Source organism: Ornithorhynchus anatinus, chromosome 3 (genome assembly GCF_004115215.2).
Source record: "Ornithorhynchus anatinus isolate Pmale09 chromosome 3, mOrnAna1.pri.v4, whole genome shotgun sequence".
Classification (NCBI taxonomy): domain Eukaryota; kingdom Metazoa; phylum Chordata; class Mammalia; order Monotremata; family Ornithorhynchidae; genus Ornithorhynchus; species Ornithorhynchus anatinus.
This window is the reverse complement of record NC_041730.1, coordinates 128989731-129278088: the sequence shown is the minus strand read 5'-3', so window position 1 is coordinate 129278088 and position 288358 is coordinate 128989731. Positions and strand designations below refer to the sequence as shown.

Sequence of the window (288358 nt, the reverse complement as noted above, 5' to 3'; positions counted from 1 at the left end):
GATAGTAAGCACTTTATGAACACCAACAACAACAAAAAGACTGGTAGGTTCATTCAATTCATTCAATAGTATTTATTGAGCACTTACTAGGTGCAGAGCACTGTGCTAAGTGCTTGGAATGTACAAATCGGCAACAGATAGAGACAGTCCCTGCCCTTTGACGGGCTTACAGTCTAATCGGGGGAGACAGGCAGACAAGAACAATGGCAGGTAAGTTGTCTGGTAAATGCAGGCCCCCTCTGACTCTTTTTTTTTTTTGAGAAATATTTTTTATCTTAGAACATTCAGACCTATTTCAGATATGAAATAGGTAAATAGACAGAACAACTGTAAGCCCGTTAAAGGGCAGGGACTGTCTCTATCTCTTACCAATCTGTTACCGATTTGTACATTCCAAGCGCTTAGTACAGTGCTCTGCACATAGTAAGCACTTAAATACCATTGAATGAACAAGAGAGCACTGTCCTCTGTACTCAAAGATGGCACTGATGGTTAAATTCAAGTATATTCCAACCTCTGCATCCCAGTCTTCTGTCACAACTACCAGCCTGGCTGCATGATGATGACGTTGGTATTTGTTAAGCGCTTACTAGGTGCCGAGCACTGTTCTAAGCGCTGGGGGAGATACAGGGTCATCAGGTTGTCCCGCGTGAGGGTCACACACTTTTAATCCCCATTTTACAGATGAGGGAACTGAGGCCCAGAGAAGTGAAGTGACTTGCCCACAGTCACACAGCTGACAAGTGCCAGAGCCGGGAGTCGAACTCATGACCTGTGACTCCGAAGCCCAGGCGCTTTCCACTGAGCCATGCTGCATAGAATGAATTACCCATATTAGAACCACTTGTCTTATTCTATTGAGTCACCTCCAATCCATAATGACTCCGTGGACCCAGCTGTCTCAGAACGCCCCACCTCCATCTGCAATCATTCTGGGAGTGGATCCATAAAGCTTTCTTGGTAAAAATACAGAAATGGTTTACCATCACCACCTTCCACACAGTAAATCTGAGTCTCCGCCTCAACTGTCTCCCATGCCACTGCTGCCTAGCACGGGTGAGCTTTGCCTCGTAAGAGATTGCCTTCCACTCGCTAACCACTGCCCAAGCTAGGACTGGAATGGATATACCTCTGCTTGACTGTCCCTCCCATAGTCGAGACTGATAGAATACTAGAAACTCTTCAGGTGCGTCCCCGAGAGGAGACTAGGACCGCGACGTATCGGTATTTCTCCCTGGTAATGAGGATGGAATCGGAGATGACACTGCTAATTTTGGCCAAGCAGTCTATGGCGTCTTAATAAATGAGGTTGAATTGTCATTTTAGACCTGAACTCTTACAAAACTTACTACGGTCTAACAAGTCATTGGTAACCACTGAACCTTTGAATGCAAATGTCCATTTTTGATCCCAATCAATATGGAGGCATTCATTCCTTCATGTTTATTGAGTGCTTACTGTGTGCAAAGTGTGCAAAGTACAATTCAGCAATAAAAAGAGGCAATCCCTGTCCACAACGGGCTCACAGTCTAGAAGTGGGGAGACAGACATCGAAACAAGTAAACGGGCATGAATAGCAGTTCCCTTCTGGAGCAAGCCATAAGGGGGAATAGCAGACTGCAGAAAAGGGGGATGTTTTGAGGGGCCAGGCAACCAGTAATCTTATCTCAGAGTGTATCCCATACAACTCTGACTCCTACATATCCCAGTGACTGTAATAACTGTGGTATTTATAAATGCTTACTGTATGCCTAGCACCATAATAAGTGCTGGGGAAGGTAAGAAATAATCTGATCGGACACAGTCTCTGTCCCACTTGGTACTCTTAGTCTAAGTGGGAGGGCCAAAGGCATTTAGTCTCCATTTTAAAGAGGAGGAAGTTGAGGCAAAGACAAGTTAATTGACTTGCCCAAGGTCATACGGCAAGCAAGTGGTAGAGCCAGAATCAGAATCCAGGTGTCTTGGCTCCCGTGCCTGTGCTTTCCCACCAGGCAGCAAAGCTTGATTACAAACTCTCAGGATTTTCCTCCCACCTCCAACTCCAGTGTTCTCCAAAACACAATTCAGTTTCCCTGGGGACTCCTATCAGGACTATTTCTACTTGACTTATCTCTAAATTTTAAGCCCTTATTTATAAACATTTAGCAGATAAGGAGGGTAACCTGTCGAAATCTATCCCTCTAGCTTTCTAGGTGAGCTTCGGATTTGTCAGCACAGAAGAGCATCCGTGTCACAGGCACAATCTCACAGGACAAAAATAGTGACTTTTAGGACCTGAATGTTTATCTGTGTAAGTATTGACAGGAACCGCCATGGCACAGCCCTCTTGGAAAATGTTTAAACATGTTCCTGCCTGAGGGAATATTTTCTCCACCAGGGGTTTTGTCTACTGCCTTCCCTCAACCCTAGATGACCTCTACTCTCTGAGGGATTCAAACTGGAGGGAGAGAGTAGGGAGGGGAGGAGGGGGAAATCACTGTTGGCACAAGCTGCTTTTAGATTTCAAGTTAATTCTTGGGAATTTTCCCCACTGAACTGTCACCTCCCTGGGGAAATTCCCTGAGAATCAACTTATCAACTTGAGGATAAACAAAACAGAGCAACCCAGAAAGACATGTTTCCCCTCTGCCCTCCTTGGGGTTTGCAACTGCTTGAGGGAGGATGAGTGGAAGGCTGTGGTCTCTGAGAGAGGATCGGACACTCTCCTTTGTTTTGTCCACCTACCCTCTCCCTGAGACCCGGCTGTTGGTGGAAGGAGCTCAGAGGGAGGATGAGGATAACATTATTTATTTATTTATGTTTAATCTGTTCCATCACTAGGACAATTTCAACACCTTGCTCAGGGTTCACCGTTACATTGGATGGACACCAAACCCTCCTGGTGTCCATTATCTATTTATAGAGGAGTCCCTTTGGTACTATTTAGGGACAAGGCTGTCAGAGTTGTAAATCTTCAGAGATGTGATTATCCAGGATCGTTTTTAGGAATTTGAATTTCCAGTGCTCCCCTACTTATTAGTCCGGGTTCCATTCCTGACGCTCAGGAGAGCATTACTGTTAATAATAGTAATAATGGTAATAATAATCATAATAGTATTTGTTAAGCGTTTAGTGTGTGCCAAGTATTGGGATAAATACCATCAGATCAGGCATAGTTTTGCTGACCCACATCAGTCTCACAGTCTGAGGGAGAAGAATAACAGGTATTTTATCCGCATTTTACGGATGAGGAAACGGGCGCAGGGGCGTGATTGAGGCAAGGCGATACCAAATTCAGATGATGGAGCCAGGACTAGAAGCCCAGGTCAATCGATTAATCCACCAGTTGTATTTATTGAGCGCTTACGGTATGCAGCTCAGTGTACTAAGTGCATGGGAAAGTACACCATAACAGCTGTGCTCCCTGCACATTACGAGTCTACAGTGTACAGATCCCAGAACTCCCGCTCCTGAGGTCTTTTCAGTAAGCTATGCTGCATCTCAACTCGGGGGGAAGCAGCATGGCTTAATGGAAAGAGCACAGGCTTGAGAGTCAGAGGACAAGGGTTTTAATAATAATAATGATAATAATGTTGGTATTTGTTAAGCGCTGACTATGTGCAGAGCACTGTTCTAAGCGCTGGGGTAAACACGGGGGAATCAGGTTGTCCCACGTGGGGCTCGCAGTCTTAATCCCCATTTTACAGATGAGGGAATTGAGGCACAGAGAAGTTAAGTGACTTGCCCACAGTCACACAGCTGACAAGTGGCAGAGCTGGGATTTGAACTCATGAGCCCTGACTCCAAACCCCGTGCTCTTTCCACTGCGCCACGCTGCTTCTCTAATCCCGGCTCCGCCACTTGTCTGCCATGTGACCTTGGGCAAGCCACTTAACTTAGAGAAGCACTTAGAGAAGCAGCGTGGCTCAGTGGAAAGAGCATGGGGTTTGGAGTCAGTGGTTAAATGGTCTATCAAACACCCCATTGAGATTAGGAACAGGTACCAGTTTGGAAGAGCTTTCTCTTTGAGTGATGGAGCTCAGATCCTCTCCTAGAGAGCAAAAACCTCATTCTTGTCTCCCTCAAGCACTGATCCGAGGAATGTCTTCCACTCATGAAGCAGTGTGACTCGGAGGAAAGAGCACAGACCTGGAAGTCAGAGGACCGGTGTTCTAATCCCGGCTCTGAGACTTACCTGCTGCGTGACCTTGGGCAAGTCACTTCTCTTCTCTGTGTCTCAGTTCTCTCACCTGCAAAATGATGTCTCTCCCCACTCCAGTCCATACTTCACCCAGTTTCCCAGATCATCTTTCTACTTTTCAAGAAACTCCAGTGGCCCTCCATCCATCTCCGCAGCAAACAAAAATTCCTCACCATTGGCTTTGAAACACTCAATCACCCTGCCCACTCCTTCCTGCCCTCACTACTCACCTTTTACAACCCAGCCTACACACTTTGCTCCTCTGGTGCTAACCTTCTCGCTGTACCTTGAACTCGCCTATCTTGCCACCGACTCCTCACCCACATTCCTCCCCTGGCCTGGATTAGGAGGACCACCCTCCTCAAATCTGACAGACAATTAGTTTTTCTGCCTTTAGAGCTTTACTGAGAGTCACATCTCCTCCAAGACGCCTTCCCTGACTAAGCCCTCTTTTCCTTTTCTCCCACTCCCTTCTGCATCGCCCTGACTTGCTCCCTATATGCACTCCCCACTCCCAGCCCCACAGCACTTATGTATATATCTATAATTCATTTATTTATTTAATGTCTGTCTCCCCCTCTAGAATTTAAGCTCGTTGAGGGCAGGGAATGTGTTTGTTTATTGCTATATTATACCCGCCCAAGTGCTTAGTACAGTAGTCTCCACACAGTAAGCACTCAATAAATACAATTGAATGAATGAATGAAAATGAGAATTCAATACCTGTTCTCCATTCTACTTCGGTTGTGAGCCGCACGTGGGACCTGATTATCCTGTACCTACCCCAGGGCTTAGTTTAGTGCTTGGTACATAATAGAGCTTAAGGAATACCACAGCTAATATTATTATTACTCTGGCAGCCAAGTCTTCTCCTCTGGGGCTGAAAAGCATTATCAGGCTGTTTGTTCCAAATGCTCCCTGTAGCCCAAATACTGGAGTGGAAAATGTGCAGAATTTAACCCTATTTAACCCTATTGTCACAGGGATTCTCCAAGCATTTCTTCATCAAGGAAAATAAGGTATTAATAATGATATTTGGGGTGTTAGTTAAATGGTTAGTATGTGCTAAGAACAGTGCAAAATGTGGGGCAGATATAAGACAATCAGATCTGACACCATTCCTGATCCCCACAGGGCTCGGATGTTTGATATGGACCAAAGGGTATCTGGTACCACATAGGATGAAGCAGTAGTAACTTAAATTGGACAGAAACTTGTCTTTGAAACAGACATCAGAATGGACCAAATATGTCAGGGGAGTATTGTGAGCTTTGGAAACATCCTATTTCATAATTGTATTTGCCTTTAGCCTTCCAGCTGTTGGCAGGCATAAGAGATAGCTCTTTGAGTCTGTGGTCTTACCCTAGACTGTGAGCTTCATATGTGATGAGATTTGGGTCAAACTTGATAATCTTGTATCGTCCCCATCACATAGTACAGTGCTTGGCAATTAATCAAGGGTATTTTTACGAGCACTGTCCGTGTGCAGAGCACTGTGCGAAGCACTGGGGAGAGTATAATAGAATAGATTTGGTGAGGACCATTGTCTACCATCTCTATTGCATTATACTCTTCCAGCAGTCTGTACAGTGTGGTTGGCACAGTAGATACTCTATAAATACCACTGATCGACTGATGAAAAAACACGGTTGCTGTCCTCAGTGAACTTACAATTTAGTTGCGTAGAGGGATTTTTAAATAAATTACAGAGGGGAGAAGGTCAGAGTGTAAGGATATGGACATAAAGTCTGAGGGGCTGGGATAGGGTGAGTCTCCAAATGTTTTAGGAATTCAGACCCAAGTGGAGAAGCTGTGTGGTCTAATGGATAGAGCACAGACCTGGTAGTCAGAAGGACCTGGGTTCTAATGCTGGCTCTATTAGTCTGCTCTGTGACTTTGGGCAAGTCACTTCACTACTCTGTGCCTCAGTTACCTCATCTGCAAAATGGGGATTAAGATTGTCCTCCCTCCATGTCCTATGTGGAACAAGGGCTGTGTCCAACTTGTCTTGCTTGTAATAATAATAATAAGAATAATGATGGCATTTGTTGAGCACTTACCATGTGCAAAGCACTGTTCTAGGCACTGGGGAGGATACAAGGTAATCAAGTTGTCCTGCGTGGGGCTCATAGTCTTAATCCCCATTTTACAGATGGGGTAACTGAGGCACAGAGAAGTTAAGTGACTTGCCCGAAGTCACGCAGTTGACAAGTGGCTGAGCTGGGATGTACCCCATCACTTAATACTTACTCCTAGTAAGTGTTTAACAGTTATTAAAAACAAGTGCAGAGGAGACACAGAAGGGGAAGTTAGGGAAATGGGTGTGATAGGAAAGGCCTCTTAGAGGAAGTATGATTTAAATAAGGCTTTGAAGATGGGGAGAGTGGTGTTCTGTCAGATAAGAAAGCAGGGGATGTTTCCAGGCGAGGGAGATATTCTGATCAAGGGGCGGTGGATGAAACAGACAAGATTCTGAAACAGTGAGCAGGTTGGGTTGTATAAGATCAGGGAGGTAAGGTAAAAAGAGGAGAGCTGATTGAGTGCCTTAAAGATAATGGTAAGGAGTTTCTGTTTGATGCAGAAATGGCTGGGCAACCATTGGAGGTTTTTGAGGAGTGGGGATTCGTGGACTGGATAATTTTTCAACTGATCCTGAGAAAGACTGATTCCTGGACACTGTCTGTCCTGAGACACCCCCACTGTAGCCCCAGTCCCATTTCTCATAAGAGTTGCTTGGAATAAAACCCTCAATGATAGAGGAGAAAAGAGGGAGTGATTCTGCCTTCATTTCTCCACCCTCCAAAATGCAAACACGTATCCAGAGAGCCTCACATATTAATCAAGAAGACATGTTTTCACGCAGAGTCAAGTGGAGCAAAAGGAGATAACTGAATCCTCAGCCTGGTGTGACTGCCACTATGTCACCATGGCTGCCATTACTGTCTGCCACAGTTGGCTACGCAGATATCAGATCCTCCAGGATCTTCTCTTGGAATTTCTGGAAGCCAGTGGTGGCAGAGATGGCCAGGGTGGTGGACGTGGACTATAGTTTTACCGGTCCTATCACCGCTCTCACCACATCAAAAGCATTTGTTTCAGTAAGTGTGAGACCATATGCAAATCTGAGTGGCTGTGTTTGTTTCCTGCCTATTTCCTGACTCTTCTTCTTTTTCTGCTGCTGCAGCCTGGTGTTACTCGCTGCCATTTCCTTTAACATCAGCTTCTTTATTTTTCTCACACCCCAAAATGAGAGTCTTCCTGTCAGCAAAATGCAATTAGCTCTTTGTGAACTCTCTCCCCCTTCATAACTGGTAGATGACCACTTTCCTCATCTTCAAAGCTCTACTGAAATCACATCTACTCCAGGGAGGCTTCCCTGACTATCTTCTCATCTCCTGATCCTATTTATCCATCTTATTGCATTACCTATTCCCATGAATCTGGTCCCTCAAGGCCTCTGACCCACACCCAAAGGATTTGTTTATTCATTCAATTGTATTTATTGACTGCTTACTGTGTGCAGAGTATTGTACTAAGGGTTTGGGATTTATTTACATGGCCTTATACTCAATCAATTAATCAGCGGCATTTACTGAGCTCCTACAATTCATTCAGTAGTATTTATTGAGCACTTACTATGTGCAGAGCACTGTACTAAGCGCTTGGAATATACAATTCGGTAACAAATAGAGACAATTTCTGCTCATGTGCAGAGCACTCTACCAAGTGCTTCGGCGAATACAATACAGCAGAATTAGCAGATAGGTTCCCTGCCCGTAATGAGTTTACAATCTAGAATGATGAGTTTACAGTCTATTCCTGTCTTCCCCACTAGACTGTAAGCTCTTTGAAGGCAAGGATCATGTCTACTTTATCTTATACTCCCAAGAGCTTAGTGCAGTACTCTGCATACAGTAAGAGCTTAGTAAAATATCACTAATTGATTGATCGGTTGTTCATTCGGCTGGCTGAAGAGAAGGCTTGGGATGAAATAGAAAAAACCTGGAATATCCACTCTACCCTTCACCCAAGGGGGCATTTTCTTATACTTTTCTGGTCCTGAAGGAGAGAACTGAACTCATAAAAGCAAAGTTTGCCTTATGGAAAGAATCTTATACTAAATTTCCTCATTAAGACTAATGACATTCCTGTGTGGAAGCAATTAATAGAATTTCTCATTGACTAATAGTGAAAATGACCTACCAAGGAGATAAGTCATTACTAAAGACAAGTAATTTAAAGGTTCATACCTTCAGGTGACTGAAAATTGAGATTTAAGCCAACATCACATTGAGTAGGCACAGAAACATGTATTTGCTTCCAGCTTCTGAACAGCAAACTGGGAATTTCCTTGTTTCTGACAGCTGCCTCTCAGGTAAGCCATGTCTTTCTTTTTTTTTAATTTACTTATATTTGCCTGTTCTGTGACCTTGGGCACGTCAGCTTCTCTCATGCTCAGTTTCTTCTTCTGTTAATTGGGAATTGCCTATTTGTTTTCCCTCCCTCTCAACTCATAATCATCTTGATTATCTTGTGTCTTTTCCCAGTGCTTAGCATAGTGTTTGGCACATAGTACCGCTACCGAAGCAGCGTGGCTCAGTGGAAAGAGCCTGGGCTTTGGAGTCGGAGGTCATGGGTTCGACTCCCGGCTCTGCCACTTGTCAGCTGTGTGACTGTGGGCAAGTCACTTAATTTCTCTGTGACTCAGTTACCTCATCTGTAAAATGGAGATTAACTGTGAGCCGTGGGACAACCTGATTACCCTGTATCTACCCCAGCACTTAGAACAGTGGTCTGCACATAGTAAGTGCTTAACAAATATCAATATTATTATTATTATATCCCAACTGCGTTACTGCATCAGTATCCTTTCTGATCTCCCCAACTCCTGTCTCTCCCCACTTCACTCTGTACTTCACTCTGTTGCCCGGATTATCTTTCTACAGAAGCGCTCCAGGCATGTCACCCCCCTCCTCAAAAATCTCCAGTGGTTGCCTCTGAATCTTTGCAGGAAGCAAAAAATCCTCACTCTTGACTTCAAAGCTCTCCATCACTTTGCCCCCTCCTGCTTCACCTCTCTTCTCTCCTTCTACAGCCCAGCCCGCATATTCTGCTCCTGTGGTGCTGTTAGTCTTCTCACTGGGCTTCGTTCTCGCCTAGCCCACCATCCAACACTGGCCCACATCCTACCTCTAACCTGCAATGCCCTCCCTCCTCACATCTGCCAAACTAGCTCTCTTCCCCCCTTCAAAGCCTTACTGAGAGCTCACCTCCTCCAGGAGGCCTTCCCAGAGTGAGCCCCCCTTTTTCTCTGCTCCTCCTCCCCTCTCCATCGCCCCTTCTCCCTCCCTTTGCTCTACCCCACTCCCCACCCCACAGCACTTATGTATATTTGTACGTATTTATTATATTTATTTTATTAACGATGTGCATATATATAAAATTCTATTTATCTATTTTGATAGTATTGATGCCTGTCTACTTGCTTTGTTTTGTTGTCTGTCTCCCCATTCTAGACTGTGAGTCTGTTGTTGGGTAGGGATTGTCTCTATCTGTTGCCAAATTGTACTTTCCAAGTGCTTAGTAGAGTGCCCTGCACACAGTAAGCACTCAATAAATAGGATTGATTGAATAAATGATGAATGAATGCTTAATATATGCCACAATTATCATTATTATTAATGCCACTCAGTCTCTCCCTGACCTACCTAACTCTTGTTCCCACAATTTGTCCCACTTGCTAAGACCTGTGTTAAGTCACTGTCCTATGTGGGGCTCATAATCTGAGATATCTTGACCCCGTTTTATAGATGACATTGAGGCACAGAGTTAAAGTGATTTGCCCAAAGTCCCAGGGAAGGCCACTTGCAGAGCTGGGATTAGAATTTACATCTCCAGACTGCCATGCTCTTTCCACTAGACTGCACTGCCTCTTTTTAAATAGCATGGCCTAGTGACAAGAGCAAGGGCTTGGGAGTCAGCGATCCTGTGTTCTAATCTGGATCTGCCAATTGTCTGCTGTTTGACTTTAGGCAAGTCACTTAACTTCTCTGTGCCTCAGTGGCCTCATCTGTAAAATGGAGATTGAGACTGTGAGCCCTATGTGGGACATGGACTTTGTCCAACCTGACTGATTGTATCTACCCCAGAACTTAGAACAGTGCTTGGTACACAGTAAGTGCTTAACAAATGCCATTATCATCATCATTATTATTAATAATAAAAATGTCATCCAAATCTTGTCAATTTTTCCTCTATAGCATCTCTCTGGTCTGCTCCATCCTTTAACTAAAGCGTCTACCAACCTGACCCTGTCTCTGATCCTATGATGATTAGGCTACTGCATCAGCTTCCTCACTGGCCATTCTGCCTCTGACCTCTCCCCACTTCAGTCCATCCTTCACGTTCCTGCACAAATCATCTCCTTACAGTACTGCCAGGCACAACTCTCTCCACTCCCCGAAAACTCCAGCGGTTATCTATCTTTCTCCAGCTTTTCCGATCTTATTCTCTCTCTAACCCGCTCTGGCCCACCTCAGCTTCAAACTGTATCTCACTCTTGATGCTTACCACCCTAGACCCCCTAGCTCATGGAGTTACCCCAACTTGGAAGTCCCTTCTTCCATGATTTTCCAACTCTCCTCATCTTTAAAGCCCTTGAAAAATCCCACCCATTCCATGAAGCCTTCCCTGATTAATTCAGTGACAAACCCCATGCTTTGCACCTTTATAGTGAGACTGTAAGCCCCTTTTAGAGACAGGGACTATGTCCCAACTGACTTTGTTGCATCTACCCCAGAGATTAGTTCAGTGCATGGCAAGTAGCCGCTTCAAAGCCTTATTGAAGGCACATCTCCTCCAAGGGGCCTTCCCAGACTAAGCCTCACTTTTCCTCATCTCCCACTCCCTTCTGCAACACCCTGACTTGCTCTCTTTGTTCTTCCCCCATCCAGCCCTACAGCACTTAGGTGACACATCTTTATTTTTTTTTATTTGCATTGATTCTGTCTCCCCACTCTGTAGAGTGTAAGCTCACTGTGGAGGGGGAATGTCACTGTTTATCGTTGTACTTTCCCAAGTGCTTAGCAGAGTGTTCTGCACACAGTAAATGCTCAATAAATACGACTGAATGAACTGAATGAATGAGTAAATGAATGCTAAAACATACCATTATTATTAGTAGTATTCTTTAATTTTTTCCACGGCCCTCATATGTCACAGGTGTATTTTTTAATACATCATTTATATATTTATCTGACCATTCAGTTACTTTATCAGCTGCCTTATCCTGATACTGTATTTTTTTAATACATTATTTATATATTTATCTGACCATTCAGTTACTCTATCAGCTGCCTTATCGTGATACTTCTGTCTCAGATCGGCCGTAGGAACTTAGAAAAGACGACTTCATTTGAGGATTTTCCAGTCCTTTGTCTGGCTCCCTGCCGGCTCCCATTTTGGGGAGACTCAAAGCTGATCCCTGAGTCAGGGTCAGGACAGCTATGGGAGAGCACCAGTTAACCCAGCTGGTAGCACTATCTTCCAGCTAGATAGACTCTTGAACCAATCACAAGACTCTCATGAGTACAATAAATTCATCCATGCTATTTATTGAGTGCTTACTCTGTACAGTGTACTATCCTAGAGGGGCAGCATGGCGTAGTGGATAGAGCACAGGCCTGGGAGTCAGAAGGTCGAGGGCTAATCCCGGCTCTGCCACTTGTCAGCTGTGTGGCCTCAGGTAAGCCACTTCACTTCTCTGGGCCTCAGTTAACTCATCTGTAAAATGGGGATGAAGACTGTGAGCCCTTCGTGGGACAGGGACTGTGTTGTCCAACCCAATTTGCTTATAGCCACCCCAGCGCTTAGTACAGTGCCTGGCACATAGTAAGAACTTAATAAATACCATAATAATAATGATAATAATATTAAGCATTTGAGAGAGAACAATTTAATAGAGTTGTTAGATGTGATCCCTGAGTAGTAGCCTGACCTAGTGGAAAGACTGTAGGCCTGGGAGTCAGAAGACCTGGTATCCAACCCTGGCTTTGCCACTTTGTTATTATTATTATTAATCATATTTATTGAGGACTTACTGTGTGCAAAGCACTGGACTAAGCACTTAGAGTACATTATAACTTGCTGCTTGTGAGACCTTGGGCAAATCACTTAAATTATTTTGGCCTCAGTTACCTCATTGGTAAAATGGGGATCCAATACCTGTTCTCCTTTTCCTCTTAGATGTGAGTTCCATGTGGGACAAGGACTGTATCTGATCTGATTAACTTGTATTTACCCCAGAGCTAAGAACAGACCTTGATGCTTTGTAAATGCTTAAAAAAACATACTATTTATATTATTAATAATAATAATGTTGGTATTTGTTAAGCACTTACTATGTACCAAGCACTGTTCTAAACGCTGGGGTAGATATAGGTTGTCCCACATAGGGCTCATAGTCTTCATTCCCCATTTTACAGATGAGGTAACTGAGGCACAGAGTAGTTAAGTGACTTGTCCAAGGTCACACAGCTGACAATCGATGGCGCTGGGATTAGAGTCCATGACCTCTGACTCCCAAGCCCGTGCTCTTTCCACTAAGCCACGCTGCTTATTACTACTACTAAAAAAAGAGCTGACAATCTACAAACCACAAAGTATATGTCTGTTGAAGTTGAAACCTACAATTTATAGCCAATCTAGAACAGTGATGATCAAAATTACTCTTTGAATTGGTTAAAAATGTTTAGGCTTGGGTTGTCTTTTGAATTTGAGCTTTGCTTTGTGCAGATCCTGTTGGTTAATTTCTATCAAGACCACAAAACCAAAAGAGGAAGGAAAAATAATGTGGAATCAACTGTGGCTGGGAAAGGTATTTACTTAATTAAAGCATTTCCTCCGTGAGTCTTTTGGTTGGGAAAAAGGAAGTGTGTTAAATAAATGCTTTTCTTTAGAGGAGAGGAGCAGGTTCACACTTTGACTATAGGTTGATGGTACTGCTAATAGGCAGGATCCATCACAGTTTTTTAGGCTCTTTTATTACTAGTAGTAGTAGAATGATATTTTTTAAACTTTTACTGCACATCAAGTACTGTTCTTAGCTTTGGGGTAAATACAAGTTAATTAGATCAGATGCGATCCCAGTCCCACATGGGGCTCACATCTAAGAGGAGAGGAGAAAAGGCATTGAATGCCCATTTTACAGATGATGCAACTGAAGCACAAATAATGTAAGTGATTTGCCCAAGGACACACAGCAGCAAGTTATATTGTACTCTCCCAAGTGCTTAATACAGTGCTTTGCACACAGTAAAGAGAGCAGAGAGTTGGCAGTTGCAGAAGGAGCCTGATAAACAGCAAAAGAGGTGCATCTGAAAATTCTCAAACATTTCCAATTTATTTCCAAACATCCAATGCATAGTAAACCCACTTTCTGCCTGCCGTGGATGCCACAGGAATCTTTTGCTAAGCAAAATGACCCTGAATTACTTTAGGGAGGCGAGCCGGTATTGAATCCCTTTTTTACAGATGAGGAAAATGAGGTCCAAAGAAGTAAAATAACTCGGCCAAAGTCAACCAGAGGACAAGTAGTGAATTGAGGATTAGAACTCACGTCTTCTGACTCCCAATCTTCAGCTCTTTTCATTAAGTCATGTTGCATACTCTATATGGAGTCCTTCTAAAGAGCAGCAGCATGGTCTAGTAATAATAATAATAATGATATGTATGGTATTTGTTAAGTGCTTATTATGTGCCAAGCACTGTTCTAAGCGCTGAGGTAGAAACAGGGTAATCAGGTTGTCCCACATGGGGCTCAGACTTGTAGTCCCCATTTTACAGATGAGATAACTGAGGCTCAAAGAAGTGAAGTGACTTGCTTAAGCTCACACAGCAGCTGAGTAACGGAGGTGAGATTAGAACCCACAACCTCCGACTCTCAAGCCCTTGCTCTTGCCACTAAGCCGGGACCTGGGAATCAGAAGGACCTGGGTTCTAATCCCAGCCCTGCCCCTTGACTACTCTCTGATCTCAGGCAGATCATTTAACTTCTCTGTGCCGGAGCTACCTCATCTGTAAAATGAGGATTAAGACTGTGAATCTCATGTAGGACAGGGACTGTGTCCAACCTGATCAGCTTGTATCTACCCCAGCGCTTAGAATAGTGCCCAGCACATAGTAAGCACTCAGTGCATATTGTTAAAAAATGTCACTATGATTTGCAATGTTTTCAGTTTGGAAGGAAGAGCTGCCTGAATCAATATGGCCAACTCCTCCCTGACCAGCAGTGTATGCATTCAACAATCTGTCTGAAGGTTACATAAGGAGTGTAACCAAGGCTGATTGATTCAGTTAGGAGTGGATGCACATCTGCAGTATAAACAATACTAATAATAACAATAATTGTGGTATTTGTTAAGTGCTTATTATGTGCCAGGTACTTTACCAAGTGCAGGGATAGATACAAGCTTATCAGGTTAGGACACAGTATCTGCCCCACATGGGGCTCACAGACTCATTCCCTATTTTACAGATGAAGTAACTGAGGCACAGAGAAGTGAAGTGAAGCCCAAGGTCATACATCAGACAGGTGGGAGAGCAGAGATTAGAACCCATGACCTTCTGACTCCCAACTCTCCCCTACCTGACTCCTCACTGGACATTTACAACAAGGAGAAAGTAATTTATGGGGCAGAATCATTCCCCTTGCCATGCTAGGGAAACTTCACTTCTCTCTTCTTCCTGAACTACTGACCTTCAAAGTACCACCCAAGATTTCTTGGATACAACCCTAACCAGGTCTAACCTGGGTTGATGGGAGCAGTAGTCAAGAGCTTAGTATAGTGCTCTGCACAGAGTCAGCACTTAATAAATACAATTGAATGAATGAATTCATAGTATTTATTAACCACTTCGTACAGAGCACTGTACTAACCACTGGAAAAGAGTAGACAAATGGGAATTATTCATTCATTCAATTGCATTTATTAAGCGCTGACTCTGTGCAGAGCACTGTACTGAGTGCTTGGGTCAGCACAATATAGCAATGAACAGACACAATCCCCACACATAATGAGCTTACAGTCTAGAAAGGGAGACAGAAAATTAAAATAAATTTGAAAAAATATGGAAAACTTCATGAGTTTTAGACATGGACCTTATCCCTTGAGGGGCTCATAATCAAGGAGAACATTCCTTTCACTCTCCATGGTGAAGAATCACCCGGGACCATAAGTATCTCTTTGCAATGTTTCCCTGATTTTCTCAATCAGTCATTCAATCCAACAATCACACTTATTGAGTGTTTACTGTGTTCAGAGCCCTGTACTAAAAACACTTGGAAATGTACTCTCTATGACTGATTGATAGATTGAATAGAATAGATTGGTAGACCTGGTCCTTGCCCACAAGTTACTTAGAGTCTTCTTGTAGACTTCCTTTCTAGTTCTAGGTTAGGTCTTGGATCTTCTTAGATCCAAGACTGAAGAGGCAAGATAACCTTTTCAAGCTGGCAGGTGAATCTAGCCTTGGGTTCTAAGTAAAAAAAAAAAGTCAGTAATGGAATGGTGTTTCTTCACTGAAATAGCCTTTTCAATGTGCCACGTGGAAGATCTCTGGGAAAAGTCCTAAGTAATTGTGTTTTGGAAAATTACATGAATATGGAAATTTCAAGGAGCAAAGGAGTGCAATCCTTGCAGGTTCGTTAGCTTCAAGCTGTTGGTCTGAAGTTTCAATGGCCCATTCGTTCCCTTTCAACCCTGTCTCATGTCTGGACTGTCTCATGTTTTGGGTTTTTTGTTTGTTTTTATTGATTATTGAAGGGGGGCAGGGATGGGTGCATGCGTGTTCATCCCATTGGATTGTATCCCTTTTTTCCAGCAAACCTTTGCACAGAGGTTAAGTTTACAAGAAGGAAGTATTTTCTCCCCGTTCCCAGAGGATGGGAACAGTAGCACTTTAGCTCGCCTCTAATTACAGCCACCATGACAGTTCATATGTTGTAGCAATAAAAGTAACCATAAACCTTACATAATCATTAAAGTTAAGCAAACAACCCCTCACTGTATCATAATGTACAGGTAGCTGCTAATAAACCAGAAACAGCATTGGGGCATTCAAGGAACATCTTTCCTTTCTCCACAGTTTCTTAAACAACTTCAGAGACATATTTTTATTAAGTATATGCAAGGCAGATGATCTTAAACCTCAAGAAGAGTGTGCATAATAATTGTGTGCTCTTCTAATGCTCTCTGAAGACCTATTCAGAGTCCATTCTGAAAGACAATAATATATCAAGAAGTTCTGTAAACTTCCTTCTAATGAACACATGCCAATTTGAGACCAAGAATTTCAGCCTCTAAGGACGAAATAACCACTGTTCTTAGTCTCTGGGTGTTTTGCTACTTTATTTCAGAGTGATTCAAAATCTAATTAAATTTCTAAACTCTAATGAAATTACAGAAGAAAAATCATTTAGGATTATATTATATACAATTACTCACAGCTGAAAATTACAGTTACCTTCTTTCACCAGGATGGGGTCTCTTGAGAAATCCTAGTTATTTATCCAACGTATAAATCTGACACTATTCCCACTATTTACAGGTCGGAGGTAAGAACCGAATTAATTAAACATATATATCCTGCACAGCACCTCCATGGCGGGAGGTTGATAAGAGAAACCTTGTTTGACGGAGCTCCTGTTTCCAAGAATGGGCAAGGAGGAGATGAGTCGAGAAAACGGCGTGTTTGCATTTCCGCAGCTGGCTGTTCTTTTCAATCAGAGTTTGTTAGGGTCGAGGACCATCACGATGTGGACTGAAATTCTGCAGTGTGCTGCATGAGGCAGACTGTGGGAAGGCCAGAGGCAAGAATTAAAGTAAGTTGGATCTTCCTTCATCTAATGGTTGTATCATAGGTCTCATCCCTTTGATCAGGCATTTTAATGAATCCGTGGTATTTATTGAATGCTTACTATGAGCAGAGTAACTGCGCTAAGCTCTTGGGAAAGTACAGTAGTATAGAGTTGGCTGACATGTCGCCTGTCTTCAAGGAGCTCACAGTCTAGAAGGGGAGACAGACATTAAAATAAATTTTAAAATTACAACTATTTACCAGATTTAACACCATGGCCTAGTAGAAGAGCACAGGCCTGGGATGCAGATGACTTAAATGTTTGAATTGAGGAAGAGAGAGAGAACTATGGACTGAATTAGGGAGAGGCAGGAGGCAGGGAGGTCAGCAAGGAGGCAGATGCAGCAGTCCAGGCAGGATAGGATAATCAATCAATCACATTTATTTAGTACTTACTGGGTGCAGATTCCTGAACTAAGTGTGTGGGATATTACAGTAAAACAAATTAATGGACCCAGTCCCTGCCCACAATGATAAATGCTTGGATTAGCGTGTTAGCAGTTTGGATGGAGAGGAAAGGGAGGATTTAAGCAAAGTTGTGAATGTTGAACCATTTGGTGACTTTAAATATGTGGGTTAAATGAGAGATGAGTCGAGGTTAATGGAAATGTGAGACGGAGTATGGTGGTGCTGTCTATAGTGATGGGAAAGTCGTAGGAAGGGCAGGATTTGTGTGGGAAGATGGGTTCTGTTTTGGATAAGTTTAGTTTGAGGTGACAGCGGGACATGCAAGTAGAGGTGTCCTGAAGACCGGAGGAAATATGAGACTCCAGAGAAGGAGAAACATTAGGGCTGGAGAGATAGATTTGGGAATTATCTCCAGAGAGATGGTGGTAGAAGTCATGGGAGCAAATAAATTCTCCAAGGGAGTGGGTCTAGATGGAGAATAGAAGGGGACCCCAAACTGAGCCTTAAGGGACCCCACAGTTATTAGCTGGGAGGCAGAGGAGGAGCCTTCAAAAGATATTTAGAATGAGTAGCCAGAGTGATAGAAGGAGACCCAGGAGAGGATAGTGTCAGTGAAGCCAAGGTTGGATAATGTTTCCAGGAGAAGGGAGGGCCCTATAATCAGATCAGACACAGTCTCCATTCCACATGGGGCTCATTCTAATAGAGAGGAAGAACAGGAATTTTATCCTCAATTTAGAGATGAGGGAAATGAGGCACAAAGTAAGTACCTTGTCCAAGACCACAACACTGGCTTTCCTGGGAACATTATCTTAACTTGGCTTCACCAACACTGTCCTCTCCTGATTCTCCTCTAATCTTTCCAGCTGCTCCTTTTCAGTCTCATTCTCTGGTTTCTCCTCTACCTCCAACCCTCTAACTTTGGGAGTCCCTCGAGGCTCAGTTTTGGGTCTGCTTCCAGTCTCCATCTACATCCATACCCTTGGAGAACTCATTTACTTCACAGCTTCGACTACCATCTCTACTTGGACGATTCCCAAATCTAACACTTCAGCCCTGACCTCTCTCCTCTAGACAGCTCTACTTGGATGTTCCTCTGACTCCTCAAATTTAAAATGTCTAAAAGAGAACTCCTTATCTTCCCACCCAAACCCCATCTTCTCTCTATAGACCACACCAGAATCCTCCCTGTCTCACAAGTCCATAAGCTTGACATTTTTCTTGACTCATCTCTCTCTCTCAACCCACATGTCCAATCTGCCACAAAAATCTCTTGGCTCTATTTTCACATAATTTCTAGAATCCACCCTTTTCTCTCCATCCCAGTTGCTACCACTGATCCAAACACATCATATCCCACCTTGACTACTGCATCAACCTCACTGACTTGCCTCATGACTCTTCTCTCACAAGTTCATATTTCACTCTACTGTACTATGTACTCTACTTACTGACTGGATCTTTTTTTTCTGAAAAAACATTCAGTCCCTATTTCCCCATTCCTCGAAAACCTCCAATTGTTGCTCATCCCCCCTCCCCATCATACAGAAACACCTTACCATTGGCTTTAAGGCATTTAATCATCTCTCAGTCAATGAATCGATAGTATTTATTGAATGTTTACTGTGCTCAGGGTACTGTACTAAACTCTGGGGACATTATAATACAATATAGATGGTAGACATGATTCCTCCTCACAAAGAGCTTAGAGTTTACAGGGGGAGACAGACAGTTAAAAAAAAAGATTACAGATATCGTGTTGATCTCTTACTACTACCCAACCCACACACTCCATTCTGCAGTCTGGCTCAGTGGATAGAGAATGGGCCTGAAAGTCAGAAGGTCACAGATTCTAATCCTGCCACTGCCACTTGTCTGCTATGTGATCTGGGGCGAGGCACTTCACTTCTCTGTGCCTCAGTACCCTCATCTATAAAATGGGGATTAAGACTGTGAGCCCCATGTGGGATAGGGACTGTGTCCAACACGATTATATTGTACTTATCCCAGAATTTAGAACAGTGCCTGGCACATAGTAAGCACTTGACAAATACCACAATTATTGCTATAATTTGTCTCCCGTGTTCTTAGTTCAGTGTTCTGCACACAGTAAGTGCTCATCTTTAACTCGAGACTTCCCTCCTGGAGCCATGAGGAGTTTGGAAGTCACTCTCTAGTCATGACACATTGCATCTCTCATTGTTTTATAGTTGCTCTTGTTTTCTTAATTTTGCTTTGCATTTAATAATAGTGTTTATTAAGCATGGCGTTTAGTACTTGGATGAGACCAAGATAATAATAATTATGGTATTTGTTAAGCACTGATTACGTGCCAGGCATTGTACCAAGCGTTGGGGTGGATACTAGCTAATCAAGTCGGACACCGTCCCTGACCTACGAGGTGCTCACAGTCTCAATACCCATTTTTAGACTGTGAACCTGTTTTTAGGCCGGGATTGTTTATACCTGTTGCCGAATTGTACATTCCAGGCACTTAGAACAGTACTCTGCACATAGTAAGCGTTCAATGAATACAATTGAATGAATGAATGGTACTTGCTAAGCTCTTACTATGTGTCAAGCACTGCTCTAAGCAATGCGATAGAAACAAATTAACCAGGTTGGACACAGTCCCTGTCCCATATTTGTCTCATACTCTTAATCCCCATTTTTTTTTTTTTACAGATGAGGTAACTGGCATGAACACGTTCAGTTACTTACCCAAGGTCAAACAGTGCTTAGTCCAGTGCTTTGCACTCAGTAAACACTCAATAGATACGACTGAAACAACAACAGACAAATGGTTGATCTGGGATTAGAACCCATGACCTTCTGACTCCCAGGCCCATGCTCTATCCACTACTACTGATGTGTATATATATATATATATATATATATATATATATATATATATATATATATCTATAATTCTATTTCTCTCCACTGATGCTATTGATGCCTGTTTACTTGTTTTGATGCCTGTTTCCATCCTTCTAGACTGTGAAACTGTGGTGGGCAGGGATTGCCTCTCTCTCTTGCTGAATTGTACTTTCTAAATACTTGGTACACTACTCTGCACACAGTAAGCGCTCAATAAATACGATCCAGTGAATGAATACAGCATGTCGCTTCTCTAATTAAGGTCCAGATATGTTAATTAACTTACCCAAGGTCACACAACAGGCCAGTAGCAGAACTCCTGACTTCCAGGGCCCAACTCTTTCCCCCGACATTGTCCTTTCTGCAATCCTCACCCTTCCCTCCTCTCTCTCTTATTCTTAGATTGGGAGCCCCTGGGGGCTAGGCACTGGGCTTGAATTAATCTTCCTCTACCTTTCCCTGTTGCTGAGCACGTTGTTTAGGTCACAGTAGGTGTTGAAGAGAAACTATTCAACGGCTTGACAGAGCTGAGTCTGGATGTTGTAAGGACTCAATTTGAAACCCGAATCCCCGGACACCATCTCCAATTCCCAGGAGCTGTCTGTGAGTTTCCTTCCCTTTAGAATCTGCTCCTCCCTATTTTAAACCACTTTGGACAGGGTCTCCTTAGCTATCTGTAGCTGACTAGAGGCTTGTGGTGGTGGATTTAGCTCAGCTGTTCGCTCCTAAATCATCTTAACACACATCCAGCTGCTTACTCCCCATATACCTCTTAAAAAAAAGAGGGTTAAAGTTAGTTTTGGTGGCTTAATTAGCTTATAAATTAATGGGTTTAACAATGGAATGTCCAGTTATGTTTTAATGACCCACATAGATATATCCTCTTTTGGTGACCTGACCATATTTGGGAAAATTTAGTAATGCAATACTGTCACTAACTTGGATCAAAGCCTTAGGAGGATCTATGTATTTATGAGCATAGACCCTCCTAAGGGTTTGATCCAAGTTAATGACAATATTGCATTACTAAATTTTCCCAAATATGGTTAGGTCACCAAAAGAGGATAAATTATAATAGAATATATATTATATTATAACAGAATATATTATATAATAGAATAGAATAATAATAATAATGTTGGTATTTGTTAAGCGCTATGTGCAGAGCACTGTTCTAAGCACTGGGTAGATACAGAGTAATCAGGTTGTCCCACGTGAGGCTCACAGTCTTAATCCCCATTTTACAGATGAGGGAACTGAGGCACAGAGAAGTGAAGTGACTTGCCCACAGTCACACAGCTGACAAGTGGTGGAACTGGGATTTGAACCCATGACCTCTAACTCCAAAGCCTATGCTCTTTCCACTGAGCCACGCTGCTTCTATGTATTTATTAAGCACTTACTATGTACTAGGCACCGTTTTAAGCACTGAGGTGAATACCAAGAAGCAGCATGGCTCATTGGAAAGAGTCCGGGCTTGGGAGTCAGAGCTCATGGGTTCGAATTCCAGCTCCGCCACTTGTCAGCTGTGTGACTGTGGGCAAGTCACTTAACTTCTCTGTGCCTCAGTTCCCTCATCTGTAAAATGGGGATTACCTGTGAGTCTCACGTGGGACAACCTGATTACCCTGTATCTACCCCAGCGCTTAGAACAGTGCTCTGCACATAGTAAGCGCTTAGCAAATACCAACATTATTATGACAAGCAAATTGGGTGGTACAATGTCACTTATCCCATGTGGGGCTCACAGTCTCAATCCCCATTTTAATGATAATAATGGTATTTATTAAGTGCTTACTTTGTGCTAGGCACTGTTCTAAGAACTGGGGTAAATACAAGCAAATCGGGTTGGACACAGTCCCTGTTCCACGTGGGGCTCACAGTCTCAATCCCCATTTTCAGATGGGTTAACTGAGTCAAAGAAAAGTGAAGTGACTTGCCCAGGTTCAGTCAGCAGACAAGTAGCAGAGCCGGGATTAGCACCATGACCTCTGACTCCCAGGCCCGGTCTCTATCCGCTACGCCATGCTGCTTCTTACATATGTATGTGTATATACATGTATCCACAACTATCATTTATGTATGTACAAAATTGTATTTAAACAATTAAACGATGTAAATGCATACACACAGAGTCATCAGAGAAACAGCATGGCGTAATAGAGAAGCAGCATGGAGTAGTGGATAGAGCATGGCCTGGGAGCCAGAAGGCAGTGTGGCTTAGTGAGAAGCAGCCTGGTTTAATGGAAAGAGCATGGGCTTGGGAGTCAGAGGTTGTGGGTTCTAATCCTGACTGCCACCTGTCAGCTCTGTGACTTTGGGCAAGTCACTTCACTTTTCTGTGCATCAGTTACCTCATCTGTAAAATGGTATTAAGACTGTCAGCCCCGTGTGGGACAACCTAATTACAAAAGAATCTAACCCAGTGCTTAGAACAGTGCTTGGACCATAGTAAGCGCTTAACACATACCATCGTCATTATTATTATCTTCATGGGTTCTAATTCTAGCTCTGCCACTTGTCTGCTGTGTGACCTTGGGCATGTCATTTCACTTCTCTAGGTCGTAGTTACCTCATCTGTAAAATTGGGATTAAGACTGTGAGCTCCACATGGGACAACCTGATTACCCTGTATCTACCCCTGCCCTGCACACAGTAAGCGCTTAACAAATTCCAACATTATTATTATCTGTAAAATGAGGATTGAGCCTGTGAGCCCCATGTGGGACAGGGACTCTGTCCAATCCGATTTGCTTGTATTCCCCCCCCAGCATTTAGTACAGTGTCTTGCACATAGTAAGTACTTAACGAATACCTAAATTATTGTTAATAATAATAGTAATAATGATATTCGTTAAGCACTTACTATGTGCCAAGAACTATTATAAACACTGGGGTAGATACAAGGTAATCAGGTTATCCCCCATGGGGCCCACAATCTTAATCTCCATTTTACAGATGAGGTAATTTAGGCACCGAGAAGTGACGTGACTTGCCCAAAGTCACACAGCTCATAAGTGGCAGAGCTGGGATTAGAACCCATGACCTCTGACTCCCAGTCCTGGGCTCTTTCCACTAAGACACGCTGCTTCTCTATTGTTATTACCAAAGTCATCTTGCCCAGTCAACTGATCTTCCTCTACCTGCTCCTCCTGAGATTAGGGAGCAGTGATCCTCCACATGGAGAAGAAAATTTTTTTGCCTAAAATAAATCAAATAATGGAGGGTGGGGTGGAGGGGCGAAGTGGGGTCTGGACAGGAGAGGGAAGAGAAAGGCAAGTCAAAAGATATGGGAAAGGGGTAAGCAACGAGATAGATGAGATCAGGGAGCAGTGAGCAAGCTGACACAGGAGGAATGAAGTGTGCAGGCTGGGTTGGGGTAAGAGATCAGTGAGGTAAGGTAGGTGGGAGAGAACTGATTGCGTGCTTTAAAGCCCAATGGGAAGGAGTACATTGTACATTCCAAGTGCTTAGTAAAGTGCTCTGCACATAGTAAGCGCTCAATAAATATGACTGAATGAATGAATGAATGGAGTTTTGTTTTGGGTTTATTTTTTATGCCAAGACCAACCACTGGAAGTTCTTGAGTGAGGAGAACATTATCTCTCCTCCTCCTCAGGCAGCCAAAGGAAGTATGGACTGGAGTGAGGAGAGACAGAAAGCCGGAAGGTCCACGAGGGGACTGATGCTGTAGTCAATGTGGAATAAGATATAAGTGCTGGGAGCTTACAAATCCAGGAGAAAAGACAGACACTAACATAAATTCCAGGCTGGCTGTACCACAGTCTCATCTTGCCTGATCCCTATTTTCTATTGATGTTGTCCTCAGAGCCTGCTACCCTCTGTCCTTCACATTTTCAAATAATAATTATGGTAATTAACATGCCCCTACTGTATGTCAAGAACTTAGTACAATGCTCAGAACAGTGCCTGACACACTGTAAGGGCTTAGCAAATACCTCTTTTTTAAAAAAAAAAAAAAAGTACTGTTTTGAGTGCTGGCCCACCTCCACCTGAACCCTCTGGGCAGTGGAGTGAACTATGGACTGGAGTGGGGGAGATGCAGGAGGTTGGGAGGTCAGAAAGGAGGCTGTTGCAGTAATCTATGTGGGAGAGGATGCGGTATTGTAGTAACGTGGTAGCAATTTGGATGGAGAGGAAAGGGTGGATTTTAGCAATGTTGCCTATCCCATGTCCACATCCTGCCTCTGGACTGGAACACTCTCCCTCCACAAATCTGACAATTATTCTCCTCTGCCTCAAAAGTTTTATGGAAGGCACATTTCATCCAAGAGGCCTTCCCTAAACTCCCCCTTTCCTCTTCTCCCACTCCCTTCTGGTTCCCCCAACTTAATAATTGTAATAATAAAGTTGGTATTTAAGTGCTTACTATGTGCAGAGCACTGTTCTAAGCGCTGGAGTAGATACAGGGTAATCAGGTTGTCCCACGTGAGGCTCACAGTCTTAATCCCCATTTTACAGATGAGGTAACTGAGGCACAGAGAAGTTAAGTGATTAGCCCACAGTCAAACAGTTGACAGGTGGCTTTGTTCTTCCCTCCCACCCAGCTCCACAGCACTTATGTACGTATCTGTAATTTTTTTTATGTTAATGTCTGTCTCCCTGCTTCTAGACTGTGAGCTCATTGTGGGCAGGGAATGTGTCTGTTGTTGTACCATACTTTGCCAAGTGCTTAGTACAGTGCTCTGCACATGGTAAGTTCTCAATAAATAAAACTGAATAAGAAATGAATCACATAAGCAAGGGACCAGAAGTGGGAGAGACAAAAATTAAAGAGAATGCAGTGTTGCTTAATGGATAGAACATAGGCCTGGTGGTCAGAAGGACTTGGGTTCTAATCCTGACTCCACCACTTGTCTGCTGTGTGGCCTTGAGCAAGTCACTTGATTTCTCTGTGCTTTAATTTCCTCATCTGTAAAATGGGGGTTAAGACCGTAAACACCATGTGGGACATGAACCATTCTGACCTGATTAGCTTGTATATGCTGTACCTTGTAATAAAGGGCCTGGCATGTTGTAAGTACTTATCAGATAGTATAATAATTCAAATTTTTTTTAAAGAAGAGTAAAAAGGTTAATTTGGTTGCAGGTGCACTCAATCAGTGGTGTTTATGGAGTACTGTGTTCAGAACACTGTAGAAAACACTTGGGAGTGTACAATTTGATAGAATTGGTAGATACTTGCCCTGTCCACTCTCTGGAAATTGTCTGTGAATAGGACAGATAAATAATGAGAGAACGAATAGAGAATCTTGAAGTCAAAGGTCAGGAATTTTTGCCGGATGCAGAAGGAAATAATTGGCCATCTGAAGTATTTGAGGAGGAGAAAAATGAGAGCAAAATGAGGCAAGTTTCCACTCATCATTATTTTGTTAGAATAAACACAAACAGCAGAATGAAGCTACAGAATCATTCCGAGTTAGAAGGGATCAGTCATTTTACTTTGAATATGATCTGTTTTTATGCAAGATGAGATATCGACATACAGTTACAGAGAAAAAATAACCATTTGGAGAAAGCATGGGAAATGAAAAGAATCATCTATGACCAACTCCTTCCCAGAAGTCTTCCTGTCACGTCCTAGTGGAAAGACCTCCCCCCCCCCCCGGGGAATCAGAGGACCTGGGTTCTAATCCCAACTCTGCCACTTGTCTGCTATGTGACCTTGGGCAAATCACTTTGCTTCACTGTGCCTCAGTTGCCTCATCTGTGAAATGGGAATTAAGTATCCAGTCTCCCTCCTACTTAGCCTGGGAATCCTATGTGGGACAGGAATTGTGTGTGATCTGATTAACTTGTATCTACCCTAATGTTTAGAACAGTGCTTGATGTATTGAAAGGACTTAAGCACTATAATGATAATGTTCTTGACACACAGTAAGTGCCTAATACAATAATAATAATGATGATGATGATAATAATACAGTAGAATTAGAAAGCAGTTTACAGTCTACGAGGAGGTTGATATATTCACCTTTCTCATTCCCTGCATGGTATCCTTCATCAGCATGTGTATCTATATGTGTAAATTTATTTCAACATCAATTATTTATTCTGACTATTCTGTTTGTAAATAGTTTTAGGTCTGCCTCCCTTATGGAAAGGGATCAAACCTTCTAATCCTAATGTATCATGTGCTTTGGTGGCAAGTTCATGCCAAGCCCATTACATTGGTCCTACCAGTTGGAGCTAAATACCATGACAACTCTTATCCTTGTGATTTGAGGCTGATCCAGGGGCTAGTGCCTGGGGGAGAGTGTTTTTGGGAAAGTTGTATGTATGTGAAGTGAGTAGGCGTGTGAGGTAAAGTCTGCATATGGTTGCCATATCTGTGTGTTAATGGAGGGTGTCTGTGGGGAGAGGTTTATAGATGTAAGGAAGAAGTGTACAGAGGCAGGTCTGGGTATGTGAGGGTTTTGAGGGCTGATTCATTCATTCATTCGTTCAATTGTACTTATTAAGCTCTTACTGTGTGCAGAGCACTGTACTAATCGCTTGGGAAACTACAATAGACAGTTCAGTGAAATTCCCTGCCCACAGCGATTTCATAGTCTAGAGGGGGGCAGACAGACAAGAATACAAATGAATAATAATAATGGTATTTGTTAAGCGCTTACTAGGTGCCAAACACTGTTCTAAGTGCTGGTGGAAAGACAAGGTCATCAGGTTGTCCCACGTGGGGCTCACGGTCTTAATTCCCATTTTACAGCTGAGGTAACCGAGGCCCAGATAAGTTAAGTGACTTGCCCAAAGTCACACAGCAGACAAGTGGAGGAGCAGAGATTAAAATCCACGACCTCTGACTCCCAAGCCAGTGCTCTTTCCACTAAGCCCCTTTCCACTAAGCCACTCTGTAAAATTACAAATATAAAATTAAGTGTTGTGGGGCTGGGATGGGGGCCAGAGGATGGCAGCGAGAGCATCTATGTGGGAGAAAGATATTTGTGCAGGGGGCATGTGGTTGAGGCTGCTGGGGAGAAGGCATAGGGGAGTGGGTGTGTGTGAGTGTATGTGAGTAGGAAGAGGGGGATGTTTGGGGGGAGTGTTTCCCATTGTCCTGTGGAAGTTTCTTTCTGTGGCCCTCTCATGAAAATAGCTCACAGAAAATACTGATTATGGAATCTACCATCTATGAGAAGCAGCGTGATGTAGTGGTGGGTAAAGCCCAGGCCTAGGAATCAGAAGGTAAGGGGTTCTAATCCCAGCTCTGCTGCTTTTTTGCTGTGTGACCTTGGGGAATTCACTTCTCTTCTCTGTGCCGCAGTCTGTAAAATGGGGATTGAGACTGTGAGCCCCACGCAGTAGAAGGACTGTGTCCAACTGGATTTGCTTGTATCTACCCCAGCACTTAGTACAGTGCCTTGTACATGGTAAGCACTTAACAAATGCCATTATTATTATTATTCCCCACTGCAAACATGAAGCAGCCTGGTTCGCATTTCATTATTACTAATAATTGTGGTATTTTTTACACTCCTACTATGGGTCAAGCACTGTACTTAGCACTGGGGTATAAACAAGACAATCAGGACAGACAAGGTCCCTCTTCCACCCAGGGCAAAGAATACATATAGAAGGGGAAAAAATATCTAGGCTGTCAGCTCGTTATCGGCAGGAAAAGTGTCTGCTAATTATGTCGTGTTGGACTTTCCCAAGTGCTTAGTACAATGTTTTGCACATAGTAAGTGCTCAATAAATACCTTCAATGGATTGAATAAACGGGAATTTAATCCTCATTCATTCATTCACTCAATTGTACTTATTGAGCCCTTACTGTGTACAGAGAACTGTACTAAGCGCTTGCAAAAGGACAATTCAGCAGTAAAGAGAGACACTGGATTCACAGTCTAGAATGGGGTAGACAGACATCAAAACAAGTAAACAAGCATCAGTAACATCAATATAAATAGATTTATAGATATGTATACACATCTAAACAAGTAAACAGGCATTAATATAAATAAATAGAATTATAACTATGTACATATGCACACAAGTGCTGTGGGGCCGGGAAGGGGGGTAGAGCAAAGAGAGAAAGTCGGGGCGATGTGGAGGGAGGGGGAGCTGAGGAAAAGGGGGTCTTAGTCTATTTGACAGATGAGGAAACTGAGGCCCAGATAAACTAAGTGACGACTAAAGTCACAGAGCAGGCCACTAGTGGATCCTGGATTAGAACTCAGGTCCTCTGACTCCCAGGCCTGTGCTTTTTCCACTAGGTCTTGCTGCTTCTCTAGTAGTAGCAGTATTTAGAAGCGTAAAATAGAATTGTAGGAGAGACCAACCAATATCGAGAGATGTCTTTTCCCGTGGGCTTTTCTATGGAATCATGAAAACTCTATTTTAAAATAATAAACAAAAACAAAGCAGGAAGTTTATTACTGGGCCCAGCTTTGGCATTATGCTAAGGTCACTTTGGCTATTAGTCGTTTCAGTACGGGAAAAACTCTTTAGTTGTACTTCACAGTGTGCTGCACTCCTTCCCACCTACTTGCCTGTTGCACTCTGGGCTCTGACAGTCATGAGGCTCATCCATCCTTCTCAGCAGTGACACTAGAGGAAAGAGTGTGGACCTGGGAGCCAGAGGACCTGGGTTCTATTTCTGACTCCACCACTTTCCTGCTGTGTGAGGATGAGCAAGTCACTTGACTTCTCTATTCCTCAGTTACTTCATCTGTAAAATTGGGGAAATATGGGTTCTCCCTTCTACTTAGACTGTGAGTCCCATGTGGGAGAGGGAATGTAATTCACAATGTATACTTATCCAACATTTTATATGGTGCTCTCCCAAGCGCTTAGTACAGAGCCCAGTAACTATTAAGGATTGATTACCTTGTAGGGGTTGGCACATAGTAATTACTTTATAAATACCACAGTTATTATTTTCGACAAGAGACTCCATCAACACCATGGTCATTTTTATTTTCAACATTTCTGTCATAGCCTTGGTTAAGAGCAAACTATAATTAAACATATCCTTATGCTTCACTGCTTTCTCTATATATTGTAATGTCTCTCTACCTCATTAGACTGTAAGATCTCTGAGGGAAGGGATTGTCTCCCACCTCTATTTTACTGTGTTGTTTTTTTTTTTTTTTAAATGACATTTGTTAAGTGTTTACTGTGTGCCGGGCACTGCTCTAAGCACTGGGGTAGATTCAAGGTCATTCATTCAGTAGTATTTATTAAGTGCTTACTTTGTGCAGAGCACTGTACTAAGCACTTGGAAATTAAAATTCAACAACAAATAGATGCAATCCCTGCCCAACAATGGGCTCACAGTCTAGAAGGGGGGTGACAGACTTCAAAACAAGTAAACAGACATTTATAGCATCAATATAAATAGAATTGTAGATATATACACATCATTAATGAAATAAAATTATAAATATGCACATATATACACAGGTGCTTTGGGGAGGGGAGGGGAGTAGAGCAGGAGGAGTGATTCAGGCCAATGGTGAGGGGTGGAGGAGCAGAGGAGAAGGGGTGCTTAGTCTGGGAAGGCCTATCATGTTGGACACAGTCCCTGTCCCACCGGGGACTCACAGTCTTAATCCCCATTTTAGAGATGAAGTAAATGAGATACAGAGTAGTTAAGAGACTTGCCCAAGGACAGTCAGTCATTCATATTCATTGAGTACTTACTGGGTGAAGAGTACTGCACAAAGGACTTGGGAGAGTACAGTATAGCCATATAACAGGCACATTCCCTGCCCACGGTGAGTTTACCATTTAGTTGGGAGACACATTAATAAAAATAGATAAAATTACAGATATGAACGCAAGTGCTGTGGGGCTGGGAGTGGGGATGAATAATGGGAGCAGGTCAGGGTAATACAGAAAGGAGTGGGAGAAGAGGAGAAGAGGGCTTAGTCAGGGAAGGACTCTTGGAGGCGATGGGTCTTCAGTAAGGCTTTGAAGGGGCGGGGGGAGACTAATTGTCAGATATGTAGAGGGAGGGTATTCCAGGTCAGTGGCAGGACGTGGGTGAGAGGTCACCGGTGAGATAGATAAGAGTGAGATACAGTGAGAAGATTAGCACTGGAGGAGTAAAGTGTTTGGGCTGGATTGTAGTATGAGAGTAGTGAGGTAGGAGGGGGTAAGGTGATTGACTGCTTTAAAGTCGATGGTAAGATGTTTCTGTTTGATCCAGAGGTGGATGGACAACCACTGGAGGTACTTGAGGAGTGGGAGAACATGTCCTGAATGTTTTTGTAGAAAAATGATCCTGGTAGCAAAGTGAAGTATGGACTGGTGTGGGTAGAGACAGGAGGTCGAGAGGTCAGCAAGGAGGCTGATAGTAACCAAGGCCGGATAGGATAAGTGACTGGATTAATGTGATAGCAGTTTGGATTCAGAGGAAAGGGTGGGTTTTAGTGATGCTGTGAAGGTTCCTCCAATCTGGCTTCTGTCCCCTCCACTCCACCGAAACTGCCCTCTCAAAGGTCACCCGTGACCTCCTTTTTGCCAAATCCGATGGCTCCTACTCTTTCCTAATCCTCCTCGACCTCTCAGCTGCCTTTGACACTGTCGACCATCCCCTTCTCCTCAACACCTTATCTCACCTTGGCTTCGCAGACTCCATCCTCTCCTGGTTGTCCTCATCTCTCTGGCCAGTCATTCTCGGTCTCTTTCACTGGCTCCTCCTCCCCCTCCCATCCCCTAACTGTAGGGGTTCCTCAAGGGTCAGTTCTTGGCCCTCTTCTGTTCTCCATCGACACTCCCTTGGTGAACTCATTTGCTCCCACGGCTTCAACTATCATCTCTACGCAAATGACACCCAAATCTACATCTCTTCCCCTGTTCTCTCCCCCTCCCTCCAGCCTCATATCTCCTCCTGACTCCAGGACATCTCCACCTGGATGTCTGCCCACCACCTAAAACTCAACATGTCCAAGACTGAGCTCCTTATCTTCCCTCCCAAATCCTGTCCTCTCCCTGACTTCCCTGTCACTGTGGACGTCACTACCATCCTTCGTCTCTCAGGCCCACAACCTTGGTGTCGTCCTTGACTCAGCTCTCTCATTCACCCCACACATCCAATCCGTCACCAACACCTGCCGGTCTCACCTTCACAATATCGCCAAGATCTGCTCTTTCCTCTCGATTCAAACTGCTGTCCTGCTGGTACAAACTCTCATAATATCCCGACTGATTATTGTTCATTCATTCATTCAATAGTATTTATTGAGCGCTTACTATGTGCAGAGCACTGTACTAAGCACTTGGAATGTACAGTTTGGTAGCCTCCTCTCTGGTCTCCCAACCTCCTGTCTCTCCCCACTCTATTCTTCATTCCGTTGCCCGGATTATCTTCCTATAGAAATGCTCTGGGGATGTCACTCCCCTCCTTAAAAACCTCCAGTGGTTGCCTATCAATCTTTGCATGAAACAAAAACTCCTCCCTCTTGGCTTCAAAGCTCTCCATCTCCTTGCCCCCCTCCTACCTCACCTTCCTTCTCTCTTTCTGCTGCCCCCCTCGTACACTCCGCTCCTCTGCTGCTCACCTCCTTATGGTCTCCCGTTCTCGCCTGTCCTGCCGTCGACCCCTGATCCACATCCTACCACTGACCTGGAATGCCCTCCCTCCTCACATCTGCCAAACTAACTCTCTTCCCCTCTTCAAAGCCCTACTGAGAGCTCACCTTCTCCAGGAGGCCTTCCCAGACTGGGCCCCCACTTTCCCTCTGCCCTCTCTCCCCTCCACCTTCTGCTCTTCCCCGTCCCCTCCTTTCAGCACCGTGCTCATTTGTACATATTATTTATTAGCCTATTTATTTTGTTAATGATGTGCATATCTCCTTGATTCTATTTATCTTGATGATGCTGCCTTGTTTTTGTTTTGTTCTGTTTTGCTTTGCAGTCTGTCTCCCCCAGTTAGACTCTGAGCCTGTTATTGAGAAGGGATTGTCTCTCTCTGTTGCCAAATTGTACATTCCAAGCACTTAGTACAGTGCTCTGCACATAGTAAGTGCTCAATAAATATGAATGAATGAATGAATGAATGAATGAATGAAAGGTTGAACTAACTGGATTTAGTAGTCCAGTAAGCTTGAGCCAACAGGATCTAATGATGGATTGAATGTGTGGGTTGAATGAGCGAAATGAGTCAAGGATAATGTCGAGGTTATGGGCTTGTGAGACAGGAGGATGGTGGTGTCAGCAACAGGGATGGGAAAGTCAGGGGAAGGACAGAGTTTGGATGGGAAGATGAGGAGACCTAATTTAGGCATGTTAAATTGGAGGTGATCGTGGGACATCCAAGTAGAGATATCTTGAAAACAGGAGGAAATGCGAGTCTGCAGGCAAAAAGAGAAATCAGGTCTGGAAGATGTAGACTTGGGTTTCATCTGCATAGAGGTGGTAGATGAAGCCATGAGTGGAGCAAGGGAGTTCTCCAAGAGAATGGGTGTAGACTGTAATCCAGAACTGAACCTTGAGGGACTCCCACAGTTAGGGGGTGGGAAGCAGAGGAATAACCCACAAAAGAGACTGAGAATGGGAAACAGTGGCATGAGCAAGGGCTTGGGAGTCAGAGGATGTGGGTTCTAATCCCAGATCTTCCACTTGTCCGGTGTGTGACCTTGGGCAGGTTGTTTCACTTTTCTGGGCCTCAGATTACCTTGTATCTACCCCAGTTCTTAGAATAGTGCTTGGCACACAGTAAGCACTTCCAAATACAATAATAATAACGAGCAGCCAGAGAGATAGCAGGAGAACCAGAAGAGAATGGTGTCAGTGAAACCAAGTTTAGATAATGTTTCCAGGAGAAGAGGGTGGTCCACAGTGTCCAAGGCAGCTGAGAGTCCGAGGAGGAAATGGCAGAGTGGGATTAGAACCCAGGTCCTTCTGGGTCCCATATTGTATCCACTAAGCCACACTGCTTCCCAAGCACTTAACACAGTGCTCTGCACAGAAAAGTACTTAAAAAAAAAAATCACTGATCCATTGACTACTAGATCTTCAGAGCACTTTCATTTTCCTTTCTACACTTCGAATTAAGTCTATTGGGCAGGCGCGGTCATTGTTTGATCAACTGATTGTTTATTCCCATTTTACAGTCAGAGGCATTCAGAGCTGTCACGTGAGATGCTCAAGGTCAAAGCGACATACAGTAACAGCACTGGGAATGATCAACAAGTCTTTATCACTCAGGCTGGTGTTTTATCTGTCCACAGCAAGCTTTCAAGTCATTTTTTTAAAAAAAGCCAGCTGATAAACCAAGATTCCCAGAAAACATAACCGTGGTATGTTGTTTATAATCCATCCCTCGGAGAGGCTATAAACATCGAATCTCCAATTTAAAAATAACAGGGCACTAAGCAACTTTCAGGATGTGGTGGGGCTTCCTCCCTGTCACAGGGGGTGACTTAACTTTTGTCCTTCTCTCATTGCCGGAGGACGATATTAGTGCGGAGGTAAATCAGTCTGTGTGTGGAATGCACCACCGTCTTGATGGCAAGGATGAGCTTGCTTCCTGAGAGCCTAAGGACTTTCTTCTTATTCCTAAGTAAGTAGTACCGGCATCGTTCTATTTCTCTGTGGAATTAAGCTCTTAAAAACCCAGAATGCTTCTAACTGTAGTTATTTTGATCATGCTGGGTCTCTTTCATTTCCCCATGCTTTCTCAAAATGGTTCTCATTGTTCCTCTATAACTGAGCGTCGGTATCTCATTTTGCATGAAAACAGATGATTTTCAAAACGAAATGACTGATCCATTTACAAATCAGAGGGGCTCTGTAGTGTATTTCTGCTACCTGCCTTTTTTCTAACAATATAACAGAGAGTGAAATCTTCCCTTGTTGTGCATTAAGTTTAAGAAGCAATTGCTAAATTATGAGTTATTTTAGAAGCACACAACCTTAACTTTATGATAGGAACCCCATTCCTCTCACCCTCTTTCTGTATCAACTGATTCACTTGGGTCTGCACCCCAAAAGCAGTTTGATATTCACCCATATTCACCCTCTCCCCCACCCCAACATTTAGGTGCATACCCTTATACCCTGCCATTTTCCTTAGCTGTAATTGATTTTAAGGTCTGTCCGCCCTTCTCGGCTGCCAACTTCTTCTGGGCAGGGATTGAGTCTACCAACTCTTTTGTATTTACTTTCTCAAGTACAATACTTGGAGTATTGTAGAGCACAAAGTACTGTGCTTTGCACAATGTAAACACTCAATAAATACCACTCACTGACCGAATGATAAGGTTCTGTACTGTTGTGTTATTTTAACCACAATGACCCTAAGTTGCTATTTCACAAATCAGTGAAAATTGGCTCCCTAGAGTGTAAATACATGTGGAGACATACTGACTCCTCATAATTAAAATAAGGCATGTTTGCTTTACTTCTTAGAGCCAACAATATGCTCTCAGATTCATTTCCTCTTCTTTCCCTAGACGGTAGGCAAATTATGCATTCGAATAAATCACCATTGTCTCCAAAACATAACGTTTGGATTTATTAAGTATCCTCATGCACGTAACAGAGCAGGGCACTGCAAAACACAAGTGTGGCAACACTGTATCTGTGTCTTAGTGGGAGAGAAACACAAGCAGCGTGGCTCAGTGGAAAGAGCCTGGGCTTGGGAGTAAGAGCTCATGGGTTCGAATTCCAGCTCTGCCACTTGTCAGCAGTGTGACTGTGGGTAAGTCACTTCACTTCTCTGTGCCTCAGTTACCTCATCTGTAAAATGGGGATTAACTCTGAGCCTCACATGGGACAACCTGATTACCCTGTATCTACCCCAGTGCTTAGAACAGTGCTCTGTATATAGTAAGCATTTAACAAATACCAACATTATTAATAATAATCATAAATAATAATCATAAGTTATTAAGCACTTATTATTTGCTAAGTCCCATACTAAGTCTGGAGTAGATATCTGACAGAGAGTTCAGACAAGGTCCCTGTCTCACACAGGGATCACAGTGTAAACTGGCCCAGGGAGAGAAGAAGGTATGAACTGGGATATAGGAGACAGAGACAGAGACAGGTAGTAATACTAATATTAATGGTGGTATTTGTTAAGCACTTACTATGTGCAAAGCACTGTTCTGAGCGCTGGGGGGGATGCAAGGTAATCAGGTTGTCCCACATGGGGCTCACAGTTTTAATCCCCATTTTACAGATGAGGTAACTGAGATCCAAGGAAGTTAAGTGACTTGCCCAAAATCACACAGCTGGCAAGTGGCGGAGCCAAGATTAGAACCCATGACCTCTGACTCCCAAACCTGCCCTCTTTCCACTGAGCCACGCTGCTTCTCTGGAAGTAATGAGTAGAGTAGTAGTAATAATAACTGTGGTATTTATAATCATTATCAATAATGATGATGATGATGATAGTATTTATTAAGCACTCACTATGAGTCAGCACTGTTCTAAGTGCTGGAGTAGATGCAAGGTAATCAAGTCAGACGTAGTCGCTGTCCCACACAGGGCTCACAGTCTTAATCCCCACTTTACAGATGAAGAAGCTGAGGCACGGAAAAGTGAAGCTACTTGCCCAAAGTCACACAGCAAACAAGTGGCAGAGCCAGGATTAGAAGCCAGATCCTCTGATTCCCAGGCCCATGCTCTTTCCCATAGGTCATGCTGCTTGGTGGCTTAAGCATTTACTATGTGCTAAGCACTCTACTAAACTCTGGGGTAAAGTCAAGATAGTCAGGACCCACATGGGGTTCACATTCTAAGTAAGGAGAAGAGGTGTTGACTCCCAATTTTGCAAATGAGGGAGTTAAGGCACAGAGAAGTTAAATGACTTGCCCAAGGTCACTCAGCAGGTACTTGGAGATCTGGGATTAGAACCAGATCCTCTGACTCCCAGGCCTGGGCTCCTTCCACTAGGCTATCCTGCTTCCCAATAATAGAAAACTGTGAGCCCGTCACTGGGCAGGGATCGTCTCTATCTGCTGCCGAATTGTACAATCCAAGCGCTTAGTACAGTGCTCTGCACATAGTAAGCACTCAATAAATACTATTGAATGAATGAATGAAAAAGCAGCAACAGTAGAAGTTATACAATTATTCATTGAGTGCCTGCTTATTGCACTATACTAAGAACCTGGGAAGAAAAAACAAAGAAATATCACATTGCTACCCATAAGTAGCTTTCACACTAACTTGCGAGACAGACGTGAACATGTTTATAAATAAAGTGGCCATGATTCGTAACTGAATGAACATGAATGTACAAATCTTGAGGATGGTCATGAATTCTCAACCTTTTAAGAGTTTCTGGGTGGAAGGAAAAAGAAAAAAAAAGGCTTCGGTCACATATTTCTAAACAGGCCTAGTCAAATCTATCTCTAGTTACCCAGGGATTTAAGGTAGGTATTTTTGCCTTATTATGATATTGGTTGGGGGGGAGCTTGGTCAGTGTCTCTCCATATATTTCTATTCTAGAGAGCTAGTTTGACTGATGTGTAAATTAACACCTTGTGATTAACCTGGCTAATCCATTTTCCAGATGAGGAAACAGGCACAGAGAGAGTCAGTGCTTTGCCCAAGGCCACACAACAGGCAAAGGGTGGAGAACGGGAATAGAATCCGAAAGGTTGGCCATCTGGAGTTCTCAAAAATCAAGAGGGAGATCTAGAAAGGCCCAAAGCCCCTATCTGTTGCCCTCAACCTGAAAGGGATATGGGCTGTGGGCTTGTGTGCTTGTTTTTCTCCTTAGTGGTTTGTGAGATTTCCTGATTGACATTCAATTCTGTTCTCTGTGTTGTTTGGCCTCACCTCACTGTCAACCTGCCTGAATTCCGAGCCCTATCCCACGGTCGACAGGGTAGTGGCGGGGTGCTGCTGTGGGTCCATAGGCAGATATCCCGACCGGATTAATGTGTCAACCTTCTCTCTGATCTCTCTTTCTCCTGTCTCTCCCCACTCCAGTCTATTCTTCATTCCGCTGCCCTGATCGTCTTCCTACAGAAACGCTCCGGGCATGTCCTTAAAAATCTCCAGTGGTGACCTATCAGGCTCCACACAAAATAAAAACTCTCACTCTTGGCTTCAAAGCTCTCCATCACCTTGCCCTCTCCCACCTCACCTCCCTTCTCTCTTTCTACTGCCCACCCCATACATGCCGCTCCTCTGCCGCTCACCTCCTCACTGTCCCCTGTTTACGCCCATCCCGCCGTCGACCCCTGGCCCACATCCTACCGCTGTCCTGGCATGCCCTCCCTCCTCACATCCGCCAAACTAACTCTCTTCCCCTCTTCAAAGCCCTGTTGAGAGCTCACCTCCTCCAAGAGGCCTTCCCAGACTCAGGTCCTCTCCCTTCTCCCTCTGCTCCCCCTCCACCCTCGGCTCCTCCCCCTTCCCCCTTCACCTCCCCTCAGCTGAGGCCCCATTCCCTCTGCTCCCCCTCCCCTTCCCACCCCACCATCTGCTTCTCCCCCCTTTCCCTCCCCTCAGCAATGTCCTCATTTGTATATATTATTTATTACCCTATTTATTCTGTTAATGAGATGTACATCCCCTTGATTCTATTTATCGTGATAATGTTGCCTTGTTTTTGTTTTGTTCTGTTTTGCTTTGCTGTCTGTCTCCCCCGATTAGACGGTGAGCCCATCACTGGGCAGGGATTGTCTCTATCTATTGCCGAATTGTACATTTCAAGCACTTAGTATAGTGCTCTGCACATAGTAAATGCTCAGTAAACACTATTGAATGAATGAATGAAATCGCTTAACTTCTCTGTGCCTCAGGTCCCTCACCTGCAAGATGGGGATTCATTCTTTCATTCACTCAGTAGTATTTATTGAGCGCGTACTCTTTGCAAGGCACTGTACTAAGTGCTAGGGAGAGTACAGTACAACAGAGGCGTTCCCTGCCCACAATGAACTCATGGTCTAGAGGAGAAGAAAGGCATTAACATACATACACACATAAATAAAAAATGAATTACAGATATATACATATGTGCTGAGGGGCTGGGAGGGAGGATGAATGAAGGGAGCTAGTCAGGGTGACTCAGAAGGGAGTGGGAGAAGAGAGGAAGGCTTAGTCAGGGAAGGCTTCTTGGAGGAGACGGGCCTTCAATAAGGCTTTGAAGTCGGGGAGAGGAATTGTCTGTCCAATATGAGAAGGAAGGGCGTTTCAGGACAGAGTCGGGATGTGGGCGAGAGGTTAGCGGCAAGATAGACGAGATAGAGACACAGTGAGAAGGTGAACATTAGAGGAGCGAAGTATGCGGGCTGGGTTACAGTAGGAGAGGAGCGAGGTTATGACGTAGTGGATGGAGCACTGGCCTGGGAGTCAGAGGGTCATGAATTCTAATCCCGGCTCCACTTGTCTGCTGTGTGGCCTTGGGCAAGCCACTTCTCTGTGACTCAGTTACCTCATCTATAAAATGGGGATGAAAACTTTGAGCCCTAGGCGGGAGACTGCGTCTAAGCCGATTTGCTTGTATCCATCCCAGTGCTTAATACAGTGCCTGACACATAGTAAGTGCTTAACAAATACTGTAATTATTAGGAAGGTGCAAGGTGATTGAGGATTCAATACCTCTTCTCCCTCATACTTACCCTGTGAGCCCAATTACTTGTATCAGAGCTTAGTACAGTACTTGACACATAATAAGCACTTAAATACCACAATTGTTATTATTAATAGTAATAATACAACTACTACTACTAATAATAAAAAACAGGAGGTGGATGATGCCTGGTGCTTTGGAGCAAATGGATGCTCTCTGGGTCTTTGGCTAAGACTGATAGACACTTCAAGGTGGAAAGATGGCTGGTAAATTCTCAACACTCAGAATATTCAGCCACACACTCCGCAACCTGCAGGAGGGCCCTCCAATGGTACGCTGCACAACTTGTGCTAAAAGGGATACGGTCCTTGGCATTTTGGAGAGATGTGACATCTAGATTGCTACTGTCAGTCGGTCAGTCAGTCATATTTATTGAGTGCTTACTGTGTGCAGAGCACTGTACTACTTCCCTTCAGGCTCGCACTTCCTCCTGCCTCCAGGATGTCTCCACCTGGATGTCGGCCGGCCACCTAAAACTCAACATGAGCAAGACTGAGCTCCTCATCTTCCCTCCCAAACCCGGTCCTCTCCTAGACTTCCCTATCACCGTGGATGGCACGACCGTCCTTCCCGTCTCTCGGGCCCGTGATCTCGGTGTCATCCTTGACTCGTCTCTCTCGTTGAGGCCACACATCCTATCCGTTACCGAGACCTGCCGGTTTCACCTTTATGATATCGCCAAGATCCGCCCTTTCTTCTCCACCCAAATGGCTACCTTACTATTACGGGCTCTCGTTATATCCCGGCTAGACTGTGTCAGCCTTCTCTCTGATCTCCCTTCCTCCTCTCTCATTCCGCTGCCCGGCTCATCTTCCTGCAGAAACGATCTGGGCAGGTCACTCCCCTTCTTAAACAACTCCAGTGGTTGCCTATCGACCTCCGCTCCAAACAAAAACTCCTCACTCTAGGCTTCGAGGCTCTCCATCACCTTGCCCCTTCCTACCTCTCCTCCCTTCTCTCTTTCTACCGCCCACCCCGCACGCTCCGCTCCTCCACCGCCCACCTCCTCACCGTCCCTCAGTCTCGCCTATACTGCCTTCGACCCCCGGGCCACATCCTCCCGCGGTCCCGGAACGCCCTCCCTCCTCACCTCCGCCAAACTGATTCTCTTCCCCTCTTCAAAACCCTACTTAAAACTCACCTCCTCCAAGAGGCCTTCCCAGACTGAGCTCCTCTTCTCCCTCTACTCCCTCTACCACCCCCCCTTCACCTCTCCGCAGCTTAACCCTCTTTTCCCCCCATTTCCCTCTGCTCCTCCCCCTCTCCCTTCCCATCCCCTCGGCACTGTACTCGTCCGCTCAACTGTATATATCTGCATTACCCTATTTATTTTGTTAATGAGATGTACATCGCCTCGATTCTCTTTAGTTGCCATTGTTTTTACGAGATGTTCTTCCCCTCGACTCTACTGCCATTGTTCTCGTCTGTCCGTCTCCCCCGATTAGTCCGTAAGCCCGTCAAACGGCAGGGACCGTCTCTATCTGTTGCTGACTTGTTCATTCCAAGCGCTTAGTACAGTGCTCTGCACATAGTAAGCGCTCAATAAATACTATTGAATGAATGAATACTAAGCCCTTGGGAGAGTACAATATAACAATAAACAGTCACGTCCATTGCCCACAACGAGTTTACAGTCTAGAGGGGAAGACAGACCTTAATCTGAAGAAATAAATGACAGATATGGACATAAGTGCTGTGGGGCTGGGAGAGGGGATGAGTAAAGGGAGCAAGTCAGGCTGACACAGAAGGGAGGGAGAGAAGAGGAAAGGTCAGCAATTCTTCTGTCTCTACCTGACCGCTGGACAGCCTGGTGGAGGGGGATAATTTGGGAGGGACCAGGGAGACGGCAAGCTCTATCATCATAATCAAAATCATCATGGGAGATATTTACTGAGAGGTTATTCTGGGTGCAGAGCATTTTACTTAAAGCTTAGGGGAGTACAATACAGCAGAGTTGGAAAACACATTCCGTATCTCCTCACAAACCCATGTGATCCAACAGGGTGGACTCCATGACCCCCAAGAATACAAAGAAAATGATATAGCTGTATATATATATATATATATATATATATATATATATATATGCTGACACTATGGGACAGTAGAACTCTTGTTACATGAGTTCTCATAGTACATGGTATTTGAAAATGTCTTTGAAGGGAAGGAATCTTACCGTGCTTTGCACACAGTCAGTACTCAATAAATATGATTGAATAAATGAATGAATGAAAGGAGTACTTGAAAATTATGGAAATTCCTTCCCCCCACCAATTTTAAACTTTGAATGTTGTACCACATGACGAAGAATTTCTTCAGCATTTACCAATCAATCAGTGGTATTTATTGAGTGCCATCTATGTGCAGAGCACTGAAATAAGTATTTGGGAGAGTACAACAGAGTTGTTAGGCATTTTCTCTGCCCACAGCGGACTTACAATCTAGAGATATATCCATGCCAGCCATAGGTATGTATTGTATCCACTGCTACGTCATAATCTTAAAGCAGGAAGCAAAATGGCCTAGTGGAAAGTTTCCCGGGGCCTGAGTGGCCCGAACACCTGGGCTCTAATCCCAGCTCTGTGTGGCCTTGGTCAAGTCACTTAACTTCTCCGTGCCTCAGTTCCCTCATCTGAAAAGTGGGTATTCTATTACTGTGCTGCCTCTTACCTAGAATGTGAGCCCCAAGAGGGCCCTGATTTATTCATCTACCCTAGTGCTCACTACAGTGTTTGGTACATAGTAAGCGCTTAACAAATACCACAGTTATTACTATTGAAGTTTATTGAACCCATTCTGCCTTTTCAGAAGAGTTATGTCTGCACTGACAAGTTGAATACTAACTCTAACTTTGCCGTGACCATGGGCATTCTATGCATTGTTTGGCAGAGAGTAAGCACTTGAATACCATCATTATTATTATTATGCCTGTTGCCTTCTGAAAGGTGAAGAGGATCATTTTTTCCAAGTATTTTAGAACATTGAGTCACCATTATCACAAATGCAAAGAACAATGCAAAGTGACTTCATAAAGCCTGATTGCCATCTTCCTCTGAAAATACAAATGAGACCATGATCCAGATTTTTCATTTTGCTTTCTTATAACTGAAATTCACCCTTCGGGTGGTGCTTTTGTGGACATTTTCATAATTAGTTGCTATATATGAGAAAACCCAACAAGCGTTATTAAATCTGAATAAAAAACAGATTTAAGGATATTTCTTAAAGAATTCATTAAAATCCTAAGGGTTTCTTAAGTCTCTTCCCTTTTAAAAAGTAGCTAATAATTAAATATAAATATATTAAATTAACCTACATAAAAATATTCCTTGTAAAATCAGATTCAAACCATAAAACTAGTAATCTGTCTTTGGATTAATTCCAAAGGAAAGCACACTGAAATCTATTATTATAATTATGATAATAAAAGTAATACAATATCACTTCTATTATGTTCTAGTGCTTAAGACATTCTTCATATGAGAATCCAGAATAATTAAGGAAGAGTTAGGAATTTTTTTAAAATTTATAATGAAAAGGCAGCAGAGGCAGGAGTAAAGAAAATTAAATCTGCTTTTATCTTACGAGTAAAAGACATCACTTTAGTCTCTGGCTCAGCCCCTTAGACCTTTTTTTTAAAAAAAACAAAAAAACAAACAAAAACAACTTTCCTTTTTTTTGTTTTTTGTGTTTTTACCAGCTCATAGAAAGCCAGAGGAAAACTGGAGAATATCTGTTACTGATGTCTCTCACCTCTACCTACCTCCATTCCTTGAGTTCTGAGTGTTTAAATCAAGATAATGCTCCCTTTTTGGATCTGTGATGATGATGATGGTATTTGTTAAGTGCTTACTATGTGCCAAGCACTGTTCTAAGTGCTGGAGGGAGATCAAGGTAATCAGATTGTCTCATGTGGGGCTCACAGCCTCAATTGCCATTTTGCAGATGAGGTGATCTGCCCAAAGTAACACAACTGACAAGTTGTGGAGTTGGGATTAGAACCCACCACCTCTGACTCCCAAGCCTGTGCTTTTTCCACTGAGCCACGCTGCTTCTCAACCTATGATCTATGACCTTTGGGCTAAAGGACCTATGGCCTTTGGGCACTTTCACCCCACCCTCAGCCCCACAGTACTTATATACCCATCTATGAACTATATATTCATTCAATCATCTTTATTGAGCACTTAGTGTCTGCAGAGGGCTGTAGTAAGTGCTTAAATATTATAAATTATTTATTTGTATTAATATCTGTCAAACCCTCTAGACTCCCTGCTTGTTGTGGGCACAGAATGTGTCTACCAATTCTGTTTAATTGTACTCTTCCAAGTACTTAGTATAGTGCTTTGCACACAGAAAGCGCTAATTAAATTCTGTTGTTTGACTGATTAATTGTTCCTTGAGTGGAATGGATCCATTCCCACTCCCAGACACTGACTGATTAGGTCACCGTTCAGTTAGAAATTTATGACTCTCACACTTTTCTGAGGCCATCTAACAAATTTTAGACAAATATACTCTCCCTCCTACTTACACTAAGCCCCATGTGGAAGAGAATTATATCTAACCTGATTAACTTTTATCTACTCCAGAGCTTAGAACAGGGCTTGACACATAGTAAGCACTTAACAAATCCCATAAAAAAAAAAGTTCTCAATACAGTTCTTCACACTCAGTAGGTGCTCAATAATAATAATAATGTTGGTATTTGTTAAGCGCTTACTATGTAACGAGCACTGTTCTAAGCGCTGGGGTAGACACAGGAGAATCAGGTTGTCCCACGTGGGGTTCACAGTCAATCTCCATTTTACAGATGAGGGAACTGAGGCACAGAGAAGTTAAGTGACTTGCCCACAGTCACACAGCCGACAAGTGGCAGAGCTGGGATTCGAACTCATGAGCCCTGACTCCAAAGCCCGTGCTCTTTCCACTGAGCCACGCTGCTTCTCCATAAATACCACCGATGATGATGATAGAGTTAATCTGAACCTTCAGCACCTATTGTGCAATTCCTGAGCCTGAATGTTCCTTTAGGCTTTGCTGAGATGTAAGAGGAGTGAATTTATTCCATTTTGCCCTCTGGAAACTTATTTTGGGCTAAGGAGAAGTGTGCTAAAGACCTGTGTTTTAATCCCATCTCTGCCAAATGCTTGCTGTGTGACCTTGGATAAATCACTTAACTTCTCCATAACTCAGTTCTGTTCACCCTTCAATTTAACCATGAGCCCCATGTGGGACAGGGACTGTGCCCAACCTATTTCATGTGTCTCTACCCCAGGGTTTACAAGAGTGCTCGGTAACAAGCAAGAACTGGACAAATGCCATTAAAAACAAAAACAGTAAGATTCTTCTCTGGTGTTTGAATGTCCAATTTAGGAACTGTTTCTGTAAGAACTGATAAGGAATCAATTAAGAATGCTTCTCTCCATAGGAACCTCATAATTTTTAAAAGGAAAATATGCTGGGATCACTAAATAGTTGTGGCATTTGTTAAGCCCTTACTATGTGTCAAACACTGTACTAAGAGTTGGGGCAGATATAAGATAATTAAGTTCTACATGGGCCTCACAGTCTGAGTAGGAGGGAGAACAGGTATTGAACCCCCATTTTTCAGGGGACAGAAGTGAGGCCCAGAGAAGTTAAGCAACTTCCCCAAGGTCACACAACAGACAAATGGCAGGGCCGGGCTTAGAACCCAGGTCCTCTGACTCGCAGATCTGGACTCTTTCCACTAGGCAATGGTGCTTCTCAATCTACAGCTGAGTCCCAGTTTTAGACCATGAGCCAGGCTTGGTGGCTTAGGCTGGGCTGGCTGGATTTAGCTTCCCTGAGTGGTATGAAATGTACTGGTTCGACTGGCCCAGGCTGGTCCAGGCTAGCAGGACTGGGCTGTGCTGGCTGAACTGGGCCTTGCAGGCTGAATTGGGCCTCAATGGGTAGAATGGGATGCATTGGTGGGACTGGGTTGTGCTGGGGAGCCTAGTGTTACTGGCAGTTTTGCCACCTGCTCCTTCTCCTCCAGCGATGGACAATGCCCACAGACCCTGAGAGGGGTGCAGGGGTGGCCTATGTCCAGTCCATTTGTGTCCCCCTGGCCCATGCTTGGCATTTAGTTACTGGGTCTGCTAATAGGACCATTAGAGAGTGAGCCCGTTGCTGGGCAGGGATTGTCTCTATCTGTTGCCGAATTGTACATTCCAAGTGCTTAGTTCAGTGTTCTGCACACAGTAAGTGCTCAATAAATATGACTGAATAAATGAATGAATGAGTCCAGGCTTGTAGAACAATTTTCATAACCAGAGCAACTGTCCTGGAGCTTTTCCTTCTCTCAAAGCCAAGTTTTCATCCCTTTGCTGATGAGAATGTGTACTGCTCTCCTCCCCATCTGTATCTGTCAGAGGTGAGCCATAAGTAGTTGGAGAAACCAGAGTCAATGGGCCACCCAAAAGCCCATCTAAAAAGCCTTTCAACTGGCTGGGACAGGCACTATTCAGAAGAAGTCATGTTTTGTTTTCCATCACCAAAAAATCAAAGCCTATGTCTCAACTTGAAAACCACTGAACATCCCATCTGTCCCTCCAGGTCCTGGCAGCCCTGCTCCATGGCTTTAAAATGGCTAGCACTATGGCAATTTTATTAAATTTTGTTCCATTAAAAGTCAGCTGATGGTTCCCAGCAAAACAAATCAGAGTGCCTCTCTGTGATGTGTCTAAATAAAATAAAGAAAAAGGAAGGGGAAACCCTACTCTTTAAAAGCCAAAGTCAGGACAAAAATGACTAACTAGACCTAATTTGATCAAATTCATTCATTCATTCAATCGAACTTATTGAGCACTTACAGTGTGCAGAGCAATGTATTAAGCGCTTGGAATGTACAATTCACCAACAGAGACATTCCTTTCCCAACAATGGGCTCACTGTCTAAAAGGGGGAGACAGACAACAAAACAAAACAAATAGGCATCAGTACCATCAAGATAAATAGAATCATAGTTATATGCACATCATTAATAAAATAGAGTAATAAATGATATATATAGATACACACAAGTGCTGTGGGGAGGGGAAGGGGGGAGAGCAGAGGGAGGGAGAGAGAGGAAGGGAGTAGGGGCAATGGGGAGGGGAGGAGAGGCAGAGGGAAAGGGAGGGGTCAGTCTGGGAAAGCCTCCTGGAGGAGGTGAGCTCTCAGTAGGGCTTTGAAGAGGGGAAGAGAGTTTAGTGGATGTGACGAGGGCCAGGGGTCGATGGTGGGACAGGTGAGAACGAGGCATAGTGAAGAGGTTAGCGGCAGAGGAGCGGAGTGTGCGGGCTGGGCTGTAGAAGGAGAGAAGGGAGGTGAGGTAGGAGGGGGCAGGTGATGAAGAGCTTTGAAGCCAAGAGTAAGGAGTTTTTGCTTCATGTAAGGATTGATAGGCAGCCAACTGGAGGATTTTGAGGAGGGGAGTGACATGCCCAGACTATTTCTGCAGAAAGATAATCCAGGCAGCAGAGTGAAATATAGACTGACACGGGGAGAGACGGGAGAATGAGAGATCTGAAATGAGGCTGATGCAATAATCCAGTTGGGACATAATAAGAGATTGTATCAGCAAGGTTGCAGTTTGGATGGAGAGGAAAGGGCGGATCTTGGCGTGTTGTGAAGGCAAGACTGGTAGATTCTGGTGACAGATTGGTTATGTGGGGTGAATGAGAGCAAAGTGAAGGATGACACCAAGATTGCAAGTTTAGTGATCAAAACTGAGCAGTCTCCGAAATGCCACAGTGCTAGGTTTGAATTCCAACACCTACAAAAAGCGTTTGGGAGTCAGAGGACCTGAGTTCTGATCCTGGCTCTGCCTCTTGCCTGCTGTGTGACCTTGGGCAAGTCACTTCACTGGGCCTCAGTTTCCTCATTTATAAAATGGGGATTTAATCCCTCTTCTCCTTCCCCCTTAGTCTTTAAACCTCAAATAGGGAAGGGACAGTGTCCAACTTGATTAATTTACCTCTCCCCTACTATTTAGACACGTAATAGATGCTTAAAAGATGCCATAATTATTATTAATCATCATCACTATTAAAATACCTCACCCACTAGTAGAAAACCCTACCTTTAGCTTTACCCAGTGGACCAGAATGTGCCAATATTCTTTCTTGCCCTAATAATCAACCAATCATCACCTGTTTTGATGCTATTATTTTGTAGTAGAATTGAAGAATGGGGAAAAGGCTAGAGAGATGAAATGAGAAGAAAGGGGATCAAGGAGAAAACAGTATGTCTGAGAATCACTCCTGAAACTCTTTCAGTGGTTCCTTATCTCTCTCTGCATCGAGCAGAAACATTACCACTGGCTTCAGGTTTCTTTAGCAGCTTTCACCATTTTACATTTGGGCTTTCTTTACCCAGTATTCCCATTTTGCACTCATCACTTCTCCTATACTCAGCTCTGAACTGTACTTTGCTTCTGATTCACTGGCTCCTGGCAATTTGTTCACGCTATCCCCCAATCTGGAACTCCCTCCCCTTCAAATACAGAAGCCCATGTTGCTCCCATCTTTAAAACCCTCCTACAGTTCCACCTCCTCTGGGAATTCATAATAAGAATGATTATGTTGGTATTTACAAAGCACTTAATATATTGATAATGATGGCATTTTTTAAAGCACTATCTATGTTGTCAAGCTCTGTACTAAGCACAGGAGTAGATGCAAGATAATCAGGTTGTGCCAAGAACTGTTCTAAGCACAGGGGTTGATACAAGACAATCAGTTCAGATGAAGCCCCAACATGGGGTTTACGATATAACTGGTGCTTTATCCCTAGTTTGTAGATGAAGAAACTGAGGCACAGAGCAGTGAAGTGGCTTGCTTGCCCAGGTCACACGGCAGGCGAGTGATAAAGCTAGAGCTAGAACCCGGGGTGCCAGGATACTTATTGGCCCACCCAACTTGTGTATCAGAGTTTCCATTTCACTGTTCCTAAGAAGCAGTGTGGCTGAGACTCTGCCACATGTCTGCTGTATGACCTTGGATCAGTCCCTTCACTTCTCTGGACCTCAGTTACCTCATCTGTAGAATGGGGATTAAGCGTGTGAGCCTCATGTGGGACCAGAACTATGTCCAACCTGCTTGACTTGTACCTATACCAGCACTTAGAACAGTGCTTGGCACATAGTAAGCCCACAATACATGCCATACTTATTCATTATTACTATTATTAAAACGGGAGGCTAGTCCATGGGCCCGTCTCCTGTTGCCCTGGTAGCTCGAGATCGGTCACCTGACCTCAGCGGCAAGGAGTTGTCCTCTAGTGTGTTCCCTAAGGCATCCCGAAGCAAGGCTTCTGGAGGCTGTGGAGCACAACATGAATATTGCATGAATAATATTAACCAAACTACTTAGCATTTATATAACGCTTTCTGTTTCCAAAACGCTTTACCATCATTAATTAGTTAATCCACACAACCCTTTCATGAGGAAGGGCACTCTTATTATCCCCAGAAGGACAGGGCCTGCTCTTTGGTATTTAGCCTGAATGTTGAACAGGGGCTTTTCTACCCATTGTAAATTCAGTTGAAGGAGGGGTCTAAATCTGGCAGACTATTGCAGGCTCACTGGTCTGGTGTTTTTTTTTCTTGGTAATAAGAGGAGGAAATGACTGGGAAATGCAGTGTCAGAAAGCAGTGAGAGAGATGGGCAGGGCATGGGCCTTTTGTATAGTAATAATAATGTTGGTATTTGTTAAGCGCTTACTATGTGCAGAGCACTGTTCTAAGCGCTGGGGGAGATACAGGGGAATCAGGTTGTCCCACGTGAGGCTCACAGTCTTCATCCCCAGTTTACAGATGAGGTAACTGAGGCCCAGAGAAGTGAAGTGACCTGCCCACAGTCACACAGCTGACAAGTGGCAGAACTTCCAAGCTCTTAGTACAGTGCTCTGCACACAGTAAGCGCTGAATAAATACGACTGACCGAATGACTGGCAAGTTGGTTAGTGCAACCGAGTCTCTTCCAGGGTTCATCCCAGAAGAGAACTTTACTTTTCCAGGGCAGGAGAGAAGGTATAGCCAGGAAGCATATTTTTTCACAATTCCACTCTAACAGTCTCCTGTTTCCTAGATCATCTCTGCAGCCTGTGTTTCTATTCCTAGCAAGTCTGAATGTTTCAGGAGGGTTTCCTCTACCCTTCTACTGCTTGGAAGAACAGCTGCTGGGGACCTGGGTGATTCTCCGGAAGCATTTTCCTCCAAGAATCTGGAAGACTGAGTGGAAACAGAGCCTTCTCTGTGGCCCCATGAGAGTGCATTGCTCTTCCAGATGTGAAGCAGAGTTGAGCCCACAGTTTTCTCTCTGACTCCTTAACATTCATGAGCTTTGAGTGCCAGATTTGTAGAGATAGTTTAGCTCGGTCAAATGGACTTGTAGGCTTACTATTCCTTTATTCATTCAATAGTATTTGAGCGCTTACTATGTGCAGAGCACTGTAGTAAGCGCTTGGAATGTACAAATCGGTAACAGATAGTCTCTGCCCTTTGATGGGCTTACAGTCTAATCATTCCTTTACCTCCTCTTTTTTCCTGATCCCCACCCCAACACCCATGGCAGAGCAATTTCCCTGCATTTGTCCCCTCTAGACTATATTATTATCATTATTATTATTACTATATTTAAGCACCATGTGCCAAGCACTGTGCTAATCACTGGGGAACATACGAAGTAATCAGGTTGTCCCACATGGGGCTCCCAGTCTTAATGCCTATTTTACAGATGAGGTAACTGAGGCACAGAGAAGTTAAGCAGCTTGCCCAAGGTCACACAGAGACAAGTGGCAGAGCGAGGATTAGAACCCATGTCCTCTGACTCCCAAACCCAGGCTCTTTCCACTAAGCCATGTTGCTTTTCTAAGACAGTAAGCTTGTTTTGGGCAGGGAATGTGTCTGTTATATTGTACTCTTTCAGGTGCTTACAGCAGTGCTCTGCACAGAGTAAGCGCTCAATAAATACCACTGACTGACTACACAAGCACCCTAGGATCACAGTGCTGTAGTTATCAATCATTTGTACTTATTGTGCATTTACTGTGCACAGACTAAGAGACCACAATATAACAGAATTAGTCAAAATGCTCCCTGCCCACATCTGGTTAATCTCCTTATTCATTTTGCTTGAGTGTTTCATCTGTTCTCTTGTCACTTAATACAAGGATTATTTTCATTTACTTGCATTTCAGTGTGGCAGTTCTTCCAGTGACCATGGAATAGCCCCAACCCCAGAAGCAATTCAGAGTCACCTGTCAGCTACCAGGTGCATCCCCATTCTCATTTATATAACAATCCCTCTTTTCTTTTTTTTTGGCCTGGAGACTTTATTTTTCCAAAGCACTGCCCAACCTATCTCATTTCATTCTAACAATCTGCCCGTGCGGTAGGGAGAGACACATTATTATTTATTATTAGAGAAGCAGCGTGGCTCAGTGGAAAGAGCCTGGGCTTGGGAGTCAGAGTTCATGGGTTTGAATCCCAGCTCTGCCACTTGTCAGCTGTGTGACTGTGGGCAAGTCACTTCACTTCTTTGTGCCTCAGTTCCCGCATCTGTAAAATGGGGATTAACTGTGAGCCTCACGTGGGGCAACCTGATTAGCCTGTATCTACCTCAGCGCTTAGAACAGTGCTCTGCACATAGTAAGGGCTTAACAAATACCAACATTATTATTATTATTATCCCCATTTTGCGGGTGAGGAAATGAAGGCCAGAGAGGTGAAGTGGCTCGCCCAGGGTCACACATCAGGCCGATGTGGCAGATCGGGCGATAGAGCCTGGGTCTTCTGACTTCGTGTCCTGTGATTTTTCCACTAACTGCCTTCCTTACAGAATGCAATACTGCAGGGCCACAATTCCTTCATTCATTCAATTGTATTTATTGAGCACTTACTGTGTGCAGAGCACCGTACTAAGCGCTTGGAATGTACAATTCGTCAACAGATAGAGACAATCTCTGCCCAACAATGGGCTCACAGTCTAAAAGGGGAAGACAGAACAAAACAAAACAAGTAGATAGGCAATTTCTCAATGCAAGCTTTCAGAAAGATTTCTAATTTGTAGAAATAACTAAAGTTTCCCTCCACTAGAAATCGATTAATCAGTTTAGGCTATATGTGTTCATGAGTGTTTTAATTCTGGTGTGTGAATCTTTAAGGATAAATTAGTAAAGATTACTCTGAAAAAAATGGGGAGTATAAGTATTGATATTGTCTGATCCTCTGCCATTATTGTTTCACTCTTAATTACTAAACCATTTACTGAATGAAAGACACTTCCCCTGAGTTTTCTGAGCAGCTTGCTGACCGCTCACGAGGCTGTGCTTTTTCCTCCATGGCCTTTTTCAACTCTCCCAGTTCCTGTATAATCAGTGATAGAGCTCATCATCTCTGGCTAATCAATTAGTGTTCATCTACTTCCACCCCGAGTGCACAGGGCACTTTACCTCATTAAATGTTCATACTGTCTGAACAGGAGGGAAGAAGGGAAACAGGGAGTCAGGATGCAGGGGCTGAGAAAATGTGGCCGGGAAAAGAAAAAAGGCACTCACTTCTGCCGATAAAGCAGCCAAATTTGATGTGTCTGACCCCAAACGAGAGATTGAGAATCCAGCCCACTAAACCCAGCTCTCCAGTTACCAGTATTCATTCAAGGGTATTTATTGAGTGCTTACTATGTGCAGAGCACTGTACTAAGCGCTTGGAATGTACAATTTGGCAACAGATAAAGACAATCCCTGCCCACTGATGGGCTTACAGTCTAAATAATGTTGGTATTTGTTAAGCTCTTACTATGTGCAGAGCACGGTTCTAAGCGCTGGGGAAGATAGAGGCTAATCACCTTGTCCCACGTGAGGGTCACAGTTAATCCCCATTTTACAGATGAGGTAACTGAGGCACAGAGAAGTTAAGTGACTTGCCCACAGTCACACAGCTGACAAGTGGCAAATGTGGGATTCAAACCCATGACCTCGGACTCCCAAGCCACTGAGCCACGCTGATTATAGGGAACTGTGCTTGGTTGGCTATTGATCTATTGTGAGAGTGGCAAAGTGGAAAACAAGGAGCTTCCTCTCCTCAAATAACCCTCAGCCCCTCATTCATTTAGTCAATCATATTTATTGAGTGCTCACTGGGTGTAAAGCACTGTACTAAGCACTTACAGTTACTCTTAGAGTTACAGTGATTTCCCAGTAGTTTTGTAGCCAGCTTGGCCCTGGTCAAAGAACCAAGAAGGGGTTCAAGATCCAAAAATAGGTCAAGAACCAAAAAAAGAGTTTGAGAAACAAGTTGTCATAATAGTAGTAATAGGAGTGATAGTTTTATTGTTACTGGAGTAGTAGAAGTAATATTATTGGGTCCAATGGACTGTACTAAGTGCTTGGGAAATACAACAGATGAACAAGACATTTACTTGCTCACCAGGAGCTTACACTCTAATGGTGGAAATAGACCTAGAAATATTTACAATGGTGTAATGAGAATTTGCAATTATTATTCCATCTATCAAGACTATTGACTGAGTACTTGGCGTAAACCACCGTACAAAACTCACAGAAGAGTAAAATAGGGTTAGTGGACAAATCCCTGCCCCTAAATAGTTTGCGCTCTAATGAGGAGTTTTGTACAATTTAGCCAGGTAATCAGCATCAACAATTGATGTAATAATAATTATGGCATTTGTTAAGCACTTACTAAGTGCCAGGTGCTGGGTAGATATAAGCAAATTGGGTTGGACAGATTCCCTTTCCCACACAGGGCTCTCAAACTCCATCCCCATTTTACAGATGAGGTAACTGAGGCACAGAGAAGCGAAGTGACAAGGTCACACAGCAGACAAGTGGCAGAATCAGGATTAGAAACCATGACCTTCTGACTCCCTGACCTGTGCTCTATCCACCTGGCCATGCTGCTTCCCACGATTATATAAATATACACTCTTGCTGAGGAAAGATATAAATAAATATGTCAGTGTTCCACCCAGCATAGCTGTGTAAAGGTGAACATAGCTGCAATGTGAAGGCACTGACTACATTCCAGAACTTCCTTGTTCATGATTTTATCCTGCCATAGTTGATATTGAGTCTGGTCTGTAAAGGACACTGTTGGATCTGCTCAAGAAGCCGGATGTGGAACCTGTGAAAGGATCAAATATGTCTGTTCTTTTGGTTTTTGTTAAACACTTACTATGTGCCAGGTACTACACTAAGAGCTGGGGTAGATACAATCTAATCAGGATGGACACAATCCCTGTCCCAAATAGGGTTCACAGTCTTAGTTCCCATTTTACAGATGAGCTGAGTCAAAGAGACATTAATGACTCACCCAAGGTCACACGGCAGACAAGTGGCAGAGCAATTATTAGAACCCAAGTCTTTCGGACTCCCAGACCCGTGTTCTATCCACTAAGCCATGCTGCTTTTCACACCTGCAGAGACGTTTGCACAATGCAACAATTCTGAGGCCTTTTAATTTGGTCTGCAGGGTGCCTCCACACTGTATTTGATAGTCCCTTAAAGAATGTGCTGGCCTTCTTGATTGGTTTTCTTCTTCCTTGTCTATCATTCCATCGTTCATCAGTGTGCTGCTTAGGTGACAGAGTTCTGTGACAATATCTACCCCTGTATTGCTAATATAAATACAAATACTACTAATGCTGTTGGATTCTGGGAACAAGGAAGATGGGTAGTATCATTAGCAGTTACCCTATCTGTAAGATGGGGATTAAAACTGTGAGCCCTATTTGGAACAGGGACTGTGTCCAACCCAACTCTCACCTACCCCGATGCTTAGTACTGTGCCTGGCACATGGTAAGTGCTTAACAGATGCCACAATTATTATTATTATATTAGGAGGAATATTTAGGAGGGAATAAAATTGGCCATATTTATTGAGTGCTTACTATATGATGATGATGGTATTTGTTAAGCACTTACTATGCTATGCACTGTTCTAAGCGCTGGGGCAGATATAAGGTAATCAGCTTGTCCCACATGGGGCTCACAGTCTAAATCCCCATTTTACAGATGAGGTAACTGAGGCACAGAGAAGTTAAGTCACTTGTCCAAAGTCACACAGCTGACAAGTGGTGGAACCGGGATTAGAACCCATGACCTCTGACTCTCAAGCCCATGCTCTTTCCACTAAGCCACTAAACAACACTTGGGAGAGTACAATATCACAATAAGCAGACACATCCCTACCCACAAGGACCTCACAGTCTAGCGGGGGAGGCAGATATTAAAATGAATTATGAGTATGTACATAAGTGCTGTGGGACTGAAGTGCGGGGATTATCAATGTTTAACAAGTTGGGGGAAGCAGCATGGCTCAGTGGAAAGACCCTGGGCTTCGGAGTCAGGGGTCATGGGTTTGACTCCCGGCTCTGCCACTTGTCAGCTGTGTGACTGTGGACAAGTCACTCAACTTCTCTGTGCCTCAGTTACCTCATCTGTAAAATGGGGGTTAACTGTGAGCCTCACGTGGGACAACCTGATACCCCTGTATCTCTCCCAGCGCTTAGAACAGTGCTCCGCACATAGTAAGCGCTTAACAAATACCAAGAATATTATCATTATTATTCATAGACAATGCAGAAGGGAGAGGGAGTAGGGAAAAAGTAGGCTATTCAGAGAAGGCCTCTTGGAGAAGATGTGGTTTAAAAGGCTTTGAAGATAGGGAGCGTGGTGGTTTGTCATTTACGGAAGGGGAGGGAGTTCCAGGTCAAAAGGTGAACACCTTGAGGAGTCGGCGGCAAAGTAGATGAGATTGTAGTACAGTGTGATTTAGATAATCTAGGTTTGAGATGTTGGTGAGACATCCAAGTGGAGATGAACTGGAGGCAAGAGGATGGGGGGGATTATATGTTAGATGTCAGGAATGGAAAGGTGAATTTGAGAATCATTCGAACAGAGGAAGTAGCTGAGGTCCTTGAAGTGATGATTCCCAGAAGGAGTGGGTGTAGAGCGAGAAGTACAGAGAACCCAGACAAGAACCTTGGAATAATAATAATAATAATGTCGGTATTTGTTCAGCGCTTACTATGTGCCGAGCACTGTTCTAAGCGCTGGGGTAGACGCAAGGGAATGAGCTTGTCCCACGTGGGGCTCACAGTCTTAATCCCCATTTTACAGATGAGGTAACTGAGGCACCGAGAAGTGAAGTGACTTGCCCAAAGTCACACAACTGACAAATGGCCGAGCCGGGATTTGAACTCATGACCTCTGACTCCAGAGCCCGTGCTCTTTCCACTGAGCCACGGATGAGCTGGATAAGGAACCAGGAAAAAACAATGAGACACAGCAGAGATGTAGGATCAGAACCAGATTATTCCCAATGCAAGAAAACCAGAGGCAGCAGCGTTCCCAAGGAGGAAGGTAATGTCCACAACGACAGAGCCAGCTGAGAAGTCAAGGAGTATAGGCGCGTAGAAGAGTAGCAGTAGTAAGATTACTTAAGTAGCAGCAATATTTAAGCACTTATTTTATGTCTATCAATTCTGTTATATCGTATTCTCCCAAACACGTAGTACAGTGTTCTGCATACAGTAAGCGCTTAATAAATATGATTTACTGGTTGTACAGAGCACTCTACTAAAACTCTCCCCACTTTCAAAGCCTTATTAAAAATCATATCTTCACCAAGAGACTACCTGATTAAGCCTTCATTTTCCCTATTCCCTCTCCCTTCTGTCATCCTTGCACTTCAATTTGTACCCTTATTTCAACCCACCCTCAGCCCTACAAACATGGATGTACGTACCCGTAATTTATTTTAATATCTGTCTTCTTCTCTCGAATGTAAGCTTCCTGTGGGCAGGGAACATGTCTATCAACTCTGTTAAATTGTATTCTCCCAAGAGCTAATTAGAATGCTCCGCATTAGCGTAAGTACTCCACGAGGCCACTGAGGCATAGAGAAGTGAAGTGACTTGATAGATCGGGAAAGAATGTCATTGTTGTCTTATGCTGTCGGGTTATCTCTGATCCATAGCGACTCCATGGACACATCTCTCCCAAAATTACTTGTGCTGGGCAGCAGCGGCAGGGGAAAAAATCGAGGGTGGAATCTCAAGTTTACTGCCTGAAAGAAGACAGAGGGAAAGAATACATCGGAGGAAATGAGACTGAGACCCTGGCCTTCTATGGGTGGGCAGAGACTCACAGTCTAAGAGCCCCAAGGATCTGGCTACAATGTTGTTACTGTGGCTATTATTACTTAGAACCTGCATGGCGTAGTGAATAGAGCACAGGCCTGGAAGTCAGCAGGTAATAGGTTCTAATCCAGGCTCTGCACTTGTTGGTTGTGTGACCTTGGGTGAGTCACTTCACTTCTCTATGCCTCAGTGACCTCATCTGTAAAATTATCATTATAGTATTTTTTAAGCACTTACTATGTGCCAGGCACTAAGATCTGGGGTGGATAGAACCAAATCAGTTTGGACACAATCCCTGTACCACATGGGGCTCACAGCCTCAATCCCCATTTTACAGATGAGGCAACTGAGGCCCAGAGAAGTGAAGTGACTTGCCCACATTCAGACAGCAGACAGGTGGCCGAGCTGGGATTAGAACCCATGTGGATTAAGACTGTGAGCCCCATGCGGGACAGGGACTATGACCAACCCTATTTCCTTGTAATAATAATAATGGTATTTATTAAGCGCTTACTATGTGCCAAGCACTGTTCTAAGCACTGGGGTAGATACAAGGTAATCAGGTTGTCCCACATGGGGTTCACAGTCTTAATCCCCATTTTTACAGATGAGGTAACTGAGGCACAGAAAAGTAAAGTGGCTTGCCCTCCCAGCACTTAGCATAAGTGTATGGCCCCCCAGTAAGCACTTCCCACAATTATCGTTATTACTATCTTAGTGTTCAGCACGCAGTTATCTTGGCCCCTCCTATCTTACCTCACTGATTTCCTACTATCACCCAGCACGCTCACCCCACTCCTCTAACCCCAGCTCACTGTACCTCAGTCTCGTCTTTATCGCAGCAGGCCCCTCTCCCACATCCTAGCTCTGGCCTGAAACTCCCTCCCCCTTCATGTAAAACAGACCACCAGTCTTCCCATCTTCAAAGCCTTATTAAAATCACATCTCCTCCAAGAGAGCTTTCTCGACTAAGCTCTCGCATGTCGTAGCGGAGAGACCAGGGCTTGGGAGTCAGAAGGTCAGAGGTCCTGGCTCCGCCACGTCTGCTATATGTCCTTGGGCAAGTTACTTTACCTCAGTTACCTCATCTTTAAAATGGGGATTGAGACTGTGAGCCCTATGTGGGGCAGGGATTGGGTCCAACTTGATTTGCTTGTATCCACCCCAGTGCTTAGTACAGTGCCTGGCACATAGTAAGATATTTAACAAATATCATTATTATTATCTCTACTCCCTCTCCCTTCTGCATCACCCTTGTACTTAGATTTGCATCTTTTATTAACCCCACTCTCAGCCCCAAGGCTCTTAGGTACATATCTGTAATTTCTTTATTTATATTAATGTCTGCCTTCCCCTCTCGTAGGCTCACTGTGGGCAGGAAATGCATCTACCAATTCTGTTACATTGCATTCTCTCAAGCGCTTGTACAGTTCTCTGCAAACAGTAAACACTCAGTAAATACGATTGATTGAGTGATTGATTGACAGTGTTTCAGAGGAGTAAAGGCGTTGAAAATCTGATTGTAGTGAATCAAGAAGAGAATTGGTGGAAAGGAAATGAAGTGACCTGGTGTTTGCAACCCAATCCAAGAATCTGACAAGAAATAGGAGCAAATAATTTTGATAATAGGTGTAAGTGGTCTGTGGGACCTTTTTGGGGGCCTGGGGGGAACTTAAGTGAGTATGATGGCATTCACAGCTAGAAAGGAAAACTCAATCGCTCCCATGGCTTCACCTATCACCTCTATGCTGATGACACCAAATCTACATCTCCAGCCCTTATCTCTCTCCCTCTTTGCAGTCTTGCATTTCCTCCTGCCTTCAAAACATTTCTACGTGGATGCACTCCCATAATCTCAAACTTAATATGGCTAAAACTGAACTTCTTTATCTTCCCATCCAAATCCTGACCTCCAGCTTACTTTCCTATCACTGTTGACGGCTCCACCATCCTTCCTGTCTCACAAGCCTATAACCTCAGCTTTATCCTTGACTCCATTCTCTCGTTCACCAAGATATTCAAACCATCACTAAATCCTGTCACTTCTACCTTCGCAACATCGTCAAAATCTGCCTCTTCCTCTCTGTCTAAACTGCTGCCTATCCTGCAAGCACTTGTCCTTTCCTACCTTGATTAGTGAATCAGCATCCTTGTTGATCTCCCTGCCTCCTGTCTCTCCCCACTCCAGTACTCCATTCTGCTACCCGAACCATTTTCCTTCAAAAACGTTCAGACCATGTTTCTCCACTCTTCAAGACACTCCAGTGGTTTCCCATCCACCTACCCATCAAAGAAAAACTCCTCACCATTGGCTTTAAAGCATTTAATCACCTTATCCTCTCCTAACTCACCTCACTACTCTCCTACTACAATCCAGTTCACACACTTTCATTCTTCTAATGTTCACCTTCTCGCTGTACCTTGATCTCATCTATCTCACCACCGACCTCTCGCCCACATCCTACCTCTGGCCTGGAATGCCCTCCCGCCTCATATCGGACAGATAATTGCTCTCCCCCAATTCAAAACCTATTGAAGGCACATCTCTTCCAAGAAGCTTTCCCTAAGCCCTCCTCTCCTTTCCCATTCTGTGCCACTCTTACTTGCTCTTTCATTCATCCTCCCTCCCATCCCCACAGCACATATGTATCTGTAATATATCTGTAATTCATTTATTTATTCATCTATTTATAAATAGATGCAGTGCGGAGGAATTTGGGGGAGTGCAGGCCTGATGGTTTCAATTTTATCAGCAAAAGAATTGTTGAGGTCAGCAAGAGTACAGAGGACATGGGAGGGGTGAGGATTGAATGAGTGGGAGAAGGCTTGTGGTGAGAAGACAGGATGAAGGGTTGAAGTTGGAAGTTGCATCTCTCATTTCGTTCATTCCTTCATTCAGGCGTATTTATTGGGCACTTACTGTGTGCAGAGCACTATACTAAACACTTGGGAGAGCAGCAGCGTGGTTTAGTGGAAAGAACACGGGCATGGGAGTCAGAGGTAGTGGATTCTAATCCCAGCTCTGCTACTTATCAGCTGCATGATTTTGTGCAAGTCACTTCATTTCTCTGTGCCTCAGTTACCTCATTTGTAAAGTTGGGATTAAGACTGTGAGCCCATGCACGACAAGGACTGTGTACAACCTGATTAGCTTCTATCTACCCCAGTGCTTATGCCTTGTCTTATGCAGTCCAGTCGTCTCCGACCCATAGTGATATCATAGGCACATCATCGCTTCCAAAACGCCCAGCCTCCATCTGGCATGGTTCTGATAGTGGATCCACAGAGTTTTCTTGGTAAAAATCCAGAAGTGGCTTACCACTTCTGCCTTCTGTACAATAAACATGAGTCTCTGCCCTCAACTCTCTCCCATGCAGCTGCTGCCCAGCATAGGTGAGTTTTGACTTGTAGCAGATTTCCTGCCACTTGCTAGTCACTGCCCAAGCTAGGAATGGAATGGGTAGGCCTGTGATTGACTTTCTCTCCCGAAGTCGAGTTTGGTAGAGTACTGGAAACTCTCCAGGTGTGACCCTGAGAGGGGCCAGGACTTAAACACATAGTAAGTGCTTAAATACCACAATTATTATAATTTATTATTATTATTACTATTAGGTAATATGGAGCATCAAGGTTGAAGTCCACTAGCATCAAAAGGCGGTGAGAGCAGGAAGGTGAGAAAGACATCAAAATGCAGAAGGAGTGTAGAGGTGGAAACAGGAGGGTGTAGAAAGCAGCAACTGCTAGCTATAGAAGGTGATAGAGACAGACCATTTGGAAGAACAAGAGAGAGACGATGATGAGAGAGAGAGAGAGAGAGAGAGAGAGAAATGAAAGAGTCATTGGAGAATGGAGAGCAGCCAAACTCTTCCTCCTTTCCAAGTGATATGAGGGGAGTCAGAGAAGTTGCAGGGAGAAGCAGCTTGGCTTAGTGGATACAGCAAACCTTGGAGTCAGAAGGTCAGGGGTTCTAATTCTGGACAGGGGCTGTGTTCATCCTAACTTGTATCTACCCCAGCACTTAGAACAGTGCTTGGCACATAGTAAGTGCTTAACAAGTACCATAATTATTATTATTATAAGATGAGATCCCCTTGAGAGACAGTAGCAATGACTTGCACACTCACTTTCTCTCTGGCAGGAAATATTTCTGTGGGCAAGTGAGATGTTGAAGGTCTGCAGTATGATCCATATCAAGTCACTTCTCTCACCTTGTCTCCCTATCCTCTCGACCCACTCTTGATGATCAGGTTACTGCTCTCAACTCCACCCTCTCTACTCAATTCGCTCGCTCCCCTTTCCCTGGATCACTACCCCTGTCCTCCTCCTTCACTCTTATGCTCCAGCTGCTGAACGCTGCTGGCGAAAGTCTAAGCAATAAGCCAGGCTTGTTCACTTTAAGTTTACCCTTTCCTGCCTTAACTCTGCCCTCTCCTCTGCCAGGCAAAACTATTTTTCTTCCCTCATTGACACCCATGCCCATAACCATAATCATGCCATAGCCCCTGCCAACTGTTCCAGACACATAACTCTCTCCTCAGGCCCCCTGTAACTCCCCCTCTTCCATCCCTCACCCCCAACGATCTGTCCACCTACTTCATTACAAAAATTAACACTATCAGGTCTGAGGTCCCCAAAGTCACCCCTCCCCCTTCTCCATCCCACCCGCTCCCAACTCTCTTCTCTACTTTCCCATCCTCCCCAGTGGAGATCTCCTCCCTTCTCGCAAGTGCCACCCCCTCCACCTGTGCCTCAGACCCCATTCCTGCTCATCTTATATAAAATCTTTCGCCCCTTTCCTCCTCCCCTCCTTAACTTCCATCTTTAACCACACACTCTCCAGTGGCTTCTTTCCTTCTGCCTTCAAACATGCCCACGTCACCCCTATTCTAAAAAACCCCTCTCTTGACCCGACTTCCCCTTCCAGTTATCGTCTTATCTCCCTCCTACTCTTCCTTTCCAAACTCCCAGAATGAGTCATCTACACTCGCTGCTTTGAATTCCTCAACTCCAACTCTCTCCTGGACCTCCTCCATTGTGGCTTATATACCCTCCGCTCCACCAAAACTGCCCTCTCAAAGGTCACCAATGACCTCCTTCTTGCCAAATCCAATGGCTCCTATTCTATCCTAGTCCTCCGCGACCTCTCAGGTGCCTCTGACACTGTCGACCATCCTCTTCTCCTCAACACATTATCCAATCTTAGCCTCACGGACTCCGTCCTCTCCTGGTTCTGCTTTCTGGCCATACATTCTCAGTCTCTTTTGCGGGATCCTCCTCCACCCCCCATCCCCTAACTCTAGGGGTTCCTCAAGGGTCAGTTCTTTGTCCCCTCTTTTTCTCCATCTATACTCACTCCCTTGGTGAAGTCATTCGCTCCCACAGCTTCAACTATTATCTCTATACAGATGACACCCAAATCTACATCTCCTCCGCTGTTCTCTCCCCCTCCCTCCAGACTCGTATCCCTTCCTGCCTTCAGGACATCTCCACCTGGATGTCCGGCTGCCACCTAAAACTCAGCGTGTCCAAGACTGAGCTCCTTAATCTTTCCTCCCAAACACTGTCTTCTCCCTGACTTCCCCATCACTGTGAATGGCACTAACATCCTTCCCGTCTCACAAGCCCGCAACCTTGGTGTCATCCTTGATTCTGCTCTCTCATTCATCCCCACACATCCATTCCGTCACCAAAACCCACCAGTCTCACTTTCACAATATCACCAAGATCCACCCTTTCCTCTCCATCCCAACTGCTACCTTCCTGGTACAAGCTCTCATAACATCCCCACTGGATTATTGCATCAGCCTCCTCTCTGATCTCCCCTCCTCCTGTCTCTCCCTTCTCCAGTCTATTCTTCATTCTGCTGCCCGGATTCTCTTTCTACCGAAATGCTCTGGGCATGTCACTCTCCTCCTCGAAAACCTCCAGTGGTTGCCTAACAACCTTCACATGAAACAAAAACTCCTCACTCTCGGCTTCAAAGCTCTCCATCACCTTGCCCCCTCCTACCTCACCTCCCTTCTCTCCTACAGTCCATCCCGCACACTCCGTTCCTCTGCCGCTAACCTCCTCACTGCGTCTCATTCTCGCCTGTCCTGCCGTCACCCCGGCCCACATCCTACCACTGACCTGAAGTGCCCTCCCTCCTCACATCCGACAAACTCTCTTCCCCTCTTCAAAGTCCAACTGAGAGCTCACCTCCTCCAGGAGGCCTTCCCAGACTGAGCCCTCCCTTTCCCTCGGCCCCTCCTCATCTCCCCATTCACTCTTCTCCCTCCCTCTGCTCTACCTCTTTCGCCTCCCCACAACACTTGTGTATATTCATTCATTCATTCATTAGTATTTATTGAGCACTTACTATGTGCAGAGCACTGTACTAAGTGCTTGGAATGAACAAGTCGGCAACAGATAGAGACAGTCCCTGCTGTTTGACGGGCTTACAGTCTAAGCGGGGGAGACGGACAGACGAGAACAATGGCAATAAATAGAGTTGAGGGGAAGAACATCTCGTAAAAACAATGGCAACTAAATAGAATCAAGGCGATGTACATTTCATTAACAAAATAAATAGGGTAACGAAAATATATACAGTTGAGCGGACGAGTACAGTGCTGTGGGGATGGGAAGGGAGAGGGGGAGGAGCAGAGGGAAAGGGGGAAAAGAGGGTTTAGCTGCGGAGAGGTAAAGGGGGGGTGGCAGAGGGAGTAGAGGGAGAAGAGGAGCTCAGTCTGGGAAGGCCTCTTGGAGGAGGTGAGTTTTAAGTAGGGTTTTGAAGAGGGGAAGAGAATCAGTTTGGCGGAGGTGAGGAGGGAGGGCGTTCCGGGACCGCGGGAGGACGTGACCCGGGGGTCGACGGCGGGATAGGCGAGACCGAGGGACGGTGAGGAGGTGGGCGGCGGAGGAGCGGAGCGTGCGGGGTGGGCGGTAGAAAGAGAGAAGGGAGGAGAGGTAGGAAGGGGCAAGGTGATGTAGAGCCTTGAAGCCTAGAGTGAGGAGTTTTTGTTTGGAGCGGAGGTTGATAGGCAACCACTGGAGTTGTTTAAGAAGGGGAGTGACATGCCCAGATCGTTTCTGCAGGAAGATGAGCCGGGCAGCGGAGTGAAGAATAGACCGGAGCGGGGCGAGAGAGGAGGAAGGGAGATCAGAGAGAAGGCTGACATAGTAGTCTAGCCGGGATATAACGAGAGCCCGTAGCAGTAAGGTAGCCGTTTGGGTGGAGAGGAAAGGGCGGATCTTGGCGATGTTGTAAAGGTGAAACCGTCAGGTCTCGGTAACGGATAGGATGCGTGGGGTGAACGAGAGAGACGAGTCGAGGATGACACCGAGATCGCGGGCCCGAGAGACGGGAAGGATGGTCGTGCCATCCACGGTGATAGGGAAGTCTGGGAGAGGATCGGGTTTGGGAGGGAAGATGAGGAGCTCAGTCTCGCTCATGTTGAGTTTTAGGTGGCGGGCCGACATCCAGGTGAGAGCGGGAGGAGATGCGAGCCCAAAGGGAGGGGGAGAGGACAGGGGCGGAGATGTAGATCTGCGTGTCATCTGCGTAGAGATGGTAGTCGAAGCCGTGAGAGTGAATGAGTTCACCGAGGGAGTGAGTGTAAATGGAGAACAGAAGAGGGCCAAGAACTGACCCTTGAGGAACAGTTAAAGGATGGGAGGGGGAGGAGGCGCCAGCGAAGGAGACCGAGAATGACTGGCCAGAGAGGTAAGAGGAGAACCAGGAGAGGATGGAGTCCGTGAAGCCAAGGTGAGATAAGGTATGGAGGAGGAGGGGATGGTCAACAGTGTTAAAGGCAGCAGAGAGGTCAAGGAGGATTAGAATGGAGTAGGAACCATTGGATCTGGCAAGAAGGAGGTCACGGGTGACCTTAGAGAGAGCAGTCTCGGTAGAGAGGAGGGGACGGAAGCCAGATTGGAGGTGGTCTAAGAGAGAATGGGAGTTAAGGAATTCTAAGCAGCGACTGTAGACGACTCGTTCTAGAATTTTGGAAAGGAAGGGTAGTAGGGAGATAGGGCGATAACTGGAGGGGGAAGTGGGGTCAAGAGCGGGTGTTTTTAGGTTGGGGGAGACGTGGGCATGTTTGAAGGCAGAGGGGAAGGAGCCGTTGGAGATTGAGTGGTTAAAAATAGAAGTTAAAGAAGGGAGGAGGGCAGGGGGAACGGTTTTAATAAGGTGAGAGGGATTGGGGTCCGAGGCGCAAGTGGAGGGGGTGGCACCTGCGAGGAGGGAGGAGATCTCCTCTGAGGATACTGCAGGGAAGGATGGGAAAGTAGGGGAGAGGGTCGGTGGGGGGGAGGGGAGAGGCAGAGGGGTGACTTTGGGGAGCTCAGACCTGATCGTGTTGATTTTCATGAGGAAATAGGTGGCCAGATCATTAGGGGTGAGAGATGGGGGAGGGGGAGGAACAGGGGCCTAAGGAGAGAGTTGAAGGTCCGGAACAATCGGCGGGGGTGACGGGCATGGGTGTCGATGAGGGAGGAGAAGAAGTTTTGCCTGGCGGAGGAGAGGGCAGAGTTAAGGCAGGAAAGGATAAATTTGAAGTGTGTGAGGTCGGCTTGGTGCTTGGACTTTCGCCAGCAGCGCTCAGCAGTTCGAGCATAGGAGCGTAGGGGGTGGACAGAGGAGGTGATCCAGGGTTGTGGGTTAGTGGAGCGAGAGCGGCGGAGGGAAAGGGGGGCGAGAGAGTCGAGATGAGTAGAGAGGGTGGAGTTGAGAGCGGAGACCTGATCGTCGAGAGTGGGAAGTGAGGACAGGGCAGCAAGGTGAGGAGAGATGCTTTTTGTATATACTATTACTCTATTTCATTAATGATGTGTATATATCTATGCTTCTATTTATCTTGACGGTACTGATGCCTTACTATTTGTTTTGTTGTCCGTCTCCCCCTTTTACACAGTGAGCCTGTTGTTGGGCAGGGACTGTTTTTATCTGTTGCTGAATTGTACATCCCTAGCACGGAGTACAGTGCTTTGCACACAGTAAGTGCTCAATAAATACGATTGCATGAATGAATGAATACCTTTTCTACGTGGGAGACTACCAAGTCTACCTCTCCAAACCTGATCTCGTCTTTCTCTACATCTCCCATTTCATTAATCCATTCATTCAAAAGTATTTATTGGAACTTTCTGTGTGCAGAGCACTGAACTAAATGCTTGGGGGAGTACAAGAATAAACAAACGCATTTCCTGCCTACAACGAGCTTACACTCTAGAAGGGGCAGAGACAAACATCAATACAAATAAATAAATTATAGTTATGAACAGAAGTGTTGTGGGGCTAGGAGGGGGGAAGAACAAAGGAGTAAGTCCAGACGATGTAGGAGTGTGAGAAGAGGCACTTGGGGACTTAGTCTGGGAAAGCCTCTTGGACGGGATGTGTCCTCGGTAAGGCTTCGAAGGGGGTGGGGAAGAGAGTAATTATCGCCAGGTTAGAGGAGGGAGGATGTTGCAGGCCAGAGACGGGACGTGGGCTAGGGATTGGTGGCAAGATAGGTGAGATGGAGGCACTGTGAGAAAGTTAGCATTAGAGGAGCGAAGTGTGCAGACTTGGTTGCGGAAGGAGAGTAGTGAGATGAGGTAGGAGGGGCCAAGGTGTCTTCTTCTTGGACAATAATAATAATGTTGGTATTTGTTAAGCACTTACTATGTGCAGAGCACTGTTCTAAGTGCTGGGGTAAATACAGGGTAATATGTTCCTCTGATGCTCAAATTTAACAGACTCAAAGCAGAACTCCCATATTCCCACTCAGATTCTCCCTGCCTTGACATTTCTGTCACCACCACCATCCTCTGTCTCACAATCCTGAAACCTTGGAATTATCCTCAACTCATTTCTCATCCAACCAGCATATTTAATCTCCAAATCCAAGGGTTTAGTATAGTGCTGTCTGACACAGCAGGAACTCAAAAAATACCAATGACCAATTGAGAATTGCTTCTCCTTTTGCTTATGGACCCAGTTCTATGCATGCTTTCTTTACCTGAGTCCTTACGGCCTTACAGGGTCAGGAGGAGGAAAGGCTTGGGGAGAGCAAACCCAAATTAGGAGGTGTGTGTTGAAATCTTCGAGTGAAGCATTGGCTGTTCTTAGCACTCAACCGTCTGTTCTACTCTATCAGTAGAATGAAAGCTCTTTGTGGACAGAGAACATATTTTATGCTTTTGTTGTATTTTCTAAATATAATCAACATTACTACTCCTATTACAACTATTACTGCTATTACAGAAGCAGCATGGCTCAGTGGAAAGAGCACGGGCTGGGGAGTCAGAGGTCACGGGTTCAAATGCCGGTTCCGCCACTTGTCAGCTGTTTTACTCTGGGCAAGTCGCTTAACTTCTCTGTGCATCAGTTCCCTCAACTTTCAAATGGAGATGAAGACTGTGAGCCCTACGTGGGACAATCTGATCACCCTGTATCTTCCTCAGCACTCAGAACAGTGCTTTGCACATAGTAAGCACTTAACGAACGTCATCATTATTATTATTACTACTATCAGAGGTCACGGGTTCTAATCCCCTCTCTACCGCCTGTCAGCTGTGTGACTTTGGGCAAATCACTTGACTTCTCGGTGTTTCAGTTACCTCATCTGTAAAATGGGGATGAAGACTGTGAGCCTCACGTGGGACAACCTGATTACCCTCTAACTACCCCAGCGCTTAGAACAGTGCTCGGCACATAGTAAGCGCTTAACAAATACCAACATTATTAGTTCTACTACTACTGTCATTCCTGCTCCTGCTATTCCTATTACTAAATACCATTGATTGAAGTTTCAGAAATAAGGCAGAGAGGTCTTTCTCCCCTCTGACCCTGGGCTCCATGAGAATTCCCTAACACGAGGGAGGAACTGACACTAATCATCTCACTTACTGCCATATTCAAATGGAAGGAATATCTTTTCAGTTAGGCAGTGAAAAGCAATGGCTGATAGCGTCCTGCCACTCTTCAGGCAGGGAGAATGCTACCAAAGATAACACTGTAAAAGGAAATACCCTATTCCAGTGATGAGTAACTATAAGAACTAGTTTAGCATTTGGAAGCTCAAACTTTTTCACTATTAACATCAATATTATTATTATTAACACGCTGTTTACTATTTTCTCTACTTCAAGAGGGAAGATGCAAATTTTGCCTATCAATTCCCAAAATACTGAGAGTTCCAGGGTCCTGAGGTTGGTGCCAGGGAATTACATTTTCTAGACCCCAGTTTTCTTGCTTTATCATTTAATGGAAAAAATGTTCAAACTGTGGAAGGAAGGTAATATCATTATCATCATTATAATCTTGGTATTTGTTAAACACTTTCTCTGTGGCAAACATTGAGCTATGCACTGAGATAAATATAAGACCATCTGTAAACCTGTCATGGGCAGGGATTATTTCTTTATTGCTGAATTGTACTTTCCAAGCACTTAGTACAGTGCTCTGCACACAGTAAGCACTCAATAAGTATGATCTATTGAACGAATCAAACAAAATGACCAAGAGGAAGGGAGAGCAAGTATTTCTTATCTTCATTTTACAGATGAGGAAATGGGGTCTCAAAGAGATTAAATGACTTGCTCATGGTCACAGCTGGTCACTAATAATAATTATTATTGTACCTGTTAAGTGCTTACTCTGTGCCAAGCATTGTTCTAAGTGCTGGGGTAAGTACAAGTTAATCAGGTTGGACACAGTCCCTGTCACACATAAGGCTCACTGCCTTCATCCCCATTTAAAGATGATTTAACTGAGGCAAAGAGAAGGAAGTGCCTTGCCCAAGGTCACAGCAGAAAAATGGCAGAGCCAGGATTAGAACCCAGGTCCTTCTGACTCCCAGGCCTGTGCTCTATCCACTAGGCCATGTTGCTTCCCGATTTTCAGCATCTCCTCCCAGTCAGAACAAAACAGTAACTTGGGCAAGTTGCTTTACCTCAGTTACCTCATCTTTAAAAGGGGGATTCAGACTGTGAGCCCTCTGTGGGACAGAGACTGTGTCCAACCTGATTTGCTTGTATCTATCCCAGCTCTTAGTAGTGACCTGGCACATAGAGAGCACTCAACAAATACCATAAAAGAATAATTAATCTCTAGTATTTATCAAACACTTACTGCAAGCAATAGCCTGATTGTTTGGGAGAGTACGATAGAGTTGGAAAACACAATTCCCACTTTCCAGGAGAGTATAATCGAGTGGGAGGATTTTACAATCCCCACCTATTGAATCTTTTTCCTCTTGTTCATTCAACAGTATTTATTGAGCGCTTACTATGTGCAGAACACTTTACTAAGTGCTTGGAATGTACAAATCGGTAACAGATACAGTCCCTGCCCTGTGACGGGCTTACAGTCTAATCGGGGGAGACAGACAGACAAAAACAACAACAGTAAATAGAATCAAGGGGATGAACATCTCATTATAACAATAGCAAATAAATAGAATCAAGGTGATGTACATCTCATTAACAAAATAAATAGGGTAATGAAAATATATACAGTTGAGCGGACGAGTACAGTGCTGAGGGGAGGGGAAGGGAGAGGGGGAGGAGCAGAGGGAAAGGGGGGAAAAGGGGGCTTAGCTGAGGAGAGGTGAAGGGAGGGTAAAGGGGGAGCAGAGGGAGCAGAGGGAAAAGGGGGAGGTCAGTCTGGGAAGACTTCTTGGAGGAGGTGAGCTTTAAGTAGGGTTTTGAAGAGGGGAAGAGAATGAGTTTGGCGGAGGTGAGGAGGGAGGGCGTTCCAGGCCTGCGGGAGGACGTGGCCCAGGGGTCGACGGCGGGATAGGTGAGAACGGGGGATAGTGAGGAGGTGGGCGGCAGAGGAGCAGAACGTGCGGGGTGGGCAGTAGAAAGAGAGAAGGAACTTGTTCAACAACTTCCTCTTCTAATATACCATCCTCCCTTTTTCACACATCCACCTTCCCCGGATGGTTGTTGGTCAAACCTGAGAAAGAAGGGGCTGAAATTAGCTTGTCACCAGCTTGGATGATGTTGTCTTGTTTTGTTTTGTTCTGTTTTGCTTTTCTCTCTGTCTCTCCTGTTTAGAATGTGAGTCTGTTATTGGGCAGGGATTGTCTCTGTTGCCTGAATTGTACATTCCAAGTGCTTAGTACAGTGCTCTGCACATAGTAAGTGCTCAATAAATACTAGTGAATAAATGAATGAAAGGATAAGCAAAACAGCATGCATTTAGAACCAAGAACAGACAGCGGTACTTAGCAATGGGCTAGATTGAGTAGAGATTCACGGGCTATCTTGTCTTATGCCGTCGAGTCATCACCGACCCATAAAGACTCCATGGTCTCATTTCTCCCATAGCACCCCACCTCCATCAGCAATCATTTTGGTAGTCAACCCACAGAGTTTTCTTGGTAAAAATCCGGAAGTGGTTTACCGCTGCCTCCTTCCCTGCAGTAAACTTGAGTCTCCACCTTCGACTCTCTCCCATGCCACTGTTGCCCAGCATAGCTGAATTTTGACTTGTAGCAGATAGCCTTCCACTTGCTAGTCGCTGTACATGCTAGGAATGGAATGGGTCAGCCTCTGCTTGATTCTCCCTACCTTAGTAGAGACTGGTAAAGTACTGGAAACTCTCCAGGTGTGAACCTGAGAGGGGGCCCACAGGCTGTAGGCAAATACAAATGAGCAGTGGATTAAGCTCAAAAAAACTTCAGTAGTCTGGCCAAGAGAACCGTTAGTTAGCTGGGAATTAAAAGACTACTTGTTTCTAGAAATCTGACAGATACACAACCTAGAAGATAGAACACAGTCCTGGAAGACAGAAGGTCATGGTTTCTAATTCCCGCTCCACCACTCTTCTGCTGTGTGATCTTGGGCAAGTCACTTCATTTCTCTAGGCCTCAGTTACTTCATCTGTACAATGGGGATTAAAACTATGCTATGCATGTGGGACAGGGACTATACCCAACCTGATTTGCTTGTATTCAGCTCAGTTCATAGTACAGTACCTGGCACATAATAAATGCTTAATAAACCCCACAGTCATTATTATTATTATTGATGATGATGATGATGGCATTTGTTAAGTGCTTACTATGTGCAAAGTACTGTTCTAAGCGCTGGGAAGGATACAAGTTGATCAGGTTGTCCCATGTGAAACTCACAGTCTTAATCCCCATTTTACAGATGGAGTAACTGGGGCCCAGAGAAGTGACTTGCCCAAAGTCACACAGCTGACAAATGGCTGAGCCGGGATTATTATTATTGCCTCATCTATAAAATGGAGATTAAGACTGTAAGCCCCGTGTGGGACAGGGAACTGTGTCCCACCTGATTAACTTGAATCAGGTGCTTAGTGCTTAGAACAGTGCCTGGCACATAGTAACCACTTAACAGCTATTATCATTATTCAAGGAATAGGCATTTGTGTAAGACCTAAATTGAGGTTTCTGACAGCTTCAGGTCTTTAGTCCAGTCAGGAAGGACAAAAGACTTGCAGTAGTAAGATTTCGAATGGGGGAAGGCTGTGGCTACAACTGTCACTTTTGTGGCTGTTGCACTGAGCCTCGGGGAGTCTGCAATATTGCTCTGCTAGCCACAGAACTGTACTGCTCTGGTCGTTATCTTTTTCCTGTTTTTCTCTTTCTTTAGGGTTCTGTTGTAACCCCTTCCTCTCCGCTTACTCTAAGACTGTGAGCCCCTTGGAGGCCAGGTGCTTCTAATTGACCCTTGTATTTTTTGGCCTAGGGTGTATTAAAATGCTTTGCATAAACTAGGCACTAAAAAGAAGACTTTTGCTACAACATTACCAATACTACTTCTACTATTACATAGCCCATTTTTTCCCATTTCTCAAGAAACTCCAGTGGTTGCCCATCCGCCTCTGTACGAAAGAGAAACCCCTTAACCTTTGACTTTAAAGGACTCATTCACCTCGTCCCCTCCTACCTCACCTCACTGCTCACCTTCTACAGCCCATCTCATATACTTAGCTTCTCTAAAGCCAACCCTCTCACTGTACCTCAGTCTCATCTATCTCATCACCGACCTCTTGCCCATGACCTGCCTCCAGCCTGAAACACCCTTCCCCCGGCATATCTGACAATTACTCTCCCCCACTTCCAAACCTAAATGAAGGCACGTCTCCTCCAAAAGGCCTTCGCTAAGCCCTCCATTCCTCTTTTCCTACTCCCTTCCATGGCGTTCTGACTTGCTGCCTCTATTCATTGCCCTTCCCAGCCCCACTGCACTTACTGACATATCTGTAATTTATTCACTCATATTAATGTCCATCTCCCACTCTAGCTCACTGTAGGCAAGGAACATTTCTGCCAGCTCCATTATGATGCACTCTTCCAAGCACTTAGTACAGTGTTCTTTACACAGTAAGCACTTAATAAATATGATTGATAATCTTTTAAAAAAATTGGTATTTGTTAAGCACTTACTATGTGGCAGACACTGTACTCAGCCTGGGGTAGATACAAATTAATTAGGCTGGACACAGTCCCTGTTCCACATGGGACTCACAGTCAATCTCCATTTTACAGATGAGGGAACTGAGGCACAGAAAGAGAAGTGACTTGCCCAAGGTCACACAGCCGACAAGCGGCAGAGCCGGAATTTGAACCCAGGTCATTCTGACTCCCGGGTCCGTGCTCTATCCACTAGGCCAGCTGCTTCTCTAAGTGCTTGGCTACTACTATTAGTTCTTTCGGAGAATGCATGTGACCTGTTGGGCACCAAAGAATCAGGCAGTAGCTCCACAAATTCTCACAAGAACATAATAAAAAGCACCTGGTGAGTCAGGGAGATTCAATTTATTTTAGGTTGCAAACTGTTTTACATTAGGTCTGATTTATTTTAAGTCCACTCTTATTTCACTTGACCCTTGGCATAGACCCCTGCTTGTTTTTAAGACATATTTAAGGGGAAAAACAAAACCAAAGAAAACAAGTCTTAAAAAATATCCAGGTGAAGTCCCTCTTTGTTCCATGTCAGTTAATGGTGCAAAATAATAATATTAGAAACAATAACAATAATAACAACAGTAGTATTTGCTAAGCACTTACTATGTGCCAGGCACCGTATTAAGAGGTGGGACTGATAATAATAATAATAATGTTGGTATTTGTTAAGCACTTACTATGTGCCGAGCATTGTTCTAAGCGCTGGGATAGATAGAGGGTAATCAGGTTGTCCCACATGAGGCTCACAGTTAATCCCCATTTTACAGATGAGGGAACTGAGGCAAAGAGAAGTTAAGTGACTTGCCTACAGTCACACAGCTAACAAGTGGCAGAGCCAGGATTCAAACTCATGACCTCTGACTCCCAAGCCCGTGCTCTTTCCACTGAGCCACGCTGCTTCTCCAGCCACACTGCTTCTCTACAAAAGCAGATCAGGATGGACACAGTCCCTGATGGTGATGGTATTTGTTAAGCCTTTACTATGCGCCAAGCACTGTTCTAAGCACTGGGGTAGCTACAAAATCATCAGGTTGGACACAGTCCCTGTCCCAGATGGGGCTCATCGTCTCAATCCCCATTTTACAGATGAGGTAATTGAGGCACTGAAAAGTGGTGCCTTGCCCGAGGTCACTCAGCAGACAAGTGGTGAAACTGGAATTAGAACCCATGTCCTCTGACTCTCAGGCCCATGCTCTATTCACTAGGCTATGTTGCTTCCCGATTTTCAACATCTCCTCCCAGTCAGAACAAAAAAGAGAAGAAGCATGATCTAGTGGAAAAAAAAAATAAATACAGGCTTGGTGCCAGTAGACCTGGGTTCGAATTCCAGTTTCACCACTTGCCTGCTGTGTGACTTTGGGCACATTATTGAATGTCTTCCCCAGTTTCCTCATCAAACGGACATAGAAAACCTGTTCTCCCTCCCTTAAAGTCCCATGTGGGAAAGGAACTGAATCTGATCCACTTACCTTGTATCTATCCCAGTGCTGAGCACAGTGCTTGGCACATAGTAAGCATTTAACAAATCACTATTCAAAAAGGTTTCAGGAGAACTGACTCAGCTGTGTGGTGTGTGGTGGGCATCCTTAGACAAGCAGATAGATGACATTAGAGAGAAGGAGGAGTGGACAGGCTAAGAGCTCAGTGTGGGCAGGGATGTGTCTGTTTGTTGTTATATTGTAATCTCCCTAGCGCTTAGTACAGTGCTTTGCACACAGTAAGTGGTCAATAAATACGATTGAATGAAGGAATGAAAGAATGGTTGTGACTATTAATAACAGTGATAGTAGTAATAAGAGTAGTAATAGTAATAAAATAGGAATAGTGGTAATAGTAGATGTAGTGGTTAGAGAACGGGCCTGAGAGTCAGAAGGTCATGGGTTCTAACCCTGACTCTGCCACTTTGCTGTGTGAGTTTGGGGAGGTCACTTTACTCCTCTGTGCCTCAGTTACCTCATCTGTAAAATGGAGATCAAGACGGTGAACCCCATGTGGGACAGGGAGCGTGTTGAACCTGATTAGCTTGTATCCATCCCACTGCTTAGTACAGTGTCTGGCACATTAGGAGAGCTTAACAAATGCCACAATTATCATCATTAATAGTAGTAATAGTACTGAGTACCCACTGAGTCTGAGGCAGTGGATTAAGGTTCTCGGGAAGTGGAAAACAAGCAAGAGACACACTCTTAAAACTCTACTTCTTTAGCCCCTGAATCATATTTCTTTTCTCTTTTTATCACTGTCCTTGTAATTATGTTGTTTTTGTGGTTTTTTTTGTTTTTACTGTTCCACTTTTCCATACCTGTCTCCAGACCCTTCTCTCCCCTCTTATTGTGAACCCATTGTGGACCAGGTACCACGGCTCTTTCATCCATGATTTCTTCCCAACAATTAGCTCAGCACTTTGCACCCAAGTGCTTAATAAAAGAAGCAGTGTTGTCTAGTGGAAAGAGCATAGTCCTTGGGAGTCAGAGGACCTGGGTTCTAATTCCTGCTCGGCTACTTGCCAGCCGTGTGACCTTGGGCAAGTAACTAAACTTCTTCGTGCCGTCGTTTCCCAATCCATAAAAGGGGGATCCAATAGCCATTATCCCGCCTTTTTAGATTGTGAGCCCTGTGGAGGACAGGGACTGTGTCTGATTTGGTTGTTTTGTATAAAAATAATGGTATTTGTTAAGCGCTTACTATGTGCCAAGCACTGAGTGCTGGGATAGATGCAAAGTAGTCAGGTTGTCCCTCGGGGCTCACAGTCTTAATCCCCATTTTACAGATGAGGTAATTGAGGCACCGAGAAGTTAAGTGACTTGCCTAAAGTCACACAGTTGATAAGTGGCAGAGCCAGGATTAGAAGCCATGACCTCTGGCTCCCAAGCCCATGCATTTTTCACTAAGCCACGGAGTAAGCATTTAATAAATGTAATTATTATAATTTGTATCTATATTATAATTATTATCACTCGGAGTCCAACCACACCAGCCCTCTCCCTCCAAGCAGATGAAATCCTAAACCATCCAAGAAAATAGGTTTCTTGAAAATTCCTTTTTCAAAGATTCTCAGAGCTGGAAAATTCAGTCACTTTGGCTAGCCTGTCTAAGACACCGAAGACTGATGACTTGGGTAAGTTTCAGTTTCCATGCATAACACTGTTCTTCAGGCTGGATGATAAGGTTACTGAAAATGAGATTGGATCAGTGTGTGTAGGTGTGACTGATAAAACAAGGCGTGACTGACAAATCCTTCCCAATGCAATGCAAGTTTAGAGCACTGCTTGCTTCACTAAGACATTTGTTTCCCACAGTACATAAGGTCATTAAGAAATCTTACTTTCCTCAACTCTGAAGTAAAGCTGTAACCCAAGTCAAGAAAGCCTTTCTTAAACCCCAAAACACTCTCTCTCAGCAACAGTTCTCCCTGGGCTGATCCTGAAAGCTCGTTGTGACTTTACCTGACAACCTTCTGAGGAAACAGATTCTGTAGATGAGAGAAACACTGTGAACTGTCTTTTCAGGTTCTGAGTAAGGTTCACTGTCTCCCTTCAGTCAGATACTTGCCAAATGTTTATGGGAGGCAGAAGAGGAAAGCACTGTGCTAAACCTTTAATACTACATCAAGAAAATTTAATTTTAAATTGCCTCCTATTTTTTTCAATCCATCAATCATATTTCTTGAGCCCTTACTGTGTGTGGCGTACTCTTCTAAGTACTTGGGAAAGTACAGCGTAACAGAGATGGAAGACACATTCCTGGCCAACAAGGAACTTAAAGATTTTCAAAAATCTAATGTATGGGGTAAACACTACCAATATTTAGTTGTATAAATAGTGCTATATTTTTCTTCTCTGAGGACACTCACTTTGGATAGATAGTAGTAGTATTATTAATATTCAGAGAAATAGCATGGTCTAGTGGGAAGATCATGGGTCTGGGAGTCAAAGGACTTGGGTTCTAATTCCAGCTCCACCATTACCATGTTAATCCAAGCATTTATCCTAATCCCCCTTGATTACTCTCTCAGCCTCTTTGCTGACCTCCATGACTCCTGTCTCTCCCCACTCCAATCCACATTTCCCTCTGCTGCCTTGATCATTTTTCTACAAAAGTTTTCAGTCCATGTTTCCCCACTCCTCAGGAAACTCCAGTGGTTGTCCATCTACCTCTGCATCAAACATCAGCTTTAAAGTACTCCATCACCTTGCCCTGTCTTACCTCACCTCACTATTCTCCTACTATAACCCAGCCCCCACACTCCAATCCTCTCATGCCAACCTTCTCACTGTATCTCAATCTTGTCTCTCTCACCACCGACCTCTCGCCCTTGTCCTGCCTCTGGCCTGGAATGCTCTTCCTTTTCATTTCTGACAATTACTCTCCCCTCGTCAAAGCCTTATTGAAGGCAAAACTCCCTGATTTCCCTGACTAAGCCCTCTTTTCCTCTTCTCCCACTCCCTTCTTCATCATCCTGACTTACTCCCTTTATTCATCCTCCCTCCTTGCCCCACAGCATTTATGTACATATCTGCGATTTCATTTATTTATATTAAAGTCTGTCTCCCTTCTAGACATTAAGCTCGTTATGGGCAGGGAAAGTGTCCATTATATTGTTATAATGTACGCTCCCAAGCACTTAATACAGTGCTCTGCACACAGTAAGTGCTCAGTAAAACAACTGACTGACTGACTGTAGAAACACTCTCTCCCTTATTAACCTGTCTGAGAATAATGATGACAATAATAGTACTTGTTAGGTATTTACTGAATGCCAGGCAATCAATTGATCACTTGTATTGATTGACACTATGTGCTGAGCACTGTGCTAATCACTTGGGATAATGCAATATAACCGAGTTGGTAGACACGTCCCCTTCCCACAGGGAGATTACAGTCTAGAAGCACTGTACTAAGTACTGAGGTGTATTTCTCTCTGAATGGAATTGGGAATATAAGAGCAATATTACCTTCTGTCACAATAACGTTCAATTCTTTATGGCATCTATCAATTACTTTAACTCGTTTAACGATTCTGGGAGACGGCATCTTGTCTGCCCCGTAGACGAGATCTATCAATATCAATACATCCTTCAGCTCCTTCGCAGTGATAGTGAATAGAAGTATTTTGGGTTACAGAGAGTGGAAGGGACGTGAAAGCAGTGAAGACAAATGTAAATAGAATAGACAGAGGATGCTCGACCCAGAAATATGAATGCAACTGCAAGGATCAGTACTATATCAGCCCCCTTGCTGACCTCGCAGCCTCCTGTCTCTCCCCACTCCAGTTCATAATTCTCTCTGCTGCCTAGATCATTTTTTCTACAAAAAAAATTCAGGACATCACCCCTCTCCTCGTAATAACTCCAGTGGTTGCCCATCCATCTCCACATCAAACAAAAACTCCTCACTGTTGGCTTTAAAGCAGTCAACCACCTTGTCCCCTCTTACCTCACTTCACTACTCTCCTTCTCCATCCCAGATCACACACTTCACTCTAGTACTAACCTTCTCACTGTGCCTCGATCTCACCTATCTCATTGCCGACCCCCAGCCCATGTCCTGCCTCTGACCTGGAATGCCCTCCCTCCTCAACTCCAACAGAAAATTACTTTCCTCCATTTCAAATCCTTATTGAAGTCACATCTCCTCCAAGAGGCCTTCCCAGACAAAGCCCCTCTGTTCCTCATCTCCCACTCCCTTCTGTGTCACCCTGACTTACTCCCCTTATTCTTCTCCCCTCCCAGCACCAAAGCATTTATGTACATATCTGTCATTTTATTTATTTGTACTGATGTCTGTCTCCTCCACTCTAGACTATGAGCTCACTGTGGGCAGGGAATGTTAATGTTTATTGTTGCATTGTACTTTCCCAAGTGCTTAGTGTAGCGCTCTGCACACAGTAAGCACTCAATGAATACAACTGGATGAATGAATGAATCCAATACAACAGAGTTGGTAGATGAGATCCCAGCCCATAGCGATCTTACAGTCTAGAGGGGAAGACATTCTTTCTCCAGCTCCTTTTCCTCCCCACTGACTCTACCACATCAGTCTATCAATCAGTGGTACTTACTGAGTGTTTACTGTGTGCAGAGCATGTGCTAAGCACGTGGGAAAGAGAATAAACTAAGTAGACACAATCCCTACCCTCAAAGAGCTTAGCATCTAGCAGGGGTTACCAATGTTCAAATAAATTTTGGGAGGGGAAAATACACGGGGGATAGAGGAGAGCAGGTAGGGGAAATGAAGGCTCGTTCAGGGAAGGCCTCATGGAAGAGATGTGATAGGAGTGAGGAGGCGGAGTGAGGGGTGGTTTGTCGGAGTGCAACAGGGAGGGAGTTTCTAAGCAGAGGGAGGATGTGGGCAAGCTTGTGGCTGCAAGATAGAAGAGGTGAGGGTATAGAGCATAGGTTGGCATTGGAAAAGTGAAATGTGTGGGTTGGGCTGGATGTAGTAAGAAATGAGAATGATGTGCTAGCAGAGTGACAGTTGATATATTGCCTTAAAGCTGATGGTTTGGAGTTTCTGGTTAATGCAGAAGTGCATGGGTAACCGCTGGAGGTTTTAGGGAGGTGGGAAGTATGGACTCAATGGCTTTTAGAAAACAATATCATCCAGGCAGCAGAATCATGTATGGATTAGAGGAGAGAGAGAGACGGGAAGCAGGGAGGTCAGTGAGAAGGCTGTCCGGTAGACAAGACAGGAAATTACAAGTGTTTGAATCAGCATGGTAGCAATTTGCATTTCATGATACATTGAATGTGTGGGTTGAATGAAAGGAGTCAAGGATAATGCCAAGGTTATGAGCTTGTAAGGACGACAAGGAGGACGGTGGTGTTATCCAAAGTGACAGGGAAGTCACGGGGAGGACAGTTTTGAGGGGAAAGATGAGGAGTTCTGTTTTAGACATGTTAAGTTTGAAATGTCTGTGGGAAATCCAATTAGCGATGGCCCTGAAGGCAGGAAGACATGTGAGGTTGCAGAGAAGAGAGATCATGGCTGGAGGGGTAGATTTGGGAATTATGTGTGTATTCATTCAATCAGTCATATTTTTTGAGCACTTAATGTGTGAAAAGCACTGTCCTAAGTGCTCGAGAGAATACACTATAAAAACAGACACATTCCTGCCCACAACGAGCTCACAGTCTAGATGGAGAGACAGACACTAAATAAATGGATAGATAACTAAATTACACACACACACACACACACATAGATATACATAAATACATCAATAAATAGATTTAAGACATATAAATATATACACCATGGGGACAGGAGGGAGGATGAATGAAGGAGCAAGAAAGAGTGATGCAGAAGGGCTTAGTAAGGGGAAGGCCTCCTGGAGGAGATGTGCCCTCAGTAAGATTTTGAAGGTGGGGAGAGTAATTGTTTATCTGATATGAGGAGGGAGAGTGTTCCAGGCCAGAGGTAGGATGTGGACGAGGAGTTGGCAGTGAGATAGATGAGATTGAGGTACAGTGAATAGGTTAGAAATAGAGGAAGAAGTGTGTGGGCTGGGTTGTTTTTAGGAGAGTAGTGAGGTGAGGGAAAAGGGGGCAAGGAGATTGAGTGCTTCAAAGTCAATGGCGAGGAGTTTTTATTTGATGCAGAGATGGATGGGCAACCACTGGAGTCTCTTGAGGAGTGGGAAAACATGGTATGAGTGTTCTTGAAGGAAAATGATTCAGGCAGCAGAATGGAGTATGGACTGGAGTGGGGACAGACAAGAGGCAGGGAGGTCAGCAAGGAAGTTGATACAACAATAATAAGTAGGGTATTTGTTAAGGGATTACTATGTGCCAGGCACTGTACTAAGGGCTGGTGTGGTTACTAGTAAATTGGGTTGGACACAGTCCCTGTCCCACGTGGGGCTCACAGTCTCAATCCCCATTTTCCAGATGAGGTAACTAAGGCACAGCAAAATAAAATGACTTGTCCAAGGCCACACAGCAGACAAGTGGTGGAGGTGGGATTAGAACCCGTGACCTTCTGGATGTAGGTGGAGTGGACAAAGAGGTGGGGCACTGATATAACAGGTCAGGGTGAGCAGGAAAGTCAAAGAACAACTCTCTTTGCCTTTGGCATTTTGCTGGCATGTTGGAAGTCTCCAGGGATGGAATGGAAATGAAGGGAGCTGCTTCCAATTCATTCCTCTACGATAATTCCTATCGGAATCAGCTTTGATATCACACAGTGACAATCCAGCCACACACTTTGCTCCTCGAATACCAGCCTACTCGATGTCCCCGGTTCATACCTTTCCCTTCTTATTTGACAGACGGGTACTCTCTCCATTTTCTAAGCCCTTCTGAAATCATATCTCCTCCAGGAAGCTTTCCAGGTCCAAGCTCTCATCGCTTACCCTAATGTCCTTTCCTACTGCCTCTCTCATGCATTTAGTCCCACCTCCTGAACACTGAGATATTTCCCCACATCCACTCCTTCCAATACATATGTAAATGTCCATACTAAAGAAATGGCATGGCCTGGTGGAAAAAGCACAGGCCAGGGAGTCAGAAGGACCTGGGTTCTAATCCTGGCTCTGCCACATGTCTGATCTGTGATCTTGGGCAAGTCACCTCACTTCTCTGAGTCCCAGTTACCATATTTGTGAAAGGAGAATTGAGACTGTGAGCCCCATGTAGGACAGGGATTGTGTCCAACCCGATTTGTTTGTATCCACCCTAGTGCTTAGTATAGTACCTGGCACTTAGTAAGCGCTTAACAAATGTGACAATTATTGTCCTTATTATTATATTTATTTGCTTCCCTTGTTTTATGCTATCAAGTTGTCTCCAACCCATAGCGGCTCCATGGACACATCTCTCCCAGAATGCCCCACCCTCATCAGTAATCGTTCTGGTAGTGTATCCATAGAGTTTCCTTGGTAAAAATATGGAAGTGGTTTACCACTCCCTCCTTCCTCACAGTAAACTGAGCCTCTGCCCTCGACTCTCTCTCATGTCACTGCTTCCCAGCACAGGAGAGTTTTGAATTGCAGCAGATTGCCTTCCATTCTCTAGCCACTGCCCAAGGTAGGAATGGACCAGGTAATAATAATAATGTTGGTATTTGTTAAGCGCTTACTATGTGCAGAGCACTGTTCTAAGCACTGGGGAAGACACAAGGGAATCAGGTTGTCCCACGTGGGGCTCACAGTCTTAATCCCCATTTTACAGATGAGGTAACTGAGGCACAGAAAGGTTAAGTGACTTGCCCACAGTCACACAGCTGACAAGTGGCAGAGCCGAGATTCGAACCCAGGCTCTCCGACTCCAAAGCCCGGGCTCTTTCCACTGAGCCACACTTAACTCTCCTTGATTTTTCCTCCCATAGTCAAGTCAGTTAGAATACTGGAATCTCTCCAGGGGCAATCCCCTCACCTGTAACTTATTTCAATACCTAATCCCAAATTGCCTGCTTTGTGACCTTGAGCTAGTCATTTAACTTATCTGTGCCTCAGTTTCCTCATCTGTAAAATGGGGAATAAATCTTACTTTCCCCTACTTAGACTATGAGCTTCAAATGGGACAGGGACTCTATCCAACCTGATCATCCCATATTTACATCAACCCTTAATGCTTAGACTGTATGTTCCTTGAGGGCAGGGATCATGTCTACTATCTGTATAGTACTTTCCCAATCGCTTAGTACAGTGTTCTGCCTGAGGTAAACATTCAACAAATACCACTGATAGATTGCATCCACGGATAGCATCTCATTATCAGTAGCATATTTCCTAAGTACAAAGGATAGACAGCTTTTATAGGAGTTATAGAAGATAATATCAAGGCGTGGTGGATTTTACAAAGAATGGAATCATCCTGACAGAACCGATGTCTTCTTTTGCAGTTTTTTGTGGACCTCAAGTTTTGGCCACAGAAGTATCTATCACTGAAGAAGTAGTAGGTAAGTCAAAGTTCCAAATTTTCTTTTGGAGCTGGATGGGAGCCAACGATAGATGTTCAATAGACAATAATAATATAGTAATAATGTTGGTATTTGTTAAGCGCTTACTATGTGCTGAGCACTGTTCTAAGCACTGGGGTAGATACAGGGTAATTAGATTGTCCCATGGGAGGTTCACAGTCTTAATCCCCATTTTACAAATGAGGGAACTGAGGCATGGAGAAGTAAAGTGACTTGCCCACAGTCACACAGCTGACAAGTGGCAGAGCTGGGATTCGAACCCATGACCTCTGACTCCCAAGCCCGTGTTCTTTCTACTGAGCCACGCTGCTTCTCAATAGTAAATGGCATTATACAGTTTTAGTTTATTTTTCTATGCAGTGAATGTTGCTTGGAGTACAGCATCAAAGATTTTGAAAAACGGTTAAAGGAGGGTCACTGTATGGTAATGATAACGGTGTTAAGAGTTTGTGACGTCATACAATCTGAGGTAGAGAGAGTATTCAGCTCAGACACACTTTCTGTCCCGCGTGTGATTCACTATTGAAGAGAGAGGTGGAGCTGGTATCTTATCCCCATTTTCCAGCTGGGGCAAGTGAGGCTCAGTAAGATTAATAATAATAATGTTGGTATTTGTTAAGCACTTTCTACGTGCAGAGCACTGTTCCAAGTGTTGGGGTAGATACAGGAGAATGAGGTTGTACCACGTGAGGCTGTCTTCATCCCCATTTTACAGATGAGGGGACTGAGGCACAGAGAAGTGAAGTGACTTGCCCACAGTCACACAGCTGACAAGGGGCAGAGTCGAAATTCGAACCCACGACCTCCGACTCCCAAGTCCGGGCTCTTTCCACTGAGCCCCGCGGACTTGGCCTAGATCACATAGCAGACCATGACAGAGCAGTGACTAGAACCTGGCTCTCCTGGTTCCCAGGCCCCTGCTTTTTTTTTTTTTTTTTTTTTTGAAGGGGCCAGAGTCAAACCCTACAGGACCAAGATGTTAGGGAGAAGATCATAAAAGCTTCAAAACTGTGAAACAGATCATTGATTTTCTGGAGTCTGACCAAGAGTAGAATTTCAGAAAGGGGAGATAGAGTTTCCAAAAACTGTTCATTTTAAACTGTTTTCTTCTTCCATGTGGGTAATCACTCCATAGACCAGAAAAGCCACACTAAGAGTAGAGACTTAGGAAAAACACTCAATCTTGTTTGAAAAACTACAATTTCATGACCCATTTTTTTTCTTCCAGATGTTAAATATGCTGTCATTGGGACCCTGCTAGGAGTAATCATTTCCGCTAGTTTTCTAGTAGTAAAGATCTGCATGATGAGGAAGCATATGTTTGACAACGGTAAGAGAAACAATTCTCTCTTATAGATCGAGGAAGGCTTCGGCTGGCTTGCCGCAGTGGCTCTTGGATGATGACGGGGAAAACGTGAGCAAGAGAGAAAAAGATGAATTCAGGAGTATAGGTGTGAAAAAATAATAATAATAGTGTTTGTTAAGCATTTACTATGTGCCAACCACTGTTCTAAGTGCTGGGGTAGATACAAGGTAACCAGGTTATCCCACATGGGGCTCACAGTCTTCATCCCCATTTTACAGATGAGGTGACTGAGGCCACTTGCCCAAAGTCACACTGCTGATGAATGGCGGGGTCGGGATTAGAGCCCACAACCTCTGACTCCCAAGCCCGTGTTCTCACCGCTAAACTACAATGAGTACCAGAAGGGTGGAATCTGGGCTGGATCTGGACCCTTTAGACACCTACCCTTAGCGTTACAGCACTCTTGTATATGTCCATAATTCATTTTAATGTCTATCTCCCGCTCTAGACTGTAAGCTCCTTCTGGGCAGGGAATGTGTCTATCAGTATTGAATTCTCAGTATTCTCTTCCAAGAAGCCTTCTCCTCCAAGAAGTCCTTCCTGATTAAGCTCTTCTCTCCTCTTCTCTCATTCCCTTCTGCTTCACTCTGACGTGGCTCAGTGGAAAGAGCACAGGTTTGGGAGTCAGAAGTTACGGGTTCTAATTCCTGCTTCGCCTCTTGTCAGCTGTGTGACTTTGGGCAAGTCACTTCACTTCTCTGGGCCTCAGTTACCTCATCTGTAAAATGGGGATGAAGACTGTGAGCCCCACGTGGGACAGTGTGTTTACCTTGTATCCCCCCAGTGCTTAGAACAGTGCTTGGCACACAGTAAGTGCTTAACAAATGTCATGATTATTATTCATTCATGCCCCTTCCCAGTCCCAAGGCACTTATGTATATATTTTTAATTAAATTACTTAGATATATTAATGTCTGTGTCCCCTTCTAGACTGGGAGCTTGTTGTGGGAAGAGAATGTGTCTATTCATTATTATACTCCTAAGTGCTTAGTATGGTGCTTTGCACACAGTAAGTGCTCAATAAATCCCATTGATTGATTGGAGAAAAGTGATGAATCATTGAGTTTGGAGGCAATCACCGGATTCTATTAGGATTTTGTTAATTTGCAAAGTTGTTTTTGTGAAAAGAATTGAAATCACTGAGTAAAGTGCCTTGCAGTGATCTATATTTAATCTTATTAATAATAATGTTGGTATTTGTTAAGCGCTTACTATGTGCAGAGCACTGTTCTAAGCGCTGGGATAGATACAGGGTAATCAGGTTGTCCCACGTGAGGCTCACAGTTAATCCCCATTTTACAGATGAGGCAACTGAGGCACAGGGAAGTTAAGTGACTTGCCCACAGTCACACAGCTGACAAGTGGCAGAGCCGGGATTCGAACTCATGACCTCTGACTCCCAAGCCCTTGCTCTTTCCACTGAGCCATGCTGCTTCCCTTATTATATTATTTTTTATATAATAATTTTTATTATATTATATTGTTATATTAATAACATAATATTGCCTTTCATTTGGCATAAGGAAAATATTGTACTTCTCTAATCTAGTTGCCTGAAAGTAGGATTTATAATCATGGATTAAAAGTATTGATTTTCATCACCTTTCTCAAATTGCCTTTCGTAAAAAAAAACCAACTACTATTGTATTAAATGACATAATGGAAAATTTGGTGCAATATGAAAATGAAAACACAGATGAAAGAGAAACATGTCTTTGGAAAATGTGATTACCATGGAGCTAGTGGAAGGGAAAAGGCTTTGGACCTACACAGGTAGTCAATGATAGTAAATTGTTGGTTCTCATTTGTGCATTAGAATATTTATTGGTTTGCGGAACATTATTTGTCAAAGTAATGCCAGGAAGAACACAGGTAAGGCCTGTAAATTCAAATTTGGATATTGTAAACAACTACAAATACTGAACGAAGGAGACAGAGAGTAAGCACTCAATAAATACTAGTGATGGATTGAGTGTTAAGAGGAGGCAAGGAGAGAAGAGAAAACCAGCTAAAGATTGTTTATGATTTATTTGAACCCCCAACTGTGACGGTCATTAGGTAAGGAACCCAGATCATGAAATGATCAATTCAGATAGATGGTGCTAGACACACGTAAAAATCAATGCAAAGCTCACCTTAGCACAGCTATGTGGCGTGGGTCATATGAGGAGAATGAGTGACAACAGATGCTAAATTGATAGTGAATGGAAAGGTAAAATTGGGAAAATAAGTGAGGGCAGAGAAAACGTTTTCAGAATGTGGTAAAACAAAGCCTCGAACAATACTGCGTCTCAGCTGAAAACTAGGAGTCTGTTGCTGGGGCCAGACTGTGTGTGGTGCACTCTCATTGAGCCAAAACTTTGCATGATAAAAGAGAATAGGAGACCCAAGATAAACATCATCTCCAGGAACTGCAAACATTAAATACAAAAACACAAGGGACAACTCTGGACAGGCTTAGCTTGGTAGAACTGTGAATGTTGCATGAGCCTTTTCATCCACACTAAAATTCAAAGACAAACTCCGTCATCCATGGGATTTTCTTCAGATATGAAGGACAATTCACAAGCACTTGGTAGAGCCCTCTGCACACAGTGAAGGCTCAATAAATATGATTAATTGACAACTATATTTTTCTTATAATTACATATATAAAACTATATTTATCTCTATATAAATTTAAGAAAAAAAAGCATCCTTTTGGGCTTGAAGATTATGCTGTTGACATTGTTAGCCTGGTTTTGTTTTTTTTGTAATCAAAGTGCTCATGGGACAGGGACTGTGTCCTACCTGTCTTGTATCTACCCCAGTGCTTAGAACAGTGTCTGGCACATAGTAAGTGCTTAACAAATACCACTATTATTATAATTCATTCAATTGTATTTATTGAGCACTTACTGTGTGCAGAGCACAGTACTAAGTGCTTGGAAAGTACAATTCGGCAACAGATAGAGACGATCCCTACCCGACAATGGGCTCACAGTCTAGAAGGGGGAGAAAGACAACAAAACAAAATCAGTAGACAGGCATCCTATCATCAAAGTAAATAAATAGAACCATAGATAAATACACATCATTAATAAAATAAACAGAGCAATAAATATGGACCAATATATTCAAGTGCTATGGGAAAGGGAAAGGGGTAGAGCAGAGGGAGGGAGTAGGGGCAATGGGGAGGGGAGCAGGGGCAGAGGGGAAGGGAGGGCTCAGTCTGGGAAGCCCTCCTGGAGGAGGTGAGCTCAGTAGGGCTTCGAAGAGGGAAGAGAGTTAGTTTGGCAGATGTGAGGAGGGAGGGCATTCCAGGTCAGAGGTAGGAAATGGGCCAGGGGTCGACGGCGGGACAGGCAGGAACGAGGCACAATGAGGAGGTTGGTGGCAGAGGATCGGAGTGTGCAGGTTGGAATGTAGGAGGAGAGAAGGGAGGTGAGGTAGGAGGGGGCAAGGGGATGGAGAGCTTTGAAGCCAAGAGTGAGGAGTTTTTGCTTCCAGTGAAGGTTGATTATTCATTCTTTCAATCAATAGTATTTATTGAGCGCTTACTATGTGCAGAGCACTGTAGTAAGTGCTTGGAATGTACAATTCGACAATAAAGATAATCCCTGCCCAGTGACGCCTTACAGTTACTTACCGACAAAAACAAGGCAACAATCATGAAAAATAGAATCAAGGGGATGTACACCTCATTAACAAAATAAATAGGGTAATACATACAAATAAACACAGTGCTGAGGGGAGGGGAAGCGAGAGGGGGAGGAGCAGAGGAAAAGGGGGCTTAGCTGAAGGGAGGTGAAGGGGGAAGGGGGAGAGAGCAGAGGGCGGAGGGGGAGCAGAGGGAGCAGAGGGAAAAGGGGAAGCTCAATCTGGGAAGGCCTCTTGGAGGAGGTGAGCTCTCAGTAGGGCCTTGAAGAGGGGAAGATAGTTTGGCAGAGGTGAGGAGAGAGGGCGTTCCAGGACAGCGGTAGGACGTGGGCCAGGGGTCGACGGCGGGATAGGCGAGAACAGGGGGAGGTGAGGAGGTGAGTGGCAGAGAAGCCGAACGGGCGGGGTGGATAGTAGAAAGAGAGAAGGGAGGAGAAGTAGGAGGGGGCAAGGTGATGGACAGCCTTGAAGCCCAGAGTGAAGTTTTTGTTTCGTGCAGAGGTTGATAGGCAACCACTGGAGGTTTTTGAGGAGGGGAGTGACATGCCCTGAATGTTTCTGTAGGAAGATGATCCGGGCAGCAGAATGAAGAATAGACTGGAGTGGGGAGAGACAGGAGGAAGGGAGATCAGAGAGAAGGCTGACACAATAATCCAACCGGGATTTTAAGAGAGCTTGTACCAGTACGATACCCGTTTGGATGGAGAAGAAAGGGCGGATCTTGGTGATACTGTAAAGGTGAGACCGGCAGGCCTTGACGGATTGGATGTGTGGGAGAGAAATGAGCCAAGCACGACACCAAGGTTGCGGGCCTGTGAGACGGGAAGGATGGTCGTACCGTCCAGTGACAGGGAAGTCAGGAAGAGGACAGGGCTTGGGAGGGAAGATGAGGAGCTCAGTCTTAGATTTGTTGAGTTTTTGGTGGTGGGCAGACATCCAGGTGGAGGCATCCTGGAGGCAGGAGGAGATACGAGCCTGAAGGGACGGGGAGAGAACAGGGGAGGAGATGTAGATTTGGGTGTCATCTGCATAGAGATAATAGTTGAAACCATGGGAGCGAATGAGATCACCAAGGAAGTGAGTGTAGATGGAGAAAAGAAGGGACCAAGAACTGACCCTTGAGGAACCCCTACAGTTAGGGGATGGGGGGTGGAGGAGGAGCCCACGAAAGAGACTGAGAATGAACGGCCAGAGAGATGAGAGGAGAACCAGAAGAGGACGGAGTCCGTGAAGCCACGGTTGGATAACGTACTGAGGAGGAAAGGATGGTTGACAGTGTCAAAGGCTGTCAGTCAAATACATAGTAAGTGCTTAAATACCATTATTATCATTTATTCAATTGTATTTACTGAGCGCTTATTGTGTGCAGAGCACTGTACTGAATGCTTGGAAAGTACAATTCAGCAATAGACAGAGACAATCCCTACCCAACAATGGGCTCACAGTCTAGAAAGGGGAGACAGACAACAAAACAAGTAGACAGGCATCAATACCACCAAAATAGATAAAATTATATATGTAAACACAACATTAATAAAATAAAGTAACATGTACAAATTTCACTACTAATCATTATTATTCCATCCTGGTCGAGAGGAAAGGATCCAGTTTTGGTGCCACCACCTGTAGCATTGTGGCAAAATTGTAGAATCCTATCAAACTTCTTAGAGCGCTAAATTATTTGAGTCGTTGCTAAGCACAGGTCAACTAATGGTGTCAATGTAGTGTAGAATGGCATCTCTCCTGTACATGTGACACAGAGGACAGCCCTATGATCAAGAGATCCCTGGTTCAAATCCAGTGACCCCTATACAGCCCTAGTTTTCCCCAGACTATAAACTTGTTGTGGGCAAGGAATGTGTCTGTTTATTATTGTATAGTACTCTCCCAAGTGGTAAATGCTGTGTTGTGCACACAATAGAGCTCAATAAATACGGTTGATTGACTGACTGACTTTAAAACCGGAAACTCCCCATAGCAACCCCTATGTCAGTAATAGAGCACTTGAGAGGTGTTGGGGCTTATAGAAAAAGCACGGGCCTGGCAGTCAGAGGCCCCGGGTTCTAATTCAGGCTCTGGCACTTTCCTGTTTTGTGATCTTGGGCAAATCATTTCACTTATCTGTGCCTCAGTTTCCTCAGCTGTAACATAGGAACTCAAAACCTGTTCTCCCTCTTATTTAGACTGAGTGAGCCCCATGTAAGACAGGGACTTTGTCCAACCTGATTCTCCTGCATCTACCCAAGTGCTTAACACATAATAATAATAATAATAACAACAATAATAATGTTGGTATTTGTTAAGCGCTTACTATGTGCAGAGCACTGTTCTAAGTGCTGGGGTAGACACAGGGGAATCAGGTTGTCCCACGTGGGGCTCACAGTCTTAATCCCCATTTTACAGATGAGGTAACTGAGGCACCGAGAAGTGAAGTGACTTGCCCAAAGTCACACAGCTGCCAAGTGGCAGAACCGGGGTTCAAACCCATAACCTCTGACTCCAAAGCCCGTGCTCTTTCCAGTGAACCACGCTTAGCAAATACTACCTATTACTTAGCCCCTACAACTGTTTAATAATAATAATGTTGGTATTTGTTAAGCACTTACTATGTGCCACGCATGTAATATTGAGTTAAGACCATCTTAAATCTTGTTATTTAAAGCAGAATGGCCTAGTGTAAAGAGACTGGCCTATGAGTCAGAGGACCTGGGTTCCAATTCTGGCTCTGCCAAGAACTTGTCATGTGACCTTGGGCAAGCCACAACTTCTCTGTGCCTCAATTCCCTCAACTCTAAAATGGGGATTCAATACCTGTTCTCTTTCCTACTTAGACTTTGAGCCCCAGGGACAGGTATTTGGTCCAACCTGGCTATCATGTATCTACCCCAGCTTTTAGAACTGGACACATAGTAAATGTTAATATTATTAATTATTAAAGACCAATTTTATATTTTAAAGCAGTAAAATGCTTCACATTGAAGAGAAACCTACTACATGAAGTTTATTGTGAGGTTGATTGAAGTAGCTAGAACTTCCTAAAGAGTTTCAAAAGGGTTTCCTCAGTCAGCAAAGCCACAGTGGTGTAGCAGGGGAAAAAAAGGTTCCTCCTCCTCCCACATTGGAAAAATCAACCTCCTGTCGTTTGGACAGGTCAGCTGAATCCAGGACATGGAAGCATTTTGTCTCAAGGTGTCAGTGAGATAGATCGATAGATGTTCAGATTAAAAATGATCTTTCTTTTGTAATACTGTCTTTTTCTTTCTTTAGAGATAGAAGACCCTAGAAGAAACCCCAACAGGTAAAAAAAATCTAAGCAATTTCCAATGAAAAATAAGTCCTCTATATCGTCAGCACCTTAATGACAGAGATGATGATTAGTAATTCCACTGTCCTTTCCTACATCCTCCCCCAGAACACTTCAGATGATAATTAAGAACTATTTTTCCCAGCACAGGCAGTATATCCTTAGTTTTGCCCCCTCTGGAGTCCAAGGCAATAGAGACAATTCTAAGCCCCTACAGATCACTCTCCCTGGCTTTCTCCCACCCAGCCAGTTCTTTCCTGGGGTCGGTAGCTATGAGGCCTAGTGGGAAGAGCACTGGACTGGGGAGTTAAGACCCGGGGTCTAATTCCAGTTCCACCATTAACCCGCTGGGTGAGCTGGGCCATGTACCTTCACTTCTCCATGCCTTAATCTCCCCATCTGTAAAAAAAAAAAAAAAAAGGGGGTAAAATACCTCTTCTCTCTCCCTCTTACGTGTGAGTTCCATGTGGAATAGGAACTGAATCTGAACTGTCTAGCACTTAGCGCAAAGCTACGTTCATAGTAGGTGCTTAGTAAATATCACCATTTTTATTAATCGCTAGAATTTCCTAAAGAGTTTCAAAAGGGCTTCCTCATTCAGCAAAGCTACGGTGGTCTTACGTGGAGAAAAAGGTTCTGCCTCCTCCCGCACTTATGTATTGGAAAAAACCAACCCCCTATGAGTTTGGACAGCTCATCTGAATCCATGACATGGAAGCATTTTGTCTCGGGGTGTCTGTGATATCAATCGGCTTTATTGAGTACCTACTTTATGCAGAGCAGTGTTCTAATCACTATGGAGAGTACCAAATAAGAATAAACGGACATATTCCCTGTCCAAGATGAGATTGGGTGGAGGATAGCTGGTGGAGGAGGAAGATAATTCTCCTGGAGGGGACCTCTTTGTTGCAATGACCAGATCCCTGTCCATATCCCTGTCTGGCAAACATGGATAGCATAAAAACAGTGGAACCCACAGGAAGAGTCCTATCGGAAGAACGCAAGGGTTCTTGCTTAGTGGCTGAAGGATTCTATTGAAGAAAACCAGGTTTCTAAGTAGCATTCTATCGATCAGTTCAAACCATCTCTATTATTTATTAGAATAATTATTGTATTTCTAAGTGCTTACTATGTGTCAAGCACTGTATTTAGCACTGGGGTAGATATAAAATATTCAAGTTGGACACAGTCTCTGTCCCACATGGGGCTCACAGTCTAAGTAGATGGAGTAGGATTGAACCCCCATTTTACAGATGAAGAAACGCAAGCACGGAGAAGTTAAGGAACTTGCCCAAGGTCACAGAGCAGACAATTGGCAGAACTGGGATTAGAATCCTAGTCCTCTGACTCCCAGGCCCGTGCTCTTTTCAGTAGGCCATGCAATCTGTTTTCAGATACTCCCCAGGGCAGAATCTGGTCCTTTCACCAAAACCAGCTATCATTTTCTCCTCCCAAATGTAAATCTTCTGAACCTTCTTTAATAATGGTCACTTCCAAAATTCTGTTTAGTCTAATAAAACTCTGCTTGAATGTAACATGGCACTCAGTCACCTCTCTCCTCACTCTTCACTTCTTTCCCACCACACCCAAGCCTACTCTCTTCACTGCTCTAATGCTAAATTCCTTCATTCAGTCGTATTTACTGAGCACTTACTTTGTGCAGATCACTGTACTAAGTGATTGGGAGAGAACAATATAATAACAGACACATTCCCTGCCCACAATGAGCTTACAGTCTGTTCAACATGCCTTGTTCTCATCTCATTCAATGTCAACCTTTGTTCACACCTCCCTCCTATGCGGAACTCCCTCCCACTTCATATTCAGCAGTGTGGCTTAGAGGATAGAGCATGAGCCTGGGATTCACAAGGTCGTGGGTTCTAATTCCCCTTCCATCACTCGTCTGCTGTGTGACCTTGGGCAAGTCACTTCACTTCTCTGGGCCTCAGTTCCTTCATCTGTAAAGCGGGGATTGAGTCTGTGAGACCCACATGGGACGGGGACTGTGTCAACCTGATTTGCTTGTATCTACCCCATTTTCAAAGCCCTTTTGAAATAACCTCTCCACCAGGAGGCCTCCCCTGATTATTCTCTCCTAACTACACTTTAATTCCCTCCTCTTGCCACTTCAGTATATCCACAGTACATAGGCACTTGGGTACTCACCTACCCCACCTCCCTGTTGCACTCATGTACATCTTTTTTATCCTCTATTTTCAATGTCCAAAGAGAAGCAGCAAGGCCTAGTGGAAAGAGCACAGCCTTGGGAGTCAGAAGGACCTAGGTTCTAATCCGGGCTCTGCCACTTGTCTGCTGGGTGACCTTGGGCAAGTCATTGCACTTCTCTGGTTTCTCTCGTCTGTAAAATGGGGATGAAGACTGTGAGCCCCAGGTGGGAGAGGGACTGTGTCCAACATGATTTTCTTGTATCTACCCCAGAGCTTAGTACAGTGGCTGGACATAGTAAGTGCTTAACAAGTACCACAATTTTTTTTTTTATAATAATTATATCACCACTAGACTGCAAGCTCCTTAAGGTCAGGGGGATATGTATTATTTCTACTGTACTTGTCAAAATAATTAGTCCAGATCTTTGCACAAAGTAAATGCTCAAAGACTACTGATAGATTTGATTATAATGCAATTTCTTCCTAATGCATGATTCTTCAAGAATTTAACTCCTGTATTAAGGGAGAACTATCTAGTTTAAACCCAGAAGTATAGAATGTTTATTATACTAGACCTTTGATTTAAGATTATTTTTCCCAGAAAAGTGCAAAATACTATTAGTTCCTCAACATCCCAATACTCTGAGGTCTTTGAGATGTACATGGAGATTCTGTTAGCCCGCTGTGATTCTAATCCTGCTGAAATCTGCAGATCTGTGGCAACTATGAGATTTATTCTGGAAGGAAACTAAACATCAGTCAAGTTTCCAGCAATTGACACTAGATGGAGTAAAGTTGAAGGGATGATCCAGAGGCACACTACAGAAGAAATGTTAGAAAAGCAGATTTAATTTTCAAAATCATGAGCTGTTGCTGGTCATTTTGTCTTCTATTGAAATTCCAAGTCCTGTACCTTCTGCTTTGCAGGTTGCACTTGAGTTCATCGGATAGGTAAGTTTTGCGAGGGATCAATTTTTGGATTAACCTCCATCTGAACAACTGGAAGTTTCCATGTCAGAAAGCTTTAATGAAATTCAAAGTTTCCTCTGCTGACATCTCATTTTCAAAAAGCAGCAGCATGGATTAGTGAAAAGAACCCGGGCTTGGGACTCAGAGGACGTGGGTTCTAATCCCTGCTCTGCCACTTGTCTGCTTTGTGACCTGAGACAAAACATGTCATTTCTCTGTGTCTCAATTACCTCACCTGTAAAATGGAGATTAAAAAAATGTGAGTCCCCAAGTGGGACAACCTGATTACCTTCTATCTCTTTGCTTAGACCAGTGCTTGGCACATAGTAAGTGGTCAACAAATACCATAATAATTGTTATTATTATTAAAAAGAAGATTGATGATTGGATTAAACCTGTTTCACCCCAGAAAGTCTGAGATTTTTTCAAAGGCTTCTTTCCTTTGGCCCTCCCATTTGACCCTTGATTGACAATTGCTCTCCCAGAGGCCTGTGTTCTCTGCAATGTTCCGCTTCACCTTGAGGCTTGCTTGTCTGGGTTATCTGGTCTCTCCAGACTCTAGCCTCTCCCCCTCCATTCAATTCCTAAGTAGAGCTGCATAGATCATCTTCCTGAAGCATTTAGTCCAGATCTCCTCTCAAAACCCGATACTGGCTCATTGTGTGTTTTTGCAAAACAAACTCCTCATGGTGGACATCAAAGTTGTCCAATATCTGGTCCTGATTTTACCTCTTTGCTCTCTTCACCCGTTATTCCCCAACTCAGTGTCTTCATTCATCCCAAGCCAAAATTCTGGCTGTAGCTCTCTTTCAACTCTCCCACCTCCATCCCCTTATTCAAGCTATTCCCCTGACTTGTAACTCCCGTCTTTTCCACACTAGACAGTTTATAAACACTCCCCACATTCAAAACCCTCCCCCTTTCTAGACTGTAAACCCAGTGTGGGCAGGGATTGTCTCTCTTTATTCCTGAATTGTACTTTCCAAGCGCTTAGTACAGTGGTCTGCACACAGTAAGTGGTCAATAAATATGAATGAATGAAAAACCCTCCTTAACCCCCACCTCCAAACAAATTTTCCAGCACACTAAGACATAATAATAATAACTGTGGTATTTGTTAAGCACCTACTCTGTGCCAGACACTGTACTAAGCACTGGGATGTATACAAGCAAATTGGGTTGAACACAATCCCTGTCCCATGTGGGGCTCACAGTCTCAATCCCCATTTTACAGCTGAGGTAACAGAGAAGAAAAATGAGTTGCCCAAGGTGGAAGTGGGATTAGAACCCATGACCTTTTGACTTCCAGGCCTGTGTTTTATCCATCACACCATGTCCACATATCAACTTATGAAATTACTTACATTCTCCTTAGTGTCCATATATATATATATATATATATATATATATATCACATATATGCACACACACACACACATATTTCCCTCATCCGTAATCTATTTTAATGTCTGTCGCTCCCCCACTGTACAATGTTAGCTTTTTGTGGGAAGGAATTGTGTCTATCAAGTTTGTTGTATTGTTTGTTGTTTGTAAAGTTTATTGTATTGTATTTCCTAAATGTTTAATCCAGTGCTCTACACACTAAGCACTCAAATACCTCTGGTTAGTAATAGCAGCAGTAGCATTTATTGGAATATTGCACTGTACTTTTGGGAGATTCAGATTCAGGAGACACACATTCATTCAATAGTATTTGAGCGCTTACTATGGGCAGAGCACTGCACTAAGCGCTTGGAATGAACAAGTCGGCAACAGATAGAGACAGTCCCTGCCCTTTGACGGGCTTACGGTCTAATCGGGGGAGACGGACAGACAAGAACAATGGCAATAGAGTCAAGGGGAAGAACATATAAAAACAATGGCAACTAAATAGAATCAAGACTAAATGGAATCAAGACTAAATAGAATCAAGAATCACGTGTGTGTGTGTGTGTGTGTGTGTGTGTGTCCTTTACTTCTTATTGACCTAATTGTGAATATTTATATTTCCTCCCCCATTAGAGTATAATCTGCTTCTAGGCAGAGGCATTTTATTTTGTTCTGAATCTCCCAAAAGTACAGTGCAATATACCAGTAAATGCTACTGCTGCTATTATTAACCAGAGGTATTTGAGTGCTTACTGTGTGCAGAGCACTGGATTAAGCATTTAGGAAATACAATACAACAAACTTGATAGACAATTCCTTCCCACAAAAAGCTAACATTGTATGGTGCGGGAGGGCAACAGACATTAAAATAGATTAGGGATGAGGGAAATAATAGAGTATGAAGATATTTACATAAGTACAGTGGGGTTGGAGTGGGTATCAAGGTGTAAATAGTAAAATTATAGTATTTATGGGTTTACTATATGCCAAGCACTGTTCTAAACGCTGGTGTAGATACGAGTTCATCAGGTTGGATAGTCCCTGACCCACATGGAGCACACACTTTTAAGCCTCATTTTACAGATGAGGTCAGTGAGGCCCAGAGAAGTGAAGTGATTTGCCCAAGATCACACAGCTGACATGGGGCAGGGCGAGAGTTAGAACCCTGGGCCTTCTGACCCCCAGGCTTAGACTCTATCCACTAGGCCATGCTGTTTCTCAACTATTATTATTGCTTCTACTACTATTGTATGGTTTAGTGAAAAAAACACAGACTTGGGAGTCAGAGGTAGTGGGTTCTAATCCTGACTCCACCACTTATCAGCTGTGTGACTTTGGGCAAGCCAGTTTGCTTCTCTGTGTCTCAGTTACCTCATCTGTAAAATACAGATTAAGACTGTGAGCTCCACCTGGGACAACCTGACTCCCTTGTATCTACCTTGTATCTACCTTGATACAAGGATACCTTGTATCTACCTTGAAGCAGCGTGGCTCAGTGGAAAGAGCACGGGCTTTGGAGTCAGGGCTCATGAGTTCGAATCCCAGCTCTGCTACTTGTCGGCTGTGTGACTGTGGGCGAGTCACTTCACTTCTCTGCACCTCAGTTCCCTCATCTGTAAAATGGGGATTAAGACTGTGAGCCCCACGTGGGACAACCTGATTCCCCTATGTCTACCCCAGCGCTTAGAACAGTGCTCGGCACATAGTAAGCGCTTAACAAATAAATACCAACATTATTATTATTATTACCCCAGCATTTAGTAGAGTCTTGGCACAGAGTAAGTGCTTAACAAATACTATCATTATTATTATTATTAGAGGCTCTTCAGAATGGCAGTGGGGAAGAGACTGAGGCTAGAAAAGTCACTAATTGTTTCCATAAATCATGAAGGGGGCCCTTAAAGGGGATTAGTGGATCAAGATTCCAAAACCATTATACCTGTTCTCCCCGATGACAACACTTAGGGGATGAGTGTTACATAAGGACCCAAAATTGAAATTTCAACTGAAAAATCTACATTTCAAAATCTAGACTTGCTATAAGCGGTTTCATCCATGAATTGTTCATGTCTACCCTGAATAGAAAGTGAATTTATGTTAATGTCTGTCTCTACCTCTAGACTGTAAACTCATTGTGGACAGGGAATGTATCTGCTTATTGTTAAATTGTCCTCTCCCAAGCATTTAGAACTCTGCCCTGCACCCAGTAAGTATTCAATAAATAAGATTGACTGATTGACTTTGAGCAAGCGATCAAAGGCTTAATCACTCTTATTGTAGCATCCCAGTACAGTGCACAATATGATAATAATATAGTGACATTTGCTAAGTGCTTACTATGTTCCAAACACTGTACTAAGCACTGGGGTAGATACAAGTTAATCAGGAGCCACATGAGACTCACAGTCCAAGCAGGAAGGAGAATAGGTATTGAATGCTCATTTTGCAAATGGGGAAACAAAGGCAATGTGAAATGACTAAGACCTTAATAAATACCTATGAGGCAGGAGAGGCCACCTTAACATGCTATCAAAGAAAAATGTTTATTTTAAAAATCAGGTTTTTTCAAAGCCCAAATTCACCTAAAAATTCACCACACTTCCATTACTTTTTTGTTCAACTTCTGAGTCACAGAGTTTGAATCTACCTGAAAACAGACTTGCAGATTAGTATGCTCTTTTCATTCTTTGTCTCAGACTACACTAGTTCTGGCAAAAAAAAAAAAAAAAATCTAGTAATGAGTTCCTTCTGTCCATTCCCCTGCCCTTCCATGTCCATGTTGTACCAAGGCAGCTATGGTATTCCACCTACAGTCAGCACAAATAGCAAATAACTGACCTATTCGTTAATCACTGGGGCATAATAATAATGATAGTGGTATTTGTTACGCACTTACTATGTGCCAGGCACTGTTCTAAGTGCTGGGGTGGATACAAGCAATAAATATCAATAAACAAATGAATAAATACAGAGAAGCAGCATGGCTCAGTGGAAAGAGCCCGGCCTTGGGAGTCAGAGGTCACGGGTTCATATCCCAGCTCTGCCACTTGACAGCTGTGTCACTGTGGGCAAGTCACTTCACCTCTCGGTGCCTCAGTTACCTCATCTGTAAAATGGGGATGAAGACTTTGAGCCTCATGTCGGACAACCTGATTACCCTGTATCTCCCCCAGCACTTAGAACAGTGCTCTGCACAAAGTAAGCGCTTAACAAATACCAACATTATTATTATTATTAAATTACAGGTCTAGACATGTGTGCTGTGGGGCTGGGAGGGTGATTAATGAAAAAAGCAAGTCAGGGTGACCCAGAAGAGAGTGGGAGAGGAGGGCTTAGTCAGGAAAATCTTCTTGGAGGAGATGTGCCTTCAAGACCTAGGCTCTAGTCAGTCACTCGTATTTATTGAGTTCTTACTGTGTGCAAAACAATGTACTAAGCACCGGGGGGAGTACAGTGCAAAAATAAACACACATTCCCTGCCCATAATGAGCTTACTGTCTAATAATAAAAACAACAATTACGGTACTTGTTAAGCACTCACAATGTGCCAAACACTGTTCTAAATGCTGGGGTAGATTCAAGTTACTCAGGTTGGGTGTGGTTCTTGTCTCACAAATAATAATAATGTTGGTATTTGTTAAGCACTTACTATGTGCAGAGCACTGTTCTAAGCGCTGGGGTAGACACAGGGGAATCAGGTTGTCCCACGTGGGGCTCACAGTCTTAATCCCCATTTTACAGATGAGGTAGCTGAGGCACAGAGAAGTTAAATGACTTGCCCACGGCCACACAGCTGACAAGTGGCAGAGCCGGAATTCAAACCCATGACCTCTGACTCCAAAGCCCATGCTCTTAACTCATACTCAATCGCCATTTTACAGATGAGGTAACTGACATCCAGGGAAGTGCAGTGACTTGCCCAAGGTCACACAGCAGACAAATGACTTGACTCCCAAATCCATGCTCTATCCACTAAACCAAGCTACTTCTCCTCTAAACCACGCTGCAGACATTAATACCAATTAACCTAATCAATGAATCTAATCCCAGCTCTTTCAGTTGCCTGCTATGTGATGTTGGTGAAGTCACTTTTCAGTCCTTGTTTCCTCAACTGAAAAATGGAAGTTCAGTACCTGTTCCCTTTCCTCGTTAGACCATGTACCCCATGGAGGATAGGGACTGTATCTAGCCCAGCACTTAAAACAGCACTTGACAAATACCATATAAAAATATATATAGTCTTTTCTTCTGTCCAAATCATATCTTCCCTAAAGTCACCTCAGTTCCTTCGCACTCACTATCTCTCATGACAAGTGTGTACATATTTTATTTGAGCACTTCATCATCCCATTTGCAAGGCTTAGTGGATAGAGCACAGGCTTGGGCATCAGAGGGTCATGCGTTCCAGTCCCAGCTCTGCCATTTGTCAGCTGTGTGACCTTGGACAAGTCACTTCATTTTTCTGAGCCTCAGTTCCCTCATCCATAAAATGGGGATTGAGACTGTGAGCTCTATACGGGACAGGGACTGTGTCCAACCCTATCACCCCCTATCTACCACAGTGCTTAGAAAAGTGCCTGGCATATACTAAGTGCTTAACAAATACCATTATTATTTATAAATTATTTGGCTTCTGCCTTCACACCTAGATTTTAAATAACCCTCCAAGCGCTCAATACAGATTTTCATGAGGAGCCAAAATGAGCTCCTCAAATTATTCAGAAGTTCTTTTTCCAAGACCACAACAAACATATTGTATATGATTTTATTCTTTTTCAGAGATGGCCAAATGATTGAAGTATAACCAGAAACGATTTCTCAATGGAATGTGATCAGCTTGGATAACTGCCTGCTATACAGCCCACCAGAGAGCCTGCTGACAGAGGTCTCCAAACCTGTCAATTCAATTGCGCTAGGGGCCCATTTAAAAATCTTATTTGTAATCTCATGCCCCTATGAAACTGGAAACCCTTTGAACACCTCAGTCAGTCAGTGGTGTTTAATGACTGCTTACTAGATGCAGAGCACTGTGCTAAGTACTTGGTGTTTATGAACAAAATAACCAAAGTCAGAGATGAAAGAGACTGATATTCAAAACAGGAGCAGTAAGACAATCACCCCCAGATTTGGGGGGCGGAAATGCGAGTGAAAGTCATAGTAAAGAAAAGCGAACAAGGGAGAGACATGATCAGTGACAAAATGGGGGGTTTTTGAATCTACTTTTATGCCTGTTAGTGCCTTTAAGATTTCAGGAAGGCAACATTTTCCTTCTGACCTATATATCCTACATGAAGAAGAAAAGATCTTAGAGAGATCTGGGACCCTAAAAACTTACGTCCTCAAGTTTAAACATAGTCATCTTAATCAAAGTTTTCCTGCAAAGTTCCTTTCGTGCTACCCTTGTTTCTCCTTCCAGGTTGCCTTACCCTGTGTTTATATGACGGCCTATAAATTCAGAACCAATATTACTTGCTTCGCATCAGTAAAATGGAAAAATACCTAAGTGTCAATGAATTTTATTCTCGAAGGGGCTTTCCTCCTTGTCTAGACTAGGTTTTTTCCTCCTTTTGTGGGATGAAAGATGAGCTGTATTTCAAAGCAAAGTGCTGGATTATAATAATTTGCCTGAATTCCCAGGGTGTCTTTTACCCAACTTGATAATGTAGCTCATTAGCAGCCTTTGTTAACTGATAACCTAAAGCATAATGCAAAGTGTAAGTAATTTTGTGTGTGTCTGTGAGTGGGTGTTAGAGAGAATAAAGCATCTTGTAAGGTATCTGTTAATTGATTTGCTTCTTTCTGTGGCTTTTTAATTAAGACATCTGGTTTCTGAGCAGGAGAGAGATTCTTACAATATGAAGAGAATGTTCACTTCTAAGGAGCAACTCTTCTCCTTAAATATAGCTGTCCATCATTTTTAAAAATGACCATGTAGTGAAACCCTATCCCGTGCAGTCAGCTGCATCTGAGATCCCTCCTGCATTTTTTTAGGATTTAGGAGAAGCAGTGGGGACTTAGTGGATGGAGCATGAGTCTGGGAGTCAGAAGGACCTGGATTCTAACTCACAGCCTGTCTGCTACGTGACCTTGGGCAAATCACTTAACCTTTCCGGGCCTCAGTTCCCTCATCTGTAAAACGGGGATTAAAAATGTGAGCCCCAGGTGGGACAGGGACTGTGTTCAACCTGATTAACTTGTATTTACCGCAGTGCTTAGGGCAGTGTTTGGCACATAGTAAGCGCTAACAAGTATTTTCTTTTATTTTCATTTTTTGTGTTTTTCACCTGAATGGATGTTTGGGCTGCCCTAATAGGGCTGAATTAGACATACCTTTCTGTTTCTTTCCCTGTCTCTTGGCATTCCTCTTCACAAAACCTTTGCTCAAGGACTTCTTTACCTCTGACAATGCTTTCATCAGAAAACACTGCTAGCAAGTGCCTTGAGTGGTAATAGTATTTATTAAGCACTTACTGTTTACAGAGCACTGATTTAAGTGAGCAGAGAGAATAAATGGTTGGGAATTAGACACTGTCCTGTTTCGTTTCTAGACTGAGAGCCCATTGTGGGCAGGGATTGTCTCTGTTGCTGAAATGTACTTCGCTAGCGCTTAGTGTAATTCTCTGCACACAGTAAGCGCTCAATAAATATGATTGAATGAATGAGTGTGTCTACCAACTCTACTGTACTCTCTCCAGTGCTTAGTTCAGTGCCCTGCATATGATAAGGTCTCAAAAAATGTCTTAATAAACAGTTGCTAGGTAGAGAAGCAGTATGGCCTGGAGTGCAGGCCTGGGAAGCAGAAGGACCCGGGTTCTAATCTCACTCCACAGAAAACATTTGTTCTAGCGTCCCTTACCTCCCCCACCTCACCAGACTGTAAACTCGTTGTGGGAAGGGAACCTGTCAGTTTATTGTTGTACTGTACTCTCCCAAGCACTTAGTACAGTGTTGGACACACAGTAAGCGCTCAATAAACATGATTGGCTGACTGACTGTCCTCCTCTCATGCAGTTTCAAGGAGATTAATAAAAAGCAGTGTGGGCAGTTCAGATGGCTTCCAGTAATCGGGATAGCTTCATAAACCTCATGTTTCCAATGACAGAGCATGAATTTAATCCAAGGAAACTCCTCCTCGTGCACTTTATGCAAAACACTACTTCTCTTGTGAGGAAAAAAGAACGCAATCCGTTCTCTTTAGAGCAGAAGGTTTCTAAGCACAGTTCAAGAATGTTTTTCAGTTTTAAGGCAGCAAGAGATGCAAGCACATTTCTAAAACCACTCAGAAGGGCAGGGCTGTAATCCAAGATTATAAAATTCACAGAACCCCCTGACAACCACCAAATCCTGCTCACTCCCCCTGGTTAGATGAAATGGCATTAGCTGGAGGAAGATAATGTGGCTCAATGGAAAGAGCCCGGGCTTGGGAGTCAGAGGTCATGGGTTCAGATCCTGGATCTGCCACTTGTCAGCTGTGTGACTGTGGGCAAGTCATTTAACTTCTCTGTGCCTCAGTTATCTGATCTGTAAAATGGGGATTAACTGTGTGCCTCATGTGGGACAACTTGATGACCTTGTACCTCCCACAGTGCTTAGAACAGTGCTCTGCACATAATAAGCGCTTAACAAATACCAACATTGTTATTATTATTATTATTATAATGAGCAGGTAGTAGGCCTTCATTTGAAATGAACAGAAAAAGTTAAAGGACTAATTGCAGAGAAAAAATTATAAACAACCTCTAGTCACACTGGCCACTGGACCCTGGCCACTGGATCCCCCCGATTAGACTGTAAGCCCGTCAAACAGCAGGGACTGTCTCTATCTGTTGCCGACTTGTTCATCCCAAGCGCTTAGTACAGTGCTCTGCACATAGTAAGCGCTCAATAAATACTACTGAATGAATGAATCCTGTTCTTGAAGACCAGGGTAATTCATTGAGTCAGTTTGAAATCAAGGTAGTGACTAAAAAAAAAAATAATAATAATAATAATATTTGTTAAGCGCTTACTATGTTAGCAGCATGGTTCTAAGCACTGGGGGCGATAGAAGGTGATCAGGTTGTTCCATGTGGGGCTCAGTCTTCATCCCCATTTTACAGATGAGGGTAACTGAGGCACAGATAAGTTAAGCGACTTGCTCAAAGTCACACAGCTGAAAAGTGGCAGAGCCGGAATTAGAACCCATGACCTCTGACTCCCAAATCTGGGCTCTTTCCACTGAGCCACGCTAAAAGTTTATCTTCTTTAATTTCGTAGATCCCATAGAACTGTGGGCATTTGATTAACTTAAAGTCCAACGCGTTTGATGTCATACCCATTATCTAAATATTAACCTGCTTCTCAGAGGCAACTTTCCAAATAAACTCTAACACTGGCTTTTAGGCTGCCTATTAGCTCTTTCCATCACTGATCTCTTCCCATGCCCCTCCCAGTTCACATTCATGGCTCACATACACCCCTCTCCCACAAAAACACTATACTTCCCTCTTCACCCTCTGCTTCCCAGCCTGGAACTTCCTCCCCACAGCATTGGCCACTTCATCCTCAAAACCCTCCTAAAATCTTCTCCAGGAAGCCTCCTCTGATTGATTCATTTGAGACATGTCAAAACCCCATCCCGTTGTTGGGTAGGGATCATCTCTATTTGTTGCCAAACTGTACTTTCCAAGCGTTTAGTACAGTGCTCTACACACAGTAAGTGCTCAATAAATACGATTGAATGAATGAATCCTTAACATCAATCTCATCAGTGGGATTCATCAAGTGTTTACTGTGTGCAGAGCACTTTACTAATTCTGTACTAAGGACAGAGTTGGTAAACACATTCCTTGCTCATTGTGTGCTTAACATTTATAATAATATTCAATAGTATTTATTGAGCGCTTACTATGTGCAGAGCACTGTACTAAGCGCTTGGGATGAACAAGTCGGCAACAGATAGAGACAGTCCCTGCCGTTTGACAGGCTTACGGTCTAATCGGGGGAGACGGACAGACAAGAACAATGGCACTAAACAGCATCAAGGGGAAGAACATCTCGTAAAAACAATGGCAACTAAATAGAATCAAGGCGATGTACAATTCATTAACAAAATAAATAGGGTAACGAAAATATATACAGTTGAGCGGACGGGTACAGTGCTGTGGGGATGGGAAGGGAGAGGTGGAGGAGCAGAGGGAAAAGGGGAAAATGAGGCTTTAGCTGCGGAGAGGTAAAGGGGGGATGGCAGAGGGAGTAGAGGGAGAAGCGGAGCTCAGTCTGGGAAGGCCTCTTGGAGGAGGTGAGTTTTAAGTAGAGTTTTGAAGAGGGGAAGAGAATCAGTTTGGCGGAGGTGAGGAGGGAGGGCGTTCCGGGACCGCGGGAGGACGTGACCCGGGGGTCGACGGCGGGATGGGCGAGACCGAGGGACGGTGAGGAGGTGGGCGGCGGAGGAGCGGAGCAATGTTGGTATTTGTTAAGCGCTTACTATGTTCAGAGCACTGTTCTAAGCGATGGGGTAATCAAGTTGTCCCACGTGAGGCTCACAGTTAATCCCTATTTTACAGATGAGGGAACTGAGGCACAGAGAAGTGAAGTGACTTGCCCACAGTCACACAGCTGACAAGTGGCAGATGCGGGATTCGAACCCATTACCCCTGACTCCCAAGCCCGGGGTCTTTCCACTGAGCCACACATTTGGACCTCTGTATATTCTGCAACTTCTCTTAGTGACTCATTTCATCCTGGTGCATGTTTAATGCTTCTTGTTCTTCCTCTTGTTCCTGCTAAATACTATTTTTCTCCCTCTCCACCTTACTAGTTTGATGGCCTCTGAGAGCAGTGATCCTGTGTCTTGTTTGTGTTGTTCTCTCCCAAGTGCTTAATACAGTGTTTATTCAGAATATATTATTTTATGCTCTGATTTCCCCTATCCCTACTCTCTTTTAATGTCCTTCTTCCCACGTAGACTTATCTCCTTGTGGGCATTTACTGATTCTATTTTCTCTTAGTTTCCCAAACACATAGTCCAGTGCTCTGCACGCAATAAGTGCTTTATAAATACCACTGACTGATTTACATTATGAAGTAAAATTGATTATAGTGGTGGAGGCTCCCCGCTCTAGACTGTACAGCAATCTTGGTGTCTTCTAACTCCGTTGTATTGCCCTTTCCCAAGTGCTTAGTACAGTGCTCTGTTCATACTAAAGCACTCAAAATGCCACTGATCGAGACTGGTAAATTTCAGATTTTAAAATCGCAGCTCTCCATGTTGCCTTATCCTTTGAAGCCGCTGACCTACTGGATAGAGCTTGGGCCTGGGAGTCAAAAGGACCCGGGTTCTAATGCCAGCTCTGCCACTTTTCTGCTGAGTGACCTCGGGCAAGTCACTTCTCTGGGCCTCAGTTATTTCATCTGTAAAATGGGGATTGAGACTGTGAGCTCCATGTGGGACATGGACTGTGTCCCACTCATTAGCCTATATCCTCCCGAGGGCTAAAAACAGTGCCTGGCACGTAATAAGTAATTAATAAATACCATTTAAAAAAGCCAAACAGAAAACATGTTCTCAATACTAGTGTTTGGAACCCAGCAGTAGCTGGTTCCTGTTTCTAGATTATTCTTGGTGACTAATTTATTATTTTTGTCTCTGATTTGTCAAGAACTTTGACTAGTGAGGCTAATTCATCACTTTCAGAAAAAAATGAGATTTTTCACAGAGACAATTAGGGTTTGAAAAATGAGTGATAATTCCATTAGTGTCCATTCTCAGATATTTATTGACTTGTTTCAGTTAAGTTTATTCCCTTGCTGCAATTCAGACCTGATATCTCCAGGATGTTTTAAACCTTAAAAGACACAGAATAAATGAAAAGCCCAGTGGTAGGGTTGAGGTATTAAGATATTGAAGAAGCAGTGTGATCTACTGGAAAACCACGGGGAGTCAGAGAATTTCGGATTAGGTCCTCTCTGAATCCTGGCCCTACCACTTGCCAGCTATATGACCTTGGCACAGATCAGTTCACTTCTCTGTGCCTCAGTTCCCTCATCTGCAAAATGGAGATTCAATCCCTGTCCTCCCTCCTGCTTAGATTGTGAACCCCATGTGGGACCTGATTATCTTCTATCTTCTCCAGCGCTTAGTACGGTGTTTGGCACAGAGTAACTAACCACTTCATAAAGCACACAATTATTAGTCAGGTCAAATCTGAGGTAACAGTCAAACACCAGGCAGCCAGGAACACAGTCTATCTGCCCTGCCCATGTTCGTTGACAGTTTGTTTGGTCAAATTGCCCACGTGGGAGACAATCCTTTCAGTAGCGTGATGGCAGAGGGGACAGTCTCAAAAAAAAAGAGTCTTTCCCTTTCATTAAATGAAATGGTGTGTCAAATACGCTCAAATGTGATATAGAGAAGACCCAGATAGGGCAAGATCAAATTAGTCTAAGATGCTGGAGTTCAGGGGATGAAATTCTCTTTCCTCCTCTGGGGAGGAGAATGGGTTCAGTGAAATCTGGCATACCAAGTGAGAGTTTCTTATTTGGCTGAGGGGAGTATTTCTGCTAGGGGAATTACTGTCTTATTCCCTGTCTGGAAACACTGTCTTTGTTTGACTGGAAGTTTGACTGGAGACCTCTCCAAATCTTTCATGTGGTCCCTGAGGAAGCAGCATAAGAAAGAAACTAGGATAGGGGTAGACAGACAAGAAGGGAGAAAATATTTCCTCTCTACATCTGGACATGAAGCTGGATTGCATGAGGTCAAATTTAAAAGGGAAGAAGTAATGATAGTGTGTTAATAATAATAATAATGCAAGATTTCACCATTAACAGATCAAACATGGCCCAGTCAAGTTATTCAGTTCAGAAATGTAGGTTTTAATCTAGACAAACTCTTTTTCATGTTTTGTTTTTAAATGTTCTTTCATAGTATTTGTTAAGCTCTTACCAGGTGTCAAACAGTGTTTTCAGCCCTAGGGTAGGTACAAGTTAATTATTTCCTGTCCTTCACGGGGCTCACAGTCAAGGTAAGAGGGAGAACAACTGATGCACAGAGAAGTTAAGTGACTTGACCAAGGTCACATAGAAAACAACCGTCAGAGCCAGGATTAGAACCCAGGTCCTGACACCCACGCCCGTGGTCTTTCCACTAGGCCATGCTATGTCTAGTTTAAGTTCGAAGCAGCATGGCTTAGTGGAAAGAGCCCGGGCGTGGGAGTCAGAGATCATGGATTCTAATACTGACTCCGCCACTTGTCTGCTGTGTGACCTTGGGCAAATCACTTAAATTTCTCTGTGCCTCAGTTACCTCATCTGTAAAAATAGGGATTAAAAAATGTGAGCCCCACATGGGACAATCTGATTACCTTGTATCTACCCCAGTGCTTAGAACAGTGCTCAGCACATAGTAAGCACTTAATACCATAATTATTATTATTATTATTATTACTCTGTGCCAGGCACTAAGTGCTGGGGTAGACACAAACTAATCAGGTTGGACACAGTCTTAATTCCCATTTTTACAGATGAGTAACTGAGCACAGAGAACTTAACTGACTTGCCTAAGGTTACACAGAAGACACTTGGTGGAGCAAGGATTAGGACCCAGATAGTGTGGCTCAGTGGAAAGAACACAGGCTTGGGAGTCAGAGGTCATGGGTTCGAATCCCACCTCTGCCACTTGTCAGCTGTGTGACTGTGGGCAAGTCACTTCACTTCTCTTTGCCTCAGTGACCTCATCTGTAAAATGGGGATGAAGACTGTGAGACTCACGTGGGACCTGATTAACCTGTATCTCCTCCAGCGCTTAGAACAGTGCTCTGCACATAGTAAGCACTTAAATACCAACATTATTCTTCTAATTCCCAGGTCCATGCTCTTTCTACTAGGCCATGCTGCTTCCTTATGGCAGGGAATGAGTTTACTAACTCTGTTACTAGTACAGTGCTCAGCTCAAGGTAAGTGCTCGATAAATACAATTGATCGATCATTTGAAAAGTAGAATCTGCAAAAGGAAATTTTGGATCTGACAGGATTTCAGAAGATGTATTCCAGCCTTGTAACAGAGCACAGACAAGCACCGTCACCTTGTGTTCCCTCGGTTTTGCTAGACGGCTTTCACCCCAGTACTAGAGTAAATCAATCACCTTCGTTGATAATCATGTCAGGCAAATGTCTATTTGCAAGACGGAGACCACGGTCAAAGATAAAGACACAGAAGTATCTTGCTAATAAGTCCAGGTTTAAGTCTAAATTCGTGTATGCAAAGCATGCACCATAAAGAATGAAGGGAAACATTTTGAAAATAAAGCTAAGCAGATGTTTCTAATTAGGACATGACTCTCAGCTCATATTTTAAAACAGCGTCACTAAACAATAACTAAAAGGACGTGCATTGACGTATCCTTCCTTATAGGGATTCTTTGACTCAGTGTTTAAGACGTGGTCCTGATTTAAACTCTTTCTGATGTTTAAAGCTGGAGATGATTCACATGAGAAAGCACAGCTAAGACATGCTGGCAGATCAAAAGGGATAAAGACAGTTTCCATAAATTCTCCCAAACATGTGTTTTGACAGTAGGCATTTGCAGTTGGAAAGCAAACTGTTATGATTACCAATCACTATAAAATACTCAATGAAAATCTCTCCCTAACCAGTGGCTTTTAACCACATAATTGAACGTGTATTTCAGAGGGTCCACCAAGTCTTATTTTTAAAATATGCTTTGCTAGTCTTTTCCTGTTCAGTCTTGGAGTCCTGCTGCATAGGGGACTGTTTGAGGTTGGGGTCAAAGTTAGTTTTATGGCTATATTGGAGTTAGTATTCTAGTTACTAGAAGCAGCATGGCAAAGCGGATGGAGTACAGGGCTGGGAGCCAGAAAGTCATGGGTTCTGGCCCCTGCTCTGGGACCTTGGGCAAGTCACTTCACTTCTCTGGACCTCAGTCACCTCATCTGTAAAATGGGAATTGAGGTTGCGAGCTCCATGTGGGAGAAGGGCTGTGTCCAACCTGATTTTCTTGTATCCACCTCAGTGCTTAGTACAGTTCCTAGCACATAGTAATAATAATAATGTTGGTATTTGTTAAGTGCTTACTATGTGCAGAGCACCGTTCTAAGAGCTGGGGTAGATACAGGACAATCAGGTTGTCCCACGTGAGGCTCACAGTCTTTATCCCCATTTTACAGATGGGGGAACTGAGGCACAGAGAAGTTCAGTGACTTGCCCACAGTCACACAGCTGACAAGTGGCAGAGCAGGGATTAGAACCCATGACCTCTGACTCCCAAGCCCGGGCTCTTGCCACTGAGCCATGCTGCTTCTCAAATTCCATAGTTATTACTTGACAATTTCACCAATTCAGACTGGACTTACAGTTCAAGTAAGTTGAATATCATATGCTGGGCAGCACACAGGAGACTACTTGAAAAGTCTGGCTGCCTGAGAAGAGACTTATTCAGTGGTATTTACTGAACATTTACTGTGGCATTAGAAGCAGCGTGGCTCAGTGGAAAGAGTACGGGCTTGGGAGCCAGAGGTCATGGGTTGGAATCCCGGCCCTGCCACTTGCCAGCTGTGTGGCTGTGGGCAAGTCACTTTACTTCTCTGTGCCTCAGTTCCCTCATCTGTAAAATGGGGATGAAGACTGTGAGCCTCATGTGGGACAACTTTATTACCTTGTATCTACCCCAGCGCTTAGAACAGTGCTCTGCACATAGTAAGCGCTTAAATACAACATTAACAAATACCAACATTACAGTCTTGGGAGGGTACACTACAGAGTTAGTAGACATGTTCCCTGTTCACAAGGAGCTCACAGTCTAGAGTTGGACAATTCCTTTGTCTATGTTTCTCTGCCTCATTTCTCTCCCCTATCCTCACTTCTGCACCAATTTATAGGATTGCTAGATTTGGGGACAGAAAATCCCATTAGGAGTCTTTAAACTCTCTTCCTGAGGGCAGTGCCTCATTGATCATTAGGCCATATTTTCTGGTTGAGCAGTCAGTAGAAAATTTAACCTTAACACCCAGGCAACACAGTCTGCTGAATGGGATTTAATATTTTGAATTTTCCCAGTCTCTTTAGGACTCCAAAACCTTTGGCTCACTGATTCATTCCCAGAATAGCCCATCAGGCCTCGTCTTGTCCAGCAACAGTGAAATGGAGGGTTTGCAAAATGAATTAGTAGTATTTTCCTCAATGACCTTGATTTTCCCTCTACCCAATAAACTGTAGCCCTCCAATCTGTTTTAGGCAGAAATCACTGTCACTATTTTTCTGCCAGAAGAATTTACATGCAGTGTGACACAAAGATCATGCAGTGAGGGACCCAGGAATAGAAACCATGAAGTTGAAAGCCTTATGTTCCCCTAGTCTAAAATCGTACCATTTGCTTTATTGCTGTTTTGTTTTTTATGGCATTTGCTAAGTCCTTACTAAGTGCCAGGCTCTGTACTAAATGCTGGGATATATACAAGCTAATCAGGTTGGACCCAATCCATGTCCCACATGTGGCTCACAGTCTTAATTCCTACTTTACAGATGAGGGAACTGGGACCCAGAGAAGTGAAGTAACTCTTCTGGGCAGGGAATGTGTCTGTTATATTGTTACACTGTATTCTACCAAATGCTTAGTGCAGTGCTTTGAACTCAAGTCCTCAAGAAATATGATCACACAGCAGACAAGTGGTGAGGCTGACTTTAGAACCCAGGTCCTTCTGACTCCCTGGCCCGTGCTCAATCCGCTAGGTCGCACTGCTCCCTCGAGCACTCTAAGTTGGCGAGGAGGGAGATTCCCTTAAGAAAAAGAGGGAGAAATTCTCATTAAAAAATCATAACTTCTCAATCTAAACCCTTCTAGTAACTGCTGGCTCCCTATAGGGGTACAAAAAGCTAATAATAGTATAAGTGGCAATAATGTGTCAGGAACTGTACTGTGTAGTGATACAAGACAATTAGATTCAAGACAATTAGGTCAAACACAGTCCCTTTCCTACACTGGGCTCACAGTGTAAGGGGGAGGAAGAACAGTTATTAAATCCCCATTTTAAAGTTGAAGAAATTGAGGCACAGAGGAAGTGAAGTGACTTGCTCAAGGTCTCACAGCAGGCAAGTATCAGAATCAGGAGTAGAACCCAGCTCCTCTGACTCCCAGACCCCCATGGTCTTCTCGCTTTGGGCCATGCTGCTTTTCTAATGCCAACCAATATAATCCAAGCAAGGGAATGGTAGAGAGATACACATACACAAGGCAAATGAAAGGAAAGTATACAAAAAGATGAAGTTGGGTAAACAAACTGGGAATCAGAGAATGTGGGTTCTAATCCCAGCTCCATTATTCATCTGTTGTGTGGCCTTAAGCAAGTTACTTCACTTCTCTGTGCCTCAGTTACTTCATCTGTAAAACTAGGAAAGTGGACTGTGTCTAAACTGAGTATCTTGTATCTACTCCAGCATTTAGTATAGTGTCTGGCATAAAGTACTTAATAGTACACTCACTGTGGGCAGGGAATTGTATCTACCAACGCTGTCACATTGCACTCTGCCAAACTCTTAATACAGTGTTCTGCACATGATAAGCACTCAAATACCATTGCTGCTGCTGACCATTAAAAAAATAAATAAATAAATACCATTGTTGATGATGACCATTTAAAAAAAAAATGAATTCAGCTAAGAGGATAACTGAAGGCCCAGTTCTGAGTCCCCTTCTATTCTCCATCTAAATCCACTCCCTCGGAGAACTCATTCTGTCCCATGGCTTTAACTTCCATCTCTAAGTGAGTGACCACCAGATCTACCTCTCCAGCTTTGATCTTTCTCCTTCTCTGCAGTCTTATTTTCTCCTGAGCCCATTACTGGGCAGGGATCGTCTCTATCTGTCCCCAAATTGTACACTCCAAGTGCTTAGTACACTGCTTTGCACATAGTAAGCGGTCAATAAATATTATTGAATAAATGGCTGTCACACTGACATTTAAAACTTAAAATGTCCAAAACAGAACTCCTTATCTTTCCACCCAAACCCTCTGCCCTCCTTAACCTTCCCATCACTATAGACACCACCACCATCCTCCTTGTCTCACAAGCCCATAACTTTTGCATTATCCTCAACTCATCCAGGCTTGTTCCCTTTAGTCATCTCTCCTCCCAGCCCCAGAGCACTTACATATGCATCTGCAGTTCATTTATTTGTATTAGATGTCTGTCTCCCCGTCTAGACTGTATGCTTACTGTAGGCAGGGAATGTGTTATGTTATATTGTAGTCTCCCAAACACTGAGTACAGCTCTCTGCACACAGTAAGTGCTCAGTAAAAACGATTGATTCAACCCACGTATTCAGTCTGTCTCCAAATCCCATTGGTTCAACCTTCACATCATCACTAAAATCTACCCTTTCTTTTCCATCCAAAGTACTCTCATGTTAATCTAAGCCCTCATCCTCGCTCACCTTGACTACTGCATCAGCCTACTTTCTGACCTCCAAGTCCTGCTTCTCCCCACTCAAGACCATACTTCAGTCTGCTGCATGGATTGTTTTTCTATAGACGCATTCAGGCCACAGTTTTCCCCGACCTCAGCATCAAACACAAACTCCTTACCATAAGCTTTAAAACATTCAACTGCCTTGCCCCCCTTCTACCTTAACTCCCTGATTTCCTACTACCACTCAGACCCCACACTTCACTCCTCCAATGGACAACCTACTCACTGTACCTCCATCTCATCTATCTCATAGCCAACCCCTCAACTGCATCCTACCTTTGGGGTGAAACACCCTCCTTCTTCCTGACAATCACTCTTAGGACCATTAGAACCTAATTAAATCTCTTCCAAGTGACCCTTCCCAACTAAGCCCTCATATGCTTTTCGCCTACTCCCTTTTGGGTCACCCTTGCACTGGATTAGCCCCCTTTATTCACCTCCCCTTCAGCCCCACAGCCCTTATCTAAGTATCTGTAATTTATGTATTTATATTAATGTCTGTATCTCCCTTTTAGACTGTAAGCTCACTGTGGTCAGAAAATTTATCTACCAATTGTGTTATATAGTATACTCCTCAGCACTTAATACAGTGCTCTGAACACAGTAGACAATCAATTAATACAATTGATCGATTGAGTGACTGAGTGGTTGATAAGGTGAAGATCTGAAGTTTTCTTTCTTGAAAACTATCCGGGGAGAGGAAGGGAAGGAATCAGGAGAGCACAAGAGAGGAAGAGGGTCATTCTAACCTTTCCCCATATGCAGGAGGGCTTTTAGCTAGAATCTTATTGCATTCCCAAGGGTAACTAGTTCTATACTGCACCTTTAACCTTACTGGGTCAAATATCTCCATTCCAATTTTCTGTGAAATACTAATGATAGATATTATTAGACTGTTTAATAAATGGACTACGGCTTGTTGTGGACAGGAAAAGTGCCTATTTACTCTATTTCATTAATTCACTCAATAGTATTTATTGAGCGCTTACTATGTGCAGAGCACTGTACTAAGCGCTTGGAATGAACAAGTCGGATAGAGACAGTCCCTGCCGTTTGACGGACTTACAGTCCAATCGGGGGAGACGGACAGACAAAAACAATGGCAATAGAGTCAAGGGGAAGAACATCTCACAAAAACAATGGCAACTAAATAGAATCAAGGCGATGTACATTTCATTAACAAAAATAGGGTAATGAAAATATATACAGTTGAGCAGACGAGTACAGTGCTGAGGGGATGGGAAGGGAAAGGGGGAGGAGCAGAGGGAAATGGGGGGAAAAGAGGGTTAAGCTGCGGAGAGGTGAAGGGGGGGGCGGTAGAGGGAGTAGAGGGAGAAGAGGAGCTGAGTCTGGGAAGGCCTCTTGGAGGAGGTGAGTTTTAAGTAGGTGTTATTTTGCTATATTGTACTGTACCAAGTGCTTAGTAAAGTGCTCTGCACACGGGAAGCCCTGTGGACAGATCTACACTGTAAGAGAATAGTGGAAGCCTGAACTATTCATTAAATTTCTTTCCAGTTCACTTTGACTCTGTAGCCCAGACCAGCTGTTTGCCATCTCCCCTGATTACAGACAACACAGATTTGAGTTATCACAAGAGGAAAGAATCAGTCTAGACACAAGGAAGACTTCCTAACAAGAATTGAAATAGGGCGTAAAATGTTCTTCCCTTGCAGAACTAAAAGCAGCTGTCACAGTGTTTATTCTAAGGTCTAGAGATCCATGCTGTGGAAACCAGTGTCAGCATATTACTTTTTATGGTATTATGTGCTTTCTATGTGCCAGGCACTGTATTAAGCACTGGGGTAGAGAAGCAGTATGGCTTAGTGGAAAAGAGCACAGGCTTGGGAATCAGAGAATGTGGGTTCTAATCCCAACTCCTCCATGTATCTGCTGTGTGACCTTGGGCAGACCACTTAATTTCAACATACCTCAGTCACCTCATCTGTAAAATGGGGATTAAGACTGTAAACCCTACGTGGGACAACACAATTACTTAATATCTACCCCAGCACTTAGAACAGCACTTGGTACATAGTAAGCACTAACAAGTACCATAATTATTATTATAAGCTAATCAGGTTGGAGACAGTCCAGCTCTCACATGGGGTTCACAGTCTTAGTCCCCATTTTACAGATGAGGTGACTAAGACACAGAGAAGTTAAGGGACTTGCCTTAGGTCAAACTGTAGTAAAGGCTCAGTGGCGGGATTAGAATCCAGGTCCTTCTGACTTCCTGGCCCATGCTGTACCCACTAGGCCATGCTGTTTCTAAAATTTATCCAACCCAAGTCATTAAACTAATCAAAGGCAAACTGATGTCTATGCTCTAGAAACACACCTATAAGTAGACAATCAAATGGGTTGGATCTATTTTCAGAATTAACAAAGCACTTGGAACTGAAAGACAGCCAAAACCCAACATCACTCTGTACCTGGCAAAGCATAAATACAGCAGGGTGATCTCCATTATGGTCAAGAAATTGAATGCTGTTGTCAATGAATTCTGCTATTGTGGCACCAGACTCTAAGATGCTAACATAAATGAGGAGGTGGAATGACAAATTATAAAGACCAAACTTTAGGAGTCTGACAGAGAAGAGCGAGGAGTCAAGTTGCCACCAAATTTCAGACCAAAGTGTAGATCAATATGTCATGAGCCCCTGGTTCATACCAATCAGGACCTTCCTGGACTGGGGGAGCCATAGTGGTACACATAGAAGTCAAACCACTCTTCTGATCACCAAGGTTACTATTAGAAGTTTTTTACTTACTTTCACCAATGTGCAAGGGAGTGAAGCATGCATACACTCACTCAATCCACCACTCAAGGGCCCAATACCAGTCTGTGGTCAAAGAAGCCCATTCTGCAGATGCTTCTTCTTTCTGCTTCCAAGTGTTGCTGCCTTCTGCTTCTCCAACATCCTCCTGTACCTCTGTGCTGCCTCCAGGTGATCCCTTAAGACTCAAAACGAGCACTTTTTATCTGTCTTAAGCAACTCAGCTGTGGCTCTAAATGGCAATCATTGATTGGTCCAGGCCCATCACTGGGTAGAACAGGGAAATAAAGGCCCGCCTCCTTCCATGCTCTGCCCCGCCACAGGCCCACAGTCACCTCCCTCAAGTAGAGCCCATCAATACCTTGGCAAGGTCTCTCCCTTCTTGTTGTTTGTGGGATCACAAACAGTCATTAATAAGGCAGCTGATTATGGGCTCGCCACATCATGGAGTAATGGTTGTGTTCCAATCTTTTATGTGGCCATTTCTTACTTTCAGATTCCTTTCATCACCTCCACCTACCTGCATGCTTAGTCTCAATCAGCAAGAGGTATCACATATAATGAGATTTTGCAATGGTCATCACATTAGCCCTAATAAATAATCATGGCCTTGGTCCAGCACTTTCTGTGTTCCAATAACAGGGATAGACACAAGATAATCAGGTCTGAATCACATGGGGCTCAGTCTAAGTATGAGTTAGAATGGATATTTAATCCCCATTTTACAGATGAGGTTACTGAGGCACAGGGAAGTCAAGTAACTTATCCATGGTCACAATGCAGGGAGGTCAGTGGCGGAGCAGGGATTAGAAATCAAGTTCTCTGATTCCCAGACCAGTATTCTTCCCATTAAGCCTCTCTGCTTCTCCTTCCCTGGTTAGGATGTGCAAAATTGAAAGTATGAGAAAACATTACCCAGAAAGGTAGAAAAAGCAAAACCCATGGCAAATAATATGCCTTTCTTATTAGGGTGTAAGGTCCTTGTAGACTTGCTTGTTTTGTATTTCCCAGTCATTTCACCCATTTCCCCACCATCCTCTCTTAAATACTACTAATGCTATAGTTGAAAATGCCAAAGAGAGAGCAATAGAAGGCAGGTAAATTAGAAATGGGTGACTCTCATAGAGCAGAAGTTTTGAGAAAATTGTATCACCATCCCTCTCTCTCTCTTTCTCCTTCTCCTATTCATATAGTGATACACACCTCTCAGTATGCCTATCCATGTCTTAGCTTTAGAATGTAACCGCATGGTGTACTTGATAGAGCAAAGGACTGGGCACCAGGTGGTCATGGGTTCTAATCCTGGCTCCACCACTTGTTTGCTGTGTGGCCTTGGGCAAACAACATGGCATAGAGGATAAGCACGGGCCTGCGAGTCAGAAGGTATTAGGTTTTAATTCTGGCTCTGCCACTTGCCCGCTGTGTGACCTTGGGCAAGTTACTTTACTTCTCTGGGCCTCAGTACACTCATCTGTAAAATGGGGATAGAGACTTGTGAACCCCACATGGGGCAGGGACTGTGTCTAACCCTATTTTCTTGAATCCACCCTAACACTTTGTACAGTGCCTGGAATATAGTAAACACTTAACAGATACTACAGTTGTCATTATGACAGCCTGCCACAGAAAAGGCACACATGTCCATTCATCCATTTTATTTTTTAATCTTCTAGAATTAGGCGCATTTATACATTTTGTCTTTGCTCTTTGGTCAGTTTTCCCTCTTGTTGAACAGTTAAGTATGACCTCTTTATTTATTTGAAATGCTTCACTGTACTCCCTAGAGGCCAACTTGCTCTTTGCATCACCTCCTTCTCAGAATCATGTCAAATGGGGATCACGGTTTCCCTCACTCACTGGATGTTCCTAAATGATGTTATGGTTTAGGTTGAGTTCTGACCAGAAACAAGGTGTCCCAGTGACTCCCTAAAGCCCCTGTGAAGGTTGGAAGCATTCCATTCCCAGATTTAGTTTGGAAACGTTGCACAGATTGTCATTTATCTTCATGAATGGAGTTAATGTCGACCTCCTCAATCCGTAAACATTTGCGTGGCTCTATTTTTCCTTCTTGCTGACTGGGCTCACATGAATACTTATTGCTTGTTGAAAACTACACAGGCAGAAAACAATAATGTCTGATTTCAGCCTACTCACTACTGTTATATGTGTTTTTGAACTGAGCTGGCATACACAGCTCTGTCTCCCTGCAGCTATTTCCACCAGACAATGAGCACATCCTCTCTTTCAACCTCACCTACGCAAAACAGGCTCAAGGCAGAGTAGGAAGTGAGTGTGAGGAATCACAAGGCCATCCATACGTCCTTAAATTGTGTTATTTATTGACCATTTACTTCGTGCCAGTCACTGCCTTAAGCTGTCAGGTAGATAATAATAACTGTGGTATTTAAGTGCTTAATATATGCCAAGCACTATACTAAGCCCTGAGGTAGAAACACCCCTCTCAGGGACACACCGGGAGAGTTTCCAGTACTCTACCAGTCACGACTGGGAGGAGAGTCAAGCAGTAGCCTACACGTTCTGTTCCTAGCTTGGGCAGTGGTTAGCAAGTGGAAGGCAATCTGCTACAAGTCTAAACTCACCTGTGCTGGGCAGCAGCAGCATGGGAGAGAGTCAAGGATAGAAACTTGTTTACTGCGCGGAGGGAGGCATTGGTAAACCACTTGCATATCTTTACCAAGAAAACTCTCTGGATTCACTACCAGATCGATTGCAGAAAGAGAAAGGGGCATTATGGTAGAGATGTGTCTATGGCATCGCTATGGGTCGGACGCGACTCAACAGCATAACACAACAACAAAAAGGGTAGAAAAAAGATAATCAGGTAGGACACAAGCCCTGTCCCATATAGGCTTCACAGACTAAGTAGGAGGGAGAATAGGTATTGAATCCCTATTTTATAGATGAGAAAATTGAACACAGAGAAATTAAGTGAATTTTCCAAGGTTATACAGCAGACAAGTGACCGAACTGGGTTTAGAAACCTGTTCCACGGACTTCCGGGCTCCTACTCTTTCCACTAGGCAGTGCTGCTTCTTTCCAGAATCCCTTAGTTTTTCTGACGAATCTTCTCAGACAGAAATAAACCAACAGAATCTGAGCCTAGTTAAAAAAAAAAAAAGAAAAAAGAAAGGAGGGCCTACCAATTATGGGCCTACAGAATTATGATGACAATTGCAGTTCTGTAACTGTCTGAAGAAAACTACACTGATGATGAGATTTTAACCACCGGGCCTACAAATTTAAGGCCGTTTAACCTATCTGTGATCAGCAATCCAGAACACAGGGTTGGTAGGTAAAGTGAGTGCTCTGCTGAACGGAGCAACTACTACTTGAAGGACCTGGGGTGGTTTTAGAATAATAATAACTGCAGTATCTATTGCAGATACCAGCAGAGTTGTACCTTAGTCACCGGGAGCCTGTCACGGGGCAGGGATTGTCTTCATCTATTGTTGAATTGTACATTTCAAGTGCTTAATACAGTGCTCTGCACATAGTAAGCACTCAGTAAATACTACTGAATGAAAGGCTCTTCCTTAGCATCTGATAAGTCTTTGTGACAGAGCTGTGAAGAAAGGGAGGGGGGCCAGAGAGACAAATATCTCTTTGCTCTTTGCAATTGGGAAACTGAGGTTTAGAATTCACATTGCCAGTGTCTCCAATTAAGTGTATGGTAGTGGCAGGGGTTAAATCCAGGCTAATTCTCCCACTCCCTTCTGTGGTACCCTTACAGTTGGATTTACACCTTTGACTTACCACTCCCACAGGGTCACAGCACAAATCCATAATTTATGTCCTTATATTAATGTCATTATATTAATTATATTAATGTCAATATTAATTATATTAATTATTCCCCCTCTAGATTGTAAGCTCACTGTGGGCAGGGAATCCACCTTCCCAACTCCTTTATATGATACTCTCCCAAGTTCTTAGTACATTACTCTGCACACAGTAAGCACTCAATGAATACAGTTGAGAGATTGACTGATTCTCATTTCCTATAGATAACAAAAATTCTCTCTTCATAGCTGATGTTGTAGTCTCTGCTTCCAAGAATCTCTTTGGACTTTCTTATTAATCAACGTGCAAGGAACTCAACCCAGTCAGGGTGGAAATCCAAACCTAGAGGTAATGGATCTTCCAAGGAAATTCCTAACAGGTAACCAGAGGGTTTCTCTACTTTTCTGATTGCAAGGGCTGGTCCAGTGAGAAACATCAGGGCCTAGTGGACAGAGCACAGGCCTGGGAGTCAGAAGGTATGGGTTCTAATCCTGGCTCTGTCACTTTTTTGCTATATGGTCTTGGGCAAGTCACTTCACCTCTCTGGGCCTCATTTACATCATCTGTAAAAACTGTGGATTGAGACCGTGAGCTCCACATAGGACAGGGCCTGTGTCCAATTTGATTTGTTTGTGCCTGGCACATAGTAAGCACTTTAAATAATATCATCATCATCATCATCATCATCATCAGTGCCCTTTATTGTCTAGGCATAGGGTGTCCTGGATGGGTCACTTAAAAAGATACAAAACAAGCCACTAAGTTAAACAAAATCTGAAAGAAAAAAAAAAGATTCAAACTCACCCTGAATTGGATTATTAAGATCACATCTCTTCCAAGAGACTTTTCCTAATTTAAGCTCTTTTTTTCCAACTCCCTCTCTTTTCTGAATCATTTTTGCACTCGATCTGCACTCTTTTAGCACGTGATATTCAACCCCCTTCAGCCCCACAATACTTATGTATCTGTGATTTATTTTAATGTCTGTCTCTCCCTTTGTAAACTCAATGTGGGAAGGGAATGTGTCTCCCAACTCTGTTATTACTGTACTCTCTCAAGCTCAGTACGGTGCTCTGCGCCCAGTAAGCGCCCAATAGATACCACTGAGTGATCGAATGAATTGAGCATGACATTATTCTTAATGGTTTTTGTCCCTTTTTTTTTTTTTTTTGGTTCCTTTCTTATCTAGACCACTGATTTCTTCTTAAATATAGGAAAGACGAGATGGTTTAACAGAGAGACATTTTACAGAGAAGCAGCTCAGGGGGGATTTCCTAATCTACTTACATCACCTCTTCCTCTTCCTCTTTGCGTTGCACCCCCATCTGCCATTTCAGCATTTTTGCTGAAGTATTTTGGTAGCATAAAGTGTTTTCGTAGCACACAGACTCCCATAGCACTGAGGTACATATCCTACATACCCTTGTATCTTATAAACCTATATCCTTTATAACTTTTATGTACATATTTTACATACTAATCACCTTGCCCCTTCTTACATTGCCTCGCTGCTCTCCTACTACAACCCAGCCCACACACTTCACTCTTCTGGTGCCAAGCTATTATCTGTACCTCGATCTCATCTACCTCGCTGCTGACCTCTTGCCCATGCCCTGCTTCTGGCCTGGAACACTCTCCCTATTCATACCCGATAGCTATCTCTCTCTCCACCTTCGTAGACTTATTGAAAGCACATCTCCTCCGAGAGGCCTTCCCCTCTGTGTCACCTTTGCATTTGGATTTTTACCCTTTATTCACCCCTCCTTCATCCCCACAGCATTTATGCATATATCTGTAATGTATTCATTTATATCGATGTCTGCCCGCCCCCCTAGACTGGAAGCTCACTGTGGGCAGGGAATGTGTCTACCAACTCTCTTATATTGCACTCTCCCAAACACTTAGTACAATGCTCTGCATAGATATGATTGGTTAATACTCTTTTACCTGAGCACCAACTCATGGACATATTCCATTTTCCATCTCCCTCCTATCTGTAATTTATCTAACACCCCCACTAAATTGTAAACTCTTTGAAAGCTGTGACCAACCTATTATACTCTCCCAGTACTTGGGATTATGATAATAATAACAGTGAGAATAGTGTTTGTTAAGCTCTTACTATGTACCCTGCACTGTGGTGATCATGTCTGACATAGATACTGTCCCTCCACGTGACTTACTGTCTAAAAGGAAGGGAGTATTAGTACATAATCCCTACTTTACAGCCGAACGATCGGACAGAGATGTTAAGTGACTTGCCCAAGGTCACGTAACAGTGAAGTGAAGAAACAAGGATTAGAACTCAGGTCCCCTGACTCCCAGGACCATGCTCTTTCCACTAAGCCATGCTGCTTCTTATGCCTGTTAATTAATCATAAGTACTTATTGAGTGCATACTCTGTGCAGAGTACTATAAATTCCTGTTCCCCTCCCACATAGGAGTGCTGAGGCAGATTTGCAATTTGCATGATGACCTGCAGGACCAGGACTGCATTTGATTTCCATATACTAGATCTACTCCAGGGCTTAGTACAACATTTGGCTCACTGTAAACACTTAAAAAATACCACCATTAATACTAACCACATGGGAGAGTGAAATAGAGGCAGAGAGTTGGTGCTCAATAAATTCTAGTGATTGACTCATAATTATGTAATAGACTTTTTTCTCAGGGGACATGACCATGCCTGTCATTTGGGCCAGCTATTTTAGAGGCAAGTTCCACTTAGCTAAATTATATATGTGCATTTTACTAGCAAGCTTCCTCTCTTTGGAGAGTCTTGATAGCTACCCACTACTCCCTTTCCTCTCTATCTCCTGGACAGCAAATTCATTTTAACTGCAGGGAGAGATGCAGTCTGGGGTGATTCTATCAATTTCCTCATTATAGGTCTCTTAGAGGAGATGCCATTTCACAAGGCCTTGAGGATGGGGAGAACAACGCTCTGCCCTAAAGCCTTCTACCAAATGGAGAGTCAAAAATCATATTATAGAAGAACAGAGTGGGCCAATAATAGCACAATTTTCATAGAGCAAGAGAAAAAAAGTAGCATCAACAGGGAGGAGAAGTCATCCCTAGATGGTACCTCTAGTCTGAGTAGAGAGCCTCAAGAACAGCAGCCTGGGAGCTGGAGGTACATTATTCCCAGGAGATAGGATCTTGATGCTAGTGTCTTTGGAGATTTGATCTCTTGGATGCTTTAACTCTTGCTCAGAAATTCTCACTGCTGCCTGATGCCTAAGAGGAAGCTGGCACTCTGATCCTGCATTATCTGATGGGAGTCCTCACCTATCTTGCCACCAACGCCTAGCCCACGTCCTGCCTCTGGCCTAGGACATGCTTCCTCCTCAAATCCGACAGACAATTACTCTTCCCTTGTAAAACTCCCTTGTAAGATTATAAGAAGAAGTAATACTCTTCAAAGCCTTATTGAGGGTGCATCTCCTTCAAGAGGCCTTCTGAGACTAAGCTCCCCCTTTAGTTTTCTCCCACTCCCTTCTGAGTCACCCTGACTTGCTCCCTCTGTTCTTCCCCATTCCCAGACCCACAGCACCTATGTACATATCTGTAACATTTATTTGCATTGCTGTCTGTAAGCTCATTGTGGGCAGGGAATGTGTCTGTTTATTGTTGTATTGTACTCTCCCAAACACTTACTACAGTGCTCTGCATACAGTAAGCACTCAATAAATTAGATTGAATGAATGAATGAATCTGTAATATATTTATTTATATTACTGTCTGTCTCCCTCTCACAAACTGTAAATTTGCTGTAGTCAGGGAATGTGGCTGTTTATTGTTGTATTGTACTCACCCAAACATTTAGTGCAGTGCTCTACACACAGTAAGTGCTCACTAAATGTGACTGAATGAATGAAGTCCCAGAACCACTTCCACAACTTGTCTGCTGTGAGACGTTGGGCAAGTCATTCATAGAGTTAAAAGGACCTGATATCTAATCCTGGCTCTGCAACTTATCTGTTGTATGACTTTGGGGAAGTCACTTCACTTCTCTCTGCCTCAGTTACCTCATCTGTAAAAGGGGGGTTAAGACTGTGAGCCCTATGTGGGTCAGGGACTGTTTCCAACCTAACAAACTTGTAGCTGCCCATCACTTAGAACAGTGCCTGGCACATAGTAAGGGCTTAACAAATACCATTTTAAAAAATAAATTTATTAATCATATTTATTGAGTGCTTATTGCATAGAGGGCACTGTACTAAGTGCTTGGAAGAGTACATTATAATGGACTTGGTAGACATGTTCCCTGTGTACAGTAAGTGAGAGTGGGAGATAGATATTAATGTAAATGAACAAATTGTTGATATAGATATGTGCTGTGGGGCTGAGGGAGGAGTGAATAGAAGGTACACGTGCAGGTACAAGAGTGACACAGAAAGGAGTGTGAGAAGAGTAAACGAGGGCTCGATCAGGCAAGGCCTTTTTAGAGGAGACGAGATTTGAATGAGCGTTTGAAGGTGGAGAGAGTGACTGTCTGTCAGATATGAAGAAGTAGGGTGATCGTTCATTCATTCATTCATTCAATAGTATTTATTGAGTGCTTACTATGTGCAGAGCACTGTACTAAGCGCTTGGAATGTACAGATCGGTAACAGAGACAGTCCCTGCCCGTTGACGGGCTTACAGACAGAGACAAGATGGGCCTGAGGAGTTGGGGTGAGATAATGTAAGATCGAATTACCCTGACTAGGTTGGCTTTAGAGGAGTGAAGTGTGAGGCTGGGTTGTAGTAGGAAGTCAGGGAGGTAAAGTGGGGGTGGGGGGAGCAAGGTGATTGAATGCTTTCCAAGCCAAAGGTAAGGAGTTTGTGTTTAATGCAGTGGTGGGTGGGCAATCACTAGAGGCTCTTGGGAAGTGGGGAAATGTGGATTCAGTGGTTTTGTAGAAAAATGATCAGGGCAGCAGAGTGAAGAATGGACTGGAGCGGAGAGAGACAGCTGGGAGGTCAGCAAGTTGGCTGATTCAGTAATTAATGCAGATAGGATAAGTGCTTGAATGAACATATTAGCAGTTTGGATCGAGAGGAAAGTATAGATTTTAGCTATGTTTTGAAGGCTGAACTGACCGGATTTGGTGAGAGACTATATATGGGGTTGAACGAGAGGGAGGAGTAGAGGATAATGCCGAGGTTCTGGGCTCGTGAAACAGGGAGATTGGTGGTGCTGTTTACAGTGATGGGAAAGTCACGGGCAGGTCAGGGTTTGGGTAGGAATATGAAAAGTTCTGTTTTGGACATTTGAAGTTTGAGGTGTTATTTAAGTATGAGGTTGTCAACTTCCCTAGTTCCCCTGTCCACTCGGACTGTAAACCCCATGTGTAACAGAGACTGTGTTTGATCTGATTGTACTGTAATTCCTCAACCTCAGCACAGTGCTTGGCACGTGGTAAAAATTTAGCAAATGTGACAATTATTTTTGTTTCCAATAGTAGAATAGTGAGATACCTTCTCCTGACAATTGGGGAGGACTTCTCTCCCTAGAAAGCCATCAGTGATCCCTGCTTTGCACACAGTAAGCGTTCAATAAATACAATCGAATGAATGAATCCCTGGTTTCATAAGGTAATGGAACTAAACTCAGTCAATCAGTCAGTGGTATTTATTGAGCACTTATTTTGTGCAGAGCACTCTACTAAGCACTTGGGAGAGTACTATATAACAGAGCTGGTAGTAGTAGTGTTGGTATTTGTTAAGCGCTTACTATGTGCAAAGCACTCTTCTAAGCGCTGGGGGGATACAGGGTGATCAGATTGTCCCACGTGGGGCTCACAGTTTTCATCCCCATTTTACATATGAGGCCCAGAGAAGTTAAGTGACTCGCCCAGTCACACAGCTGACAAGTGGCAGAGCCGGGAGTCGAACCCATGACCTCTGACTCCTAAGCCCGGGCTCTTTCCACTGAGCCATGCTGCTTCATTCATAGACATTCATTCAATCATATTTATTAAGCGCTTACTGTGTGCAGAGCACTGTACTAAGTGCTTATGTTCCCCACCCATAAGGAGCTTTTAGTCTGGAGGAGACAGACGTGAAAATGCACTGTGGATCTTGTCGTGAGCCCCAGTTTGTACCAACCAGGACCTTCCTGGAACTACGGGAGCCTTGGTGACACATAGTAGAGTTCAAACTACGCCTCTGATCACCAAGGCTACCATGGAAAGTTTTTTACTTAGTTTTACCAGCCTGCAAGGGAGTGACACATACACACACTCACTCACTCCACTCCACCAAGGCTCCCATACCAGTCTGTGGTCAAAGGAGTCCGTTCTGCCAACGTTTCTTCTTTCTGCTTCCAAGTGCTGCTGCCTTCAAGTGCTGTTCTCCAGCTGCTGCTTCTGCTGCTCTTCGTGTGTTTCCTTCTGTGTGCCTCTGTGCCGCTTTTTGCAGATTCAAAACGAGTGCCTTGCATGGGCCGTAGGCATTACTGCTATGGCTCTACATAGCAGCCATTGACTGGTCCGGGCCCGTTACGGGGTAGAGAAGGAATGGAAAGCCCCATCTCCCTCCATGCTCTACCCCGACAGGCCCACAATCACCTGTCTCAGGTAGAGCCCATCAGTGCCTTCACCAGATTCATCCTTCTTGTTGTTCATTTATTCGTTCATTCAATAGTATTTATTGAGCGCTTACTATGTGCAGAACACTGTACTAAGTGCTTGGAATACACAAATCGGTAACAGATAGAGACAGTCCCTGCCCTTTGATGGGCTTACAGTCTAATCGGGGGAGACGGACAGATAAGAACAATGGCAATAAATAGAATCGAGGGGAAGAACATCTCATTAAAACAATAGCAAATAAATAGATTCAAGGTGAGGTACATCTCATTAACAAAATAAATAGGGTGAGGAAGATATATACAGTTGAGCGGACGAGTACAGTGCTGAGGGGAGGGGACGGGAGGGGGGAGGACCAGTGGGAAAGGGGGAAAAAGAGGGTTTAGCTGCGGAGAGGTGAAGAGGGGGTAGAGGGAGCAGAGGGAAAAGGAGTTCAGTCTGGGAAAGCCTCTCGGAGGAGGTGAGCTGTAAGTAGTGTTTTGAAGAGGGGAAGAGAATTAGTTTGGCGGAGGTGAGGAGGGAGGGCGTTCCGGGACCGCGGAAGGACGTGGCCCGGGGGTCGATGGCGGGATAGGAGAGACCGAGGGACGGTGAGGAGGTGGGCGGCAGAGGAGCGGAGCGTGCGGGGTGGGTGGTAGAAAGAGAGAAGGGAGGAAAGGTGGGAAGGGGCAAGGTGATGGAGAGCCTTGAAGCCTAGAGTGAGAAGTTTTTGTTTTGTGTGGGATCACAATCTCTAATAGTAGAGCTAAACCAGACAGAACAAGACTAAAAGCCAAGTCGTGTACGATTTAGCAGCAGACGTATCCCTGACTTTGTAGAGGGGAAGGATGGAGGCGTTTGCTCTCACCCCCACTCCCTTCCTGTCCTCATATCATCCCCCAGCACTTAGTACAGTGCCTGGCACGTAATAAGCGTTTTACAAATACCATAATTATTACTAAGGCATTTTGTTGTGGGCTTACCACAGATAAAATGCTAATTTTAGTACTTGTTAGGCGCTTACTAAATACAAGTTAATCAGGTTGCATTAACTGTCCCACCTGAGGCTCACACTCTTAATCCCCATTTTACAGACGATAGAATTGAGGTCCAGATGTTAAGTGACTTGCCAACAGCAGACATGTGGTAAAAAGCTATTAATAATGTTGGTATTTGTTAAGTGCTTACTATGTGCCAAGCACTGTTCTAAGCGCTGGGGTACCTCCGAGATAATCAAGTTGTCCCTTGTGGGGCTCCGAGTCTTCACCCCCAATTTTATAGATGAGGTAACTGAGACACAGAGAAGTTAAGTGACTTGCCCGAGGTCACACAGCTGACAAGTAGCAGAGGTGAATTAGAACCCACAACCTCTGACTACCCACAACCTCTGACTGCCAAGCCCGTGTTCTTTCGACTAAGCCATGCTGCTTCTGTGCACATAAATCCTTGCGGGGGAGAGGATGGAATGGATATAAAGTACTTAAAGGATATAGATCCAAGTGCACAGGTGATGCAGAAAGGAGGAGGAGTTGGAGAAATAAAGGCTTAGTCAGGGGAAGCCCGTTTGAGAAGAAATGTGCTTTTAATATGTCTCAGAAGGTGGGGAGGGAGGTGGTCTGTTGTACATGAATGGGGAGGGAGTTCCAGGCCAGCTGGAAGATGCAGGGAAGAGGTTGGCGATGAGACAGATGAGATTTAGGTGTAGTGAGCAGGTTGGCATTAGAGGGGCATAACGTGTGAACTGGGTTGCAGTAGGAAATCCATGAGATAACATAGGAGAGAGAAACGGCATGGTATAATGGATAGAGCGTGGGCTTGGGAGGCAGAGGGCCATGGGTTCTAATCCCAGCTCTGCCACTTATCTACTGAGTGACCTTGGGCAAGTCACTTCTCCGGGCCTCAGTTACTTCATCTGTAAAATGGGGATTGAGACTATGAGCTCCATGTGGGACAGGGACTGTGTCAGCTAGATTTGCTAATATCCACCCCAGCGCTTAGTACAATGTCTGACACAGAGTAAGTACTTAACAAGTTCTACTATTATTATTATTATTATTATTATTGGAGCCGATTGAGGGATTTAAAGGCAGTGGTACGGAATACCATGGGTGGCACTGGGGAGTGGGTCTTGCTCTAAAATCTGCTGTGAATCCAGAGGGAAAATGGTTTGAACAGCTGGATTTTTTGGGATCCACTTGTAAGGAAATAGTTGGCTGCTCCTGAAATACTGGGGCCCATTATGTATATAGTGGCATGCCATTAGGATAATTTCTTTGGAATTTGTTTGGCAAAGACAGAATTCCTGAGGTTGATTTTATCCTTAGCACTCATGTATTTATGGTTTTTTTTTTTATTTATATGTTATCAATCAATGGTATTTATTTAGCACTTACTAGCTGAAGATCACTGCACTAAGCACTTGAGAGAGTATAATACAACAGAGGTGATAGATATATTCTCTGTTCAGGAGGGAATTTATACATTTATCCATTCACCGAATCATTTTTCAGATGTTTTGGCCCTATGTGTTTTTCTAGTGCTTCCTGGTTTGTGTTATTATTATTACTATTACTAATAATAATCTTATTTATTGAGCACTTACTGTGTGCAAAGCACTGTACTAAGCACGAGGGATAGTGCAATATAACATCAAACACATTCCCTGCCCACAAGCTCCCAACTCTAGAGGAGGAGACAGACATTATTAGAAAGAGCACAGGCTTGGGAGTCACAGGATGTGGGTTCTAATTCTGACTCCTCCACTTCTCTGCTGTGTGACCTTGGGCCAGCCACATAAATTATCTGTGCCTCAGTTACCTCATCTGGAAAATGGGGATTGAGACTCTGAGCCCCATGTGGGACAACCTGCTTACCTTGTATTGACCCCAGTGCTTAGAACAGCACTTGGCAGATAGTAAACGCTTAACAAATATGGTAATTATTATTATTATAAATGAATGGATATGTAAATAAATAAATGACAGATATATACAGATAGATACATATAATAATGTTTGTATTTGTTAAGCGCTTACTATGTGCAGAGCACTGTTCTAAGTGCTGGGGTAGATACAGGGTAATCAGGTTGTCCCACGTGAGGCTCACAGTCTTCATCCCCATTTTCCAGATGAGGTAACCGAGGCACAGAGAAGTGAAGTGACTTGCCCACAGTCACATCGCTGACAGGTGGAAGAGCAAGGATTTGAACCCATGACCGCTGACTCCCAAGCCCGGCCTCTTTCCACTGAGCCACGCTGCTTTTCGTGTGCTGTGTGGAATGGAGAGAGGATGAAAGAAGGACCAAATAACAACAGTGCAGAAGGGAGTGAAAGAGGAGAAGAGGGCTCAGTCAGTTCTTCCTCCAGTTTTAATAATGACCATGGTATTGGTTAAGTGCTTACTATGTGTCAAGGACTGTGCTAAGCACTGGAATATTTAGAATACAGACCCTAGCCCACATGGGGCTCAAAGTCAAAGGGGGCAGAAGAACAGGTACTTAATTCTCATTTAATAGATGAGGAAACTGTGGAGCAGAGAAGTTAATAATAATAATGTTGGTATCTGTTAAGCGCTTACTATGTGCCCAGCACTGTTCTAAGTGCTGGGGAAGACACAGGGGAATCAGGTGGTCCCACGTGGGGCTCACAGTCTTAATCCCCATTTTACAGATGAGGTAACTGAGGCACCGAGAAGTTAAGTGACTTGCCCAAAGTCACACAGCTGACAAGTGGCCGAGCCGGGATTTGAACCCATGACCTCTGACTCCAAAGCCCGTGCTCTTACCACTGAGCCACGCTGCTTCAGTGAGTCTCGCTGCTTCAGAACTTCAGAAGTTCAGTGACTTGTCCAAGTTCACACATCAGCAGGTAAATAGTGAAGCCATAATTAGAAGCAGCATGGCCTAGCAGCAAGAGCAGGGCTTGGGAATCAGAGGTCGTGGGTTCTAATCCCAGCTCCGCCACTTGTCTGATATGTGACCTTGGGCAAATCATTTAATTTCTCTATGCCTCAGGCACCTCATCTGTAAAACGGGATTAAGACTGTGAGCCCCAAGTGGAACAACCTAATTACCTTGTATCTAGACCAGAGCTTGGAACAATGCTTGGCACATAGTAAGTGCTTTACAAATACCAACATTGTTATTATTATTACGATTAAAACCCAGGTTGCCTGTCTCCCAATCCTGTGTTCCTTCCAGTGAGCCAGGCTGCTTCTTTATCAATAACTTTAGTCTGCCTCAACCGTTAAACTGTAATAATAATAATAATGTTGGTATTTGTTAAGCGCTTCCTATGTGCCAAGCACTGTTCTAAACGCTGTGATATATAGAGGGTAATCAGGTTGTCCCATGTGAGGCTCACAGTCTTAGTCCCTATTTTACAGATGAGGGAACTGAGGCACTGAGAAGTTAAGTGACTTGCCCACAGTCACACAGCTGACAAGTGGTGGAGCCGGGATTAGAATCCGCGATCTCTGACTCCCATGTCCGTGTTCTTGAGGGCAGGGAACGTGTATCTTACTGCTGCTACAGGGCCAAACGTTTAGTACAGTGCCAGCACTCACTAACTATACTCTATAAGGCATTTATTAACTGTAAGCTCAAGTGGGCAGGGAACGTGTCTCATATTTTTATATTGTACTCTCCCAAGTGCTTAGTACAGAGTTCTGCACACGGTAAGCACTCAATAAGTACAATTGACTGACTGACTGGAGATAAATAAAAGCTAACCGTAGCATTTTTGTTTCCAGGGCAGCCGGGACAGAACGTTTTCCCTCTACTTTTTTTTCTCAGCAAAGGCAAATAGAGGACTAGGAATAGGTCTTGGAGGCTGGAAAAGTGCGGCTGCAGGCCTTCTCTCCAAATTAGAAGCCTTGAATAAAAGAGAAATAACTTGGATTGGAGTCAAGAGGCCTAAGAAAGTGCTGAGTGTGTCCTTTTGGGATGGGGAAAACAAGACATTTAGGCTCTGGAAAATAAGGAGGGAATTTCCTGGCAAGCCCATCCCAACAGCTGGAAAACTTCTGGGCCTTGAGCAGATTGAGGTAGGAGGAAACCTCTGATGACAAGCTGCAAACCCTTGGAAAGCTTACTACATACTGATGGCCCTGTCTAAATATTTGGTTAAATCTGGAATCAAGTTGAGAAGCGGAGAAAGAGGAGGGATATAATGTAGAGGCATTAAAAATATTTTTTTCTTTGCCCTGGTGGGAGAAAAACCTCAACAGTCATGACTGAATCGAGGAAAGCTGTGAAAATAGCAGCATTCTACACCATAGAATTCTTGTATCATCTCACAGTAATAATAGTTGATCATAATTATGGTACTTTTTAAGTGCTTACTGTGTGTCAAGCACTGTTCTAAGCGCTGGGTTAGATACAAATTAATCAGGATGGATACAGTCCCTGTCCCATATGAGGCTGACCGTCTAGGTAGTAGGTATTGTGATTTAATCTCCATTTTACAGACGTGGTCACCGAGGCACAGAGAGATTAAGTGACTAGCCCACATAGCAGACATGTGGCAGAGCTGGGATTGGAACCCAGGACTCTGATTCCCACACCCATGCTCTTTCCGCTAGCCCACGCTGCTCTCTAAATCTGGCCCAGACATGAGATGAGATAAATCATATCCCTCTGATTAAATCAGAGAGGATCTATCCTTCGGAAGGTCTTTTCTGAGTGCTTAGTACAATGAATTGTACTGAGTAGATGATCGATTAATGACATTTCTACTACTTCCATTTTGGGTTCTTTCTTTTACTAATTCATTCAATTGTATTTAATAATAATAATAATAATGATGGTATTTGTTAAACGTTTACTATATGCCAAGCACTGTTCTAAGTGCTGGGGTAGATACAGGGTAATCAGGCCATCCAACGTAAGGCTCACCCTTTTAATCCCTGATTTACAGACGAGGTAACCTAGGCACAGATAAGTTCATTCATTCATTCATTCATTCATTCATTCATTCATTCATTCATTCATTCATTCATTCGTATTTATTGAGCGCTTACTATGTGCAGAGCTCTGTACTCAGCACTTGGAATATACAAATCGGCAACAGATAGAGACAGTCCCTGCCCTTTGATGGGCTCACAGTCTAATCGGGGGAGATGGACAGACAAGAACAATGACAATAAATTGAGTGAAGGGGAAGAACATCTCATTAAAACAATAGCAAATGAATAGTGACCTGCCCAAAGTCACACAGCAGACAAGTGGCAGAGCCGGGATTAGAACCCTTGACCTCTGACTCCCAAGCCTGTGCTCTTTCCACTAAGCCACACTGCTTCTCCACTGAGCACTGGACTGTGTACTAAGTGCTTGGGAGAGTACCACAAAATAGACACAATCCCCGCCCACAGTGAGCTTACAGTCTAGAGACGAGTTTACAGTTTAGGCCCTGGGGAGGTCAGGACCTGTGAAGCTCAGGCATTTAATCTGTCCCAGAAGGCTACTGGAACACAATTTATTTCTGTTACCATTCCCTCCATTAAATTGGAACATGGATCCATTACTCCCGATGGACTAAGTTCCTTGTGGGCAAGGATCTCATCTACCAACTCTGTTGTACTTTCCCAAACACTTAGTACAGTGCTCTGCACACCGGAAATGCTCAATAAATACCATTGATTGATGAATCCTAAACTCTAATTTTTTTGAGGATCCAGACGGAACTGGCCACAGCCAGTAAACCTAGATACCAAGGCTGAAACAGTCTCAACTTGACCCAAGTGGATTGTCTTTTATTCTTCCATCCTTCTCTTTTTAATGTGGGAATCTAGTGATAAGGCCTAAAAAGGTGGGTGGAGATGTGAGAGAAAGTATCTACAGTTCCCTACTGGTTTTTTGTTTCTTGTTTTGTATTTATTTAAGCACTTACTTTTAAACACTTACTACCTGCCGGACACTGTAGTAAGTGCTATGGGAGCTATAAACTAATCAGATTGGACACAGTCCCTGTCTCACGTGGGGCTAATAGTCTTAATCCCCATTTTAATAATAATGTTGGCATTTGTTAAGCACTTACTATGTGCCGAGCACTGTTCTAAGCGCTGGGGTAGATACAGGGTAATCAGGTTGTCCCACATTGGGCTCACAGTCTTCATCCCCATTTTACAGATGAGGGAACTGAGAAGTTAAGTGACTTTCCCAAAGTCACACAGCTGACAGGTGGCAGAACTGGAATTAGAACCCATGACCTCTGACTCCTAAGCCGGGGCTCTTTCCTCTGAGCCATGCTGTTTCTCATGAGGTAAGAGGTATGAGGTAAGAGAAGCAGGTGGGACAACCTGATTACCTTGTATCTATCCCAGCACTTAGAACAGAGCTTGGCACATAGTAAGTGCTTAACAAATACCATCATTATTATTATTATTATTATTATCATTATTATGAGGTAACTGAGACATTCATTCATTCAATAGTATTTATTGAGCGCTTACTATGTGCAGAGCACTGTACTAAGCACTTGGAATGTACAAACTGGTAACAGATAGAGACAGTTAGAGAAGCAGCGTGGCTCAGTGGAAAGAGCACGGGCTTTGGAGTCAGAGGTCATGGGTTCGAATCCCAGCTCGGCCACTTGCCAGCTGTGTGACTGTGGGCAAGTCACTTCACTTCTCGGTGCCTCAGTTACCTCACCTGTAAAATGGGGATGAGGACTGTGAGCCCCACGTGGGACAACCTGATTCCCCTGTGTCTACCCCAGCGCTTAGAACAGTGCTCGGCACATAGTAAGCGCTTAACAAATACCAACATTATTATTATTACATTATTAGTCCCTGCTCTTTGACGGGCTCATGGTCTAATCGGGGGAGATGGACAGACAAGAACAGTAGCAATAAATAGAATCGAGGGAATGAAGATCTCATTAAAACAATAGCAAATAAATAGAATCAAGGTGATATACATTTCATTAACAAAATAAATAGGGTAATGAAAATATATACAGTTGAGCAGATGAGTACAGTGCTGAGGGGAGGGAAAGGGAGAGAAGGCGGAGCTGAGGGAAAGGGGGGAAAAGAGGGCTTAGCTGAGTGGAGGTGAAGGGGGGGTAGAAGGGGAGCAGAGGGAGCAGAGGGAAAAGGGGAGGCTCAGTCTGGGAAGGCCTCTTGGAAGAGGTGAGCTCTAAGTAGAGACACAGAGAAGAGAAATGACTACCCCATAGTCACCTAGCAGATAAGTGGAGGAGAGAGTCAGGATTAGAACTGAGGTCCTTTTGACTCTCAGGCTGGTGTGCTTTTCCACTACGGAGAGACCCTCGGTCACCTCTCCTCTGAAACCTGAAGGATCCAGTCTTGGAGAGTTTGGATTTAAAATCTTGGAGCTGTCAGAACCGTCTGACGTCACCGTGACGTCACAGAACTCTGCTAGCTCCTGTTGACCGTTCGGACCCCAACAACCGCTTCTGAGTCCTGGGAGTTGTAGGTCCAGCCGGGCCTTTTGGAGATTTTTCTGGAAATTTTTGAAAATCATTTCGACAGAGTTAGAGCTTAATCAATGCTCCCCAACCTCTAGAGCTGCCAGGAGCTTCCCGGCTGCTGGACTACGGGGAACGGACTCCTGAGAGGCTCCCTTTCCCACCTTTCCTCCTCCAGGAAGAGCCCTGGCCTGGCCTAATGAAGCCTGCCGGTGGCCATTCCACAAAGCAGACCCCGGATGCGGAGGTCCCCGGGCCAACTGCCCAAGAACCTGTAGGTGAGCTCTGGACCTTGTAGAAGAACCATGTGGGCAGACCCTTTGCGAAGAAGATGGGGGTCTTACCTAAATAAATGATAATAATGTTGGTATTTGTTAAGCGCTTACTATGTGCAGAACACTGTTCTAAGCGCTGGGGAGATACAGGGTAATCGGGTTGTCCCACGTGAGGCTCACAGTTAATCCCCATTTTACAGATGAGGTAACTGAGGCACAGAGAAGTTAAGTGACTTGCCCACAGTCACACAGCTGACAAGTCCCCCAGCGCTTAGAACAGTGCTCTGCACTTAGTAAGAGCTTAACAAATACCAACACTATTATTATTATTATTATCATTATTATTCCTCTTCTCCCATTCCCTTCTGCTTCACCCTGACTTGATCCCTCTATTCAACCCCCCGTGCAGCCCCATAGCACTTCTGAATATATCTGTCATTTATTTATTTATACTAATGTCTATCTCTCCCTTTAGATTGTAAGCTTGCTGTGGGCAAGGAACATGTCTGTTTATTGCTATACTGTACTCTCCCAAGTGCTTAGTACTGTTCTCTGCACATAGTAAGCATTCAATAATTATGATTGAACAAATGAATGAAGAATAGGGCAATGGATAATAATAATAATGGTGATGGTATTTGTTAAGTGGTTATTATGTGCCAAGCACTGTTCTAAGTACTGGGGTAGATACGAGGTAATCAGGTTGTCCCACGCGGGGCTAGCAGTCTTAATCTCCATTTTACAGATGAGGTAACTGAGGCACAGAGAAGTGAAGCGACTTGCCCAAAGTCACATAGCTTATAAGTGGCACAGCTGAGATTAGAACCCACAACCTCTGACTCCCAAGCCCGTGCTCTTTCCGCTAAGCCACGCTGCCTCAACGTCTCTAGGCTTAACCAAAAAAAATTACCAAATACCATTATCCATTCCTCTCCCAAACTGTAGGATGTTTTGGAATACTTGAGAGCTAGTAATAACAATAATAATAATTGTGGCATTTGTTAAGTGATTACCTTGTGCCAGGCACTGTATTAAGTGCTGAGGTGGATACAAGCCAATCGGTTTGGTCACAATCCCTCTCCCATTTAGGGCTCACAGTCTCAATCCCAGTGTGATTTAGTGGTCTGGGAGCCAGAAAGGCATTCTAATCCAGACTTCACCACATGTCTGCTGTGTGACCTTGGGCAAGTCACTTCACATTTCTGGACCTCAGTTATCTCATCTGCAAAATGGGGATTAATACTGGTAGCCCCATGTAGGACTGGGACTATGTCCAACCTAACTTGAATCTACCCCAAAGCTTAGAACAGCGCACATAGTAAGTGCTTGACTGGGATCGTAATTGTTAATAACATTATTATTTTACAGATGAGATAACTGAGGCACAGAGAAGTAAAGTGATTTGCCCAGGGTCTTACAGCAGACAAGTGGCGGAGTCAGGATTAGAACCCATGACCTTCCGACTCCAAGGCCCATGCTGTATCCACTACACCATGTAGACTGAAAGACCCTTGTGAGAGGGCATCCTATCTACCCACTTTGTCGTATTACGCTTTCCCAAGCACTTTGGGCCGAGTATTGTGCATGGAAAATATCCGATTATACAAATATACGAACATACAAAAATCAGTATATACGATTTTCTACGAAACCTGACCCAAGACAGTGGGAAGTGTGTGCAGGAGGAATCTCATGGGGATTTACATTCTGTTTCTCAGAGCCAGAGAGGACAGAAGCTACTCCATCTCCACCTGGAGTCTCAGGAAAAGATGTCCAGAAGACGGCTTCTGCTCCTCTGGAACAAGTAGAGCCAGGCCAAGAGAATACGAGCGGTACTTTGTCTCAGATAGAGTATCACTCTTCCACCCATTACTATTCCTGTTCCTCCTTGCGTACCAAAGCTCAAGAGGAGAATTCAGGGCAGGTCCAAAGTGTACTGTACACCCGCGTAAAGACCGTGCAAGGTGTGGCCATTGAGTGGGAGACGGAGGCCGGTTTTGAGCCCGTGTGCAAGAAGCCCAGGGTCTGCGAAGCGGAGTTCTTTGCCGAGCAGAGGCAAGAACAAGACTCGCCGGTGACGGACAGCATCTCTACCAGCTCCCGGCTGAACGACCAGGACCTCTGGATGGAAAATCTCTCCCAGGACCATGACGAAGCGGGAACCTCAGCTCCGCAGGAGACAGCCGAGGAGGTCCGAGAGACCCCAGACTGGCTCTCGACGACAGACTACGGGTTCCGTTGCATGGCCTGTTGCAGAGTCTTTCCTTCCTTAGAAGCCCTCCTGCAGCACGCCAAGCAGGGGGTCCAGGAGGGTTTCAGCTGCCATGTTTTTTACCAAGAGATGATCAACAGGAGGATGGCCCAAGAGGAACACGCCATCAATGAAGCTGAGGGTGGATCCCAGGGGAACCAACAGGCCAAAGGTCCCACAGTGTCCCACTCCCACAGAGACAAGCAGTGAGCCGGGAGTTCGCACACCCAGGGGGACTAGACAAACCTCCTGGGCACCGCTGCCAACCCCCTCGCTGCCCATTCAAGAACCTGCCACGTCGACCCCACAAAATCCGAAGAGTAAACCAAAGCACTATGCCCGCCTCCTGGAGCGAATTAAAGGTGAACTCTGAGTCTCTCTTCAGCAGGGGTTGAACTAGCCCCAGCACAAAACCACGGAGGAGAAAAAAGCTGAGAAAGATCAACACATCTTACATATAAGCAGAGAGGAAAGAGGAGAGTCACTGTTGCTGGAAAGAGGTGAGTTCAACCTTAGTATAAGAGAATCGTAACTGTTCACTCAACTTCTCTGTACCTCAGGTTCTTCATCTGCAAATGAGGATGATGAATAATGCCTGCCATTTTCCCACCTCATACGGAGGTGATGTGAAGATAACTTGAGATGATCGATGGGAAAACACTTGGGGAAAATAAAAATGTTCTGTTAATTTAAGGTGCTATTCAGTTTTAGACTTTATGAGTTCCAAGATCAAGCACATTAAACCAATTCAGGGTGACCCACATGAATAACAGACAGCAAGAGAGAGAGAAAGAGAGAGCGGGGGGAGGTGGAGTTGGGTGATGATCTTGGCATTAATGATAATGAACAGAATGATGATCAATGTGTTTCTTCAAAAAGTCACCCCAACGTGAGGGATATAGGCAGTTCCTGAAGAACGGAGGTGGGATGCAGTGAAGAGAGAAGTGAATAAAAGAACCGGCTCTTCCAGAACACCATGTGGCTCCGGCAGCAGGAGTACATTTCATGGAGTGTTGGATGGAGCACGGGCCTGGGAGTCAGAAGGTCATGGGTTCTAATCCCAGCTCTACTATTTGTCTGCTCTGTAACCATCATCAAGTCTCTTAACTTCTCTGGGTCTCAGTTACCTCACCTGTAAAATGGGGATTGAGACTATGAGCCCTACATGGGACAGGGATTGTGTCCAACATGATTGACCCCAGGGCTCAGAACCTTGCTTGGCACAATATAAGCAGTTAACAAGTACCATAATAATAATTATTATTATTACATTTCAGCAGTAGATTCTTTAGGGCTAAGATGTGGACCCAACGCTAACCCAGCAGAGAATGATTGAAAGATTAGAGCAGAGTTTATGGATGAATTTGGGGGATGAAACAATTTGTCACTATACGTTCTTATTTAGTTTCTCTTAGTCCTCTAGACTGGGAGGTTTTGGCGGCCTTAGCTACTCAAATGTACTGTACTCTCCCAAGTGCTTAGTAGAGAGCTCTGAACAGACCAACTGCTCAAGGTCATGAGAAGCAGTGTTGTCTAGTGGAAAGAGGCACTCAGAGACCTGAGTTTTAATCCTGCAGTAAATCCTTTAATTTAAGCTCTGCCAAGTGCTTGCTGTGTGACCTTGAGCAAGTCACTTCTCTATGCCTCAGTTTCCTCAAATGTAAAGTGATCAAATACCTCTTCTCCCTCCTACTTAGACTGTGAACCCCATGTGGGACAGGGACTGTGAACAACTTAATGAACTTGTACTTACCCCAGTGCTTAAAACAGGGTTTAACGCAAAGTAAGCACTTGACAAATGCTATTAAAAATGCCACCAATTAATTGATTTCCCCACTGATGCAAGCTCTATGATGATCTGTTAAAGCACAGCCAGTATACTACTATCTACTGCAGTGGAAGGGGCAAAATAAATCTTTCCATAATTATATTAGCATAGGACCTGGATTCTCCTCCTCATTCTGCCACATTCTTGCTGTAAGACCCCAGAAAAGCCACTTAAATTCTCTATGACTCAGTTTCCTCATATTATTTTTCCTTAATAGTATTTAAGTGCTTATTATGTGCCAGGCACTGTACTAATCAGGGTAGACACGAGATAACAGGGTTGGACACAGTCCCTGCCTCACACAAGCCTCACAGTCTTAATCCCATTTTACAGATAAGGTAACCGAAACGCAGAGAAGTTAAAAAACTTGACCACGGTCACATAGCAGACATCTGTATATAAACAAGTTAGGGGTGGGGTCCCTATAACCCTGGATGAACGGAACCTGTCTCCATGCCATCGGGGACTCTGGAGTCTGTGAGATGCTCCCCCAAGGGCTGGAGCCCTCTCCCCAATCCCACCTGACACCACACAAGTCGCTTTCCCAACATGTGGAATGCCTGGGAGGCTCTGGGAATTTCGAACCAAGAACTATTTGTTTAAATTGGCGAGCTGCCCAAAGAGTACTCCTTCCAAGGACTGATTAATTGCATATTTCACATCGACATTTTAACTTGTTTTCTTTGTGGCTTATATGACATACTTAATGTGTATAGGTGTCCTTCCTAGCCCACTATGATTAAGAGCCCATTTTGGATCAGAGACGGTGCCCTGATCTCTTTGCCTCTACTTATCCCAGCATTTCTAACAGTGTTTGGCACATGGTAAGCCCTTGGTAAATGAAAATAGGAGCATAAGAAATGCCAATAATGGGTTAGACCAATGGTCCGTCAAGATGGGCATACTCCATCAGGATGGACATACCCTCTCCTGCCACATCACTTATGTACATATCTTTAAATGCTGTTGCTTCCCCCATTTATAAAGTATTCTAGTGCCCATCTCCCCAGCCAAATTATAATCTCCTTAATGGCAGGGACCAAAACTACTATCTTTACTGTTCTCTTCCAAATGCTTAGTTTAGTGCTCTGCACACAACAAGAGCTCAGCAAATACCATTGATTTATTAATTTACAAACAGAATAATCAAAATACACTCGAGGTAAATGTACAGGAAATAATTCTGTTAGAAATGAACTGGCTCTCTGTGTTGACTGATCACTGATTCTTACCTTCTTTTTGGTGTCTTGAAGAAAGGGACAATATATGCACAGAATGTAGAGTCTATTATTATCATCATCATCAATATATATATTTGTTAAGCACTTACTATGTGTCAACAACAGCTCTAAGTGTTTGGGTGGATACGAGATAAGCAGGTCAGATTCAGTTCCGGTTCCTCAGGGGGCTCACAGTCTAAGTAGAGGAAGAACAGGTATTGAATTCCCATTTTAGAGTTAAGGAAACTGAGGCTTAGAGAAGTTAAGTGACTCGTCCAAGGTTACACAGCAGAGCTGAGATTAAAACGCAGGTCCTTTGACCCCCAGATGGCATCTTTTTTTCCCTAGCCCATAGTGCATATCCACTGTTCTCATCAACCACACACCCCACACATACCAAATAATTTTTGCTGTCAGTATTGTCAGCTTCAAACTCAAAGTGTAGACAGACAAACACACTGTGGCCCGCCAATACCTAGAAAGAATCCTTAGAGTGCCCCCTTCCTCCCTTCCACCCTACTCCAGGGGTTGGGTTGGCTTCATAACTTGAAATATTGGGAAATTTCAGTTCTTCAGAACACAAATCTTCACTGAGCCCTTACCCAACCCATCGTAGTTGTGGTTGTGACTGTTGAACTCTGAGTCATAAGGTGCCTGAAACTCTATTCCTCTAGCCACAGAATTCACTTGTACTTTATATATTCATCATTGCTTTTTTTGTGTGTGTTGTTTTGGTTTTATTGTTTCACTTTTCCAGCATGGCGTAGTACGGAAAGAGCATGGGCTTAGGAGTCAGAGGTCATGAGTTCTATTCCTGGCTCCGCCACCTATCAGCTGTGTGACTTTGGGCAAGTCACTTAACTTCTCGGTGCCTCAGTTATCTCATCTGTAAAATGGGGATTACGACTGTGAGCCTCACGTGGGACAACCTAATTACCCTGTATCTACCCCGGCGCTTAGAACAGTGCTCAGCACATAGTAAGCACTTTACAAATACCAACATTATTATTATTATTATTCTTATCATTGAGCCCAGACCTGGGAGTCAGAGGGTCATGTTTCTAACCCCGGCTCCGCCACTTGTCTGCCGGGTGGCCTTGAGCAAGTCTCTTCACTTCTCTGGGCTTCAGTTACCTCATCTGGAAAATGGGGATTAAGACTGTGAGCCCTATGCGGGACAAAGACTGTGTCCAACCTGATTTGCTGGGATCCACCCCAGTGCTTAGTACAATGCTTGGCATATAGTAAGTGTTTAACAAGTACCATAATTATTATTATTATTATTTTGTCTTTTACCCACCCTTCCCCACAATTTATTCTTTGATCATGATCCCTCGGGAGACAGAGACCTTGTCGAATTACCACCCATGCAACGACTCCCACAGCGCTTTCACATAGTAGGTGCTTGAAAAATGCCATTACTATTAAACACCCCCACCTACACAAATGTGTACACAATGAAGAAATGGAATACTAAGGAAATCACTATTGGAAGATGACAAAGAGTGACAGGCTCTCATTTGGAGGTTTAGTGAGGGGAATTAAATGGTTAATTATAGTTATCTTCGTTAGTAGTACTGCTATGAGAAAAGATGAGGTCAACAGTTTCTAAAAGAGTTGCTGGGAAAGGAAAAGTAGCCAACAGAACCCTTGGCCCACGTCCTGCCTCTGGCCTGGAACGCCCTTCGTCCTCCAATTCTCCAGGCGATTACTCTCTCTGCCTTCTAAACCTTATTACAGGCACATCTCCTCCAAGAGGCCCTCCCAGACTAAGCCCCACATTTCCTCATCTCCCACTCCTTTCTATGTTGGTATTTGTTAAGCACTTACTATGTGCAGAGCACTGTTCTAAGTGCTGGGGTAGACACAAGGGAATCAGGTTGTCCCACGTGGGGCTCACAGACTTAATCCCCATTTTACAGATGAGGTAACTGAGGCATAGAGAAGTGACTTGCCCACAGTCACATAGCTGACAAGTGGTGGAGCAGGGATTCGAACCCATGACCTCTGACTCCAAAGCCCATGCTCTGTCACACTGACTTGCTCCCTTTCCTCTTCCCCCCTCTTCCAGACCCACAGGACTTGTGTATATATCTGTCATTTTATTTATTTGTACCGATGTCTGTCTCCCCGGCCTCTAGATAATGAGCTTGTTATGGGTAGGGATGGTTGCTCTTTACTCTTGCATTGTACTTTCCCAAGCGCTTAGTACAGTGCTGTGCACGGAGTAAGCACTTAATAAACATGACTGAATGACTGAATGAATGAGACAATCCCAGAATAAAATGCAAACTTTGCAGAAATACTGCATTTCAGTGAAAAAACACCAGAAGGTTTGAGGGAGGGAATAAGCCCGGTCCCAGATGCAATGACCCTGTTTGAGCCTCCCAAAATGTTGGAGTTCTCCTGAGAATGCTCAGGATAAGGCCTTGAGTGGGTAGTCTTCCTGTCGGATACAGTGGGAGGGAGAATCATGTTTCCTTTGGTTTATTTCTGAGGAAAAAAAGTGGGAAAGCTTCAGGCTTTTCTGAACTGAAATATTCCAATTCAAATAGGGTTTCTCTGTGGAATCAATCAATCACTCAGTGGTATTATTGAGCATTTATTGCAGAACACTGTACTAAGTGCTTGGGAAATGCAATATAAGAGAGTTGCTAGACACATTCCTTGCCAAGAAGGGGAGATAGACAATATAAAAAAATGATTTGGAATAGTGGGAAAAAATGCATGGAAGGAAGCCTGAGAAGATTCCAGGAAGAAGAAAATTAATCCATCCCAAGTGCTTAGTTCAGTGCTGACCACCCAGGAGATCCTTGATAGCTACTATTGATTGATTATAAAGAGGCAACAGAAAGTTGTAGAGATGAGGAAAAGAGAGAAAAAGCAGAGAGTAGAAGAAGGGAGTCAACTGGATCCCAAAATTGATGAGTCCCAAAGGTTCAGGATCAGAATCTGCCCAGGGGAAATGATAATAATACAGAGTGCCATTCTCCCGCTTACTCCTGTTAGTCATATTCTCGCTGGTGCAAGGAATGCTATGGGAAAGTAGGCAGTCAGGTCTGTAGTACACGGTGAAGTGCAGGCAAAGGTTACCCAAGTAACTGCCCAAATGGTCAACCGATGGGAGGGAGAGGCAAGCAAGGAGGGCAGAGTCAAAGCCATGAAGAATGTGGTCTACTGGCAGGCAACTGAAGCAGACTAGCCTAGAGTTCAGGAATCAGGAGTGGGTTTGTCCTCCTTGAGCAGAGGCTTCAGGAAGAAAAAGAGATTCATATCCTTTATTCACCCCACCTTCAGCCCCTCAGCATTTGTGGATCTATGTATAATTTATTTTAACGTCTTTCTCCCCATCTAGACTGTAAGCTCCTTGGGGCAGGAAATGTCTACCAAACTCTTTAATATCATCATCATAATAATAATAATGTTGGTATTTAAGCGCTTACTATGTGCAGAGCACTGTTATAAGTGCTGGGGTAGATACAGGGTCATCAGATTGTCCCACGTGAGGCTCACAATCTTAATCCCCATTTTACAGATAAGGTAACTGAGGCACAGAGAAGTTAAGTGACTTGCCCACAGTTACCCAGCTGACAAGTGGCAGAGCTAGGATTCAAACCCATGATCTCTGACTCCCAAGCCCTGGCTCTTTCCACTGAGCCACGATATCGTACTCTCCCAAGTGCTGGATACAGTGCTCTGCACACACTAACCATTCAATAAATATTATCTATTGATCTAGACTAAGATATTCATTTCAAAACAACAGGAGTTGCAAATGGTAAATCTATCAGAGCAGCAAAGTAGCAGAGCTATTTATTATTACATTAATACCATTGATTGATTCACTGATTGATTGCCCTCTTACTGCAGTGTATTAAGCACTTGGTAAGTACAGAATTAAAAAGTTATACTTTTCCTGAGCACGGGGAGCTAACACACTGAAAGGGAGACAAAAAAAAAATATCGGAAACTAGAATGGTCAAAGCAAACAATTGAGTTCATATAGAAACGTAAGAGCTGATGACGGTAATAAATACATTCATATGCACTAGAATTGGCTGATGGAATTTTATGGCTAAGAGGGCTGGGAGTGTAACCAGAGAAGACTAGCTTGAAGGAGGTGGGATTTTTAGGAGGACTTTGAATAGTGGAACAGCTGTGGTTGGTCTGATGTGCGAGAGAGGGAATTCCCAAACTGGGGAACAGTGAGAATGAGGGGATGGAAGCAAAGGACTGGCTATACCTACCTGCACCCAGAGACAAACTGGGGAAACACTAAGAAGTAAAAGCAGAATACCCAGAGAATGACCAGGAAAGTGAGCATGGTCCAGTGGAAAGATCGTGGGCTTGGGAGTCAGAGGACCTGGGTTCTAATCCTGACTCTGCCAATTGCCTGCTTTGTGACCTTGGGCAAGTAACTAAACTTGCATTTTCCTCATCTGTAAAATGGGTATTAAATACTCATCCTCCCTCCTACTTGGATTGGTGAGCCCCATGTGTGACCGGGACACTGTGTCCCGTCCAATCGACTTGTATCCGCCCTAGTGCTTAGAACAGTGCTTGACACATATTAAGGACTCAGCAAATATAAATTTAAAAAAAAAAATCTCTCACCGGAATTGTTTTGTTTGTTTTATTGGTATCTGTTAAAAGCTTACTGTGTGTCAAACAATTGTTTTAAGTGATGGAGTAGATTCAAATTAATTATATTGGACACAGTCCCTGTCTTTCACAGAGATCACAGTTTAATTAGAAGAGAGAACAGAAGAACTGAGGCACAGAGACTGTGGTATCTGTTAAGCTTTTATTCTGTGCCAAGCACTGTACTAAGCACTGGGGTAGATACAAGATAATCGGACCAGACAGTTCCTGTCCCAGTCCTCTGCACACAGTAAGCCCTCAGTAAATACAATTGACTGACTGCCATGGGGCTCACAGTCTCAATCTCCATTTTACAAAAGAGGGAAATGAGGCATGGAAAAGTTGTGACTTGCCCAAGATCACACAGCAAGCAATTGGCAGAGCCTGGATTAGAACGCGGGTCCTCTGCCTCCCAGGCCCGAGCTCTTTCCACTAGACAACATTGTTCCTGCTTCTTTTCCCCAACTTTCTCTAGGTGCCTCTCTTCAGCTGCTACTCTCACTGAGCCTCCCTCCTTCTTCACTACTGCGCTCTCCATTCACCTCCACCTCCTCCCCATTTATTCCACAGTCACTTGGTGGATCCCGTACCAGGTTATACCCTATACTCGGATGCTTGTCTCTGAGCTATAATCATGTCGGGATCACTTCCACATTACACTTCCTTCACTACTGTACACAAACAGCAGAGCACTGCCAGACTACTTGTTTTGTTCTGTTTTGTTGCCTGTCTCCCCCGTTTAGACTGTGAGCCCATTGTTGGGCAGGGATTGTCTCTACCTGTTGCCGAATTGTACATTCTAAGCACTTAGTACAGTGCTCTGCACATACTAAGTGTCAATAAATACGACTGAATGCTGTCAGAAATCTAGGTAACTAGCGGACCTTGAACATAATAATGTTGGTATTTGTTAAGCGCTTACTATGTGCCGAGCACTGTTCTAAGCGCTGGGGTAGATGCAGGGGAATCAGATTGTCCCACGTGGGGCTCACAGTCTTAATCCCCATTTTACAGATGAGGTAACTGAGGCACCGAGATGTTAAGTGACTTGCCCAAAGTCACACAGCCGACAAGTGGCCGAGCCGGGATTCTAACCCATGACCTCTGACTCCAATAATAATAATAATAATAATGTTGGTATTTGTTAAGCGCTTACTATGTGCCGAGCACTGTTCTAAGCGCTGGGGTAGACACAGGGCAATAAAAGCCTGTGCTCTTTCCACTGAACCATGCTGCTTCCCTTACATTTACATCCTCATCATTATCATCACTAATCATATTTATCGAGTGCTTTGTGCAGAACAAATTTCCAAAGTAATTAATAATAATAATAATTGTGGTAGGTAAGTGCTTACTATGTGCCAGGCACTATTGTAAGTGCAGGGGTAGATACAAGATAATCAGGTTGTACATAGAGCTCACAGTCTTAATCCCCATTTTACAGATGAGCAAAACTGAGGCACATGAAAATTAAGTGACTTGCCCTAGGTCACCCAGCAGACAGGAGGCGGATACAGGATTAGAACCCGGGTCCTCAGACTACTAATTGACTACTGAGAGTGATGAAGTATGGAGTGAGAGAGAGAAGAGGTTGATCTCTGGTGTTGGGTACTGGGGCCTGACTTCTCAAAGAATGAAAATAATAATTATGGCATTTGTGGAATTCTTGCTTTGTGTCAAGCACTGTACTAAGCTCTGGGGTAGATTTAAGATAATCATTTTGGACATAGAATCTGTCCATATGGGGCTCACAATCTAACTAGGAGGGAGTAGTTTTAAATCCCCATTTTAAAGATAAGGAAACTGAGGCATAGAGAGGCTAAGTGACTTACCCAAGGTCATACAGCTGACAAATAGATGAGTCGGGATTAGAATCCAGGTCCTTTGCTTCTCAGGTCAGTGAACTTTCTCCCCTAGGCCATACTGCTTCTCATCAGAGAGTGGGAGCAATTTTACCCTGACCCCCATCAAGAATATTATTTTTTCATGCCAGAGAATCTCCATGCTTGAAGAAAAGCAGAGGGGAGTGGAAAGTAGGGGAAATGAGGGGAAATTTACATTTTTGGATAGAAGATGACCATGGTAATTTTACCCTGACCCCCATTGAGAATATTATTTCTTCATGCCAGAGAATCTCCATGCTTGAGGAAAAGCAGAGGGGAGTGGAAAGCAGGGGAAATGAGGGGAAATTTACATTTTTGGAGAGGAGATAACCATGGCAATTTTACCCTGACTCCCATTGAGAATATTATTTCTTCATGCCAGAGAATCTCCATCTTTGAGGAAAAGCAGAGGGGAGTGGAAAGCAGGGGAAATGAGGGTAAATTTACATTTTTGGAGAAGAGATGACCATGGCAATAATAGTAATAAGAAGAAGAAGAATATAATAATAATTATAATCCTCAGCTTTATTTTAGCCCTAGAACTTTATACAGCAACAAACAACCTTACCCTCAAACCCCAATTCCAGCCTAAACTCTGTTCTATAGTTTTATTTGTCAGGAAGGATTACATCAGGCCAGAGAGGAAATTGGATCTGGAGAGAGACAGCAAATTCCTCTTTGGCATGATTTGGTTCTCACCTGAACGTCCAGGTGACCTATTTCATGATGCCCGAAATGACTACAAGTGATAGTGGTTCAGAATTACCTAGCAGTTCAGTGTCCATCCACTTGGTTTCTTAGCACTTGCACTAGTGAGGAAGCAGAGAATTAAGCCTGAATCACAAAACCATCCAGAGGAGGGGAGAATAAGGGAATGGGAGAGGTGGAGGAGGAGAAAATATTGTTTCTTGAGGGCAGGGGTAGTGTTTTCTAGAGTGTTCTTCACAAAGTAGGCAAGCAGTGTGGCCTAGTGGATAGAGCACAGGCCAGGGAGTCAGAGGACCTGGTTCCAATCCCAGCTCTACCACCTGTATGCTGGGTGACCCTGGGAAAATCACTTCACTTCTCCGGACCTCAGTAACCTGTAAAATGAGAATTAAGACTGTGAGCCCTATGTGGGACATGGACTGTGTCCAACCTAATTAGCTTGTGTCTCCCCCAATGCTTAGTATAGTGTCTGGACATAGTAGGCACTTAACAAATGCCACTGATAGAAAAAAACAGAGAAAAATAAAGAGGATGGGGGTGTCCAATAGGAAATTTTTAAACGGGAAAACTAGGCTCTGCTCCATGGCAGATTGTTCAGACTTCAGAACTTCACAGGGGATTCTGTTTTGTTGTCTGTCCCCCCCTTCTAGACTGTGAACCCGTGGTTGGGTAGGGATTGTCTCTATCTGTTGCCAAATTGTACTTTCCAAGTGCTTAGTACAGTGCTCTGCACATAGTAAGCACTCAGTAAATATGGTTGAATGAATGAATGAAAGTAAGTGCTCAATAAATATGATTGAATAAATGAGTAAATTAATTTACACAAGTGCAAGCCTCTGTCTGCATCTCCATAGGCTGGACTCTTTCACTGCCTTCAATTCTAACTAAGAGGTCGCATTAGGATACTGTGCTAGAAAACATAGCTCTTCATTCGTTCAATCATATTTACTGAGTGCTTATTGTGTGTAAAGAACTGTGCTAAGCTCTTGGGAGAGTAATGCATAGAGGATTCCTGGAGTATGTGAAGTTCACCATTAAATATGGCAAAAACATGGGAATCTTTATTAAAAAAAAATTGGAAGTGATCTGTGTGTGTGTGTGTGTGTGTGTGTGTGTGTGTGTGTGTGTGTTAAACACCAGGAGTGTACACTGGGGCAGAAAGGAGAGAGAGGGGAATCTGTCCGTGTAGCTCTGAAGAAAAGCAAAAAAAAAATCAATTTTGGTATTGCCGCAGCACACAGATTGATCGCTAAAGGTCTTTTTCTTTACACACCAGAGGGGTGTGGTGTAGGGGGTCGTATCGTTTATGTTATTATTACATAGTCCATACTATAATAATGTAGTTATTAATATTTGACTTCCTCTTGCAAGTTCCCCTTGCAACTTGTTCTGCATATCTAACAGTATTCAGAAGGAAAATAATGGAGCTTGGATATTCCAAGTAGAGAGATAAAGTATGGCAATATCATATTTGCAGTTCAGGAGCTATATTAGACCAACCAATCAATCAGTGATATTTATTGAGCACTTATTGTATGCAGGCCAATATACTAAGCGTTTTGAAAGTACAACAAAGTAGATGTGATCCCTATTCTTGAGAAGCTTACAATCTAGCAGGGGAGATGGACATCAAAATAAATGAAAGATAGGGGAAGCAACCGAGAATAAGGCTATGTAAATACAGAGGAAGTTGGGATACGGTAGCTACTGGGGATGAGATGACTATCTAAGTGTTTAGGGGGTAGACGCTCAAGTCAGAGGCTGGGATAAAGCAGACTAGTGAGAGGCCTACAGAAATGGTGCGGGTGACAGATTCGAGATCATTTCACTTTATACCTGTACCTGTACGTGTAAACAGAACAGCGGTGGAAGATCCCGGGATTCCTGAAGGACTACATCCCTGACTCTTAAATTGAAGATTTGGGGCCTCAAGGGTCTGCAATCTTTCAGAAAGAAAGGCTGTAATGATGCCCCCAAATCTATTTTTATTTTTAAAGGTAGAAATGACTTCTGAAGGCTGCCAAGTCAAAGAGGAGAATGTGCATGACTCCCCAGTGGCATTCGGTGTCCTGCAGATCTCCGAAGGACAGGAGGGAGGTGAGGAGCCCAGAGGGTTTAGAGTTATAATAATGATGGCATTTGTTAAATGCTTATTATGTCCCAGGCTCTGTACTAAGTGCTGGGATGGATATAAGCAAATTGGGTTGGGACACAGCCCCCTGTCCCCAACATAGGGCTCACAATCTCAATCCCCATTTTGCAGATGAGAAAACTGATGCCCAGAGAAGTGAAATGAGTTGCTCAATGTCACACAGCACACAAATAGTGAAGCAGGAATTAGTACCCATGACCTTCTGACTCCCAGGCCCGAGCTCTAGCCACTACACCATTATCAGTGGAGACGATCCAGGACCGGGAAGGAGGAGTAGTATAAGGAATAATAACCGTGATGATGATGATGATGATAGTGATGATAATCATAAGAATGCCAATGATAATAATAAGGATGATAATAAAAATGGTAGCCATGAGCACTTGAGAGAATAAAGAAAAAAAGACACTGTTGGCAGGGAAGCGGCATGCCCTATTGGTAGAGTCTGGGCCTATGAGTCAGAAGGACCTGAGTACTAATCATGGCTGTGTCACTTGTCTGCCGTGTGACCTTAGACAAGTCACTTCACTTCTCGGTGCCTCAACTGCCTCATCCGTAAAATGGGGATTAAGACTGTGAGCCCCATACGGGACAGGGAGTGTATCTACCCAAAAACTTAGAGCAGTACTTGACACATAGTAAGTGCTTAATGAATACCATCATTAATATCATTATTACCACCAAAAAAATATAGTCTGAGGGTGATAGGCAGATGCCACTTATTTATAAATAATGAAAGCAGAAGAAAAAAAAAACTACGACTGTTGATAGCAGGAAGTATATACGGTTAAATAAATATATGCAAGTGAGCATAAATTAATATTCATCATATATCTATGTATCTATATATACACAAATTATGGTGTACATATACACAGAGTAGGAATGTATATATATATATGCATACATATATATGCACATATCTGCACACAGTGAGAGAGATGTCTGTTGACTTGTTTTTTTTTTTTTTTTTGGTTTTGTTGTCTTTCCCCCTGTGAGCCCATTGTTGGGTAGGGATTGTCTCTATTTGTTCCCAAATGTACACACATTCAAGCTATATATTCATAACTTTCATTTTCCCAAACATTTTCACATTGTTTATCTCCTACCTCCCCCTGAGAGGTCAGTACAGGGAGGGATTATGACCCCCATTTATAAATGAGGAAACAAGAGAGATGAGTCAGAAGAGTTTCAGCTAAGCACCAGAGAGCCAAAGTGACTGGCCAACTCTACACACATTCTTCCTCCCAGGTCCACCTACTTCTGTAAATGATCCTCACCTCATCCACCTCTTGTTCGTGCTGGCTTGGCCCCACAGTGTGAACCAACCGACCTCAGACTTCCCCACTTTCAAAACCCTCTTAAAATTGCTAAAATCTTCCTCAAAAAATTACCAGTCAGAGAGGACCTGGATTCTAACTTAAACTCCTCCATTTCTCTGCTGTGTGACTTTGAGAAAATCACTTAACGACTCTGTGCCTCAGTTACTTCATCCATAAATTGGGGATTAGGACTGTGAGCACCATGAGGGACATGGACTCTGTCCAACCTGATTAGCCTGTATCTACCCCAGCATTTAATATAGTGCCTGGCACATAGTAAGCACTTAACAATACCATAAAAAAATTCAACTTAGTTGAAGTCCAGTCAATGACCTCCATTTACTAAAGCAGGCAGAACTGGCCAGCTTAACAAAAAACATAATTTCCTTATTCTCCTTCTTATCTTTCAGAGGTTGGCCTTCAAGAGTCCCTCAAGGATACCTCGCCCTGACATCTTAGAAGGCAAGAAATGTCTTGCTTTGTTGTTTTTTTTCATCTACTTTCAGGTCTTTGCACATCTAAACAACATATTAGTTTCCAAGAGAAACAACAGCTGACCCCCTTCTATCTCTTCTGCCACATGACCTTGTATGGTGGCCGGATGAGCTTAGCTTTAGGGTTGCAGGACCATCATTTAATCGTACACCTGTGAAATCTGATCTAGCAGTAGGGTTTATTGAGCGCTCCCTGGACACAGATCACTTGACTAAGAATTTAGAAAAGTGCTCTATAATATAGTTCACAATGATAATTATAGCGTTTGTTAAACGCTAACTACGACTCAGCATGACATGTGTGAGGCACTGTACTAAGCGTGGGATAGATAAAAGCAAGTCGGGTCGGACACAGTCCCTCTACCACAAGGACTCACGGTCTTAAGCCCCATTTTACAGATGAGGGAACTGAGGCCCAGAAAAGTGAAGCTACTTAATAATAATAATAATGATGGTATTTGTTAAGCGCTTACTATGTTCAAAGCACTGTTCTAAGCTCTGAGGGGGGGGGTGATACAAGGTGAACAGGTTGTCCCACGTGGGGCTCACAGTCTTAATCCCCATTTTACAGATGAGGGAACTGAGACCCAAAGAAATGAAGTGACATCTTCAGTAACACAGCAGGCGAGTGGCAGAGCCGGGATTAGAATCCAGGTCCTTCTGACTCCCAGGCCTGTGCTCTATCCAATGGGCCACACTACTTCTCAAGTTGATAGACACTATCTCTGTCCACAGGAAGCTTACAGACTAGGGGATCCCAGACCTCATTCAGTTGCCAGTTTCTGTCTTTTCAAGCCTATCTACACCCTCGATCGATCAATCAATTGTATATATTGAGTATTTGCTGTGTGCCAAGTACACAGAGACCCCCCTACACACAAAGGGAGAGTGGAAGAGGGATTATGAAATGCGAAAAGAAGGAAGCATTTACTGAATCATAATTATTTTTTGTCCTACCAGATCCAGGAGAACATTAAATAGAACCTAGAGGAATATACCAGAGATCCAGTGTTCATGAATGGGAGTGATTCATCTGTCCCTGTGGAACATGAGGAGATGGGATCTCTCTGCCTAAGGGGAATCAGACACGGCAGCATCTATTTCCATAGTGATGGGACTGCATAAAAGATGGATCCAAAGTGAAATAACCACCTGGATCTGAGGCTCAAAGAAGAAAGTTGCTTGCATTTTCACTGTCGTTTTCGTGCATCTTTCATTCTCCCTTTAAACCAAATACAAATTTAAAGACTCCCTCACTGTCTAATCCTGGATCCATCACTTAATAATAGTAATGATAATGGTATTTGTTAAGAGCTTACTATGTGCCAGGCACTGTACTAAGTTCTGAGGTCGATACAAGCAAGTCATGTTGAACACGGTCCCTGTGGAGCTCATATTCCCAATCCCCATTTTACAGATGTGGTAACAGAGGCACAGAGAAGTGAAGTGACTTGCCCAAGGTCACAGAGCAGAAAGGTAGCAGAGCTGGGACCATGGGTAAGATACTTCTCTATGCCTCAGTTTTCTCATCAGTCAAATGGAGATTCCATACCTGTACTCCCTCCCCCTCAGACCGAACCGTGTTTGATCTGATTAAATTTACCACCGTGCCTAAATCTGTGCTTGGCACATAATGTGCACTTAACAAATGATGCACTTATCATTATTATAATGAATTCTCTCAAGCAGCCTTGTTTTGTAACTGGACTGAGGTTTATCTGCTACTTCCAATGGGAGATTCCATCTTCATCCCCACCATAATTTATACAATTGTAATTGATAGAATTACTAAGACAGGGTTTCAAACACAGAATTATAGCAGGCACTTTTCAATGAATTGCAACCTTGCCATCCTGCATCTGCATAGAGCAGTTCTATAATGACTGACTCTAGGATTTTGGATGATGCGAAGTCTTTTGAGTTGGAAGAGTTTCCCAGAAGTTTTAGCATCTACATTTCTAGTTCTGTTGTTGGATCTTCCTTGTATGTTGTATTTGATAAGAAGGAGATTATTGGTGACCTTTGAGAGAGCAATTTACATGGAAGGAAGAGGCTGGAAGCCAGATTCAGGGAGTCACAGAGAACTGCAGGAGAGGAAGGAGTTTAGAGAGGAATATTAGGAGAGAGATGGGGTGATAACAAGACGGAGCCATGAAGACAGGATAACTTTTTTTAAGATAGGGAATTCATGAGCATGCTTGAAAATAGCGGGAAAGAAGCCACTGGAAAGTGAACGGTTGAAGATGGTGTTCAGGGAGGGAAAAGGGGTGGGGGCAAGTGTTTTGATAAGGTGTGAAGGGATAGTGAGAGGCACAGGTGGAAAGGTTGAACTATGACAGTAGGTGGGTGGTCCCTTGAGATATTCTGAGAAAGGAGAAAGAGAGATGGGGTAGGAAGAAGGAGGAACTGGACAGAAACAAGGGAGATTTTAGAATGACTTCTCCTGATAGTTTCAATTTATCAGTTAAGTACATAGCCAGCTCATTAGGAGCAAGTGATAGTGGGGGAACAGAGATTTTTATGAGGGAGCTAAATGTCTGGAACACCAAGTGCAGTCAGTGGGTATAGGAATCAGTAAGGGTGGAAGAATAATGTTGCCAGGCAGAGGAGGGGGAGGAGTTAAAGTAGGTAAGGATGAATTCAAGATGGGTGAGGTCAGCCTGATGTGTGGATTTCCACTGACAGCGCACTGCAGCTTGTGTACAGGAGCAGTCAGGGTATATTGAGGAGGTGATCTAGGATTGTGGATTGGTGGTATGAGATTGGTAAAGTGATAAGGGAGTCAGGAAGTTGAGTTCAGTGGAGAAGGGGCTGTCGAGTGCATCCATTTGAGGGTTATGAGAGGTAGCCTGTGTCCTTAGAAAATGGGAAAGGGTCATAAGAGTGGAGCTCTCTGTCGGGGAACAGGACAAATTTGTGGTTTGGGGGGAGGGGGAGTGTGTGGGAGAGAAGGTAGGTGAGGAAGTTGTGGCCAGAAAGAGGAATTTGAGAGTGGGTGAAGGTAGGGATTACATAGTGACTAGAGGTGATGAGATCGAGCATGTGTCTAAATTGGTGAGTGAGTGAGGTGGGGTGGAGCAGGAGGTTAGTGGAGTTGAGGAGTCAAGAAGTCAGGCAGAAGAAGAGTCATCAGGAACACCCAAGTGGAAAGTGAAGTCCCCAACGATTCATATAGGGATGAAGAAATAGTAATAATAGTAATAATGACATTTGTTAAGCTTTTACTATATGTCTGGCAGTGAACTAAGCGCTGGGGTGGATACAAGAAAATCAGGTCTGACACAGCCTCTGTCCCACGTGGGGCTCACAGTGTCAATCCCCATTTTACAGATGAGGGAACTGAGGCTCTGAGAAGTGAAGTGGCTTGCCCAAGGTCACACAGCAGACAGGTGGTGGGCCAGAATTAGAACTCATGACCTTCTGACTCCCAGGCCCGTGCTCTATCCACTATACCATGTTGCTTCCTGAAAGAGAGAAAGAGAGAAGGAATGTGAGAGAGGGATCAAAATGGTTCAAAAAGTTGGAGGAAGGGCCTCCAGAGTAATTGCTGACCCTAATTAGTGACTGGAATGGGTGGAAGATATGATATCGGCTTCAAACGGCAAGAAAGAAGTGGTTGGTGGAGATGGAGTGGTGTGAAAGTGGCAGTGGGGAACAAGAAGGAAGCCAACTTCTAACTCCTTTCCAAGAGAGTCTCGGGGAGTGGAAGAAGCTGAGGACTCCTCTGGCGAGGGTGGCAGGGGAGCCAGTGTCATCTGGGGAGAGCCAGGTTTCAGTGAGTGGGTCATGAACAGGACAAGGATGAAGGGAGGCTTTCCCACGATGGAACAGGGTTCCACAGGTTAGACTTGTCTAGGCTATGGAGGGAATGTAGGGGCAAGGGTTGGCACGAGGGGTGGAGAAGGGTTGGATGAGAGTGAGCTGATGGAGAGGGAGATGTAGGGCTGTGTTGGGAAAGGACAGGAATTGAGAGGAGGGTGAGGGGGAAAGGATGCTGAATGAGGGGTGGGTAGGGGCTGGATGCAGGGGAATGAGATGCTGAGAGGGAAGAACAGGAGTGGGTTTATTAGAAGAAGTGGATTGAGGAGATTTAGTAGGGCCAGAGAATTTAAGCATTTAAGGAGAAATTGGCAGCAGCAATAACTGCTTGATCTGGTGTTCCCTTGATTAACTTGTGAATTGAATGGGGGTCCTTACGTCTTTGAGGGTGACGAGGGGAATGTTTAGGAGTGATCCGAGGGCTGGGCTGATGTGAAGGCAGGCAGCTGTCAATGTGCAAAAAGGCAGGTCGATGTCACCAGGGTTTCAGAGAGCCACACCTGTTCTGTGTTCTCCACTGTGGATTCAGGTTGGGCTGCAGGGAGGCAGAGGATGAAGGAATGGACGCTTCTCTGCTGCAGCAGTTTGGATCTAGTTCTTTGTGTCCAGGTGGGTGTTAGGCAGTAGTTCTGATGTTAGATGGGCCTGTCTCTATGCTCCCCCTTCTCATCTCTTCTCGTTGCCTTGTAGCCATTTCTTCCTAGCCCCTGGGTGCTAACAATATTATTATTAATACTAATAATATTATTTAAGTGCTTACTATGTGCCAGGCACTATACTAAGCGCTGGGGTAGATACAAGCTTATCAAGTTGGACATAGTTCCTTCCCCCTAAATAGAGCTCACAGTCTTAATCCCCATTTTACAGAAGAGGGAACTGAGGCACAGAGAGAAGTGACTTGCCCAAGGTCACCCAGCAGGCAACTAGCAGAGCCGGGAATAGAACCCGGCTCCTTCTGGCTCCCGGTCCAAACATTAGGTCACACTCGTGAATGTCTTTGCTGTCCAGGAGCTTAAGCTTCAGCAGTTTGGAAGGTTTGGGGCCATTTTTCAATGCAGTAATTCTAAACTCAGTGGTGAGTTTGAGTCAGTGACCCAGCCCACATTCTGTTCCGCACATGTTTGCTGTGATCCTTAGATCACTGAGGTCCCTGTGTTACACGGTGATGTCACCAAAAAGATGACACTCTTTAAATCATGGATTTTCCAGGATGTTTGTCTTTGGTTTGGCAGCACAAAGATGGTGTTTCTGATTATAACCTGGTGTTTGGAAGATTCCTCAACAAAAATGGGCCACACTGCTCTCAAGTTTATTCATCCCAGGCAGCCAGAAGAGTTTGTAAACAAAGACCAGAAGATAGCCAGAGTCTTGAAGAGCTTGAGAAATCTTCCCCTAAGAAGTCTGTTGGAACTATTTTGTTTAACACTGCTATTGTGGACTGTTGATTTTGTTATTTGCTATTCTTTTGTATTCCCCTGTCACTGTTCTACATGTATGCTTTCCTCCAGCCTCAGTCTGGGCAGCAGAGTAAAGTACTGATTAGAGGACTGATGATGATGATGATGATGATGGTAGGGGTATTTTTTAAGCGCTTACTATGTGCCAAACACTATTCTGAGTGCTGGGATAGATACAAGGTATTCAGGGTGTCCCTCGTAAGGCGCACAGACTTAATCGCCATTTAACAGATGAGGTAGCTGAGGCACAGAGAAGTTAAGTGATTTGCCCAAGGTCACAGAGCTGATAAGTAGCAGAACCAGGATTAGAACTCAAGACCTCTGACTCCCAGGCCCGTGCTCTTTCCACTGAGCTACGCTGAGTTGGGAGAGACAGGAGGAAGGGAGGTCAGAGGAGGATGATTCAGTAGTCAAGGCAGGATAATAAGTTTTTGGATCATCATAGGAGCAGCTTGGATGGGGAGAAAAGTGTAGATTTTAGCGATGTCGTGGGGGTTGAACCGACAGGATTTGGTGACAGATTGAATATGTGGGTTGAATAGGAAAGATGAGTCAAGGATAATGTTAAGGTTACAGGCTTGTGAGTCAGGGAGGATAATGGTGTTATCTAGAATGAAGGGAAAGAAACGGAAAGGTCGGGGTTTGGCTGGGAGATGAGGAGTTCTATTTTTGACATGTTAAGTTTGAGATGTTGGCGGGACACTAAGTAGAGATGTTCTAAAGGCAGAAGGAAATGCAAGACTAGAGAGAAGGAGGGACATGAGGTCTGGAGAGGCAGATTTGGAAATCATCTGTGTCTAGATGATAATTAAAGCTGAGAGAGCAATGGAGTTCTCCAAGGGGATGGGTATTGATGGAGACCAGAAAAGGACTCAGAACTGAGCCTTGAGGGGCTTCCATAGTTTGAGAGTGGAAGGCAGAGGAGGAGCCTGCAAAAGGTAGAGAGGAGCTGTCAGAGAGATAGGAGGGGAAACAGAAGAGGAGGGGGTCGCTGAAACCAAGCTTGGATATTTCCAGGAGAAAAAGGTGGTCCACAGTATCGAAGGCAGCAGAGAAATTCAGGAGGATTGGGATGGCCCTCTTTATATCCACCAGATGATCACTCTCAACATCTCCAAAGTCTTAGAGAAGCAGCGTGGTTCAGTGGAAAGAGCCCAGACTTGGGAGTCAGAGATCATGGGTTCATATCCCGGCTCTGCCACTTGCCAGCTGTGTGACTGTGGGCAAGTCACTTAACTTCTCGGTGCCTCAGTTACCTCATCTGTAAAATGGGGATTAACTGTGAGCCTCACGGGGGACAACCCGATTACCCTGTATCTCCCCCAGCGCTTGGAACAGTGCTCTGCACATAGTAAGCGCTTAACAAATACCAACATCATCATCATTCTTGAAGACACATCTCCTCCAAGAGGCCTTCCCAGATTAAGCCCTCATTTCCTCCTTTCCCTCTCTTTCCGGCATCATTGTTGCACTTGCATTTCATTCATTCAATAGTATTTATTGAGCGCTTACTATGTGCAGAGCACTGTACTAAGTGCTTGGAATGTACAATTTGGCAACAGATCATTTTGTACCCTTTATTCACCCCTCCCTCACTCCCACAGCACTTCTGTAAAGATCTGTAATATATATAATATACATATGCATATAATATATAATAGAGAAGCAGCATGGCTCAGTGGAAAGATCATGGACTTGGTAGTCAGAGGATGTAGGTTCTAATCCTGGCTCCGCCACTTGTGTGCTGTGTGACCTTGGGCAACCCACTTCACTTCTCTATGCCTCAGTTACCTCATTTGTAAAATGGCAGTGAAGATTGTGAGCCTCACGAGGGACAACCTGACTACCTTGAATCTACTCCAGCACTTAGAACAGAGCTTGACACATAGTAAATGCTTAACAAATACCACCATTATCATTATTTATATTAATATCTGTCTCCCCTTCTAGACAGTAAGCTTTTGGGGGGCAAGGAATACATCTACCAATTCAGTTCTATTGTTCTTTCCCTAGAACTTAGTATATTCCTCTGCACACAGTAAACACTCAATAAATATGATTGATTGATTGAGTGATTGATTAGTAGAGGCCATTGGGTTTGGCAAGAAAGAGGTCACTGGTGACCTTAAGACATTTTCTATGGAGTAAGGGGGTAGAATTCAAATTGGAGAGAGTTAAGGAGAGAACTGAAGGAGAGGAAGCAGAGACAGCAGGTGCAGACTACTCACTCAAAGAGTTTGGAGAGGACTGGTAAAAGGGAGATGGAGCGATAACTGGAGAGAGTCACCAACATTCCCTTCCCTAGATGGTAGGGAATCTACCATCTCTACATGGATGATTCCCAAATCTACCTCTCCAGCCAGAACCTCTTTCCTCCCCTGCAGTCTCACATTTCCTCCTGCATTTAGGGCATCTCTTCTTTGTGTCCTGCCAGCACGTCAAGCTTAACATGTCCAAAATAGAACTCCTCACCTTCCCACCCAAACCCGGTCCTCCCCTTGTGTTTCCCGCCAATTTAGACAACACCATTATCCTCCCTATCTGACAAATCTTAAACTTGACTCATCTCTCTCATTCAACCCACATATTCAATCTGTCACTTAAAAGTGTTGCTTCTGCCTTTATAACCACTAAAATTCACCCTTTGCTTTTCATTAAAACTGCTAATATACTGATCCAAGCACTTATCCCACTTTGACTCTCACATCAGCTTCCTTGCTGGCCTCCCTGCCCTTTCTCTCTGGTTCATTTTCCTAAAACACAGTCCACCTCTCCCCACTCCTCAAGAACCTCCAGTGGTTGCCCGTCCACCTCCCCATCAAACAGAAATTACTCATCATCAGCTTTAAAGCACTTTATCATGTCACCCCCTCTACTTTAACTTGCTGATTTCCTGCCACAGCCAAGTCTGTATAATTCGCTCCTTTAAAGCCAACCTACTCATCGCACTTAGATCTCATCTATCTCGCTGCCAACTCCTTGCCCATGTTGACCTAGAAGACCCTCCCTCTTCATATATGACAGACTACTATTCTCCCCACCTTCAAAGCCTGATTAAACTCACATCTTCTCCAAGAGACCTTCCCCAGTGAAGCCCTCCATTCTTCTACTCCCTCTCCCTTCTGAGTTGCCTACATGCTTGGAGCTGTATCCCTTTAGCAGTCCTCTTAGTCCCAAAGCTCTTATATATTTATATGTGCAAATTTATTTTTTTCATTTTAATGTCTGTTCACCATCTAGACTATAATCTCCTTGTGGAGAGGGAACTTGTCTACCTACTTTACAGTATTGTTCTTGCCTAAATGTTTAGGACAATGCTTTGAACATAGTAAACACTCAGTAAATACCATTAATTGATTGATTGAATTGCCCCAGGCCTTAGCACAGTGCTTTGCTAAATACTTTTCTTGTAAGTAAGGAATAATTCTATGTGCAGCTAAGTGCCTTCTCTTAGCTTTAAAAGATCGGGTTGTCCCATTTTGTACCTACTCCCACCCCAAGAAGAGAACTCTGAAATCAAGGTTAAGAGGTCCAAAGACCAATTTACACCTTCTTCACCTGAAACCTTGAGTACCATACAAATACTCTACTGCAATTTCCTTTATTAACTCTTCAGTTTTCAAATTTATCCAATTCCAAAAACGTTGATTCACATGAGTCCTGACTTAGAGACAATGTTATATTTCTTCATCAATCAATAAGTCATATTTATTGAGCATATACTGTGTGCAGATCACTGTACTTGGGAGAGTATAATATAACAGAGTTGGTAGACATCACTATGAAGATCAACTTGGGAATCTGGCTCAACTGCTCCAATAATGTAGTGGATAAAGCATGGGCCTGGTAGAAGGTCAAAAAAGAAAATAAATGAGATTAGCATGTTCTTTTTGGTAAAGGATTGGTATATCATTTAAACTAGGAATAGACATTCCTTCTTTTCTCGAGACTTCTATGGACGAGAGATTGTTTATTGAAGGCATAAGGGGCAGCGTGGAGATGTTGAGAACAGCGTGGCCTAGTGGATAGAGCACGGGCCTGGGAGTCGGAGGACCTGCATTTTAATCCAGGCTGTGCCTCTTGTCTGCTGTGTGACCTTGGGCAAGTCACTTTACTTCTCTGGGCCTCTGTTCCCTCAGCAGTAAAATGGGAATTAAGACTGTGAAAACATGTGGGTCAGGGACTGTGCCCAACCGATTAATTAGTATCCACCTCAATGTTTAGTACAGTGCCTGGCACATAGTAAGTGGTTAACAAATACCACAGTTGTCATTATTACAATTACAGCATCAATAGTCTCCATGGAAACCATCCCAAAACCTATAGGCCCCCAAGCACATCTGGGGGTGCTCTAAAAGTGATCACCATGGTAACTGCCATCCCTGTGACATAGACAGCATAGTTCAGACAATCAAGTGGGCAAGAAAAAGAAAATAAACCTAAAGCTAGTCTTTCTGGAGGAAGAGAAAGAAGATATAAGGAAGGCTGGCAAATGTAAAGGGGTAAATCCTAACCCTTAACATGAGGACTTCAAAAATATTGAATAACTCTAAGAGAGGGTACATATTAGCAAAATGTACACACAGGTTATTTGGGTATTAAATCAACCTCTACTGTAATCAAAATCAAAAGAAAGTAAATGTGAGTAGCATGTTGGTGTAGCATTTAAACGAGGAATAGACATTCCTTCTTGTCCCTTTTCTCGAGGTTTCTATGGACGAAAGATTATCGAAGGCATAAGGGGAGGTGTCGAGATGTTGAGAACAGCGTGGCCTAGTGGATAGAGCACTGGCCTGGTAGTCAGAGGACCTACATTTGAATCCCGGCTCTGTCACTTGTCTGCTGTTTGACCTTGGGCAAGTCACTTCACTTCCCTGGGCCTCAGTTACCTCATCTGTAAAATGGGGATTAAGACTGTGAGCTCCATGTGGGACACGGGCTGTGTCCAATAGGATTAACTTGTATCTACCCCAGCGCTTAATACAGTACCTGACCGTAGTAAGCGCTTAACAGTACCATAAAAAAAAGCATCCTGTCCCTTGTTCCTGCTCCTTTTCTTTCTTTGCCTTCTCACCTAATCCCCCATCATAATTCTTGAAATTTCTTTCCTTTGATGCTACTGACCATTTTTGCATCATGCCCTAGTTGTTCTTTCTTCTACCCAGCCACCATTAAAATATCTTGGCATAATCTTCTTTAGGTCACTGGTAGGACAGCAAGTTAGAGAGGTCAGCAGTGATAGTAAGTTCAGAGTCGCTTTCCTAATTGACATTCCCTGGCAGTTCTTCAAGATGACATGCATACTTATAAAAAGAATAGTAACTGCATCCACTCCATTCTTCGAGTTACTCTGACTGATTCTAAGGGTCCAGAATTCCTTCTTTCCTTTTTTTTTGTGTGTGTGAGACTTATGATCTTGCCTTAGCTTAATATGGGAATCCTCCCTCCTTCACTCCCTCCTTTAGTCAGTCCTCTGGAATTACGATACTATCAAGAAGCAACATGGCTCAATGGAAAGAGCCGGGGCTTGGGAGTCTGAGGTCATGGGTTCTAATCCTGACTCCGCCGCTTGTCAGCTGTGTGAGCTTGGGCAAGTCACTTAACTTCTCTGTGCCTCAGTTACCTCACTGTAAAATGGGGATGAAGGCTGTGAGCCCTACATTGACAACCTGATTACCTTGTATCTACCCCAGAGCTTAGAACAGTGCTTGGCAAATACCAACATTATTATTATTATTGTTATCAGTTTCATCCTCAAGAACGCCCCACAGGAGATAACTTTCTCATCAGAAGTTCCTTCTTAATCAACAACATTCACAAAATTAAGAGTCATGTAATAATAAGAATAATAATGATAATGATAACGAAGCATTTCTTAAACACTAACTACATGCCAAACACTGGACTATGCTCTGGAATAAATGCGTGATAGGTTGGACACAGAGGTTGAACAGGTATAGGGACACAGAGAGGTCAAGTGACTTGCCCAAGATCAGACAACAGGCCAAGTGGCAGAAGGGGGATTAGAACCCAGATCCTCTGACTCCCAGGTTCATGCTCTTTCACTAGTCCAATTGTTTCCTATATGTACTTGCTCCAATGAGTACGTTTCATCCAAAGTATGAAATCCTTTTAATTTTTCAACAAAATAAATGCCTGAAAAAATCATTTAGGACTAGCATTAAGGTTAAGCAAGGGATCTCCTTAAAACTTTGGCAAGAGATGCATAGATTGATGTGTTATATCAGTTCTTTAACAGTAGATGGTTGGAAATACTGAAGCTTGATTTTTCAAATCCTCACAGGCTACCTAGCCCTTCCATATTTCTTTCTCTACCAACTGTTTAGTCCAATGTTCTACATTTCGTATGAGCACAACAAATACTATTGATTTGATTATCAGATATTTGTGACTCTAAATGGAAAATATTAATTTTCTTCTTGATCTTATTCTTTACTTCTCTCTCTTTCAATCAATCAATCAATCCGTCCATCAATTGCATTTGTCGAGAGCTTATTCTGGGCAGAGCTCTGTACTACAGAATTAGTATACTTGAACCTTATCTCTAAGAAGTTTACAATTTCTCAGGGGAGACAGACACTAAAATAAAATAGAATTTGCAGGAAACAACAGAATAAAAAGATATGAACATAAATTCAGTGGTTGAGGGGAGTGATTACTCACAGTTTTAGGTAACAGAGAAGTGTGGAAGAGAAGCAGTGAGGCCTAGTGGAAAGAGAACAGAGGACTTGGGTTTTGACTCCATCAGTTGTCTGCTATGTGACTTTGGAGAAGTCACTTCATTTCTCTGCACCTCAGTTACCTCAGCTGTAAAATGGGGATTAAGACTATGAGCCTCTTGTGGAACATGGACTGTGTCCAACCTGATTGTTTTGTAACTATCCCGGGGCTTACTACAGTGCCTGATTTATAGTAAATGTTTAGCAAATATCCTTTTAAAAATTTGCAGTTAAGGGGGCTATAGGTTGGGAAGATGTGAGATTCATCAGGGAGGAAATTCTGGGAGAGATTTGATTTTAGAAGGACTTTGAAGATTGGGAGAGTATTGGTTTGCTGGATGTTGAGTGAGGGGGAATTCCAGGCAGGAGGGAGGGCATGAGCAAGCTGTTGATGGTGAGAGTGATGAACATGAGACAGAGTGATTTAAGAGACAAGAAGCAGGAGAGCTGGGGTGTAGTAGGTGTGAAGTAGGTGTGTAGTAGGTGTGAAGTAAGAAAGGACAAATATGGGGGAAGACAACTGATTGGATAATTTAAGGCCAAAAGATTTTTGAAGCAGAGAGGAATGGGCAATCCTTGTAGGTTTTTAACTCCCCAGACTTTGGAAAATGTAGATTGCAGATGAGAAAAGATCTGATTTATTTTATGTATTTGGCAGTCTTTTATTTCACCTTAGCATTTTATTTCATGGCTTCTTATGTGCCTGTCTTCATTCACCTCTCCCCACTCTTATTTTTAGATCGTGAGCCCTTGAGTCAGAGGCCATGTCTAATTCCCAGCTTTGTATTTATTTCCTAGTGCTTAGTACAGTGCTCCACACAGACTAAGTGCTTAATAAATAGTATTAATATTATTCCTATGGAATACAAAGATGGGTGGGGTAAACCTAGATTCTGTGCGTGATGAGTAAAAGTTTTTGTTTGAAGAGTGAACAGAACATTGGTTTATTTATCCCAGTACTGAGAATGAGGAGACCTGCTTGTTCTGAACAACATTTTGCTATGTGGTCCTCCAGGGTGAAATTTATCAGCAAAAAATCATTTGCAAAGAAGAGAAAGCAGTTTCACCAGCCTGCCATGCATTATATCAGGGTGTCTTCCCAAAATTGCAGGTGTTCCTAAACTGCTTTAGAGATAATAAGTGAAAATCAAACAAATTCAAATTGGTTTCATTAAGCCCTTAATGTAGATCACTACTCAAAACAGCAACTATCAACAAGATCGGAAACTTTGAAAAAAAAGGCAAACTTCTGGATACTGAACTAAAATGTCCACAACCGGTAAATTAGGATTTCTATTTATGCTGGGGATGAGACATTCATCACAGAAAAATACCCTTTACGTCTTATCAAATCCACCAAAAAGTTAGATTCATCTTAATAGTAACTGTGATATTTGTTCAGTAAACAGTACAAGCAGATCAGACGGTCCATGCTTTAAATGGTGATCACAGTCTTAGGGGGAGGACAGGTATTAATATCCATTTTACAGATGAGAAATCTGAGGTGTAGAGAAGTGAAGGTCACCCAGTTGTCAGGTGGAGGAGCTGGGATTAGAACTCAGGTCTGCTAAACTCCCAGTCCTGTGCTTTTTCCACTAGGCCACACTGATTCTTGTGCGTTGGGTCTGGAAACAGGGTAGGAAAGAGGAAATAGAAGGGGAAGGAAGTTCTAAAGGAGGATTTCGCTGAGCTGCACTAACCCTTTTCCATAGTATCCCATGGGCTTCATCCAAAGAGAACCAGGTGGTCTCTCTTTCACGAAACAAGCTCCCTATAAAATGGCACAAGATGGCCAAAACTCTTCCAAAATCCCCTTGGCCAACTATTTGGGGAGGCCAAATAAAATATCTCACAGCACAGAGCCAATAAAATCATGATGTGATGCCTCACAAATCCGCAAAGAAAGCACTTTCCACCCCAAGCACTTCAAAGCAGCTTCACATTTGGCAGTGAGAAGGGACAATGGGTGAGAGAGTTTTTTTGTTTTGTTTTGTTTTGCTATTGTTTTCAGCATGAAAACTTAGATCAGTGTTTCCTCCAGTTCCTGAATAGGAGACAAAAATTGAAGGGGTGAGAGTGACCAAGTAGGGGGTCTCTCTCTTGAAGCCAAGTCTGATTATTCCGCAATAGGTATTTACCTAATCTCCCTCCACTCCCCCCTTCTTTTTTTTAATGAACTAGAAAAATGACATAACAGAGACAACGAGTAGCAGACTTAGAGACCTGAAGAAAAATAGTTCTCCAAGAAGCAGAAAGTCAACACATGTAAATTATAACTGTCGGCCTTTGGAGTAGGTATCAGGATCATTCGCTTACAAAGTATTACTCACTTATACCCTCATGTCTGGTCTAGAGAAGTCGATTCCCCCTAAACATTCATTTCTTCCCTTTCAACTGAGGCTTGGTGAGACAGAAGCCGACACTATCTGGAAAGGAAGGATTGATTTAAGCAGTTTCAAAGCACGATCTAGTCACCTCTACTTTTCAACCAATACCATGCGAAGGGAGAGTTAACCTCAGAAATTATTACCTTAGACTCTCGATCCTCCTTCCAAAAAAAAAGTGTGGGGGGGGGAGAGGCTCATATTAGGGGTTGAAGATAAGAAAGATTTATGAACTCCTGAGTGGAGAAGAACAACTAGTTGGGAGAGAAAGGGAGTAAGGGAGAAAGAAGGAAAGTTATAGAGGGATAGAAGAAAAGAGGGGGTGTTAGGGGGAGTGGTATGTGGTAAAGAGGAAATCTGGGGAAGGAGAGAGAAGAGAGAGGGAGAGAGAGCGAGAGAGCTTGCTATTTAGGCAGCATTGAAGCATTCACATCTTCTTCTCATTCTGTTGTTCACTAAACACCACAAAAGGGCTTTTGTGTCCCAAGACTGAATTTCCACAATGATCTGTGCTGATCTAACTCCCATTACTCCGGACGTTAACAGCTGCAGGGCACCAGTAAATCCCAGTAAACCCTAACCCCTCCTCTCCTCCCCCTTTCCCCCCAGAAGTTGCAAACTCTTCATCCCCCTCCCCACTTCCCCCACGAAGAATCCCCCTTTTGAGCAGATGGAGGAGAGGGAGAGGGAGGAGAAGGGGGGCGCGGGGGGGCAGAGGGAACTTTCCAAGTTGTTTGGATTGCAGGAAATGGCACATCCGAGCGACCCACTGGATCTGGGAAAGGAGGCGGAGGAGCCAGAGGGGAGGAGAGAAGGAAGGGAAAGAATAGGAGGAGGAAGAGGAGGAGGAGGAGAAAAGGTGGAGGGGAAAGAAGGGAGGGAGCAAGAAGGGCAGAGAGGAGGCCAAGAAGAGAGCAGGGGAGAGAAGAGTGGAGGAAGAGGTGCGTCTGGAGGGGAGGAGGCTGTCTGGGCTGTCTGTCCCTCCAGGACAGAGCGCTTCTCTTCCCCTAGCTTCTCCTCCGCTAGCCTTGCTGGTCCAGGGGGAGGGAGATGCGGCTTCTGGCCCTGGCCGGAGTTTTCCTGCTGGCCCGGGATCCGCAGTCAGGTAAGGGAGCCATGGGGGAGGCTGGGGGGGCTGGGGGAGGCCGGAGAGGATAGGGGAGGCTGGGGGAGATCCGGGGGAGGCTGAAAGGGATGGGGGAGGCTGGGAGGATGGGGGGTTGGGGGAAGATCTGGGGAGGATAAGAGAGATAGGTGAGGCTGGGGGGGATGGGGGAGGCTAAGGGTGATCCGGGAGGCTGGGGGAGATCTGGGGGAGATGGGGGAGGCTGCATGGATAGGAGAGGCTGGGAGACCTGGGGGAGGCTGGCATGGATAGAGGAGACTGGGAGGCAAGGGGGGAGGCTGAGGATCTGGGGGAGGCTCGGGGGCTGGGAAGCTGGGAGTTGGCAGGAGGGATCTGGAGTAGGTTGGAGGGGCTGAGAAGGGGCAGAAGAGCGGGGTGTATGGGGAAGGGTCAGGCCGAGCCCAAGGCAGAGGGTTCTGGTGATTTTGGACCCGAGTGGCCGGCCAACCTTGGGAACTGAGGCTCGGACTCCTGGGACAAGAGGCTACGCCATCCTCTAAAACTGCCAGAGGAGGTTGGAAGAGTCAGGAGGGGTGGCAGAGGGGAGGTGGGAGAGGGGAGGAACTTTCAGACCCCCTCCCCAGCCCCCCAAAACCCATGCTCTCTCAGCCCCCCAACGCCCTCCTGTCTCCCACTCCCAAAATAATAATTATAATAATAATTGCAATAACAATGGTATTTGTTAAGTGCTTCCTATGTGCCAGGCACTGTCCTAAGTTCTGGGGTGGATACAAGCAAATTGGGATGGACACAGTCTCTGTCCCACTTGGGGCTCACAGCGTCAATCCCCATTTTACAGATGAGGTAACTGAGACACAGTGAAGTAAAGTGACTTGCCCAAGGTCACACAGCAGACGAGTGGCGGAGCCGGACACACACCAGCCGTCTCCCCAAGACTCCCAGACCTTCCCGCTCTGCAAGAGCCCACCTCCTTCCAGGCCTCCCAACACCTCCTCCCTCCCTGCTCCCCAGACAAATCATATTTGTTCCCCCCGTCCTGGATCAGGATTAAGGGAAGGGACGCATGCCCCTGAACCCCCATAGACTCCTCGGTCCTACGGGTCAGAGGGAAAGAGGGCGAGAAATCCCTAATTCCCATCTCAAGCAGAGCCAAAGTTCTTCACCCACACAGTAGATAGAGATGGGGCGAGGATCCTCACCGCAAAAGAACAGGAGGTCTCCCATCAAGGAAGCGTGGGTGCCTCCTTTACAATGTGTTTTCAGGACTTTGGTTTCATCTGCCAAACCCAGACAGATGCTGTGGCATGGGACCCTCTTGTAATCCGAGCTGCTGCCTCTCCCTTTCATTTATTTATTTATTTGTTCTTTTGGCTTCCCCCATTCTCCCTCTTTCCACTTTCCTCCTCCTGTTTTGAACAGTGCACTATTTAGAGAGTAGTTACTGTCTACTTGGGGGAAGCCTCCACCAAGCTTGTGTGTGAGCTCCTTGGCTGGGGAGAAAAAGCTGGGAGAAAAAGTGTTATTCAGGCACTTGGCAAGGCAGAGAAAAACTTGTAGTTCTCCAAAGTCTACCAGGAGCTGCTTCTCTGTTCTTTTAGGAAAAGTGGGTCAGGGGGCCGCTCCCGGGATGGTTCACATAGATTATTCAAACTGAGATAGTTGTGCCTTTTCAAACCTTCTCCAGACAGGAAGAAAAACAAGACTGAATTAGGAATTGTGCTTAACAATCTTAATAGGAATGGATGTTTACTCCCACGGTTCAATCACGTTTTCTTCTCTTAGTCATTCAGTAGACATCTATTTTGATTTTTCACCGCCGTTGGTCTCTAGTCTTTGCACTCATTTGGGTGGGTGAAACTAAGCTCATCTTCCAGTTTCGTGTTAAGTCGCGTTAAGCATTTGCATCGCTTGTTGGCTTTCAGTGTCTGATCTCTCGAAAACTTAATAAGAACAAATCAGGTTTTTGTTCCAAATGCCGGAAACTTTGCATTGTGCATTAACTTTAGGTAGATAATCGGGTTAATAATGTTCCTCTGAATAGCTTTAGATAATTGTATTAAGAATCTGCGCCAGTCCGAGTCCTTTTGCTGCTTTATCAGTAAGTAACAGGACAGTGGACTTTTCATTAGTCCTTCCAGACTTCTAGGGATATCGAAATCGAGAAGTGATAAGGACAGAGTGCTTTAGTTAAAATGTGAAAATGATCCGACTAAAGCCGGGTAGTCTTCCCTTACAGAGAGAGGCTTTCATGTTGGTTGTGCAACTCTCTAATGTAACAGCCTTAATACTGCCTGGCATTGCTTCAGCAAAATCACTTAATTTCAAAGGACTTTGGCACATATGTCACTATTGAAATGTAGCCACCTCTGAGGCCTAGGGCAGCGGCCAACTTGAACACTGTCTGCAGAAGGGGAGAGGCAGGTAAAGATGTCAGAAAGTATTCGTTACCCTCGTTAAGAGTGCACAGGGATACTTCCCGAGCCCTTACTGAGCCTCACTCTGTGAAACATTAGTTTAATGGAATTCGACACGTTCCCCCAGAATGATGAGAGATAACCGGAATTTAAAACCTCTGTCACTGGAACGGGATAATGCAGGACTGAGGGAAGGGAAGAGTTGGCAACTGTCTGAGGAAGTTGGGTTGTGTATGTTATTGCGCTTTTGTCCAGCAAACCGGGTAAATGCACGCAGCTGCAGGAGAACAACTGACCTTTCCCTAGTCCTTTGCTAGACTGTAAGCTTGCAGTGAGCAGGGAATGTGTCTACCAACTCTGGTGGACTGTACTCTCCCACACACTTAGTACAGTGCTCCGCACACAGTAAGGACTCAAGTAAATACAAATGATGAAATGACAGCTGCTTAGTGTAGTGGATAGAGTACGGGCCTGGGAGTCAGAAGGTCATGCCTTCTAATCTCGGCTCCGCCACCTGTCTGCTCTGTGACCTTAGGCAAGTCACTTCACTTCTCTGTGCCTCAGTTACCTCATCTGTAAAATGGGGAATAAGACTGTGAGCCCTATGCAGGATAGGGACTGTGTCCCACTCGATTCACTTGTAACAATAATAACGGTGGTATTTGTTAAGCACTTCCTATGTGTAAACCACCGTTCTAAGCGCTGGGGGGATACAAGGTGATCAGGTTGTCCCACGTGAGGCTCACGGTTTTAATCCCCATTTTACAGATGAGGTAACTGAGGCACAGAGAAGCGAAGTGACTTGCCCAGAGTCACACACCTGGCAAGCGGTGGAGCCGGGATTAGAACTCATGACCTCTGACTCCCAAGCCCGGGCTCTTTCCACTGAGCCACGCTGCTTCTCACTTGTATCCACCCCAGTGCTTAGTACAGTGCCTGGCACAGAGTAAGCGCTTATCAGATATCACTGTTATGATTATTATTATTATTATTGACTTTCACAGGCTGGTTTCCTCATAATAATAATAATGTTGGTATTTGTTAAGCACTTACTATGTGCAGAGCACTGTTCTAAGCACTGGGTTAGATACAGGGTAATCAGGTCGTCCCACGGGAGGCTCACAGTTAATCCCCATTTTACAGATGAGGTAACTGAGGCACAGAGAAGTTAAGTGACTTGCCCACAGTCACGCAGCTGACAAGTGGCAGAGCCGGGAGTCGAACCCATGACCTTCGACTTCCAAGCCCAGGCTCTTTCCACTGAGCCACGCTGCCTCTCAGCCACGCTGCTTCTCATGCAGCTCTGAAGGCTTTAGGAGAGTTGACATAGGAGCATCCACGAAGCCACTAATGTCTAGGGGAGCAATTCTAATTGCCACCCTTATTTGTGGCATTCGTTAAACGCTTTCAGTGCCAGGTACTGAACCTTAAGTGCTGGGTTTTAACACAAGCTAATCAGGTTGGACATAGTCCATATCTTACATGGGGCTCAGAGTCTTAATTCCTATTTTATAGATGAGGTAACTGAGGCACAGAGAAGGTGCGACTCACACAGGGTCATGCAGCAGACAGGTGGCCAAACCAGGGTAAGAACTCAGGTCCTCTGACACCCAGGACTGGGATCTTTCCATCAGCCGTACTGTTTTCCCTAAAAGAAGCCACTCCCCTTTATCTGGGATGGAAAACTATTATTCCCTCTGAAGCTCTAAAGAAGGCATTGTTGCCTCCAATCACCCCTTCAGTCAGTCATATTTTTTGAGCGCTTACAATGTGCAGGGCACTGTACTAAGCACTTAGGAGAGTACAACATGTCAAATATAGCAGGTACATTCCCTGCCCAAAATGAGCTCAGTCTAGAAAACTTTCAAGCCCAGAAAGGAGCCCTTAAAGACCTCCCGTACGTGCATCCCTGTTTCCATTCCTCCCACTGTTTTTCTCTCCTTTCCTTGCTCGTCCTTTCTCCCTTTCCCATTTTCCTTCTTGCTCCATCTTCTGATGGGACAGAAGATACTCTAGCTATTCAACTACCAGAAGAGAAGAGAGAAACGATTCCCTCGGTGGGCAGCATTGGGACTAGATGGAAGCATGCTTCAACCACTGCTGCCGGTGACTACATTCATAATATATCTGGTGCACAATCAAACCCGGTAATATTTTAATGGGACTCAATCAGCCTGGACCCACAGTTAGTAATCATCAAGGTGAATGGAAATCGATTGAGGGAATGACAAGGCTAAACTCTGGAATAATCCTGCTCTGGACAAGATCTGAGATTCCCAGGATAGACGACTTGGAATATAAACGGAAAAAAAAAAAAAACTACCAAAAAATCCCCCAAAACTTGGCAGATAAACCATGAAACTGGAGCTTATTAAGATTGTGAGGCCAATTTGGGGCAGGGACTGTGTCCACACGATTTGCTTTTATCCATCCCGGTGTTTCGAACAGTGCCTGGCCCATAGTAAGCACTTAACAAATACCATAATTATTATTATTTTAACTGGCAACAAAGAAAAATATGTTACCTGTATTTTAAACTTATTTGAAATGCGTATGTTTAACTTTGACTCTTTGCAACCTTATTTGCCTCTCTACTTTTATTTATCAGATCTCCAGCCAGACCGAAAGGGCAAAAAAGCAGTTACCACTGAGAAACCAATTGAAATAATGATAATGGTATTTGCTGAGCACTTACTCTGTGCCCTGCACTGTTCTAAGCGCTGGTGTAGATACAAGGTAATCAGGTTGTCCCACGTGGGGCTCACAGTCTTAATCCCCATTTTACAGATGAGGTAAATGAGGCACAGAGAAGTGACGTGGCTAGCCCCAGGTCACACTGCAGACACGTGGTGGAGTCAGGATTAGAACCCACGTCCTCCCACTCCCAAACCGAGGCTCTTTCCACTTAGCCACGCTGCTTAAGTAGAGTGAATGAAGAAACCAATTATACACCCTCCCCCGCAGTACAGAACACATTTCCAATTTTCCTCTCAAAAGTTTGTGATGACTTGTTTGCTTCTAAGGGCAGAATTCCAGTTCACATTGGGGAGTTAGATTTTTGGCTCTCTCTGCTTATTCTGGTCCCTATAAACACTCTCCTCATTTCGTGCAATTTTAATGGGAAAAGCCTGGGGAGGAAAGACTGAACTGCAGCATCGGTCCGCTCTAGTTTTCTTGTCCAACTTTCCTTATGGCAAACAGGGAGTGGTTTCTGGAGCGTCAGTTCTGTCCCCCAGCTGCTGGGTTTCCTGAAGGTTCTCAAATACCAAACTCGCGGGGCAGGTAGAGGAATTGTAGACGTGAGGGTTTTAGGAGGCTTAAAATACTAATTGGGGAATTTATTTATGTGCTAAGCGTTGGGGTAGATAAAATGTAATCGGATAGGGACAGTCTGTGTTCCACACAAAAGGCTCACAGTCTAGGAGAGGGTGAGAACTTGGAAGCAGTGTGGCCTAGTGGAAAGAGTGCAAGCCTGTGAGTCAGAGGACTCGGGTTCTAATTCCTCTTGGCCACTTGTCTTCTGTGGGACCTTTGGTTGTTCAAGTCCCAACTTTTCTGTGCCTCAGTTATCTCATCTGTAAAATGGGGAGTAAAATTGTGAGCCTTATGTGGGACAGGGACTGTGGCCAACCCGATTAGCTTTCATCTACCATTTAAAAACAAACAAACAAACAAACAAATAAATAAATAAACACCAAACAAATAAATAAGAGATATTTTGTCCTCATTTTTCAGACAAAGAAACTGAGGGATAGAGAAGCAGCGTGGCTCAGTGGAAAGAGCATGGGCTTTGGAGTCAGGGGTCATGAGTTCGAATCCCAGCTCTGCCATTTGTCAACTGTGTGACTGTGGGCAAGTCACTTAACTTCTCTGTGCCTCAGTTACCTCATCTGGAAAATGGGGACTAAGACTGTGAGCCCCACGTGGGACAACCTGATTCCCCTGTGTCTACCCCAGCGCTTAGAACAGTGCTCTGCACATAGTAAGCGCTTAACAAATACCAACATTATTATTAAGTTGAATGATCTGAACACAGTCGCAAAGCAGGCAAGTGGTAGAGCCAGGATTTTTTATTTCATGGTATTTCTTAAGTGCTTACTAACATGACAGGCCCGATACTAAACACTGGGGTAGATACAAGCTAATCAGGGTGGACACAGTCCAGGTCTCAGCTGGGGCTCACAGTCTTAATCTCCATTTTACACTTGAGGTAACTGAGGCATAAACAAGTTAAGTGATTTGCCCAAGGTCACATAGCAGACAAGCAGACAAGTAGTAGAGAAGCAGCGTGGCTCAGCGGAAAGAGCCCAGGCTTGGGAGTCAGGGGTCATGGGTTCGAATCCCAGCTCTGCCACTCGTCAGCTGTGTGACTGTGGGCAAGCCACTTAACTTCTCGGTGCCTCAGTTACCTCATCTGTAAAATGGGGATTAAGACTGTGAGCCTCAGGTGGGACAACCTGATTACCCTGTATCTACCCCAGCGTTTGGAACAGTGCTCTGCACATAGTAAGCGCTTAACAAATACCAACATTATTATTATTATTATTATTAAGTGTGCTTGTAAGAGAGGCTGTGTGGTGCAGTAGGAGATTTGCAGCCCTGGAAGTCGGAGATCTCAGCTTCTAGACCTGCCTCTGCCGCTTGTTACCTTGTGGCCTTGGACGTCACTTAACCTTCCAGTGCCACAGTTTTCCCATCTGTAAAATGGGGATAATAATACCTGAACCCTACAAGGACAATCTGGGAAGCCAATTAAAATAACTAATGCAAGGGGCTTTGGCAATAAAAGCACCAAATAGAAAGAGGAGCAGTATGGCTTAGTGGAAAGAGCATGGGCTTGGGAGTCAGAGGACGTGGGTTCTAATTCTGGCTCTGCCACTTGTCTGCCAGGAGACCTTGGGCAAGTCGTTTAACTTCTCCGTGTCTCAGTTACCTCATCTGTAAAACGGGGATTAAGACTGGGAGCCTCATGTGGGACAACCTGATTGCCTTGTTTCTACCCCAGTGTTTAGAACAGTGCTTGGCAAATAGTAAGTGCTTAACAAATACCATCATTATTATTATTCATACTATTACCTGTGGATAAAGCATGGGCCTGAGAGTCAAAAGGACCTGGGTTCTAATCCCAGCCCTGCCACTTGTCTGCTGTGTAAACTGTGAGCAAGTAATTTAATTTATTTTAATTTACCTCATCTGTAAAACAGAGATTAAGACTGTGAGCCCCATGTGGGAAAGGGACTGTATTCATTCATTCAATAGTATTTATTGAGCACTTACTATGTGCAGAGCCCTGAACTAAGCGCTTGGAATGAACATGTCGGCAACAGATAGAGACAGTCCCTGCCGTTTGACGGGCTTACGGTCTAATCGGGGGAGACGGACAGACAAGAACTGTACCCAGCCTGATTAGCTTGTATAAACCCCAGTGCTTAGGACAGTGTCCGGCACATCGTAATTGCTTAACAAATACCATAATAAAAGAAAAAAAAATTGGCAGAGCTGGAATTAGAACACAGGTCTCTTGACTCCTAGTTCTGAGCGTTTTCCATCAGGTCACAGTGCTTCTCTCGCTAACCTGGGTAGCTCTGCTGTTCCTATAGAACGAGCCCAACATAAAAATTACCCAGGGTGAGCCTCCCTTTTCCTCTGCTCCTCCTCCCCTCCCCATCACCCCTACTCCCTCCCTCTGCTCTACACCCCTCCCCACCCATTCATTCATTCATTAGTATTTATTGAGCGCTTACTATAGTAAGCGCTTGGAAAGTACAATGCGGCAACAGAGAGGGACAATCCCTACTCAACAATGGGCTCAGTCTAGAAGGGGGAAGACAGACAACCAAAAAGTAGACAGTCATCAATAGCATCAAAATAAATAGAATCATAGATATATACATCATCAATAAAAAAAATAGAATAATAAATATGTAAGCGCTTAGCAAATACTTAACAAGCACATAGTAAGTGCTTAACAGATACTATAATTATTATTACTATGTGCAGAGCACTGGACTGAGCACTTGGAATGTACAGTTCAGCAACAGATAGAGACAATCCCTGCCCAATGACGGGCTCACAGTCCAATCGGGACTGTGTACCCCACAGCACTTGTGTATATATGTACATATTTATTATTCTATTCATTTTACTAATGATGTATATATCTATGATTCTATTCATTTTGATGTTATGACTGTCTACTTTTTGATTGTCTGTCTTCCCCCTTCTAGACTGAGCCCATTGTTGAGTAGGGATTGTCTCTATCTGTTGCCGAATTGTACTTTCCAAGGGCTTAGTACAGTGCTCTGCACACAGTAAGCACTCAATAAATATGAATGAATGAATAAATTGGGAGACCTGAGGTTTACCACTAATTCTGCCAGTAGGGAAATCCTTTCTGTGGCTATCCCGTGATTAGAGAAGGTTTGTGATGGGGAATGACACATACACCATTCTGCAGGGTGGAGAGGTCCAGCAGAAATTCTAAAAAAAAAATAGTTGGCTAATGTGAGTGGCAAATCAATCAATTTTAATTAATGAGCACTTCCTGTGTGCAGAGGACTGTAATAAGCAATTGGGAGAAAACAGTAGAACAGAATCGGTAGTTATGTATCGTGCCCCCAAGGAGCTTACAGTCTAGAGGGGGAGACAGACATGATTATTAATAAATAAATACATTTCAGATATTTATGGAATTGCTGGGGGGGTGAGGGTGCGGTGACTCATGGGTGAAAATTCAAGTGCAGGGAACAAGTCAGCATTCATTACCAAGCCAAAGGCCACAGTGGCACTCTGCCGCAGTCACTCGGCCTGTAAATGGGTCCTAGAAGGGCACGTGAAAGTAGATCTTTTGTGTATTCTGTACTTTGCTGCATCCCTGCCTGCCAACACGCTCGTTGCACTCTGTGCCTCAGCAGGGACACGAGTAGCCAGGGCAGGAGACAGTCAGTGACTCTCCCCACAACCTTCAAAGCCTTACTGAAGGCACTTCACCTCCAAGAGGCCTTCCCTGATTCAGCCCTCCTTCCCTCTTCTCTCACGCCCTTCCACATCACCCTGACTGGCTCCCTTTATTCTGGCTTCCGTCCCCTTCGCTCCATTCATTCATTCAATGGTAGTATTTATTGAGCGCTTACTATGTGCAGAGCACTGTACTAAAGCGCTTGGAATGAACAAGTCGGCAACAGATCGAGACGGTCCCTGCCGTTTGACGGGCTTACGGTCTAATCGGGGGAGACGGACAGACGAGAACAATGGCTCCACTGAAACCTCCCTCTCAGAGGTCACTAATGATCTCCTTTCTGACAAATCCAACAGCTCCTACAACATCCTAATCCTCCTTGACCTCTCAGCTGTCTTTGACCCAGTGGATCATCTCCTTCTGGATAAGTTCTCCAACCTTGGCTTCACTGACTGTCCTCTCCTGGTTCTCCTCTTATCTCTCTGGCCCTTCATTGTCAGACTCCTTCATGGGCTGCTCCTCCCCCTCCCAACCACTGTCTGTAAGGTTTCCTCAAGGCTCAGTTCTTGGTCCCCTTCTATTTTCCATTTACACTCACTCCCTGGGAGAAATCATTAGGTCCCACAGCTTCAACTACCATTTGTATGCGGATGTCACCCAAATCTAAATCTCCTCCCCTGTTCTCTCTCCCTCCCTCTGGGCTGACATCTTCTCCCGTCTTCAGGACTTCTCTATTTGCATGTCCTCCTGGCCACCTCAAACTTAACAAGTCCAAGAAAGAGTTCCTTATCTTCCCTCCCAAACCCTGTCCTCTCCAGAACTTTCCCGTCACTGAAGACAGCACAACCAACCAACCAACCAACATCTCACAAGTCTGTAACTTTGGTGTCATCCTTGAGTCCTCTCTCTCATTCACTCCATATATCCAATCTGTCACCAAATCCTGTCTCGCTTTCACAGCATTGCCAAGATCCATCCTTTCCTCTCCAGCCAAACCTTACCACATTAGCACAGTCACTCATCCTACCCTACTTAAAACTCACCTCCTCCAAGAGCCCTTCCCAGACTGAGCTCCCCTTCTCCCTCTACTCCCTCTACCGCCCTCCCTTCACCTCTCCGCAGCTTAACCCTCTTTTCCCCCGATTTCCCTCTGCTCCTCCCCCTCTCCCTTCCCATCCCCTCAGCACCGTACTCATCTGCTCAACTGTATATATTTCCATTACCCTATTTATTTTGTTAATGAAATGTACATCGCCTCGATTCTATTTAGTCGCCATTGTTTTTACGAGATGTTCTTCCCCTCGACTCTATTTATTGCCATCGTTCTCGTCTGTCCTTCTCCCCCGATCAGACCGTAAGCCCGTCAAACGGCAGGGACTGTCTCTATCTGTTGCCGACTTGTTTATTCCAAGCGCTTAGTACAGTACTCTGCACATAGTAAGTGCTCAATAAATACTATTGAATGAATGAATGAATCTAGATTACTGCATTAGTCTCCTTTCTGAGCTGTCAACCTCTTGCCTCTCCCCACTTCAGTCCATACTTCACTCTGCTGCCCAGATTATCTTTCTACATAAACATTCAGGACATGTCAACCCCTTTCTCAAAAATCTCCCGTGGTTGTCTTTCTACCTCCATATCAAACAAAAACTCCTCACTACTGGCTTTAAACCTCTCCATCCACTCGCCCCCTCCTACCTTACCTCACCTCATTTCTCTCCTTCTACATCCCAGCTCACACACTCTGCTCCTCTGGTGCTAACTTTCTCACTAGGTCTCGTTCTGGCCTGCCGACTCCTGACCCCGTACTACCTCTGGCCTGGAATGCTCTCCCTCCTCACATCTGCAAACAATCACTTTCCCCCCCCTTCAAAGCCCTACTGAAGGCTCACCTCTTCCAAGAGGCCTTCCCAGACTAAGCCCCACTTTTTCTCAGTGCCCACTCCCTTCCACGTCACCCTGACTTGCTCTCTTTGCTCTTTTCCTCCTCCCCACACCACAGCGCTTATATATAAATGTATATATATATAATTATATTAATTTATATTGATGCCTGTTTACTTATATTAATGTCTGTCTCCCCCCTCTAAATTGTGAGCCCGTTATGGGCCGGGATTGTCTCTCTTTATTGCTGTATTGTACTTTCCAAGTGCTTAGTACAGTGCTCTGCACACAGTAAGTGCTCAATAAATACGATCGAATGAGTGAATTAATTATTTAATATTCATCCCCCCTTTCCAGCCCCATAGCATTTATGTACATATCTGTAATTTATTTATATTAATGTCTGTTTCCCCCTCTAGAATGTAAGCTCATTGTGGGAAGGGATTGTGTCTGTTTGTTATATTGTACTCTCCCAAACACTTAGTAAAGTGCTCTGCTCACAGTAAGTGCTCAGTAAATACAATTGAATGAACGAAGCTGAAATAAAAGTGCTACTTATAAAGACATCTAGTACCAGATCTATTTCAACCGGGGTCCATTTAATCTTTCATTTGTTCAGTTACATTTAATGAGCACTTACTGTGTGTAGAGAACTTTATTAAGCTCTTGGAAAGTACAATACAGCAATAAAGAGAGGCAATCCCTGCCCACCTTGGGCTCACCCCGGCTCTGCCACTTGTCTACTGTGTGACTTTGGCTAAGTCACTTCACTGGGCCTCAGTTACCTAATCTGTAAAATGGGAATTGAGACTATGAGCCTCACGTGGGACAGCGACTGTGCCCAACCCGATTTGATTGCATCTACTCCAGTGCTTAGTACAGTTCCTGGCACACGTAAGCACTTAACAAATGCCATCATTTCTATTAGTATTATTATTACGATGGCTAAGAGGATGTTATTGCTATTCTCACTGGTGCGGGTCCAGGGGAGTGATGGCAGAGGAATCACACTTTCTTGCTCTCCCTTCCTCTTCCTCCTCCTTCCTCTCCTCTCCACCCTGCCCTGCCCCTCCAAGTCACTGAGGCATGAGTTCAAATCAACCTAGCTAGCCATTTCCCCAATCTTCCTAAAATCTAATAATTGTAATGATAGTATTTGTTAGGTCCTATCTGCCAAGTATTGAACTAAACACTTTAGGCACAAGTTAATCATTAGGGAAGCAACATGTTCTAGTGGATAGAGCTTGGGTCCGGGAGTCAGAAGAACCTGGGTTCTATTCTGAGTTCTGCCACTTGAATGCTGTGTGACCTTGGGCAAGTCACTTCTCTGGGTTTCAGTTACCTAATCTGTAAAATGGGGATTACGACTGTGAACCCCTTGTTGGACATGGACTGTGTCCAACCTGATTAGCTTATATCTACCTCAGCGCTTAGAACAGTGCCTGGAACATAGTAAATGCTTAACAAATATAGTACCACCCCCCAAAACCCCCCCAAAAACCTGATTACCTTGTATCTACTCCAGCACTTAGAACAGGGTCTGAGAGTCAGAAGAAGCTGGGTTCTATTCTGAGTTCTGCCACTTGTATGTTGTGTGACCTTGGGCAAGTCACTTCACTTCTCTGTGCCTCAGTTCCCTCATCTGTAAAATGGGGATGAAGACTGTGAGCCCCACGTGGGGCAACCTGATTCCCCTGTGTCTACCCCAGCGCTTAGAACAGTGCTCTGCACATAGTAAGCGCTTAACAAATACCAACATTATTATTAAGATGATCAGGTTACTTACAGTCCCTGTCCCTCATGGTGCTCACTGTCTAAGTAGGAGAACGAGTATTGAAGGAAGAGAAAACTGAGGCACAGAGTAGTTAGGTGAGTTACCGAAGGTCATACAATAGGCAAGTGGCAAAGCCCACATTAGAACCCAGATCCTCTGACTCCCAGGACTGCGCTTTTTTTGCTAGGCCACGCTTTACCCAGTGAAAACTCTGAAAAAAAAGAAAGAATAGATGTATTATAGGAAAAATGCTTTCTTCTCTAAAATTGAATTTGGACATTACTGACCCTTCCCTTGCCTCAAAACTAACTTCACTTTCCCCTTCAAAGTGCTTCCTGCTACCCAACACCTGTTGAACACTGATAAAGCGCATCACTAGTGAGTAAAATGTTTACTGGGAAGGAGCAGGAGAAGAGTAAAGAGAGAGACCAAAAACACAATTATGGAGCCTCCTGGTTCTATCCATGGCTAGATCATTTAACAGCTAACACACCAGGAAACACATGACAGATGCCTTAATTGAAAATAAGTTTACAATCCTGAGAGCAAACACTGTCTCCTATGGGAAGGGAGTAGTCTGATTTGATGGTTAGCATCAGAGCATGCCATTAGAAGAAGCATCCATTTTTCTGGGGTGTCTATGAGGGAGATTTAACTATAACGTGGTAGAATTTTACAATTTACATTTCCAATTTTTTTTTTTTTTTTTCAGATGTCTGCGAAGCCCTCAATGTCACAGTCTCACCGGGGCCAACGGTCGGATACACCGAGGGAGAAAATGCCACCCTTTTTTGCCACATTTCCCAGAAAAGAAAGAAGGACAATTTACTGGCCGTCCGCTGGTTCTTTGCCCAGTCCCCCTCTTCTCAGGATACCGTAATGATTAAAATGACCAAGCTTGGAATAGTCCAATACTATGGAAATTATTCCAGCAGCATTAACCGGCAAAGACTTCGCCTTTTCAAAGAAGGGCTGAGCAACATATACCAATTTTTCATTTTAAATCTTCAGCCCACAGACCAAGGACGGTATACGTGCAAAGTGCAAGAAATTGGGAAACACAGGAATAAATGGACAGCTTGGGCAAATGCTTCCGCCGCTACAGAAGTAAGAGGTAAGAAAAGATCTGGCTCTGTCAGACTGAGGCTGTGTGACCTTGAACAAGTCACTTCACTTCTCTGGGCCTCAGTTATCTCATCTGTAAAATGAGGATTAAGACTGTGAGCCCCATGTGGGACCACCTGATCACCTTGTATCTATCCCAGAGCTTAGAACAGTAATAATAATAATAATAATGTTGGTATCTGTTAAGCGCTTACTATGTGCCGAGCACTGTTCTAAGCGCTGGGGTAGACACAGGGGAATCAGGTTGTCCCACGTGGGGCTCACAGTCTTCATCCCCATTTTACAGATGAGGTAACTGAGGCACCGAGAAGTGAAGTGACTTGCCCAAAGTCACACAGCTGACAAGTGGCCGAGCCGGGATTCGAACCCATAACCTCTGACTCCAAAGCCCGTGCTCTTTCCACTGAGCCACGCCGCTTTGGCACATAGTGAGCGCTTAACAAATACCAATATTATTATATAGTTTTATTGAAGCAAAGCCCTTTGAAACTCAAAATGTCCTCTTAGGTTCCAGGAGCAGCTGCTTCAGAGAGCACAGGGCTCCTACCCCGAGCTTGCTTAGGGACGTGATTGCGCGCAGATTGGTAGAGAAGCAGCGTGGCTAGATCATTTAACAGCTCACCGAAAGAGCACAGGCCTGGAAGTTAAAAGGTGGGTTCAAATCCCACTTGTCTGCTGTGTAACCTTGGGTAAGTCACTTCACTTCTCTGGACCTGTTTCCTCATCTGTGAAAAGGGGTTAGGGACTGTAACCATCCCGATTTGCTTGTATCCACCCCAGTGATTAGTACAGTGCCTGACGCAAAGTGCTTAAAAATACCAGAATTATTATTATTATTGTTATTAATTCTGTCTGCTGTGTGACCTTTGGCAAGTCACTTAAATTCCCTGTGCCTCGGTGTCCTCAGCTACAAAATGGAGATTCAATATGTGTTCTCCCTCCTACTTAGAATGTGAACCCTGGTTGGGGCAGAGATTATGTTGTATCCACTCCAGCACTTAGTACAGTGCTCAGCATATAGTGAACACTTAGCAAATATCACAATTAAAAATTGACTCATTAATCAGATATTAGGGAAAGGCTCTCATATCTGCAGAATATGAGTCAATGATATGGTCACTTCAGATCATTCAGGCAAAAGCATACATAAAAGAGAAGCAGAAGGACCTAGTGGCAAGAACACGGGCTTGGGACTCAGAGGACGTGGGTTCTAATCTCGCTCCGCCACCTGTCTGCCATGTGACCTTGGGCAAGTCACTTAACCTCTCTGTGCCTCAGTTACTCCATCTGTTCTAATCCCGGCCCGCCAACTCTTACAGCACCTGGAGCATAGTAAACATTTAACAAAAATCATTATTATCATTATTATCATCATCAACCAGTGGTATTCATTGAGTGCTTACTGTGTGCAGAGCACTGCGCTATACAGACAATAGACCTATACAACAGACCCATTACCTGGCCAGAATGAGTTTACCGTCTAGAGGAGTGGAATACAGTCTCTTGGTCAGCACTTGATGGCCGTGACTAAATCGCCAGAGCTCCAACCGGGGTGAGGCTGAGCCTGACCCTGCACCCTGAGAGGCCCCGGAGGGCTGTGGTGGCTGCCTTTTGGTGTGAAGGATACACCCCCAGGAGCCTTCTGGTGGCACCATTCTTAATCCCACTTCACGGGACCCCGCTTCGGCCTTTCCCGGCAGACCCGAGACCGCGGGCGGTCAACGTCTGCTGCCCTTCGTCCGTAACAGGAGAGCCCGCCCATTGATCAAATAGAACAACACAACCCTCCCAGCAAACTGGGGAAACAGCGTGGCCTAGTGGATAGAGCATAGGCTTGGGAGTCAGAAGGACCTGGGTTCCAATCCTGTTCTGCCACTTGTCTGCTGGGTGACTCTGGGCAAGTCACTTTACTTCTCTGGGTCTCAGTTACTTCGTCTGTAAAACGGGGGTTAAGACTGTGAGCCCCAGGTGGGACATGGACTGTGTCATTTGATTAGCTTGTGTCTACCCCAGAGCTTGGAACAGTATCTAGAACCTAGTAAGTTACTTAACAAATTACATCAAAAAACCCCCCAAATCAGATCTTCTCTTAATGAACCAGAGGAAGTCTCCACAGGAGACAGGCCAATGATCCCACCAATAAGATCTCACCTGTGGGAACCAATCAGAGGATGTAGCCCATCCAACAATCCTTTCAAATGGTGGAATAAAATGAAAACAGGACACCTGGGGATCGATCATTTCTTTGATCCTTTGGTTCTTTGCAGATGCAGATGGATCACGTACCCCACCAGCCTTTTATTCACCCCATCTGAAACTTTATGATTCTGCAGTCTTCCACCATGTACCCTCCCAGCCTTTGTCTTTGCAGATTAAAGAGTTGTTAGAGTTTTGGGTTCATTTTTTCCTGGACAACTTAAAACGTTTATCAATGATCTTTAGGCTCCCCCTTTCTGAATTTTCCTAAAGTCTCCATTATCTCAATGTTCCCTTTTATAACAGAAAACACCCTCATTATTTTTTTAGCTCCTGCAGCCCGCCAGCAAGAATTTACAATGTAGTGACTTCTATTCACTATCGTGACACGTCTATGCCTCCTGCACCTGACTGTCCATTCACATCCAGTCCTAAAACCAACACGAAAATACACTGCATTTACAAATCTCCAAAATGTTGTGGAAACTTAAACTCAATTCATACTGGAGCCATAAACTGAATACCTTGACAATTTTCCTAAATAAGTACTGGAAATTCAGCTATCTTCCTATAAGAGCAATCATTTGCTTAATTGTTCTAATTAAAACCTAATCTAAGTGATTGAAACTAGCTTCATACATGTTTAAATGGGGATAAAGACTGTGAGCCCCATGTGGGATAGGGATTGTGTCCAACCTGATTGACTTGTATCTATCCCAGCAATTAGAATAGTGCTTGGCACATAGTAAGTGCTTAACAAGTACTATTATTATTTTTATTATTATTATTATTATCATTATTTTTTGGTTAATTTGATTGATCAAATTCAATTTTATTTATTGTGTGCTTATTGTGAGCAGAGCACTGTATTGTGTGGCCTAGTGGAAAGAGCACGGGCTTGGGAGTCAGAGGTCATGGGTTTGAATCCCGGCTCTAATAATAATAATAATGTTGGTATTTGTTAAGCACTTACTATGTGCCAAGCACTGTTCTAAACGCTGGGGTAGATACAGGGTAATCAGCTTGTCCGCCGTGAGGCTCACAGTTAATCCCCATTTTCCAGATGAGGTAACTGAGGCACAGAGAAGTGAAGTGACTTGCCCACAGTCACACAGCTGACAAGTGGCAGAGTCGGGAGTCGAACTCATGACCTCTGACTCCCAAGCCGTGCTCTTTCCACTGAGCCACGTTGCTCTGCCACTTGTCAGTTGGGTGACTGTCGGCAAGTCACTTCACTTTTCTGTGCCTCAGTTCCCTCATCTGTAAAATGGGGATTAAGACTGTGAGCCTCGTGTGGGACAACCTGATTACCCTCTATCTACCCCGGCGCTTAGAACAGTGCTCTGAACATAGTAAGCACTTAAATACCAACATTATTATTATTAAGCACTTGGGAGAGTACAATATAGCAGAGTTGACAAACACGTGCCCTACCCACAATGAGCTCTACTGTGCTCTAACCTTAGTTTATGTGATTCTTCAGTAAATACAAACCTTCATTTTCTTCTTTGTCTCCCTCTCTTCCTTACTTCTTCTCCAATCCTCCCCTCTCTTCCACTACCAGGTCCTCAGAGGTTTCCTGAATGTCTGCAAATCACTGTATTGCTTTCCACAATCTAGTAATTCCCATAGGAGAGGCGACTGAGTCTTGGTTTATTCAACCGTGCCTTAGTTGACTCAGTAGGGCTTTCTGTTTATTCAAATAGTGAGGACAAAAATGTTGTGTATTACTGGGTGGTCTGTTCCTTGGCTCATTTTCTCTACCAATGGTTTGAATGTGAAGTTAGTGTTATTTTGTGTGTGTGTGTGGGGGGGTTGTCTTATTTTAATCAATCACTAGTATTTATTGATCATTTAATGAGGATAATAATAATAATAATGTTGGTATTTGTTAAGTGCTTACTATGTGCCGAGCACTGTTCTAAGCGCTGGGGTAGATACGGGGTAATCAGGTTGTCCCACGAGAGGCTCACAGTTAATCCCCATTTTTAAAATGTTGGTATTTGTTAAGCGCTTACTATGTGCCGAGCACTGTTCTAAGCGCCGGGGTAGATACAGGGGAATCGGGTCGTCCCACGTGAGGCTTCGAGTTAATCCCCATTTTCCAGATGAGGTAACTGAGGCACAGAGAAGTGAAGTGACTTGCCCACAGTCACACAGCTGACAAGTGGCAGAGCCGGGAATCGAACCCATGACCTCTGACTCCGAAGTCCAGGCTCTTTCCACTGAGCCACGCTGCTTACAGATGAGGTAACTGAGGCACAGAGAAGTGAAGTGACTTGCCCACAGTCACACAGCTGACAAGTGGGGGAGCCGGGAATCGAACGCATGAGTACTGAACTAAGTAATGAGGTGCAAATAATCCTAGCCTTAAAAGAGTTTTTAACCATGGCAATATTGACTTTGATGCGGTTTCAGAATTCTGCTACCTTGGCGGCACGCAAGCATACAGGAAGTGGAAAAGTGAATCGAGAAAGCAAAGATGATGTTTGGGAGACGGGGCGATTGAGTCAGGTGACAATGGTACCTCAAGTTTCCCAAAACATCGAGATTTACAAAGCTTACTTGGTGCCCAGTCTTCTCTAGAGCTGTGAGTCCTGGCCTTACCACAGAAAGCACATCTTGAATAGCTTCCTCAGTGTGGTCTGCAAGCGATACTGGGCTTCAGCTGGAAGGACAAGCTTGCCAACAATGAAGTCATGGAAAACAATCATCTCACTACCGTTATAGTGATGTTACTCGAGTCGAACGAAAATAATAGGCAATATAGTGAAATAGCTGCTGTATGGTGAATTGAAAGGGGCAGACAAAAGCGGAGAGAACAATGGTTTCAATACATAATAATAATAATTGTGGTTTTCACTAATAACAATAACGATAATGATAACTGCGGTATTTGTTAAGTGCTTACTACGTGCCAGGCACTGTACTCAAGGCTGTAAGGGAATGCGTCTGTTCATTGTTGTACTGTACTCTCCCGAGTGCTTAGTACGGTGCTCTGCACGCAGTAAGCACCCAGTAAATGTTACTGAATGAATGATGGGGTTGAGGCAGCCAAATTGGGTTGGACACAGTCCCTGTCCCACAAGGGACTCACAGTTTTAATCCCCATTATACAGATGAGTTAACTAAGGCACAGAGAAGTGCAGTGACTTGTCCAAGGTCACCCAGCAGACAAGTGGCAGAGCTAGGATTAGAACCTAGGTCTTTCTGACTCCCAGGCCCATACTCTATCCACTAGGCAACAATGCTTCTCTAATCTCCCAAGTGATCAGTACAGTGCTCTGCACACACTAAGCCCTCAATAAATACGACTGAATGAATGAATTGTTTACTATGTTCTGGGCACTGTACGAAGTGCTGGGGTAGATACTCCATCCACTAGGCCACACTGCTTCTCCAAGCATTTATTATGTGCTAAGCACTATATTAATTAATCATCAGTGTGGCTTCGTGGAAAGAGCACAGGCTTGGAAGTCAGAGGTTGTGGGTCCTAATCCCAGCTCTGCCACTTGCCAGCTGTGTGACTTTGGGCAAGTTACGTAACTTCTCTGTGCCTCAGTTACCTCATCTGGAAAATGGGGATTAAGACTGTGAGTCCCACCTGGCACAAACTGATGACTGTATCTCCCTCAGGGCTTAGAACAGTGCTTGGCACATAGCAAGCACTTAACAGATACCATCATTATTATTATTATCATCATCATCGGGTCAGATACAGTCTCTGTCCCACATAGGGCTCATAGTCTACGTGTGAGGGAGAGGGTATCAGACACCCAATTTACAGTTAAGGAAACTGAGGCACAGAGAAGTGAAGTGACTTCCTTCCTGTCACCATGGTCCTGACTCTCAGCCTGTTTGGCGCTCAGTGAGATAATAGGTGCTCCTGAGCACTCCCAGACCCCTCCATCCCTGCCGAGAAAAGCACCGTGGCACCCACCGCCTTCCCTCCGGCCACTGAAAGAACCCAGTGCAAGCATCCTCTCTTTGCGTGCTGGAGTGGGAATGAAAAGTGCTCCTGCATGCTCTCAGTCTCTTCCATCCCACTGAGACTTGGCGCTTCTTTTATGTATTTGTTTGTGCTGGGTTTTAATGTTTCATCACTCCTGATGGGCCAATCTCTAACCCCTTCTCCCCCCTTAAGCTACTGGACTGTGAGTCCCCAAAGGTCAGGGACTGTGTCTAATTCCCTCCCAGCACATAGTACAGTGCTCTGCACATAGTAGTTTCATTCAATAGTATTTATTGAGCGCTTATTATGTGCAGAGCACTGTACTAAGAGCTTGGAATGTACAAATCAGCAACAGATAGAGACAGTCCTGCCCTTTGACGGGCTTACAGTCTAATCGGGGGAGACGGATAGATGAGAACAATGGCAATAAATAGAGTCAAGGGGAAGAACATCTCATTAAAACAATGGCTAATAAATAGAATCAGGGTGATGTACAACTCATTAAACAAAATAAATAGGGTGATGAAGATATAAACAGTTGAGCGGACGAGTACAGTGTTGAGGGGGTGGGACGGGAGAGGGGGAGGAGGAGAGGGCAAGGGGGGAGAAGAGGGACACCCAGCAGGACAGTGATAAAACCAGGATTAGAACCCAGGTCCTCTGACTCCCAGGCCCATCCTCTTTGCTGCTATATCATGCTGCTTCTTAAAAGCCTGAGGAAATACAATCTCACCTGACGTGGCATTGCCGTGAACAATTAGGAGAGGAGAGTAGCAGACAGATCAAGCTGGCAAACAATAATCAAGAGAGGCATTGCTCTCCCTGAAGAGAGGTTTCGGGATTATCGGAAAACCCAAGAAACAGACAGACCCTGCAGATGACTGATTTAACATGTTCAGGTTCACAGTGTGGAATGAATTGTCAGTTTGTGCAAAGATCTTTTCAACAATATCATCTGCTTGGTTAGCATCTCACCAATCAGAAATATCATTTTCAAACACAATAATAATAATAATAATATTGTTGGTATTTGTTAAGCGCTTACTATGTGCCGAGCACTGTTCTAAGCGCTGGGGTAGACACAGGGGAATCAGGTTGTCCCACGTGGGGCTCACAGTCTTAATCCCCATTTTACAGATGAGGTAACTGAGGCACCGAGAAGTTAAGTGACTTGCCCAAAGTCACACAGCTGACAAGTGGCCTAGCCGGGATCCGAACCCATGACCTCTGACTCTAAAGCCCGTGCTCTTTCCACTGAGCCATGCTGCTTCTCAAAGAGCAGCACCAATAGATTGTATGAATAGGTGATTTTTAGAAAAGTCCCCCATATCCTGATGGGAAGTTCTAAGACAAAAGAAAAGGGTAGAAAACAACTTTGGTGGAATTGGAAAATCAGTGGAGTGAATAAGAAATAAATAAGGCATAGTGACATTAGAACTTTTTTCAACTGTTTTGGTGTGCCTCATAATGCATTCAATATAATTTTAACATAATATAAAAAAGTATTCTTTCCATAATATTGGGAGAAGGAGATTTCAGTTGTAAAGCCCAATAAACCCTAATATTTTGGGTGTCTGCTCTATTTGTCCAACTTTCTTACATATATACATTATTGTATCAGATATGACAGTAAAGTAGTCACTTGCATTGCACTTTAACACTTCGGGTTTCAGATAGATAGGAAACACAAAATTTCCATACATACACAAACATACATTCACGCCCAAGAAGACACATTCTGCCACTTCAGAGGTGATAATCTGGCATTAGGCAAGGGTTATTGTCCCCTCCCATGGTCGCACCTAGAGAGTTTCCAGGCCTCTACCAGTCTCGAATATGGGAAGGAAAGTCAAGCAGAGGCTTGTCCATTCCATTCCTAGCTTGGGCAGTGGCTAGCGAGGGGAAGGCCATCTGCTACAAGGCAAAACTCCCCCGTGCTGAGAGAGTCGAGGGTGTGGAAGGAGGCAATGATAAACCACTCCTGGATTTTTACCAAGAAAACTCTGCGGATCCACTACCGGAATGATTTCAGATAGAGATGGGACAATCTGGGAGAGATGTGTCCATGGCGTTGCTATGATTCGGACACACAAGGCAAGTCTTTATCCTTGTCTTTTACGATGATTTACTGCACCATCTTTCCAAATGCTTCTGTTTCCAATTCCCTCATCCACCTTTATTTTAAGATTGTGAGCCACTTGAGGGCCAGAACCTGTGACCCCTTCACACCAGTGAATTTGTTCCCGGTGCTTAGGACAGTGCTTTCCATACAATGAGTGCTCAGTAAATAATAATAATGTGGGTATTTGTTAAGCGCTTACTATGTGGAGAGCACTGTTCTAAGCGCTGGGGTAGACACAAGGGAATCAGGTTGTCCCACGTGGGGCTCACAGTCTTCATCCCCATTTTACAGATGAGGTAACTGAGGCACAGAGAAGTTAAGTGACTTGCCCAAAGTCACACAGCTGACAAGTGGCAGAGCTGGGATTCGAACCCATGATCTCTGACTCCAAAGCCCGTGCTCTTTCCACTGAGCCACACTGCTTCTCTCAATTACTATCAATTAATATTACTTTCTTCCGATCCCAGTGATGTATATGCATCTAATGAGAATCCAGGAATAAGGCTCTATCATCTTGACCTATTCAAAAGTCTGACAATTTCATTTTGGAAACATTCTGACAAGCTGGAGTGTGGAGTGGTCTTGTCTTATGCTGTCAAGTCGTTTCCAACCTATAGTGACACCATGGACACCTCTCTCCCAGAACAACCCGCTCTCCATCTGCAATCATTCTGCTAGTAGATGCAGAGAGTTTTCTTTGTAAAAATACGGAATTGGTTTACCACTGCCTCTTTCCACGCGGTAAACTTGAGTCGCTGCCCTCGCCTCTCTCCCATGCCGCTGCTGCCCAGCATGGTGAGTTTTGACTTGTAGCACATTGCCTTCCACTCACTAGCCACTGGCCAAGCTAGGAATGGGATGGGTAGGCCTCTGCGTGAATCTCTCTCTCATAGCCGAGTCTGATAGTGTACTGGAAACTCCAGGTGAGACCCTGAGAGGAGAGTGTGGAGTGGAGTGAAGCTGAAAAGGTAGGGATTTTCAAAACAGAGATTGTACTTTGACATTAGGACAGACACATCAAGAAGATTAAAAGGAACAACCTGGATCACAGGAATGGAAGTTTGGTAAACCTCTAGATGGCATTGGAATCATGTACAATAAAGAGCACGGATTACAAAAAACATCCAACATCTAATTTGCCTATAAAGCAAGTAGGACCCATCTGATATGGGAAACACAAAATAGGTTGTGTTAGAACCCCAGATCCTTGTGCCTTATGACATTTTTGAACAGATACATGATACATGCTTTAAAAATCATGGCTGGTAAATGCTATATGATGAAATAGCTGCTGTGTGACTTTGGGCAAGATGATTAACTTCTCTGAGCCTCATTTTCCTCAACAATAAAAAGGGGATTCAGTTTCTGTTCTCCCTCTTATTTGACTGAGAGTCCCATGTAGGACAGGGCCTATATCTGGCCTGATAAACCTATACCCCAGTGCTTAGAACAGTGCTTGACATCTAGTAAGCATTTAACAAATACCATAAAACAATAAGTAGGGAAGGTCGCCAGGGGAAACCACAGTGTTCAGTGTGAAGTTCAGTGTCACTTAACATCTTTAATGATACTGAAGAGCCTATGTCACTTCAGTGAACTTTACAGATAAGGTTGGAGATATTGTTCACGCCAGCAAGAAAAGTAAAGCAATAAAAGTGGGTTCAAACAGTTAAGAAGCACAGGCAGGAAATAACAAAATGTGATTCAATTTGGAAAAATAGAATAATACATTTGAAGAGAAAGTAATCTTAAGCAGATATTCAGTGGGCAAAATAACTTAGAAAGCTGTAAAAGCAATTGAGACCTGTGAATGATATTAGACAGAAAATTAGATATGAGTTCGCAATTTGATATATCCATAAAAGAGGCTGCGCTATTTTCATCCATTCACATCTAACACAGTTACCCTGGCTTCCTCTCTTCTACAAGACTCTAGCAAGACCAGAATCAATCAATCAATCAATCAATCAATCGGATGAATTGACTGGCGCTTTCTGTGAGCCCCACGTGGGACAATCTGATTCCCCTGTGTCTACCCCAGCGCTTAGAAGAGTGCTCTGCACATAGAAAGCGCTTAACAAATGCCAACACTATTATTATTATGAATTTATTGAGCTCTTACTGTGTAGCTAAAACTGTGCTAAGTGCTTGGGCAAGAGTATAGTACGTGGGATCTTTGCCCTCATGAGGACTGCAACAACGTGTTTCAATCATTCAATCATTAATCAATAATATGTCCTGATAACACACGATTTGCAGAGCACAATCAAGTTAGTAGGCCTGATCCGAGGCCTCTGTCTAGTAGGTGCCGCAGGTCCAGAAATACTGAAATGGAGAAGGAAGTCAGAGAAGAAAAACAGAAAACAAAAGCAAAAGCAGAGGGAAATATGGAACAGAATTTGAAGGTGGGATTAGAGCTGGGTTAAATCAAAAATAGAAGGCTTAAATCACCCTCTTCCCATCAGGCTGGGAGTAAGCAGTGGATCTGTCTGACCTTGAGTGGTGGAAACCATGCTTTCTAGCTAGCTTTTGGAAGCCACTGGCCATTCTATTTCCTCACACTTGGAGGGCATCACTTAACGGACTTATGAAGTCTGCTCTCTCTACTTATCCACAGCAGGGATTTGTGTCCAACTTCATTATCTGTATCTACCCTGGTACTTAGTTCATTTCTTGGCACATAGTAAATGCTTAGCAAATATTTGCAGGAGCTACATAAGTAAAGGAGCAAACAATTTCAATAGTGGAGAGTAAGATATATGTACACTCTTATCTAGAAGCATAATTTGGCTTGTTTTAAAGTTTCCTGTCTCAAATAGGTAAGCATTTGTTTTGCACGAAGAAGTAAAATTCCATCACCTCATTATACCTCTTTTCAGAAGACTTTTAATGATTAATAACTATGGTATTTGTTAAGTACTGGCTTTGTGCCAGGCACTGTGCTAAGCACCGGGGAAGATACAAGCTAATCGGGTGGGACATAGTCCATGCCCCAAATAGGGCTCATGGTCTTATTCTTCATTTTACAGCTGAGGTAACTGAGGTACAGAGAAGTTAAGTAAATTTGCCCAAGGACACACAGCAGGCAAGTGATGAAGCAGGCATCAGAGAAGCAGAGTGGCTCAGTGGAAAGAACCCGGGCTTAGGAGTCAGAGGTCATGGGTTCTAATCCCGGCTCTGCCACTTGTCAGCTCTGTGGCTTTGGGCAAGTCACTTCACTTCTCTGGGCTTCAGTTACCTCATCTGTAAAATGGGGATGAAGACTGTGAGCCCCATGTGGGACGACCTGATCACCTTGTATCCCCCTCAGTGCTTAGAACAGTGCTTTGCACATAGTAAGCGCTTAACAAATGCCATCGTTATTATTAGAACCCAGTTCCTCTGACTCCCAAGCCTATGCTCTTTCCCCTAGGCCACACTGCTTCTCTTACCAAGTGTCTATCTTTGGGGGTCTCTGCAAGTTAAATCAACCTCTTTAAGTTTACAGTTGGAGACCACATCGATGTGACCATGAACCTGAGGACATACAGATCACTGGGTACATGGGGAACCAGCGGATGAACGAATGAATTAATGAATGCTGTGCTAATCTTTAAACCAGTTCTCCCAGTGGGAAGAAGAGGAATAATAATAATGTTGGTATTTGTTAAGTGCTTACTCTGTGCCGAGCACCGTTCTAAGCGCCGGGATAGACACAAGGGAATCAGGTTGTCCCACGTGGGGCTCACAGTCTTAATCCCCGTTTTACAGATGAGGTAACTGAGGCACCGAGAAGTGAAGTGACTTGCCCAAAGTCACACAGCTGACAAATGGCTGAGCCGGGATTTGAACCCATGACCTCTGACTCCAAAGCCCGTGCTCTTTCCACTGAGCCACGCTGCTTCTCTAAGAGAGGGATATTAGCTAAGCATCCATAAAGGCGACAGAAAGGGAAATACTGTCTCCCCAATGGACTGATGATAATTACTAGGCACTCACTATGTGCAGAGGACTGTACTAAGTGCTTGGGAAAGAACAATAGAGTATGCCCCTCTCAGGATCCCACCTGGAGAGTTTCCAGTACTCTACCAGTCTCAAGCAGAGGCATACTCATTCCATGCCATAGCTTGGGAAGTGGCTAGAGAATGGAAGGCAAATTGCTACAAGTCAAAACTCACCTGTGCTGGGCAGCAGAGGCATGAGAGAGAGTCGAGGGCAGAGACTCAAGTTGACTGCGCGTAAGGAAGAGATAGTAAACCACTTCCGGATTTTTACCAAGAAAACCATATGGTTACACTACCAGAATAATTGCAGATGGAGGTGGGGCATTTTGGGAGAGATGTGTCCACGGTGTCATTATGGGTCAACTCGACAGCATAAGGCATAATCCCAAAGTGAATGCATGAAGCAGCGCAACTATCTGATTCGAAAGCAGAATTCGAAAGCGAAACATCTCCGTGGGACATCCAGCGTGGCTCAGTGGAAAGAGCACGGTCTTGGGAGTCATAGGGCATGGGTTTGAATCCTGGCTCTGCCACCTGGCAGCTGTGTGACTGTGGGCAAGTCACTTAATTTCTCTGGGCCTCAGTTACCTCATCTGTAAAATGGGGATTAAGACTGTGAACCTCATGTGGGACATCTGCCCCAGTGCTTAGAACAGTGCTCTGCACATAGTAAGCACTTAACAAATACCAACATTATTATCCCTGTTCCACCCTCTTTATGCCCCTCGCCCCACCCACTGCTGGCAAGGTAGTTGAAGAGCTAAAGTGCCTTCTTTGCAAACTACAGGATGTCCCCTTTTCCTCCCCTACTGCATCTTTTTTTTTTATAAGCAAACAGGTAAACACGGAATGATAGTTCATTCATTCATTCATTCAAATGCATTTATTGAGTCTGCCCCAGTGCTTAGTTCAGTGCCTGGCACAGAGTAAGTGCTTAACATATACCATTGTTATGATTACGACAATAAGCAGGCACATTCCTGCTCACAGTAGGCTTGCACTCTATTAATTCATTCAATCATATTTATTTAGTGCTTACTGTATGCAGAACACTATACTAGGCTCTTGGCAAAGTACAACGCAACATTAATAATAATGTTGGTATTTGCTAAGCGCTTATTATGTGCAGAGCACTGTTCTAAGCGCTGGGGTAGACACAGGGGAATCAGGTTGTCCCACGTGGGGCTCACAGTCTTCATCCCCATTTTACAGATGAGTAACTGAGGCCCAGAGAAGTGAAGTGACTTGCCCACAGTCACACAGCTGACAAGTGGCAGAGCCGGGCTTTGAACCCATGACCTCTGACTCCAAAGCCCGTGCTCTTTCCACTGAGCCACGCTGAGTGACATTCCCTGCTCACAACGAGCTTACGTCCTAGTGGGGACTGGATCTACAGAACCAGTGGGGTACAGTTTCCCCATTTCCAGAGAAGTAGAGGGAGTACAGATCTTTGTAGCTTCTCCAGATTGGGGCTGAAGCTGTCCATGCCTCTTTTTGCCCTAGATTCCCCATTGATTGACTGATGGATTCCCAGCCAAGGGAAAGTCTGGGGAGAGGATAACCGAGCCTAGAATGGACTCTGGCCTGAGCTTGCGGCGCTCTTACCAGCGGGGAAGAAAGGGTGGGACAAGCTCTCCGACTCAACTTTAGGCCAAAGACCTTATATTGGAGCCTGGGTATCCATGCAATCTAGAAAACTGGAAAACTGGTTAACTCTAGATTGCAAGCTTGCTGAGGGCATGGAATGTATCTGCTAATTTGATTCCCCCAGCGCTTAGAACAGTGCTCTGCACATAGTAAGCGCTTAACAAATACCAACATTATTATTATTGTATTGTACTCTCCCAAGCATTACATAAGCACTCAAATATCACCAACTGATGGCTTGACTGATAACTCCTATCTCTTCCTTCTAGGCTATAAACTCCTTGAGAGAAGGGATCCTATCAACTCTATTGTGCGCTCTCAAGTGCTTAGTACAGTGCTCTACACACAGTAGTTAGCACTCAATAAACACCATTCATTCATTCAATAGTATTTATTGAGCGCTTACTATGTGCAGAGCACTGTACTAAGCGCTTGGAATGTACAGATCGTAACAGATAGATACAGTCCCTGCCCTTTGACTGGCTTACAGTCTAATCGGGGGAGACGAACAGACAAAAACAATTGCTGATCTTCTTCTGGAGGGATGGTGATTTTACTGATGCATTGTCTCTCCACTGAGGCAGTCAATTCATCCGTAAATGGATCTTGAACCTTCAAAAGAACGTTTTTTGTAGCCTGCGCACTCATTCATTCAATAGTATTTATGAGCGCTTACTATATGCAAAGCACTGTACTAAACGCTTGGAATGTACAATTCAGCAACAGAGAGAGACAATCCCTGCCCACTGACGGGCTTACACTCGATCCCTGGCTGGCTCTCCACACTGTGCCCCAGTGGGGACACATATGGCAGGGATGAGAGAATGTGAGTGTTACCCGGCAAACCACTAGAACTCTAATCAATTCCCTCATGCAATTTCTTCACCTGGAAATTTCAGAATTGAGGCACATCCATCATTTAATTGATTGATTGATTAATTGATTTTGGAAGAGGAACACCAACCGGTTTCCAAACGGTTATCAATTCCTAGCCCTCTTCTTGATATTTTTGGATGCCAGGGAGTTAGAGAATCAATCAGTAACGTTTCAGTTCAGAGGACCATACCTAGTGTGTGGGAGGGTCCAATGCAGTTAGAAGAAATGATTCCTGACCTCAACGTGATTGCCATTTAGTCTAAAGAAGTTTCAAAGGTATGATGAAGAGTGATCCTGTAACAGTTCATCAGGATGCTTTTGTCAGGGAAACACCCTCTGATGCAGCAGAACTAATTATTTAGGGACCAAGATGAAACAGGTAACACGTCTGCAGCTGTGGAAAAATGATTTCCCAGGGTGTTGTGACTAGCAATTCATAGTCAAAGCTGCAAATCTGGTGATGTTTTCCGAGCAGAGAATGCATTGAGAACTCACCTTTCCAATGTCAAATTTCAGTCTGGAGCCACGACCTTCCACAGCTGTCAATTTTTAAAAAGGCTTGAATCATTGAGGATTTTAAGACAAGATCCCTCAGCACCCGAGCTGCCATTTCATTCCACACCAAAATGGTTGTGTTGGTTAGATCCACAAAAAGCCTTCCATTTTGTCAGCTAAAAAACTCACTCACTGTCCTCTTCAGGGCCAATGTATATGATTCATTCATTTATTCAAGTGTATTTATCGAGCCCTCACTGTAGTAACCACTTGGGAGAGTATACTATAATGAGCAGACACATTCCCTGCCCACAGAGGGGCAAGACTTACCCATCTCAGAGAGACAAAAAAACCTGCCCTCATTCTGCCCCAGTTAATTCTGCCTTGGCTAAAATTGTCCCCTGCCATTGTGTATAAAATAGGCCAGGCAGTGTCAGGGTCTGCTGGCCAGGGTGCAAGGGTACTTGTGAGCAAGTGGAAATTTGTGAGTGAGAGGGAGCAAATTTTGGCTTACAACACTTTCAGGCTTCTATCATCCACTAGAACCTTACTCTGAGCTCCCCTATTAAGTCTCTTTCCTCTCTAAATAATTGGACGGTGGCTGTGTTGCAAAGAGGTAACACAACAGCGAAGGATTCATTTTTTTTAGCGGTGTTTAAACTGCACTCAGGTTGACAATTTGTTTCCATGTCTAGACCTGTTGACAGTACCTTGATGTATGCTTTTTTAATTAAGCAGCAGTGCTAAATGTTAGTAAATCTCACCCCTAATTATCTTGTCTGCATCTCTAGAGACAAAGGTATTATTTGGTTAATTTCTTTCCATGGAATTTAAAGTATCAATTCCCAATAGAGTTAATCTTACCTTTTCACTTAATAATAGCATTTTTAGGTTAACAGCCTGAATGAGAGATATATGGTATGGGCTTGACTCTTTCAATAATTCTTAAATGTGCGATATTTTTCATCTTGCTGCCTTAGCTTAAATATGTTGATACTCATCCCACCCCTCAGTGCTTATGAACATATCCTTACACTTTACCACATCCCTTATTGGTAATAGATATATTTAATATTGATCTCCCCCAGCAGATTATAGGCTTCTCGAAGGTAGGGATAATGTCTACTAACTTTATTGTGGTGGATTCATTCATTCAATGGTATTTATTGAGCACTTACTATATGCAGAGCACTGTACTAAGCGCTTGGAATGTACAGATCAGTAACAGATACAGTCCCTGCCCTTTGACGGGCTTACAGTCTAATCGGGGGAGACGGACAGACAAGAACAATAGCAATAAATAGAATCGAGGGGATGAACATCTCATTAAAACAATAGCAAATAAATAGAATCAAGGTGATATACATCTCATTAACAAAATAAATAGGGTGATGAAAATATATACAGTTGAGCGGACGAGTACGGTGCTGAGGGGAGGGGAAGGGAGAGGGGGAGGAGCAGAGGGAAAGGGGGGAAAAGAAGGCTTAGCTGAGGGGAGGTAAAGGGAGGGGTAGAGGGGGAGCAGAGACAGGGCTGAGCACTAGATTCAACCAAGTGCTAAGTACAGTGCTCTGCACAAAGTAAACACTCAGTAAAATCCACATAAATGTTTATGGCAGGGAAATATCGTAGCACTTAATTTTTCAGCTATTTCACCAAACAGGGCTAAGAAGCTTTGAGGGACAGGATGATTCTCTAGTCTATCGAAAAATGGGTGATGGTTTCATGGTGAAATGAGAAAGTACCAGAAGGTGCTTTATATAAAAATTGAAACTGTGATTTAGCTCTGTTCTCAGTCCACCCATTTCAGGCAGAAGTAGCAGAATGGTTTTGGCAATGCTGCACACAGTAAGCACTCAATAAATACCACTGAGTGAATGGTCCACCACACAGGAATTCTGGATGGTCTAAATCATTCAAATCAAATCTGAGTTGTTTGGCTGTAACAATAATAATAATGATAATGGTATTTGTTAATGCTTACTATGCACCAGGCACTGTACTAACCGCTGGGTTGAATACAATCAAATGAGGTTGGACACAATCCCTGTCCCAATTTAGGGCTGAACCAGATTTGATAATTGCCTTTTGTTTATTAATGAAGGAATCTTTGGGTCTGGCTGGCGGAGACATCAGTGTATACAAAGTCAGAGAATGGATTTTTTAAAAATCCATTTATGCACCCAAACATAATTTATTTTAATGTTGGTCTTCCCCTCTAGACTGTAAGCTCTTGGTGGTTAAGGAACATGCCAACCACTTCTGTTGAAATGTCTTCTCCCAGCGCTTAGTACGATGCTCTGCACACAGTAAGTGGTCAATACATGTCAATTATATTTATTGAGTGCTTACTGTGTTTAGAGCACTATATTAGATACTTGGGAGAGTATAACAGAACAGAGTTGCTAAACACATTCCCTGTCCACAACAAGCTTACAGTCTAAAGGTAAGCTTACATCATTGATAATAATCACTGAGAAGACTGGTGTTGTCAATTTCTTAGTCAGTTTAATTGTAGAACAATAACAAAACGAGTGTAACCCTTAAAGCACAGTGAGCAACAGGAATCCAGTTCTGTTCACGCACAAATGTTTTTGTCCCTTATGATTTATTTTTCTTGACACCCCAAGAAGCTCCTGATTTGCTTCTCCCATTAGCCTTCACAAACCAGGGTATCTTTGGTTTATTTAAGTTCACTGTGGGAAGGGAATATGTCTTAATTTATTTATTACATTGTCCTCTCCCAAGTGCTTAGTACAGTGCTCTGCACACAGTAATTGATCAATAAATACAATTAACTAACAAAATATGGTAATTTTCAGACTTCAGTAACCTTACTACTGGGCCTGTTTTGAAAGCCAAAGGGTCTCTATGGTTTATTTTTCTCAATCTGGGTTAACTATCAGGAAAGATCTGTTGTATTAGTCAAATCATCCCAACATTTCGACTGATTGCTATGGTGTCCTTGCTATTCCTCTTGGTTCCAATCTTTGCCAATACTTTTATTGTCTCTGACTCCATTAGATTTTAAGATACTCAAGGGCAAGGAATGCTCATCTTTCTTCTGGGATACTTTTCCAGGCCCTTAAGTATACTGCTTAGCATTAAGCAGGTACTCAATTAATACCACTAGTGGATTGATTATTCAGGTTAAAAATAATTCTCTTTTAAATTAATAATAATAATAATGTTGGTATTTGTTAAGCGCTTACTATGTGCCAAGCACTGTTCTAAGCGCTGAGGTAGATACAGGGTAATCAGGTTGTCCCACGTGAGGCTCACAGTTAATCCCCATTTTACAGATGAGGTAACTGAGGCACAGAGAAGTGAAGTGACTTGCCCACAATCACACAGCTGACAAGTGGCAGAGCCGGGATTCAAACCCGTGACCTCTGACTCCAAAGCCCAGGCTCTTTCCACTGAGCCACGCTGCTTGTTTGGAATATCTGAATCACCCAGCCTACAGCACTTATGTGCATATATCCGTAATATATTTTAGTGTCTGTCTCCCTGTGTAATCTGTCAAGTCAGTCAATCAAATTGATTGAGGATTTACTGCATGCAGAGCACTGAAATAAGCACTTGGGAGACTACAGTATAACAATAAACAGACATAATCCAGACTGTAAGATCACTGTGGGAAGGAAATACATCTCCCAACTCTATTATATTTTACTCCCCCAGTTGCTTAGTACAGTGCTCTGCACACAGCAAACCCTCCATGAGTACAATGGATTAATCTATGGTGGGTTTGTCTGAAGGACCAGCATGGGGAAGCAGTGTGGCATAGTGGATAGAACATGGGTCTGGGAGTAAGAAGGTCATGGGTTCTAAACCTGGTCCACCACTTGTGGGGTCTGTGGCTTTAGGCAAGTCACTTCACTTCTCTGGGCCCCATTTACCTCATCTGTAAAATGGGGATTGAGGCTGTGAGACCCGTGTGGGTCAGGGACTGTGTCCAATCCGATTTGCTTGTATCCACCCTAGCGCTTAGTACAATGCTTGGCACACAGTGCTTAATACAACACAATTCATAACATGATCTCTTTCTGCAAGTAGGATAAACTCTAGAAGACTGTACCAAACAGTACGGTGCTGTGCACAGAGTTCTCTCAGTGAATGCCATCGATTAAATTCTGGGTCAGCCACGCCACCTTCATTCAGGGCATCTTGTTTCGCCGATAGGACAAACAGAAAACATTTAGAACGGATGCAATGAGTGTGAAGGCAAGTACTGAATGCTTTCAGTCTTGGTGCGGTGAAAAATCTTCAGAAATCCAAAGTCCACCTGGGACCGTGTCCTCAGATTTGAAAATTTTAGATATTCATCTCTTCAATTTATGTCAACATTATTATATCAGCTTTTATTGAGCACCTACTGCATGTAGACCTTGCACTGAGAAGCAGCATGGCTCAGTGGAAAGAGAACAGGCATGGGAGTCAAAGGTCATGGGTTCTAATCCCTCCTCTGCCGCCTGTCAGCTGTGTGACTATGGGCAAGTCACTTAATTTCTCTGTGCCTCAGTTACCTCATCTGTAAAATAGGGATTTTAAGACTGTGAGCCCCGGGTGGGACGACCTGATCACCTTGTACCCTCCCCAGTGTTTAGAACAGTGTTTTACACATAGTAAGCACTTAACAAATAACAAATACCATTATTTAGACCATGACCCTAGATACTTGGGAGCACACACACAGCCTCTTCTGTCTTACAAGCCAATTAGAAGAAGTCATAATTTCACAGTCTGAAATTCAGCTTCATACTTTAAATCTCATCTCGATTTCATTCCTGGAGTGTTCCAGAGTATTTGATAAACTGTTGGCAGTAGAGCTGTTTCCACATTAGTGTGAGCATGAATTAGGGTTATTTCAAATACCAGTGGGCTTGTTCTAATCTTTGAAAATTAAGAAAACAGTAGAAACATTTTGACTGTCTCTGCCCAGTGAATAAACCTTATTTAATTACAGCTTCAGTTTGCCAGTTGATTTTTTTTTAAATCTAGGAGCAAGGGGGTTACAGTTGTTTCTGTGAAGTTAAGGAAGTGGGATGGTGAAGAAAAAAGGAAATTATTCTCATGACTATGTCTTCCTTGGGCAGCTCCCTCTAGACTGTAAGCTCCTTCTTCACTGTAGATTAATCATGGGCAGGTAATGTGCCTGCCAACTCTGTGGTGGTATACTCACCCAAATAATATTTGATGAAATCGATAGTTATGGTATTTGTTGAGTATTTTTTTTATAGCATTTGTTAAGCGCTTACTATGTGCAGAGCACTGTTCTAAGTGCTGGCGTAGATACAGGGTAATCAGGTTGTCCCACATGAGGCTCACAATCAATTCCCCATTTTACAGGTGAGGTAACTGAGGCCCAGAGAAGTGAAGTGACTTGCCCACAGTCACACAGCTGACAAGTGACAGAGCCGGTATTCGAACCCCTGCCCGTGACCTTCTGACTCCCAGGCTTGGGCTCTAACCACTAAGCCACGCTGCTACTCATGAGTACTGCTTACTATGTGCTGAGCACTGTTCTAAGTGCTGGGTAGAAACAAGGTAATCAGGTTATCCCACAGGGGGCTCTCACAGTTTTAATCCTCATGTTACAGATGAGGTAACTGAGGCCTAGAGAAGTGAAGCGGCTTGCCCAAAGTCACAGAGGAGACAAGTGGCAAAGCTAGGATTAGAACCCATGTCCCTGTCTCCCAAGCCTATGCTCTTTCCACTAAGCCATACTGCTTCTCCATGCTACAAATGCTTAGCTAAGTTCTCTGTTCACAGTAAATGCTGAATACATGCCATCGTTGATGAAAACGATAATAATGATAATAATAATGGTATTTGTTAAGTGCTTACTATGTGCCAGGCACTGTACTGAGCATGATGTGGTGTGTGTTTGAAAATAATGTTTCAGTAGAAAAATGTGGTTTTGGCTAGAATACTCAGTTGTATTTATTGAGTGCTTGTTGAGTGCAGAGCATTGTATTAAGTGCTTGGGAAAGTGCAATATAACCGAGTTGGTAGACATGTTCTCTGTCCACAATGGGTTTACACTCTAGAGGGAGATATGAACACTAATATATAAATATATTCCTAATAGTAATGTTATTTATTAAGCACTTACTATGAGCCAGGCACTATACTAAGTGCTGGGGTGGATACAAGCAAATTGGATTGGACATAATCCTGGTCCCAAATGGGACTCAGAGCCTTAACCCCTATTTTACAGATGAGCTGACTGAGGCCCAGAGAAATGAAAGTCAAAGTCACAGAGCAGAGAAGTGGCAGATCTAGGATTAGAACCCAGATCTTTCTGGCTCCCTGGCCTCTACTCTATTCACTAAGCCTTAGAGGGGAAGGCAGAGGCTTCTTCTCCTCTGCCTTCAAACATGCCCACATCTCCCCCATCCTAAAAAAACCCGCTCTTGACCCCACTTCCCCCTCCAGTTATCGCCCTATCTCTCTACTACCCTTCCTTTCCAAAATCCTAGAACGAGTCGTCTACAATCGATGCCTAGAATTCCTTAACTCCCATTCTCTCCTAGACCCCCTCCGATCTGGCTTCCGTCCCCTCCACTCTACCAAGACTGCTCTCTCTAAGGTCACCCGTGACCTCCTTCTTGCCAAATCCAATGGCTCCTACTCCATTCTGATCCTCCTTGACCTCTCTGCTGCCTTTGACACTGTCGACCATCCCCTCCTCCTCCATACCTTATCTCACCTCGGCTTCACGGACTCCGTCCTCTCCCGGTTCTCCTCTTACCTCTCTGGCCGGTCATTCTCGGTCTCCTTCGCTGGCGCCTCCTCCTCCTCCCATCCTTTAACTGTTGGAGTTCCTCAAGGGTCAGTTCTTGGCCCTCTTCTCCATTTACACTCACTCCCTCGGTGAACTCATCCGCTCTCACGGCTTTGACTACCATCTCTACGCAGATGACACGCAGATCTACATCTCCGCCCCTGTCCTCTCCCCCTCCCTTCAGGCTCGCATCTCCTCCCGCCTCCGGGAGGTCTCCATCTGGATGTCTGCCCGCCACCTAAAACTCAACATGAGCGAGACTGAGCTCCTCATCTTCCCTCCCAAACCCGGTCCTCTCCCAGACTTGCCTATCACCGTGGATGGCACGACCGTCCTTCCCGTCTCTCGGGCCCGCGATCTCGGTGTCATCCTCGACTCGTCTCTCTTGTTCACCCCACACATCCTATCCGTTACCGAGACCTGCCGGTTTCACCTCTACAGTATCGCCAAGATCCGCCCTTTCCTCTCCACCCAGACGGCTACCTTACTGTTACGGGCTCTCGTTATATCCCGGCTAGACTACCGTGTCAGCCTTCTCTCTGACCTCCCTTCCTCCTCTCTCACCCCGCTCCGGTCTATTCTTCACTCCGCTGCCCGGCTCATCTTCCTGCAGAAACGATCTGGGCCTGTCACTCCCCTTCTTAAACAACTCCAGTGGTTGCCAATCAACCCCCGCTCCAAACAAAAACTCCTCACTCTAGGCTTCAAGGCTCTACATCACCTTGCCCCTTCCTACCTCTCCTCCCTTCTCTCTTTCTACCGCCCACCCCGCACACTCCCCTCCTCTGCTGCCCACCTCCTCACCGTCCCTCGGTCTCGCCCATCCCGCCATCGACCCCCGGGCCACGTCCTCCCGTGGTCCCGGAACGCCCTCCCTCCTCACCTCCGCCTAACTGATTCTCTTCCCCTCTTCAAAACCCTACTTAAAACTCACCTCCTCCGAGAGGCCTTCCCAGACTGAGCTCCTCTTCTCCCTCTACTCCCTCTACCACCCCCCCTTCACCTCTCCGGAGCTTTACCCTCTTTTCCCCCCATCTCCCTCTGCTCCTCCCCCTCTCCCTTCCCATCCCCTCAGCAGTGTACTCGTCCGCTCAACTGTATATATTTTCATTACCCTATTTATTTTGTTAATGAAATGTACATCGCCTTGATTCTATTTAGTTGCTACTGTTTTTACGAGATGTTCTTCCCCTCGACTCTATTTATTGCCATCGTTCTTGTCTGTCCGTCTCTCCCGATCAGACCGTAAGCCCGTCAAACGGCAGGGACTGTCTCTATCTGTTGCCGACTTGTTCATTCCAAGCGCTTAGTATAGTGCTCTGCACGTAGTAAGCGCTCAATAAATACTATTGAATGAATGAATAAGCCATTCTGTGGGGCTGATGGAGGGGTGAATAAAGGCTGCAAATTCAAATGCAAAGGTGACATAGATGGGAATGGAAGAAGAGGAAATGAGGATTTAGTTGGGGAAAGCCACTTGGAGGAGATGAACCTTCAGTAAGGATTTGGAGGCGCGGAGAGTGACTTAACAGTAAGTGCACAGTAAGTGCTCAGTAAATACGACTGAATGAATTAAAGGCCAAGTCTAATGTGAAATGTCAACAGTATTAGCAGTGGAGAGTATATCTTGCTGACAAGTTTTAGAGATTCGGAATCATATTCCCCTAGTTCTACTTAGAAAGTTTTAGAGATTCGGAATCATATTCCCCTAGTTCTACTTAGAATGTTAGTCCTTTGTAGTAAAGGGATTGGGTCCAATCAGCTCTATTTGTGTCTAACCCAGCACTTAATGCAGTGCTTGGCACAGAGTAAGGACTGAATACAAATACCATAACTAATTGCTCGGGCACCAGAAAGATATGAGCCAATTTGACAGACCCCATTCTGTTTGGACTTGGTCCGTTTATCCCCATTAGCAGGAGACTCTGAGTTGGAGACTAAAACCCCAGACCCTCTTTGATTTGCTCCAAGCTGGAATCTGCTCAGAGATGTTGTGTGTCCAGTGTTGAGATTGTCTCCCCCATGATTGATGTCCCTGTCAAAAAAGGCAGGTGGTGTAGAAAGAGAAGAGTAATGCAGGCTTGCCAGTGATAGCAGTGAGCTCCCTATGAACCAGGAACGTGTCTACCAAATCTGTTGCTTTGTACTCTCCCGAATGCTCGTACCATGCTCTGCAAACAGCAAGCACTCATTAAATACTATTGATCGATCATCTGCTCTTCAGGTGGAGATGTGAATCAATCGGGATATAATCTTGTACCATAATTGCCCTTTCTGTACCACCTCAGCATGGTGTTTTTGAGCTTTATCATGCTGTACTGATTCAGAAAGTGTTAGTATTGCATCTCTTTAGTTTTAGCCAGTGAATGAAACAAGCATCCTTAAGTGAATGAAACAAGCATCCTTAATGCCACTAGAACATACACAGAATCCATGAAGTCATTTCAGGCTGGTGTTAAGTTGATCGCTGTGGGCAGGGAATGTGTCTGTTATACTGGTATATTGTACTCTCCGCAATTAATACCGTCTCTGCCCACGGTATTCTGCTATGTGTATCCGTAGTTTTCTTGGTAAAAATGCAGAAGTGATTTACCATTGCCTCCCTTGAGTGACTCAAGTGAAGACTTGAATCTCTGGCATTGTCTTTGGTCAACATTTTGATCATTTCATCAACTATCTTTGACTCTTTCTCACGCCCCTGCTGACCAGCACAGGTGAATCAACTTTAACGCTTCCGCTTAGACCTTTCCATTATGGGTAACCTTAGCGAGAGTATCTCTCAGTGGCATAGCTCTAAGCTTCACACTGGCGTACACAAATTCTCCTGACACGGTAAGACATTGATTCATAGGAGAGCTGCCCACAGTAAGCACTCAATAAATAAGATCAATTGATTAACCTGATCCAGTGCAGCTATTATGGATGAGTCCATACAAATCTAGAGTCCATACTTCAAACCATTCAAATAATTCCAACTCGGAAGTCTTTGACCCTCAAAACCCCAATATAGCCAATCTTACTTTCATTGCAGAAATGTGGGAGAGTCAAATCAAATGAATCTTAGAGACCATGTTGAAGAGATTTTGCTTTTTGACATCAATAGAGCATAACTGAACACCACAAGCCCTAGGTTGCTCAAATCAGGATTCCCTGGCCAGATTTCACCAAAGTAGAACACAAAGTTGTGGCCTTAATATATTTAGGCAAAATTCCAATCTAGAGTTGGTGTCCGTTTTGGCCCGGTTCACACTGGCAAAGTGAAGTGGAAAAGTGAAGCAGTTTTTTCAGTTAAGGTCCCAAAGCATTCTGAGCTGAAATAATTATCAGTATTGACCTAGCTTTTGTAAACTATGTCAACTTAGATAATAGATCCGAAGAAAATAGGGAAATACATTTATCTCAGATCATCCAGTGAGCTTTCCCAATAATACAAACAAAAAGCAACCTAAATCTATCCTGTTTCAATCTAGTTTAGTCTAGAATGCACTGATGTGTCTGTAGATAAATATTGTGGGCAATTTGTAAAAATGTTCTGCCAAAGACTAATCGGGGTGAATGCCAGCACTTCTATTGTTAACCATAAATGTTTATTGAGCAGTTTATATTTGCAAAGCTCAATATCCTCTGCTGACAATATCCTGGGTTATTACATAGCTTTGAACTGCTTTGGGAGATGAATTTATTTGATTATTCTGTTGAGCATGATGCATTTCTTATTATATATATATTTTTTCTTTCCTTATAGTTATTTCTCCTGATGATTCCAACTTTGAGAAGAAGAAAGACACCTGGGCATTCTTTGAAGGTAAAAATTTAATCTTATACATCATTTCCTCTTAAAGATGAATCATCTGGTCCTAGTTGATTACATGCGAGATGGAGTCAAAAGTCCAAATTCTGCTTCACCCTCTGTTTTTGACTTGCCTTCTGATCTTTTATAAGTTCCTTTGTTTTTGTGATGTCCTCACCTGCCAAATTTCTCCTTCTCAGAGCCATAAAGGGCATAGGAAAACAACTCCAACCCTATAAAATTTTGGAGGAATCAGAGGATTTTAAAAGGGGGAACTGTCACAGGTGGATTGATTTGTATCCCAAATTCATTCTACGTTCTCAGTCTCACAGGTGAAGTGTATTTTCTTTCATTTCAGCTGCCCTGACCAAAGCATCCATCCTTCTTAGAAACCGCATCTGTAGCTGGCCTAGTTAGGCTGGTCGACTTCAGAATTGGGCAGGTTTCTGCTTAGGCCCAGAGTCCCTTGGAGTTTCCAGTGACATAGGGAAATTTATCTTCACTTTGTTTTTATTCTCATCCTAAAATAAGCTCTTTGGCAGTATTGGTTACTGCTGATGGAAATGCACTTCAAATAGATTGAGCTGGGTTAACAGATGAATAGCTAGGCTAGCTTTCTACCAGGATAAAACTACTAGAAATAGTGAGGTTAATCATGCCTAAGAGCATTACACTGTATTTACTGTAGGCCTTAGAACAGTGTTTGACACATAATAAGTGCTTAATATTCATATTAATGTCTGTCTCCCCCTCTAGACTGTAAACTCTTTACGGCAGGGAACATATCACTAATTCTGTTGTACTGTACTCTCCCGTGCATTTAGTGCATTCCAAAATTGTACATTCCAAGTGCTTAATACAGTGCTCTGCACATAGGAAGCATTCAATAAATATGACTGACTGAATGAATATAGGACTCTGCACATAGTAAGCCCTCAATAAGTACCAGTGATTAAACATACCATTAAAAAATCCTCTATTTATGAAGAATATCTACCTGTTGTGATATTAGGCTCCAAAGAAGTTGAATTGGATCAAAATTGGGACACTTGATTGTACATTTCAAACAAGAATAAAAAAAACAACCTTCTGTATTGAAGATTGCTAAAGGAAAGTGTGAAATTAAAAACTCCATCCAGGACCTAGGGAGTAGTCGGTATAAATCCCAAGGGCCCAAAATGAAACAAACTCCTAAACTAGACAAGATCAAAGCTGAGAATTAATTAGTAATGCAACTCCACAGAAGATACTGAACTCAAGGTATTCAAGGTGACTTACAGCCACTGAGGTTTGAGGCTGTCAGGGCTAAGACGATGGTTTGATTAATAGAAGTAAGGCCATATGCTATACCTTGAGGAAAAGACTGAAATAGCAGGGAGGTAGTTTAGTTTAAGAACTTCCCAAAATTAAGAAAATCAACAAATTAGCTAACTCTACCACCTCTGGACTGTGTACAGCTCGATTTGCTTTTATCCACCTCTGTGCTTAGTAGAGTGCCTGGCGCATACAGAGTAAGAGTTTAACAAGTACCATCATCATTATTATCATTTTTAACACCAGGTAGAGCTGGAGTAGTGAGAAATTCATAATCTCATGAAAAATTCTTCTTTTTAGATCACAGACAGAGGGGGCTAGACTGTAGATACTAGAATGTAAACTGTTTGTCAGGAAGGAACATGTCTACTGACCCTGTTATAGGGTAGTCTCCCAAGTGCTTAGTACAGTGCTCTCCAGTAAGTGCTCGATAAATACAACTGATTGAAGCAGGAATGCCTCAGAGTCGACAGTCGGCTTCAACTCCCTCTCCATCTAATAGAGCTCAGTTCAATCCCCTGGGGAGGATCATTCCCTCACTGGCCGAGACCTCAGTCTCCTCCCTAATTTTTCCTGACAATCTGAGAAATGGGAAGAGCTTATGATCTGGCTGATTCATATGTACCTGATAATTGACCAGATTTCTCACGGCACTGTACCCATTCTGACCTGCGAGTCAATGAGGTTTGTGCCTTTCATTATCAGTTGTAACTGCACCAAGTGTTGACTGTTTGTAACAGGATCTCCATCATCTAACAGGTAGACTGGAAAGATTAAATGAGGTGTGGGATGGTCCGGGTAAGCCTGATAAAGGAATCGAGGAATCCCTTCACACCTCTAAGTCTCTCACACGAGGGGAATTCAAGACCTACATGGACTGAAAGCATTCCATTGCCATCTGCAAGATTACCTCAGTAGCTACATTAACTTCCCAGCAGCAAATCAATTGATTAATCAATATTTATTGAACTCTTACTTTGTGCTTCCTGTACTCTTCCAAGTATAATACAACAGAGTTGGTAGACATGTCCTGTGCCCACAGCAAGCTTTCAGTCTAGAGTGGGAGACAGACATTAATATCTCCTCCCTCACCAACTCTGAAATCCCTCTCTCAGACCATAATCTTCTCACCTGCCTCATCTCTCACACTCCCTCCCCCTGCAAATCTATACTACTCCCCCACAGAGACCTCCACTCTCTTGATCCCATCCATCTCTCCAAAAGCCTCTTTCCCCACTTTGCCCCCCGTCCTCTCTTCCCACTCTCGATGATCAGGTCGCCGCTGTCAACTCCACCCTCTCTACTCTTCTCAACTCTCTCGCCCCCCTTTCCCTCCGTCGCTCTCACTCCACTAACCCACAGCTCTGGGTCACTGCCTCTGTCCGCCTCCTATGCTCCTATGTTCGAGCTGCGGAGCGCTGTTGACGAAGGTCCCAGCACAAAGCCGAACTTATCCTTTTCAACTTTATTCTTTCTTGCCTTAACTCTGTCCTCTCCTCCGCCAGGCAAAACTTCTCTTCCCTCATTGTCACCCATGCCCATCACCCCCGCCAATTGTTCCGGAACTTGAACTCCCTCCTTAGGCCCCCTGTTCCTCCCCCTCCCCATCCCTCACCCCCAACGATCTGGCCACCTACTTCATCACGTAAATTAACACAATCAGATCTGAGCTCCCCAAAGTCTCCCCTCCCCCCCCCCCCCAACCCTCTCCCCTACTTTCCTATCCTTCCCTGCAGTATCCTCAAAGGAGATCTCCTGCCTCCTCGCAAGTGCCACCCCCTCCTTCTGCGCCTCGAACCCCATTCCCTCTCACCTTATAATAATAATGATGGTATTTGTTAAGCGCTTACTATGTGCAGAGCACTGTTCTAAGCGCTGGGGTAGACACAGGGGAATCAGGTTGTCCCACGTGGGGCTCACAGACTTCATCCCCATTTTACAGATGAGGTAACTGAGACACAGAGAAGTGAAGCGACTTGCCCACAGTCACACAGCTGGCAAGTGGCAGAGCCGGGATTTGAACTCATGAAAAACCTTATAAAAACCATCGCCCCTTCCCTCCTCCCCTCCTTAACTTCTATCTTTAACCGCTCACTCTCCAATGGCTTCTTCCCCTCTGCCTTCAAACATGCCCATGTCTCCCCCATCCTAAAAAAAACCCCTCTCTCGACCCCTCTTCCCCTTCCAGTTATCACCCTATCTCCCTACTACCCTTCCTTTCCAAGCTCCTAGAACAAGTTGTCTACACTCGCTGCTTAGAAATCCTTAACTCCCATTCTCTCCTGGACTCCCTCCAATCTGGCTTCCATCCCCTCCACTCTACCGAGACTGCTCTCTCAAAGGTCACCCATGACCTCCTTCTTGCCAAATCCAATGGCTCCTACTCTATCTTAATCCTCCTTGGCCTGTCTGCTGCCTTTGACACTGTCGATCATCCCCTTCTCCTCCACACCTTATCTCACCTTGGCTTCATGGACTCCGTCCTCTCCTGGTTCTCCTCATCTCTCTGGCTGTTCATTCTCGGTCTCCTTCACAGACTCCTCCTCCCCTTCCCATCCTCAAACTGTTGGAGTTCCTCAAGGGTCAGTTCTTGGCCCTCTTCTGTTCTCCATTTACACTCACTCCCTCAGTGAACTCATCCGCTCTCATGGCTTCAACTATCATATCTATGCAGATGACACACAGATCGACATCTCCGCCCCTCTCCTCTCCTCTTCCCTTCAGGCTCGTATCTCCTCCTGCCTCCAGGACGTGTCCACCTGGATGTCTGCCCGCCACCTAAAACTCAACATGTCCAAAACTGAGCTCCTCATCTTCCCTCCCAAGCCCGGTCCTCTCCCTGACTTCCCTATCACCCTGGATGGTACGACCATCCTTCCCGTCTCTCAGGCCCGCAACCTCGGTGTCATCTTTGACTTGGCTCTCTCGTTCACCCCACACTTCTGATCCGTCACCAAGACCTGCTGGTCTCACCTTTATAATATCGCCAAGATCCGCCCTTTCCTCTCCACCCAATCATCTATCTTACTGGTACGGGCTCTCATAATATCCCTGCTGGATGATCGTATCAGCCTTCTCTCTCATCTCCCTTCCTCTTGTCTCTCCCGCTCCAGTCTATTCTTCACTCCGCTGCCCGGCTCATCTTCCTGCAGAAATGCTCTGGGCATGTCACTCCCCTTCTTAAAAACCTCCAGTGGTTGCCTATCAACCTCTGCACGAAACAAAAACTTCTCACTCTAGGCTACAAGGCTCTCCATCACCTTGCCCCCTCCTAACCCTCCTCCCTTCTCTCTTTCCACTGCCCACCCTGCACGCTCTGCTCCTGTGCCACCCACCTCCTCACCATCCCCCGTTCTCACCTCTCCCGCTGTCGACCCCTGGGCCACGTCCTCCCGCGGTCCTGGAATGCCCTCCCTCCTCCCCTCGGCCAAACTAATTCTCTTCCCCTCTTCAAAACCCTACTTAGAGCTCACCTCCTCCAAGAGGCCTTCCCAGACTGAGCTCCCCCTTTTCCCTCTGCTCCCTCTGCACCTCCTCTACCCCCCTTCATCTCCCCTCAGCTGAGCCCTCTTTTCCCCCCTTTTCCCTCTGCTCCCTCTGGTCCCTCTCTACGCCCCCCTTCACCTCTCCTCAGCTAAGCCCTCTTTTCCCCCCTTTCCCTCTGCTCCTCCCCGTTTCCCTTCCCCTCCCCTCAGCACTGTACTCGTCCACTCAACTGTATATATTTTCATTACCCTATTTATTTTGTTAATGAGATGTACATCACCTTGATTCTATTTATTTGCTATTGTTTTAATGAGATGTTCATCCCCTTGATTATATTTATTGCTATTGTTCTTGTCTGTCGTCTCCTCCGAATAGACTGTAAGCCCGTCAAAGGTCAGGGACTGTCTCTATCTGTTACCGATTTGTACATTCCAAGCACTTAGTACAGTGCTCTGCACATAGAAAGCGCTCAATAAATACTATTGAATGAATGAATTAATTAATATAAAGAGATAAATTAAAGTTATGTACACAAATCACAGTCCTTACATAGTATGACATACTGACTGTAAATGCTGAACATCCTGACACATATTCAGCAAATCGGTGGTATCTTCTAGGGTTAAACACTTGCTGCCATGTGATTTAGTTGCTTGTGGTCTCAATTCATTTATATTTTGTGTGCTTCCTGTGTGCAGAATACTGTCTTAAACACTTTGGAGAATACAAAAGAGTTGTTCAAGACAAGTCCTTGCCCTCAAGAAACTTCCAATTTAACATGGCTCCTCACTGCTCTTCTCCCAAATACAGGACTCACTACAACTTTCTTTTTAAATAAAGATCCTTTAGCAAAGGTTAAATGTAAGGTAATATGACTTGGGTTTGAGCATACCTATGAATATGCTATTTTTTGCATTCTATGCTAAAGGCATTGACACATGTTGCGTGGACATTAGTACATTCCACTAGTATTTTTCTCAGAATGGGTCAGTGGGAATTAGCTCATCAATAAACAAACAATTATGTGGGGTTTTTGTTTTAGTTTGCCCAGTTACATTGTTCATTTCTTGAGGGCAAGGATTGTGCCTTCAATTTTAGTACTCTCCCAAATATTTAGTGCAGTGTTCTGCTCAAGGTAGAGAGGGATTTTACCACAAATTGCTGGATTATTTTGCACTGTTTTGTATGTTTAGTACAGTATGATACATACAGTAAGCAGTCAGTGCCACTGATTGATTGCTTTTGATTGAACCGAGTGTTTTTTCAGATGGAGAGAGCAGTAACCTGTACCCTGCTGTTTTAAACTAGCAAACTTCCTGTTGTAATCAGTGGCAATAAACTTCTCGGGTCTGATCCGTTTGCCTTTTTGTCCTTGGGTGGTCAGGCTGAGGACTGCTGAATAACATCTCTCCCCTGCTGAGGCTCTGATTCAGCTGACATCTGTTGTGAAGCTCTGGCACAAGGAGATTTTGTTTGCTGGACTGCATGTCAGCAAGATGCTAGAATTAGTCTCTCCCTGGATCCCGCTCCCAGATTTCCCTAAGTACAAGAAGGGGATGCAGATTGGGGAGTTAGAGTGAAAGAACACAAATTAGATTATTTAAAGCAATTGGGGTCAGTCTAGGGTTCCCGCAGTTTCCAAATCTGTAGTCTCAACTCACTTGTACTGTATGCTACCAAATGCTTAGTACAGTGCAAGTAAGCGCTCAGTAGGTACCGTAGATGGATTGACTGATTGGTTGAAATGCAGAAAACAGAGGCTCTGGGCATTTCTCATGCCAGGCTTTTGGCCTGGAGTTCCCCTATGCAATCTGTTGGACACCCATTCATTCAATGGTATTTATTGAGTGCTTACTGTGTGCAAAGCACTGTATTCAGCTCTTACCCAGAACCACAGTTTCTTAAGCTGGTCTACCCAAAGGCAAAAGGACTACTGCTTTTTCTCTGAGTTGAAAAAAATTTCAGGTTACCATCCAAGAACAAGACCAGACCCCGGACTTCAAATAGAAATCCCTGGGCCTTGGCAGGTACTTAATAATGATAATGGTGTTTGTTAAGTGCGTATTATGTGTCAAGCACTATTCTAAGCACTGGGGTTCATACAAGCTAATCAGGTTGGACACAGTCCCTGCACCACATAGGGCTCACAGACTTAATCCCCATTAATATCAATATAAAGAAATAACCTTGCTATCTTTATTTTAACTTTTTAACATTTTAACTTTTATTTTAACATACTCGTGAGGGAAGAAGAATCAGGTACTGTCACAGCATTTTACAGAGGAGGAACTACAGCTCATAGGGGTTAGGTGTCTTGTCCAAGGACAGTAGCAGAAATAGGGGGAGATCCCAGGTTCTACTATGACAGATGAGGTAACAGAGGCACAGAGAAATGAGGTGACTTGCCCAGTGTCACATAGCACGCAAGTGCCGGAGCCGAGATAAGAAACCAGATCCTTCTGACTCCCAGGCCCGTGCTCTACCCACTCACCACACTGCTTCTCTTCCCCCAGAGTCTGCACCAATTTCCCCCGCGCCCCTGACCAGTTTTATTTCTCTGAGGAGGAATGGCCACAGGGATGGACAGGGTTGTAAACCTGCTTCTCACCCCACCCCAGATATCCATCAGCCCCAATTTCTGGTTCAGAGATGAACCTTGGAAGTGGATGGGGCTATAGTTAGGGGTCCCTTTGGGCACCATTCAACCAATCCAAAAATTAAATAAGGGAGGGAGAAAAGGGAAGTGTATTTTCCTCTGTTATCGTTAATGCAAGACTATGCAGCATTGAGGAGGCCACTCAGGTGACAACTCACTTGTGGTAGTGACTTTTTTTTCAATGGTATTCATTAAATGCTTAATATGTGCCAGGCACTATGCTAAGCACTGGGGTAGATACCAATTAATCGGGTTGATCATAGTCCTTGTCCCTCATAGGGTCCCCAGTCTTACAGAGGACATAAATGAAGCAGAGACAGGTGAAGTGACTCTCCCCAGGTCACACAGCAGACAAGTGGAGGATCCGGGATTAGAACCCAGGTCCTTTTGACTCCCAGGCTCCTGCTTTATCCACTAGGCCATGCTGTTTGTCTTTGGAGGCCATGGTTGTGAAACCCTTTCTGTGTGACCTCAGGCAGACTACAGATCCAGTGCAGGAGTTCAAGAGACCCAACCAGACCGTGGCATCTTGTATCTTTTGTGGGGCAAAGTCACAACCACTCCCTGCCTGAGATGTAAAATCTCCTCTCGACCTAACTCCAAACCCAAGCCAGAAATTATATTCAGCAGATAGCTGATACCTGCAAAAAGTCACTGACTGTCTGGGACTGGCTTGCATAGTTTTAAAATAGTAGCCTACCTGCAGATACTTTGCAAAATGTATTGAATAATTCTAAAGTGCTTTGGATGAAAAGCATTATAGATTTTCATTATATTACAGACGCCAGAAGATTATCTCAACTAATTGGAAACTAAATTGATTTATGAGAAACAGCATGATCTAGTGCAAAGGGAAAGGGTTTTGGAAGTAAGGAGACATGGGTTATTCCCCTATTTCTGCTACTGTCCTGGAACAAGTTCTTTAACCCTTATGAGCTGTAGTTCTTCCTCTGTAAGATGGTGTGACAATACCCGATTCTTCTTCCCTCACGGGTATGTTAAAATACTGTGGAAAAATGAAAATGTGAGTCACATTTAAATTATAAATATTAGAAGACTGAGAGGTCCAATAATTGTCTCTCTGCATTCTTCACTGATAAAATTGAAACCATTAGGTGCGGTCTCTCTAAAATCGACCCAGCTCCTCTCCAACTCCTTCCTTCCTCCTTCCCCCTCTTTGACTCTTCCATCCTTCTCAGCAGTATCTAAAGAGGTCTCCTAACTCCTCTCAAATTCTAACCCTTCTCTCTGTGTCTCTGACCCCATCCAGTTTCACCCTATCAAAGCAATTGCCTCCTCCCTAATTCCTTCCATAATCATCATCTTCAACCACTCACTCTCCAATGGCTTCTTCCCCTTGCTTTCAAACATGATCATGTCTCCCTTATCCTAAAAAAAACCCTCCCTTTACCCCACAGCTCCTTCCAGATATTGTCCCGTCTCCCTTCCACCACTCCTCTCCCAAGTCCTTGAGTGAGATGTCTCTACATTCCACTTCTTCTCCTCCAACTCTCACCTCAAACAGCTTCAATTTAGTTTCTGCCCCCTTCACTGCATGGATACCGCACTCAGTCCTTAAAATGTGAGCCTTCATTTGCCTTTGACACTGAGGAACACACTGTTCTCCTGGAAGCATTATTCCACCCTGGCTTCACTGACACTGGTTCTACTCCTGTCTCTCTCACCACTCCTTCTCAGTCCCTGACACAGGCTCCTCCTCTGATTCACACCCTCAAACTCTAGGGATTTCTCAAAGATCAGTACTGTTCTCCTTTGGAGAACTCATTTGCTCCCATGGCTTCAACTACAATCTCTATGTGAATGATTCACATAGAAGCACAAGAAGCAGCATGTCATAGTGGATACAGCTCGGGCCTGGGAGTCAGAAGGTCATGGTTTCTAATCTTGGCCCCGCCACTTGTCTGCTGTGTGACCGTGGGCAAGTCACTTCACTTCTCTGTGACTCTGTTATCTCATCTGTAAAATGGGGATTGACACTATGAGCCCCACATGGGGCAGGGACCGTGTCCAACTTGATTTGCTCGTATCTACCCCAGTGCTTAGTTCAGTGCTTGGCACAAAGTAAGCACTTAACAAATATCATTATTATTATTATTATGATTCCTTAATCTACCTCTCCAGCTCTTGACCTATGTTCTTCTCTGCTGCCACACATTTCTTCTTGCCTTCAGGACATCTCTCCTTGAATGCCCCACTGACACCTCAAATATAACACATCTGAAACAGAACTCTTCATTTTCCCCCCATCACAAACCCTGTCCTGCCCATGACTTTTCTATAACTATGGACACCACCACTTTCCATCTCACAAGGCAACAAACTTCATATTATCTTTGACTCAACTCACTCAATCAAGCCACACATTCAATCTGTCATTAAATACAATTAATTCTACAGTCACAACATCTCTAGAAACCAACCTTTCCTCTCTCTCCAAGCAGTTACCACATTGATTAATTAAATTCAAAGCATTTATCAAAAATCATAAATTCAAAGCATTTATCATATCCGGCCATGACTACTGTATTAGACTCCTCTCTGACCTCCCCACCTCCAGTTTCTCCCTTTCTCATCCAAACTTTACTCTGCAACCCTGGTCATTATTCTGAAAAACTGACTATTCCATATCTCCAGATACCTCAAGAAACCTCCAAAGGTTGTCCATCCAACTTTCACATTGAAGAGAAGGTTCTTAATTTTGGCTTTCAGAGACTCAATCAGCTCTCCACCTCCTACCTTGCCTTGCTGGTGTCCTACTAAAACCTTTATTTCTTGGTTTCCTTTTTGATCTCCCATCCTCCTATCTCTCCCCACTTCACTCTGCTGTCTGGATTATCTTTCTACAGAAACGCTCTGGGCCTGTCACCCTACTCCTCAAAAATCTCCAGTGGTTTCCTATCAACTTTTGCATGAAGAAAAACTCCTCACTACTGGCTTCAAAGCTCTCCATCCCCTTGCCCCCTCCTACCTCATCTCCCTTCTCTCCTTCTACAACCCAGCCCGCACACTCCAGTCCTCTGTCACTAACCTCACTGGGCCTCGTTCTCGCCTGTCCCACCTTTGACTCCTTGCCCACGTCCTATCTCTGACCTGGAATGTCCTCCCTCCTCACATCTGCCAAACTAGCTCTCTTCCCTTCTTCGAAGACCTATTGAAAGCTCACCTCCTCCAGGAGGCCTTTCCAGATGGAGCTCCCCTTTTCCTCTGCTCCTCCTCCCCTCCCCAGTGTCCCTACTCCCTCCCTCTGCTCTATCCCATTTCCCTCCCCACAGAACTTGTGTATATTTGTACATATTTATTACTCTACTGTATTAATGATGCATATATATAATTCTATTTATCTATTTTGATGGTATTTAAGGCTGTCTGTTTTGTTTTGTTATCTGTCTCCCCCTTCTAGACTCTGAGCCCATTGTTGGGTAGGGATTGTCTCTGTTGCTGAATTGTACTTTCCAAGCACTTAGTACAATTCTCTGTACGCAGTAGGCGCTGAATAAATACGATTGAATAGAATAAAATAAAACCCAATTTGTATGCTCCACTTCTCTAATACCAACCTACCAGCTCTCGCTCCACTAACTCACAGCCCTGGATCACTTCCTCTGTCCGCCTCCTACGCTCCTATGCTCGAGCAGCTGAGCGCTGCTGGCAAAAGTCCAAGCACCAAGCCGACCTCACACACTTCAAATTTATCCTTTCCTGCCTTAACTCTGCCCTCTCCTCCGCCAGGCAAAGCTTCTTCTCCTCCCTCATCGACACCCATGCCCGTCATCCCCGCCTATTGTTCCGGACCTTTAACTCTCTCCTTAGGCCCCCTGTTCCTCCCCCTCCCCCATCTCTCACCCCCAATGATCTGGCCACCTATTTCCTCACGAAAATCAACACGATCAGGTCTGAGCTCCCCAAAGTCACCCCTCCGCCTCTCCCCTCCCCCCCACCAACCCTCTCCCCTAGTTTTCCATCCTTCCCTGCAGTATCCTCAGAAGAGATCTCCTCCCTCCTCGCAAGTGCCACCCCCTCCACCTGCGCCTCGGACCCCATTCCCTCTCACCTTATTAAAACCATCGCCCCTGCCCTCCTCCCTTCCTTAACTTCTATTTTTAACCACTCAATCTCCAACGGCTCCTTCCCCTCTGCCTTCAAACATGCCCATGTCTCCCCCATCCTAAAAAAAACCCGCTCTCGACCCCACTTCCCCCTCCAGTTATCGCCCTATCTCCCTACTACCCTTCCTTTCCAAAATCCTAGAACGAGTCGTCTACAATCACTGCTTAGAATTCCTTAACTCCCATTCTCTCCTGGACCCCCTCCGATCTGGCTTCCGTCCCCTCCACTCTACCGAGACTGCTCTCTCTAAGGTCACCCGTGACCTCCTTCTTGCCAAATCCAATGGCTCCTACTTGATTCTGATCCTCCTTGACCTCTCTGCTGCCTTTGACACTGTCGACCATCCCCTCCTCCTCCATACCTTATCTCACCTCGGCTTCACGGACTCCATCCTCTCCCGGTTCTCCTCTTATCTCTCTGGCCAGTCATTCTCGGTCTCCTTCGCGGGTGCCTCCTCCTATCCTTTAACTGTTGGAGTTCCCCAAGGGTCAGTTCTTGGCCCTCTTCTCCATTTACACTCACTCCCTCGATGAACTCATTCGCTCTCACGGCTTTGACTACCATCTCTACGCAGATGACACGCAGATCTACATCTCCGCCCCTGTCCTCTCCCCCTCCCTTCAAGCTCGCATCTCCTCCCGCCTCCGGGAGGTCTCCACCTGGATGTCGGCCTGCCACCTAAAACTCAACATGAGCGAGACTGAGATCCTCATCTTCCCTCCCAAACCCGGTCTTCTCCCAGACTTCCCTATCACCGTGGATGGCACGACCGTCCTTCCTGTCTCTCGGGCCCGCGATCTCGGTGTCATCCTTGACTCGTCTCTCTCGTTCACCCCACACATCCTATCCGTTACCGAGACCTGCCGGTTTCACCTCTACAATATCGCCAAGATCCGCCCTTTCCTCTCCACCCAAATGGCTACCTTACTGCTACGGGCTCTCGTTATATCCCGGCTAGACTACTGTGCCAGCCTGCTCTCTGATCTCCCTTCCTCCTCTCTCGCCCCGCTCCAGTCTATTCTTCACTCTGCTGCATGGCTCATCTTCTTGCAGAAACAATCTGGGCCTGTCACTCCCCTTCTTAAACACCTCCAGGGGCTGCCTATTAACCTCCGCTCCAAACAAAAACTCCTCACTCTAGGCTTCGAGGCTCTCCATCACCTTGCCCCTTCCTACCTCTCCTCCCTTCTCTCTTTCTACCGCCCACCCTGCACGCTCCACTCCTCTGCTGTCCACCTCTTCACCGTCCCTCGGTCTCGCCTATCCCGCCGTCGACCCCCGGGCCACGTCCTCCCGCGGTCCCGGAACGCCCTCCCTCCTCACCTCCGCCAAACTGATTCTCTTCCCCTCTTCAAAACCCTACTTAAAACTCACCTCCTCCAAGAGGCCTTCCCAGACTGAGCTCCCCTTCTCCCTCTACTCCCTCTACCACCCCCCCTTCACCTCTCCGCAGCTTTACCCTCTTTTCCCCCCATCTCCCTCTGCTCCTCCCCCTCTCCCTTCCCATTCCCTCAGCACTGTACTCGTCTGCTCAACTGTATATATTTTCATTACCCTATTTATTTTGTTAATGAAATGTACATCGCCTTGATTCTATTTAGTTGCCATTGTTCTTACGAGATGTTCTTCCCCTCGACTCTATTTATTGCCATTGTTCTCGTCTGCCCATCTCCCCCGATTAGACCGTAAGCCCGTCAAAGGGCACGGACTGTCTCTACATTCCAAGCGCTTAGTACAGTGCTCTGCACATAGTAAGCACTCAATAAATACTATTGAATGAACACTCTCTGTACCCCAATCTTGTCTATTCCACATCGTCTCTTGGTTGGAAACTCTATCCCCTTTCCTATCTGACAGTCCACACTCTCTCCACCTTCAAAACCCTCCTAAAATCACAACTGAAAGAGGCCTTCCTTGCCTAAGACCTCATTCTCCCCTATATCCACTCTCCCCTTTAAGTCAATGATGCACTTGACTGAATACCTTAACTTCCTTTATACTCTCTCCAGCCCCACAGCACTTGTCTATATCCTTATTCTTTACTATTTCCTCTTTCTGTCATTTATTTTAATGTCTGCCCTCCCAATTTTTTGTTCAAGTTCCCTGTAGACAGGGAACATGTCTACGAAGCATGTGGCTCAGTGGAAAGAGCACGGGCTTTGGAGTCAGAGGTCATGGGTTCGAATCCCAGCTCTGCCACTTATCAGCTGTGTGACTTTGGGCAAGTCACTTAACTTCTCGGTGCCTCAGTTACCTCATCTGTAAAATGGGGATGAAGACTGTGAGCCCCACGTGGGACAACCTGATTCCCCTGTGTCTACCCCAGCGCTTAGAACAGTGCTTGGCACATAGTAAGCGCTTAACAAATACCAACATTATTATTATTATTACGAACCCCATTATATTGAAATTTCCCAAGCACTTAGTATAGTGGTCTACACACAAGAAATAAATTAATTAATTCATTCATTCATATTTATTGAGCACTTACTGTGTGCAGAGCACTGTACTGGAAAGTACAATTCAGCAACAGGACAATCTCTACCCAAAAAAGGGCTCACAGTCGAGAAGAGGGAGACAGACAACAGAACAAAACAAAGCAAGTAGACAGGCATCAATACCATCAAAATAGATCAATAAAATCATAGATATATAGACAACACTAATAGAATGAATAGAGTAATAAATATTTACAAAAACACACAGGTGCTGTGAGGAGGGGAATGGGGTAGAGCAGAGGGAGGGAGTAGGGGCGATGGGAAGGGGAGAAGGAGCAGAGGGAAAAGAGGGCTCAGTCTGGGAAGGCTTCTTGGAGGAGGTGAGCTCTCAGTAGGGCTTTGAAGAGGGGAAGAGAGTTAGTTTGGCAGAGGTGAGGAGGGAGGGCATTCCAGGTCAGAGGTAGGATGTGGGCTAGGGGTCAATGGCGGGACAGGCAAGAACAAGGGACCGTGAGGAGGTGAGTGGCAGAGGAGCAGAGTGTGCGGGGTGGGCTTTAGAAGGAGAGATGGAGGGTGAGGTAGGGGGAGACAAGGTGATGGAGAGCTTTGAAGCCAAGAGTGAGGAGTTTTTGCTTCATGCAAAGGCTGATAGACAAGCACTGGAGAGTTTTGAAGGGGGGGGGGGTGACATGCCCAGAGTGTTACTGTAGAAAGATAATCCGGGCAGTGGGGGGAAGTTTAGACTGAAGTGGGGAGGGACAGGAGGATGGGAGATCAGAAAGGAGGCTGATGGAGTAATTCAGTCGGGATATGATGAGAGATTGTACCAACAAGGTAATAGTTTGAATGGAGAGGAAAGGACGGACCAGTCTTCTCTCTCTTCTTTTTTATTTTTACACAGAGAGCCTCTCTGGGAGCATGGACCATGTCTAATTCCCATCTGTGTATTATTTCCTAGAATTTATTCATACAAGTGCTCTGCACACAGTGGACACTTAATAAATCATATTACTACTATGAGAAACAATGTGGTTTGGTAGATAGGGAAAGGGCCTGGGAGTGATAAGGACCTGGGCTCTTATTCTGGCTCCTCCACTTGTCTGCTGTGTGACCTTGGGCACGTCACTTCACTTTTCTGTGTCTTCCTTTGTTCCCTCGTCTATAAAATGGAGATTAAAACTGTAAGCCTCGTGTGAAAAAGGGACTGCATTCCAGACCGATTATCTTGTATCTATGCTAGCGCTTAGAACAGTGCTTGGCACGTGGTAAGCACTTCACAAACACCACAATTATTATCCTTACTATTTCTACTACATCATCTAGAAAGTGGGAGACAACATTAGAGCCCTCATTGTCTCTTCAAACGAAGCATGAGAATGGGATGTGGAGGAGAGAAGAGTGATGAAGAACAAAAGTATAATCCAGTCCTATTTTTGAAATGCAGTTCCCCAGATTCCCTGAGCGTGACAAACCAGGGAAGTTATGTCAAGTTCCAAAATTCACTAAGCCCTAAAATGTGCCCAAGTTAAGACCTGAGGGTCTGTACATAAAATCTGCCTCCAGTTTGGCAGACATATGCTCATGCCCTGCTTTAGTAAATTATCTTCCCCTTTTATCAGATTTGGACTATTAAAACTCACGAGACATATAAGCAATTGATACTAATGTAATTGACTTTCAATCATGGCGTGTGTGGTCAGCAGACTCTATTTTGGGTTTTCAGTCCGGGTCCCGGATCTGGTGTGGTGTGCTACAGTGATATATTCCTGCTGGATTCATGGACTGAACCTGCAAGAGCACAGCTAACGGCCACATGCCACGGGAATAACTCACAAGGCTCCTAAGAGTCATCAAAATTCAATTAGTCTCGGGTACTCTACTTAGTGGCTCCACATTCAACCTAGATTAGGTTACTCATTTCCTATTAGCAAAAGCAATTCAAAAATAACCATTTAGATTCAAAGCTGCCAAAGTCTTCCTACCCACTTTGTGCTTGCAGTTTTAGCACATACATAATCTCAAATGTCAGCTGAACAAGTACTTCTCCCAGCTGTCTTGTCTTTGCTGTCGAGTCATCTCTGACCCATAGCAACGCCATGGACACATCTCTCCCAGAATGCCCCAACTCCATCAGGAATCATTCTGATAGTGGAACCATAGAGTTTTCTTAGTGAAAAATATGGAAACGGTTTACCACTGCCTCCTTCCGTGCAGTAAACTTGAATATCCACCCTTGACTCTCTCCCATGTCGCTGCTGCCCAGCACACTAGATGACCATTATTCCCAAGACATCCTTTCAGATTGACTGCTTTTCTTATCATTCTAAAGGCCAGAGCTCCTTATTCTTTTGCTGACCTCATTCAGTTGGTCATGTTATATATTTAGTAACTCCCTGTGCCCTTAGATCTCCCCGTACACTGTCCTTACTTTAACTACGCTGTTTCTGTCCATCACAAACTATATTTGCTGCTATGCAGCAGCAAGCTCTAAATCTCTTTTGCTCTCCAACTCTATATTATTGCAATGTGGGTCTCATTGAAAGACCTTTGTTATAGTGTTTCTGCATTAATGATGTGTATATATCAATAATTCTATTTATTTTGATGCTATTGATGCCTGTCTACTTGTTTTGTTTTGTTGTCTGTCTCCCCTGCTTCTAGACTGTGAACCTGTTGTTGGGTAGGGATTGTCTCTATCCGTTGCCAAATTGTACTTTCCAAGAGCTTAACACTGTGGTCTGCACACAGTAAGTGCTCAATAAATAATAATAATAATAATAATGGTGGTATTTGTTAAGCACTTAATATGTGCAGAGCACTGTTCTAAGCACTGGGGGAGATACAGGGTAATCAGGTTGTCCCATGTGGGGCTCACAGTCTTAATCCTTATTTTACAGAAGAGGTCACTGAGGCACAGAGAAGTTAAATGACTTGCCCACAGCCACACAGCTAAGTGGTGGAGCCGGGATTCGAACCCATGATCTCTGACTCCCCAGCCCAGGTTCTTTCCATTGAACCATGCTGCTTATCTAAAGATGCTTCTCTAAAATAAATATGATTGAATGAATGAATAATTTCTCCATTGATGCCTCTGTAGTTTCATATTAAATCAGAAAGAGAGTTGGTTGAAGAGCCAGAATTAGATTGTTTACAAGGGGTTGCTATTATGATTTTTTTAAAAAAAACTGGCTCATCATGGTTAAGCATGACTAAGGAAGTCTGAGATATCCAGTTAAAAAACTCTAGTCTAAACTCAATTCCGGGCTGCATACTTCCAGTAACTTTTTATTTCTATTTCTTCTCTTTCAGACTTGTATATGTATGCGGTCCTTGTGTGCTGCATTGGAATTCTTAGTGTACTCCTGTTCACACTCATTATCTTCTGCCAATCTTTAGTTAACAAGAGGAGATCGAGAGGTAATGGAAACATAAACATTGCTTTAACTCTGAATGAAAACCTTGCATGTGCATGGAAAACTTTTCAATGAAGAGAATTTCAACAAAAAAATTTCAAACTAGATCTCTGTCTGAGCTGCATAATTGCAGTCTATATTGAGCACTTACTCTAGGCAGAGCACTGTACAGAGGCACATAGAACACAAAAGCAGAATTAGTAGGAATGATCCTGCTCTTAAGAAGCTTACAATCTAGTTGATATTCAAGGTGGGGTGGGGAAGAACCAGAAAACATGTTGGGAGTCAAAAGACTTATGTTCTAATGCTGGATGGGCACCGGGTCTGCTGTGAAACCTTGGGCAAATTACTTAAACTCTCCAGGCCTTAGTTCTCTTATCTGTAAAATAGGAGGGGAGGATAAAATGTTCCAGGGATAGTGTGCGGAGAAAATCACCTATGGTCTACTGGTTTCCATGTTGCTGCTACTGCTGGAGCCAGATGCCTGAGAAAGAGAAAAGTGAGCATATGCTAGATGGTTGTGGCGTATTTTAAGACCTGGGTACATTCAATGTTTCTAAAGAGTGCTCTTGGGTGTGCCCGGAACCTATTAAAATGATTCCAAAGGAACCATTCCTTTAGAACTCAGGCGAGGGAATATGCTTTTAATTTCAGCATTTCCAGAATCTCAGCTCCTGAAAGATGGAGGGTAAAATACGTATCTATCCCCTCTTGGAGGAGCTGTGCCTTCCATAACACTTTGAAGTGGGAGAGAGTCATTGTATGTCAGATATTAAGGGGGCGGGGGCCTTATTCAGGGAAGAGGAAAAAATATACAGTTGGAAGACTGATCACAGCTAGAGATTTAATATAATAAAGCCACATATCTCTTCTGATGCATCTCATTGGGGAAAAAAAGAAAATTAAAAATTGCCAGCTGCTTAAGTTTCAATTTAAATTCATATTTTATTTACATTAATTTCAAGTTTATGCATATTATATGAATGTTTTTGTTTTTTGTTTACATTACTCAAAATCACTCTGGCTACATCTACACTTCTCACTACTGGAGAAGCAGCTAGCAGTATTTCTTTGGTCCCTTACATTACATTCTTGTGTGCGTGTTTGTGTGTGTGTGTTTGTGTACTATATGTACTCTTTCAAGCAAAACTTAGCCAACACATTGTTGATAATACATAAAAAAGAAGATAATTCAGCTGTCTTTCTCCAAACTGTATTGACCCTTATGAGCACCAACAGGGATTCCTAGCTTTGCCTTGGGCTGGATCTCATTATCCTCCACATATTCATTTTTGGAGTCCGGTATAATGGATTGCAATTTGACAAAATTCAGATTAGGATATAAAGGGAGTCATACAAGAAGTCAAAAAGTGCCATTTTATTATAGATTTTTTTTTTTTGTAACTTGCCCTTTCATCCATTCATTCAGTCATTCATTCAATCATATTCATTGAGTGCTTACTGTGTGCAAAACACTGTACTAATTCGTTTGGGACAGTACCACAGACACATTCTCTGCTCACAATCAGCTCACAGTCTAGAGGGGGAGACAGACTTTAATACACATAAATATATAAAGAAATTACAGATATACACAGATAAATACGTATGTGCTGTAGGGATGAGAGGGAGGAAGAATGAAGACAGAAAATCAGGGTGATGCAGAAGGGAGTGGGACAAGAGGAGAGGAGGGCTTAGCCAGGGAAGACTTCTTGGAGGAGATGGGCCTTCATTAAAGCTTTGAAGTGGGGGAGAGCAATTATCTGTTATGAGGAGGGAGTGTGTTCCAGAGAGATAGGATATGGGTGAGAGGTTGGTGGCAAGATAGACAAGAGTGAGGTACAGTGAGAAGGCTAGCATTAGAGGAATGAATTGTGCAGGCTGGATTTTAATAAGAGAGTAGCAAGGTGAGGCAGGAGGGGGCAACGCGATTGAGTGCCTTAAAACCAATGGTGAGGAGATTTTGTTTGATGCAGAGCTGGATGGGTGACCACGAGAGTTTCTTGAGGAATGGGAAAGCATAGAATGAATGAGAGCAGCAGAATGGATTATGGACTGGAGTGGAAACAGACAGGAGGCAGGGCAAGGAGGCTGACACAATAATTCAGGTGGAATAAGTGCTTGCATTAAGGTGGTAACAGTTTGGATGCAGAGGAAGGGGAGAATTTTGGCGATGTTGCGAAAGTACAACTGACAGGATTTAGCGATGACTTAATAATAATAATGTTGGTATTTGTTAAGCACTTACCATGTGCAGAACACTGTTCTAAATGCTGGGGGAGATCCAGAGTAATCAGGTTGTTCCATGTGGGGCTCACAGTCTTCATCTCCATTTTACAGATGAGGTAACTGAGGCACAGAGGAGTGAAGTGACTTACCCACAGTCACACAGCTGACGAGTGGCAGAGCAGGGATTCAAACCCATGACCTCTGACTCCCAAGCCCAGACTCTTTCCACTTAGCCACGCTGCTTCTTGAATATATGGGTGGAACGAGAGAGAGGAGTCAAGGATGATGCCAAGGTTATGGACTTGTGAGACAGGAAAGATGGCGGTGCCGTCAACAGTGACGGGAAAGTGAACGGGAGAACAAGGTTTGGCTGGGATGATAAGAAGTTCAGTTTTAGCCATATTAAGCTTGAGGTGACGGGAGGACATCCAAGTAGAGATGTCTTGAAGGCAGGAGGAAATGTGAGACTGCAGAGAGGGAGAGAGATTAGAGCTGGAGATGTAGATTTGGGTTTCATCAGCTTAGAAGTGATAGTTGAAACCCTAGGAGAGAATGAATTTTCCAAGGGAGTGGGTATAGATGAAGAATAGAAGGGGACCCAGAACTGAACCTTGAGGGACCCCCACAGTTAGGAGGGTGGAAGGCAGAGGATGAGCCCATGAAAGAGACTGAGAATGAGCATCCAGAGAGATAGGAAGAGAACCAGGAGAGGACATTGTCAATGAAGCCCAGGAGTATAATGTTTCCAGGAGAAGGGGGTGGTCAGTGTCAAAAGCAGTTGAGAGGTCGAGGAAGATTAGGGTGGAGTAGAGGCCGTTGGATTTGGCACGGAGGAGATCTTTGGTAACCTTTGAGAAAGTGATTTATGTGGAGTGAAAAGGATGGAAGCCAGATTGGAGGGGGTCAAGGAGAGAATTGGAGGAGAGGAACTTCAGACGGTGAGTATAGACAGCTTGCTCAAGAATTTTAGAGAGGAATGGTAGGAGGCAGATGGAACTGGAGGGAGCTGTGGAATCGAGGGAAGGTTTTTTTTTTAGTAGAGTAGAGAAATGGGCATATTTAAAAGCAATGGGAAAGAAGCCACGGGAGACTAAACAGTAGAACATCGCAGTTAGGGAGGGAAGAAGGGAGGGGTCAAGTGTTTCGATGAGGTGCAAAGGACTGTTTCCTAAGTAACTGATTTTGTATGGTAGATTAATTAATAATAATGTTGGTATTTGTTAAGCGCCTTTACAATATCGCCAAGATCCGCCCTTTCCTCTCCACCCAAACGGCTACCTCACTGCTACGGGCTCTCGTTATATCCCGGCTAGACTACTGTGTCGGCCTTCTCGCTGATCTCCCTTCCTCCTCTCTCGCCCCGCTCCAGTCTATTCTTCACTCCGCTGCCCGGCTCATCTTCCCGCAGAAACACTCTGGGCCTGTCACTCCCCTTCTTAAACACCTCCAGTGGTTGCCTATCAACCTCCGCTCCAAACAAAAACTCCTCACTCTAGGCTTCGAGGCTGTCCATCCCCTTTTCCCTTCCTACCTCTCCTCCCTTCTCTCTTTCCACTGCCCACCCCGCACGCTCCGCTCCTCTGCCGCCCACCTCCTCACCGTCCCTCGGTCTTGCCTATCCCGCCGTCGACCCCTGGGCCACGTCCTCCCGCGGTCCCGGAACGCCCTCCCTCCTCACCTCCGCCAAACTCATTCTCTTCCCCTCTTCAAATCCCTACTTAAAACTCACCTCCTCCAAGAGGCCTTCCCAGACTGAGCTCCCCCCTTTTTCCCTCTGCTCCCTCTACCCCCCTTCACCTCTGCAGCTAAAGCCTCTTCTCCCCCCTTTCCCTCTGCTCCTATCCCTCTCCCGTCCCACCCCCCTCAGCACTGTACTCATCCGCTCGACTGTAGATATCTTCATCACCCTATTTATTTTGTTTATTTTGTTTAATGAGATGTACCTCACCCTGATTCTATTTAGTTGGCATTGTTTTTATGAAATGTTCTTCCCCTTGATTCTATTTATTGCCATTGTTCTTATCTGTCTGTCTCCCCTGATTAGACTGTAAGCCCGTCAAAGGGCAGGGACTGTCGCTATCTGTTGCCGACTTGTACATTCCAAGCGCTTAGTACAGTGCTCTGCATATAGTAAGCGCTCAATAAATACTATTGAATGAATGAATGAACTATGTGCAGAGCACAGTTCTAAGCGCTGGGGTAGATACAGGGTGGTCAGGCAATCAGGTTGTCCCACATGTGGCTCACAGTTAATCCCCATTTTACAGATGAGGTAACTGAGGCACAGAGAAGTTAAGTGACTTGCCCACAGTTCCATCCATATATTTGTCAAGTAAAAATCAGTTTTGTTTTTTGGTTCTGTTTTGTTTTTTCCAAATCACTCAGGCTAACATACTCAGTGTTTTGCTTCTGGTACCAGGAATATCGAGATTTCCTCATGAACAATTAGTGAGTTTCGAAAATGCAGATCACCCTAAAAAACACCAAGACCAGTAGCCAGAAGACTAATTACCCTGTGATTAATCTTGGCAGCTTCTCCCTAGACTAAGTTAGATTAAAAGAAAAAGAAAAGCTTGGTTCTTTCGTGGTAATATTCTTTAGACCTGCTGGGCTATTGCCAGAACATTTCTCTGTGAAAACATTTTTTCAGTATCTAAACTTCTTTCCCTGGTAGTAGTAATAGTCATGGTATTTATTGCATGTCCACTGAGTGCAGTCCACTCTACTAAGCTTTTGGGAGAGTACAACAGAAGCATAAGATATGTTCCCTGCATTGCAGCCCTCAAAGAGTTCGCCAACTAGCCACGGAGCCAGACATTAAAAATATTTACAAACAATGAACTCAGAAAAAACCAAAAATTCAAATGAATATGCTTAAACACAAAGAATATGTTCAAGGGCTGAGGATGGCTATAAATAAAAAACCCCCACAAATTATAGATTGATTTGATTCTTAACCCTGCTTACAGGATAGTATTTAAGATTTCAAGTCTTTAAAATAGGTTACTTTTCATATTTTATCTAACCCATATTTTCATATTTTATCTTTATAATAATAATGGTATTTGTTAAGCATTTACTACGTGCAAAGCACTGTTCTAAGCTCTGATAATAATAATAATGGTATTTGTTAAGTGCTATGTGCCGAGCACTGCTCTAAGCAATGAGGTAGATACAAGGTAATCAGGTTGTCCCATGTGGGGTTCACAGTCAATCCCCATTTTATAGATGAGGTAACTGAGGCACAGAGAAGTGAAGTGGCTTGTCCAAAGTCACACAGCTGACAAGTAGCAGAGCCAGGATTAGAACCCACTACCTCTGAGTCCCAAGCCCATGCTCTTTCCACTAAGCCACACTGCTTTATCTAACCAGAGAGTTGTATCAATCCTACAGGTTAAAAAAACAAAAACAAAAAAACCCTGAAAACTCTATAAACATTTTAGCCAAAGCACAGTGAATTTCAACGGCCCAGTCTTGGAAATTGTCCTAAGGCAAAATTACATTCTTAAATGTACCTAACGTGGGGTTGGACTCTCCCAGGATCCAAATGGGCTTTAGGCAAAATGTCACCCGAAGTAGGGGTTTCTACAGCAAACTGGGATATTAGTTCTCCCCATCCTTCTCTCCCATTTCCCTCTGGCAAACCTTGGTTATCTCCAAAGCCATTTTGAGTAGCATGTGTGGGATTCCTTGTACAAAGTTCTAATCTTGGGGATTCCACTCTCTTGTTCTGTGATTTACAATAATCTCGCAGTAGCCTCCCTTTTCAAACCAGGAAAGAGATATCCACCTCTCATGTAGGTAGCACTCAGCAGCTTGGATTGAAACCATACAAAGGAAGAGTATGGACTCTCAGGACCATTTAATCAATTAATCAGTGTATTTACTGAATACTTACTCGGGGGGGGGGGGGGGTGGAGAGAGAGAGGGGAGAGAGAGAGAGAAGAGGAGAGAGAAAGAGGAGGAGAGAGAAAGAGGAGGAGAGAGAAAGAGGAGAGGAGAGAAAGAGGAGAGGAGAGAAGAGAAAGCGGAGAGACAGAGGAGAGGAGAGAAAGAGGAGAGAAAGAGGAGAGGGAGAGGAGAGGGAGATGAGGGGGAGAGAGGAGGGGAGGGGAGGGGAGGGGAGGAGGAGAGGAGGGAAGAGAGAGAGAGAGAAAACAGTGTAACAGAATTGGTAGACATGATCTCTACCATAGAGGAGTTGTGGAAAAATGGAAAAGAGACATATGCAACTGAATCTTGTCCTCTCATAGCCAATGTAAAAAGATATACTTTTTTTAAATGGTATTTGTCAAGGCCTTACTATGTGCCAGGTACTCTACTAAACACAGGGGTAGATACAAGATAATCAGGTTGGACACAGTCCCTGGTCCACAGAGGGCTCACAGTGGTAATTCCCCATTTTACAGATGAGGAAATTGAGGCACAGAGAAGTGACGTGTCTTGCCCAAGGTCACACCGAAGCAGACAAGTGGCAGAGCTGGGATTAGAATGCAGGCCCCTCTGACTTCCAGGCTCGTGCTCTATCCACTAGATCATGCTCCTTCTCATTGAGGAGTGGTTAGTACAGTGTTCTGTACACAATTAGTGCTCAATAAATAAGATTAATTGATTGGGGAATTTATCTGGGATGAAGGTTTAAGCAAGTGGAATGTCTTCCTCTTCCTGGGAGGTTCTTTATAGAATGGTTAATAAAAGATTACAACATATCTTTCCAGTAATTAGGACTATGTGTAACCTTAAAATTATTAAAATTATAGCAAATTTCAGAGAATGATAAAACTAAAAGGAACTGCAAAATGATGGTGGTATTTGTTATGTGCTTACTACCTGTCAGGCACTGTACTAAGCACTGAGAAGGATACAAGCAAATTAAGTGGGACACAGTCAATACCCCATGTGGGGCTCACAGTTTCAATCCCCATTTTACAGATAAGGTAACTGAGACACAGAGAAGTTAAGTGACTTGTCCAAGGTTACATAGCAGACAAGTGGCGGAGTCAGGATTAGAACCCATGACCATCTGTCTCTCAGAGTTTATCTGGTCCAGCAACCTGTCTCCAGACTTAAACTTTCTAAGACAATTTACTATCCTATATTTTGGGGGATGGAAACTCCAATATCTTGCTCCCGAGTAAATTAGAGAAGCAGCGTGGCTCAATGGAAAGAACCCGGGCTTGGGAGTTAGAGGTCATGGGTTTGAATTCCGGCTCTGCCATTAGTCACCTGTGTGACTGTGGGCAAGTCACTTATCTTCTCTGTGCCTCAGTTACCTCATCTGTAAAATAGGGATTAACTGTGAGCCTCACGTGGGACAACCTGATTACCCTGTATCTATCCCAGCACTTAGAACAGTGCTCTGCACATAGTAAGCGCGTAACAAATACCAACATTATTATTATTATTATCACCTTGGAGGTCAGGCATCTTTTTCCAATGTCCAACTTTCTCATTTCAGTTAATGAAAGGAATGGGAGCAGTTGTGGTCTAGTTGAAGAGCACAGTCCTGGGACTCAGAAAGACCCGAGTTCTAATCCCTGCTCTGCCACTTGTCTGCTGCTGTGTGATCTGGGTCCCTCATTCCATAAAATGAGGATTAAGACTGTGAGCTTGCTGCATTTGGGACAGGGACTGTATCCAACCTGATTAGCTTGTATCTACCCCAGTGTTTAGTAGAGTGTCCAGCACATATTAAGCACTTTAAAAATACCATGAAAAAGAAGTGTTGAGAATAAAGAAATGGGGTGTAATTTCTGTTCTCTTTCCTACATATCATTCCTACTCCCAGCCTCCTAAAAGAGTAATGTGGAGCACAATACATTTTCTAAGTAATCATATGCTTGTATTAAAGAAATTTAGTAAGATTTTTGCTCCTTCTGGGGAGACGGGATTACTCATTGTTAGGAAATTATTTCAATTTCCCTGCCTAAGTATTTTTTTTTATATGGCTGTATTCTCCCATTAATGACCAATAGTATTTATTGAGGATTTTCTATTTACATAGTACATATAGGAAAGAGCATGGATCTGGCTGGGGGGCCCTAGGTTCTAATCCCAGCTCTGCCTGCTTTGCGACCTTGGGCAAGTCCCTGATCTTCTCTGTGCCTCACTTACCTCATTGTAAAATAGGGATTCAATATATCTTCTCTCTCCTACTTAGGCTGTAAGCCCAATAAGGGACAGGAACTCTGTCCAACCTGATAATATTGTATCCACCCCAGTGTTTAGGACTATATTTGACAAATAATAAACACTTAGCAAAAATAACCATTATTATAAAATACCACTGATGCCACTGATTCTTCCCCTCTGGTTATGGAAGGGCCTTCAGCCATTTTTTTCTTCCCCAAGAGTTTTAATGATAATAATTCCCCAGTATTATAACTCCCTAATGTTCTCTCCAGACTGACCTAGGCTTCAGCAGTCTACAGAAAATAGAAAATCAGCAGCAGATTGAACCCAACTGGAGCAGAGGAAAAAACAAAAAAACAAAACTCTGGTCATTTCTTCTAACCAGGGCTTTCACTATGTTCAGGCATCAGAGTGCAGAATTGTCACAGTCCTTTTTTTATCTCTTTTGGTATGTTAAGAGCTTACCATACTAAGCACTGGAGTAGATCCAAGGTAATCAGGTTGGACACAGTCCCTGTCCCACATGAGGCTCACCGTCTTAACCTCCATTTTACAGATGAGGTAACTGAGTCCCCGAGAAGTGAAGTGACTTGACCGAAGTCATGCAGTTGACAGCTGTTGTTATAGTGCACTCTTCCAAGTGCTTTGCACACAGTAAGCACTCAATAAATACTATTGAATGAATGAATGGCCGAGGTGGGATTAGAACCCATATCCTTCAGACTCCCAATTCTGTGCTCTATCCACTAGGCCTCGCTGCAGGTTCAATTCTCATAGAGCGCTACTCCCCTCAGTCATAATAATAATGTTGGTATTTGTTCAGCGCTTACTATGTGCCGAGCACTGTTCTAAGCGCTGGGGTAGATACAGGGTAATCAGGTTGTCCCACGTGAGGCTCACAGTTAATCCCCATTGTACAGATGAGGTAACTGAGGCACAGAGAAGTTAAGTCATACATAGGACAGGCCACTAGAAATCCCCACAGCACCTGATGAGAATTTGGATCAACAGATTTCAGGAAAGAGAAGTGTCCCCATGATTTCAGTATTTTACCTATATTAGGATAATGGCATATTTCCCTACTCGATTTTCAATGGAGAGTTCCAATTTTCCCCAAATTGCACCCTGGAAGAACCTGATGCCAGCGTTTGCATAAATGCTCACAGTGGCTAGATTAAGCCAAATGGTCCAGCAACATTAGCCTCAAATCTGAAGAAATCCTTCTATCCCAACTCCTCCAGGAAGCCTTCTCTGATCAATTTATCACACCCTTGCCATGCCCACCCAAACACCACTCAACACTTTAATAATCCCTATCTCAGCATTTACATACACATGAATAATCATTTGTGTACTCAATTATCTATTCAGAAATTTCATCCTGACATTTGTACAACTTCCTATTATATATATATTCTTGATTTCCTTCCAACATTCACTATTTGTAAATCGTTTTGGTCTGTCTTCCCATTAAATTGTAAGGTCTATGGAGTGTGTATCTTGGTCCTGCTATATCCCCATAAAAGCTTAGTTCAGGGCTCTGCACTCACTAAGCACTCAATAAGCAACAATCAGTAAGCACTATGGATTAATGGAAAGAACACAGGTTCAGGACTCAGAGGTCGTGGGTTCTAATCCTGGCTCTGCCAATTAGCTGTGTGACTTTGGGCAAGTCACTTAACTTCTCTGTGCCTCAGTGACCTCATCTGTAAAATGGAGATTAAGACTGTGAGCCCCACGTGGGACAACCTGATTGCCCTGTGTCTACCCCAGCGCTTAGAACAGTGTTTGACACATAGTAAGCACTTAACAAATACTACCATCATCATCAATAAATATGAATGACTGATGGATGTCAGCAGATGACCCTCTTTTCCCACCATTTACATGTCATGTGCTTCCATCCTGGGGGTGCCAATGCATTCTGAAGAATCCCAGCAATCTGAGACAGCCAGAATCCTTAGCCATTAGCTATTGATTATATATATTGCCAGGGCACCAGATAGTGCATATAAAATAATACACTCAGTTTATTTTTTCAAGGGTTTGGTCCTGAATTACATCTAAAAATATTACTACAATCTACAGTACAACTACTTACACATATTTCTTTTGGTGGCAAAAAAAATTCAGGGATTTTTGTTCGTTTCAAATCCTTCTAAAAGAGATATTTAATTCCATTTTTAAAGAGCACACAATAATGATAATAATAAGGAATTCACATCAAAGGGCTATATTCTTTTTTGGAAGAAATCACCACTCCTAAGTCTCCAATCAAGAGCAGAAAAATGGAAGAAAAAGAACAAAGCACTTTTCAATAACGCATGTTAAAATTTAAGATAGTGAACACGTTGTGGGCAAAGAATGTGTCTATTACTATAATGTACTATCCCAAGCACATAGTACAGTACTTTGCACACAGTAAGTGCTCAATAAATAAGATCAAATGAAGGAAGACTATATCTAGGGTGACCAAACCCTTACCCCAAATAAATCTCTGGGGAGATGATCAGTCCTGGGAATTTAGGTAGACCCTCCATGATCTCTTCCCTTGTTTAGCGTGACTCAGGGAAGCAGCGTGGCTCAGTGGAAAGAACCTGGGCTTCGGAGTCAGAGGTCATGGGTTCGACTCCCGGCTCTGCCACTTGTCAGCTGTGTTACTGTGGGCAAGTCACTTCACTTCTCTGGGCCTCAGTTACCTCATCTGTCAAATGGGGATTAACTGTGAGCTCACGTGGGACAACCTGATTACCCTGTATCTACCCCAGCGCTTAGAACAGTGCTCTGCACATAGTAAGTGCTTAACAAATACCAACATTATTATTATTGTGATCTCATTGTTGTCATATGAAGATCTCACCCCTTTGCCTTCTGCTGTCCGCATTTCTGGATGGAGACCCCAGAAATAGCAGAGACAATGGGAACCCATTATTAGGAGCTCCCTGATGGTTCCATATTGTGTTTGCATGAGATATATTAACAGCTATGACTTGCTCTCAGGTAGCTCAGGATGTATGCCGGTAGAGAGTGGCATTTATTTATAGTTTTCTCTTTTTCTTTTCACAGTGAAACATTATTTGGTGAAGTGCCCCCAAAACAGGTAGGATTATTCCTATTTAAACTCCCAAACCTGTGGATTTTTACTTTTATAGCCACTGAAAGGAAAATTTTGAACTAAAAATAGTCAGCTGTGTGACCTAGTGGAAACAGCATAGACCTGAGAGACAGAAGGACCTGGGTTCTAATGCTGGCTCCACCAGTGGTCTGCTGTGGACCTTGGGAAAGTTACTGAAGTTCTCTGTGCCTTAGTTACCTCATTTGTAAAATGGGGATTCAGGCTGTGAATCCCATGTGGAACATGGACTGATCTTTGTAAAGTACCTGGCACTAACAAATTCATTCAATAGTCTTTACTGAGCTCTTACTATGTGCAGAACACTGTACTAAGTGCTTGGAATGTACAATTTGGCAAAAGATAGAGACAATCCCCGCCCCATAACGGGCTCACAGACTAAGCAGCGTGGCTCAGTGGAAAGAGCAAGGGCTTGGGAATCAGAGGTTGTGGGTTCTTATCCTGACTCCACCACTTGTAAGCTGTGTGACCTTGAGCAAGTCAATTAAGTTGTCTGTGCCTCAGTTACCTCATCTGTAAAATGGGGATGAAGGCTGTGAGAACTATGTCGGACAACCTGATTAACTTGTATAATAATGTTAATAATGTTGGTATTTGTTAAGCGTTTACTATGTGCAGAGCACTGTTCTAAGCGCTGGGGTAAACACAGGAACACAGGGGAATCAGGTTGTCCCATGTGGGGCTCACAGTCTTCATCCCCATTTTACAGATGAGGGAACTGAGGCACAGAGAAGTTAAGTGACTTGCCCACAGTCACACAGCTGACAAGTGGCAGAGCTGGGATTCAAACTCATGAGCCCTGACTCCAAAGCCCATGCTCTTTGTATCTACCCCAGCACTGAGAACAGTGCTTGGCACATAGTAAGCACCTAATAAATACCAACAGATACAATTTAAAAAATGTGTTTCAAACTGCTTTAAGGTCAACAGCATCTGTTACCATTTACTAAGAATGGGTGTAGGGCACTATATCACTATCGCCACATCGTGGACTTTGAGAAAGTTGATATCAGTTTCTTGATGTTCAGAAGGGAAAGGTAATTCACCTATAGAGGTTCTTTGGTATAACCTGTTCCTTTATTTGACTTAGGTAGGCAGCAGTATTCTTTCACAAGAACTAAAATGAGATTTGGAACATCAAAACAAAACTATAAATGAAATCCCAAGTTACACAAAAGAAACAATGTACCTAATGGGAAGGGCTCAGGCTTGGGAGACAGGAGATCTTGGGTCTCTCCTAGCTCCATCATAGAAGAATAAATAATAATGAGGATGATAATAATAGCAATAATAATAATATTTTCATTGCTTACTATGTACAACACATTGTGCTTAGTGTTGGGGTAGATGCAATACAATCAGATCATACACATTACCTATCCATCACGGGATTAAGAGGGAGTCTACTGTGTGACCTTGGGCAAGACACTGAACTTCCCTGCCCCTCACTTTTTCATCTGTAAACTGGGGATTAAATGCCTGTTTTCCTCCCCGTTGATTGCGATTCCCATATGGAGAAAGCGCTGTGTCTCCTCTGATTGGTATTATATCCCTCTCGGTGCTTGGCACATAGTGATGTTTAACAAATTTGGAGAAGCAGCGTGGCTCAGTGGAAAGAGCACGGGCTTTGGAGTCATAGGTCATGGGTTCGAATCCCAGATTTGCCGCTTGTCAGCTGTGTGACTGTGGGCAAGTCACTTCACTTCTCTGTGCCTCAGTTCCCTCATCTGTAAAATGGGGCTTAAGACTGTGAGCCCCATGTGGGACAACCTGATTCCCCTGTGTCTACCCCAGCACTTAGAACAGTGGTCTGCACATAGTAAGCGCTTAACAAATACCAACATTAACATTAATTAACAAATACAATTATTTATCAATATTATTGTTATTATTATCCTTATGGCTCTAAAGTTGCTTCATTCACTAACACTCTGAATAAGCTTTATTGTTTGCTCTTGATTATGGCTTTTTCAGTAATACAAATCTACCCTTTTGGGGATCAAGTTAAAGCTGTCTTCAGAAAGCAGATTCACAGGCCCTAAAAAGGGTCACTTAATAGTAAATGAAACATTTATTAACTGACTAGTGGAAAGGGACAACTGTAATACCTCCATCTAATTACAGTGCATATAACTAATACTGTTTTTTCAGTTGATTGAGAAAAGAAAATGCTGGAGGGGTGGAAAACTATGGAAATGGGTTTCAGTCTTCTCTATTATCATGGAATTTTTCAAGGGGGTTTCCCCTTGTGACCTGGAAGAGTTAACATTCCTACTTAACCCTTAATTTATTACTCAGGAAAGACTTAGACCTTTGGGAAAACCTATTAGTTATCCCAGCATTTTAAGGTGAAGAGACCAATCATTCCAAAGGAACTTGAGTCATCATTGGAGCTCATTATGGGCAAAGAATGTGACTGTTATAATGTTATATTGTACTTTTCCAAGTGCCTAGTATGGTGTTCTGCACACGGTAAGCGCTCAATAAATAAAATGGATTGATTGGTTAAGTTGATTCACCCGATCATAGAACAAAGTTAGGAGCTGAAACTGTGAGAGGAATGAGGAAATTGATTCCCATTATGGTACTTCAATCCACTAGCCACTTCCTTATTCAGCTAAAAAGGAAATATTGCAAAAAATCCTTTGTGTGATTGGCATTAACCAATGCATGAGCCGTGAACAGTAAAGAAAAATCAAGCAAATAAAATTTAACAGGTTAAAATGACTAAGTGAAGGAAAGAAAAAAAGTCATCACAAACCAAAGAATCCTAAGTTAAAGGCAAAGATAATGCAAAAAAAAAAAAGGACAAGAAATCTTTCATTTGTTTAACACATGCTGGCTAACCAAATGATTATCACTGGCCCCACCCAAGACAAATTGCCCACCCAAAATTCTGCCACTCGATATTGGGAAAACTTAGTGTTGATGCATACCAATGCATAATGCATTGGTATGAAAAAACTCATTAGCCAATTGCAAGAAAATGCACTTGAAAGAACTGAAAGCAGTGTCAATGATTGGCAAGTTTTGTCACCGTCTTGCTTCATCTGCACTGAACTAATCATCCCAATCTCATGTGGGTGTCCCTTGAGATAATATAAAGCAAATAAGCTTTGGGTAATTTAGTATCATCCAACTTGCCAAATCATCCGGGTCTGAAGGAATGAAATAGTGGCTACTATTAAAAGGGGAAGAAAACTTTAATCTTGAGGAAGAAAGTACAGCATTTGAGCCAATCACTCAGGAAACCCAGACGTAAACAAGAGCTTCCTCGAACACTTAGCTTCCTGAAGTTTCTATATCAGGAATTGACATTTGAGAACAAGGTATCCAAGAATAGAAGTTTCTTCAGCTCACCATGGTCTCTAATTTTAAGGGAGTTTCCATGCCCATTTTCGTGACTTTCTTGGCCACTGTACCCTGGGAATGCTTTTCCATTCCACAAGAGATATAATACAGTACTGTTCAGACGCAAGATATAAAGTAACTTTCCTTTCAACTAAGCCACAGAGCCCAAAAACACAAAGACTTGCTGTTATGCAGCCAAGTATGCTCGTAAGAGTTGGCTCATCTGAGGCTTTCAGAGGACAATTGTAATTACTATCTATTCATATGGCTGCTAATTGTGGATGCAGCTTTTGCGTAATTAATATGTAAACCCAAAATAAATTTCTCTCTGTTATTCTTTTTGAAAAAAGAACAGTGGCAGTAGTTAATTCAATTACCCAACATTCAGTGCTTGTAATGGGTCATCCTGGAACATAGCGGGATTCTGTTGAAATGGAAATTATATTAGAAAGCATTAATTTACTCTTGTATTAAAATAATATTGACATCCAATAGTTGAATCTTTCACATCAAATAGTATTTAGCTTTATAATTTTCTGTAAGGTTTACTCTGCTGGGCCTTGAAGAATTAAATCATACCCATCCACATAAAAATATCCATCAATCAGTAGAATTTGTTGAGCACTTGGGAAAATTCATTAGAGTTAGAAGACAACATCCCTACCCTCCAGAGGTTTGACACCAATTAGACTGGGCAACTTTGCCAGAATTCTTTGGGCATTTAAAGGGGAATTTAGCATGCAAATCAGGAGGCAAAATTTCTACTTTAGTAGATGCCTCAGTACATATAGCTTTATCCAAAATTTCCATTACAGCTTGTACAATTCCAGCAGTCTGTATTTTCCTATGAAGTCACTTTTAAAAATTGAAATGAGAACTCTTCATCCACCTAGTATAAATGGAAAAATAACTTAATTCTTTATTTACAGCTATTAACCGGAGCATTTTAAAAATCTGGGAGTGCATCTGCCATAATTTATTGGATTGATTTTGATCACTGAAAATTATGGAATAATTAGAAGGCCAAGATTAGCTTCCACTCATGCAGCACTGAATGCAATGTTTTGGCAAAGCTTGGTTCTCATGTACCGTTAATTACATAAAGTCTACTGTGGACAATTACCAGGGATAGAGGGGTGGCAATCTCACCCAGAATGCCACTCTATTAATTTCACCCCACATACCTAAACATACAATTCCCTCCAAGTAGGGAGAACAGTAATTTAGATCTATGTAGAAATTTTCCTCTCAAGATAATCTAACTACATTTATCCAATCACTCATCCTATTCTGCCTTGATTACTGTATCCACCTCTTTGCTGACCTCATTGCCTCTTATCTCTCCCCACTCCAGTTCATACTTTACTCTGCTGCCCAGATCATTTTTCTAAAAAAATGATCAGGCCATATTCCCCTACTCCTCTAAGTCCTCCAGTGGTTGACCATCCACCTCCACATCAAACAAAAACTCCTCGTCATTGACTTAGCACTCAATCACCTTGCCCCCTTCTATCTCACCTCACTACTCTCCTACTATATCCCAGACTGCACTCATTCATTTATTCATTCATTCAATAGTATTTATTGAGCACTTACTATGTGCAGAGAACTGTACTAAGCGCTTGGAATGTACAAATCGGTAACAGATAGAGACAGTCCCTGCCCTTTGACGGGCTTACAGTCTAATCAGGAGAGACAGATGGACAAGAACAATAGCAATTAATAGAATCGAGGGGATGAACATCTCATTTAAACAAGAGCAAATAAATAGAATCAAGGTGGTGTACATCTCCTTTACAAAATGAATAGGGTAATGAAAATATATACAGTTGAGCGGACGAGTACAGTGCTGAGGGGATGGAAGGGAGAGGGAGAGGAGCAGAGGGAAAGGGGGGAAAAGAGGGCTTAGCTGAGGGGAGGTGAAGGGGGGGCGTTGAGGGGGAGGAGAGGGAGCAGAGGGAAAAGGGGGAGCTCAGTCTGGGAAGGCCTCTTGGAGGAGGTGAGCTCTAAGTAGGGTTTTGAAGAGGGGAAGAGAATTAGTTTGGCCGAGGTGAAGAGGGAGGGCATTCCAGGACGGAGGGGAGGACGTGGCCCAGGGGTTGACGGCAGGATGGGCGAGAATGGGGGACGGTGAGGAGGTGGGCGGTAGAGGAGCGGAGCGTGCGGGGTGGGCAGTGGAAAGAGAGAAGGGAGGAGAGGTAGGAAGGGGCAAGGTGATGGCAAGCCTTGAAGCCTAGAGTGAGAAGTTTTTGTTTCATGTGGAGGTCGATAGGCAACCACTGGAGGTTTTTAAGAAGGGGAGTGACACGGCCAGAGCGTTTCTGCAGGAAGATGAGCTGGGCAGCGGAGTGAAGAATAGACTGGAGCCAGGAGAGAGAGGAGGAAGGGAGATCAGAGAGCAGGCTGACACAGTAATCCAGCCGGGATATTACGAGAGCCTGTACCAGTAAGATAGCCGTTTGGGTGGAGAGGAAAGGGCGGATATTGGCAATATTATAAAGGTGAGACCGGCAGGTTTTGGTGACGGATTGGATGTGTGGGGTGAACGAGAGAGCCGAGTCAAAGGTGACACTGAGGTTGCGGGCCTGAGAGACGGGAAGGATGGTCGTACCATCCACGGTGATAGGGACTCTTCACTCCTCTATTGCTAACTTTCTCACTGTATCTCGATCTCATCTATCTCAAGGCTGACCTCTTGCCCATGTCCTGTTTCAGGCCTGGAATGCTTTCTCTTCCCATATCTGACAATAACTCCCCCCTGCAGCCTTCAAAGCCTTATTGAAGGCACATCGCCTACAATCCACCTTCCTTGACAAAGTCTTCCTTTTCTCTTCTCCCAATCCTTTCTGTGTTGCTTGCTCCCTTTATTCATCTCCTCTCGTCGCTTCAATGCACTTATGGACCTCTGTAATTTTATTTATTTGTACTGATGTCTGCTCTCCCCCTCTAGACTGTAAATTCGTTGTGGGCAGGGATTGTGTCTATTTATTGCTATATTGTACTCTCCCAACTGCTTAGTACAATGTTCCGGACACAGGAAGTGCTCAAAAAATACATTTGAATAAATGAATGAAGATATAAATTCATTCATTCATTTATCCAATCATATTTATTGAGAACTTACTGTGTGCAGAACACTGAACTAACTGCTTGGAAAGTACAATTCAACAATAAATAGAGACAATCCCTACCCACACCAGGCCTATAGTCTAGAAGGGAAGAGACAGGCATCAAAACAAGTAAACAGCCATCAGTATAAATGAATAGAATTATATATATATATATATATATATATATATATATATATATATATATATATATTGTGGAGTGGAGTGGGGAGAGAGTGGTAGAGTAAAGGGAGGAAGTCAAGGTAACGTGGAGGGGAGGGGGAGCTGAGGAAAAGTACATTTTAAACCACCATCTCCTTTACCTACCCAACGGTACTGAGAAGTAGGTAAGGAAAGAAATACTATCCCCAATTTAGAGATGGAGAAACTAAGGCACAGAGGGAAAAATAAAAACAAAAGCAACAAAATCTCATGTTATTTTCACTCCACAACTCCTCTGACCTCCTGCTCCACCCCAGCTTATCCACTAACCAACTTGGGCACACATACAATCTCATCATCTCTAGACAATCCCTACCAACTCTGAAATCCCTCTTTCTGACTACAACCTCTTCTCCTGTCTTCACTCCCACACACATCTACCCAACAAATCTATGCTGTTCCTCCACAGGGACCCCAGATCTTTTGACCCCATCCAATTTCTTCAATTCATCATGCCCCATTTAGCCTCCATATGTAAACAGCTTTCTCTTGATGACCAAACCGACGCTGTGAACACCACCTTCTCTACTGAACTCACTTGCCCCCTTTATCCTTTTTAGAACTCGTACCACTAATCACAACCCGGGATCACTTCCACAGTCTGCTTTCTTCACTCCTCTGCATGAGCCTCAGAGGGCGGCTGATGGAAATCTAAATAGCTGGCTGAACTTGTCCAGTTGCAGTTTATCCTTATGTGTTGTAAGTCTGCTCTTTCCTCTGCCCGGCAAAATTATATCTCCTTCCTGATTGACACCGATGCCCATTGCACTTGCTAGTTGTTGCAGATGTTAAACTCCCTCCTCAAACACTCCAGCACGCTGCCTCCCCCATATTTTGTCTTTAAAGGCCTGGCCACCGACTTTATTGAGAAAATTGAAACTATCAGTCATGATTTTCCTTCAATTCCCCCTGACCCTCCTTCAACTCTCCCATCGTTCCCGGCAGTATCTCTAGAGGAGATCTCCTGCCTTCTCTCAAAATCCACTCCCTCCACCTGCATATCTGACTCCATCCCATAGCACCTGATTAAAATTCTCTCCCGCTCCCTTCTGTCCTCCCTAGCAGTCATTTTCAACTGTTTGTTCTCCAATGGCTTCTTCCCACTGTTTTCAAACAAGCCCATGTCTCCCCTTTCCTACAAAAAACCCTCCCTCGACCCTACAGCTCCCTCCAGTTATCACCCAAACTCCCTCCTACCTTTTCTCTCCAAACTCCTTGAGCAAATGAACTACTCCCACTGTCTCTAGTTCCTTTCCTCCAATTCTCTCCTTGACCCCCTCCAGTATGGTTTCTGACCCCTTCGCGCCAAGGAAACTGCCTTCTCAAAGGTCACAGATGATTTCCGTCTTGCCAAATGCAATGGCCTCTACTCCATCCTAATCCTCCTTAACTTTTCAGCTGCCTTTGACACTGACAACCACACCTTTCTCCTGAAAAGATATTCAAGCTCTTCTCCACTGACACTGTCCTATCTTGGTTTTCCTCCTACCGCAATGTCTGCTCATTCTCAGTCTGTTTCTCAGGCTCCATCTCTGCTTTTCACCCCTTAAATGTGGGTGTCCCTCAAGGTTCAGTTCTGGGTCCCCTTCTATTCTCCATTTACCCCTCTCCCTTGGATAACTCATTTGCACACTTGGTTTCAACTGCCACCTCTATGTGGATGATTCTCAAATCTACATCTCCAGGCTCGGTCCCTCTCCCGCTCAGCAGTCTTGCAATTCCTCCTGCCTTCACAACATCTCTACTTGGAAGGCTTACTGTCATCTCAAACTTAGCATGTTAGAAACAGATCTCATCTTCTCACCCAAATCCTGTCCTCTCCCTGACTTATCCATCACTGTAGACACACTACCATCCTTTCTGTCTCATAAGCCCATAACCCTGGCATTATCCATGATGCCTCCCTCCCCTTCAATCCACATATTCAATCTATTCCTAAATCCTGTCAGTTCAACCATCCACAGTATTGCTAAAAATCAGTTCTTTCCTCTCCATCCAAACTGTAACCACATTAATCCAAGAATTTGTCCTATTCTAATTCTTGATTATTGCATGAGCCTCCTTGTTGACCACCCTGCCTCCTGTCTTTCCCCACTCCAGTCCATACTTCACTCTGCTGGCTGGATCATTTTTCCACAGAAAAGTTCAGACCATGTTTCCTCACTCCTCTATAACCTCCAATAGTGGCTCATTCACCTTGCCATCAAACAAAAACTCCTTACCATCAGCTTTAAAGCACTCAATATCCTTTCCCCTTCCTACCTCACCTCACGACTCTCTTACTATAAACCAGCCTATAAAATCCGCTCCTCTAATGCAAACTTACTCACTGTATCTTAATCTCAGTTATCTTTCTGATGACCTCTCACCCACATCCTGCCTCTGGAACACCCTCCTTCACCTCCAACAATTACTGTAAACTTCTAAACTTTAAAGAAGGCACATCTCCTCCAAGAAGCCATCTCTGACTAAGCCCTCTTTTCCTTTTCTTCCACTCCTTTCTGCATTGCCCTGAATTTCTTCCTTTATTCATCCCCCTTCCCAAGCCCACAGCACTTATAGGCATACCCATAATTTACTAATTTATATTAATGTCTGTATCCCCCTCTAGACTGTAAGCTCGTAGTGGCCAGGGATCGTGTCTGTTATATTGTACTCTCTCAAGCACTTAGTAAATTACTCTGCAAAAAGTAAATGCTCAGTAATTATGATTGATTGATGGATTGACTGATTGACATCTCACACCTTTGACTGACTGACATCTCACACCTCAGGGAGTTTCTGTCCAACATAATTCTCTGCTCTGCCACTCGTAAGGAATTTGGCAGTCCTCGTGAGAGTCATAACTATCAATTTGATTTGATTCATAAGAAGGACACCTTTCTTAAATCTCTTTGAAGGTTGCTACTGTAGTAAAGCAACCGTGGCTCTAATTTTGGCAGTGCTTTTAAACCTCATTACATGTAGCAATAGTACATTATATAGTAGATAATATATAGTAGGCCTAATAAGGAGATTGTCATCCTTGATCAAGCATTGCTGGATGGCAGTTTAGTAAATCGTTGAAAATTTAATGCCCAGATGTCAATCACAGGCAAAACAACTACCCAGTACTCAGTCACCGACCGTCCTATCGTTTACAATACCAATCTCCAAGTGGATGTCAAGCTAAAACATTCCCATTCACTTGAGCGAGGAGCCACACCTTCTGCAGTGAGGGAGCCCATTCTGATCAAGTGGTTTGCCCACCTCTTGTCCAGATAGTAGAGTAGCAGCAGCTCCCACATCCATCTGGGTCATGGCTACTCTTCTCAGACTCCCCTGTAGCTCAAGCTGGAAGTGAGAGCCTGTGACTCGTATTCAGTCAATGAGTGCTGTGTGCAGAGCATTGTACTAAGCCATAGGACCACTACAGTATAACAGTGTAACAGACATATTCCCTGCCCACGATGAGTTTACAATCTGCCCTCCCCCTTCTGCCCTCCCCCTCCTCCAGGAGGCCTTCCCAGACTGAGCCCTCTCTTTCTCGCTGCCCCTCCTCCCTTCCCCATTCCCCCTACTCCCTTCTTCTGCTCTACCCCATTCCCCTCCCAACAGCACTTGTGTATATTTGCATATATTATTTTTTATTAATGATGTATATATATCTATGATTCTATTTATCTCTTTTGATGCTATTGATGCCCTGCTACTTGTTTTGTTTTGCTGTCTGTCTTCCCCTTTTAGACTGTGAGCCCATTGTTGGTCAGGGATTGTTGGTCAGGGATTGTCTCTATCTGTTGCCAAATTGTACATTCCAAGCGCTTAGTCCAGGGGTCTGCATACAGTAAGTGCTCAGGAAATATGATTGAATGAATGAATGAATGGAGGTGACTGTTTCAAGTGGATAGTCTCTTCTGTTTCAGCCAAAGGGCAGTGATTTGATCCCAGATTGCTACTTCAGCCCAAGTAATAATAATAATAATAATGATAATGGTATTTGTTAACTGCTTACTATGGGCCAAGCATTGTTCTAAGCACTGGGGGAGATACAGTCATCAGGTTGTCCCACGTGGGGCTCACAGTCTTAATCCCCATTTTACAGATGAGGTAACTGAAGCCCAGAGAAATTAAGTGACTTGCCCAAAGTCACACAGTTGACAAGCGGCAGAGCCGGGATTTGAACCCATGATCTCTGACTCCCCAGCCCAGGGAAGTACCATGGGCTAATGGAAAGAGCTTGGGCCTGGGAGTGAGAAATTCTGGGCTCTAATCCTAGCTGCATCACCTGCCTGCCATGTGACCTTGGGCAAGGCACTTAACTTCTCTATGCCTCAGTTACTTCATCTGTAAAATGCGATGTAAATATCCTCTTACCTCCAATTTGGACTATAAGCTCCATGTGGGACAGGGATTGTGTCCAACCTGATTACCTTGAATCCTCTCTAGCATACAGCAGAGTGTCTGGCACCTAGTCAGTGATTAACAAGTACCAAAAACAAACAAAAAACCTAGATTTTTATACCTTTAGAGTTTGAAGCTCTTTGATTCCATAAATTCTCAACATGTAAGAGACTGAGGAGTACATCGCAAGAAAGCCAAGAATACACATGATAGGGCTAAATTTATGATTTTTTTCATCCCACCCTATTTGAAATACTTTTTGTGGGGGTCGTGTCCACCTACTCTATTGTATTGTACTTTCCCAAGGGCTTATTCCTCTCGCACAGTAATGGCTGAATAATTACCATGGATTTTGTTCTGCAGGTAAGAATAGGATCTTGCTGGGAGGATACCGCAACTCAAAATGGAGGCTAATATGCACACATCCTGCCTATAGGGTAGAAAGAATAGAACTGACCAAGTGACATTGTCTTGAGTGAATGAAGTTACAGAATAATCTTTTTGACTTGGGCTAAACTCATCTGTTTGAAGATGAATTTTGGCTGGACTTAAAAACAAATGAAGGAACCCAAGAGGAGGATAACCAAGAAGGTCCATTGTGAAAGGGAAAGAAAGAACAGAGAGAGTGCTTGTGGGTTTTTTGTGGAAATGGTGGAGAGCATGGGGAAAATATTGGGAATGACTGGAGATCTGCCCAGTTAACATCTGTGGACCCCTGCAAATAAATATAATCAAAAATCAATATCATTTATTAAGTGATTACTATGTGCAGGGCACTGCTCTAAGTGCTTGAGAGAGGACAGTAAAACAGAATTAGTAGACATGTTTCCAAGCAGAGTGGCCTAGTGGGAAGAGCATGGACCTGGGAGTTGGAGGATGTGGGTTTGAACCCCAGCTCTGCCATTTGTCTGCTGTGTGAGCTTGGGCAAGTTACTTATCTTCTCTGGGCCTCAGTTACCTCATCCATAAAATGGGGATTAAGACTATGAGCCCCACATGGGACAACCTGATTACCTTGTATCTACCTCAGTACTGAGAACAGTGTTCGGCACATGGTAAGTGCTAAACAAATACCATTATTATTATTATTATTTTTATAGAGGGGGAAAACCCATGGATGTTGAATTTAGGGCAGAGGGAAAAGATGATCTGGATCATTACAGGATGGAGACCAGCCAAAGATTGCCTCAGCCTTCTAAACTTAGGAAAATCGTCACATTTTGCCTATGATGCAGCTGGAGCTCACACACACACCCCCCCAAAAAATGAAACTACCTTCACATTGGGAAATCAGTGGCTGAAATGGCTTTAAAGTTTCCTTGAAAATATGGGAGCTTTAACTGTCCCATTAATGGCAATTTAATTTAAATTAGGAGATCTCAATAATTTATCTTTGCCCTCTGAATTACTCTCACTTACTCTTCCTGGGTAAGCCTGTTTTGGTGTCTCTCCTCATATATTCTCAAGTTAAAGGTCTGGAAAGAGAGAGTAAGCAGGTAGGCAGACAGGCCAGAAGAAAATGGTTCAGTTTTGCTATGGAAATAAACTCTTCCACTAAAAATGCTTATACTGTCTATGCTGATAACTGGAATGGAAACAGTGCAAAACTCACTTTGGAACAAACTCAACCGCTTAAATCAACTCTTGAACAAAAGAAGAAGTCTTGGTGGTTGGATCAAGGTCAAACTGCCATGAACGCAGTGTGGGAAAAAAAGGCTTATTTTCCTCATGGAGAGATTGACTGATGAGGCTGATGAAAATGTCTTTATCTTCACAGCTCTGGGGAAACAGTCACCAGTGTGACCAGCCTGTCACCACTCCAGCCCAAAAAAATCAAGAAAAAGAAGGCAAATCTGGACATCCCACCTGCCATTCCAGCGAAAGGTATGGAAGTAATTCCAGTTTTCAAAAAAGCCCTAGTCAAATATTCCCACACATTGTTCTGGTGATCATTCTTGAGAAAGAAGAAAGTTCTGGGGCAGGACTAGATGGTAGAGTTTAAGAGCCTTGCTGAACAGTAGTTATGGAGGCCGCAAATCAACTCCTGTAATAAAAACTTAAACATGGGTTCCATTCCCTGCCCTCTCTAAGATTTCTCATTTCCTATAACAATGATAATAACAATTATAATGGTACTTGTTAAGCACTTACTATGTGCCAAATACTGTTCTAAGCGCTGGGTTAGATTCAAGTTCATCAGGTTGGACCCAGTCCCTGTCCCACATGGGGCTCACACTTTTCATCCCCATTTTTCAGATGATGTCACTGGGCAGCAAGAAGCAAAGTCACTTGGCCAAGGTCACACAGCAAACATGTGATGGGGCCAGGATTAGAACCAAGTCCTTCTGGCTCCCAGGCCCATGCTCTATCCACTAAGCCATGCAGCTTCCTATGGATGGATAGGGTTGGGGCATCAGACAACTTTCCATTCTAAATGGTAAAAGAGGTGGCATGGATAATTGAAATTTATAATGTCTTTATCTTTATTTACAAATGATCCAATATCATCTTTTATTCCCAGCTTCAACCTTCATGTCTGTAGATAGTTTTTTTACCAGAGTTCTTAAAGAGAAGCAAAATGGGCTGATTCAAATTTCTCCTTTTTACCCGTCCTCACTTACCCTTTAGTTAAGAACTGGCAAGAGATGAACTAGCTAAAAGGCAGGCTACACAAAGGGTCAAGTTGGAAAGCAAAGGGAAGGGGAAAGCCACAGATAAATAATTTGTTTCTGAATAATTGAGCATTGAGCAACAGGAAATGCTCAATCGTTCAGGGACTGAGGAAAATTTCTTATATATGAAAGCTTCAATTGAATCCATTTTCCTTGTTTTTGTTATTGTTCCTTTTGCATTCGAATACTGGAGTTCATTAACCTGCATAGCTCACTCTAGGGAAACAAAAAGACCATGTTTACAACCTCATCCTATAAGGTTAAGAAACATGTATCTGGTAAATACATGTTTGGTGTAATCCCAACCAGTGTAAAAGCTCATAATATAGAGCACATCTTTGCCCTCCGATTCAATCAATTAATTACGGTTATTTAGCACTGTGTGCCAAGCACTTTTCTAAGAACTTGGGGGACTACAGTAGACTAGGTAGATGCCATCCCTGCCCACAAGAAGCTTATGACCTACAACAGCAGGAAGAAAAAATAAAAAGAGAAGTTGGGAGGGATGAGGAACAGAATTTTGTCCTCAGTCCTGCTTGCTTTTGGGTTTATGGCTTTCATTTCCTCTCCTGGCCTTGATGGTTGGGGAAGATTTGAAGTCCTCATTCTCTACTCATTGCCAGAAGTGGTGGTGCTGAGAACTAGTGTGGCCATGTAGAAAAAGCAGGACCCTGGGAGTCAGGAGACCTGAGTTTGAATCCCAACTCCACTGCTTGCCTGTAGTGTGACTTCAGGCAAGTTATTTCATTGTTCTGGGCCTCATTTCCCTCATATGTAAATTGGGGATTAAGCACCACACTACTTAGGACACAGTGCTGGGCATGTAGAAAGAGCTTAACAAATTATTATTCTTATCTCAAAGGGGCAGGAGGAAACCATTAGAAAGACCTGCAACAATCTTGAGTAAGATACTAAGGATACAAATCTAGTAAAAAAGTGCAAACTGGGATCTCGGTGAGACCCTAATGTCTTCTAGATGCAGAATACGTTTTTCAGGAGAATGAGTAGTAATAACAATAAAAATGATAATGATAATAATAGTAGTTAAGAGCTTACTGTGTGCCAAAACTGTACTATTTATTCAATCATATTTATTGAGCACTTTCTAAATGCATGGGAGAGTACAATACTAGGCCCTGGTATAGCTATAAGCAAATTGGGTAGACATAATATGGTAATTGCACATGCTAATAAAATTTCAAATGATACTACAGACTAATTTTTCAACATTTTTTTTTTTTAGCTCCAATAGCTAATGCATTCCATAAACCAAAGTTGCTGAAGCCACAAAGGAAAGTGGTTTTGGTAAGTAACCTAATTCCTTATGCTCATTTCAACCAAACTAAACAGCGTAGACTTTCAGGGAGGGGAAACAAATTCTGTAAATGGTTGGAAATATAAATAAGAACAGTGCCTGAAATAGTAATTAGCGCAATCAAAGTCCACCTCACCCTGTCCTGTTTCTCTATGAAAGCGGCTGTTCTTCTCAGATTTGTGGAGTCCTACTGCAACATTCCCTTTGTCCTGTTGAGCTTTGCATTTACCTCAGGATTCTCCCATAACTGTCACCTGGTTGGTCATCACTTATTAAACCTGGGTCATTTGGAAATTGTAGATTACCCGTCGGCATTTATTGAGCACTGAATTGTGCAGAGCACTTGGGAGAGTACACTACAACAGAGTTGGTAGATGTGTTCCCTGCCCACAGTGAGCTTTCGGTCTAGAGAGTGAGATAGACATTAATATAAACAAATCAGTTAAGGATAGGTATGTAAATGTTGTGGGGCTTGGGGACGGGTGAATATCAAGTACCCAAAGGATAGATACAGATCTAAGTGCATAGACAAGGCAGAAGGGAGAGGGTTTTGGGGAAAAGAGGGCTTAATAGGGGAAGGCCTCTTGGAGGAGCGGTCAAGTGCCATGGGTGTTTGACCTGTCAGATTTCTGGGAGATTTTCCTTTCCTCCTCTTGCCTGATAATGTCTTTACCCTTGTGCTGAAGAACTATCCACATCTCCTTATGCTTAGGTGGGTTTGCCTTGCTCTCCATCATCACCAGTATTTATTAAGCTCCTACTGTATGCAGAGTAACTGTGTAATGGGTAGCTTCATCCATCAGTGCTTAGTTCAGTGCCTGGCACATAGTAAGCACTGAACAAATACCATAAAAACAAACAGAAAATAACCAAAAAAAAAAAAAGCTACAAGACTGAAAAGACCTCAGATTTCCTCTCTTTACCCTTATGACTTTGACACTGCTTTTCTCTTCCAACCTTTCCTTAATTCTCTCATTATCCTAGCTCATTTTTCTACCATCAAACAAATATATTAAGCTCATGGTGTTGTTCTAGGAACAGGACCAGATTTAGTTGAACCGACTCAGGTCTCGTCCCGTAATAGTTTACAATCAGAAAACTGTTAAGTGGCTTGCCCAAGGTTATGCAGCATACAAGTGGCAGAGCCGGAATAGGGGAAGCAGTGTGGCTCAGTGGAAAGAGCCTGGACTTCAGAGTCAGAGGTCGTGGGTTTGACTCCTGGCTCTGCCACTTGTCAGCTGTGTGACTGTGGACAAGTCACTTAACTTCTCTGGGCCTCAGTTACCTCATCTGTAAAATAGGGATTAACTGTGAGCCTCATGTGGGACAACCTGATTACTCTGTATCTACCCCAGTGCTTAGAACAGTGCTCTGCACATAGTAAGTGCTTAACAAATACCAACATTATTATTATTAACCCACGTCCTCTCACTCCCAAGCCCAGGCTCTTTCCACTAAGTCACGCTGCTTCTCTTATTAACACACCCTGATGCTCATTGAAATGGAAGTGAATACCCACTTAGCCTGGATAAACTCTAGTGCATCATTTTATGCAAATAGCATGGATACTTGAAGGCTGTTACAAGAGATGAAGAGAATGCCTAACTAACCAGTGAAAGAATGATTCTGTGGGATAAGTAAACTCTATGAATGAAAAGGTAGTGCCTTGCTTAAAAGAAAGCTATCGTAATGTTTTTGTGTGTGTTTCTTAAAAAAAAAAAATATGTTGAGTGTGCTTTCTGTATACCCATGCCTTTGTACAGTGTGAAATCATGTTTTCTGGACATAAAGGAAATGGGTTCATTCACCCAAAGAAAAAAGCCTTAGCAGATGTGTCTGCATCGACACAATAAGGCAGGTTGATATTATTTTTGTAGAATTAATGAGGTTTTTGAACCAGGCTTTTAATGGCCCTTCACATTTCACATAGCTCCCAATTCTATATCTGATGGTGGCACCAAAGGAGGTTTATACCAGGTGTGCTTTAATGTTTAGACTGTAAGCTCCTTGTGGGCATGGAACATGTCTATCAACTCTATTATAGCTTACTCTCTGAAGTACAGAGTCCAGTGCTCTGCATACAATAAATAATAAATATCCTCGATTCATTGATTTATTAATTGATATAAGATCAGCCTTTAACATCCCTAATGTTTCCTCTTAACCTATTACAGGCTCTCCTCCAGGAATGTATCAAAGCCACTCAAGGTTATTCATATATTTGACTTACATAATTTCCAGTGGTAGAAAGTTACCCCTTGATGTGTGAAAAATGTATTTTTTTGTTTTGAACTTACCATTTTTGGGCTTTAGCTGATCTTCTCTCAACTTGGTGATGTGAAGCTGGTGAAAAAGACCCATCTTCTCTTGTAAAGTAGTAGCATGACCTAGTGGAAAGAACAGAGATCTGGAAGTCAGAGGGGCTGGATTCTAAATGTGGCTCCACCACTTGCCTGGTATAATTGTCGCGAGCCCCCGGTTTGTACAATTCAGGACCTTGCTGGACCAGGGAAGCCTCGGTGACACGTAGTTGAAGTTAAACCTCACCTCTGATCACCAAGGTTACCGTGGGAAGTTTTTTACTTAGTTTTACCAGTGTGCAAGGGAGTGACACATACACACCTTCACTCACTCCACTTCACCAAGAGTCCAATACCAGTCTGTGGTCAAAGGAGCCCGTTCTACCAATGCTTCTTCCTCCTGCTTCCAAGTGCTGCTGCCTTCTTGCTGTTCTCAGCCAGCTTCCTTCTTGCTTCTCTGCATGCATCTGCTTCTCTGCACACTTCTGCTCTTCTTCTGCTGCCCTTTGAGTGCCTCTATCTGCAGTTGCTTCCCTCTGTTTGCCCCCTCGTGATTCAAAGCAACCGCCTTTGGCATGGTAGCAGGGGCTCTATATGGCAGTCCTTGACTGTTCCAGGCCCGTCACTGGGTAGAAGAGGGAGACAAAGGCCCACCTCCCTCCATGCTCAGCCCCCTATAGGCCTTCAGTTACCTGCCTCAGATAGAGACCATCAGTACCTTCGCCAGTCTCTTCCATGTTGTTGTTCGTGGGATCACAAACAGTTATTAACAAGGCAGCTTGTTGTGGGCTTACCACAGTAACCTTGGACAAATCATTTAACTTTCCAGTACTCCATATTCCTCTTCTGTAAAATGGAGATTAAGTACCTACTCTCCCTCTTACTTAGACTCTGAGTCCCATATGGGACAGGGTGGTGTCCTCCCTAAATTATTTTGAATCTACTTTAAAGTTTATTACAGCGTTGGAACATATATTACCAACCATCTCTAGATTGTAAGCTTGTTGTGGACAAGGAATGTGTCTACCAACTTTGTTATGTTGTACTCTCTCAAGTGTTTAGTTCACCTCTCAGCGTCACACCTGGAGAATTTCCAGTCCTCTACCAGTCTCAACTGTGGGAGGGGAAGTCAAGCAGAGGCCTGTCGATTCCATTCCTAGCTTGGGCATTGTCCAGCGGGTGGAAGTTAATCTGCTACAGGTCAAAACTCCCCTGGGCTGGGCAGCAGTGGCATGAGAGAGAGTCAAAAGCAGGGACTCGGGGTTACTGAATGGAAGGAGGCAGTGGTAAATCACTTCTGTATTTTTACTGGGGAAACTCTATGGATACACTACCAGAACTATTGCAGATGGTGGTGCTATGGGTCAGGGACGACTCGACAGCATAAGACAAGAGTTTAGTACGGTGCCCTGCACCAAGTAATCATTCCATAAATATGATTGATGTATTGATTGGCATTGTAAACCCTCAGTGGCCAAAAAATGGGTCTGTTTCCCCCCTCCTCCATGTAATTTACAGATGCTTAGAACACTCAGTAATCATTCATTCATTCAATAGTATTTATTGAGAGCTTACTAATCACTTAACAAATATAATGTCCACTACAATGACTGTTGCCAAGCCCTTAATAAAAACCTAAATTTTTCTTATTAATATTAGTAGGTAGTAATAATGGTAATGATACTAGTAATACAGCTATCTATTGAGAGCACTCCACTCTCAGGGTTTCCAGTACTCTACCAGTCTCGACTACGGGAGGGAGAGTCAAGCAGAGGCCTGCGGCTAGTGAGTGGAAGGCAATTTGCATTGCCCAGCGGGTGGAAGTTAATCTGCTACAGGTCAAAACTCACCTGTGCTGGGCAGCAGCAGCAGGGGAGATAGTCCAAGGCAGAGACTCAAGTTTACTGCGTGGAAAGAGGCAATGGTAAACTATTTCTGTATTTTTACCAAAAAAACTCTATGGATCCACTACCAGAACGATTGCAGCTGGAGGTGGAGTGCTCTGGGAGAGATGAGTCCATGGCGTCACTAAGGGTTGGAGACGACTCAGTGGCACAAAATAAGAAACAAGATGGAGAACACACTGGGTGAAATACACCGTACTGAGCACTTATCAGTACTTCAACTTACTTCAACTTTTCTGTTGAAAATATCAACAGAAGCAGAAGACAAATTCCATGCCCTCAAGGAGGTTATTCTCTTGAGGATTAAGGTCATGGTCTTCACAAGCTACGTACTTGAAAATTAGTTCAGTAGGAGAGCCTCTGAGCGGTTGTTAGAAACCAAACTCTAATCACTGTTCTCCACCTCACCGGAAGGCAGAGCAGGAAGAGATAAAGTTGACATTGCTGAAAGGGAGAGTTGTTTGATATTAAAGAAGAAAATTTATTCTGACTATTAAAAATCCGGAAGAGGCAACGCACTGGCATGAATCTCTCCCTAATGTTCAGTCAGGTTAGGCCCAAAGCATCTGAAGTAGATTTAGCCTAGGAAAGTGTGATGTATTTCAATTAAAGGTGAAATGAAATATTCCCCTCTGGGATATACTCTAAGAAAAACATGTCCAACGATGGCCCTGGGACTTTTCCACGCAGAATCTGAGGGAAATTCAAACTTCGAGATGACTCAACAAGCCTTGAGAACAACAAAGATGTGGTTCTTCCATTTCCCTACCTTCTAGCTATAGAGAATATGTTTTTGGTGCCAGAAAAGAGAGTTTAGAAATCATAAGCAGGAGAAAAAGGCTTTAAAACAAATTTGATACCAAAGTTAGTATTCTGAGAGGATTTTAATAATAACTTAAATTCCAGCAAGATTATTTCCAGAAAACATGAATTTCAGGTTTCTTGAAGGATGTTTATAATAAGCTGGATAATTTCTCTTGTTGTTGTTAATGTTTTAGAATTGGTTTCAGTTAAATTTTACATGAAAAGGATATATTAACCTGTATAAAATATGTACATAATTTCAATTTAAAATTAAAAAGAAAAAAAACAATAATGTACACGATACATTGCCCTGAGTAAAAGCCTTTGGAAAAAAAAAATATTTGCTTATATCATGGTAGTATCATTTCAGCAGAGATAAAATTTCTATGCTCCCCTTGGTGCCCCTGAATTTCCCATTATCGTCACTGGGAGTTATGGATGGAGTCTGAAGGGAAGAATACATGACTAAATGTCGGAAGGGATAAAGATTCAGAAGAGGCTCATATGGTGAAGGAAGAGTCAGAAACATCAAGAGAAGCTGTTTTGTTCCAAAATCCTTAATTCAAACTACAATTGCCCATGTGCGATTTCCACAGGCAGAACTTAATCTCTAGGGTCTGGATGGAAAACTCAACAACGGAAGGGTCTGTTCAGGTCAGATTTTCCATTTTTTGAACAAGGAAGTGTTGAGAGGGCAGCATTTCCCTGAGTCCCGCTTCAGACTACACAATAAGCCTAGTTATATAGACATATTGAAAGGGTGTCACTGTCCTAAGTATTACTGACTTATTCTTAAACGAGTCGGTGAGGCTACAAAGTCAATAGATGCAAAAATGACATTTTGATCCCTTTTTTTAAAAAGTCTCCCTTAAAGGTTGACTTTCAACTGTTCCATGGAACTCGCAGGGAATATTAGAAACCATGTTCAGTTGAAGCCAAAAAGGATCTCTACCCAGCGAGCTAACAGCAAAATGAGGTCAGAGAGTTCCACAAAATGCAGCTTTCACACTGCGGTAAGAAAAACATCAGAGCCTTTTAAAAAATTTCCCTAACTTCTCCAGACTTAATATTTTTTCGAAAGAAACGGTGTCAATTAGAGCAATTGTCCCATTTGAGAATAGCGTACTCCTCACTCTGGACCCACTCCCAGAAGCCTTTACTCACTGTACACTGGAGCTGTTTGGAATGTTGCTTTTGGTCTTCATAGCACTACTTTGTTTTTGGAGGAAACCCTCAAAAATTCCTCCACTTTAAACTTCAATTTTATCCTATTTCAGGCAGATTCAATAAGCGTAAGCTCCTGCTAATAATCTTGAGGTTTTGATTTCAGGGAATAGAGTCAGTGTGCTTTTCTGCAAAGGGTCTTTTGCTGAAGTTTTTTGACCATTAATGCATGGAAATGAGTCCATTCTTTCAGCTTTCCATTCCCCATTGGGCAGAGAGCTGCTGTCTACTCTCCCTTATTGGGAGTTAAGCTGCTGCGTTTGGGTTCATTGTACTGCTGGGAAATCATTATTTTTTAAAACTTTGGACTATATTTTAGTTGTATAATATCATGAAACAATATCATGCTTGTTCACATGTGAGTTTTAAAATCATATTTTATTTTAAAACCGCCTTCACCATCTCAGAGGCAAGGACCAGAAATAACTGGTGCACTTTTAAACACTTGTAAACCCTTAAAATTTTCATTTCTTTGGCAATTCCTACATTTTGGTAGGAAGGAAATGACAATGGCCTGTTAGTGGGGAGGGTTGTGGCTTCATTTTGTTTATTGACTGCCAGGGGAGCAATTAGTCAATCAGTGGCATTGACTGAATGCTTACTCTGAGCAGAAAACTGTACTTAGTGCCTGGAAGAGTACAACTGGGTTAATAAAATGCATTTCCTGCCCTTAAGGAACTTCCCATCTATGAGGAGAGGCAGAAAATACATCCCTGCTGGTACCCAGGCTTTTTTAGCGGGAACCCAGGGGGACAGGATGGTTTTGCAGGAAATGTGTTTGCTCTATTGTTGTCCTCTGCCAAGTGCTTAGTACAGTGCTCTGCACACAGGAAGCACTTGGTAAATACAACTGACTGACAAAACAAGGCCTCCGGGAGCAACCGGGTAATGGTTTCATTCACCCAGTGGATGGCAGCAAAATCTCCTGGGCAAGAAACATCTATCACATTTCACAATAATTTAGGGCCTGGAGAGGACCTATGCAAGCTCTCCAGAGCAAGGACCTCATTGTCATCTTTTGTAGTACCCAGAACAATGTAGGTCAATAAAAGTGATCTAAATAAACAATAAATAAAATAATAAAAATAAAATTGAACCAACAGTGTGTGCTCTGTGCTATTATGAGCATGGATCAAGCAGGCATATTTACTGAGAGCTTATTATTTAGAGAACACTCTACTGTGTGCCTGGGAGAGCACAATATAAGCAGAATTGGTAGACATATTCCCTGCCCACAAGGAGTTTACCATCTAGAACAGTGCTTGGCACATAGTAAGTGCTTAAGAAATACAATAATTATTATTATTATTAGAAGGCACACAGTTTGGGAGGATATTCCTTAGCTTTATATGTAGATAACAATAGTAATGGTACTTGTTAAATGCTTACTATGTACCAGACACTGTACTAAAGCACTGGGGTGGATTCAAGCAAATCAGGTTAGATTCAATCCGAGTCCCATGTGGGGTTCACAGTCTCAATCCCATTTTATAGATGAGGTAACTGAGGCACATGGAAGTGAAGTGACTTCCCAAGGTCACAGTAGACAAGTGGCAGAGCTGGGAGTAGAACCAGTGACCTTCTGACTCCCAGGCCCGTGCTCTACACCATCCTGATTCAGATATGGGGATCCAGGAACTGATGCAGAGAGGGTTGGCTCTGTAGGAGCAGGGTTTATGGTTTCTTAAAAAAATAAATAAATAAAATAAAAAGGGAATTGGCCTGATGTACTTTTAGGGGTGTATGCCTTTCAGAGGGATTGAAAGTGATGGCAGAGTCAGCAGGAAGTAACCAAAGAGAGGATTAGACAATTATATTCAGCTTAAACTATTCATTGTTTCATAAGATTTGTAATGACTGTTGGGATTATCAGTGAAAATACCAACCATTCATCTGATAAATATACCCAGCACTATTGAGACATGAGAGGCAGACATCAAATATTTTGAAATAGGCCACAGACCTAAAAACAGCATAATTTGACTGATATGGGGAGGAAGGAATGGCGAGAAGGGGAGAGAGGGCACAAGTAAAATCAGCAGTAGCATGAATCAGTCAATCAACTAATCAGTGATTGAACCAATGGTGATAAAAGACTGTTGACATGTGCAGAGGACTGTAGAGAAGCAGCATGGTGTCGTGGATAGAGCACGGGCCTGGGTGTAAGAAGATCATGGATTCTAATCCTAGGTCCCACACTCTCATTCTTCATTCAATCGTATTTATTGAGCGCGTACTGTGTGCACAGCACTGTACTAAGCACTAGGAAAGGACAATTCAGCTCTTATCTCCTGTGTGACCTTGAGCAAGTCACTTCACTTCTCTGCGTTTCAGTTACCTCATCTGTAAAATGGGGATTGAGACTGTGAGCCCCACATGGGACAAGAACTGTGCCCAACTCAACTTGCTAGTATCCACCCCAGCGTTTAGTACAGTGCCTAGCACATAGTAAGTGCTTAATAAATTCCATTATTATTCTTATACTGACTGGGAGAATACGGTACACTTGGAAGACATGATCCTGCCCCACAAGGAGCTTACAAACTAATGGGGGAAGCAAACAGTAAAATGAATTACAAAGAGAGGAAGTAGCAGAGCATAAGTGTTATGGAGTGGGTTGAAGATCAAAGTGTTAAGTGGTATGAATGCAAGAGAAAGAGAATGGCCTAGTGGACAGAGCACAGGTCTGGGAGTGAGAAGGACCTGGGTTCTAATCCCAGCTCTGCCACTTGTCTGCTGTGTGATCTTGGGCAAGTCCCTAACTATTCTAGGCCTCAGTTACCTCATCTATAAAATGGGGATTAAGACTGTGAGCCCCATTTATCCAACATTTTACCTTGTATCTACCTCAGTTGGTATTTGTTAAGTGCTTACTATGTCCCGAGCACTGTTCTAAGCACTGGAGTAGATACGGGATAATCAGGTTGTCCCACATGAGGCTCACAGTCTTAATCCCCATTTTAAACATGAAGTAACTGAGGCATCAAGAAGTCAAGTGACTTGCCCGAAGTCACACTGCTGACAGGTGGCAGAGCTGGAAGTAGAACCCATGACCTCTGGCTCCTAAGCCCGTGCTCTTTTCACTGAGCCTCGCTGCTTCTCAGTGCTTAGAACAGCGCCTGGCACATAGAATACACTTATCAAATATTAAAAACAAACAAAAAGCCCAACTGCATAGGCAACACAGCAAAAAGGTAGAGTAGGATGAAGAGATGAGAGGTTAGTCAGCAAAGATTTCCTGAAAGAGATATGAATTTAGTAGGGCTTTAGAGATAAGGAGAGAGAGAGAAGCTCCTCCCCCCTCCCTTCCCATCCCCTCAGCACTGTACTCGTCCGCTCAACTGTATGTATTTTCATTACCCTATTTATTTTGTTAATGAAACGTGCATCACCTTGATTCTATTTGTTTGCTATTGTTTTAATGAGATGTTCATCCCCTTGATTCTATTTATTGCTATTGTTCTTGTCTGTCCGTCTCCCCCGATTAGACTGTAAGCCCGTCAAAGGGCAGGGACTGTCTCTGTTACCGATTTGTACATTCCAAGCGCTTAGTACAGTGCTCTGCACATAGTAAGCACTCAATAAATACTATTGAATGAATGAATAAGGAGTGTGTCCTTATAAGGAGGAGAAATGTGCGCAGTTTGATTTCCTATAAAAATAATCCGGGCAACAAAGTAAAGTAGGGACTGGGTAGGGGAGAGGCAGGAGGTAAAAAGGTCAGCCAGGAGGCTGATGTAATAGTTGAAGTGGGATACATGATATGCTTGGATGAGTATGGTGATAAGTTTGGCTGGAGAGGAAGGGGGGAGTTCTAGAGATGATGTGAAGAAATAAGCTTGCGCTGGGCTTTCTGGTTCTGAATCATGGTGAACTATGGATATTCAGTCAGTCAATCAATGATATGCCTTAAGCACTCACAAAACACTTAACTCAGCACTTGGAAGAGTCCAATAATAACAATTACAGTATTTAAGGGCTTATTATGTACCAAGCACTGCTAGAAATCATTCCTGCCCTCACAGCACCTTACAATCTAGCAGGAGAGATAGATATTGAAAATTCCATTTCATTAATTTAAATGAAATAATAAAATAAATAATTTGACACACTTCCTTGCATAGCACAGTGGTAGCACGTAGCAAAAGCAGAGTAAAGACAAGGAATTTGGGGAACACAGACTCATTGTTCATGCTGTTGTCGGTACAAGGAAAGAGAGGAAAAAATGATGGAAAGAGAAAAGGGAGGAGATGACATGTCCTGGTTTTACCTGAATTTGACAAAGTCTGCTCAGGGATGGGAAATTGATCCAGCTAGCTGGAAGACTAAGGCTGATTCCACAGTTCTAGCCAAATCGGTTCAGATGACTGAGGTGAGTAATAATAATAATAATGTTGGTATTTGTTGAGCACTTACTATGGGCAGAGCACTGTTCTAAGCACTGGGGTAGATACAGGGTGATCAGGTTGTCCCACGGGGGGCTTACAGTCTTAATCCCCATTTTACAGATGAGGTAACTTAGGCACAGAGAAGTGACTTGCCCACAGTCACACAGCTGCCAAGTGGCAGAGCCGGGTTTCAAACCCATGACCTCTGCCTCCCAAGCCCGTGCTCTTTCCTCTGAGCTAGGCCCAGCTCCAATGATAATAATAATGATAGTATTTGAGAAGTGCTTATTACGTGCCAGGCACTATACTAAGCACTGGGGTGGATACAAACAAATCGAGTCCGACACAGTCCCTGTCATAGTAGTAATATCCATTTTGCAGATGAAGTCACTGAGGCACAGAAACTAGCAGAAAAGTGGCAGGGCCAGGATTAGTATCCATGATCTTCTGACTCCCAGCCCCATGCTCCAACCACTATGCTATGCTGCTTCCTAGATGAGGTAACCAATAAATGATGAGAGTGAGGTGACACAGAAGGAGAGAGAATCCAATATTGAAACTATTAAACTGTTGAAACCTAGAGGGTTCTGAAATCCAGGAGGATCAGTTTGAAAACCATCTTTCTATAGGGGGATGAAAGAAAATCTTATTTAGGGTACAAAGCCATTAGCCAACTGCAGTATTAATTAACTTATTTAAAACCATCCTCAGCATTCTTGCATATATGTTTAATTGTACACCAAAGTGTTCATTTAGACTACTCATGCAAACATTTTTATGACTCCTCCATAAGAGTCTAAGCACCTTTCAGGCAGCACATGTGTGGCTTTTTTATTCTGAGCTTCCCGAATACCTAGTTTATTGCACTGCATCAAATTATGCTACTATTAGCATAACCTAGTGGCAAGATTCCAGGCTTGGGAGTCAGAGGACATGGGCTCTAATCCCAGCTCTGCCACCTGTCTGCTGTATGGCCTTGGGCAAGTCACTGAACTTCTCTGTGCCTCAGTTACCTCATCTGTATAATGGGGATCAAGACTGGCAGCCTCATGTGAGACAAACTGAACAATGTTTGGCACATAGTAAGCACTTAAAATACCATTATTATTATTATAACTTCTACTACATAGCAATGCAACTTTTTTCAAATATATTTCAATTCAAATGCAACTTCCCTTTTAGGATGATTTCATTTAACATTGACATTTATTTGAACTATAATAAAAATAGTTGAATTTTTCATTTTTGCAGTAAGCTGAGGGTAGACTCCAAAGCTGAACTAGTTAATAGAACAATAATTCATCTCTTCCTAAACATAAATACCTTCTTGAATGACGCTTCCAGTAAAAGTGCTACTGGAGGGTATCTGGGAATTAAATCTCCCATATCATTCCCACTTCCACTGGATAGAGTAAAATGAATTACGGTATTATAACGTATGAGTTATCACAATGGGACTATAAGGGGTTTCATGTATCCAATACTTTGCTTAACTGCACTGAACAAAATGTGATTTTGGTCTCTTATACCCAAATCAGTGAAATTCAAAGACACCCATTTAGTCAATGACTTAAAAGCCTTCAAACAGTCAGATATCTCTCAAAGGCTAATATCTGCCTTTCAGTCTTTCTGTCTACAGTTTTTCTTTCTTGCGGATATTAGGCAGAATTGTTCAGGATTTCAAAAGTCAGGAAGTTCTGAATGTTCTTTGGAGGCTAATTCATTTAGCACCACATACGACCTTTCAGTCAGGTCTAACTCTTACTAGACATTTATGTCTTTGTTCTTTTCCCCTTAAGGGAAGTTAGCAAAGATAGAATGAGGCAGATGAAATGATTAATATCATAATAATGATAAGAAGAATGATATTTCTTAAACACTATGTAACAAGCAGTGTACTAAGTAGTAGGGTAGATACAATATCATCAGGTCAGGCACAGTCCCCCAGGGGCCTTACGATCTAAGGGGGAGCGAGAATGGGTATTTGAATCTCCATTTCACAAATGAGAAAACGAGGCACCAGGAAGGTGAAATGATTTGCCCAAGGTCACTTGGCAGGTGGGTGGCAGAGCTGGGATTAGAACCCAAGTCCTCCAACTCCCCGGCCTGTCCTTCTTTCTCCAGGCCATTCATATTTGCGGACAGGTGAGGACTGTGTTCTGGATAATTGTCATTCTCTCAGTATTGGAAAGACGTGTGGAACTGGCCTCCTTTAAGGACTCTTAGGCAAACTACTGTCTCTTTCTCCAGTGAAGGTCAGAACTATATTCCTCAAAAATTTTCTTGTGGAAGTTTTTCCTGGGAAAAGGTACTGTCCACCTTCTTCCTTTCAGGTTTGACCACCTCTGCCTTCCCTTGGGACAGAGCCAGCCACAGATAGGTAAACAAGGGAAGTGGCCACTTCAGAACCTACTTCTAGCAAGAGGGGGTGGTTGTGGCTCAATTTTTGAGAGCACCCTATTTCCCTCTGCCTGAATCAGGAGTGGCATGATCTAGTGGGAACAGCATGGGAATCAGGAAAGCTGTCTTGCATCTGCCACTTGCCTTTGTGACCTTGGGTAAGTCACCTAATTCCCTGGACCTCCGTTTCCTCAACTGTAAAAATGTTCTTCCTCCCTGTCAGCCTGGGAGTCCCATATAGGATAGGGATCTGTTTCCCCCCAGGGCGTGGAACATTGTTTGTTACACAGTAAGCACTTAACAAAGACGGTGATTTTTACTGAGGAGCACATGTGTTAAACAAGTACCTGAGAAGGGAAGGTACTGTCTCTGAAGCTCTTAGGAAAATGGTCTGGAGATCCCACCCTGCCGGAGAAGACCTCTACGTTCAGGGCTCCACCAGGACTTCCATATGATGCCATCATGTTAAACTGCATACCTCGTATAACACACAGCATATCATCATGGCATCGAACAGATTGGGAGGAGCTGGTGAATTTTTCTCTCCTTCAGCATCGTTTTGAAGCTGGCCCTCCCCAGGGAAGCAAACACAATGGATAGAAGTTGTATGCTGTATCCTCAGAAGAGTATCTCAACAGAATGGGAGGAGCTGGTGAATTTTTCTCTTCTTCAGCATCGATTTGAAGCTGGCCCTCCCCAGGGAAGCAAACACAATAGATAGAAGTTGTATGCTGTATCCTCAGAAGGGTATCTCAACCATATTGCCCAAGGGTGATTTGGTGAGATGAAGATAAGGCATCCTGGCCTGAAAGTTCTTTACTCTTGGGCCTTAACCTTCACATTTTATATTCATATACCTAGAAATAATATATCATATATATATATATATATATATATATATGTATGTATGTGTAGTATTATACACATATATGTATATATTAGTATTATATTATTATACTAGTATTATATATATATGTAGTATTATATATATGTAGTAATATATCATATATGTATATCATATATCATATGTATGTATTAAATACTACATAGCTCAATTCTCCTTTAAGTTCTCCCTTAAATTGAAAGAAGGAAGTGCTCCACAACACTTATGTACATATTTGTAATTTATATTAATGTCCATCTCCCCTTCTAGGTTGTAAGCCTTTTGTGGGCAGGGAATGTGTCTGTTATATTGTACTCTCCCAAGCACTTATTACAATGCTTTGCACACAGTAAGCACTCAATAATTTGACTGACTGACTAACTTTTTCCCTGACAATCCCACATGCATGAGTTGATTGGAGAATTCAGCTCACGTAATACAGACCTCGAGTTTACATTCTAATTTTCCTCCAAGGAGTTCAAAATGCATTACCCTCTTGTGATTCATCATTTTTCTCATTTATTCTCCCTCTTTCTGTCTTGTGAGGGAGGAGAGACATTTTACAGATGGAGAAACTGAGTTCCAAAGAAGTTAAGTGTCTTCCACAAGACAACAGGCTGAAATAGTGGCAGGTCTGGGACTTGTATGTGTTTCTCCTGACTCACGGTTCAATGCCTTCTCCATAAGACACTGCCTCTCTTGAGGCAGTTCACTAATTTAACACCCAATTTAACATAAGCTGGTTTAATTGGTGGAATATTTACTCCATTGAGTTGTAATTGCAATAACCATCCAGGCAAGGTTTGGACTGACACATCTACCTTGATGACATAATTTTACAGGGATTTCTTACATCTGCATTTCCTGCATTCAAGCAAAGGTTATTCTCATCCTAAATAATCTAGGAAGGAGCATTCTATTAAGGATTTCACCCCTTCTCTTTTTCCTTGCTAAAACCCACCTGTTTGAAAATCACTCATTGAGTTCTGAAGCCCTTATTTGGAGCTAAAGTCTTCCTTCTTTTTTCAATGTACTAGGGACCTCTATACTGTAAACTCGTTGTGGACAGGGAAAGTGTCTGATTTTGTTGTGTTGTTCTCTTACAAGCTCTTAATAATGTTGGTATTTGTTAAGTGCTTACTATGTGCCGAGCACTGTTCTAAGCGCTGGGGTAGACACAGGGGAATCAGGTTGTCCCACGTGGGACTCACAGTCTTAATCCCCATTTTACAGATGAGGTAACTGAGGCACCGAGAAGTTAAGAAGCTCTTAATCCAGTGCTCTGCATACAGTGTTTAATAATTATGACTGGCTGACTTGGGTAAAATGGAAGAGTTTATGGATGGATAACTCGAACTGTACTGATCCTTATTGGTCTGATAAACCATCTCAAGTGACTTTTTTTTCCTCTGAAATCCAAGATGGCTTGTTTGGAAGGGCAGATTTGGGGAAATCGGTGAGACAAAGTCTACTGCATAGCTAGCTTCCAGTTATCTGGAGAAAGTTTTTGTATGTGCAGTGGCAGGTCCTGGTGGGTGAGGAGAGAGTTTGTTTTAACAGGTACTTCTCTGTTGAATAAAAAATGAGCACTCTACCTTAGAGGAACTGGACTGGGGGAGGGGGATCCTGCATCGGATAATATGTAATTCTCTCCTGGGTAAATAGATTCCCTGATAGTGCAACTCTGTAGAAGTGGAATCACATTTTTGACTCTAAGGGTGACGTTAGCATAAACATTCCTATGTCCTATTTATTGATCTTTTGCTGTGATAATGGTATTATCCAATTGAACCCTTGACATTTTAGAACTTGCACTGGCCAGCAATTGCATTTTGCTTTCATTCTTGAAGGCTAATTCAACTTGCACATCTAACTGTTTTCTTTAAGATAAAAAAGCCGTCTTTTTGAAGGAGTCCATATAAAGCAATTTTCAATCCATATCTCCCTATAGAAACTTTATCCTTTGAATCAGCAAACACACTCTTAAAGTACCAAAGAATGACCTATTTTAATCTTCAAATTCTGCAGAGGAAACATGTCCCTTTTTCTCTGGGTTGTTATACTAAAGAGAAGGTTAATTCTTGAACAAGTTCCTAAATTAATTTGCTTAGGTTGGCTTTTGAGTAGAAGAAGAGGTAACGCTCTATCAATTTGACTCCTCTAAAGTAGACTGTAATAAACTCTAGAGGGTAGGGACCATCTCTGTACCTTTTAATGTATGCTCCCAAGCATCCGATCCAGAGCTCTACATACGGTAGGCCTTCAGTTATTGTTAATGACTGAATTCACACTGGTTCATTTCTTCAAGGTTAAGCAGTAGAAAAAAAAAATTGGACTAAAGCAGAAACTAGGGTTTCCTAGTGGAAGGAACATGGGCCTAGGAGTCAGAGGCCCTGTGTTCTAATCCTGACTCCACCAATTGTCTGCTGTGTGATCTTAGGCAAGTCATTTCACCTTTCTATGCTTCAGTTTCCTCATCTACAAAATAGGGATAATAATAATGATGATAATAACAATTATTTTATTGTTAAGTGCTTACTATGTGTCAGACACTGTACTAAGCACTGGGGTAGATACAAGCATATCGAGTTGGACACAGTCCCTGTCCCATGTGGGTCTCAGAGTCTTGATCCCCATTTTTCAGGTGAGGGAACTGAAGCAGAGAGAAGTATTCATTCAATAGTATTTATTGAGCACTTACTATGTGCAGAGCACTGTACTAAGCGCTTGGGATGAACAAGTCGGCAACAAATAGAGACAGTCCCTGCCGTTTGATGGGCTTACAGTCAAGTGACTCACCCAAGGTTACATGTAGGCAAGTGGTGGAGCCAGTTTTAAAACCTGTCACAATCTGACTCAGTATTTGTTCTCCATAGTCTGTGATCCCCATGTGGGGCCTGATTATTCTTAATCTACCAGAGCATTTACTACAGTGCTTGACACACAAAAGGGCTCTAAAATCTTATATTATTATTAATAATAATACAAATGTTAATGCATTATCTAATCAGGCTTGGAAATGCCATCCTCCAAAATAAAGTCATAGTACATGGATAAAATGAGAAAACGCTGTCCAAATCCACCAAAACAAAAGTCAATTCCTTCTTGGTGGAGTAATAAGCATGAATAAACATATTTCTTGGGAAATAAATTGAGATGATCAGATAAACACGTATGTATAGTTACACAAAGGCGTGACCTTGATGAAAAGACCATGTGCCTGGGAATCAGAGGACCTGGCCTCTAATCCCTACGCTGCCATTTGCCTGCTGTGGGACATCGGGCTAGTAACCTGACTTGTCCGTTCTTATCTTTAAAATGAGAATTCAATATCAGTTCTAGTACTAGAACTACTATTTAGACTGTAAGTCTCATGTGGGACAGAGTCTATGTGCAAACTGATTTTCTTCTCCCTACTACAAAATGAATCTCCATTTCACAGCTGAGGAACAGAGTCACAGAGAAGCTAAGGACTTACCCAAGGTCACACAGTAGATAAGTATTAGGGCTAGGATTAGAACCCATGTCCTCTGACTCTCTAGCCTGTGCTCCTTCCACTAGGTAGTGTGGCTTCTCTTCAAATTCTCAATGAAATGATGCCGTTCAAGTCCTGAAAAAATTCTGTCACTAAGTCCAACTACGCATCACTACTTACATTACATATTTTAGATAGGTGTATCTCAGGATATGGCTATGGCAGGCTTCTTGAAATTGCAGCTGTACCATAGGGTATATTTTCCCATAGACTAAGATGTAATTACTTAGGTTCTCTTCCAAAATCAACATAATATGACCACCAAGTCCTTCAGGTTAGTGAAAACTGCACTTTGGATCACTCTACATTTTCAAGACTTCAGGACTTTTTGGACCCCACACCCCCTAAACATGGCTTCCTCTCCCCCATTCTCAGGCCTACTCCATCTTTCCCAGTACTTTGTTTTGGAAGGGCGAAGTCAAATCCACCACTCTTTCCGATATTCTCCACATTCTATCTGCATTGTGTGAAAAACATACCCTAACAGTGATCTATCCTAACCACATAGTCAAAACATGTTTTATAGGTTTCTCTTCTAGAATCTGCCCCACTTGAACCTTACAGATCAGTGAAAATTACACGGAGCATCAATCAATCATATTTATTGAGCTTATTGAGTGCAGAGCACTGTACAGTGAGCTTGGAAAGGTACAATACAGCAGAGTTGGCAGATGCAATCCCTTCCCACAGGGAACTGAAACTTCTACTCGAACAAAGGGTGGCCATCTGTGTTTCATAGCTGCTCTTAGTTGATCTTTTTATGGTATCTGTTAAGCTCTTACAAAGTGGCAGGCCCTATACTAAGCTCTGGGATAGATCCAAGTTGATCAGGTTGGACACAGTCCCTATCCCACATAAAGCTCAGAGTCTTAATTCCTATTTTAAAGTTGAGGTTACTGAGGCACAGGGAAATTAAATGACTTGCCCAAAGTCTCACACCGCAGACTAGTGGCAGAGTCGGGATCAGAACCGATGACGTCTTTACTCCCAGACCCATGTTCTATCAACTAGGTCACACTGCTTATCAGTAATTTTCTTAGTAATCGAAGATGATGAGGCTGACAGGGAGATCCCCGAGAACAGGTCTGGCTGAAAGGAAAGACGCAAGACCTATATTCCCTTTGCACTCTGTACACCTACAGATCATTTTTCTTCAATCTGTTCTTGCATCATAAGCATAAAGTAAGATGGGTGTGGTGCTCTGAAAGGCTAGAGTTTGTGCTTGGTGAGGTTCCTCAGTTTCCTCATCTGTAAAATGAAACATTTTTCATTTTCATTTTACAGATGAGGAAACTGAGAAACCGACAAGTCAGGTAATTAGCCTGGGGTTCCACAACAGGCAAATGGCAGAGTAGGGATTAGAGGCCAGATCCTCTGACTCCCAGGCCCATGGTCTTTTCACCAAGGTCATGCTTTGTGTAACTATACTTACGTGTTTATTTGATCCCCTCAATTTATTTCCCAAGAAATGAATTCATTCATGCTTATTATTCCACCGAGAAGAAGGAATTGACTGTTTTATTTTGGTGGGTTTTAGGGCACAAAAGAATCACTAATATTCTCCACAGCATAAGACCTTTGCCTTGGGAATGGTTGGAGAAGTTCCAGGATCAGTTATAGGAATGCACTTTTATTTTCCTCACTCTAGTGATGGTGGTTTGTGGTGAGCCATCTACATTTTCTTGTCTGGTCACCGTATGATGACCAACAGCACACACTGGGTGATGGCTGGGCAATCAATCAACCACTGATATTTATTGAGTGCTTCTTTTGTGCATAACACTGCACTAAGCACTTGGGAAAATACAGATGCAGACTATGCCACGGGGACCCTTTTCCTTGCCAGGTACTATTAATTATGCCATGCGTAAGCCTGGCACTTATTTTGGCCATTAAAATCAGAGAGAGGCAGACATTTAGCATGGCGTAGTGAATAGAGTGCAGGCGTGGGTTCTAAACTGAAATAAGCTCATGAAAATGTCCCCTGTGACGAAGTTTTGGAAGAGTTACAGTGGGTGGAGAATGATGAAGAAGAATAAGAAATATAGACCTGAAAAACCTTCTTTAGATTTCATAATTTTTTATGGCATTTGTTAAGTGCTTACTATGTGCCAGACACCATACTAAGCACTGGGTAGAAAGCTAATCTAGTTGAACATGGCCCATGTCCCACTTGGGGCTCTCAGTCTTGATCTTCATTTAACAGATGAGGAAACTGAAGCAAAGAGAAGTTAAGTGACTTTCCCAAGGTCACACAGCAGACAAGTGATGGAGCGAGGATTTGAACAACTGTTCTCCTACTCACAGGCTGGTGCTCTTTCCTCTAGGCCATTCTACCCCTCATTCTTCTCTGCTTCACTGAGAAGCAGTGTGGCTCAGTGGAAAGAGCCTGGGCTTCGGAGTCAGAGGTCATGAGTTCGACTCCCAGCTCTGCCACTTGTCTGCTGTGTGACTGTGGGCAAGTCACTTAACTTCTCTGTGCCTCAGTTACCTCATCTGTAAAATGGGGATTAACTGTGAGCCTCACGTGGGACGACCTGTTTACCCTGTATCTCCCCCAGCACTTAGAACAGTGCTCAGCACATAGTAGGCGCTTAACAAATACCAACATTATTATTATTATTATTATCTTCAGCTGCACTCAATCTGTGCCCCTAAATGCCCCTACTTTGAGGGCTAGGGTAAGGTGATCATCTTAAGCAAACTAGCCAGTTCCTCTGTGTAACCTTCAAAAAGGTTTCAGCTTCTAAACAGATTGATAATACATATGTTAGTTGGTAACTTAACGCACTGATTTCATATCGGAAAGTCTATAGATTTTTTCTTGTGAAATTGCCAAGGCTTCACCAACAGCCCATGAGATCATGGAATTTGAAATCACTCCATTTATTCACCCTTCCCTCTGCCCCACAACTCCTAAGTATATAGCCATAAATTATTTATAGTTTTTACATAGTTATATTAATATTGTCTGTCTCCTCCTCTAGACTGGAAACTCATTGTGAGCAGGGAACATGTCTATCAACTCTGTTATACTGTACTAGAGTGTAAGCCCGTTGTAGACAGGGATTGTCTCTCTTTAATAATAATAATCTTGGTATTTGTTAAGCGCTTACTATGTGCAGAGCACTGTTCTAAGCGCTGGGGGAGATACAAGGTAATCAGGTTGTCCCACATGAGGTTCACAGTCTTAATCCCCATTTTACAGATGAGGTAACTGAGGCCCAGAGAAGTTAAGTGACTTGCCCACAGTCACAGAGCTGACAAGTGGCAGAGCCGGGATTTAATAAGGTTGGTATTTGTTAAGTGCTTACTATGTGCAGAGCACTGTTCTAAGCACTGGGGGAGGTACAGGTTAATCAGATTGTCCCACATAAGGCTCACAGTTAATCCCCATTTTACAGATGAGGGAACTGAGGCACAGAGAAGTGAAGTGACTTGCCCAGTCACACAGCTGACAAGTGGCAGAGCTGGGATTTGAACCCATGACCTCTGACTCCCAAGCTCCGGCTATGTTTTTAAGTTCCTTGGTTGAATTACACGTCAGTTCAACATTAGACATGGATCAAGAGAAAAACTAGGTTTTATGTGCTCTAGCAGATGAGTCCAGCTTTCATCAGGGAAATTCTTTAAGAGAAATCCTACTTGTCTTACCTATTGACTATTTTTGGGTACAGTCCGATATAACAGAGGTGGTAGGCAGAAACCCTGCCTACAAGGAGCCTACCGTCTTCAAGGGGACACAGACGTTAAAATAATAATCGTAATAATGATGGTATTTGTTAAAGACTAACTGTGTGCCAAGCACAGTTCTAAGTGCTGGGGTAGATACAAGGTAAACAGGTTGTCCCACGTGGGGCTCACAGTCTTAATCCCCATTTTACAGCTGAGGTAACTGAGGCACAGAGAAGTTAAGTGATTTGCCCCAAGTCACAGAGCTGATAAGTGGCAGAGTCGGGATTAGAACCCATGACCTCTGACTCACAAGCCCATGCTCTTTCCATTAAGCCATGCTGCTTCTCTAGATTAATAAAACAGGTAAGGGATATGATAATAGATTAGGGATAGGGGAAATAGGAGAGTAGAAAACTAGTCTGATAAATCCTGTGAGCCTGGGGTGAGTATCAAAATGCTTATGGGGATAAACAGTCAAGTTCATAGTCAATGCCGTGGAGAGGATGGCTAGGGGAAATGAAGGGTTTAGTCTTAAGGCCTCTTGGAGGAAGTGTGATTTTAGGCAGGTTTTGAAGGTAGGGAGAGTGGTGGACTCTCAGGTATGAAATGGGAGGGAGGTCCAGGCAGGAACGAGGGAAGGAGAAAATAGTTGACGTGGGATAAATGACAGTGAGAAACCGTGACTAGGTTTGCACTGGAGCAAAGTGTGCAGTCTGGGATGTAGTGGGAGAGGAGCAAGTCTAATTGAATCCCGGCTCTGCCACTTGTCAGCTGTGTGACTGTGGGCAAGTCACTTAACTTCTCTGGGTCTCAGTTACCTCATCTGTAAAATGGGGATTAAGACTGTGAGCCTCACATGGGACAACCTGATTACCCTGCATCTACCCCGGCACTTAGAACAGTGCTCTGCACATAGTAAGCGCTTAACAAATACCAACATTATTATTAGTATTATTAAGTAGAAGGGAAAGAGAGAGAGAGGAATGACTACCTTAAAGCATGTGGTGAGTAATGGTTGTTGTTTCTAAGTCATATATACAAATATACAGGTATAATAATGTTGGCATTTGTTAAGCAGTTACTGTGTACCAAGCACCATGCTAAGCACTGGGGTAGATACATGGTGATGAGGTTGTCCCACGTGGGGCTCAAAGTCTTCATCCCCATTTAACAGATGAGGGAACTGGGTCACCGAGAAGTTAAATGGCTTGCTCAAGTGTCAAACAGCAGACAAGTGTTGGAGTCGAGATTAAAACCCATGTCCTCTAACTCCCAAGCCCAAGCTCTTTCCACTAACCCATGCTGCTTCTCTTGCTTCCTTGTACGGGCATATATACATATATCTAAGTTACCATACACACACACACACACACACACATGCATACGTATGTACATATAGATGTACAGAGATGTATATTTATGTGTATATATATATATATATATATAATCATACATATGGTTTAGACAGCAACAACTGCCTTCTACTCCACCCTTCCTTCAATGGGACTGACAGTCTAACAGATGCATATATACTTCTTAGACTATGAGCCCCACCTGAGACAGGGACTTTGATATGATGGCAATATAGCTATCCTAGCACTTGCACAGTGCTGAGCACCTAGCACTTAGCAAATAATCACAGCGAAGTCTTATTTATGACATCATCTACCCAGGTCTCATATCCCCATCGTCCGGTCCCCACCACTGGGACAGAAATAGGAAGTGATTTATCCATGGCTTCCTCAAGGTTCCAGATTGTAAGAGGAGATATATCAAGAACAGCCTTTCTTCCTGCTCAGAGCCCAGGGTCTTTAGGATTGGATACTTGAAAAGGACACGCAGGAGACATTTTAAATAAAAGGAAATTTGAACATTTAATAGCTAGATACACTAAGTATTGCTGTAGAAAGAAGGATGTGTATTTCTCTTCTGCTGCATAATAAATCCAAGTCAAATACTCTGTATGAAGCACAACAAGTGGAATTAAGTTATTCCCTGAAAAAATGTTCACGGGAAAAGTAGATCTGATTTCCGAATGAATAATCTAAAAGTGTCAGGAATTCCTTAAGCAACTGCCATTTAAAAGCATATTTTTAGAAGAGCTTTTAATGGACCTGGCACATAGTAAACACTTAACAAATTCTCTGATTATTATTACTAATGGAGAACAAATTTCACTCTACTGCAATATCTGCCTAAAATGGGGAACGTGTATACCCACTCTGTTGTCTTTCCTTAACACTTAGTACAGTCCTCTTCATACAGTAAGCACTCAGTAAATACCAATGATCAAATGATAATCACTGCGAGAATTAGACACACAGTACACACACACAGTAATTAGACACACACAGAGTAAATGGGGATTAAGACTGTGAGCCCCACGTGGGACAAACTGATTCCCCTGTGTCTACCCCAGCACTTAGAATAGTGCTCTGCACATAGTAAGCACTTAAAAAATACCAACATTATTATTACTTGACACTTAATACAGTCTTCTGCATACAGTAAGCACTCAATAAATACCACTGATTGAACGATAATCATTATTACCAAGAATTAGACACAGTCTACTGGGTCAGCGTGTCTATTGGCTCACATTCTAAGAACCATGGCAAGTCCTTGCCAAGGAAGCAAGGGATTGCCATCAAAGTAGGGAATCTAACATTATTCTTGCAATTCCCGCTGTTACTGTCTTGTAGTTTTCTGGTCCTGATTTTGCTTCTAATAACGGTGCCAATGAGTTTGGACTTATCCCTGTGCAAATAATAGTCACAGTCCTCAGGTAGGTCCAAATTTTACCTCGATCAAATGATGCAACAAATAGATGAGATGAGGGGTTAGGATTATATCTTTGCTGTCAATCGGTGACCATTACGAATTTATTTTCAGCTGAACGAGCCAGGGAAATGTAATTAAACACATGGTTGATAACTATAGCCAAGTGTGCTGCTCAGAGGAAGGATAGATACTTTAAGATTCCAGGCACTGTTATTACACATCTTTTGTTGGAAACTGTATACACTTCACAATTTTGAACCTCTTGTGTGTTTCCTCATATTTTCAATCAAATTATTACATACTAGAAATATGCATAAGGGAAATTATTCTACACATTTTATGGTGTGCTGTTGCTTGTAGCAGTAATTGAAGTACCTTTTCCACTTATGAAAGTACTAATTTTATTTGTTTTTATTGCTTTTCTAGATGCAATTATTTATTTAGTGTGCTTTGGCTTTATTAAATTATGTTTACTATAGGAACATCATAAAAATGTATGAAAACAACACATCAGCCCAGCCAGCCCAGTGACCTGTATTGAGAAATCTAGTGTTATTTTTCATATCCAAACATAATGGAATAAAGTAAGAATAAACAGATAATCTACACCCCAAAACAATGCAATTTTGAAATAACATAATAAAACACCTGGACAATATGATTTCATAAATCTTGGTTCTAAAATTTACATGAGTTGGGTGTTGGGTGGCTATTTTAGGACACATGGTATTTCTAAATGAAAACATTATAACATCAAATATAATTAAACCAAAAAAAAAAACCCCAATGCAAACAGGTTTTTAGTTGGGACTTGAGAAATTGAGTTTGCAAAAGCTATGTAAATATTTGTGACAGAAGAAAGCAAAGCAAAACTGTTTCCAGCCTAAGACTTTCCATAACTTTAAAATTCTGCAGTGATCAGCCCTCATTTGTAAGGTTATTTTCTGGCTTCAGGCCCTAAATCAGCGGCTAGTTGCAATATTAGAATATTATTCAGTTCTAGTGTGGCTAGGCAGCTTAGTCTGTGTTACTAATGCTGTAAGCACGAATGCAGTTTTTCAACAGAATAAGACCTATTTCCCTCTCCATACCTCTTTTCAAACCTTAATTTAAGAAAATAAAAATTTCACTGAGTAGATGTCATTTTCTGCTATATCACAAATTCAGTGATAAAATGAAGCCAGTTATCAACTAGAAACATCCCCAAGGAATACTGAACCTCAACAAGAATGATTCTTTTGAAGTACAACCAGAAAGCGAGACTGACTTCTGACTACTCGAAACCGTGAAAAATGTCCAGAGCAGGTGTCTATTCAAGTTTTCCACCTGACAGCCCAGGAGTACTTTGGCTGGATCTGATCGAGTGAAAAAGATTCCTGGCAAATTCTTGATGGCTGAATTGGTTCCCTCCCTTGTTTCACTTCATATCCATCTATTCCGCTGAATTGAGGGCACTTTACCAGGTAGAAGTTCCTAATTGATGGTTTAGTACGAGTGCGTAGAACTGTGCTCTGCACACAGTTAAGCGCTCAGTATATATGATTGATTGGCCACTTGTTCACCCCCTTTCTCCACCTCTCCACTTCTATATAGATGAAAAGCATAGGGGCTGTAAAAATCTCCATCTAAACAATTTTGTCCTGAGGGAAATGTTTGCCTCATTCAACTCAGCCTGAACATAACTGAACAGCTAATGAAACCAGATTAAGAGTATCAAGGAGTTGTGGACATATTGGGAAAATATATTTGGAATCAGACTGAAATCAACCGTGAAGAGTGCCTTTCATTTATGCAGCAGGCATGCATCGTCCACATTGCATCTTCACAAATCTGTGATGATGATGATAATACAAATAATAAAAATAATAGCAATGATGATTGTGGTATTTGTTAAACACCTGCTATATGACAAGTACTGAGTTTTTTGCCGAGCCCAGTGTTCAAGAAAAATTGGTATTTTGGTGCTCACCCAGGGTCCAGTGCTATATGTTTGCACAACCATTTCTCACACATAGTGATGCTGCAACCAGGCAAAATGTTCACTGGCAACCTTCATTCATCCCCGCTTCCCAGCCCCACAGCACTTACGTACATATCTGTAATTTATTTATTTATATTGATGTTTGTCTCTCCCTCTAGACTGTGATTTCATCGTGGGCAGGGAATGTGTCTATTTATTGTTATATGATACTCTTCCCAGTGCTTAGTACAGAGTTCTGAATACAGTAAGTGCTCAATATAAACAATTGAATGAAAGTAGAATATTTTCTAATTCAGTCATCATGTTCTAAGCAAAAGAAATAGTGAAAATCTACATTCTGGCAGAGTTAAGTGAACCACTATAAAGAATGAATTTTCTGGCCTAGTGGAACTTACATGAGACTGGAAAGGCAAGGAAAACTTTGTTCTAAATTCAGCTAGGACACTGGCCTGCTGGGTGATCTTGAGTAACTCTTTTAACCTTTCTATTCTCCAGATCCTTCTTCTTTAAAATGGGAAGAAAATTCTTGCTCTACCCCTTCTAAGATTGTGAGCCTCATTTGGGACAGATTGGACTTTTTCTGATTATCTTGTAGAAATTCCAGTGTAGAGCATATAGCAAACAATAAATGTGATAATATTACTATTCTTGGCAGAAATCTTGATCATAGAATAACTAATACCATCAAACATGATACACTCAGGTCTGTCACAATGCATATTTTCATTATACCTTTGGGCTAGAATATTGTTTTAGAATTAGGGAGCTTTCAGCCCACAAAATGAGTCCATCTGCATACAACACAGTGCAATTTCGGAAGAAACGGTGCATCGGTGCATCGTCAGGTATGGTGAACGTTACAACACAACCTTTCCGTGATACACACCTTCTGTATTATAGAACTGGATGTATATTGGTCCTTAAAGTGAAGTAACAGACAGGAACAGTGATGAAAATCCTCTGCTTCAGTGAAACCACATGAAGATGAATGTTTGCTAGAAGAGAATTCTCCCTGACAGTGATACCATCTTGAAAATAAAAAACATCACTCTCTCTCTTGGTATAAACAGGTACACACACAAAAGTAGATATTATTTGTATATATAAAAGGATGATGATATAGTCTCTCATTGAAAACCATAGATCAGCCTTGGTCCCGATACTTGTTTTGTCACCAGACTACCTGTTTCGTTTTGTTCTGTTCTGCTTTGCTGTCTTTCTCCCCCTTTTAGACTGTGAGCCCATTACTGGGCAAGAATTGTCTCTATCTGTTGCCGAATTGTACATTCCAAGCGCTTAGTAGAGTGTTCCGCATCTAGTAAGTGCTCAATAAATACTATAGAATGAATGAATACTTCAAGCCTGAGAATCTCTGCAAAGGAATTGCTGTTTTGTTAGTTTTTTTCTTTTTCTTTTTTTCGATGGTATTTATTAAATGCTTTCTATGTGCCACATACTCTACTAAATGCTATGCCAGGCACAAGATTGTCAGGTTGGACACAATCCTTGTCCCACATGAGGCTCACAGTCTTAATCCTCACTCTACTGATGAGGTAACTGGGGAAAAGAAAAGTTAAATGACTTGACCAAGGTCACACAGCAGACAAGTGGCAGATCTGGGATTAGAACAAGGTCCTCTGACTCCCAGGCCCTTGTGGCTTAGTGGAAAGAGCACAGGTTTGGGAGTCAGAGGTCGTGAGTTCTAATGCCGCCTCTGCCACTTGTCAGCTGTGTGGCTTTGGGCAAGCCACTTAACTTCTCTGTGGCTCGATTACCCCATCTGTAAAATGGAGTAAAGTGGGCCTGTGAGCCCCACGTGGGACAACCTGATTATCTTGTATCTACCCCAGCGCTTAGAACAGTGCTTAGCACATAGTAAGTGCTTAACAAATGCCATCATTATTATTATTCTAGGCCACACTGCTTCGTTGCTTTTCACAGAGTCACTCACCCTCTCACTTCCCCACAAACCATGTGTCTGCTGGGGCACAGAGCACAACAAGGAATTAGGCAGGTAAATGGGCATCTCTTAGTCAAGTGCGTATAATGTGCAATTGCTCCTAAAATGCCTGTAGCAAACTGCTGATGCTAAGCATAATAATAATAATGCTGGTATTTGTTAAGCGCTTACTATGTGCAGAGCACTGTTCTAAGCGCTGGGGTAGACACAGGGGAATCAGGTTGTCCCACGTGGGGCTCACAGTCTTCATCCTCATTTTACAGATGAGGTAACTGAGGCACAGAGAAGTTAAGTGACTTGTCCACAGTCACACAGCTGACAGGTGGCAGAGCTGGGATTCGAACTCATGAGCTCTGACTCCAGAGCCCATGCTCTTTCCACGGAGCCACGCTGCTTCTCAAAGGCTGTTGTCCTGGTAGCATTTGAATCCATACCCTTTGGGCATTTGCCTGTTTACTTGTTTTGATGCCTGCCTCCCCCCTTCTAGAATGTGTGCCCATTGTGGGCAGGGATTGTCTCTGTTGCTGAATTATACTTTCTAAGGGCTTAATACAGTGCTCCGCACACAGTAAGTGCTCAATAAATATGATTGAGTGAATGAATTTGGTAATCAGCCTGCCCTCAGCTCCGCAGTTCTTACATAGTTTTCCTATATTATTTATTCATATCATCAATGGTATTTATTGAGCATTTACTGTTGCAGAGCACTGTATTAAGTGCCCAGGAGAGCCCACTACAGCAGAGTTGGTAGACACCTTCCTTGCCCGCAGTGAGATTACAGAATAGACATTTTAATGTCTGTCTCACCCTCTAGACTGTAAGCTCACTGTGGGCAGGGAACGTGCTTATCAACTCTGTTGTATTTTGACTCTCCCAGGCACCTAGTAAAATTTTCTGCACATGGTAAGCATTCAATAAATACCACTGATTGATAGAGGAGGTGGACATTTGTCCACTGTGTGACCTTGGGCAAATCACTTCACTTCTCTGAGCCTCAGTTACCTCATCTGTAAAATGGGGATTGAGACTGTGAGTCCCACGTGGGATAGGGACTGTGTCCAACCTGATTTCCTTGTATCTAACCCAGCGCTTAGTACAGTGTCTGGCACAGAGTAAGCATTTAACAAATACCATAAATATTATTATTACCTTCACCACTCACATCAGCCAGCATAATTTTCCTGATCTTCTCCCAGAATGCCCTAGGTGATTCTTATAGAATCCTTCACCTTTTGGGGCAGAGACCCAGAAGGCAGTCCCCAGTTTGCAAAGCCAGGAATAAAACCCTGGTCTTCCAATTCCCAGAGCTATGCTCTTTTTGTTCTTTAATGTTCTTTTATTTTAAACGGTATTTGCTAAGAATTTACTATGCGCCATTTGTCTGCTGTGTGACTTTGGGCATGTCACTTCCAAGAGCGTCATCTGTAAAATGGAGATTAAAATTGTGAGCCCCACATGGGACAACCTGATGCCCTTTTATCTACATCAGTGCTCAGAACAGTGCTTGGAGTAAGTAAGTGCTTAACAAACACCATCATCATATCCCACCTCAACTGCTGCACTGGCCTCCTTGTTGTTCTCCCAGACTCTCCCCTCTCTAGTCCATTCTTCAATCTACTGCCTGAATCATTTCTCTAAAAAAAAGCATTCAATCCACAACTCCCCACTCCTCAAAAAACCTTCTCTGATTGCCCATCCATCTATCAAATGGAAACTACTTACCATTGTTTTTAAGACATGCAATCAGCTCCCCCAAATATTTTAGATGACAGTGTGGGCAGTTGGACATTAAAATGATTAAATAATAATAATGATAATAATGATGGAATTTGTTAAGTTCTTACTATGTGCCAAGCACTGTCAAACGTGGAGATTGAAAGGACAGAGGGGATTTGGAGGACTACAAATCTTCTGGGCCCACAGTTCCAGAGACAAATCATCTGTAACGTGTATTGTGTTCATGTTTTGCAGCCAAAAATTACGGAGGAAAATCTAACTTATGCTGAACTGGAGCTGATTAAGCCACACCAAGTGACCAAAGGCAGTCCCACCAATACGGTTTATGCTCAGATCCTCTTTGAAGAAAACAAGCTGTAACCTCACATTTGTTCGTGCTTTATGTAAATGTTGTATTTAATACTGACCATGCTGTTATTTATGAAATTGCAAAAACAAAGGCCTTATTTTTTTACTGCACTTCTATATCTTCTGGAAACTCTTGCTAGTTTGATTTAAAAGATGGAAGCAGGCACAAAATTAGCCTCTGAAAAATAACCAGGAGAAATACTCACAGAGTGAATCCCCTGTAAGACGCATGATTGCTCCAAACTCTCACCAGTGGTCTTTTTCAACATCTTTAAGCAAGAAAGATCGGCTTTCTTTTGTGTTTTTCTTTTTTTTTTCCCCAAGCCAGGGCCTTAATGTCTTCCGTGGTACTTTCTAAATGGTGAGACTATATTGCTTACATTTCCTGTATGCAATGTTCTCAATCCTGTAACCTACAAGTAGAGGCACTGTTGATGCATATTAAAGCATCAGATAGTTGATAAATAATATTGATTCTAAGAGGATCAGATAAGGTTGACATAGGATCTAGTAGCTACTAAGGTCATGTTCAAATATTTACTTAAGATATTGTCCATTGTTCTGAACACATCCAGCAACCTTCATGAATAACACTCAGAGAACCAACAGCCTTTAGAGCAGTGCTTCCTAACTGGTGCTGGGTGGTATTCTGGTGACGTTTGGTTGGATTCTGGCCACGCTGGTTGGCTTCAAGACGTACCTTTGCATTTTTCATACTGTCATCTTTGATTTCACACATGTACAAGTGTGCTCCCAAGCTGAGGATAGTGCTCACATGCCCAAAATACTGGAATTTGGGAGCATTCCTGTTGAAATCCAAGACGGCAACCACCGAAATGGGAAACATTTAGGCAGCATGGGTTTAATGAGCAAGACGTTGGGTGGGAGCTAGGAAGAGCAGATTTGATTCCCATTCTTCACAGGGACTCATTGTGTGACCTTTAGGCAAGTCTTTCTTTTTTTCTGGTCCTTGATTTTTACCTTCTGTAAAATGGGTATAGCACCACCCACGTCACAGCTGTGGGCAAGGAATGTGTCTGTTTATTGTTATATTGAACTCTCCCAAGGGTTTAGTATGTTCTGCTCACAATAAGCACTAAATAAATGCAATTGAATGAATGAAGGTCTGAGGACAAACATATTAATGTTCTGGAAAATCCTTAGATATCTTTGGATGAGAGAGTCCATATAAATATGACATATTACTATTTGTATGCTAAAATTGTTTTCATGCCCCCTTTGAAAAAATGTGTGATTTCTGTTTATAGTCACTTTGAGCCAAACCTCCTTTACCAGCATCTTGTGATTATTCTGTGAGAGAGGATGGTAGAATATGGAATCAAGAGCTGGGATTTTAATTCTAGAAAAATTAATTCCTGAAAATGATGGTCCTAAAATCTGGACTCTCCACATGATATTTTCTGATGCTTATGTAAACGGAGCTTATCAGCTATGTAACGATCTATGTATATAGTGTAAATATATGTATAATGCACCCATCTTTACGTCTCCTTCAGTGCTTTCCTTATTTACACAAGAGAATGAAAACAAGTCACCCTACTTTCAAGATCTCAATAATGGTTCCTGGCCATTGGAATAAAGCCTAAGGGAATTTATCCAGGAATTTGGAGAACTATATAACTTCAGGTTGACTATTTACCATATCACAAAATATACACTACGTTACTTCTCTACTTAGTTTAGATCATTACCTTTTTTGTTAGCTAAATTTAAATAAAGGATACCAACTCACTAAGAAAGGTGATTATGATTTTTCTTTCGTCTGCTCTCCTACGTACTTAGTATAGTCCTCTACCCACAGTTGGTGTTTAATAAATGTTTTTGATTGCTACCATATAGCTCCAATCATCTAACAAAAATACGCTTATTTTTATTATTATTGGGATTTTTTTAACCAGCATGTTGTAGTGTATAGAGCATGGGCTTCGGATTCAGAAGATCATGAGTTCAAATCCCATTTCTGCCACTTAGTGTGCAACCTTGGGCAAATCACTTCACTTCACTTACTTCATCTATAAAATGGAGACTGAGACCATGAGTTCCACATGGGACAGGGATTGTGTCCAATCTAATTTTCTTGCACTCACCACAGCACTTAGTATTGTGCCTGGGACATAGTAAGTGCTTAACAAATACCATAATTATTATGAATTATTACGTTGAGCACTGTTCTAAGTGCTGCATTAATCAAATTCGACACAGTTCCTGTCTGACAGTCTAAGTAGGAAGGAGAACAAATATCAAATCCCCATTTTACAGATCAAGAAACTGAGGCCCAGAAGGGTTAAGTGGCTTGCCCTAGGTCAAACGGCCACCAAGTTGAGGAGCCAGGATTAGAACCTAACGCCTCTGACTCTTGAGCCCGTGCTCTTTCCACAAGGCCATATCACTCCTCTTGTCTTGTTTTCTTATAAAATGCATCATTTGGGAGCCAGTTTCTCATCTCATTCCATTTCCTATAGAGTTCTTTCAGGCTGTGAGGAGAGGCAACATTAAAACTCAAGTCTTTTGTAGAGCAGCCGTTCATCATGTTTGAAAAGAGGAAGGGGAAGTGTGTATTGCGGAAGCCTTGCAAATGTAATAAATTCAGGGATCCAGCTATTCCCCTTGACCTAGGCATTTTGTATGAAGAGATGGGAAAGGAGCTAGTGGTGGAAACACAAAAAAAACTTTGCCGTGGGTTACCACGGTAGACTGTCAGTTTTTTGTTGGCAGGGCTTATGTCTACCAACTCTGTTGTATCGTACTTCTTTCCCAAGTGTTTAGTACGCTGATAAGCTCAAAGTAAGTGCTCAATAAATACCACTGATTGATTGATTGTTCATGCTAGGCTTCCAGAATTTGACCTTACAACATTTCAGGGTCAAAGGGACACTGCCTTTTTAAACACTGAAGCATGTAGTGTTTCTACACAATATCTCATGAAACACCCAATATTTTAAGTCAGAATTGTTTCAGCTTCTAAGAAATTTGGCTGTCAATTTGTATTCAAATCTTAGGTATTTTGTGTATTCATATTGTCAGTTTAGAGCTCATTTTACCACATGAGTCATTCTAAATCAGCAAGGAAACAAAAGAAGGATTCACAGTAGTTTTAGTTTCATTCCTTAGGATCAAACATTTCCTCTGTGGCTGGAGAGAAGGAACCGTGGTCAAACTACCCGAGGTCACTTCTGGGGGCCTTTGATAATAATAATAATGATGGCATTTGTTAAGCACTTACTATGTGCAAAGCTTTGTTCTAAGCTCTGGGGATACAAGGTGATCAGGTTGTCCCACGTGGGGCTCTCAGTCTTAATCCCCATTTTACAGTTGAGGTCACTGAGGCACAGAGAAGTGAAGTGGCTTGTCCATGGTCACATGGCAGATAGGTGGTGGAACCGGGATTAGAACCCATGACCTCTGACTCCCAAGCCCGTGCTCTTTGAGGAGTGGGATTCAATCTTTCCCTCGCTGAAGGACATGATAGGAAAGCATTTCTGGGCCCAGGAAAATATTCCAGATCAACAAATTGTAACTATTATCTGAAATCCTTGAAAGTATCATGTTGGACTATTATGTGCCAATGACTTTGGCTGTGAACCCAAGACATCTATGGGAGATCATGGTCAGTCAGTCCAGCTTTCAAAAGATACTGAAAGGCCACATGAAGAGCATCAGTATCATATACCTGGGTAGCTCTATACACACTCAAAAGTCTGGCAGAATGGCCTAGTGGATAAAGCATGGGCCTGCGAGTCAGAAGGTCGTGAGTTCTAATCCTGGCTCCATTTGTCTGCTGTGTAACCTTGGGCAATTCAATTAACTTCTCTGTGCCTCAGAGACTGTATCTAACCTGATTGTCTTTTACCTACCCCTTGCTTAGACCAGTGCCTGGAACATGGTAAAAGCTTAACAAATACTGTTATCATAATTATTATTATTCCAGATGATTAACTAAGAATGATTATTAGTTGTCAAACATATTTACTGGGCACTTACTGTGTTCAGGCCACTGTACTAAGTGCCTGGGAGAGTACAATATAACAGACTTGGTAGATCCATTCCCCGCCCAGAATGAGCTTATAAATCTAGAGGGGGATTATAATACATAGCCTCTCTCTCTCTCTCTCTCTATATATATATATATATAGCCAGAGGCTATGTATTATAATCCCCCTCTAGACCATATATATTTACATATATTAAAATTGCTTATATTGTATAAAATTAACAATTTTAATTAATATAAACAGATTAATATAAACAACTGTATTAGGGATCTATACGTAAGTTCTGTGAGGCTGAAAGAGAGGTGAATAAAAGGGGCAAATCAAAGTGCAAGGACAACACAGAGGAGATGGGAGAAGAGAGACTTGACACACGTTCTGTTAGGAACCTGCCCTGGAGGTTGAAGAAGGTCCAAGTAGCCACCACAATGATGACGACTGCTCACCCCTTATAGTCAGAACACATCCACTGACCCCCCGATCTATCCTTGGTCAAGCCCACCCCCTGCCCCTGAGAGCTTCAGTAAGGACTGCAGTGGGTGCAGGAAATAATTTTCAATGCACACCAGCTGTAGAGATTTATCATAGAGTTGCTTTATTACATTTGTATTGTTATCATAATCATTATAATCATCATTGGGGAAGCAGCGTGGCTCAGTGGAAAGAGCCTGGGCTTCGGAGTCAGAGGTCATGGGTTCGACTTCCAGCCCTGCCACTTGTCAGCTGTGTGACTGTGGGCAAGTCACTTAACTTCTCTGTGCCTCAGTTCCCTCATCTGTAAAATGGGGATCAACTGTGAGCCTAACATGGGACGACCTGATTCCACTGTGTCTACCCCAGTGCTTAGAACAGTGCTCTGCACATAGTAAGCACTTAACAAATACTAATATTATTATTATTATTATTGTTGCCATATTTAAGCACTTACAATGTGTCATTACTATGGTATTAAATGCTCAGTTGAACTTTTAGAACATCTCTAAAATCCACCCTTTCCTCTCCATCCAAACTGCTACTACTTTATTCCAATCATTCATTCAGTAGTATTTATTGACCACTTACTATGTGCAGAGCACTGTACTAAGCACTTGGAATGTACAAATCGGCAACACATAGAGACAGTCCTGCCCACTGACGGGCTTACAGTCTAATCAATAGTAATGTTGGTATTTGTTAAGCGCTTACTATGTGCAGAGCACTTTTCTAAGTGCTGGGGTAGATACAGGGTAATCAGATTGTCCCACGTGAGGCTCATAGTCTTCATCCCCATTTTACATATGAGGTAACCGAGGCACAGAGAAGTTAAGGGACTTGCCCACAGTCACACAGCTGACAAGTGGCAGATCCGGAATTCGAACCCATGACCTCTGACTCCCAAGCCCGGGCTCTTTCCTCTGAGCCACGCTGAACTCCTATCCCAACTTGACTACTGCATCAGCCTCCTTGCTGATCTCCCAACCTCCTGTCTCTCCCTACTCCAGTCCATACTTCCTTTTGTTGCCCAGATTATTTTTCTACAAAAGCATTCAGGCCATGTTTCCCCACTCCTCAAGAACCTCCAGTGGTTGCCCATCCACTCCTGCAAACAGAAACCCCTCACCATTGTCTTTAAAGCACTCAATCACCTTGCCCCCTCCTACCTCACCACTCTCCTACTGTAACTAAACTTGCACACCTCATTCCTCTAATGCTAACCTTCTCACCGTACCTCGATCTCATCTATCTTCCCGCTGACCTCTCGCCCACATCCTGCCTCTGGCCTGAAATGCGTTCCCTCCTCATATGACGGACAATTACTCTCCCCCTTTCCAAACCTTACTGACGGCACATCTCCTCCAAGAGGCCCTCCCGGAATTAGCTCTCCTTTCCTCTTCTCCCACTCCCTTCTGTCCCACCTTCACTTGCTCCTTTTATTTACTGCCCAGTCTGAGCCCCAGAGCAGTTATATATGTATCTATAATTCATTTCTTTATACTGTCTGTCTCCCCCTCTAGATGGTAAGTCTATTGTGGGAAGGATATGTGAGTTATATTACCCTGTATTTTCCCAAGCGCTTAGTACAGTACTCTGCACACAGTAAACACTCACTAAATATGATTCACTGGCTGACTTCTATGTATATAAGCACTGTTCTAAGCACTGCAAGTAGATATAAGTGGATACAAGTTAAATCAGGTTGAACACACCCAGTCCCATATGAGCCTCACAATCTGACTGGAGGAAGAACAGGCATTGAATCCCCACTTCACAGATGAACCAAATGAGACATAGGGAAGTTAAGGGACTTGCCTAAGGTCACCCTGCAGGCAACTGACAGAACTTGGATTTGAACCCAGAACCTCTGACTTCTAGACCAATGTTATTTCTAATAGGTCACTCTCCTTTTGGGTTGAAGATGATGATGCTGATGGTGAAAACATATCCATGCACTGGAAGGTCTTTGAGATAGAAATTCTTGCTCATTTTCCCCAGATACAGCATAGGGCAAGCCATCTTTCCAGGTCCAGCCCAAACAAAAGTTTCCGGGTTTTGGGGGTTCCCTGATTCCTGAATGGTGTGGTATAGTGGGTGGATTGTTAATTTTGTCCACTCTGCTCCTTCATTATCTACAGCTGTGACTTCCATATTATACCCTCCCTGACTGCACCTTTATCGATAGGTGACTCTCAAATCTACAGAGAATCCCAAACCATTATTTTAAATAGATTTGGCAAGGCCTAGTGGAAACAGCACGAACTTGGAAGTCAGAGCTCCTGAATTCTAATCCTGATTCCACCATTTACCTGCTGTGTGAACTTGGGCAAGTCACTTTATCTGCTCTGTTGCCCCAGTTCCCTTTATTTGCAAAATAAGGATTCAATACCCCTTCTCGCTTTTTTACTCTGTAATCCCATGTGGGACCTGATTATACTGCATCTACCCCATCAACTTAATGAAATGCTTGGAATATAATAAGCACTTAACAAATAACTCAATCATTACTAATGCTGAACACCCTTACTTTGAACCCTTTGCAGTCCCCAAAGAGGAAGTTGGTAAATCCAAAGTGGTCATGCAGAAGTGGATTCTCTTTTGGTTAATTCAGTCCTCTTCACTTCACTAAGGTATTGGAAGAAGGGCATTAAAGACAGATATTGATCAGAAAAGCATCTTAAAGAAAGTTTTATCTTGAGATGTCACTGTTTCTTAAAGACTTCCATAGGTTAGCGTCCTAATTTACAGCGATAGGGATGTGGTGTTTGTTAAGCACTGGAGAGTAGCACTGTTTTAAGTCTGGGTTAGATAGAAGTTAATCTTGTTAGGGACTCACTTTATAATCCCTATTTTACAGATGAGGTAACTGAAGCACAGAAAATTAAATAATTTGCCCAAGGAAACACAGCGGACAAATGGCAGAGCCAGGATTAGAACAGTCACTGATTTTCCCATTACTGTAGAAAACACTACCATCCTTTCTGTCGCACAGGTCCATCACTGTATTATCCTTGATTCATCTTATTCAACACTCATATTCAAATTGCTTCCACATTCATCCAAGTACTTATCCTATTCCACCTTGATTACTGAAATAGCCTTCTTGCTGACCTCACAGCCTTATTCATTCTTTGATTCAATCGTATTTATTCAGCGCTTGCTGTGTGCAGAGCACTGTATTAAGCACTTGGGAAAGTACAATACAACAATAAAGAGTGACAATCCCCGCCCACAACAAGCTCACAGTCTAGAGGCGAGGAGACAGACATCAGTACAGATAAAGAGACATCAATAGAAATAAATAAAATGACAGATCTATACATAAGTGCTATGGGATGGTGTGAGGGGAGAAAAAAGGGAACAAGTCAGGATGATGCAGAAGGGAGTGGGAGATGAGGAAAAATGGGGCTTAGTCTGGGAAAGCCTTTTGGCGCAGATGTGCCTTCAGTAAGGCTTTGAAGGGGGGGAGAGTAATTGGTAGATTTGAGGAGGAAGGGTGTTCCAGGCCAGAGGTAGGATGTGGGGCAGGGGTCAGCGGTGACACAGGCGACATCGAGGCACAGTGAGAAGGTTAGAATCAGAGGAGTAGAATGTGCAGGATGAGACGTAGAAGAAGAGAAGGGAGGTGAGGTAAGAAAAGGCAAGGTGATGGAGAGTTTTGAAGTCAATGGTGAGTAGTTTTTTGTTTGATACAGAGGTGGATGGACAACCACTGGAGATTTTTGAGGAGAGGGGTGACATGTCCTGAACTTTTTTGAACAAAGATGATCCAGGCATTGGAGTGAAGTATGGACGCGAGTGGGGAGAGGCAGGAGGTTGGGAGGTCAGCATGGAGGCTGATACAGTAATCTGGGAGGGATAAGATGAAAGACTGTATTTACATGTTTGGATGGAGAGGGAAGGGTAGATTTTAGTGATGTGTAGGTGGGACTGACAGGATTTGTGACAGATTGATTATATGGGTTGAATGAGAGAATGGAGTCAAGTATAATGCCAAGGTTAAGGGATTGTGAGACAGGAAGGATGGTGGTGCTATCTACAGGGATGGAAAGGTCTGGGAGGGGACAGGGTGGGTGTGGGAAGATAAGGAGACATGTTAAGTTTGCGGTGATGGGCGGACATCCAAGTAGAGATGTCTTAAAGGCAGAAGGAGGTGCGAGCCTGGAGAGAGGGAGAGAGATCAGGGGAGAAGATGTAGATTGGGGTATCATCTACATAGAGATAGTAGTTGAAGTCATGGGAGCGAATGAGTTCTCCAAGGGAGTGAGTATAGATGGAGAATAGAAGAGGACTGAGAATTGAACCTGGAGGGACCCCCACCGTTAGGGGGTAGGAGGTGGAGAAGGAGCCCGCGAAGGAGACTGAGAATGGACAGCCAGAGAGATGAGGTGAACCAGG

The 288358-nt window shown here is 43.6% G+C and overlaps 3 protein-coding genes and 2 non-coding genes across 11 annotated transcripts; 4 read left to right on the top strand and 1 right to left on the bottom strand.

Moving 5' to 3' along the window:
- Nucleotides 1-1066: 1066 nt before the first annotated feature.
- Nucleotides 1067-1204, bottom strand: LOC114810486. Its single transcript, XR_003758185.1, has one exon. It is a non-coding gene; the product is annotated as a small nucleolar RNA SNORA7 (small nucleolar RNA).
- A 32378-nt stretch (nt 1205-33582) lies between these two features.
- TMEM273 (transmembrane protein 273) lies at nt 33583-100067 on the top strand. Of its 3 annotated transcripts, XM_029059234.2 has the most exons (7): nt 33583-33651; nt 33805-33914; nt 81371-81427; nt 82677-82778; nt 89721-89751; nt 92853-92876; nt 99063-100067. In XM_029059234.2, exons 2-7 carry the CDS (start codon nt 33860-33862, stop codon nt 99085-99087), a joined length of 294 nt encoding a protein of 97 aa, XP_028915067.1. In that variant the 5' UTR covers nt 33583-33651; nt 33805-33859; the 3' UTR covers nt 99088-100067. The 3 variants fall into 3 exon arrangements, with proteins under 3 accessions (XP_028915067.1, XP_039767558.1, XP_028915066.1); XM_029059233.2 differs by lacking the exon at nt 33583-33651 and having other exon boundaries at nt 33720-33914; XM_039911624.1 differs by lacking the exons at nt 33583-33651; nt 92853-92876 and having other exon boundaries at nt 33717-33914.
- Nucleotides 100068-133278: 33211 nt separating this feature from the next.
- FAM170B (family with sequence similarity 170 member B) lies at nt 133279-151340 on the top strand. Of its 5 annotated transcripts, none has more exons than XM_029060910.2 (4): nt 133279-133588; nt 135304-136336; nt 148114-148213; nt 151045-151340. In XM_029060910.2, the coding sequence occupies exons 1-2, from the start codon at nt 133510-133512 to the stop codon at nt 136044-136046; spliced, it is 822 nt and encodes a 273-aa protein (XP_028916743.1). In that variant the 5' UTR covers nt 133279-133509; the 3' UTR covers nt 136047-136336; nt 148114-148213; nt 151045-151340. The 5 variants fall into 5 exon arrangements, with proteins under 5 accessions (XP_028916743.1, XP_028916744.1, XP_016083553.2 ...); XM_029060911.2 differs by lacking the exon at nt 151045-151340 and adding an exon at nt 150001-150052 and having other exon boundaries at nt 148118-148213; XM_016228067.3 differs by lacking the exon at nt 151045-151340 and adding an exon at nt 150001-150052.
- A 14010-nt stretch (nt 151341-165350) lies between these two features.
- On the top strand, nt 165351-281236 carry VSTM4 (V-set and transmembrane domain containing 4). The gene is made up of 8 exons (XM_029059200.2): nt 165351-165589; nt 179314-179715; nt 205533-205592; nt 222909-223016; nt 234440-234473; nt 247347-247453; nt 249485-249546; nt 279363-281236. The coding sequence occupies exons 1-8, from the start codon at nt 165535-165537 to the stop codon at nt 279486-279488; spliced, it is 954 nt and encodes a 317-aa protein (XP_028915033.1). The 5' UTR covers nt 165351-165534; the 3' UTR covers nt 279489-281236.
- LOC114810398 lies at nt 187659-187796 on the top strand. Its single transcript, XR_003758098.1, has one exon. It is a non-coding gene; the product is annotated as a small nucleolar RNA SNORA7 (small nucleolar RNA).
- Nucleotides 281237-288358: the final 7122 nt, after the last annotated feature.

Bases quoted from the DNA above. Each gene is read 5' to 3' on its own strand.
- FAM170B (XM_029060912.2), top strand. From the start codon at position 133,510: ATGAAGCCTGCCGGTGGCCATTCCACAAAGCAGACCCCGGATGCGGAG. The intron at 133,589-135,303 runs GTGAGCTCTGGA...TCTGTTTCTCAG, and splicing joins AACTGCCCAAGAACCTGTAG to AGCCAGAGAGGACAGAAGCT.
- VSTM4 (XM_029059200.2), top strand. From the start codon at position 165,535: ATGCGGCTTCTGGCCCTGGCCGGAGTTTTCCTGCTGGCCCGGGATCCG. The intron at 247,454-249,484 runs GTATGGAAGTAA...TTTTTTTTTTAG, and splicing joins ACCTGCCATTCCAGCGAAAG to CTCCAATAGCTAATGCATTC. The intron at 249,547-279,362 runs GTAAGTAACCTA...CATGTTTTGCAG, and splicing joins CACAAAGGAAAGTGGTTTTG to CCAAAAATTACGGAGGAAAA.
- TMEM273 (XM_029059234.2), top strand. From the start codon at position 33,860: ATGGCAAGGATGAGCTTGCTTCCTGAGAGCCTAAGGACTTTCTTCTTA. The intron at 81,428-82,676 runs GTAAGTCAAAGT...TTTTTCTTCCAG, and splicing joins TATCACTGAAGAAGTAGTAG to ATGTTAAATATGCTGTCATT. The intron at 92,877-99,062 runs GTAAGTTTTGCG...ATTCTTTTTCAG, and splicing joins CACTTGAGTTCATCGGATAG to AGATGGCCAAATGATTGAAG.